Here is a 288,358-nt window from a genome sequence, read left to right as displayed (position 1 = left end):
TTGTTTTAGACTGCTCATCCTCATATAATGCCATTATTGGACGACCAAATTTAAATAGTTGGAGGGCTACAACGTCCACCTACCATTTGTCAGTCAAGTTTCCAACAGAATATGGCATTGGAGAAGTACAGGCAGATCAATTAGCTACTAGAGAATGCTATGCTAGCTATGGACGAGCAAATGCAGATAATGAACATTGAAGAAAGAAGAACAATGGCTGAACCAATTGAAGTATTGGAAGACGTACCATTAGATGAGTCCAACCCGGAGAAGTTTACCAGGATTGGGACGAGCATGGAGGAAAAGACAAAGTAGGACCTCATTTAGTTCCTCAAAAGAAGCACAGATGTTTTTGCCTGAAGCCATGAAGACATTCCTGGGATTGACCCAAGTGTGATTACTCATCGTCTAAATGTATCTCCGTCCTACAAGCCAGTTCGTTAGAAAAAGAGAGTGCCCCTGAATGAGATAATTCTATTAAAGAAGAAGTTCAGAAGTTAGTCATGGTGAAATTCATTCGCAAAGTCTATTACCCAGACTGGCTAGCTAATGTAGTGATGGTAAAAAATGCCAATGCCAAATGGAGGATGTGTGTGGATTTCATAGATTTAAATAAAGCATTCCCTAAAGATAGTTATCCTCTCCCGCGCATTGATTAGCTTGTAGATTCAACAGCTAGACACTAGCTACTGAGTTTTATGGACGCCTTCTCAGGGTACAACCAGATTAAGATGGATGAAGCGAACCAAGAGAAAACATATTTTATAACAAGCCATGACTTGTTTTGTTACAAAGTAATGCCATTCGGTTTGAAGAATGCAGGAGCTACATACTAGAGGCTAGTCAACCATATGTTTTGTCCACAGATTGGATGGAATGTTGAAGTATATGTGGATGATATGTTAGTCAAGAGTGCAAAAGAGACACAGCACTTGAACGACCTTCAAGAAACCTTTGATACACTTAGGTGATATAAGATGAAGTTGAACCCAAGCAAATGTGCTTTTGGAGTTGCATAAGGGAAATTCCTTGGTTTTATGGTTTCACAAAGGGGGATTGAAGCAAATCCTGATAAGATCCAAGCGATCTTGAACACGGAGCCTCCGAAGAATATAAAAGACATCCAAAACCTCACTGGACAAATAGCAGCCTTTAACAAGTTTGTTTCAAAGGCCATTGACATGTGTTTACCATTTTTTAGAGGATTAAGAAAAGCATTTGAATGGACGGACGAATGTCAACAAGCATTTGAAGACTTGAAGACTTATCTTGCTTCAACTCCACTGTTGAGCCCGTCCAAATCAGGAGAGGAGTTATATCTCTACCTAGCAATATCTCCCCATACAGTAAGTTCAGCTTTGATCAGAGAAGAGGGAAAGATATAGAAGCCTGTCTACTACACTAGTAAAGCCTTGAGAGGAGCAGAAGGACGATATCCACCAATTGAAAAGTTGGCATTCTCATTAGTGACGGCAGCAAGAAAACTTAGGCCATATTTTCAAGCTCATGTGATCAACATCCTAACAGATCACCCACTAAAGAAAGCCATGAACAAGCTAGAGGCCGCTGGACAACTAATGCAGTGGGCTGTGGAACTTAGTGAATTTAATGTGCAGTACAAACCAAGAGATGCAATAAAAGCTCAAGTCCTTGTAGATTTCATTGCTGAATTCACTCCTTCTAGGGGACAACACAGTGAGGAACAGCGGTCGTCCAAGGGTCGTCCGTGTAGATGGCTCATCCACATAACATGTAGGAGGAATCGGGATAGTTTTACATTCACCAGAAGGAGATCATTTGGAATATACAGTCCATTTATAGTTTCAGACAACCAATAATGAAGCCAAATATGAAACCTTACTTTAGAACTTAGAGTTGGCCAAATCACTCGGAGCGGATTCAATCCTCGTACAGGGAGATTCACAGTTGGTGATAGGTCAAGTAAAAGGGACGTGTGAGGCCAAAGAAGAACAAATGAAGAAGTATCTGGGCAAGGTTAAGAAATGCATCAAAGACTTCACAACAGCCCAATTCCAACAAATACCAAGGGAGGAAAACACAGAAGCTGACGTTTTAGCCAGAACGGAATCTGCGGACGAAATAGGAGGTGATCAAGTCAAAATCCAATATATTCCAAGCATAGATGTGCTAGAAGTGAGCCAGATAGACGGAGTTGCCAGTTAGACCACCCCAATCATGTCTTATCTCAAGAATGGAATTCTCCCAGAAGATAAGGAAGAGGCAAGAAAGTTAAGAGTAAGAGTAGCAAAATTTGTCCTTATGGATGAAGTACTGTATAAAAGGGGTTTCTCTCAACACTATCTGAGGTATTTAAATCCAAATGAGTCTCTTTATGTTTTGAGGGACGTCCATGAAAGAGCATGTGGAAACCATTTAGGGGCCAGGTCCCTAATCTATAAGATAGTCTGTGCAGGATATTACTGGCCAACCATGCAAGCAGATGCTAAAGCTTACATTAAGGCATGTGACAAGTGTCAATGCTATAGCAACATACCTAGGCAACCATCAGAGTATCTTACTCAAATGGTGGCCCCTTGGCCTTTTGCTTGACATCCTTGGTCCCTTTCCCATGGGGATGAGACAGATGAAGTTCTTGATAGTGGGGATTGACTATTTTACCAAATGGGTAGAAGCAATGCCTGTAGCAAGAACTACTAAGCAGAATGTTAGAAGCTTCATCTGGAAAAATATAATCTGTCATTTTGGAATCCCTAAGGTGCTCGTCTCAGACAATGGACGTCAATTTGACAATACACCCTTAAAAGAATTTTGCGAGCAGTTAGGAATCAAGATCATTACTCCTCACCCTCCCACCCACAAGCCAACAGACAAGCTGAAGTTGCAAATTGATCCTTGTTGAAGATCATCAAGACCTAACTTGAGGGGGCAAAAGAGATATGGCTGGATGAACTGCCTAGTGTCCTTTGGGCGTATAGGACAACAATAAGGACTCCAACTGGAGAGACTCCTTTTAAGTTGGCATATGGAAGTGATGCAGTCATACCTGTGGAGGTTGGTCTACTAGCTATAGGGTGGCTCACTACAACAATGAGGAGAGTGAAAGACAACTTTGTTTAAGCCTTGACCTTGTGGATGAGGTCAGAATGAATGTAGAACAAAGGGTGGCTCGTTATAAAAATATGATGGCAAAGCACCATGATTCATTGGTAAAGCCAAGACAGTTCAACCTTGGAGATCTTGTTCTAAAAAGTGTATCCCCAACTACAAAGGATCTTGCACACGGAAAGTTGGGACCCATCTGGGAAGGACCATACATAGTAATTAACTCCAAAAGACAAGGTTCGTACTATTTGGAGGCTTCGGATGGACAAAGGCTGGAGCACCCATGAAACATGGAGCATTTGAGGAAGTACTACCAGTGAAGGTGACTCGTCAAGAAGGTCAACATAGACGAGATTAAGGATTGTGATTAATAGTAGTCTGTTTATATTATCTTTCAATGTTTATGTTTTAGAACAGTATGTTATGTTTCTAAGTATTTGAATTCCCTAAAAAGCACTAGCTACTGGCATGTGCTATGGACGATGTCATGAACAAAGTCCCTTTGTACATAAAGTAATTTGAATTCCCTAAAAAAGAACTATGTACTAACAAGGACGATATGCTCGGGTGATGCTATGTACTAACAAGGATGAAATGCTCGAACGATGCTATGTACCAAGCTCTTTGATGTCTATGGACGATGTTATGTACAGTTATTGTATATAAAGCAGCTTGAATTTCCTAATTTTAGTGTTTATGGTTCTGTGAAATTAACATCTTTATAAAGCTAAAGATGTTTAAAATCTCTGGACGCGGAGATATATCGTCACAAGCCATCCTTAAAAAAAAAAAAGGAGGCAAATTGCCATAAAAAGGCAGCAACCAAGGGAAAGAATAAACTTCCTAACTAAACTCGTCTAAAAAATTAAAGACAAAAGAAAAGCATGCATGCAATATTCCATGGACGGCACATTTAACCAATTATATGATCCAAGCTATGGACAATAATAACCTAGTGGATGGAGTAACCTTAACAAGGCTGGACAAGTCCAAATTAAAGACCTGTGCAAATGGTAAGAGGAACAACGAAACCAGGTTTGACGACCCCAGACGTGGACGACCCATGCTTCGACTTCTTATGGCTTCGTCAACTTGGAAGACTAACTAAGTCTACCGTCCTAGATAAAGTCTTCCTCTTATCTCCAGCAATTGGACGAGGCTAAGAGTGGGTCTCTTGCATGGTCTCCTCGTCTACCAAGCCCTTGCCCTTGTTCTTTTTCATGGTTTCCATTCCTATAAAGGAAAATAATATTAGAGTCTAAGTAAAACAAGTAATGAAGATTCTAAGTAAAAACTTACGTCTACGTGTAGTGAGCTCATGTACTAAAGCTTCAACAGATGGCTCAGGTCCAAATTCCCAAATGGCAAGACAATGTAAAGTGACCAACGAGTGGAAGCTTTTATCCGTAAACAGACGAGCTTGTTGGACGTGCTCAAGATAGAATTTTCTTAAAGAAGGTCGTATTACAGCTGTAAAAAAATAAAAAATAAAAAATAAAAAATAAAAAATAAAAAATAAAAAATAAAAAATAAAAAAGAAGAAAAAGGGTTAGACGAATACAACAAAAGATAAAAAATAATGAGTAGAAAGAGACATACCCTCTGGATGAAGGTTCCCTATCTTGCTAGTATAGGGAGGAAATGAATCCCTGCCTACCTCAACAGGGTTCCCAGCCCAAAAACTAGAGATGAAGAAGAACTCCATCTTTCAGTTCCTATCAGACGTGAAGAGGGACTTAATTAATCTACAATTTGTACCCCTAGCTGAAAACAAGTAAAAACCCTAGGATTGACTAATTTCAGAGGGTTTGTAACAATATAGGAACTCGTCCACAATAAGATGACGATTCCCATCAAATACTTCCCTCCATAAAATCTGTATAGAGACGATGAGCCTCCATGCGTTGGGATTGAGTTGACAAATTCCTACACCCAACCTAGAAAGTATTTCTCTGGTGAAGGCATTGAGAGGCAACCTAAGTCCTCCCAAAAGATAGGCCTTATATATACCTACCCCAAAACGAGGCTCACAACACAATTCGCGATGGACGGCTAATCTAGGGTTAAGCTCGTTTGGGATTTGATACCAACTTCTAAAGGAAGTGAGTCTTTTTTTCATCAGCCTTAGAAGAGATACCTATAGCACAACTAAAAACTGTTTCTACTTTGTATGGAGAGGTGGACAGAGGAGCGTTGGTGGAGGTACCTGCATGTGACCCAGAGGCCATCCTCGTCCTTAACTCCTCTTGAAGGACTTCTAATGGAACCATAGGGACCCTGGACGTGTATTGCTCGTCCGTGGTGTTTCCTCCACTACTACTACTGCTTCTACTACTACTACTACTACTACTACTATTGCTAGAACCGTTGCCACTAGAACTATTGCGATACTCGTCTATCTCCCTATCCTCACTATTACTGGACGAAGAGACTATGATTTCAGACATTTTTGAAAAATTGAAGGAAAACCTAAAGACGAGAGGAAGAGGATACCTGACTCTAAACGAAGAAGGCCTAAGGACGGGAGGAGGCTTCTAGATGAGGCATTGGACGACAAAGGTCAGAGAAGAAAATTTGAGAAATGTGAGGGGGTAGGAGAAGAATTCTACTATTTATAGGCGACAGACTTGGTCACTGGAACAACGAGACTAGCCTGATTGAGCCACGTGGCACTTCCCTCAAAGAATAAAACGACATAATGAATAAACCTCAGGATCACGCCATGTGTCACCATAAAATAAAAAAAATAAAAAAAAAAAGAGAATGTTAAAACAATAATGACAGACAACACAAGGACGAGGGGGCCACTGATGGGGATCAACTAAGAATAGCCCATCCTTGGTTGTCGTCCATGACTTGATCACATCCAAGGAAAACCACAACAGAATGACAGAATGCATAAACAAGACCCTTCATTAAGAATAATGGGATCTTCCAAAAAGAACTCGTCCATGGACAATCATGTTATAGACGACCATACCCATGGACAATCAAATTGTACTTAGTAAATTCTACAAGAGATTCTCCAAAGGTTCTACATAAGCAAAATATGACACATTGCTTGGTACGTGGAAGAAATTCCACACACTTCATTCCTTATACCCCATTTTCTTCATTAACCACCAACATCACCCACGATGGTGATGGATCCCAAACAAGTAAACCCACATCAAACTCTCTATAAAAGGAGCAAGTCCCTCTACCAAAGGTAAGTTCTAACCATCTACTATTTTTTTGTTCTTATGTCCTAGAGAGAAAACTGACTTAACCGTCGGAGGGTTCTTGGCCGGGTCAAACCGGTCACCTTTGACGCTTTCCTTCTTTCTTTTCAGGACTTACAGTCATTGTCATACCTTGAAGTATTTCAGCTGACTAATTTTCGTGCATCATCAAATACTAATTGCATGAGAGGCACAAAATACCACTACATTGATCTGGTCATGCATTTTGCATCCAAATTATACAACATGCTACAGTAATATGTAAATTCATGCTTTAAGCATTTTTATTCTCTCTCAAGTCTGAAGCTCTCCTCAGTCTCTACAACCAATAACAACAACAACAAAAAAAAAAACAGAAAAAAAAAAACCCCAACATTTTCTCTCTCGTCTCTGAAGCTGAAAAAAAATTATTTCCCTCTGACACACTGATGCACATGCTCATGTTTGTCCAATAAGTATTCCCATATGAAGAAAAATTAGTGTACATGTACCTAACATGTCTATACATGCATCCGGTATAAAAATAGTAAAACCTCCACTCTTCTGAAAGGGACCAACACTCGACTTCACTCATTTACATGGTTTGGCCCAACATGAAAGGACGCGATCTCTTTCAAAAGAGTCATGTCACATTGTCACCTACTCAAAAGAATTAATTAGGCCGCCTAGCTAGTCGACTAAACCTCACTGATATTAGTTCATCAAATGCCCTATTTTACGCCCGATAGTAACCATGATCTCTGCATATATAGAAGCCAATAATTAAAGACACGAACAATGGCTCTCCATCAGTAACCACATAAAATGACCTTATAAAGATTGAAGATACTCAAGGAACAAACTAGGCTCAAATTCCTCTTCAATTGCCTTGAATAAAGTCTCAAATTTTGACATAAGAATCGGAGCAGCACGTAGCGGCCGACACGTCCTCTAGTTGACCCTTCTTTGAGTCAAGCATGCAACAAATTGCATCATTAAGTTGAATTTTGATGCTTCAATAAAACAATATCTTGTGTTGTGTAAGCTATGTCGTGCATTAAAAAAGTAAGTAGTAGCCTTTATTCATGCCTGGTCCAAGTTTGAGAACACGAGTTCTCCCCATTGTCTCTTCTTCCTCTCAATTGAATTTTTCTAATATCATCCTTGAAGGTATGCAAAGAATTTGTTGGATCCTGTCAAAGACTCCTCAATCTCTTTTACTTGGATAATTGTTGCAGCTATGTCTATTATAAAAGAAATTTGCAATTTTTTTTTTTTGGAATGTGTCTTTTGTTTGGTAAGGATATTTGTATTTGTATTTTAATTTTCAAAACATTGTAAAAATATTTTTCAAAAAAGTGTGTTGAAATATTATTTTTAAGGAGCTCATAATGCACAAATGAGTGTGTTGAAAACTATTTTTAGAATTCTAAAATATTACTTGGAGTGTTTTCAAAATGCATATTTTACATCCTCTAAATTTAAACCCTCTGAAATAAAGCTGCATTCTAAATACTCTATAGTCTCTAGTCAAAGTTGGGAAATGCTAACGAATGCCCTTAGGGCATTGGTTAACAATCCATTTAAAGAAAGTTTTTATAGGAAAAGGAAAAAAAAGTAATTAATATTTTGACAGCTTTTTTCATTTCCCATAAAAGTGGTATCAAAACTTTCCTAAAATGAATTGTTAACCAATTCCTTAAAGGCACTCATTAGCATGACCCTTCAAAATTTTTTACCAACTGCATCATTTAAAAGTGGGACCCACGTGTATGAGGATTCAAATCCTTGAAAGCTGGGTAATTATTGGGTACTCTCAGAATACCATAAATACGTACTCCCTCCTCTCACATAACTGTAGGTTTCACTAATTAAATTTATGGTGGGACCCACAATTATGTGAGAGGGAGGAGTACACATTTATAGTACTCTCGAAGTATTCAATAATTTTCCTTAAAAGCTATCTTCAAATAATATTACCAAACAAGGCCTAATTTTCTACCCACAAGGTTTCAATCCTAAAATACTAGAAGCTATTTCCATATCTGACTTGTCTATTTGGGTCCAAATAGACAAGTCAGAGATGGAAATAGCTTCTATTTTATTATAATCTACACCGAAAAAAAATAGACAAGTTTTTCAAATAAGAGCACTCGTTAGCATGACCCTTCAAAATTTTTTACCAACTGCATCATTTAAAAGTGGGACCTACATGTGTGAGGATTCAAATCCTTGAAAGCTAGGTAATTATTGGGTACTCCCGGAATACCATAAATGTGTACTCCCTTTTCTCACATAACTGTGGATCTTACTAATTAAATTTATGATGGGATCCACAATTCATGTGAGAGAGGGAAGTACGCATTTATGGTACTCCTGAAGTATTCAATAATTTTCCTTGAAAGCTGTCTTCAAATAATATTATCAAACAAGGCCTAATTTTCTACCCACAAGGTTTCAATCCTAAAATACTAGAAGCTATTTCCGTCTCTGACTTGTCAATTTGGGTCCAAATAGACAAGTCAGAGACGGAAATAGCTTCTATTTTATTATAATCTACACAGAAAAAAATAGACAAGTTCCATTTTTTAAATAATCTACACAGGAAAAAATAGACTAGTTCTATTTTATTATATTTTTTTTTTTTAAAAACTGACCAAAACAAATGGGAAAAGTTAAAACTAATAAAGAATTTATTGTTTTAAAAAAACTAATTAAATTATTAAACAATTTAATCAATATAATGAAAGTGGATTGATGTATCACATCAACCCAAAAGATAATAGGTATAGAGCTGTAAAACAGTAAACTTGTGTAGAGAAGATAAGTTTTGTTCAAAATGATATAATGTGATAACAGATACAGAGGTGTAAACGTGTGTGAAGACTGAAGAGTTAAAAGGGAAGAGGAAGGGGGAAGATAATTTATGGAAATAAAGAGATAACAAAAGAGTAACACTATCGAAAAAAAAAATGGGGCCTTAATCTTGTCTCTTCATGTTTTAATAAAAAAAATAACATTACGGATACAAAAATTTTCACAATGATTGAATTGATAATTTATTGTTGATTATGATCTAAACCCACTACTGATATCACCATTTATTTTGATATTGAATTAGTGATTTTTTACTGAATTACAGTTTTTTTTTTTTGTTGCCCATAGTGTATCCTCAAAACTTTCAACCAGAGACTAATCACTGTTCGCAACTTGAACTAGGGAGCTCTTAGTCAAACACCAGACAGTCACTTTGAAACCAAGTGCTCAATCACTTGACCAACCCACTGGGTTACTGAATTACAGTTTTTTTTTTTTTTTGGTTGCCCACAGTGTATCCTCAAGGCTTTCAACCAGAGACTAATCACTGTTCGTGCCGGGAGAGCCCTACGAAGGGGTAAAGCACTGGCCCAGGAAATTCTTTTCAAAGTGCAGGTAGCAAGACTCGAACTAGGGAGCACACCCAGTCGAGGCCAGTACAAGCACTTTGAGACTGAGAGCTTTACAGTTTACAACATATAAAAAATATATATCAAAGAACGTGTGTGTATAATATGTGCTAAGTTCGAGTAAGATTAAATTTTAAACTAATAAGATTCGTCTCATAAGGCGCGAGCCCCATTCATTGTGTCCAGTGCCTTCAGCCTTTAAAAGAATATAGTATTTATCTTGTGTACTACAACTACAAGTTTATTTATTTATTTATTTTATTTATCTTCACCAATGATGCGGTAAATAAATAAAGAAGCCTCCATCGTGCTCACCAAACATTCAACCAGGATTCATATTTCAAGCCCATTAGTAAAATCTCTCTACACGAATTGAAATATATCATTTTCCATATTTATTTTCAAAACACTCGTGATGGATTAGCTATTTTACACTACTTTTTATTAAAATATATTATTTTTTTCATATTTTTTTTAATTTTTTCTTTTTCTTCACATACAATAACCATCATCTACCCACCTCATTTATCATTGAGATACATAAAAAATAATAAAAAATTAAATGCAAAATAAATAGTGTCAATATAAATTTACATGATTTCTATAGCAAATATGTATTTTTAAACAGCTTTTTGTATAACTTGATGAGAGTGAATTTTGAATTTGATTAGCTAACATGTAATCATTTTTCTATTATACAAGCACTAATGCGAGTTCTCTGACTAGAAAGAAGTCCAACTCTAAGACCATAAGCTTGAAGCCTCGTATATAACTTTTTTTTGGTTTGAGAAGGCCTCGCATATAACTAGCTGTAGGCTACAGCCTTCAAGAAAATAATGGTAATTACTAGATGTTAAAGACATGTAGACAACATTATATAAATATATATATATATATATATATATATATATATATATATATATATATATATATATTAAACTGAGATTGTGGCCATGCTTTCTGGTTTTTTCCGCTTTTGCTTCTCTCTATGGAATATTGTTCCTTGGCTTGACTCAAGCTCACGTCCATTACTATGATTTTGTTGTAAGTACCTCTACCCCTCTCTCTCTCTCTCCTAGCTTTTTTTTTTTTGGGGTGGGGGGGGGGGGGATATACATGAACAAATACTAGTTTGTTACCAAATGCACTATTCCACCTTTTTTACTATTTGATTAAAAAATTTATAGTTCAAATCGCGTACCTAAAGGAGACCAACTTTTACAAGGTTGTGTATCACACTATCACCGAGAGCTTATTGGTTGTAAATGAAAGTCTTCTAGACCCTATGATCATGGTTTTTAAATATGAACCGTTCAAAAAACCTAAAATTGAGAGGTTCAAGGACCATAAAGGTCAAACCAAAATCAAACTATGATGATACCATAATTAATTAAAATACAAATAAAAGTATATTAAATTTGTAAATATTAACAAAATTGACTTAAATATCTAAAAAAAAAAAAAAAAAAATTGAAACAGACTTTCAAATAAATTTCATGATATTATAAGTGTAAGCGCACAATTGCACCTGGCCCCAAGAACAGTTACGGGCTCAGGCCCAATGAGCCTTAAACAATATGAATTTGTAGAGTGTGGGCTTGAAACCCAGGTTAGAAGTGACTAAGGATTAAATGACAAGTCAAAGATTGCTAACACTTGAAAACAACAAGAAATATTGTAAATCAACCTGCTCGGACGCAAGCCGAGAGCTGTTCTTATATTATCTCTTTCTCTTTTTTCTTTTTCCTTTAGATTGCAAAAAAGGGAATCCCTTTTCCTGTTCTAGGTTGCTCCTTAAATACTCCTCTTTTTGATACTTTGTACACGTGTTGCCCCAACTCCCCCTTAGCCTAGATATTTCTTTTCTCAGTACCTTTGAATAGTAACCAGAAGTTTCCCTTCCACTGTTCAGGTGTCACTTCCCCATTAATGCGGCCAGGGTGGTAGGTGCAAGGTCTTTAATGTGGAGGTGACAGCCTTTATCTTTGGTATTTCTCTAACATCGGTGCTTCCAGGACATTCAAGGGTTCACCCCTTTTAACCCTTGGTCTTGACCGTGTCATTCCCTAACCTTTACCATGAAGTCCCGGATTCTCCGGTGTCTGTCCGAGGGGAAGTTCACCCTCGGCTGGATCCTCGGATCCTCGGCGTATGGGCCGACCCGTAGTACTAACAAATTCCAAACCCAAGAGCAGGTCGGCCTTCCTTAGCATGGCCCAAAGGCCTACATTCCCATCAGGATCTTTTTACTCCCCACAATAAGGTTAATAGAAAATAATATACATAAATAAGCATGAAAATAAACTTGAATAATTATCCTTCAAGTAGAAATCATTTTGATTAAATAAAAAAATCATAATTATTTTAGTAAATTCCCATGCAAATGAATTATTCTTAAATCACAAATAAATTTTGCAAAGAAAACAAATCTAGTAATATTTAATAAATTGACAGAGAGGTGATATAATAAGTTGAGAAATTTTAAATAATGTAAGTATAAAATAAAAATAATAATAGATCATAGTTAAACACAAGGAGTTCAAGTGGTGTGCTGGTTACAATGCTAGTCTTGGTTCCTAATTGAGGGCAATATGACAAAGACTGTTTATTTTTCTTAATTTTAGAATGTCGAACTCATTATCTCCCACACACAAATACTGAAATAACTCATTAATCTCCCACCAATAAATAAATTTATACTTAAATTTTATTTAGAGATATTAAGTATATAATTTTATTTAAAATTTCAATCATAATTTTTTAGTATTTGGTTGCTTCACTCAATAGATAGTGTTTATTTTAATTGTATTGTCATTAAGTAATATGACTGATTCATTTTAATTGTTAATTTTGAATCTAAAAAAAAATTTAATTTTAAATTAAATAAATATTAAAAGTTAAATAAATCTTTTACTTATGTTAGGACATATGTGTTTCACTTGTTTAGAACATATGTCATTCTTTTATGTAATTGGCTAATCCTTTGACAAAACACACTTTACTTGTAATTGGGTAGATTTAGGATGAATTTTATGCTTCAAGAAACTGTGTTTCAAGATCAAGTGTTGAAGTCATCAAGTCTGTCCAAAAAACAAGCTGAAAAGTGCAAGTTCATTAAAGCTCGACAGCTAGCATGTGTCGAGGTTTAAAGAGCTGTTCTAGCCCCGTGGTTTGACAGTTGCTTGATAGCATCTCGACACCTCTATTTGTTGAGGTTTAAGAAAAATAGATTTTAAGTTCTGTTTTGATTCCAATCTGTGGATATGTCTTTGAGCCTTCTTTTCTCCTAACCCTAGACATATAAAAGGATTATTTTAAGGGCCGTCAAAGAATTCACAAGTTGCACAAGCATTGAGAAATCATTTTTCAAGCAAGTTGTGACTAGAGACAAAGCTCTTACCCTAGTTCATCTCTCTTGTGAAGAAGTTGCTGTGTAATGTGCACCGTAGGGTTTTGTAACCAAGCATCTTCTTGATCTTCATCGTGTGGATGACTTGAAGAACTTTGCACCCAACAATCTTCTCTAGTTAGTGATTGAAGTCACGTACTAGGATCCGCGCAATTGGTTAGTCATGTATTTGGGAGCTGTGCATTGAAATGAGAAATTGTCACTACAGAACAAGTCCAATTAGGTCTTAGGGTAAAGGTTGAACTGTAGGTTGGTAAGGAACTTGGAATTACTTTATTTGTAACCGCTTGTTGTGATAATAGTGGAATTTTGGGAGTGGTGACCTTAAAATCATCCGGTGGGGTTTTTGCCGTGTAGGTTTTTCCCATTCGAAAACAAATCACCATGTCATTTAATTTTCGCTGCATACTTATTTTAATTGGTGATTTGTTTGTGCTACCACATGCTTTGCATGTTAATTTGATTAATCAATAACTTGGCTAATTAATCAACTTAATCTATCATAAGGGGTCAATACGTTTTTGGCTTATCAAGTGGTATCAGAGCAGGCACACTCTGATTAGGGTTAATCTTTTTGTGTGATCCATTGGCCCCTGTTTGTCATGGATAGAGGTCAGTCTCTTATTATACCTCCATTGTTTGATGGTACTAACTATGCATATTGGAAAGTACACATGAGAGCTTTCTTGCAGTCTCTAGATGAAAAGGTATGGCAAGCTGTGGAGATAGGCTGGACCAAGCCTAAAGAAGCGCCGACCAATTGGGATGATGCTAAGATCAAGGCGGAAAACTTTAACAGTAGAGCATTGAATGCCTTATTCAATGCAGTCACTAATGAGGAGTTCAAGAAGAAAACCTCTACTGAAACTGCTAAGGAAGTATGGACAATCCTCCAGACAACCTATAAGGGAACAAAGGCTGTCAAAGATTCAAAGCTACAAAGGCTCACTACAAGTTTCGAAGAAATTAAGATGGAGGGGGATGAGTCGTTCGATGAGTTCTATGCCAAGCTCAAGGACATAGTGAACTCAGCTTTCAATTATGGGAAAACCATTCTTGAACCCAAGATTGTGAGAAAAGTGCTTAGATCTCTGCCCGAGAGATTCCACGCCAAGATCATGGCAATAGAGGAATCAAAGGATATTGACAAGATTCCTCTGACTGAGCTAGTTGGTAATCTACAAACCAATGAGCTAGGGTTGACAAGAATTGGCAAGTCGGGTAAAGGCAAGAGCATGGTACTGAAGGTCAAGAGTAGTGAGATAGATGAGTCATTAGACGATGAAGACTCTAAGATGAAGTCCTACATCACCAAGCAATTCAAGAAATTCATGAAAAATGCCAATGGAAAAGGCTTCGACAAGGACTGTAGGCAATGTAGTTCTTCTCAGTTCAAAAGCCAAGATAAAGGGAAGAAGGATGCTAGAGATGGCGGTCAGTACACTGTTCCCGCAGGACCTAAGTGCTTCAGGTGTCAAGGCTTCGGTCACATGAAATAAGAGTGTCCCACATATCTCAAGAGCATTGGGAAGAGCAAGGCGCTTGCTGCTACTTTGAGCAACACTGAGCCCGAGGATGATTTCGACAATGAGGATGAAGGAATTTTGAATGCCTTCACTACCACTGTCAATCCTACTAAAGGGATTGTTGAAGATGTGGATGAAGAAGAGGAATTGGTGGAATCCAAGTTCGAAAAGATGGATGATTAAGATGATATCCATACAGCCTATGAGAAACTGTACAAGCTTTCTGAAAAGCATGAGAAACTCTATAGGCTGGCCACCAAGAGGCTCAGTGATGTGGAACTTAACCGTGAGGAGCTTTCCACTAAGTTTGATGAAGCCAATCAGACTATTGGGGCATTGAGATTCAAGAACAATTTCTTGGCTGAGAAGACCAATAAGCTTGAAGAGGAGCTGTTTCAAATTAGAGCTCAATTGGAGAGGACATCAAGTGCGAAGCTAGATGAGATGCTCAGCATTCAAAAATCTGCTTCTGATCGAACCAGTTTGGGGTATGATTTCTCTCCTTCTAATATGGCTTCTGCTAGTACTACTATTTTTGTTCCTCCTAGCCAGTGGAAACCTAGACAAGGGTAAATCCATCTTAGGAGCACCCCCTAAGCTTGAGAAGAAGGAAACTAAAAACCCTATAACTAAGAAGGCTAACTCTTAAAAGCCTAAACAGAAGAAGCAGCATCTCTGTCATCATTGTGGTATTGGCGGTCATACTCGACCAAATTACTATAAGTGGTTAGCCACTCAATAGAGCAATGACATGATAGCATTTGGGAACCAGAATCAGCTTCAAAACTCTCTTGCTCCCCTTAGAGATCTTCTCAAAGCCCTCATGTTCCCTTCGAACTTGAACGATTTCAATTCTTTCCCCTCATCACCGGTTCAAGGGTTTGCAGAAAGGAAAGGCTCTTCTAAGGTGTGGAAGGAAAAGGGTTCCAAGTGATTTAATCATTTTTTCTCTCTCTCCCCTTCTTTTTTTTTTTTTTTTTTTTTGCATTACTTGTTTGTTTTGCTTTACTGTTTTGAGTTAGTTTAGTTTTATGCATTGTTTTGCTTTGATTAACATGTTTTTGTTTGCTTACTTTTAGTTTTTGTTTTATTTTGTTTTTCAGATAAAAATAAAAAAAATTGAAAAATACAAAAACAGTGTGTGTATGTGTACATTGGTTCTTGTGAATCTTAAAATGGTCTTTGAAATAGAGTTTTCTAAACTTTGTATCTCTTGTAGCTTAGATGAGAATTCTTATGCACAAACTAAGCAAGTAAGCTTTGTGGCTCTTTGTTTGTGATGAGTAAGGTTAAGTGATCTCTTGTACTTAACACTCGTATCACTTTTTTTAACGGGAAGGACTAGAAAATCCTAAGAGAAATGCATAAATAAACATCTCACTACTGTTGTCCGCCAATCATGATATGACATCTGTATGCTTCAGCATAGCAAAAGTGCAATGTTAATGACATCTGTATACTTCGGCATAGCAAAAATGCAATGTCAAAAGCTTAACATGATTGGGTACTTCTTTTCTCTCCTTTTTATACCCATGCATGGTTTGCTTAATAAAAAGAAAATATGCAAAGAAAATAAAAGCAAAAATAACAAAATGCTTTAAATATGATTGCAAGCGTGTTTTCTAAGAGATGTGGGAGTTATAGGATGTACCTCGAAGGTGATAGTCCCCATTAAACAGTTATGATTGTGTGTGAGTTAAAGTGATTTTCTCATATCTCAAATCGTCATAACATAGAGACACTTATGCATTCTTGCAATGTTTTTACACACAACACGCAATATTATTTGCTACTTTTGATACATGTGCAGGTACAATGTGATTTGGCCATCACAAGGTTTACATGTGTTGATGTATACTCACTAAACTGTCTTGACTTGTTTTTAAAATATAAAATCAGTTAAACTTGTTTAGTGTGTGTGTGTGTGTGTGTTTTAGGATCCATGTGCTTAAAATTTTTGTTGAGAGATGATTTTAAGAGTCTAATATGTTGATTGGATCATTGGTTGAGTTGCATGCTTGATTGCATTCATGTCTGTGTTTTTCCATTATCGAAAAACTGTTTTTAAAAGCTGGCTTGACACCTCCTCGATACTTGGCTGTCTGTCGAGCTTCTTAGCTTTGTCTTATTGCAATCTCGACATCTTTTCGACACCTGGTGGATCGATCTAGCATCTATTCTCGTGTCTTTGCTTTGTTCCTCGACACCTTCTCGATAGCTCTATCTATCGAAGTTGCTTTTCTCGACACATTCCTCGACAGATGACTCGACACCTCTCGACACCTGTACCTGTCGAGATTTACTGATCCTCTATTTAAAGGTTCTGTGCGATCCGATTTCTCATTTCTCTCGATCTCTATCTTGATAGCTCTGTTTCTTCACCTCCCAAACCTCTCTCTCTCATTCCAAACCTCTACCCAAGGTTTCTTCACATTTTTTTTACACTTTCCTTCACTTGGTAAGCTTTTAATCTTCTTCATTTACATGCATTTCATGTTTTGAAACCTAGTTTTTGGAGTTCTTGAAAATTTTGCAGTTTTTCAAAATTGATGAGTTATTATTGCAATTTTTTGGGATGGGTTTTGTAGATTTGATCTTAAAAAGTCCATGCATTACATCCCATTTGTATTTTAACAATATTCACATGCATTTAGATGTGTGCAAACTGTTTGTGTGCTGGTAGGTTTGGATTGGGATGAGCCTATGATGCTTTTTATATTGCATATCATATGTTCATGCATTTCTCATGCATACGTTCTCTATTTTCAATATACTTGTTATATTTGAATTGTTTTGGGACTTCTCTGAGTGTTTCTTTCTTTCCCCCTCTCTTTCTGTTTACGTTAGTAGTGTCTTTGGCACCAAAACGTAAGTTTGTTCCGTCCCAGAACCCTCTCCGTTCTAGGGTCTCTTCGTCTTTTGATCCTACTCCTTCCTTTGTTCGGTTCTGTGATGAGGATGCCCAAAAGGACTTCTCGGAGAATGTTTCTAAACAAGGTGTTCATTCGGATCGCTAAGTTATTTTGGCAGACTTCGCCGACACTGACCTTCCTGATGTCATTCACAAATGTGAATGGCAGTCACTGTGTGATGTCTCAGTCACATGTGCTTCCGTGCTAATCTAGGAGTTCTACTCCAACATGCATGGAACTGATACTTCAGTACCTCTCTTTCACACTCACGTTTGAGGTACACGCATAGTAGTCACACTGGAGTTGGTATCCGATGTGCTTTATATTTCAAGGGTTGCACATCCTGACTACCCCGGTTAAGAGCGTCTACGGACTGTGTCCAAAGACGAGATGATCTCTGCCTTCTGTGAGCACCCAACTGTTAGGGGGTAAGCGTTAGTTTACATCATGTCGACCTTTTGATAAAGGCCCTCGATTCTTAAACATGGTGATGACATTTGTTTTGTATCCTCTCTCTCTCACTACAACTCTATCACAAAGCCTCGTGCTCATTTTCTGTTGTCTCTTCTTGAGGATCTTTCCATTGATTTTCCTTCATATTTCATTATTTCTATCATAGATGTTGTAGGGGTATTGGGCCCAGTAATTTATGAAGGACGGCCCAACGAGGTCTTTTGGGCTAGAAACCCAAATCCGAAAACATCAAAATGATCGTGGAGTATTTAAGTGTCCCATACCGTCCGAGGAGTAGATTTGTCCTCAGAATGTTAAGCCGAGGATACACAGTGTACGTGGAGGACAGTAGAAAGAGCGGTGGAATGTCTAAAGTAAAGCTGCTAACACCGCCCATGTATTAAAGACTCTGTAATTGATACGCTGACAGAATAGATGGAAGGATGAGACCTAAGCATAGAGCTTGGAACTTGGTCCCAAAATCCCAGCGGGCTTTAGGGAAGAATGGATGGGACAAGTATCCAAAAATCAGGGTTGCAACCATAAAGTGGAAGATGATGAAGAGAAGAGGAGGAGTATAAATAGGAGGGAAGGCATACGAGAAAAGGGGGGAACTTTTGGAGTAGAAGAGATAGAGTCAATAGTAAATCAACACTTGTATCCAAACTTGAGAAATATTATTAGAAACCATCCTCGGAAACAATCCGAGGACGATTTCTCAGTCTTACTCTTTGCAAACAATTCTTTGTTTTGTTCCATTGGGCCCAGAGCCCGTTCTTTTTGTAATTGTCTAAACCATCCTTGAAATCTAAATTACAAACTCATCCTCTACAAATTCATTGTGAAGAAAGGCCTTTCAAGCCCATTTTCCTCCCAGTCGTGGTTTGGGAATTTGAATTGTGTCCTTACAATTGGCGCCGTCTGTGGGAATTTAGTTTTGAAGGAAGTTTAGGACATCATGGTAGGATCAGAACCACCACGCAGTGCAGAGTCCGTGGGCTCCCAGCGTGAGGATCACTCCTTACATCCTGATCGTGGAGAGAACCGAGAAGGAAGTGTACATACTACACACACCATCAGAAGTGCTAGTCATTCGCAAGGAGGAAGTAGAGTTCCTTATGAGAGAAATGCCAGGGCCATGCAGAAGGAGATTGACGGCCTAAAGAGGAGACTGCGTCACGAAAGGAGAAGGAGAACTCCTCCGGTCTCTGACCCCTCTTCGGAAGGATCCGAGGATGACAATTACGGGCAGAGATCCAGAACTCCCCCAGGTGAATATGTCTCCTCCGAGGAGGACAATCTGCATGGGAGGCATGGCAGAGACTACCCCCCTAGGGGCTTGGGAAATGACGCAATGGGCAGAGCGTTACACCAAATCTCCAGGTCACCCTTCGCGCGCAGATTGGAGGAAGGGAGGTTACCTCAGCGCTTCACACAACCGGCCTTCACTCTTTACAATGGTCGGACGGATCCTGTGGAGCACGTAAGCCATTTCAGCCAGAGAATGGCAGTGCATTCCAGGAATGAAACTTTGTTATGCAAGATTTTTCCTTCTAGCCTAGGGCCTGTAGCCATGAGATGGTTTGACGGCTTAAGGGCAGGCTCCATTGATTCTTTCAAAGAGCTTACTAGGGCATTTGGTTCTCGCTTCATCACGTGCAGTAGAGTTCCTCGTCCATTGGATTCTTTATTATCCATAGCCATGAGGGAAGGGGAAACCCTGAAAACATATTCGGACCGGTATTGGGAAATGTTCAACGAAATTGACGGAGACTTTGACGATGTAGCAATAAGGACCTTCAAGGTCGGCCTACCAACGGAGCATGACTTGAGGAAATCCTTAACGAAGAAACCCGTCAGAAGCGTACGTCGACTGATGGATCGCATCGACGAGTATAAAAGGGTTGAGGAAGATCGGCCAGGGGAAAGGGCAAGGCGAAGGTTATCCCACAAGAAAGGAGGGATTTCAGGTCGGACCGATACAACAACAATAGGCTCGCGCGGGATTTTTCCGGGCAGGCCGGTCACATACCCCCACAGTGGTCAACACCGTCTTCGGGGAGCCGGTGCAGAAGAATGTTGGAGAAAATAAGGCATGAGCCTTTTTTCAAATGGCCAAATAAAATGGCGGGGGACCCTTTGAGACGCAACCAAAATCTCCACCGCCATTATCACCAGGGAGAGAGGTCATACCACCGAGGACCGTCGCACTTTGTGGAATCATTTGGAACAATTGGTTAAGGAGGGAAAGCCGAAGCGGTTTCGTACCAACCCAACGGGCGAGGAAACCAATCAGAGTGGCAAACCACGACGGTCCTTCATCCGTACCTCCTCTAGGTACTATCAATGTCATTTTTGCAGCAAAGACTCGGTAGGACCGGCTCGGCTCTCCTTTCGTGGTAATGTCGGTTGCTCGAACATTGGCCGAGGATTCACAGATCAGCCAAGAGGATTAAGGCAAGTATCCCCTGATCCTAAGTTTCTGCGAAGAGGACAAGATGGGGACCATCCAGCCTCATGATGACGCCTTAGTGGTAACCCTCGTAATAGGGAACTATGATGTAAGGAGGGGTAATGGTTGATCAAGGTAAGTGGTGCGTATATCATGTACCACCGACCTATTTAGGGGATTGAAGTTAAGAGTTGAAGATCTTATGCCATATGACTCACCCTTGATAAGCTTCGAAGGGAGAGGCATGCCGTTCCGAAGGGACAGATTAGATCGCCGGTGCAATCAGGTCCGGAGGTGGTAGACGTAGATTTCATCGTGGTCGATGCTTATTCTCCCTATACCTCTACCGTGGCAAGACCTTGGCTGCATGCGTTAGGGCCGTTTCCTCAACCTTGCATGTCGAGTCAAATTTCATTCGGAGTCCAGGTGGTGGAGTTACATTGGGAGTCGGGCCTCGTGGCTCGAAAATGTGTCACGGCTGCAATTCTGCGTCGACCAGAACCGGACTCCTCGGCCTCGGCTAACAGAGAGACATAGCAATCAAAGTCTCTTCACACAGCCGAGGTAGATGAAGCGGTATGTGAAGAATTGGAAAAAATTCTCATAGACAATGATCCCGAGAAATTCTTCCGAGTTGGAGTTCAAATGCCGCGGGGAAGAGAAGCGTAGCTGATTTTACTTTTAAAGAAAAATATGGATGTATTTGCTTGGAACGCGTATGAGGCCCCTGGAGTTGATCCAAACTTCATATGTCATCATTTAAAGGTCGATCCAACTGTAGTGCCGAGGAGGCAACCACCTCGGAGGTCCTCCAAAGAACATTCCGAGGCCATAAAAGAGGAAGTGATCAAACTCAAAGAGGCAGGGGCTATCAAAGAAGTGTTTTATCCTGAATGGTTAGCCCATACTGTGGTGGTGAAAAAGAAGAATGGGAAGTGGAGAGTTTGTGTAGATTTCACAGATTTAAACAAAGCTTGCCCAAAGGACTCATTCCCGATGCCTCGGATTGATCAATTGGTGGACGCTATTGTTGGACATCCTCGGATGAGTTTTCTTGATGCTTTCCAAGGTTACCACCAGATACCTTTAGCCGTTGAGGACCAGGAGAAGACTGCATTCGTCACTCCGACAGGGAATTATCACTATAAGGTAATGCCCTTTGGTTTGAAAAACGCAGGGGCTACCTACCAAAGGATGATGACGAGAATGTTTGAGGCACAGCTAGGGAAAACTATTGAGGTTTACGTGGATGACATGGTGGTAAAGAGTAAGGAAGTTTATGCACATCTGGAAGATCTGAGCAACACTTTTCAGAAGCTGAGAGAATATAAATTGCGGCTCAATGCCTCTAAATGCTCTTTCGGTGTAGGATCGGGCAAGTTTCTAGGATATATGGTGACTCACCGGGGAATTGAAGTGAATCCCGCTCGTGTTAAGGCACAAATGCCTTACACCCACCTCGGAATCCTAAAGAAGTGCAAAGATTAATGTGTATGACGTCGCTCTCAATCGATTTATATCCCGGTTCGCGGACAGCATGCAGACCTTTCTTTCAATTATTAAATAAATGGAAAGGTTTTGAATGGACCGAGGAGTGCGCAGTGGCTTTCCAACGGCTAAAAGAATATCTCTCGCGACCACCCGCTTATGTCTCGACCGAGGAAGTGGATGAAATTCGTTTTGCATATATTGCGGTGGCCAACCATGCAGTTAGTTTGGTTCTTATCCGAGATGACAATAACATCCAGAGACCGGTATATTATGTAAGTAAATCTTGCACGAGGCCGAGCTGAGTTATTTACCACCGGAGAAAGCTATCTTGGCGGTGGTACATGCTACACGAAGACTTCCCCATTACTCAGCCTCATACAGCTTGTTGTTCTTACACAACTCCCTCTTAAATCAATTCTACGAAATGCAGATTATATGGGAAGAATTGCCAAATGGGGGGAACCGTCCTGTGAGCTTTCGATATCAAGTATATGCCTCGCACCTCTATAAAGGGACAGTCATCGCGGACCTTGTGGCGGGACTTGCCGAGCCTTCGTTAGAAGACTATCAAGAAGGCATGGGTAAAAATCGGTAGGCATGATTTCGTGTGAAGGGCCTCCATTATGGAAAGTCCATGTTGATGGAGCAAGAAATCGAGGGGTCGGGTATAGGACTAGTTTTGGTATCCCCAGAGGGAATTACTTTTGAGAAATCTTTGAGATTAAGGTTCTCGGCCACCAATAACGAAGCAGAGTATGAGGCCGTCCTCGCAGGGATGAACATGGTTCATAAAATGGGAGGAAAGACGGTGCAAATGTTCTCGGATTCACTATTGGTGGTAGGCCAAGTAGAAGGGAAGCTAGAAGCAAGGGATTCCAGAATGCGAGAGTACCTAACCCAGGCCAGGTATATGCAATCTAAATTTGAGTCTTTTTTACTATTGCATGTATCCAGATGTGGCAATACCCATGCCGACTCATTAGCCACGCTCGCAACGTCCTCGGCACAAGGTCTACCACGAATTATCCTTATTGAAGATCTGTTGAAACCCACTGGGACGGACGGTAACTCTACTCAAATTCTCCAAATTAGGACTAGGCCTAGTTGGATGGATCAAATAGTAACATTTCTCAGAAATGACATCCTGCCTGGAGAAAAGACTGAAGCAGATAAAGTTCGCAGGAAAGCCACTCGTTTTTGGTTGTCCGAGGACCAGAAATTGTACAAACGTTCTTTTTCCGGACCATATTTGTTATGTATACACCCCGAGGCAACGGAGCTACTTTTGGAAGAGTTACACGAAGGGATTTGTGGAAGTCACACAGGGGGAAGGTCTTTGGCTCACAGAGCCCTCACTCAGGGCTATTGGTGGCCAAATATGCAGAGGGAAGCACAAGATTATGCAAAGAAGTGCGACCAATGTCAAAGGTTCGCTCCGAACATACATCAACCAGGGGGAGTCCTGAATCCTCTATCTAGCCCATGGCCTTTTGCCCAATGGGGCTTGGATATTGTCGGACCCTTCCCCAAAGCAACGGGAAACAGACGGTGGCTTCTCGTGGGAACAGATTACTTCACCAAATGGGTTGAAGCTGAGCCATTATCAAACATCAGAGACACGGAAGCAAAAAAGTTTGTATGGAAGAATATCGTTACCAGGTTCGGCATCCCTCATACTCTCATTTCAGATAACGGTTTACAATTTGATAGCAAAGCCTTTCGGAAATACTGCTGTGATCTGGGCATTACGAACAGATATTCCACTCCGGCTTATCCCCAAGGAAATGGGCAGGCCGAGGCTGTCAACAAAGTAATAGTGAACGGACTCAAAAAGAGGTTAGGTGACGCCAAGGGGAAGTGGGTGGAAGAACTGCCACATGTCTTGTGGACGTATCGAACTACACCACGAAGATCCACAGGTGAAACACCTTTCGCCATGACTTATGGAGCCGAGGCAGTAATACCATTAGAAACTGGGTTCCCAACCCTGAAGAAAAGCTCTTTCATTTCAGATAGCAATGATGATCTATTAATGAGAAACTTGGACTTAGTTGAGGAGCAACGAGAAAACGCCATGGTTCAACTAGCTTATTATCAACATAAGCTCAAGCAGGGATATGATTCTCATGTGAAACTTCGAACTCTTAGACCTGGTGACTTAGTGTTAAGGAAAGTTTTGGGTACAACGAAAAATCCTGCGTGGGGAAAATTGGGGCCCAACTGGGAAGGACCCTATCGTATTACTTCGGTCGCAGGAATAGGGGCCTACAATCTGGAAGATTTGGACGAACGTGTTGTACAACGTCCCTGGAATGTAAATAATCTACGAAGGTACTATTATTAAATAAAAGGCACTTCGGCCGTTCTTTGTTGTAAACTACATTATATTCGTTATCTTCGTTCGTCTAAGTATCAAGCTGAAACTCGGTATGCCTGGATCCTCGGACCACATACCTCGTCTAAATTGATACTCTTTACTAAGTGTTAAACAGAACCTAAGTTACGCTCGGTCCTCGGATCATCTACTTTGGGAAAATTAACATTTTAGATTTATTTGTCTAAGTATCAAGCTGAAACTTGGTATGCCTGGATCCTCGGACCACATACGTCGTCTAAATTGATACTCTTTACTAAGTGTTAAACAGAACCTAAGTTACGTCTGGTCCTCGGATCATCTACTTTGGGAAAATTAACATTTTAGATTTATTCGTCTAAGTATCAAGCTGAAACTTGGTATGCCTGGATCCTCGGACCACATACCTCGTCTAAATTGATACTCTTTACTAAGTGTTAAACAGAACCCAAGTTACGTCTGGTCCTCGGATCATCTACTTTGGGAAAATTAACATTTTAGATTTATTCGTCTAAGTATCAAGCTGAAACTTGGTATGCTTGGATCCTCGGACCACATACCTCGTCTAAATTGATATTCTTTACTAAGTGTTAAACAGAACCTAAGTTACGTCTGGTCCTCGGATCATCTACTTTGGGAAAATTAACATTTTAGATTTATTTGTCTAAGTATCAAGCTAAAACTTGGTATGCCTGGATCCTCGGACCACATACCTCGTCTAAATTGATACTCTTTACTAAGTGTTAAACAGAACCTAAGTTACGTCTGGTCCTCGGATCATCTACTTTGTGAAAATTAACATTTTAGATTTATTCGTCTAAGTATTAAGCTGAAGCTTGGTGTGCCTGGATCCTCGGGTCATTTACTTGGGAAAAATTAACACTTCTTTTCTTTTTTGTCAAAAAAAAAAAACATCAGATATTTGCATGTCTAAATCAAAAGACCATATGCCTTATTTTTACATAGTTCAAACTAGAGTATCAATTTCAATTCAAGTTGTTGCTAATAACTTTGGTAAAAGACAAAGAGATGATGTTTATGGAATGATATGATCAAAAAAGAGCAAAAAGTAAGAGTCATCTAAACAAGTAAAACAACATTCGCGCTTATATTAAATTCAAAATAAAGTACTTTTTCAATCACATTTAGAAATTACACTTAAAAAAAAAAAAAAAAAAAGGAAGGCAGCAAGCATTCATTGTTTCAGCTTGATCTTCAGAGGGCCTTTGGGGTCTTTAGGAGATGGAAGCTGGACCGAGGACTCAACGGCAATTCCTTTGCCTTTGGGATCATCTATCAAGGATATTGGATTAGCTTGATCACCCAACTCATCCTTCGAAGGTTCCTGAAGGTCACTTGAGGGCTGTACGTCTTCAAGCGCCTTTTCTTGTACTGGATCAGCTTGCTTAGGAGCATCTTCAGGAAGAGTTGAATCCTCAACCAAATCACCCCCTTATCCTCGGATGATCCCCGGCGGCTTCTTGGGCAACTTCGGAATGGAAGAAGCGCGAATTGCGGGAGGATAGTAGACACTCTGCTTTCCAAAGAGTGGAAGAGGCATCAACCCCGCTTGGGAAAGTGCCTCATTCCACACTTGGAGGCGTAATGCCTACATACCTCGGGAACCTGAGCCTTGAAGGTTTCGGTGACCTCCTTCACGCCTATATCATAACCGTCTTGTTCGGCTTGGTCCCTTGAGATCTCGGCCTCTTCTTTTGCTTTCTCGGCCTTTTTCTTCTCCTCAATGGCTTCCTCTTTTCCCTTGATGGCTTCCTCTTTGGCCTTCTCAGACTCGTTCAGATCTTTCTTGAGATCCTCTACGAGCCTTCGTGCTGCTAAGAGGTTGTTGTCGGCTTCACGGAGCTTTAGGCACTGATCCTCGGCTTGATTAGTCGTTGTCTTCAGATCAGCCTCCAAGCCTGCCTTATCACTCTCTGCCTTGGCCAACTTTGCTGTGACCTCCTGCAGTTTCTTCTTGTGAAGGTCCGAGATCTTTTGGGCGGTTTCACGCCTAGACTCCTCGGCCCTCAGAGATTTGTAGGAGTTGATGGCAATCTCCTCTGCCCTATGGGCAGATTGAACGGCCTACGAACAAAACATATAAAAATTAGACATATGTATATAGGAAATAAAAACAAAAGCCAAGATTTTAGAGAAACTTACCATTGCAAGCTCCTTCTTCAAAGTCATGAAGACGGTATGGTCCCTTTTCTTTCTCAGCTCAACCATATCCTCGGGGAGTAACAGCACCTGCTCCAATGCATCCGCGACGCATGCAGCTGTCCCTTCATCAGAATTTCTAATGGACGCATCCACGGTAATGACCTCGTCGTCCATAGACATGTCAGGGAGCCATGCAGGGGCGCGCACGGCCACCTGTTGGTCAGTTCTTCTTTCCAACCTAGTTTGCATGGTGCGGGCCTGCTTTCCACCCTTTTCCACCTCGGGCTCCTTGGAAACAGAGCCCTTTCCTACCTCCACCACTTCCTTTCCTTTCGGCTGATCCCTTTTTCTTTTGAGATCAGCTATGTTGGTGCGTTGGGTTTGGGAGGATGGGGGAGGAGGAGGAAGCCTAGCTTCAGGGCCTTTGTCAGCACCCTTTTCTTGAGTCCGAGGGCGCACCTCTTTTGGTGGTTCTTGGACTCGAGGGGCCTTATCAGTGCCCTCAAGGACATCCTTTAGACTGGGCTTAGTCTTTCGTTGAATGCCCATATTGTCAAATTCTTCACTAGTAGCCTGTAAGATATGGGTAGAGGTGCCGAGAATGGAAGTTGGATCTTCCGGAGAGTAGGGTTGATTAAAAACCTCAAACTCGTCCTCGAAATCTGATACCTCAACTATTTCTTCTTCTTCTTCCTTTACAGTGGAGTGAGAAGGCGCGGCTTCACCGAATGTTAATTTTGTGGAGAAAGGAACTATGGGAATCCCAACCGGAACGAATTGTGGTGGTTGGATTGGTTGGGTGACCAAGGTGCCTTGAGGAATGGCAGTCCCCTCCGGTAGCAAGAAACCTTCAACAGCAACACTGATCCGAGGAAGACGAGGATCGTGGGCTTTGATCACGCACTTCGGTGCCTGAAAAGCTTTGGATATTGGAGTGTAGCCGAGGATCAGATGAGTTGCTCGGAGTTGGCCGTCAGTATGCACAAAAACCTCAGCTTGCAGGATCCTATCCAACCGTCCGAAGTCAACGAGATTGGGATGACGATCCGCGGCGTGTGGATCTGTAAAGTTATCCAAGTAAAAGAGGGTAAGAATAAGTAAAAAGACAGAGGATAATAGTATGTAAAAGAAATTTCACCTGGAGTCCCTTCCCTTGTCGGACAGGGGAGGCCGTCGTGCCAATTTCCTGATATGATCAGGAAGTCATTTTTTAGGCCCTTATTTGATTCAGACAGACATTGAATTAGCCTAACTTCTGGGTATCTAGATTTTAGGTAATACTCGTCTTTTTTGCTTAGGTAATGGAGGTTGTAAACCCAGTTCACATCGTGGTGAGTGAGCCCTAAGTTCATCTTCTCATTTAAGGCATCTATGGAACCTAGGATCCTAAAGACATTTGGGGCGCACTGGGTGGGAGCTAATCTAAAAGCCCTAAGATAATCCCTAGTCACGGTTCCCATGGGGATTTTCATTCCCCCTTCGATGAACGCAATCATCGGGATTACGACTTCCCCCGTTTTTCTTTTTGTATAATACTCTTCCTCGTTACAGTACCTAATGGATACATCCGAGGGAATTTTGTACTTAACCTTAAACTGCTCTATTTTTTCGTTTGAATCTACCAGGGACGCAAACCTACCCATTCTTTTTTTTTTTTTTGAAAAAAGGGGGGGGTGTGAAGAAAACTAACTACGCCGAGGATGAAAGACACAGTGAAAAAGAGAAGACGGGAAGGAAAAGAAACAAAAGAAACAAAAAGCTGATAAGGAGGGGAAAGAGTATTGAAGAACTTACTTTTAAAAAAGAAGAAAGCACGTCACCTCGGACAGAGCACTTGATAGAAAGAGAGAGTACGGGGAGATGGAAAGTGTGGCAGGTACGTTATCAGGTTTCTGTAGTGCGAAGAAGTTTGAAGAAAATTAGTATTTATATGTCAAAAGGTGTTTTGAAGCGGGTGAATTCCCGCCTCAACACAGGAATCGCTCTCGACCGTTGGATATGTGTCATATCAATGAAACGTGGGAGACATAGAAGCGCCAATAATAAATTCGGGGGCGTTTCGCATACCGAAGCATCGGGAACACGCGATGGGTAATTCAGAAGTTATTTCCGTTAGTAATATTCCAGGATTCTGCAGAGTAAAAAGGTCTTTTAATTCGAGATCCTATTTTCCTCCCGAGGTGAAAGAAAAATAAAGAATCTCGAGGGGCTATTGTAGGGGTATTGGGCCTAGTAATTTATGAAGGACGGCCCAACGAGGTCTTTTGGGCTAGAAACCCAAATCTGAAAACATCAAAATGATCGTGGAGTATTTAAGTGTCCTATACCGTCCGAGGAGTAGATTTGTCCTCGGAATGTTAAGCCGAGGATACACAGTGTACGTGGAGGACAGTAGAAAGAGCGGTGGAATGTCTAAAGTAAAGCTGCTAACACCGCCCATGTATTAAAGACTCTGTAATTGATACGCTGACAGAATAGATGGAAGGATGGGACCTAAGCATAGAGCTTGGAACTTGGTCCCAAAATCCCAGCGGGCTTTAGGGAAGAATGGATGGGACAAGTATCCAAAAATCAGGGTTGCAACCATAAAGTGGAAGATGATGAAGAGAAGAGGAGGAGTATAAATAGGAGGGAAGGCATACGAGAAAAGGGGGGAACTTTTGGAGTAGAAGAGATAGAGTCAATAGTAAATCAACACTTGTATCCAAACTTGAGAAATATTATTAGAAACCATCCTCGGAAACAATCCGAGGATGATTTCTCAGTCTTACTCTTTGCAAACGATTCTTTGTTTTGTTCCATTGGGCCCAGAGCCCGTTCTTTTTGTAATTGTCTAAACCATCCTTGAAATCTAAATTACAAACCCATCCTCTACAAATTCATTGTGAAGAAAGGCCTTTCAAGCCCATTTTCCTCCCAGTCGTGGTTTGGGAATTTGAATTGTGTCCTTATAGATGTGTATAGGGATACGGCTACCCATGATAAACTAATCTTTCCTTTTGCTATCACGAGGATTTTACGCCCACTTTCCATCCCTTTTCCTTTGTCCGACCCTTTTCATGTCATGTGTGCCATAGACGCCGCTACCGTAAAACTTAGTGAGGTGCAGTTTAGGTTACGACAGACGGTTTCAGCAGCTTCTTCCTCCTATCTGACCCCATCTAGATCTGCTCTTGTCTCATCTGCTCCCCCCCTCTTGTACGAGTGATGTGTCACTAGGAGACCTCATGGCACATTTTCAGCGCATGGATGCTCGCCTAGATACACTCTCTACTGAGTTGTATCAAGTGAATGTTCATGTTGGTCGTGTTGCTAGGGGATAGGCGACCATGGGTGGTTTTGCTCCTGAGGTTTCTCCTCCACCACCCCCTGTGGCTTTCGAGTCTGAGGATGATGATGGTGATGACGATGATGCTTCGGATAATGAAGATGGAGATGCTAGCTCTACCGATAAGATGTCTACTTGACCCTCTACCTTTTGTCACTCGTGACAAAAAGGGGGAGTAGTAGTTTTGGGCTATGAGAGTAGTCATACTTAGGGAGAGAGCTTGTATACGACATTCTTGATAGGGAGAGTGTTGTTATTTTGAGGGATGTAGTGAGGATTACTTATATCTTTTTCTTTTCTTTACTTTAGATACATTTTCTTCTTGTACCTAGGTCTTGTGACCATGTATGACATACATTGGACTTATTCTCTTTATATGTTGATGTATGTTTCTTTCACCTACCCTTACATGTGTTGTTTCTTTTCTATCTTTATACACATGATTCTTATTACTTGTATGCAATTTATTATTTCTGTTTCACACTAAGATGCCTTGATGAGTTTTGTTTAAAGTGTTTTACAAATATAGGTTGTCAAAGTCTACTTTCCAGAAACTCTCTTCTTGCAAAGTTTTTCAAGAGTTTGTGTTAGGATAGATTTTATTGTATTCAACAAGTGAATATGAGTTGAGTGATTTATGACTTCTCTCATATTTTCATTTGTTAGTTGTAGTTTTGTCATGGATTGCCAAAGGGGGAGATTGTTAGGACATATGTGTTTCACTTGTTTAGAACCTGAAGGAGACCAACTTTTACAAGGTTGTGTATCACACTATCACCGAGAGCTTATTGGTTGTAAATGAAAGTCTTCTAGACCCTATGATCATGGTTTTTAAATATGAACCGTTCAAAAAACCTAAAATTGAGAGGTTCAAGGACCATAAAGGTTGAACCAAAATCAAACTATGATGATGCCATAATTAATTAAAATACAAATAAAAGTATATTAAATTTGTAAATATTAGTAGAATTGACTTAAATATCTAAAAAAAATTTGAAACAGACTTTCAAATAAAATTTCATGATATTATAAGGTTAATAGAAAATAATATACATAAATAAGCATGAAAATAAACTTGAATAATTATCCTTCAAGTAGAAATCATTTTGATTAAATAAAAAAATCATAATTATTTTAGTAAATAATAATAGATCATAGTTAAACACAAGGAGTTCAAGTGGTGTGCTGGTTACAATGCTAGTCTTGGTTCCTAATTGAGGGCAATATGACAAAGACTGTTTATTTTTCTCAGGTTTAGAATGTCGAACTCATTAATCTCCCACACACAAATACTGAAAGAACTCATTAATCTCCCACCAATAAATAAATTTATACTTAAATTTTATTTAGAGATATTAAGTATATAATTTTATTTAAAATTTCAATCATAATTTTTTAGTATTTGGTTGCTTCACTCAATAGATAGTGTTTATTTTAATTGTATTGTCATTAAGTAATATGACTGATTCATTTTAATTGTTAATTTTGAATCTAAAAATTTTTTAATTTTAAATTAAATAAATATTAAAAGTTAAATAAATCTTTTACTTATGTTAGGACATATGTGTTTCACTTGTTTAAAACATATGTCATTCTTTTATGTAATTGGCTAATCCCTTGACAAAACACACTTTACTTGTATTTGGGTAGATTTTGGATGAGTTTTATGCTTCAAGAAACTGTGTTTCAAGATCAAGTGTTGAAGTCATCAAGTTTGTCCAAGAAACAAGCTGAAAAGTACAAGTTCATTAAAACTCGACAGCTAGCATGTGTCGAGGTTTAAAGAGCTGTTCCAGCCTCGTGACTCGACAGCTGCTCGACAACATCTCGACACCTCTATCTGTCGAGGTTTAAGAAAAACAGATTTTGAGTTCTGTTTTGATTCCAATTCGTAGATGTGTCTTTGGGCCTTCTTTTCTCCTAACCCTAGACATATAAAATGATTATTTTAAGAGCCGTCAAAGAATTCACAAGTTGCACAAACATTGAGAAATCCTTGTTCAAGCAAGTTGTGACTAGAGACAAAGTTCTTGCCCTAGTTCATCTCTCTTGTGAAGAAGTTGCTGTGTAAAGTGCACCGTAGGGTTTTGTAACCAAGCATCTTCTTGATCTTCATCGTGTGGATGAATTGAAGAACTTTGCACCGAACAATCTTCTCTAGTTGGTGATTGAAGTCGTGTACTGGGATCTACGCAATTGGTTAGTCACGTACTTGGGAGCCGTACATTGAAAGGAGAAATTGTCACTACAGAACAAGTCCAATTGGGTATTGGTGTAAGGGTTCAACTATAGGTTGGTAAGGTACTTGGGATTCCTTTACTTGTAACCGCTTGTTGTGATAATAGTAGAATTTCGGGAGTGGTGACCTTAAAATCACCCGGTGGGATTTTTACCGTGTAGGTTTTCCCCATTTGAAAACAAATCACTGTATCATTTAATTTCCTGTTGCATACTTAGTTTAATTGGTGATTTGTTTGTGCTACCACGCGCTTTGCATGTTAATTTGATTAATCAATAACTTGGCTAAGTAATCAACTTAATCTATCACAAGAGGTCAATACGTTTTTGGCCTATCAACTTATATTCAAAATATAAAAATAGGCTCTACTAAAGTAGTTGCCTTAGGCCACAACACCTTGAATCGGCCCTGTTTCTTGCCATGAGTACTTGAATTCATGTCTCACCAATAGGTGAGGTGAGGCAAATCTAAATACGGGGTTTAAAACACCCTTGTATCTAGCTCACCTATGGGGATGCGCACATAGCATTGTAAGAGACGCCACCTTCTCTCTCTCAACGTTTTTTTCCTTTAAAAAAAAAGGAGAAAAAAAAGACACAAATTTGTGTTTGTGCAATGACCATTCTAAATGAAAAAAAAAAATTGTGTCCATGTACAGAACACGTCTATATATGCATCAAGTAAATAATTTTAACAAAATTTTTTCAATTTTAACAAGTAACAAGACATCAAATGCTAAAGGACAAATATAATGGCTAGAAATTATGTTTTCTACTGGAGTGTTATCAACCAAGAAACCCATGGTCGGATGGTCCATAATATATTACACAATGTCCAATAGAACCATAATCAAACTTCACTTATGAAATCATATTTTCAAACGAGAAAAGAACTCTTTGGTGGCATGCCAAATTGCCAATAGTGATTGGACACGAGCTAGTGTGAATGGTGCCATTGTTGTTTTGCCTAATAATGAGACCGGTTATCCATTTCCCCAACCTAATGGAGAAAGAAGTTCTCGTGTTAGGTATATAATATGATCTAAATTAATGTTCTTATTGCTTCAAAAATTGATCAAACTTAGAAACTATACATCACTGACTGTCACTGATTGTTGTTCTCATGTAATTCAAAAATCTGTAATTCAAAGAGTTTATATATATTTAATACAAATAAACTGCAAATAATCGACTATCGAATCCCCCTTTGATAAAAACCTTATATGATTGTTATTTATGGTGCAATGACAACAAAGGTATTTAGACTGTGGCTAACCTTGATGTATTAGCATACATAAAGATATAAATGTAATCATTCACTGTCTAGTACTTGTAAGATCTTGGTATGTGGGTGACATGAATCAGGAAGTTGTTGAGGATCTTCAGACTAGTTCCGACACTCCTCAATCTGATGCTTAAACTATCAATGGCCAACCGGCTGGGAGATTTTTGTGAATGCTCTGGCGGTACATAGACACGCACACATTGAACAAGGAAAGAGGCAAAAAATCTTAAACCATGTAAGGAAGTAAGTATATTGAACATTCCTAATTAACTACAATCATTACTCTTGTGTTGCATAAAATACATATCGGTGGAAAGTATATTGTGGCAAAACCTATCTTCTTCGTTTAGTCAATGCACTCATGTACGCGAACTTTATTTTGCAATTGCTTAACATTACCTCACCGTGGTGGGTGGGATTGGGTGGATCATATGTAAAATCCGCAGTCACTGATCTTGTGATGATAACTCAGGAAAAAACTATGGATATTTTGGTCACAGAAAACCAGCCTCTTGGTCGCAATTATTTAACTGCAAGATAATATGATAGTGTTAGGCCCAACGATATATACAGACTGATAAGTCCAGGCAAATCAATTGGTCGTCTACCTTAATAGATGACATTAAGGCACAAGCAAGCCATCAAAGAAAAATAAGTAACAACTCAAACACATTCAATTTGTTCAATGATGACCATTACTCAAAGGCCTTAAATTCCCATCAAGACGATGGCCGTTACGCTCAAGATAATAATCAACTCTCATTATGTACAATAGCTACCCAAGTCACTTATAGAAGGGAAAATTTGCCTCACTTGCTAAGGTATGAGAAAAAAGACTACGAAGACATACAAAATATATAGGCTGATATTGACTTAAGCATCGGAGACTCCCCCACCGAGCACAACCCGATGGTCTCTTCAATCAACTCTGTTTTTTCTTGTTGATCTTAAAGGATCGTTAAATGCTCCAGATTTGGACAAGTGACCCAATAGACGATTTTTGGTTTCATCATAGACTATGATAAAACATATGCCATGACAATTGTTGAATATAGAGGCAACTGCACTCCCTCAGCAAATCCAATCTTTCCCAGCACCCTTCCAACGTACTTGGATTCCGCTCCTACATTGAACTTTACAAGTCGACTTAGGAGCTTAGCGAACCAAAACCACCCAATTAATGTCCTAAAAAACATTATTACCAGAATGTTCATAATAGCCTTTATGGATAGTGTTTGTTTGTTTAGACCCCTTAAACCAGATTGTTAAACCTAATATATTAGCCAAGTGATTACTTAGATTAATTATTCAAATCTAGGTTAAACAATAATAAATCATATCATACACAGTAGCAAAAAAGTAAATAACACCACGATATGATGACCTAGAAAAACCGATAAAACTAACCATTTCAAGGTAAAAAACCTGGGGAGAATTTGACCTAGCAATCTTCGAGGTAAAGCACATCCACTGTAAGAGAATTGAAGTTTTTACAATCAAATTTAACCCTAAATCTATTATTACCTCATGTAGTAACTTACTAACTGACACGACCACGTGCAAACTCCAAATCCATGGACTCCTTCTCTTCTTGGATTTACTGCAACACAAGCACCCACACTTGTGACTTTGAGATCCCACTCAAAGGTTTTAGATCACCTTCAGTTGTTGATCTTTGTAGCAGCAACTAGGTTCTACCACCGCTTAATTGTAGATCTTGCTTCAGTAGACACTTGTGTAGTTAGAAAGTACAAAACCTCTCAAATTTCATAAAGAGTAACACACAAGTTTGCCAAAAGTCTGCAAAACGTAGCTAAGGTTTCCCTTTTATATGTGGACAAGTTAGATTGAAACCGTAAATGTTTTCGCGGGCTTGGGCCTGGTTTAAAATTATGCAAAATCTGATTTTTGCGATTCTCGATTGATCGGGCCTGATTCTCGATTGATTGAGCTTGGCAGATTCTAACTCTTCTTTTCTGCAATCAGCTCAAACTTGAAACTTGAAACATACACCTTCGAGCATTGTCTAACGAATAGACTAGACATGTTTTGTTCTCAGTTTGCCAACACATACAAAATATAATTCTAAATATTTAATCCTAAATCTTTAGAACCTAACAATCTCCCCCTTTGGCAATCCGTGACAAAACACACATACAAAATGAATTGCTTAAATCAAACACCAGCCCAATTACAAAGTATTGCCCTAATACAATTCTATCACAACTACTAACTATTAGTTGCTAGTATAGACAGCAGCTGTTGAAAGAATTAACCTGTAAAATCCTGAAACACTGAAAATAAACTATAAACGCATATGTGGAAAATACAGCACAAATCCAATAAATAAAAACTGAACTTGAACTTACAAAACATGAGAGATAGACAAAATTTTAAATGAATAAACATCAAAAATACTATCAAGGTCAATGAACCATCAATGTTTGTGAAACAAGAACAATAACACTAAACACATATAAAACAAATATACACGAAAATAAAGAAAATACATCAAAAAATTTATCATCTAAAAAACAACTCCCCCTAAATACAAAAACTCTCCACTCCCCCTAAATGCAAGAGCCGTCAAAGCTAAAACTTACTCCCCCATTTTGTTACGAATTGCCAAAGGCAACCAACAAGCATCAAAGGGCGGAGGAGGTGGAAAAACACTCTTATACTCAGCAAAATCAACTCTCAAGGCAGCCGCCTCAGTAAGTAACTCATCAAGAAGCTGTCCATGAGCTGTCTGAGTAATCATAAAGGACTCCATCATGGCACGGAGAGAGAGAGAGAGAGAGAGAGAGAGGTAACTGTAGAGTCAATAGCATCATCATCACCAGAAGGACCCACAGCAGTATTAGGATCCACATGTACCTCATCAGTAGTAGGCATATCACCAGAGGCAGGAGCGGTATAGAAGTCTTCCCTCTTGGTCTCTTTGAAGTCCTAGTGTTTGGTTCAACACTCTTCATCTAAGCTTGTTGCTATCTAAGAAAAATGGCTCCTATAAGGGCAGTGATATGAACTAACTCTAGAAAAGGAAAGTCTGATAACCTTAGAAAGTTCAAAACCCTATATATATACACACACACACATAGGAAAGAACAAATTTTGTGCTTTACACTTACTCCTATAAATAACAACAATAGTTTGAATGAAAAGACAAGGAAAACACAGATCCATTAGTGATGAGAGCATAAAGGAATGCACACCTATCTATAGGAACAATATGAACATGAGTGATAGGGAAGATATTATGGCAGGATATCCCTAAATAAAGATAGTTAAGCTCAGTAAACTCACATGATTTTATTCTTGGTTCAGATCCCTAAGAAACTAACCGACCACAAAGCAAAGACATGATATCATCTACAGTAGGAAACTCAGTGTGTGGATATGTGGGTTTACAAACTAAAGGTACACCTAGACCTTCAGAGACAACACATTTAGTAATCCTAAACTTTTTACCTCTAATCCAAGAAGTCAAATAATGACCACCTAGACATAGTAAGTAACTCATCAAGAAGCTGTCCATGAGCTGCCTGAGTAGTCATAAAGGACTCCATCATGGCACGGAGAGAGAGAGAGAGAGAGAGAGAGAAAGAGAGAGAGAGAGAGGAGGGGCTAACTGTAGAGTCAATAGCATCATCATCACCAGAAGGATCCACAGCAGCAGTAGGATCCACATGTACCTTCTCAGCAGCAAGCATATCACTAGAGGCAGGAGCTACAGTAGAAGTCTCACCTCTTGGTCTCTTTGAAGTCACAGTACTTGATTCAGCACTCTTTGTCTGAGTCTATCACAATCTAAGAAAAGTGGCTCCTATAGGTGAAGTGATATGAACTAACTCTAGAAAAGAAAGTCTAAAAACCCTAGAAAGTTCAAAACCCTATATATATACACAGGAAAGAACAAATTTTGTGCTTTTCACTTACTCCTATAAATATCAACAATAGTTTTAATGAAAAGAGAAGGAAAACACATAGATCCGTTAGTGATGAAAGCATAAAGGAATGCAAACCTATCTATAAGAACAGTATGAACATGAGAGATAGAGAAGATATTATTTAGGATATCCTTAAATAAAGATAGTTAAGCTCTGTAAACTCACATGAGTTTATTCTTGGTTCAGATCCCCAAGAAACTGACCGACCACAAAGCAAAGACATGATATCATCTACAGGAGGAAACTCGGCGTATGGATATGTGGGTTTACGAACTAAAGGTACACCTAGGCCTTCAGAGACCACACATTTAGTAATCCTAAAATATTTACCTCTAATCCAAGAAGTCAAATAATGACCAACTGGATCCTCATGATAAATAGAGAGATTTGAGTAAAACTCTCTGATCAAAATAGCAGTAGAAGGATCAAATTCCTAGACATCACATAAAGAAACTCAAATCCTAGACACCAGATTCCTACATATAGAAGGATCTAACTCATCTAAAACAATCTCTCTCTCTCTCTCTCTCTCTCTCTCACCATATACACCTATTCTTGGTTAAGGTATCATAGACTTCCTCAGTCTTAACAAAAAGAAACTTAACCCTATCAACCAAAGGAGGGGCAAAAGAAGAAGAAGAAGTAGGGTTCTATTTACTTTGGTTTTGAATTTCCTAACCTTTGGAGCCATGTCTAAATATTAAACAAAAACAAACAAAAACCAAGGGTAGACTGCATCAGATTGAGTTAGAAAGAGGATAGCATAAAATTTTTAAAAAACTATATGATGCATGACACTAGTACACAGATGGTGCATGCTGTAATACTCTAAAACAATTCAATTTCATGACAACTTGGAAAATTGGCCAAGAAAATTAGAAATTTATCAAAAACCCCAATTTTGAAAACCCTAATTTTCCAAAAATCTTTTATTAAGCAATTGAACAACACAAAAAGTATAAAACATGTTATAATCACCCAATTAAGCAATATCAAGAGTCAATTATAATCAATTTAGCCCAATTGAACAAAATCCCCAATTCTCTTAAGAACACATTGTCGGGGACGAAAAAGTTTCATTTTCGACAACTGAGATTAATATTGGGTCGGGGCCCTAAACCAAAAATCGACGATTGGCTCGATGCATGGCCCAAAGGCTATTGTCGAAGATCCAAACAATTCACCGTGTTTTCATGCCTCGGGCCTAAAGTATAAAACATGTTATAATCACCCAATTAAGCAACATCAAGAGTCAATAATAATCAATTTAGTCCAATTGAACAAAATCCCCAATTCTCTCAAGAACACATTGTCGGGGACGAAAAAGTTTCATTTTCGACAATTGAGATTAATATTGGGTCGGGGCCCTAAACCAAAACTCGACGATTGGCTCGATGCACGGCCCAAAGGCTATTGCCGAAGATCCAAACAATTCACCGTGTTTTCATGCCTCAGGCCTAGATTGAGACTTGCAGGAACGGCCCTTAAACAATCCCTGCAGCGAACACGTCATCGTGGTTAAAAAAGTCTACTGCAAGAAATGGCCCAGCGGTAAAGTGTTTCTGCAGAAAATAATCCAGCGATAAAGTGTATCTGCAGAAAATAACCCAGACATAAAATGTTTTTGGAGAAGAAAGTAACCCAGCTGTAAAATACTTCTATGGAAAAAGTAACCTAGCTGTAAAGTACTTCTGCAGAAAAGGGTCACCAAGACGTAAAAATATTTCTGCAGAAGACGACCCAGCCGTAAAAGATTTTTGCACAACAATAACTCAGCAGTAAAGTTTTTCACAAATCGAGAGAAACGTTCATATTTAAGGACTCATCATTCGTTATCTCTGAAGAAGAATCTTCTAATATGACAATATGAGGGAAAAATTCTATTGTAACAATTACATCATAACCATCAATAATAAATGAGTAAGTAAATGTCATGGGTTCCATGGTAACAAACAATAGAGAAGACTTAGCGTGAGATGAAGGGAGAGAGAGAGATCCCAGCTAGTGCAGCAAGATCATTATGGTGCCAAAGCATGCTCTTGAGCGTAGTACATATAATGGGTAGAGAGAAAGATGTTGGGCAGTGGGCAAAAGTGTATAGTGGGTTGTTGGAACTCATTCCTAGGGAGGAGTTGAATGTTTTAAAATTGAGGTATGAGAGATGTTTTTAAGCTAGGAGTGGGGGAATTCAGTTTCCATGCATAAGAATGAGAGCTTTATGACTTAGAATCTTGCTGGGATTTTGAGAAGCTGATATGGAAAGGTTTTTGTAAGGGTTTTTCTCTATGAGTGTGTTTCTTGGTATCTTCCTTTTTTCCCCCCCTGAGGCATTAACAGAGGGTTCTATTTATAGTTGAGATTTAGGGGGCAATTGGCAAATAACTCTTGCTAAATCTCCCCCAATCTTCAAAAAATCCTTAGGGATTCGTTTTTTGGAATGTTAGCTAAGAATGGTAAGCTTGACCATTTGAAGACTCTTGCTATTTTTGATGCAATATCAGCTGGGTTTCTGACCTTGCATTAATGCTAATTGGTCCTGACTGCTGGGGTTAGAGCATGCATTAAGCTAATGACCTTGGTTGTGCTGCTTACTAGATTCAAAGCTCCCAAAGGCAAGTTAAATCACCCCAAGCCTGGTGTCAACCTTGGAGCCTTTGCTGGGAACTCTGCCGGGCTTTCCTTGGTGCCCTCCAAACCACATTTCCCTAAGTTTCCCCATTAGGGGTTCATGTGCTTGGTCCATGAACCAGAAAATACATATTTTTTAGCATGAAAAATGAGCTAATTTGAGCTTGCTTCAGGGCATTAATGGCTGCCTTGGATGCTTGATCGAATATGTTGTAGAAGAAAGAGGGGGTGGTTGGCTGAAGTGCTTTCAACCCCCTGTTGGGTCTTCTCAGCCTTTTGTTAAGTCCATTTCAACTTTGTCACCTAATGACTGATGATATTTCAAAAAGGTTTGACCCTTGATGGACATGTGTCTTGTTCTGACTTGATGGGACAAGCTGATGCCTGACAGCAGTGGGCTCCAGCTGCTGACTTATGCTGGATTTTTGGCTGATTAGCTCACGTGAGCTTCTGCTAATGGTGTCTGGGTTTTGGGCTGAGCTGGTCCAGCTGGGCCTCACGTTTGGGCTGCTTTGGGCCTAATTGTTCCCTCAAAATGAAGAATTTTTCCATGACACTCATGGGCTTTTATAAACTTTGCAAGAGAGGTATTTTCTTGGAGGATAAATACTTATATTTCACATGAGTAAGGGATTTTGTATATGTGAAATAATTGTTGAGATAATATTTAGGCTTTGTAAATACGTGCCAAAAATAGTATTTAGGCTTTTGGAAATTGTGCCAAAAATAATATTGGGTTTTTAGAAATAGTTGCCAAGATGACATTGGGCTTTAGGAAATAGTTGTCAAAATAATATTGGACTTTAGGAAATAGTGCCCAAAACAATATTGGGCTTTATGAAATAGTTGCCAAAATAATACTGGGCTTTATGAAATAGTTGCCAAGATAATGTTGGGCTTTACGAAATAGTGCCAAAATGATATTGGGGTTTAGGAAATAGTGACCAAAATGATATTGGGCTTCATGAAATAGTGCCCAAAACAATATTGGGCTTTATGAAATAGTTGCCAAAATAATATTGGGCTTTGGAAATAGTTTGCCAAATTAATATTTGGGCTTTGCAAAATAATGTCAAATTAATATTTGGGTTTCGTAAAATAGTTTGCCAAATTAATATTTGGGCTTCGTAAAATAGTTTGCTAAATTAGTATTTGGGCTTCGTAAAATAGTTTTCCAAATTAGTATTTGGGCTTCGTAAAATGGTTTGCCAAATTGGTATTTGGGCTTCATAAAATAGTTTTCCATTTTGTAGAAAATATCGCCGTGTAGCAACGGGCTTTGAGGTGCCGTGTAGCAATGGGCTTTGTAAGGTGCCGTGTAGCAACGGGCTTTGTAAGGTGCCGTGTAGTAATGGGCTTAGAGGTGCCATGTAGCAACGGACTTAGAGGTGTGGTGTAGCAACGGGCTTTGTAAGGTGCTGCGTAGCAACGGGCTTAGAGGTGTCGTGTAGCAACGGGCTTTGTAAGGTGCCGTGTAGCAACGAGCTTAGAGGTGCCGTGTAGCAACGGGCTTTGTAAGGTGCTGTGTAGCAATGGGCTTAGAGGTGCCGTGTAGCAACGGGCTTAGACAAGGGTTTTGTTGGGCTTTTTGAGTCTTGTCAATGAGTTGAATGAGTTTACGCCTTTTTTGGAGGGAGTATAATTTTGTGGCCCAACGTTGATAGATGGGTATTTTTGCGAAAACCCATGTTGGATAATATGTGGAATGTAGTGGGTAATATTTGTGAGATGGCCCAAGGTAATTCGTGGGGCTTATATATGTAGGAAATATTTGTGGGAGCCCAATAACATGGGGAATATTTAAGTAATATTTGGTAAATATTTAGGTGGGCTTCAAAATAATTATTGGGCTTGTGTGGTTATTTTTCTGTGCTTGGGCTAAAGAAGTTAGGGCCCGAAAATTTGTAACTCAACACACATAAACCCTAATTTCAATATTTTTGAAGGAATCATGAAATTTTTGAAATTAAAACATGAGAATCATGTTTATATGATGCATGAACAAAAACCCATTCAACAAATTGGACCAAAATACTCAAAATCACCACCAAAAAAAAAAACCCTAAAATCTCTTTGATTCGGAAATTTTGAAAAATTTTATCAAAAATGCATGAATGCATGTAATTTAAACAAAAAGAAAGGGTAAAAGAGTCTTACTAATGTTGAGGAAGAAAACCTTTGAGACTTTGACTCAGAGAAAGACAAAAAAAATTTGAGTAAAAAGGGATCGAAGAAGAAGACAAAAACACTGAAGAACATGTGATCTGATTCCTATTTGTTTTTTAAAATACGAGTTTCGATTGATCGGGAGGAATCAAGACAACCCAAGAGTTTAAGCCTTAAAACTGGATTTTTCTTTTTCTTTTTGATCGGTTGAAAAACAGGTTCAATCGATCGAATCCTGAAGAATTAGAAATTTTGAAAAACCTGGAAAATTTTCTACATAAACATTTTTAACCAGTTTTAATGATATGAGATGCATGTTCATGATTCCAAATGTTTTACAAAAAAAATCTTTCAAAAAAAATCTTTGCCAAGCCTAAGAAAATTTCATCAAACCCTTCTTTCCTCACTCCCCCAAAAAGTATTAAACATATCTGTGATTCTCGATCGATCAGGCCTAATTCTTGATCGATCAAGCTTGGCAGATTCTGACTCTTCTTTTCTACAGTCAGTTCGAACTTGAAGCTTGAAACATACACCTTTGAGCATTGTCTAACACATAGACTAGGCATGTTTTGTCCTCGGTTTGCCAACACATACAAAATATAATTCTAAACATTTAATCCTAAATATTTAAAACCTAACAAATAGCATTACCATCGACTATGAGGGAAATACTAGAACTAGTATTGCTTCTAGCTTAAACAACAACAGTTGGGTTAACGCCTCCACAGATGTACTAATTGCCTACTATAAGGCAATGATGATTACACACTCCATTTGAAATCATGAAAACACGATTTTAATTAGAATTATATAATGGTAAAATCGTGTTTTATTTTAGCCCACATGGTAGTGTGTATACGGTGAGTGCACAATAGCAAGAATGTAATCATCATTACCTTACAGATATTACATTTTCCAGTTCATATATAGTCATATTACAAAGTAAAATAACATCAAGCTACATAGTTATGTGAGCAAAACTAGTTAACTCACTAAACATTATGCTTCTGTACAAAAACACGGCCGTAAAACCAGTTTTTTGTAGTGTGTAGTTGAAATGACATTATACCAAAACCTTTTTACCACAGGAACATGAGTGGGATTTACGACTTAGATCTTCTAGATTATTCAACTCCTTATAACTTCACGGCATATGAATTTCCCAATAATATCATAGTACCACTCCAAGGGACCAAAATGAAGGTACTTAATTATAATGAAGTGGTGGAGATAGTGTTCCAAGATACTAATGATTTAGATGCATCGAAGGATCATCCAATGCACCTACATGGATACACCTTTTATGTCATTGGCTCAGGTCATGGAAACTTTGATAATGTGATTGACCCAAAAGTAAGGGTGTTCATAGTGCATTGCTGTGGTTTTGGGCCATATTTAGCACTGCACTTTGTGGTGCGGTTTAGCTAAAACTATAATTACACCGCATCTTATTTTTGTGGTAACATATGTGGCGCGGTGCAGTGCGAGGGGGTTTAGAGTTTAGTTAAAATCATAACCGTACCGCAACTTATTTTTACGGTCACATGTACGATGTGGTGTATAAGATGCAGTTTGAACGGTTTGAAGTTGGTATATTTTTCAAATTTTGGGATTTTCCTACCCAGCCCAAAACTAATTCTTCCATTTGTTTTGGGCCAAGTTTTAAACTATTGAGCTAGTTTTTTTTTAGTTTGGGCTGGCTTTCCTAGTCAACACTTGCTAGGGTTATCAATTTTTTTTTTGAAAACTAGGGTTATTAAACTATTAATAATATATTTAATATTAAAAATAAATTAATTAATTAATATATAGAGAGAGTGCAATGCGGTTTGTGTGGTTTTCTTATAATAAAACCGCAAACCGCACTGCACCATGCAGTGCGATGTGGTGAGGTGCACTGTTACTTGCAGTGAGTCGCGGTTATACCATTTTGCAGGTGATTTTTGTGTGATTTTTGCGATTTGTGTGGTTTGATGAACACCCCTTCCCAATAGGCTACAATTTGGTTGATCCGCCTAAGATGAATATCATTTCAATACCTAAGAAAGGATGGGCTGCCCTTAGATTCAAATCAAACAATCCTACTATGTCAATCTTGTTACATGCTCGCTATTGCACATGTCGTATACACTATCTTTAAAATAGTGAATTTTGAAATAATCTGATAGTCATGTTTTGAAAACACAATTTTAGTAAAAATTGCAATAGTGAGTGTACGTAAGGTAATCGTTTTTCTACTTTTATTTTGTGGAGTTATATCTTTAACACACAAAAAGCTTCTCCCATCTTTTTATAAGTATACTAACTTTGATTTATAAAATGGATTAATTCTTGTCGGAGTTTGGCTATGGCATTGTCATTTTGATTGACATCTAAGCTAGGGTATGGACACTGTATTTGTAGTGAAAAATGGCGGCACCCCTGAGACAAGTATCTGCAAACCCCCTCCTTACTTGCCTTCATGCAAGAGTTCTACCATTAGGCTCCAAAGATTTGGCAACTCAAATGGAAATAAATTAGATACAGTTAAATAGTTGGGCATCATCTACATGAAGTAAATGTTATGTTTTTAAACTAAAGGAGACGTTGTAGTTATTTGAATAAAATTACATGTATTGGTTTACCCAACAAAAAATTACATGTATTGTAACCCAAGTGGTTACGCCGTTACACATAATGTGTTTTAAGAAGATGACCAAAAACAGGGGAGGCTACATTTTTTAGGTGAAATAGGCTACTTATCCATATAGTGACCAATGGTAAATGATTGACAAACATCAATATCATGAATAATCTTTTTAATTAGATCTATTATGAATAATTTTTTTCAAACAAACAAACATCAATATCATGTGAATATTATGTATAGCGGAATAGTAAATAAGACAAGATACAATGACCCAGGAAAACTAATGAAGCAAACTAGTTTCACAGTAAAAATCCTGGGGGAAAACCTTCCCAAAAAGCAATCCACTATAATAAAGAGAAGTTTCAAATCTAGTACAAAACTTTCGTCACTAGACTCTACAGACCCAGCAAATGAACTTACAGCAAAAACCTTTTACCACTTCAAAACTTGTGAACTCTTCAATATATGAAGGCTCCACCCACAATCACTTTTAGAACCTCCAACTAATTTCAAGAACCTCTTGAAAGTTTTCCTCACAGTAGCAAGTTTGTGGTGGTTGCTATGACCTTAGCTTCTTCACCAATAGAATCTTCAAATTTACTTTGAAACTCTTTGGTATGGTGAAATAGGGAAAACTTGGTTACAAAACCCTAACCGTATAAATGGACTATTTCTCTCTCTAAAAAGCCTTCTAATAGATGGCTTATAATGTCCTTTAAATACTGGTTCAAACGAATCTCAATTCGAGCTTCAAATGAATAAGTTATGGGCTTTTCACATTGCTGATTTTTGCTAATCCGCGACTCTCGATCAATCAAAAGGTATCAAAACTTCTATTGAGGAGGCAGTAATTTTCAAGCTTCTACTGAGAGGTATTGAGACTTCTATTGAGGTACTTGCTGAAAATATTTTTTCTTGAGCTTTTCTTAATCAAACTTTGTGTCTTCAACTTGGTCTTCAATTACAACTTTAAAAAACATCAAAACTCAATAAAAGACATATAATTTAGCATGGTTGACAATACCAAAACACATGACCCAACAATCTCTCACTTTGTCAATCCATGACAAAACCTAAGTACAAAAGTAAGTGAAATACATTAATGACTTGAATACAATGAATGAACCCATATTCAAATACACTAGCTTATCTAAAAGCAACCAGTCCTGAGTAACCATAGCACGAACTAGGATTGACTATTTTGATTGGCTCCATACCTCTCTTTCTTAAAAACACTTAACAAACATGTTATGCGCACCATGTGGAAAAACAAGGACAAATAATAAACAAGTAAATTGTGTTTTGTCATAGGATATGCCAATGACATACAAATGTGAACCTAACAATCTCTCCCTTTTGCAATTCATGACAAAACCACAAGAGTGCATTGAATGTCCTAATATACATTCTACTCAAGATTACAAAATATAAGCCTAGTCTAAAATATCTGAACCTTGGAAGTTGCTGCAAGAAGAAGGCTCGAAATCTTGACTTGGTTTTAACCTGTCTTTCCTGAAAGGCACTAAACAAGGCGCATCAAGGTACCATGTGGAAAATAATGACAAGTTAAACAAACAAGCTCAAGAAAACTTTTATTCACAATGCTAGCAAAATAAACAACAAGAATATCTCAAACATAGCATGTGAATGAAGTACAAAGATACACATCTCAAAATATATCAATATCAAAGTGTATCAAACTAACTCTCCCCCTAAGTTAGTTATATCAAAAAAAAAATCCCTTTAACATGGAGTTCTCCCCCTAAATCTATTACTTCCCCTGAGGAATGAAATTCAAATCTTAAAATTTTCCCCTTTTTGACACGATTTTCAAAGGGCATAGAAAGCCAAAAAAAATTTGACCGGAGACAAACAAAAAACTGACATAGAGGGAACAAGGAGAACAAGGAACCATAGACCTACAAGAAAAACATGACAACAAGTTGCTATGAGCACAAAGGGAATAAAAACAAAAAACAAAACTCCAAAAGACTTTTTAAAGCAAAAACACAAATTTTTGTTTTAAAGAAAAAATACTCACACTAGTAAAAGATCAAAGTGATACCTGCATCAATGCATAAATAAGTTCTCTGGGGGAGAATTACTTTAGAGTTAGAGAGAGAGTGAGTCTCTTTAAGTCCTAAAGAATTTTCACTTATCGGAAAAGAAAATCTTAAAGTCAAACTTCTAGAGTTTCTTTAGCGTTAATGGCCAGAGGGATGTTGAATTCTAGATTTTTTTTCTCCTCTATTCATAGAGGTGTGTCTACCTAAAAAATAAGTTAGGGTTGCTTAGAAAATCAACAGATACAAATTAGGTCAAGTTTTATCCCTAAAAAATCAAATCTGATAAGTCTAGACCTGAGCTAAAAGTTTCTCGGCCGGGCTTAAAATCTGTGCCAATCGGCACTGTGGGAGTGCCGATCGGCACTCTACAAGTGCTAATTGGCACTACTAGAGTGCCAATTGGCTCACTTTAGTGCTCGGCCCAGTTATCTTTTCTAATTCATTTTAAACTCTTTTTTGGGCATTTTATGGGCCGGGATTTGTATTTGGACGTTTTTCAAACTTGTATTCCAAATGAAATCCATTTTAACTTGATAATTGAGTCCTTAAAAGAATAATTATCTGAAAGCTAATTACTTCTTAGTGCCTAATTATTAGCAATTCCCACATTATTAAATTATCCATTTTATTCCTATGCAACCAAACTCATTTTTAATCAAACTCAACAACCAATCACATAAGTTATTTAATTAACTTTAAGTACTGAACAATCAAAATTAATTTCAATTAATCACCCATGATCGGTTTCACCCAAATGAATTGTATGCAGACCATGAAAACTTGATCTCATGATATCTTTCAATCTGATGGTCCGATTTGGGAACCAGGAATATCGTCGCGATCATTAGAATCTAAAGATCATTTTTATGATATGGGATGAATGATTTAATGCATGAAATGAAATTATGATTTTTTGGGTACTTAAAATGATTATTTCAGTCATCTTCTAAGATTAAATTCAGGGTGCAAAATTGAGTGTCTATAGTATGATTAGAAAATGCTTAAGGTGATGCAAGTTAGAATACAAGAAAAATGAAGTTGCAAGTTCAAGGAATTCGAAACATGCCAGGTTCGACCAATCAAGAAGAAGACTCGACCGATCGAGATGCGTTTCTACAGAATTTAACGAGGGTTCAACAACTCATTAAACCCATTAAGGGATTAGGGTTTTAGATCTAATTCTCCTAGTATTTAAAGGAAACCCTAAAGCATGTTTTGAAAAGACTTTGGAGGTGCTCTTTTGAGATCTAAAAGGTACTGTGCCTTCTCCTTTCAAAGTCACTGCCGAAATTTCATCTATACATTATTAGAAACAGTTGATTTGAAGTTGCTGCAACAAGATCATACATAACTAATGATTTAAAGCTTTAAGTGGGATCTCAAAGTCAAAAACATGGGTGTTTGTGTTCATCAGATTCAGATAAAAGAGTCTGTGGATTCAGAGTTGTGTGTGGTCATAAGAGTAAAAATTACAAGAGGTCGCTTTAGATTTAGGGACTTTTATTCGTTTAGACCCTTTAAAACAGATCGTTTAATCTAATATATTAACCAAGTGATTACTTAAATTAATTATTAAAATCTAGGTTAAACACAAATAAGTCATATCATGCAAAGATGTGGAAAAATAAATAACACCACGATATGATGACCTAGGAAAACCCTAAATCTATTGCTGCCTTATGTAATAACTTACTGACACGACCACGTGCAAGCTCCAAATCCATGGAGTCCTTCTCTTCTTGGATTTACACCTACACAAGCCACCTTGCTTGTGACTTTAAGATCCCACTCAAAGGTTTCAGATCACCTTTAGTAATGATCTTGATGCAATAACTATGTTCTACCAAACCTTGATTGTAGTTTTAGTTCCGGTAAATTCTTGTGTAGTTAGAAGGTACAAAACCTCTCAGATCTCACAAAGAGTAACACACAAGTCTTCCAAAAGTCTTCAAAACATGGCTAGGGTTTCCCTTTTATATGCGGAGAAGTTTAGATGAAACCTTAAACTTTTTCGCGGGCTTTGGCCTGTTTAAAATTTTGCAGAAAAAAAAAAAACAAGACCTGCGATTTTTGATCGGTCAAGCAACGCAAGACCACACTCTCTTTTTCTGCAATTAGCTGGACTTGAACCTTGAGACAACCAGTTTTGAGCATTGCCTAAAAACCTAGACCAGACATGATCTGTTCTCGATTTGCCAACACAATACAAACATAATTCTAAATATTTAAATCTAAATCTTAAGAACCTGACAATCTCTCCCTTTGAAAATCCATGACAAAACACACGAAAACAATGAAATGCTTAAACTTAAATACCAACCCAAATACAAGTTATTGCCCTAATACAATCCTTACACAGCTATTAACTATTAGTTGCTAGTATAGACAACAGTTGCAGAAAGAATTAACCTGTAAATTTCTAAAACACTGAAAACAAACCATAAATGCATGTGTGGAAAATACAAGTACTAAAATCTAAATAAAAATTTGAACCTTTATTCACAAAACATATAAAGAGACAGTGAACACATCAATAATGAATAACCTCATCATCAAATACTATCATAACCAATAAGCACATCAATGTCTATGAATCAAGAACATAAACAATAAAAAAAAAATATAAACAAAGAAAATATAAACACTAAAACCCAAAAAAAAAAAACATCAACTCCCCCTAAATACAATAAATCTACTCCCCCTGCGTACAAAAGTCCTAATAAACACTCTACTCCCCCTTTTTGTTACGAATTGCCAAAGGCAACATCAATCTTCAAAGGGTGGAGGAGGTGTAAAGGCACTCCTATACTCCACAAAATCTGGTCTCAAAGATGCAACCTCCAACAACAACTCATCGAGAAGCTATCCATGAGCAACTTGTATAGTCATGAAGGATTTCATCATGGCACGGAGTGATAGAGGAGGAGCAACTGAAGGATCAACATCATCAGCACCACCAAAAGGATCCACCGCAGAAGTCGAATCCACAAACGTCTCCTCAGCAACAGGCATAGTACCAGAGGTAGGAGTTATGGTAGAAGCTTCTTCTTGTGATCTCTTAGACGTCCCAGTGCTTGGCTCAGCACTCTTCATCTGTGCCTATCGCTGTCTCAGATAGGCGGCTCCTATAGGAACAATGATATGTACTAACTCTAAGGGAGGAAACTCTAGCAACCCTAAAAATCTCAAAAATCCTAAATATAAACATAGGAAAGAACAACTTCTGACTCTTACTCTTACTCTTACAGGTATCAACAATGGCTTGAATAAACATGGAAGGAAAACACATGGAACCATCCATAATAAAAGCATAAAGAAAAGCACATCTATCTATACAACTGTATGAACATGTGAATTAATCTCAATGAATTCACAAGAATTGATTCTTGGTTTAGAACCCCAAGAAATAGGATGTGACCAAAAAGAAGTGACATCATGTCATCAACAACAGGAAACTCAGTGTATAGGTACGTGGGTTTACAAACTAAAGGTACAACTAAAGCTTCAAAGATAGTTTGTTTAGAAATAGTAAACTCTTGACCTCTAATCCAAGAAGTCAAGTAATGACCACATGTGACCTCAGAATACATAGAAAGGTTAGAGTAAAACTCTCTAACCAAAACTGCAAAGGAGGATCAGATACCTCACATAAAGAAACCCAGTTCCTAGACACAAAGTTCCTACAAATGGAAGGATCTAGCTCACTCAAAACTATTTCCCTCTCACCCCAGATAGACCTATATTTAGTTAAGGTCTCATAAGTCTTCTCACATTTGGCAAATAGAAAACATTCTCTATCACCTAGGGCTGAACGTGAAGAGGAAGACCCAGGGTTCCTATTTGCTCTAGTTTTGAACTTTTTACCAAGCTTAGGAGCCATGACTAAGGACGAAAACAAAGAAAACTCAACAAAAACCAAGGGCAGATTGCATTAAGAAGGATTAGAGACAAGATAACATGCAATTTGAAAAACTATAGGATGCATGACATTTAAACTCATATGATGCATGCTCTAATGCTCTAAAATAGCTTAATTTTATCACAAACTTGAAAAATTGGCAAAGGAAATTAAGAATTTTAAAAAATCCTCAATTTCGAAAAACCTAATTTTCAAAAATCCTCATTTTGACCAATTGAACAACACAACAAGTATAAAACAAGTTATAATCACTCAATTTATCAACAATAGAAGCCAATTTCACTCAATTTTGCCCAATTTAACAAAATTCCCAATTTTCTCCAGAACTTAGAACCCTAATTTCGAAATTTTTAATCAACCACAAAAATTTTGAAATTAAAGCATATGAATCATGTTTATATGATGCATGAACAAAAACCCATAGTTCAAATTTGATAAAAAATCCCATAAATGTCAAAAATTCCAAATTTTCAAAAATACAAAAATCCCTAAAATAATGTATGAAAAATGCATCAAAACATGTAACATGATGAAATTTAAAGTTCAAAAGAGTCTTATCTTAAGTGTATGAAGAAAACCTTTGAATCTTTGACCAAGAAAACGACAAAAATAAAATTAGAGAGAAGGTATCAAGAGAGGAATCGAAGAGATAGACAAAAAGAGCTTTTGAAAAAGTCAAATCTGATTCCTATATGTTTTTGAAAATCGTAATCCGATCAGTCAAAAGGAATTGGGCAAGAATCAAATTTCACTGAAAAACGGGCTCAACTAATCAAAAGGAATCGGGCAGGAATTGAAGGGACCCAAGACTTTAAAATAAAAAACCTGTTTTCTTTTTCACATTTTTATCGATTGAAAAATAGACTCGATCGGTCAAATTTTAAAGGAACAAAAATTTGAAAAATTCTTGATTTTTTTTTTGGCAGAACCATTTGAAAAAAAAAAATTAATTGTTTTAATGATATGACATGTATGTTCATGACTTCAAATGATGTTCAAAACCAAATTTTTCAAAGAAAAATTCAAACTTCATCAAATTTCCTCAATCTTTTCTATCATTGCTCTCCAAAATGCATTAAACACACCAAGAAGTTTAATTTTGGAAGGCCACAAAACTTAACACACAATTACATGTACCAAATTTAACAAAGTTTTGCTTGTGGTCTATGCAACTAGTAAGTGTATGGGATACTCACAAGGTGATATGTAAATAGAGAATAAGTACACTTTCTACATTATTCATCACATAAGTTTCAAAATGACTATCACTTAAAAAGTTACATTATATAACTCCCACATCTCCTAGAAAACACACTTGCCACCATTCAAATTTTTTTTTTTTTTTTTTTTTTTGCTTTTTCTATTTCTTTTGAAGCATATGTTTCCTTTTCTTTGTGCTTTTTTTAACTAATGTACAATAACACCTTAAGTATTTTGTTGTGCAAGTTATACACCTTACCAAGCACGGCTTTAATGATTTGCACATAGGTGTTTATGATTAGCGAGTAACAATGGTGAGATAGTTATTTATGCCTTTCTTCTAGGATTTTTTAGTCCTTACAATCAAATGAACGTGACTTCAAAATCAAGAGCATGTGATTAAAAACCATAAACAACTCACAATATAAGCATTACATAGCACAAACTAGCAAAGTGCAGAAAAATAAATCTCGTCAAAGCTAAACACAAATTTCATAGGCCAACCTCAATTACATATCTTGAAGATGGATAATACAAACAAACAAAAATTATTTTCTGTTTTTCTATTTTTTTAAAAAAAAAATACTGAAAAACAACAAGAAACAAACCTAGAATGCAATGTATGAATGTTATGCAAATGCAAACCTAAAGAAAAACATTTTTGGTCACAAGAGATAGAAGGAATTAACACAATGACCATTTCAGATAGACTCACTGAGGATGAACAACAGAAGATGATGTAGTAGGTACAAACTTAGGGTTATTTACCATAGTAGTAGATCCATTCTCAACAAACCCTAAACCTATCTTATCAAAAACAGACTTTTGAACATGTAACATCTAATCTAGTTTAAAAGTAGAAGTTCTATTTATTTGTTCTCTAGTAATAGATAATTCTAATTCTAAACTTTTAACCTTTTCAAGCAAAGACATGTTCTCAATCTTAACAGAATTCAAGAGTTCATTAGCATAAAACAACATTAGAAGAAAATTCTTCTTTTCTTGTGTACGTTTTTAGACCCTGTAAAACTAGATTATTTAACCTAATTAATTAACCAAGTGAATACTTAGGTTTATTATTCAGATATAGGTTAAAACAAAACAATCATATCATGCAAAGCAGCGGAAATATAAAGAACACAATGATATGATGACCTAGGAAAACCAAACCGGTAAAAAACCTGGGGAGGATTTAACCTAGCTATCCTCAAGGTAAAACAGCAAAACCACTATGAAAGAATTGAAGTTTGTACAATAGAAATTTAGACCACTAATATCCTATTACTACCTCGAGTAGAAAACTTACTACCACGACCCCATCCACGGACTACTTCTTTCTTTGGCCTTTGCAAAACACAAACACCCACATTTGTGACTTTGAAATTCCACTCAAAGGTTTAGCGACACAAACTCTCCTGTTTGTGACTTCAAGACCACCCTTGAAGGTTTAGATCATCAGCACCTTTGATGACTACAGAAGGCAGCAGCGAGATTCTTCAAGTAATAACACCAGTAGAAGATATGAGAGAGCTTTTTAGGAACAAAACCCTAAATAAAAAATAGGCAAACTCTTCTCTCTTTGAAAAACCTCATAAAAACGTGCTTAGGGTTTCCTTTATATAGTGGGAGAAGTAGATCTGAAACCCTAATTCTTAATGGGCTTGAACTGCTGTTTGGGCTTAATTAAAATTCTATAGATACAACTTTCAATCGGTCGAGCCTGTCTTTCAATCGATCGAACCAGGCAGTTTCTGAAATCTTCTTTCTGCAGCTTGTATGTTCTTATGTGTTCACAATTTGCCAATTGTTCTAAACTTTTAGAACCTAACATCTTGTTTAAGAGTGTTTATCTTTTTCAACCCTGATTTAACACTTATAGCATCTTTAGCTGCTATCTTGCAAAGCTTGTTGTAAGCTTCTTGTAAATCTACATTCTCAGATTATTCCCCATCAGAAAGGTTCTCATCAGTAGTCTCAATTTCACTTACTACAGCAGTAGCAGTGAAAGTCATGAAGTTTCCTTCTTGATCACTTTTAAACTCATGATCAGAAACTTCATCATTACTCAGAGTAACAGTCATAGCTTTACCTTTTGACCTCAAGAAAGTTGGACACTCAGTTTCAGATGACCATAACCCTGACAACCATAACACTGTTGTACTAAAAAACTATTTGAAGATTGACCTCCTTTATCTTTTGATTTTTCAGTATTGTTGTTTTTGGCAGGGTCAATCTTCTTTAAAATCTTAATATCAACATTGTTTCTATTTCTTGCCCTTCTATTATTATTTCTCAGAAAAGTTCTACAATTCTTAGCAAAATAAGCAATCTCAGTAGATGAGAGTTCATCATCAAATCCACAATCATCAACATCGTCAATAAATTTTAAGGCCATAAATTTGGATTTATTAGTTTTTGGTGTATTAGATTCATAGGATTAAAGAGATCCTATGTTAGGTTCTAAGACTTTAGGAACTAATGTATTAGAACTTCAATTTGTATATGTTGGCAAACTATGATCAAAACATTTAGTTTAGGTTTAGACTTGCTCAAAGTTTGGTTTAATGTAAGTTTGGAATCGAGTAGTTGCAAAAAATTATTGTTCTATTTCTACATGGCTCGATCGATCGAAGAATAGACTCGATCAATTGAGAATCATGGATCAGGAATTTTCTGCAGAATTTTAAGTCAACCCAAACAGCAGTTCAAGCCCATTAAGGATTAGGGTTTCAGATCTACTTCTCCCACTATATAAAGGAAACTCTAAGCACGTTTTTAAAGAGTTTTTAGAGAGATTAGAGTGCATCTTGTGCCTCTTTTGTGGATCTGGGCTTTTGTACACAAAAGCTCTCTAATGCTCTATATGCTGTGTGTATGAATTTTTTATGAGATCTAGAGGTATTTGCCTTTACATACACTTAAGGTTATCAAGATCAAGATTATGTCAAGAACTTGATGATCATTTCAGTTGCAGATTCAAAGAGCTTAAAGATATACAAGCGGGAATGCTTGTGCTTACTGGGAATCCAAGAAAGAAGTAGTCCGTGGACTCGGAGTTGTCACGTGGTCATGGTAGTAAGTTTCCTACTCGAGGTAGTAATAGGATGTTAGTGGTCTAAGTCGCTATTGTGTAAACTTCAATTCTTTCATAGTGGATTCAGTTTTACCTTGAGGATAGCCAGGTTAAATCATCTCTAAGTTTTTTACCAGTTTGGCTTTCCATGATATGACTGTTATTGTTTTAACCTAAATCTGAATAATAAACCTAAGTATTCACTTAGTTAATTAATTATGTTAAACAATCTAGTTTTACAGAGGTCTAAAAACGCATAAATCCTACAAGTTCATCTACAGGGATAGAATCAACATCTTTACTTTTAGTTTTGATAGTCACTTTAGATCTAAAATCCTTAGTCAATGATTTAAGAATTTTCCTAACAATTTTTGGTTGACATATACTTCACCTGAATTAAAAGCAAAATTGACAATATCATTCAACTTAGCATAGAATTCATCATGTAAGGGACATATTTTATGTAATTGGCATATCCTTTGACAAAATGCACTTTACTTTTATTTGGTAAATCTAAGTAGGTTCAAGATAATCATTACAAGTGGTTAGATTGAAGATATGAAGATTACTCAAGAACTGCTCAAAAAAAGTGCAATCTGCAGGTCTCAATACCTCCTTGACAGAAGCTCGACCTGTCGAGATTCATTAAATCTCGAGACATGTCCCGATCTATCGAGCTTACGAGATTCAGACTATAGCCAGCAATGTTTTTATTCTAAAAGGCTCTATTTGTTTATGGGTTTGTATAATCCTTATTGGACTAGAAAAGCCCAAGATTTGTGTATACCTTTTCAGAATAGGAGAGCCCATTGAGCTCCTATTTAAACAAGGAGGTGGAAAAAGAAAAACCTAACCCTAGAGAACTTCATAAGGTTTTCTTTTTGAAACCCTAGCCTCTTCCTATAGAAGAAAGAGTTCTTGTTGTGTTTCTTGTACACCTTTGGGTTATGTAACCAAGTAAAGTCTCTTACACCGTCATTGAAGATCTTATTGGTGTTTCTATGTGAAGCTATTATGGAGTTAGTCACATACTGAGATTCGTACAAAGAAGTTAGTCAAGTACTGGGATCTGTGCATTATTGGTTATTCACATGCTGGGATTTATGCATTGAATGGAAAGATTGCCACTACAATACAAGTCTAATAGGGTATTGGGGTAAGGGTTCAACTGTAGGTTGGTATTTCGGGATAGGCCAAAGAGTTTGGTAAGATTCCTTGTACTTGTAACCACTTGTGTTTGATACTAGTGGATTCTTGGGACTGGTGACCTTAAAATCACCCGATTGGGTTTTGCCTTTGTGGTTTTCCCCATTCGTAAAGAAATCACCCATGTCAAATTTATTTTCCATTGCATTTAGATAATTTAGTGATTTTTTTGTGTTGCCACGCTATTGCATGAAATTTTATCTAATTAATTAACTTGGGTAATTAATTAATTAATTGCAAATGGTCAATTCATTTTAACCCATCATGTGGTATCAGAGCAGATACATTTTGATTAGGTTTTAATCTTTGCTGTGTGATCCATTGACCCCCATTGTCATGGAACTCTTGATTGTTTTGATTTGCATGATCTTGTGTTGAATGATGATGATGATGATATTCAAGATGCCTATTGCAAGTTTTATAATTTTTGTATGAAATCTCTTGAATTTTCTACAAAATTAAAAGATAAATTTAAAAGGTCAAACTTGAAAGAGATGAATTGATTACAAAATTAGATGAAGCTAATAATTTGAATGAGAAATTTAAAAATCAAATTTCATCTCAGGTAGACAAAATGAAGAGTTTGGAAGAGCTACTAATTAAATCTAAAATCGAAGTTGAAAAATTAACTAGTGTCAAACTTGTTGTTAAGCCTAATTCAAAAGAAAAAAATTTTATATTCCTCCATTTAAAAGGAATAATGAAGAGTTGAGTGATAATATTGCTAGGATAGACAAAGGTAAATGATAGGCCAAAAATGTATTGACCCCTTGTGATGAATTAACCAATTAATTAGCCAAGTGAATTAATCAGGTTCAACTGCATGCAATGAGCATGGTAGCACAAAAAAATCACCAAATAACTAGATATGCAGCGGAAATTAAATGCACATGGTGATTTGTTTACGAATGGGGAAAACCTACACAGCAAAAACCCCACCAGGTGATTTTAAGGTCACCACTCCCAAGAATCCATTATTATCAAAACAAGCGGTTACAAGTAAAGGAATCCTAGTACCTTATACCAACCTACAGTTGAACCCTTACCCCAATACCCAATTGGACTTGTTCTATAGTGACAATCTCTCCTTGTATTGCACTGCTCCCAGTATGTGACTAACCAATCGATGCGTGGATCCCAATATGCTACTTGATTACCAACTTGAGAAGGATGTTGTCTACAAAGTTCTTCTATTCTTCAACACATGAAAACCATGAAGTTGCTTGGTCACAAAACCCTACGGAGTACAAACACAGCAGCTTCTTCAAGAACTAGGGCAAACTAGGTTTTCGGTCACACTTGTGGAATTATGCTTTTGTGCAATTGTGCTCTTGGCTGTGTAAGCTGATACGGCCCTTAAAGTAATCCTTATATATGTTTAGGGTTGTAAGAAAAGAAAGCCCAAACATATAATCACAGATTGGATGAAAATCAAAATTGAAAATCAGAATTTCATAAACCTCGACAAATACCCTAGCTGTCGAGCAACTGTTAAGCCTCAAGCTTAAATAGCTCTTTTAAACCTCGATAGATGCTAGCTGTCGAGTTTTAATGAACAACACTTCTTCACTTGTTTCTTGGACAGACTTGCATAGCTTTAACACTTGAACTTTAAACCTTGTTTCTTGAAGCATTAAACACATCCTAGATCTACCCAATTACAAGTAAAGTGCGTTTTGTCAAAGGATTAGCCAAAACATAAAATATTGACATATATTCCTAACATCCAATCACATATGTTCTAACAGTAAACAATCTGATGTTAACACTGAAATTTTTAAACCTATGTCTAAAACTCCTCCTAGGTTGAATAAAAATTCTAAATTTGTCCCCACTTGTCATCATTGTCATATTATTGGTCATATTAGGCCAAATTGTCCTAAGTTGTAAACCTCTAAGGTTAGACCTCCTTCAAGGAAGCCGAGTTGCTCTAAAACTACTCATGTTTGTCACCATTGTGGTAATTCTAGTCACTTTCGCCCTAATTGTTTCAAGATGTTTCCTTATAAGCAAGTGTCCAATAGGTCTCATCCTTTGTCTAAAGGCTCTGTACCTATTCTTGGTGAGTTATTAAATGTTTTAAGCTTTTTAACTCAGTTTCAGGGGAATTCTAATTCCTCTATGTCCTTTAGTAGTCATACTAGGACACGTGCGTTTTCATCTTCACTGCTAAAGACTCATGCTATGTGGGTGATGAAGGATCCTAAGACTTAATTATTTGTCCTCTTCTTTATTTCTTTCTATCTAAAGTTGGACTTTCTTGCTTGAATACTTATTTGTTTTTGGAATCATGCTTTCATGCATTTGCATCTAGTTTTTATGCTTTATAGTTGTTTGCTTGCTTTTGTTTATTTGTTTTCAGTTTTTATTTTATTATTATTTTTTAAAAAACTTTAAATGAGAAAATTACAAAAACAGTGTGTGTTTGTGTATATTGGTACTTGTATACCTTGGATGGCCATTGAAAACAAGTTTCTAAACTTTGTATCTCTTGTAGCTTAGATGAGCATCTCTATGCACAACTAAGCAAGTGAGCTTTGTGGCTTATGTTTGTGATGAGTAAGATTAAGTTATCTCTTATATCTCATACTCATATCACTCTTTTTTATGGGAATGACTAGAAAATCCTAAGAGAAAGGCAAATAAAACCATCTCACCGCTAAAACCCGCCAATCATGAATAACATCTATGTGCTTAGGCATATCAAATTTGGGATGTTTTAACTTACATAAATGGGTATTTCTTCTCTCCCTTATATGCCCATGCATGCTATGCTTAAAAGAAAAAAATTGCAAAGAAAAAATAAAAGCAAAAAGACTAAAATGCTTTTAATATGATTGTAAGCGTGTTTCTAGGAGATGTGGGAGTTATAGAATGTACCTCGAAGGTGATAGTCCCCATCAAATAGTTATGATTGTGTGTGAGTGTATTAGATGTTCTCATATCTCAAATCGTCATAATATGAGAAACTTGTGAACACTAGTAATGTTTTCACACACAACATGCATACTCTTTGCTATTCTTGATACATGTGCAGGTACAATGTACTTTGGCCATCACAAGGGATACGTGTGCTAATATACACTTGCTAAACTGTCTTAACTTATTTTTGAAATATAAAATTGATTAGACTTGTTTAGTGTGTTTGTGGATCTAGGAATTCTTTGCATCTAGAGTTAAGGTGTGGTTTGAGTGTTTAATATGTTGCTTCGATGCTTGTTTAAGTAGCCATCTTGTTGCTTTCTCATCTTATGTGTTTTTCACACTTGAAAAGCCTCTTTTCTGCATCCTCGATAGCTTCTCGACAGAATCTCAACAGATACCTCTTCTATCGAGATTTCTGGGTTTGACCTCGATAGGTTCTCGACAAATAGGTCAATCCATCGAGCCAAAATCTTGTGCTCTCTGTCTGCTCGACACATCCTCAACAAATTCTCGATCCATCAAGGTTGGCTTCTTCTCGATAAATTCTTGACACCTCCTCGATTGATATAGATACCCTTGCATGCATTTCATTTTTCTTTGTTTTGCATTTTTTTTCCTTTGTATCCATAGCATCTTGTTTTTCTTTTTCTTGTAGGACTATGGTTCCTTGTTCTCCTTGTCCCTCTATGTCAATTTTCTGTCTGTCCCTAGTCAAATTTTTCGACCTTTTATGCCTTTTGGCAATCATGTCAAAAAGGGGGAGAATTTTGAGAATTGAATGTCATTCCTCAGGGGGAGTAACAGACTTAGGGGGAGAACTTCATATTAAGGGAAGAAAGTTTTTGATGTAACTAACTTAGGAGAAGAGTTAGTCTGATACACTTTGATATTGATATATATTTTGTGTTGTGTATCTTTTTGTTTTGTAACCATTTACATACATCATGTGTTGTTTCTATATTTAATGATAATGTATGTGTTTCACTCTTTATCTCACATGTGTTGTTTCTTTTCTCTCTTTATACACATGTTTCTTATTTATTTAACTTGTCATTATTTTCCACATTGTAGCTTGATGTGTTTTGTTTAATGCCTTTCAGGAAAGACAAGTTAAAGCCAAGTCAAGATTCTGAACCTTCTTCTTGCAGCAACTTCCAAGGTTCAGATTTCTTAGGCTAGGCTTATTTATTCTGTAATCTTGAGTAGAATGTATTCTAAGATATTCAATGTACTCTTGTGGTTTTGTCACAGATTGCCAAAAGGGGAGATTTTAAGGGACATATTTTTATGTAATTGGCATATCCTTTGACAAAACGCACTTTACTTGTATTTAGGTATATCTAAGTAGATTCAAGATGATCATTACAAGTGGTTACATTGAAGACATGGAGATTACTTAAGAACTGCTCAAGAAAAGTGCAATCTGCAAGTCTTGATACCTTCTCGACAGAAGCTCGATCTGTCGAGATTCATTAAAGCTCGACACATGTCCCGATCTATTGAGATTACGGGATTCAAACTATAGCCAACAACGTTTTTATTCTAAAAAACTCCATTTGTTTATGGGTTTGTATAATCCTTATTGGATTAGGAAAGCTCAAGGTTTGTGTATACCTATTTGGAATAGGAGAACCCATTGAGCTCCTATTTAAACAAGGAGATGGAAAAAGAAAAACCTAACCTTAGAGAGTTTCATAAGGTTTTCTTTTTGAAACCCTAGCCTCCTCTTACAGAAGAAAGAGTTCTTACTGCATTTCTTGTACGCCTTTGGGTTTTGTAACCAAGAAAAGTCTCTCACACCATCATTGAATATCTTATTGGTGTTTCTATGTGAAGTTGTTGCAAATAAACTACATCAATCAAAGGGTTGTTATGGAGTTAATCATGTACTGGGATTTGTGCAAACGAGTTAGTCACGTACTAAGATCTATGTATCATTGGTTAGTCACGTAATGAGATTCATGCCTTGAACAGAAAGATTGCCGCTACAATACAAGTTCAATTGGTATTGGGGTAAGGGTTCAACTGTAGGTTGGTATTTCAGGATAGACCAAAGGGTTTGGTAAGATTCCTTATACTTGTAACCGTTTATGTTTGATAATAGTGAATTCTTGGGATTGGTGACCTTAAAATCACCTGGTGGGGTTTTGCCTCAGTGGTTTTCCCCATTCGTAAACAAATCACCCGTGTCAAATTTATTTTCCGCTGCATTTAGATAATTTGGTGATTTGTTTATGTTGCCACTCTATTGCATGAAATTTGATCTAATTAATTAACTTGGGTAATTAATTAATTAATTGTAAAGGGTCCATTCATTTTTGCCCTATCACATCAAAAGATTCATCATCAGACATTCTAATACTTTCAAATCTAGAGGTCAATTGGTGCAATTTATTGATTTTTACTACCTTTGTGCCTTCATGCACTGTTTGCAAGATATCCCAAGCAGTGTAAGCAATCTCCACATTTGAGATCCTTTTAAATTCTTCCTTGGAAACAGCATTGAATATCACATTCATAACCTTACTATTAAAGCATGCTGCTTCCTTTTGGGCAGTAGTCCATTCACCAATAGCAATGGTTGGTCTTTCCATACCATTCTCAACAGACAACCACACTCTCTCATCAATGAATTTCAAAAAGGCTTTCATCCTAACCTTCCAATAAGCATAGTTATTTCCATTAAAGCATGGGGTGATCACAAAAGAGTTAACCTGCTCTGATACCACTTGTTTGTTCGATTAGACCCTTAAAAGCAAATTGTTTGACCTAATATATTAACCAAGTGATTACTTAGATTAATTATCCAGATCTAGGTTAAACACAAATAAATTATGCCATACAAAGATGCGAAAAAGTAAATAACACCACGATATGATGACCTAGGAAAACTAATGAAACTAATCGTTTCAAGGTAAAAACTTGGGGAGGATTTGACCTAGCTATCCTCAAGATAAAGTAAATCCACTATAAGATAATTGAAGTTTTTACAATCAGATTTAACCCCAAATCTATTGCTACCTCTTGTAATAACTTTCTTATACGACCACGTGCAAGTTCCGAATCCTTAGACTCCTTCTCTTCTTAGATTTACAGGAACACAAGCCGCCTTGCTTGTGACTTTGAGATCCCACTCAAAGGTTTCAAATCATCTTCAGTAATGATCTTGATGCAGCAACTATGTTCTACTAAACCTTGATTATAGTTTTAGGTTTGGTAGATTCTTGTGCAGTTAGAAAGTACAAAACATCTCATATCTCACAAAGAGTAACACACAAATCTTCCAAAAGTCTTCAAAACGTGGCTAGGATTTCCCTTTCATATGTGGAGAAGTTTAGATGAAACCTTAAACGTTTACGTGGGCTTAGGCCTGTTTTAAATTTTGCAGAAAAAAAACTAGAGCTATGATTTTTGATCACTCGAGCCTGATTCTTGATCGGTTGGGCAATGCAGGACCACACTCTCTTTTTCTGCAATCAACTAGACTGAAACCTTGAAACAGCCACTTTTAAGCATTGTCTAAAAACCAAGACTAGACATGTTTTGTTCTCGGTTTGCCAACACAATACAAACATAATTCTAAATATTTAAATCTAAATCTTTAGAACCTAACAAGGGAAAAATCTATTGTAAAACTTTCATCTATTATAGTGAATTTGTTACCTTAAGGGTAGTTTAGGTTAAATCCTCCCTAGATTTTTTACCTTGAAACTGGACGATTTCATTGGTTTTTCTACTTTACTTTTCCATACTTAGGGATATGGTTGTATGTGTTTAACCTATATCTGAATAATAAACCTAAGTATCAACTTGTTTAATTAATTAGGTTAAACAATCTGAGTGTACATGGGTCTAAATGAACGGACAATGGTAATAAAAATATTATAATATTAAATATGATAATAAAATAATATTTATGTGGTTCAAAAATGAAAGTTCAAAAAGTGTATGAAACACCTATGAACGTTTAGACCCCCAAATGATAAATTACCAATTCAAGCTTAATATCAAACAAAGTACGTGCAGAAAATGAACATAAGCTTATAACAGAATTGATAAAAAATCTAAACCAAATAAAATCACATCCACAGCAGAAATTTAATTGCAAAGATTAAGGGAAGAGAGATGCAAATACAAGGACAACACAACGATATGTTATCGAAAAGGAAACCAAAGTCCTCGGCGTAGAACCTCTTCACCGCCCTCCAAGCGGTCAATAATCCACTAAAGAATGTAGTTGGGATACATGGACAACAGAAGACCCTCCAAGCCTAATCTACCCAGTGTACCTAAGCCCTCCAAGCTCTTACTCCAACGAGGTTACGCCGAACCTATTTCTTCTTTAGCTAATCGGATTCCGCTATAGCCCATAGCATCAACCAATATGAAATTGGTCCCTTCTTAACTGCTTCCCAAAGCACCAAAATGTCTTCTCACAGATATGGGTATGGTGAGAAAAGGTTGTGGTAATGTACCTCTCAAAAATGTAACAATGGAGAGGAAGAGAGTAGAGGAATTTGAAAAGTCTCTACTTGAAGATTGTGGATGAGGTAATCTTGGTTTTCTCTAGGATTTCTCTCTCAAAATTCTCTTTGGAAGCTCTCTACATTTCATGGGTATAAGGGGTATTTATACTGGAGTGAGAATGGAATGCGAAGAGTCAGGATTTTCTAAATAGAGCTTGTTGGCAACTTGGCCTCGCGACTTGACTGAGTTGCAAGTTCAAGCCACGAGCAAACAGAAAGGCCAGATTGGACTTTTTGTCCTGTAGTGCTCCAGTTGGCATGACTATTCGTCTTCTCTGCATGCTTCACTCATGTGCATCATCTGGCAGCTTGCAAGCCATGAGCCACCTGCGAGTCCCTACTTCACTGCACAGTCTTGAGCGTTTCTTCACACTTTCTCACACACTACCCTTACATGAATCCCACCTAAATACAGGGTTTCTAAGTGCTGATTTACAAGCAAATTGGCATGGAATAAAGTCAACAAAATGGTTGATAAATTTCAACCTTACAATCTCCCCCTTTGGCTGTTCCGTGACAAAACCCTAAAACAAACTCTAGACTTAACATGTGAGTTAGGAACAGTTGAACATAACTCACTCACATCTAACTCTAGAATCTGTGAAGCTCTTGAATCATAAGAACAAGTGTCTCCTGAAACACAACAACATAATATGATCATTGCATGTAGAAAACCTTGTAATGCATATGAGGCAAGCACAATGCGATCAAGCAAAATGGAGTAAAGTAATAAACCAAGGCTTGACCATACAGGTAATCACTATAAAATAGTGACCATAATGCTCATTCACACTCGGAATGAACATCCGGACATGTAAGCTAATAAGCTTAAATGCAAAGTATCAGTTGCATGTCCAACATTCAACCAATGCACAATACATGAAGTATATGCATCTAGGATTAAGATCCTACTAGGGCACAAGAGTGATGTACTTAAAGTAGTGCTTAGCATAACAAAGCATAGGAACAAAAACATAAAGGCTACATAAGTATGGTACAAACCATAAAAGCCTACAAATATTAGAAAACAAACCCTGAAAGCTTACAAAAGCAACATGGGTACAGATACAGCATAAATACTAAAAACCAACTCAAATATATATAGCCCCAAAAAAAAGTTTAAACCAGCAAAAGAAAACCAAAATATTTAACAAAGTATTTGGCAAACCCCAAAAAAAATTATCCAAAACACAACACCAGAAACTATAGAACATAAACAAAAAGTAAACTGCTCAAGATAAGTTTTGGCATGCTCCCCCTCAAATAGACACTCCCCCTCAAGAGCTGCCCTTCAAAAATTATCTCCCCCTTTTTGACTGGAATGGCCAAAAGGTCACTGCTGGGTGGAAAAGCTATCAAACTTTGCTGAAAGGATGTTCATTTGATCTTGAAGTGCAACCAGCCTGTCAGATTGTTCAGTCTGAAAAGCCTCATAAGAAGGCTGGGGAAAATTAGCTTGGCCCTCGAGGTTGTTCTAGTATCATCCACAATGGTGTCAAAGATGTGAGAGCTAATGTCTATGAAGGTATTTTCCTTGAGCTCCATGAGAAATATAGCTTTGGCATTATTGATTGTAGTCAGCTTCCTAACTGGGTACAAATTGAACATCATGATAGTGGTTAGACACCTCATGTCAGCAAGGAAGGCAGTAGTGTTGAGGCATCTTCCCTCTCTTGCTCCACCAATGCAAGATTGGACGGTCTCTATGGATAGCATCCTGTCCTTGAAGTTGGTGAAGTCATGGTCATTTAAACCTTCAAGTCCTAACACCTCATCTTTATCACCTGCATCTATTGTGAATTCCTTTCCTCTTATCCAACAGTTTAACTCATCTTCTCTCAATACAGCATTTGCATAAAATTCTCTGATAAGAGGCTCACACACTACAGGCAAGTCACTCAGCAACTTATCCCAACCTCTGCCCTCAAAAAAATTTGGAATGAAGGTGACCTTCAAGTCCACCAAATCTACAAATCTCTCTTGAATGATGGGTGCCTTTATAAAGAAATCTCTATATCTCTCAAAGTGTTGAGTTGATCTAAACTTGGTGTTGTCCATTTTTAGCCTTTTATCACCTTTCTTGGCAGTAGTTTTCTTCTTGGTAGGAGACATCTGCAAACATAGCAGAAAGGGCCACAAAAACATAGCACAATAGATGGAGATTCAACCATTAGTAACATGGTCAGATAATAGAGAAGAACATAAAACTATACCATCATCCAGTCCATATTCAGTTGAGATTCAAACATTGAAAGAGATGGCTCAGATCAGAAAGGATAGAACAACCTATCAATAGTACCAATACATGACACATTATGATAGTGACCACAACTACTCAAACAAGAACACTCTAAGGCACATTCCCAAGCACAGACCCCAACATGCAAGAAACAGTTGTATTGAAATAGTGTGTACCACATTCATCCAGAAGAAAGCATATGTCTATTATACATAACTTAATGATTATGAGATAATCAAACAAACACAGAGCAGACAATATCCTCAAGGCAGAAGCAACACACATGATAATTGAAAGTTCAAAATATTATAACCCAACCATTAAAACTCAACCATATTGAACCAAACTTACTCACACACAAAGTAAATCACAATAATCAAAAAACAAATGTCAATAAGACATATCATAATGGGTATGATATGTACAAACCAACACAGATCAAAATACAAACTCAAACAATGAGACTTAATCATGATAACACCCATAACTAGCATCCTACAAACAATGTCAACAAACCCAAAGACCAAAACTCGACATACATGAACCTAACCCATATCTGAAACAACAGATATCACAAATCTCAGCATCAACTCATAGATCCAAGAAAAAACAAGGCTATAAACATGAAATACTTAGAGGAAATAAGAAAACCCATACCTTTTCTTGAGGATTGAAGTTGAGATGATGAAGAACAATGGTGGTTTTTGTGAGAAACACTGTGAGTTTGAGAGATGTATAAATGGGGAAGGCAATGAACAAACACAAAAGTTCAAGGGAAAACTGAAAAGGTTTAAAAACTGACCATAAAATGCAAAACATGCGTTTTTCACAACTGAGTCAAGTCGCTAGTTTGAATCGCCAGATCACTTAAAACAAAAATTTTTGAAATTTTGTTTAAGTGTTTTTTGCGACTAGAAGTTCTACCCGCGAGGAAGTCACGAAGTAAGCCACGAAAATCTCTGTGTACCCCTCGCAACTAGACCTTTCACCTGCAAACAAGTCGCCTCTCTGAGCCGCGAAAAACATAAACAACCAAATTTTGAAAAATATTCTAAGTAATTTTCGCGACTGGGACATTTACCCGCCAGTGAATCGCGAGAAATCTATGTATAGGCTCACGATTGGGGCATGCGACTGGACCAACCCGCGACTGAGTCGCCAAAACAAGGCAACACTGTTTTTGAAAATTTTGACATTTTTGAAAGAAAAAAATACTTTCCGAAAACAACTTAAAACACTCAAAAATCTTTTTGTATTTGATCAACATAGATTGAGCATGTGAAAACACATTTAATCAAGTACAATCACACAAATGAATATGACATTCATTGATCATAGGCTTGTGTGATGTGTGTGGGTATCAAAGATGAGATAGTCTTTAGTATAATGTGAAGCTTCAATGATCAATTCAACCAAGGCATACACAATTAGCACCAGATAATGTGACCTATCTCAATTATAGAAGTATGCATATATCACCTCCCACAAAACTTGATAGCATAAGATTGAAGCTTTTCATTTGGCTCCATATACATCATATCATTTGATATTTTTGAAACAATACATCTCATTGTGAGATCGATGCCAGAAATTTTGATATTTCAATTGATGAGATAGCCATTGGCTTTTTGGGCATTATACAATTTTTATAAAGGTCGCTTTCCCTTTTTCCTAGTCAAATACTAGTATGTGTGACAGGCTTTTGCAGCTCAAAATCTCTTTTCATTTGGAGATTTACATTTGGTGAGCTCTTTTAAGCAAAAACAATAAATAAAAGAGTGGGAAGATATATAGGCACAAGTCTATGCATGTCTCAAGATCGACAAAACCATTCACTAATCATTCATGACAAGTTTGAAGATCTATTTACAATAGTCACACAGATGTCAAGATTTCTCCCACAATGATATGAGTGCATAGGGAACAAGCTATGCTCGTAGATGCACAAGGTCATTAGTACAAAGGTACAAGGCAAAACATGTTTTGAGACATGACCCAACAAAGACAATCAAACTTTTAGGATTTTCTACTTTTTATGTTTTTTTGGATTTTTGACACAAAAACAAGAAGAGATTGATCAAAAAAAGCAATGTGAAAACATTTAAAGCAAAAAAAAAAACAAACAACCAATAAGCATACAATCGAGCATATTCACACAACATAGGAAAAATTAATGCATGGACATGTTGTAATGCTTATGCATGAGTACCCTTTTTCACCCACACGTCACGTGCGTTTAGGGTGATATCCATATAGGATTGGGTACGAGAGTTAGGACTTTCAAACCTTCTTGTGAAGCTTTCCAAGCAATTGGTAAAAGCACCAATCATCTTCATCACGTCTATCATTCCGAGATCACCATTTCAACCTCTAGATGGTTCAACAGCCCAAGTTGTCTTGTCATTTCTTGGTCCTCTTGACCTTTAATCAATAGCATTCCTTAATGCTCTCAGCTTATGACAATTTGGTTGAGTGTGCCCTTGAAGTCTGCAGTGATGACACACATGGTTTGTTCAAGGACCTCTTTGCGATCGTGGAAGAGATTTTTCTCTGGCTTCAGACCTGACCACAGATTGATTACGGGACTTGTTCAACACCCGCTGGTCAGCCACATACTTCTTCTTCTCAACCTTTGCCTTCTCCACATCAGGGGCAACTACATCCGGCTCTTTGGCCTTCAAAAACTTCACTTCTTTAGAGGTATTCACAGTTGAGCTACTTTCTCCGGTGTATCCTAATCCAGTTCTGTCAGAAAAAGATTTTTGAGAGGAAAGGACATCATCAAGCTTCTTTGTGGATACGCGCTCTATTTTGGCATTTGCTTGAATCACCTCAAGCTCAAGGAATTTTACCTTGGTGTAAGCTTCGGTTAGTTCGCCATTCAACATCTCAATCTCACATTTGGCCTCCTTGTATCTCACTAGGAGACTTCGATAGTCCTCCTCTGCTTTCTTCATCTTATTTACAGCCGCCTTAGCCACCCTTGCATACTCTCGCGACTTCTCAAGGAGTGAATTGTAGTTCTCTTGAAGACCAACTGTATCTTCATCTTCTTCAGCATTCGATTCTTCTACAATTCCCATGGATTCCTCATCACTATGCTCCCCAAGCTCTTGCACAAGCAAATACAAGTCCTCTGAAGACTCAACATGAGCAATAGTCATGAATGCCGAGAAATTCCCTTCTTCATCACAGCTATCCTCCAAATCAGAGGTGGAAGAATCTATGTCACTGAGAGTGGTGGCATAAGCCTTCCCTTTCGATCTCAAATAATTAGGACATTCCTTTTTGAAATGGTCATGCCCATTACATTCAAAACAAGTGACTCCTTGGGTAGATTGGGACTCCTTCCCGTCTTTCTTTTTGAAGTCCTTTTTCCCTTTCCCGGACCTTGTGAATTTCCCTGTATCACCAAACTTCCAACTGTTCTTGAACTTCAGGAATTTTCAGAAATTCTTTGCAAGGTAAGCAACATCCTTTTCGACTACATCCTCATCCTATGAGTCATGTGCTTCCACCCTTTCATTTATCGTCTTAAGAGCAAGTGATTTGCTCTTTCTTTGATTTGGAAATGAAAGCTCATATGTTTGGAGAGAGCCAATCAGCTCTTGGACTTTGATTTCATCAAGGTCCTTGCTCTCCTCAATTGCAGTCACCTTTGCACGGAAGCTCTCTAGCAATGAACGAAGAATTTTTTGTACAACTTTCGAGCCCTCCGTTTTCTCTCCCAAATTAAACTTGCCGATGACCACTTCATTCAGCTTACTATAGAAAAAGTCAAAGGACTCATCCTCACCCATTTTCAGGTCCTCAAACTGAGTGGTCAACATCTGCAATTTGGTGTCTTTAACTTTCTTCGTTCCCTCGTACGTGGTCTCCAATATCTGCCATGCCTCCTTGGCAATGGTTATGTGAGATATCCTGTGGAACTCATCTGGAGATACACCACAAAAAATAGCGTTAAGTGCTTTGCTGTTTGCATTAGATGCTGCAAGGGCTGCCTTATCCCATGTGGATTTGGCTGCCTCCGGCCTAGTCCAGCCAACATCAACAGCATCTCAAACAGATTCATCTATTGAACATAAGAATGCTCTCATTCGTATCTTCTAAAAGGCATAATTGCTACCATCAAAATATGGTGGAGTATTCAAAGATTGAGACCGGTCCATCTCAATGCTGGGTCAAAGATCGCACTAAGGTGTTTAGACCACAAAGAGTGCACCCGCTCTGATACCAATTGAAAGTTCAAAAAGTGTATAAAACACCTATGAACGTTTAGACCCCCAAATGATAAATTACCAATTCAAGCTTAATATCAAACAAAGTATGTGCGAAAAATGAACATAAGCTTATAACAGAATTGATAAACAATATAAATAAAATAAAATCACATTCATGGCAGAAATTAAATGGCAAAGATTAAGGGAAGAGAGATGAAAACACAAGGACAACACAACGATGTGTTATCGAAGAAGAAACCGAAGTCCTCAGTGTAAAACCTCTCCGCCGCCCTCCAAGTTGTCAATAATCCACTAAAGAATGTAGTTGGGATACATGGACAACAGAAGACCCTCCAAGCCTAATCTACCCAGTGTACCTATGCCCTCCAAACTCCTACTCCAACGAGGTTGCGCCAAACCTATTTCTTGTTTAGCTAACCGGATTCCACTATAGCCCATATTATCAACCAATATGAAATTGATCCCTTCTTAACTACTTCCCAAAGCACTAAACAACCTTCTCACAGATATGGGTATGGTGAGAAAAGGTTGTGGTAATGTACCTCTCAAGGATGTAACAATGGAGAGGAAGAGAGTAGAGGAATTTGAAGAGTCTCTATGTGAAGATTGTGGATGAAGCAATCTTTGTTTTCTCTAGGGTTTCTCTCTCAAAATTCTCACTAGAAGCTCTCTACATTTCATGGGTATAAGGGTATTTATACTGGAGTGAGAATGGAATGCGAAAAGTCGAGATTTTCTAAACAGAGCTGGCTGGTGACTTGGCCTCGCGACTTAACTGAGTCACAAGTTCAAGTCGCAAGCAAACAGAATGGCCAGACTAAACTTTTTGTTCAATAGTGCTCCAGCTGGCATGAATGTTCGTCTTCTCTGCATGCTTCACTCATGTGCATCATATGGCGGCTTGGAAACTGCGAGCCACCCGCGAGATCCAGCCGCGAGCCTACTTCATTGTACAGTCTTAAGCATTTCTTCACACTTTCACACACACTACCCTTACATTAATCCCACCTAAATATAGGGTTTCTAAGTGCTGAATTACAAGCAAATTGGCACGGAATAAAGCCAACAAAATGGTTGATAAATTTCAACCTTACAAAAAATTTATTTCTTACGTAATTTTACATATACAATATTTTTAATAAAAATTTTATAACTGTTAAATTTTCAAATTATTGTTTTAAAAAAAATTATCAAGTTAATTTAGATTCTCATATGAACTTATTATTAACATCACTTTATTATTTTTTATTTTTTATTTATAATCTACCACCTTTGACATCACTTTTTTTTTTATATAATCTACCACCTTAGTGATTGTAAATTTAAATTAGAAAAATAGGTGAAAAGAAATTGTGGTTCTAGATTTTTATTTATTAAGGAAATTAATTTCTACTCAAAATACTATTAATAATATAATATTATATTAAATCATATAACTTATTTAATGGAGCATGATATACTGTTTTTTTTATTTCTTTTATTTTTTTTTATTTTTTTTTAGAAACACACACTCACACACATATATATAGAGAGGAAAGGGGATGAGACAAGGGAATACACTCACACGCCAACACCAAAACTGCATGCGATAGTTAGTGTCACGGAGCAAGTAATAAACCCCTTCTCAATATATCACCTTACTGATGTGGGATGGACGACTCAATAACACTGAGTATCTTTTTTTTTTGAGAAACACACACACACACACACACACACACACACACACATATATATATATAAAGAGAGATGAAATAAGGAAATACACTCACACCCCTACCCCTTGCAAATTTTTTTACATATAATTATAATATAGTATATTGGTATGTTGTGGAATATGAAGTGGATGAAGTGGTAGTCTGGTAGTGGAGAAAAGTAAAAAGAAAAGTAGTCAAAAGTGAAGATAGAGATCAGAGAGAAGGGAAATAATATGTGTGGAGGATAAAAAAAAAGAAAATAATAATAAAGAAATGTGTGGATGAAGAAAAAAGAGATAAGGGAAAAATAAAATAAAAAATAAGAAATTAAAATTAAGAAATGCTATCACATTATTTTCACAATATTTTTACAATAAATCTTAAGTGTAAGATAGTTACTAGCTAATACTAGTGAATAAAAATAATTTAAGTGGTGTGTTCAAATTAAATCAATAACAACTTATCACACATGATTTGTTGTGAAAGTATTGTACAAATGTTGGAAACATGACACTTCATATTAATATTAGATGATTTTACAAGTCATTATATTATTGCCACAAGTGCTCCACTAGATTTGTTTAAAAATTATCATTGGAAAATTAAAACTATTACTGTTAGGTTTTGTTATTTTTATTCCTAAATTTAATACACGAAAACTAAACTCACGTTATTTTTTAAAATTATATATATATATATATATATATATATATATATATGTTTAATTTGAATATTTTTAGTTAAAAAAACTTAAAATATATTTTTTTAATTTTTATTATTTAAAAAAATTAATTATATTATTTATGATGTTATCAGTTTGACCACCGGTCTGACCAAAAAACCGGTAATCAGTCTCTTTTTCGATTCTTTTACCGTACTGGTTTTTAAAACCATGATTTTATGTTAGATTCTATATGGTAATTACATTAGCATATAGTTGTTTATTTCTTTTGTTATTAATATTGATAAAAAAATTTCAGATTCGTTTTTTTCTTTTAATCTTGTCTTCTAATCTTGTTCCCTCTAACTTAAATTTCTGGCTCCACCACTGCTCCTATCTATAGTTTCGTTATGCTACCATCTATAATTAATAGAGATGTAATTTAGAGACTCGAAAGTAGTTCACGTGCGCTATGACAATGCTCTACTAACCTTCAACAATTCCATGAATGTTTTTATTGTTTAAAAAAGAACGTCCGGTAACTATGGGAACTTGGATGGTTAAATGACAGAGGACTGTTTCTCAAAAAAAAAAAAAAAAAAAAAATTGATAGAGGACTGTCAGGTAAGGACTCGAAGAAGAAGAATTTCGAGATTCTTTATTTAATTTGTACATGTATAGAACACAAAGGACAAGGGGTAGACAATATAAGTAGGTATTGTAAGCAAAGAAAGTATTCTTTAAAGGGTAAGAAAATGAATTCCAAGAACAAGTACGCGATGTTAGAGTTTCTGGGTATTCTGATTCTTTTTGTACACCTATTTTGCATGGTTCAAGGCGATGTCCATTTCTATGACTTCGTTGTAAGTACTTACCACTACTTTCCTTGCCTATTCGATCTGTGAATGTTTTTGGATTTATGAAATTGGGTTTGAGAACCGCCGTTGCTTCACCTATCTTGCAATTTCTTTACCCATATATATTTAAATTTTGATCAAAGATCAGCAGCTTATTGTCTGCTTATATATTCTCTCTTCGTTTGTAGCTTAGGGAGAAAAACTTTACAGGGCTGTGTAGTACAAAGAGCATGCTAGTTGTGAACGACAGTTTCCCAGGGCCGGAAATTAAGGTTCACAAAGGAGACACCGTTTATGTTAATGTCCACAATCAAGGATATTATGGAGTCACTATTCACTGGTATTCTCTTAGACTCTTACACACTGTTAATTTATTGCATATCCTGGTACTTTAGTGTGGCTCACTAGAATGACATTTTATTTTGAATAATAATATTGTGATCATTATTATAGGCATGGTGTAAAACAACCAAGAAATCCATGGTTTGATGGTCCAGAATATATCACACAATGTCCCATTCAACCTGATACAAATTTCACATACGAGATTTTATTTTCCGATGAAGAAGGAACCCTTTGGTGGCATGCTCATAGTGATTGGACACGAGCCACAGTTCATGGTGCTATTATCATTTTGCCTGCTATTGGATCCACCTATTCTTTTCCCAAAGCAGATGCAGAAGAGATCATTGTGTTGGGTAAGAACGTAAAAATTGACAAAAAGGGTTTAATTTTAATTATTGAAAATAATTTTTTAGATTTCTTTTACTGCAATAGCATCTAAAACGTAATCATTCGTCTTGATCAAGACGACCCATTTTTCACTTCCAATTTATTGCATGTGCCAACTTCATGTCAGTTTTTTAATAGTTCTTACCAATGCCTATCACATGCAATCGGAGAATGTATATTTTTTAAGACTAAAATCGGAAAATTATTAGTTACTCTCATAATACTATAAATATGTATTCTTTTTTCTCACATAAATGGTAAGTTTCACCATAAATTTAATTAGTGAGACCTATTATTCATGTGAGGGAAAGGAGTACGCATTTATAATACACCATAATTTTCTACTAAAAACTATGTGCACACTTAAAATCGTGTTTTCAATGGACCATTTCAATTGCATTTCGTGTGTGTATAGACATGTGTGAAAGTGTCTATTTAACACTGTCATATTTTTTTAGTAGGATCAGATTTATAAATGACTGAGTAACTCTTAGGTATTCTCGGAGCACGAGGAATTGTGCTCTCTCCTCTCACATTTATAGTGGGGTCTACTTATTAAATTCATAATAAGATTCACCGTGAATGTGAGAGGAGAGAGCACAATTTCACTATATTTCGAGACTACCTAAAATATTTTCAAAATGACTATATATATGCGGGGTGAATCACGGTGCACTTTTCTTTTTCTTTCTTTAATGTTTTTATTATATTCTATTGGCGCTTTTCTTGAGGAACTCCTCTATCTTTTGAGATACTCCCATTAGGATTTGGGCGGGAAAAGCTAATAAACTAATTCTCCCCAGACTAGCTGAAATTTATATTAATTTTTTATTTAAATAATTAAATTTATTAATTTAAAACTGTTTAAATTTGTTAGACAATTGTATTTGAGTATGTGTTTGGATAGCTGCCATGTTTTCCTTTTCTTTTTTTCTTTTTTAGAAGAGCATTTATATTTTTTCAGTGGCTCTCGTGCACTTCACATGATCCATAAACTTCTTTTTTTAACAAAACTTTCATTAAAAATTGGTCGCACGATACTATTCACACATTTAAAAATTATTTTGCTACGATATTTTCAGTTTTCGTTTTTCCACAAAATAAACGGTATCCAAACACACCCTGAGAATGTGTTTCAGTCTTTCATCAATACATAACTTTTGACTGTAATCACCCTTCCAAAAGTCATCTTATAAGAATACTAGACTCATCAGTCATCACAAGTGTAAAGTAATAAGGCTCTTTTTTATTTTTTTTTATTTTGGATTTAGTGAAATAATGTTTAAAAGTGAGATAGAGATAGTGTCTTAATTATTAGGATCTTTCTCTACATGAGAGTTGATATAAAAAAGTTTTTTTTTTTTTTTTTTTTTTGAGAAACAAACACACACACACAAGGGAGAGGGAAAATGGTTTTAACACAAAGATTGGAGAGTAAGGGAGTTGATAAAAGAGTTTAAAAGCCTAAAACTTAGGTAGTTTATATTTCTAAATTTAAAATTATTCAACTAAAAGATAGGAGTAGTTTAGAGAGTTTAAGAATTTATGTGAAGATATTTTAGTACGCAAAATGATGAAATTACCCAAACAAGAAATCCTGTTATTAATAGTATAAATGAGAAAAATTGGTACTTCTTTATTAGTTATTTGTTTTTCTAAGTGTGAGATGACCCCATGTAATTTTTTGTTCCTATAATCTTGTTTATATAATGTCATAATGATTTTTTTCAACTGAATTTTTAATCTTTTTTTTTTTTAATTAAACTTACTTGTATCAAGTATTGGGGCCGTTACCACCGCGCACTATTGATGCGGTAGTCACTCCACAAGTATAAGTGCTTGTGGGGTATGAGGGGCAACGGCTGAAGTTTAAATCTCCAAGAAGGAGCTTCACACACATATACACTTAGATTAGGCTAGAGTAAAAATTCTATTTTGTATAAAAAATAAAAAAAAAATATTAGGGCAGTTAAATTCATGTGACCCTTAAGAAATGAAAGAAACACTAATAATCTAATAAATAAGGCCCGAAATAGCAGTATATTGTTATATAAATCACAAAGAAAAATGAAAGAAAATAAGAAATATTTTTGGTACTTTTTTCAGATATTATTAACACAATAAAATTGGTCTCAATCTCGTTTCTCCTTTTTGTTAAATTTTTTAACCAATCCATTGATTTTCTATGTAATTTTTTTTTTCAAATCTTCTTTTTATCATGTTGCTTGTTCAAGATATAAAAATTAGATTGCATATATTTTTCTTTTCAATATTAACTTTCTTACTATGAATTGTTACTATCAAAAAAAAAAAAAAATTTAATTTTTACGCATATGTTGTGTTGAAAGGTTGCTTGCTTCTGAAAAGAAAAAGAAACTATCATGGTATGTAAATCAAATTAGCAATTTAAAATCATGAAGTACTAATTTATTGTTTAGTTCAGTTTCTATATATATGCATCAAAATAATAATTACCTAATAATTATTGCACATTTCCTTTCTTTTATATATATATAGAGAGAGAGAGAGACTCTAGGAAAAGAAAATCGTTCTTAAAGAACCATTTCAAAAAAGTCCTTTTTTAAAAATATTTATGGAACGGACTTTTTCTAAATGGCTTTTGTTAAAAAAAAAATCAAGAATAAATTCTTAAAACAACTTTAACTTTTGTTATTACTAGATTTACTATTATAAGATCTAAAACTGTCTTATAATTCAACTAATACTTTTTTGTATTTTAACATTTTCAATAAAAATGTCTAATATTCAAATTACTTTTTCCTTAGCCAAAAGAAAAAATGAATAAATAAATTTAACTTTGTTGACACAAATATGGCTCCGCATATGAATCACAATTTGATTCGCCTATGCCGGTTCATGTATCTAATTATTACCGATGGTAATAATTAGATACATGAACCAGTGAAGGCCAGGATTTACGAGAATCTCAACGCCTAATCCCCATATAGTGAACAAAGTTAAAAATTAATTTTCTATAGAAAGACTAAATACATTGCACAATGGCTCTTACTTACTTTTTTTTTTTTTTTCCTTTGGTCGACTATATACTGAGTAGAATCAATAAAATAATATCTCCATCATTAATCTTGTCGTGATTCAATTTCCAGCCCCGTTCCATCGTGTCAATAGTCAATAGACAATAGGTCAAAGACCATCTTTTGATAACTGGATTACATTAGTCAATAACCGTGTGCAATACATAAATTTTTTAAAATATAATTTTTTTCTCTTTTATTTTTGTCTAAATATAAAGTTTAATAATTATTAAGACATATTTATTGTACTGTATTTGTATATAAAATTATTTAGTCTACCATTAAAAAAATTACTTGATAAGATTTTAATGGAAAATTTTATAGAATTAAATTTCAAATCTATTTTATATATATATATATATAAAAGCTCACTTTATTGTGGGATAAAGTGAACTTATATCCAATGTTTATTTTATATATATATATATATATATATATATATATAGATATCCAATATTTTCTTTTTTGTTCTAAAGTAAAATCCTATCTCGGAGATTGTAGCATGAATCATGACTGGTCAAGTTGGAGATTTTTTTCTTATTTATTTCCTTCGCCAACAGATCGATTTGAGCAGATCGGAGAAATACAAGTGACCAAAGAAATTTATAGTTCAAACACCGGGAAAAAAAAAAGTAATTATTAATTCTACCTTACATCTAACTCAGTCTATTGAATATACAGCGGCCTGGTACAAGGGAAATTTAAAGGAAGAGGTAGATGAAGCCCTTGAAGCTGGTAGTGATTTGCCACATTCCGATGCTTATACCATAAATGGTGAACCGGGAGATTTTTGTGCCTGCTCCAAGAGTGTGTCACAAACTTTAAGTTCACATTTCTTCTAGGTTCACAATTATTTTTACCACAATTTACTTGAGTAATTAATTGTAAGTGGTGGGCAATTTCATTTACATACCTAACACTTTCTTTTTTTCTTGTCACTCAAAGTTGATCATTTCAACAAATTTTGGTAAAAAATTGTCTCTAAACTTTTTTTAAAAGTAAAGTGACATATTTAACAATGATGTTAATATTTGCAGAAACAACATACCATTGGACAGTAGATTACAACAAGACCTATCTTCTTCGTATAATCAATGCTGTCATGAATGCAGAATTGTTTTTTGCGGTAGCTCAACATAATCTCACAGTTGTTGGGATGGATGGACGTTATGTTAAACCTTTAGCTACAAGTTACATAATGATAAGCCCAGGACAAACAATGGATGTCTTAATCACAACAAACCAGTCTCTCGGTCGCTATTATATGGCTGCTAGACAATACTCAAGCGAAGACGCCTCTGTTACAGCATTTGATCATGTCAATGCAACTGCGATTCTCCAATATGAAAACAACTATAGTTTCCCATCATCTCCTTCCTTTCCAACTACACTTCCTTTTTACCTGGATTATATTGCTGCCTTAAACTTCACTAATCGCATTAGGAGCTTAGCTAGCTATGAATACCCCGTAAACGTTCCCTTGAACATAACTACCAAAATGTATGTAACAGTTTCCATGAATACAATCTTCTGTCCAACGTGTTCTGGAGGAGTTGATGATGAGATATTAGGGACAAGCTTGAATAACATAAGTTGGGTCAACCCAAGTACTGATGTGCTACAGGCCTACTACAGGTTTTGTTATTTCTTCCCTCTCTTTTTTTTAATTGTTTGATTGTTGGAAAAGACAAGGTATGCATTTGCATACTTTTACCCTTTTCTCCTTGAGAATTGTAGACTTTGTAGTTCATTTCTTTTTTCTTAAATGATTTAAAAAAGGGTAGGTTGGGTATAAATTGAGATGTGAGATGACAACTTTAAATAAAATATTTTCTGATATTTAAGTATCAATTAAATAAGATGTATAGTTTTCTTTTTATATTTTTCAATTAATTTTTTCCTTATTTTTAAGATATAAAATGACTAATTATATTTGTGTTTAAGTTTTACAAGCATAATATATTAATTTAGTACATATGCTCGAAATTTTTTTTTTTTTTTTTGGTAGTTGAAAATCTTCTTTTAGAAATTGTAGTTGGTAAAATAAACCTAAACCATTAATATTAGAATAAACCATGTTAGATAAGGATTTGAATATTTTTGTGAACTATCATCAACTTGTGAGCTATATTAGAACAATTATGGTGTCTTTTTCTACTTAGAAACCTTGAGCAGTTCCCTAAATAGCCTAGCAAGGGACTTGCCCCTCACAGTACAAAAGTTGAAAAAAGTGTTGGCTTTTGCTAAAATGACCACAAAAGAAGTTTGTTACATGGGTTTCTTGTAGAGTATCCTTGGTCATTGCTTAATTTTAATAAAACTTTATGCAGAATGATTTACTATCATGTTTTATATTCACTTTTAAGTTTTAACATTGTACTTAATGTAGTTATATCAACTAAAAAAATCCCTTGCTATAAAATTACATATGTCAAGTAGGTTTCCAGCTCAAATACTTTATGGAAAAGAGAGTTTGCAATTTTTTCTCAACCAAAATTGTTCAAAGTTCACAGTTTTAAAAGGAATAACAATTAGTTACTCCTATAAGCCAACCATTATCTTGCTCACAAGACCTTAAGTGGCCTCCTCGGATTTATGTCCACGCGGACATTAAACAAACATATCTTAATTTATAGGATATATGGAAATACTTAGATTTATATTATGATAAATGTATACCCTACAACCATATATGCCTGTATGTTTGAAAAATATGATCAACTTGAGATTTCTTGTGCAGGAATATTAGTGGAATTTACACCACAGATTTTCCCGACCAACCACCTTCATACTATAACTTTACCGGTGATGAATTTCCAGATAGCATTGAACTAACAGTCCAAGGGACTAAGGTGAAGGTGTTGAATTACAATGAGGCAGTCGAGATAGTTTTCCAAGGGACTAACGTGTTAACAGGCTCTGTAAATCATCCAATGCATATGCATGGATATAGCTTCTATGTGGTTGGTACAGGTTTTGGAAATTTCAATAATGAAATTGACCCAAAACATTATAATTTGGTTGATCCTCCTGAGGTGACTACCTTTGGAATTCCTAAGAATGGATGGGTTGCCATTAGATTTGTGGCAAATAATCCTGGTGCGTTCTTCTCTTCCCTTTAGTTGTTCTTGACTTCTTGTTTTCTTAGGTATTTTTTTCCTTTTATAAAGCAATTGCATCCATTTTAAAGATTGTAAGCATGGGTAGGGGATCGGGTTCAAGTGAAAGTGATAATCTAGAATAGTGATGATATATTTTATAATGCTTCATGTATGTTGTTCAAACCCAATCTTTACCTCCCCATTATTTACCTAATAAAAAATATATATAACATGGATGTGGGATTAATATGTATATGACTATATGTTATGGTTAGAAGTGTTAGCTCAAATAACATCTAGATTATGTCCTTGAAGTCCCTGATCAAGTATCCGACCTTCTAAAAAAAATAACCAAACATGGTCCAGGTACATAATAACATCTAGGGGTGGCAAAATTTGACACGACCCGCGAACCCGACACGACACGACACGAAATTAGCAGGTTATGGGTTGAGGCTTAACGGGTTCGTGTCATATTCGGGTTGACACGACTAACCCGTTTAATAAATGGGTTGGGTTAGTGTTGAACACATAGAACCTGTTTGACCCGTCTGACCCGTTTAATTAAATGATATTTTACCAATATACCCTTCAAACTCTAGGTATATAAACTTATTAGTTGTTGTGATTTATTTTCTTTGACATATTGTGATTGATTATTTGTGATATTGGGATATGCTTTAATTTTGAATGATTATTTGTGATGCAGTTACTCGTTAGTTCTGAATTTTATATTAAAAATATTTATTTGTTTGTTTTTTCATTAATTTTTATTTTTCATTTTGATAAAATCTGATAAACAGGTCGACACGACTGACCCGTTTAATAAATGGGTCGTGTTAGGGTTGAGAAATCTTGACCCGTTTAATAAACAGGTCGGGTTAGTGTTGACCTATGTAGTCGAATACTCATGACTTGACACGACACGAACCCGACACGCGAACACGAATTGCCACCCCTAATAACATCTATAAAATATATTAAATTTTTTTATCAATTTTATAATTAAAAAAATTTACAAACTAACCTGATAATAAATTTGACTAGTATCATATTATTAATATATTAATTTGTAATCTCATGCATATATATAGATACACTTAAAGATATACAATCAGATGCATAATATAATTCCTATATATATATATATATATATAATTTAAATACTATTGATAGTCATTTTTATATTTTATTAACTCTTTAAAAAAAATTTGTAAAGATATCATTAGGTATAAAATGTAAATTGTCCATGTTTTTAATTATTGTGAAGCATTTTTTTTTTATGATTCATTTCAAATCTTTGGTTTTTGTACTTAATAATTCACTTTGATGAATATTTATACTATGATCCCACATTTAATTCTAAAATTAAGAAATAAAACTCTTTATAGATAAATAATTTAGTACATATGGCGCAAAATTGAAACTTTAATTTGAAATTTTAATTTAAGTTTCTCTCAGCTTCACCTATTATTATTATTATTATTATTATTATTATTATTATTATTATTATTATTATTATTATTATTATTAATTTATTAATGGGTTTTTATTTGTATATTAAAAATTGATATGTTAGTTTGTAAGATTTATGTAGTAAAATTTGTAATATCCCTAATATTAAGTGTTTTTAAGAAGCGCGATTTGCGCTTTTCACGTCTAGCGTTTGCCTTTTTCTTTTTTTCTTTTTTTGGAGCCATGATTGTTGACTTTTCTGTGTGAATAGTACACATCAATGGATCTCGTGCACTGTTCACAGGACCAACAAATCTCACTTTTCAGTAATTTTTTTATTAAAAATGAGTCCACGGTATTATTCACACATTTAAAAATTATTTCGCTATAGTATTTTCAGTTTTCAGCTGTATCCAAACGGACCCTAATTAAAAAAAAAAAACAATAAAGCTGAACCTAAATAATATTACCTTCTCAAATAATAATAATAATAATAATTATTATTATTATTATAATATTACCTTCTGGTTCATTTATATGTCGTAAGTGCTAAGATCGAATGATTTTTGGCAGGTGTATGGTTTTGGCACTGTCATTTAGATCGACACATGAGTTGGGGCATGGACACGGTCTTTATTGTAAAGAACGGTGACACTATGGAGACAAGCATCCGCAAACCCCCTGCTTATATGCCTTCCTGTAGAGTTCCGCTGAAATCCTATGGTTATGGATTGGATGAAAAATCCAACACATAATCTTATTTGATTAAGTTGTCAATGTCAAAAGCCTATTTAACATAGTGTTACATTAAAATAATTTGCAACGATCAAGAGACTTTCTTCTTTTATTTAATTATTGTTATTTTTAGATAAAAGAAATAAAATTTGTAATTGAAAAAGAGATACAGGCCGGACAACAGAAAGTATAGGCCAAACTATTACAGGTTTGAATAGCCATAGTAGCACCAGTACAGAATAATCTAATCAATTAGATAAAACATGTGCAATATTGAACTGATTCTTTTGACCTCCAAAGACAATCAGCTACTGCTGGACATGGGCAAAGAAATTCTATGTGCTGCTTTATTGTAATCCTACAACAGGATTTGAGCCATATCCAATATTTGCTGGGGTGAACTTTAGGTTGTCTCAAAATAATATTTAGGTAAAAATCTAAAATTGACCATCTAACTTTCAACTTTTGTCATTTCAATCCTCTAACTTTCAATTTTGTCATTTAAGTTCTCTAAGTTTCAATTTTTGTTATTGTAATATTCAGTTAAATATCAATTAAATGGTGTCATTAAGTGGTGTCGTTAAGTGAGTAAAAATGACACCATTTTGGCTCTAATTTTTTTATAATAAATTTAATAATTAAAAGAAAATTAAAAAAATTGCTATTAAAAATAAAAATAAAAATAAAAACATTGACGAGGAACGACATCTGGAAATCAAAACAAAAATACATGACTCACTATAGCCCTAACTGAGAAAATTGAGGGAAAAGGAGAGAAGTTTGGGTGGGCAGGGGAGACCGAATTTGAGTCATGTCTTCAATTCTCAGTGACATTCTCCCTTCTGGCATTTGTGAAATGACACTACAGGTCCAAAAAACGCCACTATAGGTCTATTCGGGATATAGTGGAATTTTTAAACACCATTATTGTACCGTAATTATAGACCTATAATGGCGTTTATGGAGAAACGCCACTATAGATCTGCCCTATAGTGGCGTTTCAAAATGCCACTACAGATCAATTTTTTTATTTTAAAAAAAAGGCTATAGTAGCATTCTTAAACGCCACTATAGACCAATTTTTTTTTTTAAAAAAAAAAAGGCTATAATGGCGTTTGGGAACACAACTATAGGGCAGACCTATAGTGGCATTTCTTAGACGCCACTACAGACTCACCCTATAGTGGCGTTCTACAAACGCCACTATAGCCCAAAAACCAACAAAAAAAAATTCAATTACCAAAAATTAATTTTTGGTAATCAAATGGGAAAAAAAATTTATTGAATTAAAATTGTAATTAAATTAAAACTACAATTTTAATTAAATCAAACGAAAAAAAAAAACAAAACAAAAAAAAAAAAAATACAAACAACACTGTAGCTAGCCTAGCAAATTCAAAATGAAACACAAATCCACCTAAAAAAAATTCAAAATCAAACATACTCACATCTAAAAATTTAAAAAAAAAAAAAAAAAAAATAGCAACTCCACCCCCAACACATTCAACTGCCATAGACCAACCTGCAAAAAGAAATCATCAAATAGATTTTGAATTTTTCACTACTTTCTTGGTTCTATTAACAAAGATATTATCACACTTGAGATTTCTAAACCTATCAATAATAAAAAGCCAAAGAATTCACAAAAATTAATCAAAAATCTCAGAGACCCACGAAGCAAAGTTGACAGCAGACATAGGAATGGACCAAAACTATTATCAAAAAAGGAATAGACCAAAAAAATCATCAAATTTAAAAAAAAAAAATATATATATATATATATACTTACTTGCAACTATACAACCAATGGCATCAAACACAATAGCACTCTTTCTTCAATCACAAATCCCATAACAGTAGCACAATTTACAAATTTGAACAAAATTAACTAGTTACAAAACCATCTTCAAATCCAAAACCCACTAACATTAACACCACTACAAATAAAATAGGGGAAATAAAATCAAATAGGAGAGAAAGAGAAAAGAATAAATCCATGTGTGTAGTGAAAGAAGAGTGCAAGAATGAAGAAAAAAAAAAGAGACAGAAAAGAAGAAAGATGGAGGAGTACTGGAGATAAGGGAGTAAAAAAAAAAAAGTGAAGAAGCTACGTGGAGACAAGAGATTGATAAGGTGAGTGGGGGTAGGTGGGTTTTAAATTTTGAATTTTGAATTTTTTTTGTTTAGTTCTTATATATATATATATATATATATATATATATATATATATATATATATATATATATAAATGATATGTTCACAATATTTTCACAATATTTTTATAACAAATCTTAAGTGGCAGGTTGTTATTGTTGAGGCAAAAAAGTAATCTTAACGTTAAGTTCAAATTTGAACCAATAACAATTAACCACTTATGATTTGTTATAAAAATGTTATAAAAATGTTGTGGACGTAATATCTCTCACCACTTATAATATGTTGTAAAAATGTTGTGAACGGAGCACCTCATATATATATATATATATATATATATATATATATAGAGAGAGAGAGAGAGAGAGAGAGAGAGAGAGAGAGAAATGATATGTTCACAACATTTTTACAACAAATCTTAAGTGACAAGTTGTTACTGGTTGTTATTGTTAGGGTAAAAAAGTAATCTTAGTGTTAAGTTCAAATTTGATCCAATAACAGTTAACCACTTATGATTTGTTGTGAAAATATTGTAAAAATGTTTTGGACATAGCCTCTCTCATTTAAATATATATATATATATATATATATATATATATATATATATATATATATATATATATATATTATTCGAATATTCTGGAATATGCCATAGAATATTCTAGGCATATTCCATTCTTAATTTGCTGAATCGGTGAATTTAGATTTTCTTTTTTTTTTGGAATATGCCATAGAATATTCTAGGAATATTCTATGACAGATTCCTAAAATATGCTTTCTGCAGATTGGGTCTCGTGCACGCTCAAGCCACAATCTTCCACAATGGGGAACACCCTAAACGCCTGACACATGGCTAACACGGGCTAATCAAACCAAAACAGGAAGATACCAGGACTAACAGGGCTAACTGCACAGATCTGGACTCAAAACGTCTCAATAGTATACATCTGCAACAAACTTTTGGGCTAAACACAGAAACAAGAAGAAGCAGCTAACTGGGATGCAAGAGTTAATCTGAACAAAGAATCACAGAAAAATAAATAGATAAGTTAAGAAGAAGGCCTCAACCTACCAACGGTACAGATAGAAGAAGATGATGAAATAGTAACAGACAAAGAAATAAATGAATGGGAATGGAAGAGTTATCATAAAATAGATGTAAAACAATATATGGGGCATGGGAGATATATTCATGAAAATAATTCAAAATAATAATAATGCTCAAAATAACTTGGATAACTATGGCTGCATCTTCCACGAACTTGATTAAAAGATAAAATGTAACTTACAACTTCGACCGAGCCAACTTGGCTCTAATACCAAAAGGGGGTAAGTTACAGATAAAGGCCGACTGGGGCCATATGCGGAAAATAAAGATAAAGGCCGACTGAGGCCATATGGTTACAAATGTGAAGACCAGCTAAGGTGTTACAAATGTAAAAGGGTGCCATCTAATTACAAGTATTGGGTTGTAAAGAGGAGGCAAAGCTGAGGGATTCTGGAACTCTTCCTAGAATTGAACCTCTGAGGTAATTGTTACTACAATTGGACCTACTTCAGAATGGAGTCTTGGCTGCCTTATATAAACTGAAGGAAGCCTTGGAGTCTTCTGAAGATTGCTGGAATCACGGAAGGTGAAATGCTTTTACTAGGGTGAAAAGCTTTTCCACTGAAAGCAGATAGTGTTCCTGGATGATTGTGTCTGTGAACAGTAACTGTTACTGTTCATGAATAGTGGCTTGTCCCCTTGCTTTTTCAGAGTACTATTCATCTGTAGTGGCTGGTACTGTTGGATGAATAGTAGTCTGCCGGGGAATCTGTTGAGTGTGGGTACTGTTCAAAACAGTGACAGTGCTGCTTTTTGAATAGTTACCAAATTGAAATTTTATCCTGAGTAGTGACTGGTGCTAGTTAGAATAATTCAATTTCTTGTTTGAATGGTTTAATTCGTAAACGCTACATCAAATGGATACCCATCATAAGGAGTCCAGGGAGGATCATCATTTTGATCATGCTCTTGATGAGCAGCATACTGGTTACATAACCCACAATAAATCAATGGTTCATAATCTGGTTCCATTGTGATGAACTAGTTGGGATGGATGTAACCGGCACGGTGTAGGTCTGGGATAGACTCAGAATAAGGTTTGGAAGTGAAAACAGAAACTCTTCCCGTATTGCCTACAAAATGGTAGTTCTTCCATAGATCTTGGACTATGTCAAGAATTTCATTGTTGAAATAATTTCTCCAACAATCAGCAAGAGCATATGGATCATCATAGGATAGGTAGGAATTTCCTTCAAACCAGGGACCTTGGTGAGTGTATCCATTGATAAGCACCAAATGAGTGGAAGGCTAGACAGTCATCCAATTGTTTCCGCCCCATTGTGGGATTGTGCTCCAGCATCTGATAGAAACAAAAGGGCTTTTGATCTTGGTCACAACCTATTGGATGATTTGTGGAAGCTGTCTGATCTGATGATGGCTTGATAACTTGATCATCCTTATAAAGCCATATTCAAACATTCTTGATAACCAGCTCGGATCCCATTCTGCATCATAGGTCCATCTTCATAGTTAATAAGAAGACCTAGAAATGGATGCTTTTGTTCACATACTATGAGACTGCTCCCAAAGTATTATTCCCAATTTGCCTGGATGAAGATCTCATCAGTATCGTCTGATCTATCGCCATAGACTGGGAAAGTAGTGGTAACCAATGTTTTGAAATGCTCAAACCATTTATCAGATGATTCGAACATTGCCTTGGATCCTAAAATACTGGTTTGTGTCTCAGGAAGCAAGTTGGCAACAGCACTTCTTAAGGTAGTTTGAGTCTTAAGACTAAGCCTATCATAATCAATGCCCATAATAGTCTTTTTATCCATGGAATGGATATCCTCTTTGCCAAAGAGTTGACTAGGGATGGATTGATTTCCTACCTCAAGGTTTACTAGGTGGATTTCTAGTTCTTTGAGGGTTCTTTGGAAAAGTTTACTAGCAGTTTTGGATGAAGGCCATTTGGAGGTTATCAAGGATAAATTTAATGGAGGGAGGTAAATCTGTATAGGCTCCATTATTGAATTGGTATTTCCTGGATAAAACTTCCTGCAAAATAATAGCCATATCACTACTGAAATATGTCACCAATGCCGGGACAAATTCCTGAAGGGATGTTGATCCCCTTTGGTTTCCCTTAGAGGATGTGCCTTCATGCATTACAAAAGACTGTCCCGCTAGTAGTCTTTTGTCTTGAAGATAGCCCCTTACTGGTGCTTTTCCCTTGTTCCTCTTCTCTGCCGAAGAAGTCATTATTCACGTATTAGTGGTATTAAAAATTGCACTCTCTTTATCCTGCCAAGAAAGATTTGGATTGGTTTTGATTTTCAAATAATTATTTAAAAACCTTTTATCTTTGAAAACAATGGATGCTAAGAAGCAGTTGCCTTTATAATGAATGCATGATGATTTTTGGGACCGAATGGGGTCAAAAGGATCATCAGCTGAAATGAATGAATCAAGGTTCTCGGCTTGATCATTTAGGATGGTGGGAAAATCAAGGTTCTTTGCTTGATTGACACTGGATGAAGTTGTTGGTACAAATAGATCAAGGTTCTGGGCTTGATAGGTACCATGGGAGAGTGGAAGGATTTTGGTACTGACAATATTAAGGTTCTTGGAGACAAAGACTTCTTGGAGGGTGCTAACCTCAGAGGGTTTTGGGCTCTTGAGGAATTTAAATTTGACTGTTTGGCTAAATGGATGGGTAGTGATTCCTTCACTATCTATGATGAAAGGGTATAACAGACACATGAAAGGGTTTCCTAGGATGACCCTATCTGTCATATTCTTGACAAGGACAAATGTTGTTTTGAAACATATGCCATCTTGACAAACATGGGCTTGTGGGAGTTTGAATTCAATCAGCATTTTTCCGCCACTTGCGGATGTCAATCTCTCCTTGGTCTTCTTGAAATACTTGGAAGGAATGATTCATTCTTGAATGCAGTTGAGATCAGCACCTGAATCTATTAGGGCTATGACCACGGGTTCAAAATCTTTGCTGATGACAATCTTGACTTTAGAATGCCATTTTTGGAAGTTAATCCTACTGATGATGTCCAAGAACTTCTCTCCTGATGGTTCTTGGATCAGATCAGCTGTAGGGTTAACTGTTTCATCTACTTCGTCATAGGAAGGGTTCTGAAATGAGGGTCCTTCCTCATTGCATTGATGAGAAGTGTTTTCCAATTGTTGGACTCTTTGATTAAGGAGATCGTGATCAACCCTAAGAATGGTTAGTTCTTGCTTTAAGGTTCTAATATCTGACTTAGTCTCCTTGGTTTCCTTGTGAAGGTCATTGACCGTAACTTCCTTCTTGGACTTGGTGAACCTATTGTAGATTTTCTCTAAATCTACTTTGGGTTGCTGGATCCTTAGTTCAGGTTTACTGGTTTCCTTTACTAAGGTTTGGTGGAACTGGGTAAGCTTTTGAGCTTTGATAACTGGGTCTTCTATTGCCTCTATTAGGTCTAGAAGGAGTTCTTCTTACTTAGTGAGAACACTAATAGTCTTGTTCCTACAACAACTATTTTTACATGGTGTGGGTGCATCTAGGCCACTAGAGGTGCTAGATGAAGCTCTAGAGGTTTCATAGGATGTCTGGTATAACTGTTGGATCTCTTGATCACTAGAACTACTAGATGACTCACTGTCTGAGTGGTCAAGTTCTAATAACTTAAAGGTCTCATTCTTGCTGGATTGGTCATTGACAAGGGTGTTAATAAGGGATTTTGCCTTAGCTCTACACTTCTTTCTGAAATGACCTCTTTTTCCACAATTGAAGCATTTTCCTGATGCTTGTGGAATGGGTTTTCCTATTCTCTTGGAATTACCTTTCTTATAGAAATCACCAGTCTTGTACTTCTGTTTTCTATATACTTGGCTACTGTTTTCTTCCTATGGGATTTCTCAAAGGATTCCTTTCCTCTGTACTTGGATTTTCTCTTGGAAGGGTTAACTGAGGGTAAGCCATACTGTGTACAGAAGTGTCCTACTTCGTACTTGGCTTTGTTCTTGTTGGCTTGGCTTTGGATTTTCAAATCTCTGCACTTCTTCATTCCTTCATTGCGGATAGTGCTTGAGATGTCTCCATAGGTTAGGTTATCATAATTTATGACACCTGAGGGGCTGCAAAGGGTTTCTTTGACTTTCTGGCCAAAGAGTGTGGGTAAGCCATCGATGAACTTCTCCTTCTAAAATGGAGAGTTACAATTGCTTCTGTGCATGACTCGGGTAGTAAAGGCATCTTCATATCACCGGTAGTCACCTAAGGTTTTACATCTAAGGTTACTCAATTGTTTGTAAATCCTAGATGTGATGTTGCTGGGTTTTCCTATGAAGTGTTTCATGATCGTATAGATCAGGGTATTGACTCCATCAGGAATTCCTCTTTCTATTGCATCAAAGATGGGGGTTCTTTCCTCATCTTTTTGGACAGCATGCTTGATGTCTTCCTTAGATGCTTCTGTTAGGTAGTTATTCCACCACTGCAAAAGTTTCCCTGTAAATCCTAAGGCCATCATTTCTATGACTTCTTTGTAAGGACAACCTTCGTCCAAGTAGTTATTAGCTACCATAGTCATATGTTGGATTTTGTTTAGGATTTCTTGTTCTAATAAACCATCTATATTCCATTCATAGAGTTTACCAAAGGATACTGAGAACTGGTTGCTATCATTCCTTTCCTCGAACTGGAGGTCAGGAGGAGTTGGTCTAGGATACCAATTCTTGGTTAAGCTGGTTGGACTTACTTTTGGTTGGTAAAGCCGTTTTACTTGTAAATCCTAAAACTGATTTTCTAGTTGTTCTATTTTTTTGTCAAATTCTTGGGAGGCTTGACTAGAACTATTAGAGGTTGTTTGGATGTCTAATACCTTAAGCTGTGGGGGTTTTCTAGGCGAAGGGATGACTGGTTTCGTCTTCACTAATTCCTCAAGCTTTTGGGTAATAATCTCAATGGTTGTTGGGCTCCTAGAGGTTGTGCTTAAGACATTAGTCTGGGAAGTACTAGTTGAGACTGGTGAAGGGGTGGCTGGTTCCTTCTTCACAAGTTCTTCTAGTTTCTGAGTGACAATTTCTAAGGTTGTTTTGTCCTTAGGTTTGAGGCTTGTATGCCTAGTTGTGGGTAACTTGACTAGAGGCTTTTCTAGGGTTTGGATAGGCTTGCTAAGGTTTCCTGGCTGGAGGATAACCTTGTTTTCAATCCTATCTTCTATCCTATCAAGCTATTTTCCTATAACGTCTAAACACTGGTTGGTGTACTTATTTTGCTCTGTCACTTTCTTGACTGGTTTTTCGTCGACTGTGGGAACCTTGAAAGGAAAGGCAATGACTTCACTGTTACTGTGTTTAAAGGTTATGGCTTCTAGGGGTGGATGACTGGACCGGACAACTTCCTTAGCTGGTCCTTCTTTGGTCCAAGTTTTGGTGATGACACAAGACCGTTTGTGTCTTTCATGGTAGTTTTCAAAGTATATAAAGAAAGGGACATTGGTGGATATCTCTTTCATGAATGCTTTCCATCCTTCCAAAACTTCCATCTTTTGCTCTCTGGTGTGGTTGGCTTTATAGGCTTCTCTTTTCAGTCTGTTTTCTTCAGAGTCAAATTCCTTGCCTAAAGCTACTAAATCAGGAGTGAACTCTTTCCTGATTATCATGAGCTAGTGATCTATTTGAGGGTACTAGGGTTCTTGCTGAAATGGTTGTTCCATATTAGTCCCAAATGGGGATGGAGGGGATTGTTCTCTGTTGTCTTTCTCATTGACAACTGAGTCCTGTTTGGCTGTGTAGCAAGGTGTGCTAACTTGAGAACTGGTCATGACTCCCTAAAGTTTTAAACATAAATCTCTTCTATACTTTGGGAATGGTGCCAAACGTCTGGTTGAGCTACACTAGGATGCAGGTTTATCTCTAAGAAGGATAGGTGACTGCCTAATGGGTTGGTGTAGATCTATTGGGGATCTAAACCGGGATTCATCTAGACATGTTCTACACTCATAGTCCAAAGGGGTACTAAGTCTGGTTCTATCAAAACTTAGTCTAACCGTGTCGTCGGCTAGTTGTTGGACAAAATCTAGATCTAGATTCTGGGCTGGGTTCAGGATCTGTAGAGGATGATTCTCATTCTCCTAAGTCCAATTTGTGGGGAATGTGACCTCGGACCATTGTAAGGTCTTTGGAACTTGAATCTTGGCTTTAGGGTCAGTGGTTTGGATGAGAGTGGTTTCTCCAACTCTCCTTTTGTCAAGTGCTTGGACATTCATGTTTGTTCTCATGCACTTGTAATACACTCTGTAGATCAAGGCTATTTGGCTAGTTCCCTGCTTCATGAGGGTTCCATGGGTCTTGATATTGAGTGTAAGGGCATTGATGACATTGCTGTCATGAATGTGAACGATAAAATCAAGGAAACAGTTGAAATGAACCGGTCCACTGCTAAGACTGGTTTCTATGGTTCCTAAAAGGCTGTCATTAAACCTAACATGGCGAGTATCTATGAGGGTCATAAGGATTGAATTTTTCAACCCTTTTCTAATGAGAGGTTTAACTCCGACCTAGACTAAACCTATGTGTAGGAAGTTTGACCTTGCTTCCTATAGGCTACTATGGTGGATGGGTTTAACAAGTAGCACATCTCGTACTCCTTGTTTATACCATAAACTTGTTCTATAGTCTTAACATGGTAATCTATCTTGAAAGCCTTTTTCCAAGACCATGAGGATTTATAGATCTGGTTGGTAGGGACTTTAGGGATATTCCAATCTCCTATGTCCAGATCTACATCTGATAACTCATATGACTCAGAATTGAGAATTCCAACATCTTGTTGAATCCCTGGGAGAGATGATAATGGTTGGGAACTTCTAGAACTGGTAGAAGAGTAACTTCTAAACAACTTATTCATAGTTCTGGATTAAAAGCTTAAATCAACAATTACAACCTAATCACCTTTATCTTCGAACTACTGGATCTAACCTTAGATCTGAAACAGGGTATACAACAGGAAAAACGCCTGATCTCATGCACGCTCAAGCCACAATCTTCCACAATGGGGACCACCCCAAACGCCTGACACATGGCTAACATGGGCTGACCAAACCAAAACAGGAAGATATCAAGACTAACAAGGCTAACTTCACAGATCTGGACTCAAAACGTCTCAACAATATACATCTGCAACAAACTTTTAGGCTAAACACAGAAACAAGAAGAAGCAGATAACTGGGATGCAAGAGTTAATCTGAACAAAGAATCACAGAAAAATAAACAAATAAGTTAAGAAGGAGGCTCAACCTACCAACGGTACAAATAGAAGAAGATGATGAAATAGTAACAGACGAAGAAATAAATGAATGGGAATGGAATAGTTATCATAAAATAGATGTAAAACAATATATGGGGTATGGGAGATATATTCATGAAAATAATTCAAAATAATAATAATGCTCAAAATAACTTGGATAACTATGGCTGCATCTACCACCAACTTGATTAAAAGATAAAATGTAACTTACAACTTCGACCGAGCCAAGTTGGCTCTGATACCAAAAAGGGGTAAGTTACAGATAAAGGCCAACTGAGGCCATATGGTTACAAATGTGAAGACCGGCTAAGGTGTTACAAATGTAAAAGGGTGCCATCTGATTACAAGTATTAAGGGGGTAAGTTCAAAAGGGGTTAAGTTTCAGACAAAGGCCAACTGGGGCCATATGGCCTCAATCGGCCTTTATCTTTATTTTTAGCATATGGCCCCAGTCGGCCTATATCTGTAACTTACCCCCTTTTGAACTTACCCCCTTAATACTTGTAATCGGATGGCACCCTTTTACATTTGTAACACCTTAGCCGGTCTTCACATTTGTAACCATATGGCCTCAATCGGCCTTTATCTTTATTTTCCGCATATGCCCGTGTTAGCCGTGTGTCAGGCGTTTAGGGTGGTCCCTATTGTGGAAGATTGTGGCTTGAGCGTGCACAAGATTAGGCGTCTGTCCTGTTGTATACCCTGTTTCAGATCTAAGGTTAGATACAGCAGTTTGAGGATAAAGGTGATTAGGTTGTAATTGTTGATTTAAGCTTTTAATCCAAAACAATAGATAGGTTGTTTAGAAGTTACTCTTCTACCAGTTCTAGAAGTTCCCAATCATCATCATCTCACCTAGAGATTCCACAATGGGGACCACTTGAGGAACCAAGGGGGAATCTGACCGTAGAAGTCTTTGCTGAACATCAAGAACCATGAATGGTCGTAGTTCGTATTCTGATAAAAGAGAACTTTCTCAAAGGCATCCATGTAGTCATAATAACTATAATGGAGTTCCAAACCTATGAGAGACCTGGAATTCTTGAGTGTTAAAAAGGGGTAAGTTACAGACAAAGGCCGAGTGGGGCCATATGCGAAAAATAAAAATAAAGGCCGACTGAGGCCATATGGTTACAAATGTGAAGACCGGCTAAGGTGTTACAAATGTAAAAGAATGCCATCTGATTACAAGTATTGGGTTGTAAAGAGGAGGCAAAGCTGAGGGATTCTAGAACTCTTCCTAGAATTGAACCTCTAAGGTAATTGTTACTACAATTGGACCTGCTTTAGAATGGAGTCTTGGCTGCCTTATATAGACTGGAGGAAGCCTTGGAGTCTTCTGAAGATTGCTGGAATCAAGGAAGGTGAAATGCTTTTACTGGGTGAAAACCTTTTCCACCGAAAGCAAACACTGTTCCTGGATGATTGTGTCTGTGAACAGTAACTGTTACTGTTCATGAATAGTGGCTTGTCTCCTTGCTTTTTTGGAGTACTATTCATCTGTAGTGGCTGGTATTGTTGGATGAATAATAGTCTGTCGGGGAATCTGCTGAGTGTGGGTACTGTTCAAAACAGTGACTAGTGCTACTTTTTGAATAGTAACCAGATTGGAATTTTATCCTGAGTAGTGATTGGTGCTAGTCAGAATTATCCAATTTCTTGTCTGAATGGTTTAATCCGTGGAGGCTGCATCAAATGGATACCCATCGTAAGGAGTCCATGGAGGATCATCATTTTGATCATGCTCATGGTGAGCAACATACTGGTTACATAATGCGCAATAAACCAATGGTTCATAATCTGGATCCATTGTAATGAACAGACTGGGATTAGTATAACTGATCCTGTGGAGATCTGGAATTGCAATGGAGTAAGGCTTGGTAGTAAAAACAAAAATTCTTCCTATATTTCCTACATGATGATAATCTTTCCAGAGGCTTTGGACTGTATCAAGGATTTCATTGGTGAAGTAATTCCTTCAACAATTTGCAAGAGCCTGTGGATCATCGTAGGATAAGTAAGAGTTTCCTTCATACCAGGGACCTTGGTAAGTGTACCCATTAGTGAGTACTAGGTGGGTGGAAGGTGGACATTCATCCAATTGTTTCTATCCCATTGTGGGATTGTGCTCCAGCATCTAATAGAAACAAAAGGACTTTTGATTTGAGTCAACACCAGTTAGATGATTTGTGGAAACTGGCTGAACTAATAATGGCTTGATAGCTTAATCATTTTTATAAAGCCATATTCAAACATTCTTGACAACCAGCTCGGAAACCATTCTGCATCATTAGATCCATCTTTATAGTTAATAAGAAGACTTGGAAATGGATGCTCTTGTTCATATACTCTGAGACTGCTCCCAAAGTATTCTTCCCAATTTGCCTGAATGAAGATGTCACCAGTATCATCTAATCTATCTCCATAAACTGGGAAAGTAGTAGTGACCAATGTTTTGAAATGTTCAAACCATTTGTCAGATAATTCAAACATTGCCTTAGATCCTAAAATACTGGTTTGTATTTTAGGAAGCAAGTTGGCAACAGCACTTCTTAAGGTAGTCTGAGTCTTAAAACTAAGCCTAGCATAATCAATGCCCATAATAGCCTTTTTATCCATGGAATGGATATCTTCTTTGCAAAAAGTTGATTAGGGATGGATTGATTTCCTGCCTCAAGGTTTACTAGGTGGATTTCTAGTGCTTTGAGGGTTCTTTGGAAAAGTTTACTGCAGTTTTGGATGAAGACCATTTAGAGGTTATCAAGGATAAATTTAATGGAGGGAGGTAAATCTGTATAGGCTCCATTATTGAATTGGTATTTCCAGGATAAAACTTTCTGCAAAATAATAGTCATATCATTACTGGAATATGTCACCGCTGCCGAGACAAATTCCTGAAGGGATGTTGATCTTGGAGAAAGCCTTGGAGTCTTCTAAAGATTGTTGGAATCACGGAAAGTGAAATGCTTTTACTGGGGTGACAACTTTTCCACCGAAAGCAAACAGTGTTCCTGGATGATTGTACCTATGAACAGTAACTGTTACTGTTCATGAATAGTGGCTTGTCCCCTTGCTTTTTCGGAGTACTGTTCATCTATAGTGGCTGGTATTGTTGGATGAATAGTAGTCTGGCAGGGAATCTACTGAGTGTGGGTATTGTTTAAAACAATGACTGGTGCTGCTTTTTGAATAGTAACCGAATAAGAATTTTATCCTAAGTAGTGACTGGTGCTAGTTAGAATAATCCAATTTCTTGTCTGAATGGTTTAATCCGTGGAGGCTGCATTAGATGGATACCCATCATAAGGAGTCCAGGGAGGATCATCATTTCTCATACTCATGATGAGCAGCATACTGGTTACATAACCCACAATAAATCAATGGTTCATAATCTGGTTCCATTGTGATGAACTAGTTGGGATGGATGTAATCGGCACGGTGTAGGTCTGGGATAGACTCAGAATAAGGTTTGGAAGTGAAAACAGAAACTCTTCCTGTATTGCCTACAAAATGGTAGTTCTTCCATAGATCTTGGACTGTGTCAAGAATTTCATTGTTGAAATAATTTCTCCAACAATCAACAAGAGCATATGGATCGTCGTAGGATAGGTAGGAATTTCCTTCAAACCAGGGACCTTGGTGAGTGTATCCATTGATAAGCACTAAATGAGTGGAAGGCTAGACAGTCATACAATTGTTTCTGTCCCATTGTGGGATTGTGCTCCATTATCTGATAGAAACAAAAAGGCTTTTGATCTTGGTCACAACCTGTTGGATGATTTGTGGAAGCTGGCTAATCTGATGATGGCTTGATAACTTGATCATCCTTATAAAGCCATATTCAAACATTATTGATAACCAGCTCGGATCCCATTCTGCATCATTAGATCCATCTTCATAGTTAATAAGAAAACCTGGAAATGGATGCTTTTGTTCATATACTCTGGGACACCTTTATACTTTTGTTCATAGTTAATAATTACAACCTAATTACCTTTATCCTCGAACTACTAGATCTAACCTTAGATCTAAAACAAGGTATACAACAGGACAGACGCCTGATCTCGTGCACGCTCAAGCCACAATCTTCCACAATGGGGACCACCCTAAACACCTGACACATGGCTAACACAAGCTGACCAAACCAAAACAGGAAGTTACTAGGACTAACAGGGCTAACTGCACAGATCTGGACTCCAAACGTCTCAACAGTATACATCTGCAACAAACTTTTGGGCTAAATACAAAAACAAGAAGAAGCAGATAACTGGGATGCAAGAGTTAATCTAAACGAAGAATCACAGAAAATAAACAGATAAGTTAAGAAAGAGGCTCAGCCTACCAACGGTACAGATAGAAGAAGATGATGAAATAGTAACAGACGAAGAAATAAATGAATGGGAATGGAAGAGTTATCATGAAATAGATGTAAAACAATATATGGGGTATGGGAGATATATTTATGAAAATAATTCAAAATAATAATAATGCTCATAATAACTTGGATAACTATGGTTGCATCTGTCGCCAACTTGATTGAAAGATAAAATGTAACTTACCCCCCTTTTGGTATCAGAGCCAAGTTGGCCTATATATATTAATAATATCTTGAAGAACCTATAGTGGTGTTTCTCAAATGCCACTATAGGAGGGCCTATAGTGGCGTTTGTCAAATGCCACTATAGGTCTTTTTTCTTTGGCCCTCACCCAAAAAACCCAACCCAAAAAAAAAATAAAAAAATTGAAAAAAAAAGGCCTATAGTGGCATTTGTCAAACGCCACTATAGGTCTTTTTTCCTTTGGCCCTTAATTTTTTTTTTTTTTTTTTAAAAAAAACTAACCGGAAATAAATAAATAAATAAAAACTGCCTATAGTGGCCACTAAAAAAAAGGCAACTATAGGCCCAGTTTTTTGTAGTGTGGGTGTATGATAAATTCCACATTCAGGCATAGGACACACGTACTTCAATCCTTCTCGGTCGTGTTCCTTTACTAGTCGTACTATGTTTCATGATATTTGCCTACCTCTAATTAACTAGGCTCTACTATTATCTATTATATTAGTGTAATTTAGTATCTAGGTCCTGATAATCTCTCTCTTAGACTACTCTTATTGTGAAAAAAGCTACAAACTTTGTTGTGGTTTCAACATGGCTTCCTCCATTGGAACATCTTCAGGGTAATCTTTGCTTCAAAACTTTGGTTCTGAGGAAGACTTGCATGCTTTGATGGATCAAAGGAAGAGGAAGAGAATGATATCAAATAGAGAATTAGCAAGGCAATCTCGAATGAGGAAACAAAAGCATTTGAATGATCTTGTGGCTCAGATGCTCAGTTCAAGAAAGAGAACCATCAGATCATTCAAAATGTTAGTATCACCACACAACATTTCATGAATATTGAGACTTAAAACTCAATATTGAGAGTTCAAGCTCGTGAGCTTAGCCACATATTACAGGCTTTGAATGACATTATCAATCTTCTCTCATTTTCCCCCAATTTTCTCAGGTAGGGCTCTAGTGAGTCATCATGTTTTGGTTTTGATTTTAGGGGAAGGGGTGTTTTCTTTTTTTCTTTTTTTAATAACAATTTTTTATTTTCTTTTAATTACAAAATTTATTTTAAAAAAATATTTAGAGCCAAAAAAATGTTGTTTTGACTCACTTAACGACACCACTTAACTGATGTCTAACGGAATACTACATTGAAAAAAATTGAAACTTAGAGGATTGAAATGACAAAACTGAAAGTTAGAGGACTAAAATGACAAAAGCTGAAAATTAGAGGGTCAGTTTTGAATTTTTGTCTAATATTTATTTCTAGCATTCCAAATGGCCCACACCAACACAACCCATAATTTAGTTTCTTCTATGCGGCATTCCATGAAAGCTCTTTTACATATACAAATCCACGATTCAGTATCAATACCAGCCTAACGGTAGTCCTTACTATTTTTGGTGGCTTAACTGACGTATAAGTTATTTTAATTTAGCCTTAGGTTGCCCCCTCTGAGATCCAACCACGAAGCCGCAATTGATTTGATTCCATACTCAATGAGCAACGCTCAATTACACAATGTGGTGGTTAGCTCTTATACCAAATGATACAAACCCATAAGTAGAACTTATATTCAAAAACGGGTTTGCAAGGGGAGGGTGCCCAACACATGGTTAAACAACTTAAACTTACACTTAATCCATAAAAAATATTAGGATCATAACATTTACACAAGGCAAGAAATCAAAGACTGTATTTGTAGGCCACTTTTGTATTTTACCTCTCACTAGAGCCCAAACATTTCTAGCCAAAGGTGTAAGAAATCAAGAAACAGAAAATTCTAGAAGAAAGCTAGAGATCATTTTGATTGAAAACTGAATATTTCATTAGCTTGAATGAATTACATCTAGGTCTATTACATATATACAAGAACAGGGAATAACTTTATTTTGCTCCTTAGAGCATTCACACCCGCACTTGTATATTGCATATGTTGAAATATTTTACCATCAAAGTGCAAAAGACATACTTTATCTACACTGCTAATTGCAAAAAAAATTTGCAATAGTGCTACAGTACCTTCTTACGTATAAGATGGTACTATAGCAACTTGTAAAAGTACATTTTATTAATTTCTGCTCTCTCTCTCTCTCTCTCTCTCTCTCTCTGAATCACTTTTCTCTCTCTCTCAATGACTTTTGGGTTATATATTTATTGGGTAGATATATTATTTAAATGTATTGTATAGGAAAATAAAAGTTAAGATGTTGAGTGTGTTGTAAAATGGTATGATATAAATGATAAAGTAAATTTTGAAATGGTAAAATAGAATTTTTTGTAGAAACTGGATGCAAATGCTCTAATACTGCGTTCACATATATTAAATGATAAATATCTAAACTACTCACTAAGCTACTTGTAGGCTTGTAGCTTACAACTAAACTACCATACTCTACTGCAGTTTAGCCTTACTTTCTTTCATCTTCTTACCCATAGCTTCAGAACCTTAACAAAAGGGCACAACTAGTCAATCATAGTGTGAAGCATCGTTTCATCCTCCTGTTGATAAATTCGACATTTTGATTCCACTTCTCTATCTTCCAAATTTGCAAATTTTGAAGCGTAGCAAATGAATAAGAACATCCACGCCACACAATGTTTTACTTTTGGCAAAACGTGTAGTTACTAGTTTCCACAATTTCTTCCATGTTCTCTTATCCATCCATGCCGAAGAGCTTTCGGCTTTCAAAGATGACTTGGTTATCTCGATAGCCAACTTATAAGCCTATTTTTTTATTGAAAAAAAAATAGAAATATTTATTTATTTATTTTGGTAGAGAGGGAAGGGTTTCTAATGAGAAACGGGACTATTTTATTTAAGAATCATGCTAATGGGTGCCCTTAGGGCAATAGTTAACAATTCATTTTAGAAAAGTGTTGTCACCACTTTTACGGCAAATGAAAAAAGCTGTCAAAATTTTAATTTTTTTTTTCTTTTCTCATAAAAACTTTTTTAAATAGATTATTAATCATTGTACAAAGGGCATCCGTTAGTATTTCCCTTTATTTATGCTCTGTTTGTTTCAGCATCAACATTTTCTAGAAAATGGTCCATTTTCCAAATAGCATTTTCCAGTGTTTGGTAATGACCTTGAAAATGAGCTTGAGAATGTTTTCTGGTGTTTGGTATGCAAATTTTTATTTTTATTTTTTATATTTCTTGTGTAATTTAAAACATGTGTATTATGTAAACCAACTAATGTAATCAATATAAATAATAACAAAAAACCAAGAATGAATTTGGTTTTCATACTAAAATTTTGACAATAGATACAATCAAAATTAGTTATCAAATTTTCATGATCTCTACCACTCATCTTGCTCATATATATGGACAGGAATGTCCACACACACACACACACACATACACACATAAACATATATATATATATATATATAACAATAAATTTTAATTGTCTACTCTTTTTGTTGGTACACTAATTGTCTACTATGGTCAACCACAAGTCTTTGATATTACTCAAAATTATATATTTATATAATGTATCTACATAATATATCATCACTACATAGTATCTATATAATGTATCTGTCAACAAAAAAGATTATCCTATGTAAAAGCAATTTAGAGCCATATAGGCACTATGTTTAAAATTTTCGTCTTTTATTTCATTCTTTCTTCTTTTTTATTTTTTTTAGTACTTTTATGTGCAAAAAAAAAACTTTTACTTGGAATCCATCAAACCAAAAATTTCTTAGAGAAAAAATAAAATTAAGTTTGAAATTCAAAGTAAAGAATTGAGATTTTGGTAGAAAGGAATGAAATAATTACCATTGCAAATATGTTCTCTTTTGCAAATTGGTAGAGAGGAATGAAATAATTACTGAGCAATGAGGGGAAAAAATCTAATCAAATAACTGTGTCATAAAGGGGAAGAGAAATATGGAGAGAGAGAGAGAGAGAGAGAGAGAGAGATCTATGGAAGATAAGAGATCAGAGTTAGTGACAGTGAAGGTGTGAGGGAAGAAAAAGAAAAGGGAAGAGAGAAAGAGTGAGAGAGCGTACCGTGAGAAAAAGGATGTTTTCCAAAAAACATTTTTGGAAAACAACCTATAAAAAACAAGCCTTATTTTTATTAGGTTTTTCATTGACAAAAGATAATTTTCTGTTGACCAGTTTTTTTTTTATGCTACCAAATACTGGAAAATGTGAAAAACTATCTTTACAAAAAGTTTTCCAACAAAACAAACAGAGCATTAATATATAAAAGCTAGTTCATTGGGCATTATTTAAGAATTCCTAGTTTCATTACATCCCAAACAAGAGTTGATAATAAATAAATAAATGAATAAATGAATAAAAGAGAGAGAAAGAGTGAAAGAAGACGTTGAGCATCCCATAGCCAGCAAATGAGAGGATCGCCTAAAGCCCCCAAGTAAAAAGAGGGTCCTAAATTTTAACTACTAGAGTTATTTCTTTCATTTTAATAGAATTAATTAAGCCAAAATATTAGTCAATAAATAAAATAATAATTATTTACCAAATGAGAGAGAGAGAGAGAGAGAGAGAGAGAGAGAGAGAGAGAGAGAGAAATGCTACATCCTCAACATTTTTTATAATATTTTCATAAAAAAATTTCAGTGACAGGTTGTTCCTGGGCTGTTATTGATGAAAAAAAAAGTAATTCTAGTGGTGGGTTTAAATTAGAATAAATAACAACTTAATACCTAGGATTTTTTGTGAAAATTTTGTGAATGTAGCACTTCTCATGATTTTACCAAATGAGCTAATTGAATCCACTAATTTATGTATATATGAATTATGCTTACGCATGGAATTATTAAACAATAGTGATATTAAGGGAGGGACTAACTTAGATAAGGGAGGTGGCCATCTCAGCTTTCATACTAAGTATAATAAATGAGTTACTTGGCACCAAAATTAAGAAAAATATATATTGGTGTCGACACCCCATTTTGCAACCTCAATTTAACCTCTAGGGACAAATTGATTATTTTACACATTAAGGGCAAAAATGTAATTTTAACTATCAATTCATTCATCACACTTTATGAGAATGATCTTGACATTTCAACAATCACAACGATATGTCCAATGGCTCAATTTGATAAACGGATTGGAAGATATCACAAGATCTAGTTTTAATGGTTATACAGACCCTAGCCGCATAAATGGTAATTTCTTTCTCTGAAAAGCCTTTCTAGGGATGGCCTATATTGTCCTTTAAATAGTGCAGCAAACATATCACGAATTGGGTTTGAAATGGGCATGTTATGGGCTTTTTCGCATTTAAGATTTTTTCTGATCCGCGAATCTCGTTGGTCAAGCTAGTGTCGAGCTATAATCGAGATATCATGGCATTTTGTAATTGGCTTGAAAAAGTTTTGCCTCCTCTATGGATGTTTTGAAAAATGAGTATGTAAAATAAATAAATAAAAAGTAGGTGTTATCATAAAATAGACAGAAATATCTGTATGAGTTTATGCGAATGCTCTCACACTTTCAAGTTTTAACTCAACAAAAATTTCAACCCTCCTATGTCCTTTCCAATGTAGTCACGTACCTTGGCCCACAAAACTTAAAGATAACACAAACAAAGAAAATAAACGAAACAGGCCAAACAACTGGAGATGAAGAACAAAAAAAAAATGAAATCGAGGAGGGGAGGGTGAAACAGAGAACTACAAAAGAAGAAGACAGTGCTAACCTCTGCAAGGGGCTGAGTTCATTCAGGTGACTAGATATGAGGTGGCGACTTACTATGATGGGATGAGTAAGTTATTCATTTGACTTGAAAATTATGGTAAAATTTTATGTTTAAATCGATACCAGTAGAAATTATTTTGGGCGAATTTCATGGAAATAAGTTGGTGTTGTGAAATTTATAAATAATCACAAGTGCAAGGTTGAACTTGTTAAGTTTTAGACTACTAAAAACACAATTGTTTAACCTAATTTAAAGCCAAGTTGGTACTTAGTTCAATTAAACAGATCTAGGTTAAACACGCATCGATCATATCATAAACAACGGAAAAGTATGAGCACAACAATATGATGACCTAAGAAAACCAATGACACAATCTAGTTTCAAGGTAAAAAAAAACCTGTGAATGATTTAACCTAAACAACTCACAAGGCAACAATTCACTAATAGAATGGAAATCTTTACAATAGACTTAACCATAAATCTACTACTACCTCATGTAGTACAAACTCACGTGACCACACACAGCTCCAAATCGACAGATTCTTCTATTATGAATCTTTTGCACACAAACACTCTAGTTTGTGACTTTGAGAACTCCACTCAAAGATTTAGATCATCAACTGTGGTTGATTTGATTTCAATAACTTTTCTCCACTGGTACTAACAATATTGATTTGATCTCTGTGTGGGCGCAACGAGGGGAGTACACCTCGGCTGAGTGGATTGCAGCGGAGAAGGAAATGGAATCGCCACCTAGATTGGTCTAGGAACTATAAATATAGCACCCTTTGAGGAAGGATTGATCTACTACCAGAGTACACTAGAGTTTAGGTATGGCGATGGGAAGGTGTTAGACACCCAACCCCGCCCGACTCGTGGGTCAGCTTCCACTCATTGTGTCTTACATTTTAATCTCATTATAGGCACATTTTACATTTATCATTCTAGACTCACACACACGCTAGAATACATCTAAGCAACCAACATGACACTTTTCATCCCAAACCCTAACATAAATCAATCACCCATAGCATCATATTATATCTAAGGCAGGAACATAAACATGGCAGCGTCAAACAAGCATGTTATTACACTTTAATTATAAAAAAATATGGCATCCAAGCAAGCTTATTCATGTTCATCAACCTAAAAGAAAATCATATTCCAAACAAATGCATATTAATATGAATGCATGACTTACTTCTCACTGCACCATAGCACTTATGCGTCAATGCATGCTCATGTTATATGCATGTTCATGGCACATCAACAAGTTTAAAGATAAACCTTAATCTAGTATGTAAAGAATAACTACAAACAAACCATAGAGGTAGAGACATACATATATATATATATATATATATATATATATAGAAAACTAGGACAAAACAAAGACATATTGAACAAATAAAACAAAGAAACATAAGCCAAAAGTTTCATATTAGGATTTCTGGGCAAGACTATGTGCACGCACACATAGCGTCTGCGTACGCATCCTAGTTGTATGCGTACGCATACTTCGAGTATGTGTGTGCATGTAGTAAGTATGCATGTGTCCACGCCCTAAACCCTAATCTAGAAAATAAGAAAACAACAGCACGTAAACTAAATCTTGCAACCTAGCATACTTGAAACAATAAAACAAAGTAGACCTAAGCTAAACAAACATGTTAAACATATATAAAACAAAAGAAGCAAGAGAAAAATAGATTTAATCAAAGAACATGAGGCAAGAAGAGCTAGAACCTTTACCTCTAAAACAAAGGCTCCTTGGCTTGATTTTGACCATTCTCCGCAATCAATCTAGTCACAACCAAACTAAAATAAGTTAGCTAAACCTTAAAACTCAAAGATTAAGACCAGAGAAGATCTCAATCAGAAAAATATTGACTTGAGGAGGTTTTGTGAAAAACCCCTCTTTGATTCACTATTTCTAATGATTTTTGTGTTTTCCCTTCGGATTTTCTATGTGTTCTAAAAATGTACCACGTATGGCTTTTTATAGTCTAAAAATAAGGATTTGGAACAACTCCCAGACGATGTGGGATTCACTCCAAACCAAGTTTTAAATGCAAAAAACTTGTCTTTCACAGTTTCTAGAACCCTAGCATGCGCACCTCATGCCCATGTATGCGTATGCATGCATGAAGCATGTGCACGCAGAGCTTAAGCATGTGTGCGCATACGTGTGCATGCATACACATGCCCTAGTGTTTCCATGGCCTTTTGTTTCCAAAAATAATTTATTTAGTTCATAAAAGAGTTATATATTTTTCGAAAACACTTTCCTCATGTCAATTTCAATCTGATTGGGCCCTGAACCAACCTTGGGCTTTAAAATTCCAACATCATTAGGAAACAAGGGCCTGAGTCGTAAGGAGTACAAAATGCAGTGTCTACACTCCGGCAGACGCTTGTTGAGTTAAAAGGTTACAAAATCTCACAAGAGTAACTCACAAGACTTGAAAAATGTGTATTAGGGTTTTTATTTTATTCCTAGCAGTGTTGGACTCAAACCCTAAACGTTTCACGGGCCATTGAGAATTCTTTAAAATTTTGCAGATCGCAATTCGATTGGTTGAAGGACTCTCTCAATCGATCAAGCTCTTTAGTTTCTAAAATCATTTTTCTGCAGCTTGTACATTCTTGAATCTTGAATTGTATCAACTTGAGCAATGTCTAAACCTTTTCAAAGACACTAAAAATCTAATGCTAGACTAGTTTTTGTACTCAGTTTATCAACATACAACAAATTTAGTTCCTAATCATTTAAACCTAAATATTTAGAACCTAACAGTTCTCACAAGGACTTGTATGAATGTAGAAAAATTAATTAAACCTTGACTAAATAAATCTTAATCTACTTTAATAACTTTGATTATTTTGAAATTAGATAAAACTAAGCAAATAATTAATCTAAGTAAAGTTATAATATAAAGCAGTAAAGAGATTAAACAATTTGGAAAAATAAATTAAAGTTTTGGAATCTGTCTTATTAATTCATGTCAGTATATATTCATGATCATCAATTTTTCTCAAACTGCTATATAATAATCTAGAATTCAATCTTGTTATCATGAAAGATATTAGCATTAAAATCCCTTTTTAAAATTGTTAGTTTAAGATAGCTTGACACCGGTTAATTAATTCAATTATCCAAGTTGATTAATTAGGTTAAATTAGCTTGACACCAACAAATCACCAAAAATACTAAATGCAGTGGAAAATAAATTTGACACGGTGATTTGTTGACAAATGGTAAAAACCTCGGAAGGCAAAAATCCCACCGGGTGATTTTAATGTCACCACTCCCAAGAATCCACGAATCAATAATCAAGCAGTTACAAGTATAAGGATTCTTACCAACTACCCTTGGTCCATCCCTCCAATTTGTGACTAACCCTTTGCACGAATCCTAGTACATAACTAATTCCAGCAACAAGAACAGATGTTGTTAGCTGCAAAGTAAATCACTTTATCAACATTAAAGATCTAGAAACATTCAGTTACAAAACCCTATGGCATACAAATGCAGTAGCTTCACACAAAGAATATATGTCTCTTTGTCTCTGTATCTATCTGTGTTGACCTTTAAAATAAGCCTTATATATGTCTAAGGTTGTGAGAAAAGAAACCCCAAACAAATATACAAGACTGGACCGAATTTCAGATCTGAAAATTTTGAAATTGTAATTCTTAATAGATTGAGTTGCTGTTGAGCTATCTATCGAGCTTCACATTAACTCTCGAAAGCAGGCATCTGTTGAGCTATCTGTCAAGACTTAATGAACAAATTTTCTTCACTTGTTTCTTGGACCAATCTTCATGTCTTTAATATTTGACTTGAACAACATATTCTTTGAAATATGAAACTCATCTTAGATCTACCCAATTACAAGTAAAGTGCATTTATTCAAAAGTGATAGGCCAAGAATGTATTGACCTCTTAGGTAAATTAACCAATTAATTAGCCAACTGAATTAATTAATTTAATTTAACATGCAAAACGTGTGGTAGGACAAAAAAATCACCAAATAACTAAATACAGTGAAAATTAAATTTGATACAGGTGATTTGTTTATGAATGGGGAAAACCACCGAGGCAAAACCCTACCGGGTGAATTTAAGGTCACCACTCCCAAGAATCCACTATTATCAAAACAAGTGGTTACAAGTAAAGAAATCCTAGTATCTTATACCAACCTACAGTTGAAACTTTACCCCAATACACAATTGGACTTGTAATGTAGTGACAATCTCTCCTTTCAATGCACAACTCCCAATACGTGACTAACCAATCTATGCGCGGATCCTAGTATGCGGCTTACACACCAACTTGAGAAAGATGTTGGCTGTAAAGTTCTTCAATTCATCCATATGATGAAGATCAAGAAGCTCCTTGATTACAAAACCCTATGGCGTACAAACGCAGTAGCTTCTTCAAGCGAAAGATGAACTAGGGCAAATTGTCTCCGGTCACAATTTGAGTGAATAATTACTTTGCATCAAGTTGCATCACCTCTGATGGCCCTTAAAATAATCTTTATATATGTCTAGGGTTGTGAGAAAAGAAACCCTACACAAATAGCTTGGATAAGTGTGAAAAACAGATCTGGAAATCTGATTTTTGTAATTCTCGATAGATAGGTTATCTGTCGAGCTGCTATCGAGCATCGGACTAAAAACTCCTTTTAAACCTTGATAGATACAATCTATCGAGCTTTAAAATACAAAATTTCTTCACTTTATTCTTGAACATATTTTCATGGCTTTAACTCTTGACTTGAACAATATGTTGCTTGAAGACTTAAACCATCCTAGATCTACCCAATTACAAGTAAAGTGTACTTTGTCAAAGGATTAGTCAATTCTAAATGACATATGTTCATATCATTTTCCACATATGTCCTAACAAAAGGATTAGCCAATTATAACAAAATACGACCCTAACAAAAATCTAAAGCAGTTCTTCTCTACTTCCTAAATGTAAAATCAAATAATCAATTGTAAATGAACTTCAAGGAGAAAGAATTGCTGGCTGAACTTCAAGGAAATTGTATTTCTTGATGTACAATTTCTCTAACTGGTTGATGACGACGTCTTCTTCCATGACTTTGTTCTAAGTACTAACCACACGGGTTGCCATCTATCACTATACTTAAGAATCCAGTGGCTTTACTTTGCTAATGGTGTTTTTACCTATATTGATGTCGCGGAAGCCTAAAGAAAGCACACTCAATGCTCTCTTAATGGAACAAAAACTAAACTGTTAGTTCCTGGTAGTAAACCTCGAAATCCATGAGGGGTTTCCTTAAATCCACAAGGAGAAGGAAATTGGAATCTACTAGAGAAATAATTTGACAAAAGTTTGTTTTTATTGATAATAGTCTCCTTTTTCCTCTAATAGTTATAGAACATATCAATACTAAGAAGAAAATGTCTAAAACCCTAATTCGCACTAATTACGCGATTAGGTGACAAAAATACCAAAATTTACCAAAAATGGCAAAATTGAGTTATATGCAGAATCATAAACTACTGACCTTAAGGGTCGTCCTAAAACAAGCAGGACCTTATTCTGACTTTTAAACTAAAAGTTATTAAGGAAAAATAAGTATTACTATAAATAGCAAAAACACTGTTTTCGGGGCCTTAATGAAGGAATTCACCTAAATTTTGGTGACGTTCATGGTTTCATAATTCTAGATTAGAACGTTGTTTCCCTTTAACCTGTGAAATTTCATGCAATTCCAACACTATCACCCCGAAGGCCTTTATTGGCACCCTCCTTTGATCTTACGTTGTGACTTCCTGCGCACCTACTGCTCTAGGAAGGCATGTGTTGTCTGTTCTACATTAGTCTCCCCCACTTGAAAAGAAATCAACCTCGAGTTCCCACTATCTGGTTCACCAAGAGGATGATAATCATACAAGTCAACAACATTGAAGGTAGAAGAAATGCTCATGTCTAGAGGAAGAGCAACCACATAAGCATTGTTGTTGATCTTCTTAGTAAACTGAAATGGCCCATACTTCTTGTCCTTTAACTTGTTGTTGGTACCAACAAGAAATCTCTCATTTCTAAGATAGACCAATATTAAATCCCCAACATTGAAGATCTTTTCATGCCTCTTCTTATCAGTAGCTTCCTTGTACTTGGCCTTTGTAGCTTCAAGTTTCTGCCACACGTCCTCTTGCATGGCCTGAATACGGTCAGCCATATTCTCTGCTGCTTGACTCACTCCTGGAAGCTCAAGTAAAGGTACCAAGTCCAAAGCGTGTTTTGGGGGCATGCAATAGACGATGGCAAATGGAGACTTACCAGTGCTTCTGTTGACTAAGGTGTTGTAAGCAACCTCCGCTTGGGACAATGCAAGATCCCACTACTTGGGCTTCTCACCTGAGATACACCAAATCAAATCCCCCAAAGTGCGATTAGCCACTTTTGTCTAGCCATCAGTCTAAGGATGACTAGTGTTGCTGTAATTCAAGGAAGTGTCAAAACACTTCCGCAAAGTCCGCCAAAAGTGACTAATGAACTTGGTATCCCGGTCAGAGGTGATGGACTTCTGCACTCCATGCAAACACAAAACTTCTTTAAAGAACAGATTGGCCACTCGAGTAGCATCTAAAGTCTTCTTGCATGCTATGAAATGGGACATCTTCGAGTACTTGTCAACCACAACAACAACAACAACAAAAAAAAATCCATACCTCGCTAGGTTCAAGGAAGACCCAGTATAAAATCCATAGACAAATCCTCCCAAGGTGCTTGTGGAACTGGCAAAGGCATGTATAAACCAGTATTCTGAGATTGACCCTTGGTAATTTGGTAGATTGGACACTTCCTCACATGATTGCCAACATCCCTCTTGAATTGTGGCCAATAATACCTTTCCTCCACCAGTGCTATAGTCTTATCTCTGCCCATATGTCCGCCCAAATCTCCACCACGCAACTCCTTAATAATCTACTCCCTCAACGAACTTTTAGGAATGCATAATTGATTACCCCGAAAGAGGAAACCATCCTGGATGTACATACTATTGACAACAGCATGAGTTTGTTGACACTTACCCCTAATATCACCAAAATCCTCATCATTCTCGTACATCTCCTTGAGGCAATCAAACCTTGCAACTTCAGTATGTAGGGTGGTTAACAAAGATGCTTGCCTGCTTAGCGCATCAGCCACCTTATTAGTGACGTCATACTTATGCTTCAATGTGAAATGGAAACGTTGTATATAAGCTACCCACCTAGCATGCATCCTGTTAATGCTAACTTAACTGTTGATGTGCTTCAACGCCTGATGATCTGTATATAATACAACTCCCTCTGAATCAAGTAGTGCTCCTAATGCTTAAGTGTCTGAACTACAGCAAAGAACTCCAGCTCATAGGCCGACCATTTACTTCGAGCTTCACAAACTTTCTCACTAAATAATGCTACTAGTCTATTGTCTTGTGAAAGAACAGCGCCTATCCCGACCACAAATGCATCACACTCCACCTAAAACACCTTATCAAAGTTGGGCAATGTCAAAACTGGAGTTGTGCTCAACTTCTCCTTGATCAGGGCAAAGCTATGTTCTGACTCCTTTTCCCATGATTACCTCCCCTTCTTCAAACACTCAATGATATGGGCTACTATGCTACTAATGTTAGGATTAGTGCCCTTAAATCCTATTGTATGATGCTATGTATAACATTATGTATAACTTAATGTTATGTTTAATAAAGTTGTTTTATTATTATCTAAAAATAATGGTAATATGAATATTGGGACATTCTCATATAGTCCATGAGATGCATAGTATGTAATTTATGTGATTTAGTCATAGAAGATATAAATCACAAGTTATTTGTAAACTCAAAATTTTAGTTCATAGTCGGTGATGAAATTGGGTTTTTCATCAGCGAAGAGTATAACATATCAACTAAGATGATTTGTCTTGATCATGGAAATAGAGATTTCTAGTTGCTATGTTGATATGTCTTAAGAGTTAAGACATATTGAACTGGACTGCTATGAGATTTATTATTCTTCTAACAACTGTCAAATGAATAATAAATCTCACGACTTCTATTTACATGAACTCTTAATCCTAAGAGGATAATGGACCTGATCATGAAGTGTAAGTTGCTTTGATATATCAAGAGTGAGATCCAAAGTAAGAGTCAAAACCTCAGTATGTTGGGCAATCACATTTAGTGTTGATGGAACATATATTCTCAAGATAGAATTCATTATCTCTTAACAGAGATACAAAATATTACCTTGAAATAAGTTTAATGTGTTTGTTATTCAGAGAGTTAGGTCTAATCACTTTGGTAAGAAGTTACTAAAGTATATATTTATGAAATTGGATTTCATAAATACATGGTGAATAATTTTAAAGGATTAAACCGAGTACTTAAGGATAAGATGTAATAATTTACAAAGTGACAATCTACATTCATGACTTTGTGTTACTATGAATATTTTATAAAGGGGTTGCATGTACAATAAAGTCTTGGGATATAATTTATTAATAAGGCCTAGAGTGCAATTATATTTATATAATGGTATAAAATATAATTAATGGTAACTTTGAACTTGTCAAGAGTTGACAGAAAAGCCTAAGGCCTATTGGAGCTAGTGTCTTATTGGTTCCTTTTGGTCCCACTCCAAACCACACACTTAAGCCCAATTGGAAAGGCCCAAAAGGCTGGCTCAATTAGATAATCAGTTAGATACAAAGAGAGAAACATACAGAATTTTTAAGATGGAGAGATAATAACACTATTGTGAAATGGTGTGTATGTGAGTGTTATACACTTTGACATTCTCCCTTTGAAAACTGATTGAGAGACCACACATCTTGGGCGTTAATAGAATTGGAGTGAAGATTGAAAGTGTTCCCAAGTGCTTCTGATCTTCGGTTTTGAAATTCACCGCTCCAAGGTACACTCTTTTGTTCTCAAATTCTGAAACTTACATAGTACATGTTAACTTTTATGAATGAAGTAGATCCGTTATTTTTCTACTGCGTAAGTTTTGTATGCGATACAAACATGTTATTTATCCATCAAATAAAATCTCGAACAAACCTTTGATAGAAGGTTGCTAGCCCATGGAAGCTTCGCACATCACTCACTGTCTTTGGAATTGGCCATTCTTTGATTGCATGGACCTTCTCCTCATCAACATGAATCCCATCCACGATGACCACATACCCTAAGAACAGCAACTTATTGGTCAAGAAACTGCACTTCTTCAAGTTGATATACAACCCATTGGCCTACAACACCGTTAATACTTCTCGCACATGATTATAGTGGATTTCCTCTATCTTACTATAAATTAGGATATCGTCAAAATAAACCCCTCGAAATGCACGCGGGGTGTCCTTGAATCCACAAGGAGAAAAAAACTGGAATCCACCAGAGAAATAATTTGACAAAAGTCTGTGTTTATTGATAATAGTCTCATTTTGCCTCCGATGACTACAAAACATATAAATACTAAGAAGAAAATGTCTAAAACCCTAATCGCACTAATTACGCGATTAGGTGACAAAAATACCGAAATTTACCAAAAATGGCAAAATTGAGTTAAATGCAAAATCATAAACTACTGACCTTAAGGGTCATCCCAAAATAGACAGGATCTTGGAAAAACAAATATTACTATAAACAGAAAAACCACTGTTTTTGGTGCCTTAATTAAGGAATTCGCCTAAATTTTGGCGACAATCATGGTATCATGAATCTGGATCAAAGCATCATTTCCCTTCAATCTGCCAAATTTCATGCAATTCCGACACTGTCACCCCAATAGCCTCTATTAGCACCCCCCTTTGATCTTGCGTTATGACTTCCTGTGCCCCTGTTGCTCCAAGAAGGCATGTATTGTCTATTCTACATCATATATTTATGGTTTGCAATCATAAGGTTGAAACGCAAACTGTCTCTGGATCATCTTCATTTTAGGACTAGATTTAATTTTTATCAATTTAACAGAAATTATGTTTCAAGAAATAATGAATCCTAATTGATTTTAAATAAAATCATTATTTAAGTTTTAGATTTATTAACTACCGAACCCTTATAATATTGATCCATTTAAAAACAAATGAAGATCATCATGTTCTATTTGGAGAGTAGTATCTTGACATTATTGTATCATAATGTTAAAAACAAACAAACATGGATATCATACACTAACAAGTACGAATATCATATGGTCATAATAACAATGAACATATCTCATAGTATCATTTGATGATGCTTATTTTGGGGAAAACAAGTATCAGCAAAAGATTTCATGCTTCTATCTCTAACATTTGTCATAGTTGACCAAGATGATTTTATTATTATTATTATTATTTTTGGAAAAGCAACTAACTTTATTGAGAATGAAATGCAATAAGTACATCATGGAGAAAATCTTGTTCTAAAAAATAAGAATTTTCTTCAATTCAAACAGAGAAATCAACAATGTTGAAGGTATGTTTTAGCTAACAAATGAGTAGAGCAATTGCCTTGTCTACATACATGGAAGATCTCTAACTGTTGGAATTCATACATAAAGGATAATATACCATAAACAATTGGTGCAACTGAAGAAGGAGATGGAAATTATTCACACAAATCCATGAAAATAATGAGAAAGCTACCTTCTAAGATAAAATAAAGAACACCCATATTCTTAGCAAATTGGAAGCTGGCTTTTGCTTCCGTATCAAGAGCCCCAAGCGGTGACTTCATTTTTTTTGCTAAGAGCAGCTATTACTCTTCCTTCCTCATCTCGAATAATAACACCCATCCCAGCTCCCTTGTCGTTTGGAAAGATGATTTAATTATTGGACAGAACACACATGGTAATTATAAGTATGGCATGGCATCTCCAAAGTACATCACACAATGTCCAATTTAATCGTTGCTACTGGACACAAGCCAATATCCACTTGATAACTGCTGAAATCACTTGCCAATCCCCCAAGCGATCTAGACACCAAAAAAGAAAAAACCTATGAGTATGCTAATACTTTTACAAATATGCTGAATCATTTTTTTTCGCCCAAAAGCTGCAAATATATTGCTTGGCAAGGAAAAAAAATATAAGGAAAAATCATTTTTCTTACATGCAAGATATGTGAGTGCTAGTAATATTAATTAAGCATGTTGTATTAGATTTGAATTATTACAAGTAGAATTGTTGGGTTCCAAGAGTTTAGGTTTTAATGTATTAGAACTTGAATTTGTAATGTTGGCAAACCATGATCAAAACACTTAATCTTGTTTTAGACTTGCTCAAAGTATGTTTAAGTTGTAAAGTTGGAATCGAGTGTTCTGCAGGATTTACTGTGTAAATCTGCCTAGCTTGATCGATTGAAAATTAGACTCGATCGATTGAAGCTCGTGCAAATTGTTTTTTTGCATAATTTTTCAACTTAGCCCAAGCCCGTTTTACGTGTAGGGTTTTATGTTTTGCCCTAGGTATAAAATGGAAAACCCTAGCCACGTTTTAAGGTGGCTCTTTATGCTGTGTGTGTGTGTGTGAATCTTTTGTGAGATCTAAAGGTGTTTGCATTCACATACACTCAGGGTTATCAAGATCTAAATTGATGTCGAGCGCTTGGTGATCAATTCAGTTGCAGATTCAAGAGCTTAAAGATATACAAGCGGGAGTGCTTGTGCTTGCTGGGAATCCAAGAAGGAAGTAGTCCATGAACTCGGAGTTGTCACGTGGTTGTGGTAGTAAGTTTCCTACTCGAGGTAGCAATAGGTTAGTGGTCTAAGTCGATATTGTATAAATTTCAATTCTTTCATACTGAATTCATTTTACCTTGAGGATTGCAAGGTTAAATCCTCCCAAGGTTTTTTACCGGTTTGGTTTTCTAGGGTTATCATATTGTTGTATTTTCCACACTTTACAATGATATGATTTATATGTGTTAACCTAGATCTGCATAATTTACCTAAATTAATCACTTGGCTAAATAACTAGGTTAATCTAGTTATGTTATAAGGGGTCTAAAAACCGTACAAGAATTTTGCAAGGTCAAAGGTAGAGATCGAGATATAGGTAAAAAGTTGAAGGATATAAGATGCTAGTGATCAACCGTGTGAGTCCTATTCAGCAAAAAAAAAAAAAAAAAAAGTGAGTCCAGCCTGGCGATTAAAGGCTTATTGGAGAATTTTTTTGTCACCAATGTTCTGGCAATCAAGCGTCTGCTATAGCTTGCAGTCAGCCGTGCCTATTGTAATAATTTTCAAAGGTAATGGAACTTTTTTTTTTGATAAAAAAGATGTAACTTTATTAAGACGAAAATAAAAATAATACATCTTGAGCCAGAGCTAACTCAATTATACTAGGACTTTTCTCTATCCAAATTACATAGCTAACAACATTCTTAGCATATAGAGCCAAGATGTGTGCTAACCAACTGCTTTGTCTTTTGACATATGATATTAATTTCTACTCGTCTAAACTCCTGAAACTTTTGGCAAATCCCCTCAATAATATTACTTATCGCGATTGGTGGCTCACTCACACCATTCAAAGCATCAGCCACAATTTGGGAGTCACACTCTACAATTACTTCCTGTATACTTACATCCTAGGCAAAAATAACACCTTCTTCCATTGCTTTAGCTTCAGCTTTCAGCGGTCCCAATGGGAGAGATAGGAGTTGCTTAAAGCTATCATTACTCTTCTCTCATTGTCTCAAATAACAGCCTCCACACCAACCAACTAAGAGCTAGAAAAGATTGATCCATCAACATTAAGCTTATACCATGGAGATCATGGAGCTTCCCATTGGGCACAGACTGGATCCACCGGCAGAGTGACACTAAAGTTGGCTATCTGAAATTCGTCGAGTAGAAATCTAGCCTTGTGAAGAATTGCCCCATTGACCTGACTCAGTTTACCTTGACAAACTTCATTTTGATCATACCATATACTCCATGCCACCATGATCTCCAAAATTTCTTCCCCCAGTTGTTGCTCAAATTTTAAGTGCCACAAGAGATTGATAAATTAGGGGAATATCCTCCCATGAGTATCAAATGGGATTCCAGTGAGTTTTCACACTTCTTAATTTTTTTTGCAATCTTAGAGGATATGGTCACTACTCTTCAGCTCACAACCAAACACTACACACAGGGGAACCTCATAATCTTCCTACGATATAAGTTATCCATTGTCAATAGTATGTTTTTACTAGCTCTCCAATCAAATGACCTGACCTTGTTTGGAATATAAAGCTGCCACAAATTTTTACAAAATTTTTCTGATTTTGCACAGATGAACCCCCAGCAAATCCAAAACTCCCTAATGCCACCACCAATCTGTATGCACTCTTGATCGTGAAATTCCCCTTTGATGAGTACACCCATACCATCCAGTCAGCAGACAATCTCGTACTTAAGGGAATACTCAATGTACATGCAAGTTAGATTTGTAAAACTCATGTGGGAAGTGTGTGAGCTATCTAACAGTACATTTTGATGAAAAAGCTTAAAACAATAAAATGGAAGCTTTAATACCATGGTGTCGAGGGAAAAATAAAGTAATGTAAGGAAAGTAAAGATGACAATGGTATGTACATGGAAAACCCTTTGAAAGGGAGAAAAACCACGGGTGAGCAAGGATCAATACCCCTTGCTCTGTCAAGCTTTGTACTATGTAACAATGGAAGTTTTCCTTGTACAGTGGTGTCGTTCTCACTAAAGGAAGGACATTTTCCTTATCTTGCTTCCTTACAAACTTTCTACCATTTTCTCTATTATTCCTTCTTGGTTCTTTTCCTAATAGTCCAACAACATGTTCCTCTTATAGTCCAAGAAATGTTGTTGGGCACAGGACAGATGACACATTGTGATTCCCCCATTTGAACCCTAATATAGTTGATGTACTATGTAGTGACTGGAGGAGAGAGAATGAGCACGCTGAGGTCAGTATAGCAACGTGAAAGGTGACCCTTCCACTACGTGGGAAGCAAACCATGGACAAGGAAAGGGACATCAGGAGGATTGAGAGCAATGCATGTGTCCTCAACAATGGTCCAGCACAAGCATAACCAATGGGAGGGAAGGATCCCATGCCTCTGACCAAAGGGAGTTACTATCTCCCTTTTGTGAGTGCTGGGTGTCCATGTCAGGTGCAAATCTCACTTTCTCCAAGATGATCACACCATTGGCATGGATCAGAGATCCCTTATCCCAACCAACGTTCATTTTCCTTGCTCACAGCCATTCCACGTGTAGGGTCCAAATCCAGCCATGTCAACATTCTCCCATGCTTTGGCTAGTGTACAATACACTCAATATGGCCGAAGCATCATCTGGTGAAAAAAAAAATTGATCATTGCTGAATTCTAGGCTCAAGTATAAGGGCTAATGAGAAGTGATACCATCACATCCAATGGAACATCCACAGGTCTAGAGGTAACAATAAAGGTAGATGGTTTATGTAACCATTTATCCTTCAAGATATTAAGAGAAAGCCCGTTACCCACATGCCATCTATACCCCTTTTGAACAATGATTGTGCTGCCATGATACTTCTCCATGCATAGGAGGGGTGGCTTCCCATCTCTACAGATAAAAAATCACCAATGAGCTTTGAAGATTATAAACCAGTGAATTTGTAGCAGTTTGTAGGCACCAACCTTGTTTAGCCAACAACGCTAAATTGAAGGCCTTCAAATTGCAAAAACCCAAACCACCTTCCTCCTTCGACATACACATCTTCTCCCAACTAAGCCACGCCATTTTATTCTTGTCAATAGCTCGTCCCCACCAATATGTATGCACCATGCTAGTCATCTCATCACAAAGATTGTTAGGAAGCTTAAACACACTCATGGTATATGTTGGCACTGCCTAAGCAATAGTCTTAATCAAAATTTCCTTCCCAGCATTGGAAGGAAATTTTTCTAAGTGCCAACATTGTGTACAAAGAAAGAATTAAAGAAAAAGATCTTTCTACCTTCATTTTTCTAGTTTTTTTCTCCAACTTTTTCTTTTAATCCTCATTTAGGTTTGTTTATGCTTATGAAGCATAAATTGGTAGAATAATATTTTTCTATAATTCTTTCTAAGGTGTAGTTGGTACTTGCAATGGTGGACCCAGGATTTTAGGTCAGGGACCAAGATTAAAAAAAAATATTGAAAATCAAATTAATTAAGAAAATATGAATTGATATTAATAAAAAATAAATAAATAAGCAACTATGTGCTAGTGTAATTGTCATACACAATTTATTATAAAATGTAAACTTTATATGACTGATGCTACCTATTGTTGATGGTCATTTTCATGACAAATCTTCTACTGTTTCGGCCGAGCCCGACTTCCTTGTAGGCTCGATCCATATATTTTCTTTTTTTATTTCTTTTTGCATGGCCTAAGCCTATGTCACCCGTTGGCAAAATTGATAGAGTGATTTGGAGAGTATAGGTCAGTTTCTCTTGAACCATTTGCATTATTAGCCCAGCCTATGCATGCTACCAAATGGGCTAGGGAAGCTGGTAGCACTTTAAGCCTATGAAGAAAATTTTCACCCCAAATGAGGTCTCATGCTCTCGATGTCTGTGGCCAAATTTCTTGAACGAACCCTTTTTAACTTTTAAGACATGGCTAATTCCCATTGGCCAATCCCGGCTATTAGCAACCACTAAATGTAGCCTTCAAGAATCTAAAATAGTTGAAACAGGGGACACAATGGGTGCTTAGTCAAATTATTTCCTAAACCATGCTAAAAGGCCTTTGCTTTACCTAAACAAAAGCTGTAAAGTTTTAGATCCCTGGAAATCGCAGTGTGTAACTTATTTACTAGCCAAGTTCTTACTTAGATTAATTATTCAAATCTAGGTTAAACATTCATCGCGCATAACATGCATAGCAGAAAACTAAATAACACAAGATGAGATGTGATGACTTAGGAAAACTAATGAAACAACTCGTTACAAGATAAAAACCTGATGTGAACTATTCCAAGAGAACAATCCACTATATCAAATTGAGATTTACAATCAAGAATACCAATTCATAGTAAATCTAACACAATTACCAAACTAGGCTTTGAACTCCTCAGACTTCTTTGAGGACATGTTCTCACATGAACCTCCAGTTCATGTCTCGATATTTAGTACATCTGATAGCTGAAGCTTGACTGCAACTTTAATCCACCAAAACTATCAATATGAGTTTGATCTTCAGTAGGTGCTTGATGAAATTAGAAGGTACAATACCTCACAGATTTCACAAAAATAACTCTCAAGACTTGAAAAACATATATTAAGATTTTCTTTTTATACCTAGCAGTGTTGGACTCAAACCCTAAACATTTAGGAAGCTATTAGGCCTTGTTTCAAATCCTGCAAATTTGCAATTTGATCAATCGAAGCTCTCTCTCTCGATCGATCGAGCTTGAAAGATTTTTAATTCTTCTTTCTATAGCTTCTATGTTCTTGAATCTTAAATTGTATCAACTTGAGCAATGTCTAAAACACTTTATAAACCCTATGATCTATTCCTAGACAAGTTTTTGTTCTTGGTTTGCCAACATACAAAGTATTTAGAACCTAAACATTTATGTCAAAATACTTAGAACCTAACAAAAGCCAACTTAAAATTACCTTTATTCAATATCTTGGTGGTTCAAAGCCTCAACCATTAGCAAAACGCCAATCCTTAAACACACCCAAGACTCAATATATAACCCCCTTCATTAGCTGAAAACGCTAACCATGCTTTACTTTTAGAGCTAAAACTTTAGAACAAAAGCTCATTCAGTCAACAAAGGGTCTCATTATTCTAATGTTTAGGGGTAGAAATATTGGTACAAAAAAGCCTTCCCATTCTTTCTTACAATCTCTTTCAATTTCCTCTTCTTGCTAATTGTAGGGGAAAGTTTCAAACCTGAAGTTCTATGTGTATTTTTTGCATTTTTGTCATTGTAATTTTGATTTCTCTCTTGTTAAATCACCATTTAACTTTGTTCCTCACACATTTAGAATTTTAGGCTCCACTCTCCACAAATATTCACTTTTAAAGAGCCCGAGAGGAGATTTGGGCCTATTCTTATATTTTGGCCTTTGTCCCAAAAAGGTTCTCAATATTTTGGCTACTCCATTGTGGAGTCAAGTGGCTAAAACAAGAGAAATCGTGCCTCCAAAGAAGCAAAAGCAATGAAGAGATGGTGTTTTTAACACCAACTTGTTCCAAAAGGAGTTGTATGAAACTTTGCCTCGAAAAATGAGAATCGTGAAGTTGAGCTAAAAAGGTCTGTCCTTAGCTGGTCGAGCTACTGAAGATGTTCCAAGGAAACTGTAAAGTTTTTAATAGTTACGTCCAACCAAATGTGAGGGCCTTCTATAGATAAGGAGTAGAGACGATTTATTTTATCCACATATTATGTTTCATAATCCTCACGATAATATAGTGGGGTCCTATAGATGGGAAAAAAGAAAAATTAACCACAAAAAAAAAATTACACTTTATGTGCAGCCCAATATTTTTGTATGTAACCAAAGAAAGTTTGTTAACAATAAAAATTCCAAAATTTGGTGGAAAAAGTGTACTTACATTATTTCTAAATGTTAAGTTTCATGTTTGATGTACGGCATCTATAGTAATGATGTGATAATTAAACATAGACAAGTTTTACTGAGTATTAACAGCATATTTACTAAATTATAATTAATTTGATAGTGAAAATTCATTTTCGGCCTCATCCTGTGCATTTGCAATTTTGCACAGGTTAACAGCTAGTTTGTGTCAATGAATAATATTATGCTATTGTATTTCTAATTCAGTTTTGTTTTGCTAAGGATGCAGGTTCATGGTATAGTGGAAACTTAAAGGCCTTTGTGGATGATAGCCTATATTATGGAAGTGACTTGCCACACTCTGTTGCTTTCACCATAAACGGCGAACCAGAAGACTTGTGTCCATGCTCCAAAGGTTCGATAGCAGATTTTAGATTTTACATTTTAGTAATACCCTGAATCAAGATCTTATAAAGTTTTTAATAGAGTAATGCTCAAAATATTACAAATTTTACTACATAAAGTTAACAGATCGATATGTGTCACTAATTACAAAAAATTAATTCAAACATTCATTTATTAGGCAGTTGAAACCCACTAATCATATTTATTATTACATTCGTGTGTAAGCTTTATGTAGTAAAATTTGTAATACTTTTAGCATTTTCCATAAATTTTACAACATAAGCCTTACAAATTGATTTGTCACTAAATGCAAAAAGTAATTCAAACTCTCATTTCTTAACATATGAGTGATACTAAGAATACTATAATTTTTTACTACATTACTTTTACAATTCATTTACTTTATTTCTACATTCATTACAACATTAATTTGTAATGTTATATAGTAAAATTTGTAGTATCTATGGCATTTTTTAAAATTTATAGTATTCCTATCATTAGTATTTGTACCATCCCTAACATCACTCTACTACATAATCATTACAAGTTAATATCTCACCAATCACAAAAAAGTGATTACACATTCATTTATTAGGTTTAAGAAATCCACAGATCATATTCATTGTTATATTAGTTTCTTGATCATTTAAAATTTGTAGTATATTTAGCACTATCCATAAATATATTGCATATTGGAATCATAAATTGAGTCATAATCTTAATCTTAACAACATACCATCTAAAGGTTAATCAAGGCAATACCTATCTTCTTCGTCTAGTCAACGCAATTGTCGCTGCAGATATGTTCTTTACAGTCGCTCAACACAATCTCACAATTGTTGGAACGGATGCACATTATATCAAACCTATAACTACTAGTTACATAATGATAAGCCCAGGACAAACAATGGATATCCTACTCACTGCAAATCAAAGTCTTGGCCAATATTATATGGCTGCTCGACAATTTTGGAGCCAAAGTGTAGAGGTTACAGACTTCGACCATGTCAATACCACTGCAATCATCGAATACAAGGGAAACTATACCATCCCATCATCTTCTTCCTTTCCAAGTACACTTCCCATTTACAAAGACTTAAAAGCTACCATAGAATTCTCAAAGAATTTAAGGAGCTTAGCAAGCAAAGAACATCCAGTAAATGTTCCCCTAAACGTAACTGCCAAAATGTATATAACACTTTCTATAAGTGACATTGCTTGTCGAAATAGCACATGTACATCAAAAGGTAACGGTATCGATATGCTGGCTACAAGCGCAAATAACATAAGTTGGAGTAGTCCAATTGCTACTAATATACTGCTTGCTTACTACAGGTTTGTCTCCCCCATAATTTATTTTTAATATTCATTGATTTCTTTTTGTGAAGAATAAATTATGTTTCAAACATTGCATGAAATAATAACTAAATATAAATATTTCATCAAAATGTAACATGAGTATCCTGCTACCATATATTATGACAATTGTGGGGAGTAAAAAGACTCAAGTGGGCATATGGGCCTTTGGGCTGTAGCAAGGAGGGCCGACCTGCTCTTAAGCTTAGAATCTGTTAGTACTGCGAATCGGTCCATACGCCGAGGGTCCGAGAACACATCCGATGGTAAGTTTCTCCTCGGATAGACCCAGGAGAACTCGAAACTTCACTATGAAGGTCAAGGCAATATTCCGAAAAGACTGTTGGTTAAAGGGGGGAAACCCTGAACCTTCAAGGTACACCGGTGCTAGAAAAATACCAAAAGAAAATGCTGCCACCTCCCCATTAAAGACTCTGCACCTACCTCCCTAGCCACATTAATGGGGAAGTGACCCCTAAACAGTAGAACTGAAACTTCTGGTCACTATTCAAAGGCACTAAGAAAATAAATATCTAGGGGGGAGGGGGTTGGAGCAACACGTAGATAAGGCATCAGGAAAGAAGTATTTAAGGGGGATGAACGCCAAAGAAAAAGGAGGGTCCAAGAAACAAAGAAAGAAAAGAAGAATTGTAACCTTTAAGAAAGAAAGAGAAATAATACAGAATTAGTTCTCGGCTCACGTCCGAGGAGGTCTATTTGCAATTATCGTTTATTATTTACAAGTGTTTGTAATTTTAAGCCTGTTATCAAGTTCTCAATACTTCTAATCTAGATTTCAACCCCACACTCTACAAATTTCATTGTTTAAGGCTCATTGGGCCTGAGCCTGTGATTGTCTTTGGGTCCAGGTGCAATTGTGCACTTACAATTGGCGCCGTCTGTGGGAATCTAGTCAAAAAGGAGCTGGGATACGATGGCAGGCCTAGGTTCTCACCATGCAGAATCACAGGGATCACAACCGGAGGATCATTTCGAGCGTCTTGAGCGTCAAAGGGATTGTGAGGGAAGTGTCCATACGGAATACCCTAGGGCTAGCCATATTCAGGGCTAGCCATACTCAGGGCGAGGGTAGCACCACCCACGAGGATGGTGCTAAAGCCATGCAGAAGGAGATTGGTCGTTTGAAAAAAAAGCTGCGCCGCGCCAGACGTAAGTCTTCACCGTCCTCATCTAATCCTTCTTCAAAGGAAGTCCGGAGAGGTAGTTACAGTTCAAGGTCATGCTCACCCCCCAGCGCAATGTCCTCTTGTGAGGAGGACGACCAGCCAGCTCGCAGGCGCAAGAAGCTTCCTTCTAGGGGCTTAGAGAACGATGCTATGAGTCGGGCGTTGCACCAACTCTCCAAATCTCCATTTTCACGAAAAATTGAGAAAGGGAAGCTTCCCAGGAGATTCACCCAGCCTACCTTCACCATTTACAATGGCCGGACTGATCCGGTGGAGCACGTGAGTCATTTTAACTAGAGGATGGCGGTGCACTCTCATAACGAGACTCTGATGTGTAAAGTTTTCCCCTCTAGCTTGGGACCTGTTGCTATGAGGTGGTTCAACGGCCTTAAATCGGGGTCTATAGGTTCGTTTGGGGAGCTCACTAGAGCATTCGCTTCGCGGTTCATTACGTGTAGCAGAGTACCTCGGCCATTGGACTCGCTGCTATCCATGACCATGAGGGAAGGGGAGACGTTGAAAGCATATTCCGACCGGTACTGGGAAATGTTTAATGAAATAGATGGTGACTTTGATGAGGTGGAGCTCAATACCTTTAAGGTAGGTCTTCCTACTGATCACGACTTGAGAAAGTCTTTGACCAAAAAGCCCGTCCGCAGCGTACGTCGCCTCATGGATCGTATTGACGAGTACAAAAGAGTAGAGGAAGACCAACATCAAGGAAAGGGTAAGGAGAAGGTTATCCCGCAGGAGAGAATGGATTTCAAGTCGGACAGATACCACAACAAGAAGCCGAGGAGAGATTACATCGGTCGATCCGGCTCGGCAGCAACTCAGGCCGTGAACACTGTGTTCCGAGAACCAGTACACCAATTGCTGGAGAAAGTTCGTAAGGAGCCCTTCTTCAAGTGGCCTAGTAAGATGGCAGGAGACCCTGCGAAGAGGAATCAGAACCTCTTTTGCCAGTACCATTAGGATGTGAGCCACACTACCGAGAACTGTCGGACCCTTTGGAACCACTTGGAGCAGCTTGTCAGTGAAGGAAAACTGAAGCAGCACCTGTGTCAACCCAATCGGCAGGGCAGTCAATCCGGCTCAAACAATCAGAGGAACAATTCATCTCGGCCGGCGTTAGGAACAATTAATGTTATTTTTGCTGCACCTGGCAGGACCGGCTCGAGTCCCACCAGGGTGATGGCAGTTTCACATCCTCAGGCCGAGAAGTCAGGCTGGAAGTCGAAGAGGTCGAAGCTGAATTTACCCGTCTTGGGATTTTTCGAGGAGGATAAGTTGGGGACTATCCAACCCCATGACGATGCTCTTGTAGTTACTCTTAGGATAGGAAATTATGATGTAAGGAGGGTGATGATTGATCAGGGCAGCGGTGCAGATATCATGTACCCTGATTTATTTAAGGGGCTAAGGTTGAAGTTGGAGGATCTCACTCCTTATGATTCACCACTCATAAGTTTTTAAGGAAGAGCCGTTGTGCCGAAGGGACAGATTCGCCTACCCGTTCAATCTGGTTCAGAAACGGTTGAGGTGGATTTCATTGTGGTTGACGCGTACTCCCCATATACAGCTATCCTTGCCAGGCCATGGCTGCACGCCCTGGGAGTAGTCTCTTCTACCTTACATGTTAAGGTCAAGTTCCCCTCGGGGGAATACGTTGAAGAGATCCTCGGCAGTCAATCTGTGGCCAGGCAGTGCATATCGGCTGCAGTGCTGCACCAGACAAAAGCCGAGTCTTCGGCTTTGATCACCAAAGACTTATAGCAATTAACAGCTCCTGATGCACCTATAGTGGTGACAGGAGAGGAGGCCCATTGTGAGGAGTTAGAGAAGTTTTTGATAGCCGATGATCCAGAGAGGTTCTTCCAAGTCGGCATACGCTTGCCGCACCAGGAGAAGATGGAGTTGTTGGAATTTCTGAAAGACAATATCAATGTTTTTGCGTGGGATCCTTATGAGGCTCCAAGTGTAGATCCAAGCTTCATTTGTCATCGTTTAAACGTTAACCCTGACATTGTTCCGAGAAAGCAGCCACCTCGGCGTTCTTCCAAAGAACATTCCGAGGCTGTGAAGGAAGAGGTGCTCAAACTCAAGAGGGCCGGGGCTATTAAAAAAGTTTTCTACCCCGAATGGTTGACGCATACGGTTGTGGTTAAAAAGAAGAATGGATCGTGGAGAGTATGTGTGGACTTTACGGATTTGAACAAGGCCTGCCCCAAGGATTCGTTCCCAATGCCGCGTATTGATCAACTGGTGGATGCCACTGTCGGACATCCTCGTATGAGTTTTTTGGATGCCTTCTAGGGTTACCATCAGATTCCATTAGCATTGGAGAATCAGGAGAAAACTGCTTTCATTACTCCAACAGGGAACTACCACTATAAGGTCATGCCATTCGAGTTGAAGAATGCTGGGGCTACCTACCAAAGAATGATAACCAGAATGTTTGAACAGCAGCTAGGGAAGACCATTGAGGTATATGTGGATGATATGGTGGTGAAGAGTAAAACAATACCTTCACACGTGAAAGATCTAGCCGACACCTTTCAGGTGCTAAGAAAGTACAAGTTGCGCCTTAACGCCTCAAAGTGCTATTTTGGCGTGGGATCTGGAAAGTTCCTAGGGTATATGATTACTCATAGAGGCATAGAGGTAAACCCAGCGCAGGTCAAGGCTATTCAGGATTTGCAGCCGCCTCGAAACCCAAAAGAGATCTAGAAATTGACCGGAATGATTGCTGCATTGAATAGGTTTATCTCTCGGTCAGCTGACCGATGCCGTCCTTTCTTCCAATTGTTGAATAAGTGGAAAAGGTTTTAATGGACCGAGGACTGCGTGTTAGCTTTCCAACAGCTTAAGCAATATCTTTCTCGGCCACCCATTTTGTCTCGCCCCAAGGCGGACGAGGTCTTATTTGCTTATCTGGCAGTGGCCGTCCACGCGGTCAGCCTGGTCCTTATAAGGAATGAAAGCGGGGTGCAAAGACCGGTCTACTACGTTAGTAAGTCTTTGAATGAGGCCGAGGTGCGCTATCTGCTCTTGGAGAAAGCGCTTCTAGCCATAGTTCACGCCACGCGCAAGCTTTCTCATTATTTCCAGTCTCACACTGTGGTGGTCCTGACCCAATTGCCTCTTAAGGCGGTGTTACGCAGTGCCGATTACTCTGGCAGGGTGGCAAAATGGGGAACCATTTTGGGAGCCTTTGATGTTAAATACAAGCCTCGCACCTCGGTAAAGGGTCAGGTCCTCGCTGACTTGGTGGCAGAGTTTACCGAACCATTGCTAGAAGAAACTCTGAAAGAGGCACACATGGATGAAAAATCAGTTGGTGTGATCACAGCTGCAGTACCTCCGACTTGGAAAGTGTATGTGGATGGGGCAACCAATCAGAGAGGGTCTGGTGTTGGACTTGTCCTGATGTCCCCTGAGGGAATTGTCTTCGAAAAATCTTTGAGATTGGCGTTCTCGGTTACTAATAATAAGGCCGAGTATGAAGCAGTCTTGGTGGGCATGAAGATGGTACACAGAATGGGTGGAAAGGAAATCCATGTGTTCTCGGACTCTCAGTTAGTGGTTGGACAAGTCACGGGGACCATGGAGGCTAAAGACCCAAGAATGCAAGAATATTTGGCCTAGGTCAAGCGCCAGCAAGCTGAATTTGACTCCTTCGTTTTAGCTTACATTTCTAGGAATGGAAACACCCATGCAGATTCTTTGGCTACGTTAGCAACGTCTTCGGCTCAGGGCTTGCCCAGGATTATCCTCGTGGAGGATTTACTAGAGCCAACTCTTACTGCTGTTAACGCAGTTCGCATTCATCTGATAAGGCCTGGACCTAGTTGGATTGACCCGGTTATATCTTTCCTTAAGAATGACATCCTTCCTGAGGACAGGTCTGAAGCAGATAAGATACGTCGAAAGGCGCCACGTTTCTGGTTGTCCGAGGACCAGAAACTGTATAAACGATCCTTCTCAGGACCGTACTTGTTGTGTGTGCACCCTGAATCAACGGAAGTACTTCTAGAAGAACTACATGAAGGTATTTGTGGGAGCCATACCGGGGGAAGATCCTTAGCCCACAGAACTCTGACTCAGGGTTATTGGTGGCCCAATATGCAAAGGGAGGCTCAGGATTATGCTCGAAAATGTGATCAATGCTAGAGGTTCGCCCATAATATTCATCAACCTGGAGGGGCTCTAAACCCTCTCTCCAGTCCTTGGCCTTTTGCATAGTGGGGATTGGACATAGTGGGGCCATTTCCGAGGGCTGCAGGAAATAAAAGATGGCTTCTCGTAGGGACAGACTATTTTACTAAATGGGTTGAGGCCGAGCCCTTAGCAAATATCAAGGACGTTAATTCCAAGAAATTTGTCTGAAAAAACATCGTCACTAGATTCGGTATACCACACACACTTATCTCAGACAATGGCGTTCAATTCGACAACAAGGCTTTTAGGAAATATTGTGGTGACATGGGCATCATAAATAGATACTCCACCCCAGCTTATCCTCAGGGAAATGGGCAAGCCGAGGCCGTTAACAATGTCATAGTTAGTGGGCTCAAGAAAAGGTTGGACGATGCGAAAGGCAGATGGGTAGAAGAACTCCCACATGTTCTGTGGACGTCTACACCGTGCAGGTCCACGGGAGAAACACCATTCTCTATGACTTATGGAGCCAAGGCGGTTATACCTCTGGAATCTAATTTTTCCACCCTGAAGACGAGTTCTTTTAGCCCAGAGAATAACAATGGACTCCTGGAGAAAGGTTTTGATTTACTTGAGGAACGACGCGAGGCAGCTATGGTCCAAATGGCTTATTATCAACAGAAGCTAAAACGGGGATATGATGCCCACGTGAAGCTAAGGCCACTCGCACCTAGTGATCTTGTACTAAGAAAAGTTGTGGGCACTTTTAAGAACCCAGCTTGGGGTAAGCTAGGACCAAACTGGGAAGGCCCCTATCGCATTGTTTCAGTAGCTGGCATAGGGTCATATCGGCTAGCTGACCTAGATGAAAGAATTGTACCACGCCCATGGAATGTAAATAACCTTAGAAGGTATTATTATTAATAAAATGTGCTTTTGTTAGTTAACATTTCAAAGTTATAAGTACCTCTGGGGCTTGCAGTTACTATTCTCAAGAGTCAAACAGAAACTTGGTTAAGTGTAGTCCTCGGACCACAAACCTTGTGAAAATTGATATCTTATCATTTGTTAAACAGAACCTTAGTTATGCCGGGTCCTCGGACCTCCTACTTTGAAAAAATTAACATCTGAAGTTACTATTCTTAAGAGTCAAACAGAAACTTGGTTAAGTGTAGTCCTCGGACCACAAACCTTGTGAAAATTGATATCTTATCATTTGTTAAACAGAACCTTAGTTATGCCGGGTCCTCGGACCTCCTACTTTGAAAAAATTAACATCTGAAGTTACTATTCTTAAGAGTCAAACAGAAACTTGGTTAAGTGTAGTCCTCGGACCACAAACCTTGTGGAAATTGATATCTTATCATTTGTTAAACAGAACCTTAGTTATGCCGGGTCCTCGGACCTCTTACTTTGGGAAAATTAACATTTGAAGTTACTATTCTTAAGAGTCAAACAGAAACTTGGTTAAGTGTAGTCCTCGGACCACAAACTTTGTGAAAATTGATATCTTATCATTTGTTCAACAGAACCTTAGGTATGCCAAGTCCTCGGACCTCCTACTTTGGGAAAATTAACAGTTAAAGTTACTATTCTTAATATCTTATCACTGTTCTTATTCCTATTACACGTTTTGTGGAAATCAGTATCTTACCATTCATTAATTCGGATCTTAAGTTCTATGTCTTTAGGTGTTAAGCAAATTTTTGTAAGGAATGGTCCTCGGACCTTACATCCTACTAAAAGCAATACCACAGATTACAAGACATTGTTTAACTAAGGCATTGTTTAACCAAGGCATTGTTTGATATCCAAACTAAGTTACTCTCTGTCAGGTTCTTAAGTATTCTACTTTGCAAAGCAAATATGCGCATGGTTGTGTGGAGGTTATAATTGTGCAATCCCTGGAGTTAGATTTGTTTTTTCTGACCTTCCTTTAACTATGTATTCGTGAGAACTTTTACGACAAGTCCAAAAATAATAAAGTAAAACGAATACAACATGAAAGAAAGTTGTACAAAAATTGTCTTTCATTAATAATTCTAGCATACATTACATGCTAAGTTCTGATTACAAAGAAAGAGAAGTCCTAGGCTGGTCCCTAAACTCTTGGAGGGGGGTTTTGCTGAGAAGTGCTGGTTGCCTCGGTGTTTCTTAGCTCCAACTCAAAGGAAGACAGAACTTGCTTCCCTTTGTCTGCTGCATTTGTTGGAGGGACATTGGGCTCCACAGTCTGGCTCAAGCCTTTCTCGGCATCCCCACCCCCTTCCATCTCTTTGTTGGAACCTGAAGGTTCTGTAGGATCTGGAACGAGCTTTGGGGCCATAGGAGGAAGAGCAGGAAGAGTTGCCTCAGGGGCAGGAGCAGCAACAGGAGTCTCTTCTATCTCCTGTATGTCCAGGGGAAACTAAACGTTCTCGGACTTCCTCAGCTCCGAGGCTGAAGGAACCCCTGCTACATTTAAAGCTTCCCCCCAGACTTACTGACAGTACTCCCGACACAAGGCCGCAAAAGCCTCTGTCAACTGCTCCTCTGTTGCAGCTACCCCTTCCTCATAACTCGCCTGCTTGGCGGCCTCCAGAAAGCGTTTGAATGGGCCGGCTTCCTCCTTCATTTGCGCAAGCTCCTTCTCCAAATCCGAGCGCTCCCTTTGGGCTTGGGCCAGCTCGTCATCTTTTTCACGAAGAAGCTTGTGCTGCCCTTCTATTTGAGTCTTCATAGTCTTCAGGCTAGCCTCGGCACCGTCTCTTTCTCTTTTGAGATCAGCCACCTGAGAGACGAGTTTCTCATTTTCTGCGAGGGCTTGGCCTAGGGACTTCTCAGTCTCCATTCGAATGTCAAGCTCCAGTCTGGCCTTCTTCCGAGAGTCCTCTATAAACTTCTCGGCTACAAAGACTTCTTGAACGGCCTACATAAAATGTTAGAGAATTAGATATAGCAAGACACTCATTAATAATCCAGTATTACGAAGAAGGGAATATTCATAAAAAATTAAACTTACCAGGGCTAATTCCCTTTTTAAAGACAGGAATAGTTGAGGTTGGCTCATTCTCTCCAAGATTTCCATGTCCTTGGGCAGCAGAAGAGGGCGCTCCAACGCATCGGCCAGGTGGTGGGCGTGGCCTTGTTGGATTGCCCTGATACTGGACTGGCAGGAGATTGGTGCGTCATCCAGTCTTAAGTCAGGAGACCAGGTAGCCGGAGCTCAGCGCACTTCGGCTACGTCTCTGATCTTCCCACTCTCAACTGAACGAGACCGTCCTTTGCCCTTGTCCAGCTTCTGCTGCTGAGCTGGTTGTGGTTGTTATCGTGGCTTCTTTTGTTCTTTGCCGCCAGTCTCCTCGGCCTCCCCCTTTCTTTTCTTTTTGGGCTCCTCAGTTGGAAGTTTGGGCTCCGCTAGAGGAGGGGGAGGCGGCAAAGATGGAAGAGCTTGGGACCCTCCCACCCTCTTCTGAGCGACTTTCTCGCCTCTCTTGTTTAGAAGGCCTTGAAGCTTGTCCATGTCCTCCTCGGAGTCGTCTTCTGGGTGGGCAACAACTAACCCTGCAATTCCGAAGGCCTCGGTGGGCTCTTCTTCCTCGTCAGAGTATGACGAACTGGTTTCCTCGGGATCTGTCGACGTCCTCGAGCTGGAAGTTATCTATTTCGTCGTCTAAGGTGTGTGAAGAGGACACCTGCTCCTCCGGGACAGCAGTTGCTTGGGAGTGTGTTGAGAGGGGGATCGCCGCAATAGTACGGCTGTACATAATGGTATTGGGGTCGTTAGGAAGGTCGTGGTCGGCTAAGAAGTGCGGCATGGCTACGTGAATCCTTCTTCGCCTCCGGTCACCTGCAATTATTGCGTTCTCGATCTCTTGGAAGTCCAAGGAGATAGGTTTGTACCCTAGAATCAAATGAGCCGCCCTAAGTTGTAAATCTTCGTTGACGAACACTTCGGAGCGTAGCACTCGATTCAAATCTGCAACGTTGCAGTGGCTTAAGCGGGGGCGCACGTTTTGCTTATCTGCAAAGAAAGACATTCAAACAAACAAACATGGTCAGATTCGTAGAACATGTAATAAATCAAAGTTAGACACTTAAGTAAATGCAAATGTACATTCCTAAATGATAGAGGGAGTTATAGGGTGGGAAGTTAAATCCTAAGGTGTCGCACCTGGATCTCCCCACTCAACTAGGCAGTGGGGGCCGTCGTGCCAGTTTCCAGAGACGATGAGGTAGTCATCCTTCATACCTTTATTAGACTTGGGCAAACAGGAGATTAACCTAACTACGCTGGAACGGGATTTGATGTAATAACCTACATTGGTAAGTTTATGGCACTCGTACATGAAAACAACGTCGTGTCAGGTAAGGTTGAGACCCATCTGCTCGTTTAGAGCGTCGACGCTACCCAAAACTCTAAAAACGTTAGGAGCGCATTGATCGGGACACAACCGGTGGTTGCGAAGGTACTCCCTGGTTACGGGTTTCATTGGGAGGGTCATCTCACTTTCTACGAAGGAGACCATTAGGATGATGACCTCTCCGGTTTTCCTTGAACCGGCCACGACTTCCGCCGGGCAGTATTTTAAACCTACGTCGCTAGGAATGCAATACTTGGCCCTAAAACCTTCCATCCCAGCGGCGGTATCTACTAGACACTTAAACTTTCCCATCAGAAAGAAACGAAAGACTAAGTTCTAAGAGGGAGAACAGTTAGAAAGGGAGCCGAGGATAGGATCCGAGGAGAATGGGTTAAGAAAAAGGAGTAATCACTTACAAATTTGAAGTTGTGCGAATTTTCACAGATTTGTGCAGACAAAAGGTGATTACTGATGTTTTGATGGGATTAGCCTCTGAAGAAATAAATGAAGGCGCAGGTTTCTGAAGCATCACGACGTGCAGGAAGCGGCCTCGAAATTGCATTTGTCCCGCCCAAATTTTCATGGAGTAACAAGGGCCGTTGGATGCTCATCTCACCGTTGAACGTGGGGGACAAGGTGTAACTTACGATAATAAATGCGCGCATTTTTTAAAATAAAACCGCCAAGTGGCATCCTCTGGAACGCGAAACGGTCTTCACACGCGCGGTTATTTACAAAACGTGTGGGGAAAGTTCTCGTTGGATCAAAACCCTATTTTTCTCCTCGGATGGTGAAAAATAGAGTTTTTAGGGGCTATTGTGGGGAGTAAAAAGACCCAAGTGGGCATATGGGCCTTTGGGCTGTAGCAAGGAGGGCCAACCTGCTCTTAAGCTAAGAATCTGTTAGTACTACGAATCGGTCCATACGCCGAGGGTCCGAAGACACATCCGAGGGTAAGTTTCTCCTCGGATAGACCCAGGAGAACTCGAAGCTTCACTATGAAGGTCAAGGCAATATTCCGGAAAGACTGTTGGTTAAAGGGGGGAAACCCTGAACCTTCGAGGTACACCGGTGCTAGAAAAATACCAAAAGAAAAGTTTGCCACCTCCCCATTAAAGACTCTGCACCTACCTCCCTGGCCGCATTAATGGGGAAGTGACTCCTAAACAGTAGAACTGAAACTTCTGGTCACTATTCAAAGGCACTAAGAAAAGAAATATCTACGGGGAGGGGGTTGGAGCAACACGTGAATAAAACATCAGGAAAGAAGTATTTAAGGGGGATGAACGCCAAAGAAAAAGGGGGGTCCAAGAAACAAAGAAATAAAAGAAGAATTGTAACCTTTAAGAAAGAAAGAGAAATAATACAGAATTAGTCCTCGGCTCACGTCCGAGAAGGTCTATTTGCAATTATCGTTTATTATTTACAAGTGTTTGTAATTTTAAGCCTATTATCAAGTTCTCAATACTTCTAATCTAGATTTCAAGCTCACACTCTACAAATTTCATTGTTTAAGGCTCATTGGGCCTGAGCTCGTGATTGTCTTTAGGTCCAGGTGCAATTGTGCACTTACAACAATATATTTTGATATTTGATTAAATTAAAACCTTTCATATATGCAGAAATATTAGCGGAGTTTACACTACAGATTTCCCAGACGAACCCCCTTTATTATTTTAACTTCACAGCTGACGATCTTCCAGATGATATTGCAATAACAGACCTTGGGACCAAGGTGAAGGTGTTGAATTATAATGACATAGTTGAGGTTGTTTTTCAAGGTACCAATTTGTGGAACGGCGCTGGGACTCATCCAATGCATTTGCATGGGTATAGCTTTTATGTGGTTGGAACAGGTTTTGGAAATTATAACAATAAAACCGGCCCAAAAAGTTTTAATTTGGTCGATCCTGTTGAAGTGAATACCGTCGGTGTCCCCAAGAATGGATGGCTTGCCATCAGATTTGTTGCAAACAATCCAGGCAAGTTATATATATCACTATTTTATATGTTTAGCTACTATTATTATAAAACAAATTGCATGCATTAGAGACAGCACATTCATTGGCACAAGATCTTATAAGTGCGAATAATAAAAATAAATATGGATAATTTTTTTATAAAAATAATAATAAAATTAAGGAAGATGGGATCAAACTTGTGGAAAAAGGTGGTGTGTTTTTGTAAGCTATAAGCATGTTGTTTTGGTTGGTCTATATTATGTATCATGGATGTTAACATCAATCACATATTTGGCAGGTGTATGGTTTTGGCATTGTCATATAGATAGACATATGACCTGGGGTATGTCAGCTGTTTTTATTATAAAGAATGGAGACACTGCTGAGACAAGTATCCGTGAACCCCCTCCTTACTTGCCTCCATGCAAAGTTCCATTACAATCGTGGCTCCAAAACAATGATAGATCAAATGAAAAGGAAAATTAATCCATTGCAACCCTTTACTTTTATCATTTTTATTTTTTAGCATTAAGGGCAAAATGGTCATTTTATGTGTGAAAACTCCAATAATGACCTTAATCATAAATTTCAGGTCTTGAGTGTCAAAGTACAATTTTATGAAAAATTTTCCTTTCATGTGTTCCAAAAAATGTTGGGATCTTTATTTTATTAATACTTAAATTGGATTGGTTGATTCATAGTCTTAACTTATACATGAATGCATAAGATTATCGTAGATTGATTTTAATTGTTCTGTGAAAGATTAATTAAAATATTTAATCCAATTTGTTGTTAATTTTAACTATGTTAGAAATGCAAATACTAATAATTCCATACAATTAATGTTAACTTTTAATTTATTAAATTCAAAATAATTGTATTTTTCTAGTTGTACAATGCATTTTTTTATTTTACTAATTAGAATTTTGAACCATTATTTGTGGTGTGCATTTGTGTTCCCTCTCCCTTGTGTGTGTGTGTGTGTGTTTATTTCTCAAAAACAAAGAGTTTTAATCATTAAAGAAAGCTACCAAAAATAGAGTCTAAGGTGCATTTGGCAAAAATTATTTTTGCCAACTTATTTTACTATTCAGCTTATTTTCGTTACTATTCGGCTTATTTTCGTTACTATTCATGAGTCATACTGTACTTTTTGGTATTATTTATAAGTCTCACTGTACTATTTCAACTAACTTTTACCTTTATCTACAGTACTTTCAGCAAAAAGTTTACAATTTTAGTAAAATAAGCAGATCCCAAACAGACACTAAATGTGCTAAGAAAGCTGAAAATTGAAGTCAAATAGAAAAACACAAAAAGTGGGTCCTATTGGACTCATCAACACTTCAATTTAGGATAGGACACCGACAGGAGGCCCTGCATGGGGTAGAATTCTCTAGTGTTTAGTTTTCTTCCATCCATTAGATTTTTTTTATACCAATGTTATCAATACGGTTTCTATGCCTATTCCAGTCTATCCATTGGAAAAAAAAATTATTTCGTTATCAGCTTATTTTGACGTACTATTTCAAGGTTATTACTATTTTATTTTATTTTATTAGTTATATACACATATTTCTTTATATATTTTTGGTCAAACCCATTGTAGGGGCTTGGGCACGGGTGACCAGGAATGGCCCATGTAACCAAGGTCCAAGGCTGGACCGGGTAACAAAGGTTATCCCAGGAAACAGAAATTGACCCAATACTGTAGGAATAGGCCCAACCGAATGACAAGTGTGTCAGGGTCTAAAGATTGACATTCAAGGAAATCCTATTGTGTTCGGGCCAGGTTAGGCCCAATACTGACTAAGAAGCCAGGGGGAGGCTAATAAGAGAACGGTCAAATTCAGATCGGTCCTCAAGTATTGTTAATGCCTTTGGGAAGTTTGCTGCCGAACGCTATTTGGCGTCTGGAATAAGTTTCAAAAAAATCCTCAGAAGGAATGATTTTTCCTTGGGATTCTAAGCAGAATCGGGATTGCGTGGGAAATGATGAAAAAGTAATAATTTGAACCCCACTAAGGGGAGGTTATAAAAGAGAAAGGAGGACAAATAGTTTGGGGGTTCAGAAATGAGAGAAAAGAAACACAAGGAAAGGGTGACGGCAAGTTGAAAGAAAGGGAGAAGAAAAACTAAAGGGTAGGTGAGAACTGGGCTTAAAACCACAAAGGTAAAGGGGGTTGGGTTGTCAAGCATTTGAGACAACAATCAGTAGGAGTGCAAGGAAACCCACCAAAAAGTAAATTGGGAGTCCAAGTCCTTTGTCCCTAAAAGCATCACGCCTGGGTTTGGGCACCACACCCATATAATTTATTAAGAATTTAAAATTAATAGTCTATATTTCAACTAATATATCAATCTCAAACCCAAATATCTATTTATTAATAATAATAATAATAATAATAATAATAATAAAATTTGTAAATATAATAACTCTAATATATACCTAGATAATAAAATAGATAACAAAGTTTCTCTCCAAATTAATTTGGAAAAAAACCCTTCAAACTTCCCTCATATTTTTTTATTGGATGTGAATTTTGAAAAAGCTATCATCAAATTGCATTTTCTGATTATATCTTCCATGCTTTTAATTTTTCAAGAAGATCAAAGATCGATAGCTATATCATTAATCAAATGTTTAAAATTCAAGTTTTTATAATTTTAAATTTATGCATAAAAATACATTTATGGATCGAATAGTAATTAACATACAATTTGAAAAACATTTGACATGCATGTTAAAAACATGAAAAGATGCTATCCAACAATTAAAATTTTGAAATATATAGCCATGTTTGGGAGATGTTCTTGTGGGTAAAAATCAAACCCTTCAAACTCTTTAATTGGGTTTGAATTTTAAAAATCAAATCCTAGTTTTGGCTTAGATTTGTGATTTTTTTTTATCGTTGCGTCTGATTAGGAAACCAACTGCATGATTTTAAGTTGGTTGGGAGATGTTCTTGTGGGTAAAAAAATCAAGGAAATTTGACGGTTCAATTGAGAGAGCATAGTGGCTAAAGTTTTGCTAAGGATGGGTACAAGGGTGTGGGTCCATGACTTGGCAATTTTAGGATAGTGTAGTCTGAAATCTTGTTGTTGTATTGGAAGAGTGGGGTGAAATAGTGGTATTAGTGAAGTTTAAGCTCAATGAACACTTTGATTAAGAGAATGGAGCGATCAAAGTTTGTGAAACTCAAGCAAACCTTGGTCAAACTTCAAAATTAGTTCCAGGACCACTAGATTTGATCAAATTAGGTTAAATGGGTATGTTTTGAGTTGGTACCAAGTCTAGATCTGTGTTTAGAGTGGAATCAGGGTTTTCTCAGTTTTCGTGCTTTCTCGGTTTCAGGTTTCAAAATGACAAAATGAGGTAATTAAAACACCCAACACATTTATAACCAGCAACTTAGCCCCCGAATATAGACTTTGAGATCTCAATAGATTTTTCCAATAATTTAATTTTTAGATTGTAATAAGGAAGCATAATTGTTTTACTCGGATCTTTACATTGCGCTCGACATTCCCCCACCTTTTGAGGTTTTTACTTGGTGACGCATGTTATGTAATAATAAGTGCATGATGTGTAGGGGTGAGATGTGTGTGTGCGCGCGCGCGCGCATGTTAACTTCTTTACCTATGTTCATTTTTAGGAGTTGCTACCAATAATGGGAATTCTAAGGTATGATTACTCACCTAAGCCTAATTGATTTTATTTCCTAAATTAACTAAGAAAAACATAAGGGCTCCTAAGAAAAAATAGAAAATAATGGAATGTCACGAACCAAAAGACATGGATCCAGAAGCTCGGTTACGAGTGAGAAAGGTATTAAGCACCCTGCAACACCTATCCTAAAGGATATTACCTCATCCTGAATTTAACCCTAAAATTCACTATTTAAATAATAACTAAAGAATTTGGCATTTGGTTTTGGAAAATTATTATTGCTTGTGTGAGCATGTATAATCTAAACAAGCGCATGAAAGTGAAGATTTGAATGTATGATATATAATTTTATCGTAGAATGACATGTGAATTATTACTTGTGAATCTATCTTAGGATGAGATGTGAATGTCTGACATGCATAGAACTATCATAGTATGACATTGAAGGCATGCCATGTGAATCTACCCTAAGGTGACATGTGAGTAATTTATTTTAGAAAACAAGATCAATAGAGTATAGCTAAGCATGAGATTGCATGGCATTGACTAGAAAGGTAAATTGCATGGTAAATTTAATGAGGCTTACCTCATTGCATAGCATAGCATACCAAGTGTAATCTTGCAATTCCTTCTCCCAAAGTATTTTATATCATGCAAAAGACATGAAGAAATAATGAGGACCACAAATGATTTAATTTCTAGAAGATGTGAAAACAATGTTATATGACAATTTCATTATTTTTTAAGGAAATTTTTTTTTATTTTGGCAAAATTTGGGACCGGAGTGGCATTATTATGACCTAAAGGGCCTTTGTGCAATTTTTGTAATTTTAAAGTGTTGGCATCAAAATGCAATTTGGACAAGTTTTGCGGTTGAAAATGCAATTTGAAAAAGTTTTGGGTATGAAATGTAATCTAAAAAGGCTTTGGGGATGAAAATGTAATTTAGCAAAGTTTGGGATCAAAATTGTCATTTTGTGGAAGTTTGAGGTTGAAGTGTGATTTTGGGAAATTACAGGTCAAATGTAATTTCAGGAAGCTATGGGGTCTATGTGTAATTTTTTGAAAGTGTGGGGACTAGATGTTTAGTTTGGGCTTGAGTGTTTAAAAATGGATGAGTCTGAGTTAGGAATGAATTTTTGGGCTTGAGGGAGTTTGTTTTAATTTATTTAAGCGTGGTCTTGGCTTGAAATTAAGTACGAAGGAGGATCTCATAAAAATAAAAATAAAAAAGTGTGAAGGAGGAGTTTGGGCTTGGAGAATTTTATTATGGGCTTAGGGTTTGGCTAGGAATGTGAGCGTGGGCTGGTAGTGATAATTGTTTGAAATTACACTATTATCTTAGTTTTGAAATTACACCATTATCTTAGTTTTGGTAGGCAATTTATCACATCTATTTAATTTTTAATTACATGTAAATATGTGAGTTTGAAAATTTTCCCTAAATATACTCATTACATTTTTTTTTAGGAAATTAAAACTAATCAACTAACCAGGTAACCACAAGAATCCAAAGGTCAAGATAATCATGCTATAGAAATATGTTGCACTGTCTTGGTATTTTTGCCATAACCTTTTGTATAGATGTCCCATTGACCCATGGAAAGAAGAGTAAAAGATCTACAACTGTGTGATTCACAACAAATTTGAAAAAAAATGGGAGGTCAAACATGAGCGGGAAGCTGACAGCAAAACACTCCAAAATAAAAGGATTCACATCCTAACTTTAAGGGATTTCCTCCTTTCTTAAGGAAGAGACAGAGGTTACAGAGGCACAAAAACCCTATAAAGTTTTTCATCTTGTTGTTTTATTTCTTTTAGACGTTTAGCAATGTTTTGATGGATTTATTTTACATAACTAGGTGTGGCTAAATCTTCAGCTAGGTTTAGAAGTAAAGCCTAATATTTTTATCATGTATTGTTAGGGTTTATCTATGTCATTTTTATAGATTGATGATTGATATTTAAGATTGAATTTACTATTTTGAATCATTGCATCTGTAGTACTTAAGATTTAATATGATTTTTATGAATATCGAATGCTTGAACTCATTGATTTGTTATGATTTGGGAATATATTAAATGCTTAATCTCACTTGTAGCAGGCCAATTGAATTACTTGCTCAATCACTCACATTCAATCTATGCTTTCACCTTGTTTGAGTGCTTTATTGTTTTATCTTCCAATTAGGTGAGTTACCCTAATTGAGTTAAAACTTAATCCAAGTTCATATGATAAAATATTAGGTGGATTTTTTAATCCAAAATGTTTTTCTTCACTATTTTTTCTCAAATTTCTGTTATTTTTAATTGCAGATTCAATATTTACTTGCTTCATCATTGAGTGGAAAAACAAAACAAACAACTATTTTATTTGGGCTTCTTTAGGCTTAATTGCGGATCAAATCTGGGCTCAAAACAGACCGAGTGCAGTTCTCTCACATTCAGACCTCCATGGCCAGAACTCGAGCTTTCTCGCACTCTCTCTTTCTCTTCACACAGACCTAAACCCATATGGCCGAAACCCTTAAGCCCTGCCACTGGTCACCGCCTAAATCTCCAGAGCCACACCTCCATGGCGACACCATCAGCCACCACGAACCACAGCGAAATGGCTCTCAGCCTCGGGTTTCTCCCTCTCAAAACCCACTCTCTCTCTCATCTCGCGAGGTCAGCCTAGGGCTGAACCAGATGAACACCACCACCATTCACGACAGCACAGCTCAAAGGCGCCACCACAACTGGTGGCCGCCTTTCTATCTCTCTCTCTCTCTCTCTCTCTCGCTTTGTCTTATCTATTTCTCTTTTAGTTTCTGATCTCTTTGTTTCGGATTATATGTGGGTTTGGGGTTTAGATTTGGTTTGAGGGGGATTTTCTGATTCGGATTTTGGGGTTTTGATATGTGTGTTTTGATTTGGGTTTTGGGGTTAGTTCAAAACGGGTTTAGGTGTGGGTGTTAATCTGTATGTGTTTGTTGAGCAGTGTTTGTGTGTGGAATTTGTGTTTAGTAGTACATGCTTGGATGAACAAAAATTATGTATACAGACTCTTTATGCCAGAGTCAAGCTGTGTGTTGGTGAATATATATAACAAATAGCACCATGTATGTAGCATAGGAATGTAGGCAGAACTTAGCAAACACTCTATCAATGATAAAGAACAGTTAGTACCCTTTTTGATGTTGTACTTTATTTTTCTTTGCGTATCTTCTGCTTTGCTTTGAATCTGTGTGCTCTTTGTTTCTCCATCTTTCTTTGGGTTGCCCCATTTCTTAAATTCATCTGGTGGAGTTTGATTTTCTCCTTCACCTTCCTTGTTGATGCTACTTCATGTTTTTCCTTTTCTGTCTCTGATTCGTTGTGAGCAATGTTCCTGGAGTCAGTGTTGTTGCTGTTCCTTGGTGATAGTTGCTTGTTGGGGTTTTAGTTAAGTGGAAAAAGGAGTGACCTTTGCTGGTTTTCTTGGCTTAATGGGTAAAAGGAGGAATTTTTCTGGGTTCTGGGGCTCTATTTTTGGGGTTAATGGCTGTATAGCTGCTGGGATTTCTGGTTTCCCTTTTAGGGTTGGGCTTCGTTTTTGAAAGTTTACAGTTGGTGAGGTTTTGGGCTGTCTGTGCTGGTGTAAATCGAAAAGATGAAGGATTTTTCTAGGTGATTTTGGTTCTGTTTTGGGGGTAGAATGATTGCTGTTGTGGCGTTTCAGGCGGTAGTTGATGGCTGAAAGGAAAGGACGCATGAGTATAATCTTCTAAAATAGGAAAAAAACCAAAATCAGTATTTGTAAAAATATGAAATGTACACCATTGACTATGTAAATGAACAGTAATGATCCATATATGCCGTTATTGTTCACTCTCCTCTCTCTCTCTCTCTTTCTACTCACCTTATCTTGCAAAGAAAATTGTATAATATTTTATTTGAATATTTTATATTTTTTCATTAAGTAAAAAAATGAATATTTTATTTAAATAAATATGTATAATAGATAAATTGATCACAGCCAGCTCAAAAACTTTCAAGGTTTTTGGTGAAAATTTCAAATGGGACCTTTTTATCCATAGATCTTTTTGAGATTCAATTTCTTTTTAAATTTTTCTCTTTTTTTGAAGTTTTTCATATCCGGATAAATATTTTTTAGTAGACATTTATAATGACAAAAAATTTATAGATAAATAAAACGTAATTTATAATTAAAAATATAATTTAACTAAAAATAAAATTTATAAGTATAGAACAATAAAACTTAGTTCTTGCAATTTTTCTAAGTTGTGACCACTTTAAAATCTAAACATGCACAAATAAAAATTTATTTAATGCATGATTCAATAAATTAGTATCACTATAATATAAATAAGTTAGTATGATACAAATCAAATTATTAATTGATATAATGATTTATAATAATAGATAAAATGCGAAAGCATGTTTAGATAAATAAATAAAAAGTTAGCGGTGTTGTCTTATAAGCTGTAACTGTGGGCTGCACTGCACAGTTGCACACTGTGCAGCCAGTGCTGCTGTGCACTTGTGCAGTGCAGCCTCGCAGTCCAGCCTGTACTCCTATCAAATATCATCCTATGGCTAAGTTTTTTTTTTTTTTTTTTTTTTTTTTGGAGAAACCATCCTATAGCTAAGTTTTAAAGAAAAAACGTGTCCTATCAGACGTGTCCCATGATGGGACTCCCATCAAACAACTGTGCCGTAAAATAAACTAAAAATATATATAATTTAAGTTAAATAAATAGAAACATCGCATATTTTTTGTGTGATAGTCACTTCACAGGTATTGTAGAGTGTAGAGGTAAGAGCCGGGTTCAAATCTCTTAGAGGAAGTTTCACATACATATACACTTAGATTAGGTTAGAGTAAAATTTTTATCTTGTATAAAAAAAAAAAAAGTTAAATAAATTGAAGACTCTAGCTCAATTTTGGAAAGACAGAAAGCCTCTTTGAAGATTGCCTCTGGTGGACGCTTCCCCTTTTATTTTGAATTTGTTGTCAATTGAAGGGAATCAATAAAGAAAAATTTCACTGATTGACTGAGTTTATGGAAAAAGATCAAGAATCAAGATGAAGATGAAGAAAAGAAAGGTAAGAATATAGATGGAGAGGCAGAGAGATTTTTCTTTTGTTTTTTAAATTATACGCTTTATTTTAGCATATTTCAAGACAATTACGTTGTATTATTAATGAATTTGTCTACTATTAATTTTGATTTAGCATATTTCAAGAATGAGTTAATAAATTTGTCTCCTAAAATTTAATTTTGTTAGCTGAAGTTTGACTATTTTTTTTTTCCTTTTTAATCTTTTGCATTTTAGGATATAATGGGGCCTTTTTAATGGATTTTATTGACTAATAAAATGTTTAAATTTTTTTTAATTAAAGTATATAGATAAATATATTATATATATAATTTTTTTTACAAGTGGGGGCCTTAGGCGATTGCATCAATTGCATCACCTATTGAGCCTGCCCTGAAACTGATGTGGGTGTTATGTAAAATAGGTGTGTAAAATAGAAAAAATAGATTTTAAATTTGCAAAATGGAAAAAAAATTTCCACATACTGATGTGGATGCTCTTAGTCTCTGGTAGCTATAGAGATCATGAGTGTGGTGTTTTTATGTCAAAGGACACTCCTTTATTTTAAACTTTTTTTTTGTAAAATATTATTTTGATATCTAATCTTTACGAAAAGTTTGTTTATTACCCCCAAATTTTAATAAATTCATTTTTCATCTCTAAACTATTCAAAAGTTCATATTTTGTCTCTAAATTATTGAAAATGTTTTATTTATGTCCCTAAACTTTACTAAAAGTTTGTTTTTTTTATCTCTAAACTATTGAAAAAGTTCTTTTTCATTCTTATTTTTGACTCTATTCTATTCAAGAAACTCTTTACAAAGTTTAGGGATGAGAAAATAACTTTTTAAAGTTCAGGGACAAAAAATAAATTTTTAATAAAGTTTAGAGGCCAAAATAGTATTTTACCCATGTTTTTTTTTTCCAGTTGTTTCTTTACTAGTTGCTGGTAAAATGTGGTTAAATTCATAAAATATTTTCCATTGATCGGAAAGTTTTTTATAAAAAATTGTAAAACATTTTACCTATAAAATTTTGATAAACTATTTTACAAAAACATACAGTGGCTTTGCTTATCCCATTTGGTGACTAGGTCAACAGGTTGGTGGGTTGGGCAATTTGTAGCGGCAATCTGGTAGCTGGAGCAATAGTCTCGATAGTTGGAGCTACAGTTCGAGCAGTCTGGTGGTTGGACTTGGAGCTGTCACTTTGACAAATGGTGTTGGTGGTTTGATCACTGGAGACACCATTTTGACAACAAGTGTCGTAGGTTTGATAACCAAAGCCACCTTTCTGATGGCTAGAGACGTTGTTTCGGTCATTAGTACTAGCAGTCTGGTCATCAAAGACATTGTTGCAATGGCAGTCATTGGTAGTTCGGTCACTAGAGCCATCTTTTTTACTATAAATTTCTATGGTCAAGTCACCGGACCTCCAATACCAACGGCTCTGATGGTGGAGTCACTGGTTTTATGGTTTGCTTGAAAAATTTTACATATCATACTAAACACTTAAAAATGTTTTATATATAAAATATTTTACTTCAAAACAAACAAAAAAGAGTAAAATGAGGGAAGGCAAGGATGATTTTCTCTTTACAAGGTAGTGGAGATGGAGAGGATTCTTTGGGATTTTTGTGCCTCCAAAAGAGCTGTCGATCAATGCCATTAGAATAGGAGAAAAATGGGGTTTAAATAATATGACCTTAACCCTTTAGGTAGGGTGGCAAACAAATCCCCAATGTGATTTGGACAAGAATTAGTAACACCACATGAGTGATATCACTATATGATGTCTTGGGTTGGAATATTCTAGCAATTGGGACATATGTCATATTAGTGGATTCCCTTAATTTACCCATGCAATGGATTAAAACTTGGACTCTACTTAAGGAACCAAAACATGGATTTTAAATCAACAATTAATAACTTACAATAAATATTGACATGCCTATTAATTAAAATAAATTAACTTTATTTTCAAATAAATTACATGTATGTGTCTTGAAAACAACTCAAAATGACTATTTAAGGATTAATGCATTTTCCATAGAGAATTATTAATTTTCTCACAACTAAGATGTTATGAGCCCATTTGGCATGGGCTTATAAGCTTCAGCTTATTTGAATTTTTAACTTTTTTTTGTACTATTTATAGGTCTTATTGCACATTTTGGTACTATTCATGAATTTGATTATATAATTCAGCTAACTTTTAACCTTTTTTTTTCTACACTTTTAGCAAAAAATTTTAGGCAAAAACCCATTTTAGTCTCTATATTTTCACGCGATTCCCACTTTGGTCCCTAACTTTTTTTCCCACCGATTTTAGTTCCTATCCTGGAAAATGCATCTTGTTTTTGTCCCTAACGTTACATTAGAGACAGAAATTGCACAGCTGGCAAACCCACATGCACTGTTGGCACTCTCAAAGTTGATGTGGCCATTAAAATAATAATAATAAATATTATTTGGCATTAAAAAAATGCCACGTCAGCATTTAAATTATAAAAAAATTATTAATTTTAACTAAATAAAAAAATTAAAAACTAAAAATTATATGAATTGAGATCTAAGTGTGTCTTGAACAAGAACAACAAGAACACAAACCCACATTAAGAACACAAACCCAGAAATTTTAAATAAATAAATAAATAAAACCAACAAACAATCATTCAACATCAAATTCTCCAGATCTAAGAACAAAGAAAGAAAAAAACACCCACATACACACCAACAACACCCAAATCTCAAATGTAACAACACCAACAACACCTCTCTCTCTCTCTCTCTCTCTCTCTCTCTTCTCTCAAAAATGTCATCCCAACAACAGCAACAACAAGAAGCTAAGAACCCAAATCCAATCCAAAAGCCACAAAGCAAAACACAAGATCTCCCTCCATATCAACCCACCTAGCAATGGTGGAGCTGAAGCAAAAAATCCTGACTTCTCTTGAAACTCTCTGACCGCTTGTCGCGACGCCATTGGCTCGCTCTCCAACCTCTATCTCAAGGCTTTGAGGCTGCTCCTCCCGCCGCCACCACTGCGGCCACATCGGAAAGAGTTGGCCAAGAATCAGGCAAGGTACCAATCATTATCGAAGAAGGAGGAGGAGCATTGTCGCCATTCATCGCCACCGCCGCCGGAGTCTTACACGCAGACTTCGACTTCGACTTGGTACCACTCGCTTCTTGATCATTCTCCGCCATCACCATCCCTCCTCCGATCAAACCCAGAACAAAATAAAAAATCCCACCAAAACTTCTCTCACTCGCAGCTGCTAAAGAGAGAGTGAGTGAAAACAAACCCAGATTTTGGGTGTGGCCTGTAATGGGTCTTTGATTATTTTGTTGGGTTTGAGAAAATGGGGGCTTTGGGATTTATGAATTTGTATTTAAGCTAAATTTTTGGATTTATTTTGTGTTTGTTTCCTAAGAAAATATAGGTTTATGGGTTTGTTGGAGATTGGATTGTTTATTGGGTTTATGAGTTTGATTTGTTGGAAAATTCGATGTTGTATGGTTGATTAGTTATTCAATTATGGACTTTGTGAAAATCATGTAAATATTGATTTGCTGGAGAATTCGGTGTTGAATGGTTGTTTGTTGGTTTTTTTTTTTTTTTTTTTTAATTTCTGGGTTTGTGTTTTTGTTGTTCTTATTCAAGATACACATTTTTAGTTTTTAATTATGTTTTTAATTTTTTTATTTAATTAAAATTAATAATTTTTTTTAATTTAAATGCTGACGTGGCATTTTAAATGCCAAATAATATTTATTATTACTATTTTAATGACCACGTCAGCTTTGAGAGTGCCAATAGTGCATGCCGTTTGCCAACTGTGTCCGTCTCTGATGGTTGTCAGGGACAAAAACGAGACGCGTTTTCTAGAATAGAGACTAAAATCGGTGGGAAAAAAAGTTAGGAATCAAAGTGAGAATCTCGTAAAAATGTAGGGACTAAAATGGGCTTTTCGCCAAAATTTTAAGATTCAACTAAATAAATTGTTCCCAAACAGACCAGTAGAATAAACTAATGAGTGATTCGTAAGCCTTAATCTTTTAAGGTTTTTCTTTTCTCAATTTAATTATAAGGTTAGTATTTTATTGTTAAAGCAAATATTATGGTTTTTTTTTTTTTTGGTTGAAACAAATAAGTTTAAGATTTTATTGTTAAAATGTTTCCAAAAAAAAAAAGATTTTATTGTTAAAAAGATTTGTGGTCGAATTAATGAGTGACGTGCTTTTAGTCAATTCGTGTTCTCACTTCTAGTTTTTTTGAAAGTAGAAATCTAACTCAATAGTCAATATTGTTCTTGTCTTTTGTGAGACAATGTGAAATCTTTAATTTGTAATTGGAGTTGGTTCCATATATATAATCCGAATATAAAATGGTCATAAATAAATAAATAAATATATATATATATATAGCAAACTACATGTTTGGTCCTTAACTTTTACGTTATATGTTAATTTGGCATTTGACCTTTCAAATATATCAAATTAGTCTCTAACATTTTGGTAATGTATCATGTGCGTCCCAAAATTGGGCTCATGGGCCTCGCAGGGATTTGGGCTCACAATCTATTTGTATAGTGGGCTTCTAGATTTCCTACAAAGGATAGTGTTATGCCCGGCAGGCCCGCGTACTGGGCTTCCTTTTCCTACTTCTCACTGTCTCTCCCTTCTCTTCCTCGGGGGGAATTAACACTGCTCTCAATCTCTAATCTTTTCTCTCTCTGAAATTGCCAACCCCTTTCACTGATTCTTCTTCGTCTATTTATAGAAAAATTTAGTGGAATGGTCATGATTATTCTCCTAATGGGTGAAGGGAGGGGTCCAATACTATTACCCTTAAGTAGGGGTTTTAGTTGGGAGTGGGAGAAAATGAGTGGCATTGGAACTGGCTCCATCACTGGGTTTGATGCTCGGCAGGTTCGTTCCCTAGGCAATGGAAAAAAGGTCTAATACCGTTTCATCTAAGTGGATGTCAGGTGGCGAGAAGGAGAAAATGATAGTGGCGCCGGGATCAACCCCGTAGGTAAGTATGTGCTCGGCAGGACACGCCACAAGCTGCTTTGAGCGCTCCTAGATTGGACCTCTTGGACGGCACAAGCATTACAACATGTGGTCGGCACAGGACCTCTATAAGAGTTAGTCCTTACGGGCCTTAGGGAAATAGGGCTTGACAGGGGGGTAGGGCCCGTACAATAGCCCTCCTTGATTCATGCTCTGCTTCAAGTGATGAATCAAGGATCCTGGGCCAATCATTGTGATGGCTTTCCGCGGATGTATATCCTCGGCACCCAGCCAAGGCAATCGGCTCAGCGGATTTCTCGAGGATGGCGCTGTATCAGATCGTTACCTCAATAATTAATATTTGGTGGTTGGCGAACCGCCCGATGGTTCGTGAACCGTGCCCACGCGTGTGGGGGGTTACCCAAGAAAATGATTTTGTGAGGGTGTTTTTTCTCGCCTCTGGCTTCATTAAATGTTTCGTGGGCCTATAAGTAGTCCATCTTGGACTCCATCTCCATTTTTCGTGTTTCCATTACTCCCATCCCTTCCTTTGCCGAGCATCCTTCTTCTGCGCCAAAAACCTTCTCAGTTCTCCACTCTCTAGAGCCCCCAAGTAAGTTCTTTCTACCTCTCTCAACTTTTCGATTCTCTTCCATATCATCTTATAATAATGGGATTTTCTCACCTCCTTACCCCTAGGGTTGCCTTGGCTAGTTTTAGAGAGACCTTTGGCATCATAGGGGATGTCGACGTTGCGTATTGCAACGTGGGCGACCTCGAACTTGAGAGGGCCACTGATTTGAACGCAGCATTCTTCCCATTGATGTCGATACTCGAGGGTGGGGTTAGGTTCCCCGTAGGCCCTCTCATCATAGGTACCTTAGGATTTTACAGCCTGTGCCCCGACCAGTTTTCCCCCAACTTTTATAGGGCTGTTAGCTGTGTCGTCCGGTTAAACCACATGTTCGGGCTGCAGTTGAACCAGCACGACATAAATTTCATGTATAAACTGTGCGGCAACTTCGCCCGTGGTTACTACTTGAAAACTAGAGATACCCGAGTCCGGCTCATATCCTGCCTGTCCGACTCTAATAGGAACTCAGCCGGAGAGTTCGTTCGGGTGCGCGGTAACTGGCATGCCAGTGAGCTTCTTTGCCCACTCTCACCGCGTGAAATTGGTCGGTACCGACAACCCTCCTTCGCTTGTTTTCATTTTTTTTTTTATATATTATATTATACTTTCCTCTTTTAGATGACCGGTTTATTCCCTGATTCACTGCAAAGTCCAGAAGGTTCTTCCCGGACAGTCGAGTTATACACGCACGTGACCTCAACTTCGTTCTTAGGTCAGAGATCTTCGTGCACGACGACGGGCAGCTCAGGGTGTCTTACTTGATCCTCAGCGTCAACCCCGTGTACACCACTTGGCAGAGTTTTGGCCAGACACTCTTGGTAGACAGCCCCCTCTTGTCGTATATCGACGTGCGGTACAAGTCCTTCCTCCCCCCTGGGCTCACGATAGGCGAGGCTCGAGGAAGCGGCCCGCGCTATACAACTGCCGATGATATCGCGCCGGTGAGGGACAGCTCGGCCGAGCGAGTGTCGCAGAGTCGACGAAGGCACAAAGCGATCGGACAGCCAGAGGACGCTGCCCCTGTAGCCGAGGAACCGCTGCCGCCCAAGCAGAGAGGATGGTGAAGAACAGAGAGATGACCCTTTCCTGATTCATTCCTAGTGCTGGTCCTGTGGCTCAAACCTAGTCCCCGAGGGGAATAAGTCAAACTCCTCCTAGGGGTGAGGGCAGGAAGAGAAAAAGGGTTGCTGAGAGTAGCCCCCTTGTACCGGGCGACACTTTGCCAAAGACCCTTCCTCGTGCAGCGGGTGGTTCCAGGCTTTCGGAGGGGCCAGCAGCGACTCCCCCCGTGGTGCAACCAAGGATGGATGTGGCATCTTCTTCACGGCAGGTGGTCGGCTGGCAGCACATCTTCTAGTTGGGTGACGAGTGTTTGCAAGCCATCGCCAGCCTCCGGCTATGGGATTGGGGCGCAGGGGGCAAGTGGCCAAAAGCTTGGTGCAGGGCCTTATACTGCCCGAGGACGTGCACTACTATGCGCAAGGCAACGATAAGACACTAGCCACGTGACTGTTATGGCACTCTATCGCGGTAACGCTCTATCCCCCTTCACTGTGTGCATTGCGCCGAGTGTATCTCTCTTCTCTTTTCTAATTTCGTCACTTGGTTACTTTCCTATCTCTAGGCCGCGCAGATGACAAATGTTGTGACCGGGCGGCTGAAGGACGCTACCGAGGCCCTAGAGGGGGAGAGGGCGCTAAAGGCTATCGCTGAATCCACGGCCAAGGAGAAGGGGGAGGCTGCTGCGACGTCGGAGAGGAAGGCAGTGGACGTAGAGAAAGCCCGGCAGGCCGCCGAAGGGAAGCTGACCTACCTAGAGACGAAGCTCGGGGAGACCGAGCTCAAGCTAGCAACGGCGGACAGCTTGAGTCTAGCCCAGGCTAGTGAGATCGTCAGCCTGAAGGAGTCCCTCAAAGCCTGCGAGGAGAAGTGGTACAATGTCGGTTTCTCGGACGTTGAAAACTCCGCGGAGCCGATAAATTACCAAGCTCGGCGCCATGGCTTCGGGGAGGGATGGCTTGGCCGCGGATTCTCCGTTGTGGGACACCGAGCATATCCTTTACCCAGCCCTGCCTTCACCTGCCGTTCAAAGTCGGACTGAGGCATCAGACAAGGAGGAGACTCCGAGTATGATCAACCTTGTGCGGGACATCGATGCTAGTCAAAAGAAAATACCGCAACTCTGGCGCTACACAAGTTTACTTCAGCGGGGATAACTACCTCCGCCCCGTAGGTGAGAAAGAACGGCGTTTCTCCGGTGGATCTCCTCGAGGTAGTTCGGTATGCCCACAGGACGCTTGGCAACTCCTCAGCACATTTGCCCTTGGCGCCCTCCAATCTTTTCTTCAGGCCGCTCACGATGGCCTTGTTGGTTGCTTTTGCCTGGCCGTTACTCTGCGGATAGGCCGGTGTGGAGTATCGGTTCCGGATACTAAGGCCCTCGCAGAACCCCCGGAACGCTCTGCTATCGAACTGCAGGCTGTTGTCCGATATTAAGGACTCCGGAATGCCGAACCTTGTTACAATGTTCCTCCATACAAATCTCTTAACATCAACGTCTCGGATGTTGGCCAGCGCCTCGGCCTTTGCCCACTTTGTGAAGTAGTCCACTGCCACTAGCACGAACCTTCGGTTACCCATTGCTCGGGGAAAAGGCCAACTATATCCAGCCCCCAGCGAGCAAATGGCCACGGGCTGCAAACTGGGTTCAGGTTCCCAGCCGGTTGGCAGATCATCGGCACGTGAACCTGACATTGTCCACATCTCTGAGCATATTCGGTGGCTTCCCTCCTCATCTGCGGCCACCAGAAACCCTGAGTCATTGCTCGGTGCGTAAGCGAGCGTCCCCCCACGTGGCTATCGCAGACTCCCTCGTGCAGTTCGGCTAACAGCTCCTTGGCCTGGTCTGGGTGTAAGCACTACAGGTATGGCCCGTCGAATGACCTACAATATAGCTTTCGATTAGCAAACAACCAGTAACTAGTGGCAGTTCGTCGTACTCTGGCTGCCTCTTTCTTATCTTCCGGGTTCGATCTTCTGAAAGGAACTCGATGATCAGATCAATCCAGCATCTCTCGGCTTCAGTGACCTGTACAATCAGTGCCCTGGCGGCAATACCTGGCTCAGGAACTAACTCCACCCTAATCAGCCGAGGTACTTCATCAGCTATTGATGATGCTAGAGTTACCAAGGAATCGGCGTGCCAATTTTGCCCCTGGGCTATCCGCTCTATCTTGACCGTATCAAAGTTATCCATCATCTACCTTGCTAGCCGTAGGTACTCTATCATCCGGGGATCCCTGGCCTTGAAATTCCCCTAGACCTGACTTACCACGAGGAGGGAGTCCGAGTATACCTTCACCTCCCTTGCTCCCAGATCCATGACAACCCTTAGCCCTGCAAGTAGAGCTTCGTATTCGGGCTCATTGTTAGAAGCCCTAAAGCCTAACCTGAATGAATGTTCTAGCTTCAGCTATTCCGGGGTGATGACCACGATTCCTGCCCCTGGTCCAGCCGTATTGGACGCTTCGTCCACAAACACCCTCCATGGCCTAACTTTTACCACGCCGGTTATACCTGTAGCTCTCGGAGTGAACTCGGCAATAAAATCCGCAAGTACCTGTCCTTTCACCGAGTTCCTTGGCTTGTATCTGATGTCGAAGGAGCCCAACCAAGTCCCCCACTTGGCTATCCTCCCCGTGAAGTCAAATCTCCTCAACAGTGACTGGAGCGGGTACTCGGTCAAGACGTGGACCGTGTGGGCCTGAAAATAATGGGGCAACTTTTTGGTGGAATGTACGAGTACCAGCACCAGCTTTTCCAGTGGCAAGTATCTGGTCTCCGCATTGACTAGCGTTTTGCTGATTTAATAAACCGAGAACTGTGCCCCGTTATTTCTTAGTAGTACGGCGCTCGCTGCATGCTCAGACACGGAGAGGTACATGTATAAGTCTTCTCCCGGCTCGGGGGCTGACAACGTCGGTGCCCGGCCAAGGTAATCCTTCAGATCTTGGAAGGCCTTGTCACATTCCTCGTCCCATTGGAATCCCTTCCACTTCTTCAGAAGTTGGTAAAAAGGACGGCATCGATCAGCGAACTTGGAAATAAACCGGTTGAGGGCGGCCAGTATACCGGTTAGCTTTTGAACCTCTTTCGGGTTGCCCGGCGGTCTGAGACGTTTCACGGCTTCGATTTGGTCGGGGCTGACCTCTATCCCCCGTTTAGTAATCAAATAACCTAAGAATCAGCCGGATCCAACCCCGAACGCACACTTGTCGACGTTGAGGCGCAGCCGGTGTCGTCGAAGTACCTCGAACACCTCTTTCAGGTCGCCAATGTGTTGCCCCTCTTGCTTGCTTTTTATCACCATGTCGTCAATGTATACTTCCACCATCCGTCCAACCTTATCCCTAAACATCCTCGTCATCATTTGTTGATATATGGCTCCCGCGTTCTTCAAACCGAACGACATCACAGTATAGTGGTAGTTAGCGTCGGGCGTTAAGAATGTCGTCTTCTCCTGGTCCTCGGCGGCTAGGGCAATTTGGTGATAGCCCTGAAAAGCGTCGAGGAAACTCATCCTCAGGTGCCCATATGTGGCGTCCACCAATTGGTTGATTTTCGGCATCGGAAACGGATCCTTCGGACATGCTCGGTTAAGATCGGTAAAATCAACACAAACCCTCTACTTACTGCTCTTCTTCTTCACGACCACCGTGTTTGAGAGCCATTCCGGAAAGAACGTTTCCTTTATGGCCCCTGCTTCTCTCAGCCTCCCAACTTCCTGTCTGACGGTGTCCGCGTGCTCCTTAGCAGACCTTCTCGGCCTCTGTTTCTTGGGGGGGGGTACAATGGATCCACATTCAGCTTGTGAACTATGAACTTGGGGTCGACGCCGGGTACCTCATATGGACTCCACGCAAACACATCCACGTTTTGTATGAGGAATAACAGCAGCTACACCCTCTCCCCATTACTCAAGCCTGCCCCTATCTGAAAACTCCTCTCAGCTGGTCCCCTGCATCTTGGGGTCCTGTAATTGCTATAGGGGCGCATTCTCAGCTGGTTCCCTCTGCTTAGTTTGTTCGATGGCTGCAGTCACCAAACATTGTCTGGCCGCCTGCTAATCGCCCCTTATCACTGTAATCCCCTCTTCAGTTTGGAACTTGACCTTTACGTGCAAGGTGGATGGCACAGCCCCCATGTCGTGTATCCACAGCCTTCCGAATATTTTCGTATACGGTGAGAAAGAGGCGACCACTATGAACGTCACCATCACATTCCGGCCTCCCATGATAACTAGGAGTGAAATCTGCCCCTCTGGGATCACCATGTGCTCGTTGAATCCCATTAAAGGTGTATCATACTTGGACAAGTCCTCCTTTTTTAGGCCGAGCCCCCGGTACAAGTCCAGGTACATCACATCTGCGCCACTCCTTTGATTGATCATTATTCTCTTCACTATGAACCCCCTTATTCGGGCCGTAACTATCAGAGCATCATGGTGGGGCTGGGTAGTACCTTCCAAATCGTCGTCGTCGAATGCGATGGGTTGCCTATTGTACCTCGGTCTCTTCCCCGGGGGTTGTTCGCTTATGCTTCCTTTTGCTGACACCACGGTCAACACCCCCTTAGTGGTGGGTGTCATAATTGCCCATTGGAGCAACGTGGATGACCTCTATCACTCCCAAAGGGGGAGGGAGAAGGTTTCGATGTAGCCGCTCAGCCTGTCCGGTCTCCTGACTCCCCGTCTCCACTAGAAACTCTTTCAAATGCCCCGCCTTCACCAACTGTTCCAAGTGATCTTTCAACACCCTACACTGCTCGGTGGTGTGCCCTTTGTCTCTATGATAGGAGCAATATAGGTTCTGGTTTCTCCTTGACGGGTCGCCTGCCATCTTGTTCGTTCGCCTAAAATAGGGCTCATTTTTTATTCTATCAATGATGCGGTGTACAGGCTCCTTAAATGTCGCATTGACTCCCCTAACCGCCGGGCCGGGCTCCTGAATCCTCAAATCCTTCCTATGTCTGGGGTTGAAGCTGTTGTTCCGAGGATAGTTGGTTATCGGCTCCTTCCTTTTAGACTGCAGCCGATCGTCCTCCAAGCGCTTATACTCCTCGATACGCCTCATCAACTGCCTCATAAATCCTCGGGAGGCTTCAAGGTCAACAATTCTCTCAGCCCGGACTCTTCGGGCAGGCCCATCCAAAAGGTACTAGCCGCGATCTTTTCGTTGCCCCCGCTGATCTCGTTGTACAGCTCCCAGTATCGGCTAACGTAGTTGCGAAGGGTCTCTCCCGCCCCCATCTTCATCGATAGCAACGCGTCCACGGGCTGTGGCACCCGGCTGCACGTCATGAACTGTTCTCCGAACTCCTGGATCAATTTCGAGAAACTTTGGATTAAGCCATTCTTCAGCCTGTTGAACCACCTCAACACAGTGGGCTCGAGGCTCGAGGGGAAAACCTTACATATCAATGCATCGTTATGAGAGTGCAAAGACATCATCTGAATATAGTGACTTACATGTTCCACCGGGTCTGTCTTCCCAGTGTAGGAATTGAACGGTGGCCGCGCGAACCGGCTCGGCTTTAGCGCACTTTCGATATCTCTAGAGAATGGTGATCGGGCTGCTTGTCGCAGTGCTCGGCTCATGGTATACATTGCTGCATTTCGTGGTCGCTTGACGTCAGGGGAAGTTGATTCGCGGTCTGCATATTCCCGCGAGTGGTCGCGGTGCCTATAAGACCTGGATTGATGAGATCCGGCCTCACGACGATTCCCCACACTTACTAACCTTTCCCTTCGCACTCCATGGTCCCTTCTCCCTCGTTGGCCCCGTGCTTGCAACTCTAGATCCCTAACCGCCCTGCGCAGGCGCTTGAGCTCTCGGTCCCTCCAGCGGGTTTGGTACGACCCTTCCCCGAGCCCAGACTCTTCTACCTCCTCGTGTCTTCTGTCCTCTTGCCTTTTTTGCCTCCTTTCCCGCCATGTGGACCCCCGCGACGTCCCTCCAATGCCACTTTTTGCATGGCTTCTCTGTCCACTTCCAAACATCTCTGCTAGCGTGCCAAGATAGCACCACAACTGCATAGGAGTTTCCCACAGACGGCGCCAATTGTGCGTCCCAAAATTGGGCTCGTGGGCCTCGCATGGATTTGGGCTCACAATCTATTTGTATAGTGGGCTTCTGGATTTTCTACAAAAGGTGGTGTTATGCCCGCTAGGCCCGTGTACTGGGCTTCTTTCCCCTACTTCTCACTGTCTCTCCCTTCTCTTCCTCGAGGGAAACTGACACCGCTCTCAGTTTCTAATCTTTTCTCTCTCTGAAATTGCCAACCCCTTTCACTGATTCTTCTTCGTCTATTTATAGACAAATTTAGTGGAATGGTCATGATTATTCTCCTGATGGGTGAATGGAGAGGTCCAATACTATTACCCTTAAGTGGGGGTTTTAGTTGGGAGTGGGAGAAAATGAGTGGCATCAGAACTGGCTCCACCGCTAGATTTGATGCTCGATAGGGGCGTTCCCTGGGCAATGAAAAAGAGGTCCAATACCATTTCATCTAAGTGGACGTCAGGTGGCGGGAAGGAGAAAATGATAGTGGCGTCGGGATCAACCCCATAGGTAAGTATGTGCTCGGCAGGACACGCCACAGGCTGCTTTGAGCGCTCCTAGATTAGACCTCTTGGACGGCATGAGCATTACAACGTGTGGTCGGCACAGGACCTCTATAAGAGTTAGTCCTTACGGGCCTTAGGGCAATTCGGATTGACAGGGGGGTAGGGCCCGTACATATCAAAATAGTCTCAGTCGTTAAGTAATTGATGAAAAATATTAACATGACTAACAATCAAAATAAAATATAATTTTCTTCCCACATAGACGGTTATCAGATTGCCACTTCAACATAAAATATAATTTTTTTTAGTTCACCTAAAAAAAAATAAAATAAACTACCTTATCGTAACACTTGTAATTCTCTATATCAGCAGTACAAACATGTAATTGTGCTAATGCTAACTGGGAATATATATATATATATATATATATATATATATATATATATATATATATATATAGAGGGTGTGGCTTACCTTTAATACTTTTTTAATTTGAGTTCTCTTTTTATTTTAAATACAAAATGACAAATAGTAGTGAGTTTTAATCTCCACCTTTTATTTAATTAGTAAGTGATGTGACAGTTTCTTATTAAAATAAAAGAAGATTTCAGTTAAAAAAGTACTGGAAGTAAGTCCTGCCATTTCCTAATTACTTTCTTGCTACAATTATAAGGCTAGTAATCATTATTAGTATTTAATTGTTTTTAACTACAAAATAATTGTAGCAAGAAAGTAATTAGGAAATGGCAGGATAGTATTAGAAGATTAACTCTATGACAGTTAATAACATGTTACCTCTCATGATAAAAAATAGTTTAGAAAAAAAAAATTTTAACTTTGCAAACACTGATACACAAAGATAACATACCAAAAACAAATAAAAGCAAATCACGCAGATAAAAAGAGTGGAAAAACTGACCTGAGAGTAGTAAGAGGTGGTTCGTGAGAGTTAAGAGTTGGAAGTCCGGATTCGATTGACGACACGCTTGCCCAAGCTTAAAGCGACCCCTCGGCTATTCAAATTGGCTGCCATACAATGATGCACTGACAAAGGCAAAAGCAATACTAAAACTCTTTGTGTGTGCATGACTAAAATGTGGGTGCAAGGTTTTTTTTTTTTTTTTGGTGCAATAACGGCATTTTTTTTTAATTAGCAAATGTATTTTTACAAATAAATGTGTGTTTGTTTTAATTTTTTTAATGAATGGATAAAGTAATTTGAAAACTATTAATAGAGTGAACGTGTTTTTTAAACAATGTTTTAGTGGGAGTTAAAGATATATTTTTACCGAGTTGCCCTTGCTTAAACATAGGTTGTAGGGGTATTTTGGAATAAAAAAAATTTGGTCCAAACAGGGAAGCCCCTTTTATTTTTTTTTTTTTGAGAAATCCATCCCGTTGGGGAAAATATATTCAATAGGAAAAATCTTTGGTTACAACAGACAAAACATTTGGAGGAACATCTTCCATCCAAATACGTAAAGAAAAAGACATTCTAGCCTCCCTAGCTAAAGCATGGGCTACAATATTACCCTGCCGCCTTACATGAGAGATAGAATAGGTTTGAAACAAACCAACTATAGACCTAAAGTCTTTCACCAAGTGCCCAACAAAAGCATTTGAGCTGGCCCCATCCCTTAAGCTTCTCACTACCCCCTCGGCATCCCCTTCAAACCAAACATTCTTGAAGCTCAGTTCTCTAGCAAAGATGGCAGTTCTCCTTGCAGCCAACATCTCAAGCACTTCCACTGATGATGGCATCGCTATTTTTTCTGACAACAAAGCCATCACTTCCCTGTTGTCAAATTTTAAAATACTCGCAAGTGTACGAACCGTACCGAAGTATAGTTTAACAAGAACGAGGTCGAACTCACAGGGACTTGAATGAACGTAAGAAAATTAATTAAATCTTAATCAAATTAATCCTAATCTAGTTTAATAAAAATTGGTTGTTTTGAAATTAAATAAACTAAGCAAATAATAAAATTAAGCAAATAGTTAAACTAAGCAAAAGATATAAAGTAATAAAAAGATGTAAATAATCAAGGGAAAGGAATTAAGGTTTTGGAATCCGCCTTGTAAGTCATATCAGCATATATTTATGATCATTAATTTTTCCTAACTCACTACATGATAATCTAGAAATCAGTCTTGCTATCATGGAAAATATTCTCATTAAAATCCTTATTTTAAAAATCAAAAGCATGTTCTTCTTCACTTCTTAAGTATAAAATCAAATCATCAATTGTATCTATAGCCAAACAAATCACAAAATATATCCAATTCTAAAAATTAAATCATAAATTGTATCCATTGACAGATAAATCACAAGCGATATCCAATTTTATAATCAAGAATTAATAAACCAAGCATTCAATTAATTAAGACATATCCTAAATCATGAGAAAAACATGATTGAACTCATATCTAGAATCTCATCTTAGTCAATTGATATGAAGCAAGAACAATTTAAATCATTAAAAAACAACTATTGTGGGAAAAATCAAACCACATAAATATTACTAATAATCTTTAATAAGGTTTCATCCTTAACCCTAATTATAAATTTAGCTACTCATAATAATTAAAATAAAACACAAGAATAAAATACTAAACATTAAACTAGACAAATAAAATAAAACTAACTGTCATAGAAGAAAACCAAAAAAGTAGCCGCACTCTCTATGTTCAGCCCTCAGCCCTAGCACTGGCCTCCTTGAATTTTGCCCTAAAGAGCCTTTAAATAGGTCAAAGAATCCTATTACAAGTTGAATTCCTGTTTGGGAAAAATCCCAGATTTTTAGGTTTCACTTAACCGACAATTTTGGCCCATTTAAAGTCAGAATTCGGACTTTTGGTAAACTACAAAGTTGTAGCCCTTTAAGATAAATTTCCAGCCCAACTTGAATCATCTCGATTAGACATCTGAGCCGAAAGTTATGCCAAAAATACTAACTAATATGCAAGCTGGAATCCTAATCCGAATTGAACTTGGATTTGATGCAAATTTCCTTTGATTCCTTGCTCCAATTGGACTTAAATTTAATTGAGTTGGCATTCTTTAACTTCATCATGGCCCTTGTAAAATTAAAGTTCATTAGCTTTCTTTTTTGCACAAATCCACTTATTTAATTCCATTCTCCTACAAAAGACAAATTCACGCAATAAGATTCAATTAAGCACAAAATTTATTATTCACCATTATTCCAAAACCAAATATAAAATGCATGAATTACCACAAAATAAAAATGATAATGCTTTCTAACAATGATATAAATATGCAAAATTAAGCTATTATCAATGCACATCATTCCCCATGCTCATTCCGGATCACAACACCCACCCTCGCCTTATGAGAGTCCCCAAAGACATCACCATCAAAGTTAACCTTTACTACATTAGGGGGAGGAGGCTGCCATTGGGTCGGGTTGGAGTGGCTTTGGCCAGCTAGCCTTGGCTTCCTCTGCTGAAACTCAACTAGTAGGGATAGGGCTGATTTGAATATTTTGTGAACAGGGGTGCTTGTCTCCTTACACCGGAGTTTGTTTCTGCGCTGCCATATTGCCCAGGCAACCATGGCGAAATTTGCCAGCTCTCCAGTCTTGGCTTGAACGAAGCTAACTAGGTCCCACATGGTGTCTATCCTGGGAAAATTCACCCTTAACACTGCAAAAGGAGCTTCCCAAACTGAGTGGATACATTCACAGCCCCACACAACATGAAACTCATCCTCTTCTCCCTTCTAACACTGCTTACAGATTGTATTATTCATAATCTTTCTTTTATGAAGCCCCACTTTTGTTGGTAAAGCATTTGAGCAAGCCCGCCAAAGGAAGACCTTAATCTTATTTGGCACTTTTGTATGCCAAATGTGCTTCCAAAAGAGTTTTACGCCCTCATCCGTAGACCTCGATGGCCCACCATTTGTCTTGGCTTCACACAGTATTTGATACTCGGATTTCATAGAGTAGAGCCCAATTTTGCATTTTGGCCAAGACACACAATCCTCCTGATTTGTGACATAATTGGGAATCCCTTTAATCCGTTGGGCTTTAAAAGGAAGGAAGATGGAGTCCACCAATTGAGTGTTCCAGCCAGCAACATTCGGGTTCAACAACCTGCTCATTGTCCACTCAACTAAGATGGTATTTGGAGGCGAAATAACCTTGGTTGGTTCCTCTCCAGGCAGCCATCTGTCCTCAAATATCTTTATTTGTTTTCCATCTCCTACCCTCCACAACAATCCCGATTTGACAAGATTCTTTGCTTTTACAATGCTTTGCCAAGCATAGGACCCCACAGAAGGTTTGGCATCCAAAACCGAGCCATTTGGAAAGTACTTGGCATGAAAAACCTTATAAAACAAAGATGTGTGGTTGGTTAGTAATCTCCACAAGTGTTTTGCTAACATAGCCTCATTGAACTTCACCAAGTCCTTGAAACCTATTCCCTCCAAAACCTTTGGTTTACACAAGGTCTCCCAATTCTTCCAATGGATTTTACGTTGATCTCCTTGTTGCCCCACTAAAACTTCCTAATCAAGCTCTTAATATCTTGTATGAGCCCCGTTGGGAGTTTGAAGCAACTCATTGCAAAAGTGGGAATTGCTTAGGTCACAGCCTTAAGCAAAACTTTCTTACCCGCCTGAGATAGGAGCCTTTCCTTCCACCCTTGGAGTTTATCCACACTCTTTCTTTAATGTAATTGAGGCTCTCTTTCTTTCTTCACCCTACCATGGCTGGCAAGCCAAGGTATTTCTCATACTCCCTAACCTCACTCACTCCCATAAAGTCCACCAACTCCACCATTCGTTCCTCCATAATAGCCTTGCTAAAAAATACAGATGTTTTTTCTCTATTCAGATTTTGCCCCGATGCTAGCTCATACAATTATAGAATATGGAGGATTGCTTCCAAATCTCCCTTTGTTGCTCAGCAAAAGAGCAGGGTGTCATCGACAAAGAATAAGTGGCTGATTTTTGGCCCATCTCGACACAAGGAAAAGCCTCTAATTGCCCCGGAGTTAGCTGCATACTGTAGTTGTTGATTCAGAGCTTCGGAACATACCAAGAAGAGATATGGAGATAAATGATCGCCCTGTCTAATCCCCCTTTTCGGCCATATTTCCCCTTTCAGCACCCCATTAACCAATACTTGATAAGAGGCTAAACCTATGTAAGACATAATCAAGTCCACCCACCGACTACAAAAACCCATTTTTCACATAATTTGCTCCAAGAATCACCACTCAACTCTATCATACACCTTACTCATATCTAGCTTAAGAGCCAAGAACCCTCTATTTTTTGACTTCTGATTTTTCATATGGTGAAGTGTCTCAAAGGCTACAAGGATGTTATCCGAAATAGCCTTGTCAGATTGGAAGGCACTCTGAGAATCTGAAATAATAAGGGGTAGTAGACCATTCATTCTGTCTGTAACAACCTTGGACATAAGCTTATAAATACTGTTACATGGAGAAATAGGGCAAAATTCAGAGACTTTTGAAGGGCTTTTTACCTTTAGGATAAGGTTGATGAACGTACGGTTGATGGACGGGGGAATAACGCCTGTAGATAAACAACTCAGCACTGCCTTAGTCACATCATCCCCAACCGTCTACCAATAATGCTGAAAGAACAAAGGTGGAAGACCATCCGGCCCCGGTGCTTTCAAAGGTTCTATTTGATTCAAAGCCACAACCACTTCTTCTCTTGTGAAATCAGCCAAAAGCTCTCCATTCATCTCATCACTGATTGAGCAGGGAATTTCATCAACAATATCATCAACCATGGTCAGGTTTGAAGAGGTGAAGAGTTGTTAGTAGTAGTCCACCAAGATACTAGATATGTCCTCTTCATCATTATACAACTACCCATTTGCATCTTCCAAACTATTAATCCAATTCCTCTTAAACCTATGAGAGGCTCGGCTATGGAAATATCTCGTGTTGTTATCCCCTTCTTGCAACCACAAAGAGTGAGACCATTGCTTCCACATTTGTTCCTCCCTCACTAGTAGTGTGGAGATTTCCTTTTTCAGCCTTAACACCCGTGCAATGTTTCCTCCTCTAATTGCTTCAGCTTCGGCCAGCCTAAGTAAGTTCTTCTTCTCCCTTAATTTTCGAGTCACATTCCCAAAAGCTACCTTGCTCCATCATTTCAAATTCCTACGGCACCTATTTACTTTTCCTTCCAATCTACTTATGGCACTACCCTGAAAATCATATGTCCATGCATTTTCCATCACTTCCCTACAACCCCTATCCTCCATCCACATTTGTTCAACCCTTCACGGTTTGTTACTCTTTTTTGGTATGCCTGCTAGGTAGATCATGATAGGCTTGTGATCCGAGGTGCCATACTTTAGGTGGACCACCTTAGATGCAGGGAACATATCCATCCACTCCACCGAACCCATTGCTCTATCCAACCTTTCCCACACCATATGGCCTTCCCTGTGCCCATCACACCATGTAAACTTGTTACCATTGAACCCGAGATCTTGAAACTTACATTCATCTAAGACATCTCTAAAATCTTCCATCTACTTACTTGGCCTCAACCTTCCTTCGAATTTTTCATGGGTCCTAGCTATCTCATTAAAGTCACCAGCACAAAGCCAAGGCAATGCGTATTTTACATTCAGTCTCCTTAATGTGGCCCAAGAGATATAGTGATTCCTTGTATCGAGTTCGCCATAAAAACCAGTGAACCGCCATTCATCCTCCTTTCCTTTATTTATAATAGCATTAATACAGTTTGAGGAGTAAGTATCAACTGAACAATCTACCTCTTTTTTCCACATAACAGCCACCCCCCCACCTCTGCCCTCCCTTGAGAATTCCAGCAAACCTTCAAACTTGAGCTTATCCCGAATGAAAATCAGCCTAGCCTTATCAAGCCATGTTTGGCCTAAGAACACGACTGAGGAAACTTGAGCCCAAATAATGTCTCTAAGCTCTTGCTCTGCCTAGGGGTTCTCAAGCCCCCGACAGTTCTAACATAAGATATTCATTGTTGTTGGCAGAGCTGTTTCGCAGCCTCCACCATTGTTGGAAGAGAATCATGATCATAGAAGGAAACCGCTCTCTTTTTGCTTGGTAACCCACTATCACCCTCCTCACTAGTTCTCTTCGCCCTTAACAGAGCCGAGGGGCTCATAAGTTCATCAGTGCTAACCCTAATAATTTTCTTTCTTCTTGTTTTACCTTCCATCGTGGCTGTTTTGTCAAGTCTACCCAATATGTTTGTAATGTCTCCTAAAATAGTTTGAGTGACTAGGACACTTACCAGGTCATTAGCATTTACACGTGGCTGTCCACTTAGCTCCCTGCCCGAAAAGCTCCCAAGGTGTTGCCCAAAACTGCACTCGTTTCCTTCCTCCCTCTTCTGGTCCGATCCTAACTTGTTTGGATACTCACAACTACATGTTCCCCCAATATTGTAACCATATCATTGTCTAGTTTTTGCATTTCGTCCGTATTAAACTTTTTCAATTCCCTGTCAATCTCCTCGATCCACTCCTCAAAGTCTTTCTTGGATTCCAGGCTTTCTTGCACTCTGCCCATCATGGCCACAGTCTCGGTAACTAAACACGCCACCCTGCCCTGTCCTTCATCCCGAGTAGCCTCACCTACCTCAGATTGTGACTACACCACCACCACTGGAGACTTCTTAGGGTCCAACATTGCCACCAGGATCAGAATTGACCCCATTTTGACCACCGGTTGCCTCTCTTTTTTCTGTGCCTCGTAGTACCTCGGTACTTTGATCACCAGGCTTCTTCCTTTGGCAAATGGTGGAGCACAAATCTAGGGTCCATAAGTTTGCTCTTCCTTCTTTAACTGACCTTCACTTTCTATCCACATTTCGCAATCTCTGTCTCCATGGCTTAAGCACCCACACCAATAGCACAGGTTAAGTAATCTTTCATATTTGAAAGAAACCCAGCCTTGTTCCCCTTGGGAAGAAAAACGTCTCCCCCTGCACAGTGGTGTGTTTATATCTATGAGAACCCTGACCCTCATAAAGCTCCCTCCATCCATCTCATTTGCGTCATTCCTGCTGCAAACCAAGCCCACTACCTCACACAAACCTTCCGCAACCTTACGATTCATAAATCTCACTGGTACCTTACTAAATTTTAAAGCCTTGACATGCATCTCTCTGTCGTACCATTGAAGCACCACTAGGTGTTTATCAAAGCTCCATGGCGCGTTGCTAAGGATTTCTTTGCTTCTTCCTTATCGTCAAACACAAACAAAAGAACACGGTCTCCTGCTCTTCTCACCTTAAAGCCCTTCACTGACCGCCATAAAGGGCTAAAAGTTCTAATAACTACCTCAATACTCAAAGCCCTCTTTGTGAAGAATTTTGCAGCCAAGATAAACTTAGTTGATGAGTTCTATTTAGGGAGTTCAAGTTTTGCATCTTCCCTATCGTTCAGTGAGAGTTTCTGCCAGTTCCCTGTCAAGTTGTCCATTTCTAAGAAAGCGTAACAGCCTCCAAGTAACTATGGTTACCTGAGATACAAGGAAATCCTCACCCAAGTAACAGTAGTTCTACTGACTAAGGAAGCTTCTCTGTTGTTGTAGAGAGAAACTTACTTTAGCTACAGAGAAACTTAAATTAATAAATAGGGAAGTCCATTAAATAGCAGTATCTATACTATTATTTAAGGGGTTTCCCCTGTTTGGATTGATTTTTTTTTTTTGTTCCAAAATACCCCTACACCCCTAGATTTAAGTAGAGACAAAACTAAAGGATAGTTTGGTAAAAATACACGTCTAACTTGCACTAAAACATTGCCTATAAGATAGAAACACTCTTCCACTACCCCACTTCTTCAAAATAACTATACGTTTATTTTTAAAAATATATATAAAAATAAGTTAAACTACCCACGTTGCTGCTGTTTTTTTCCTTTAAAAAAACTCTCAATGCTTATCCAAAAACAAAACTAAATATCAAAAAAAAAAAAAACTAAATAGATATATATATTATAAATAGATACATCTTTAACTCCCACTAAAATGTTACCTACAAAACAGGACCACTCTCCTGAAAGTTTTCAAATTGCTCTTTTATTTTTGTTTTTTGTAAAGGTTAATAATTTGCATCCATTATAATTTGCATCACACCCCTAGATTTTTTTGTGATTGAAAAATATAGTAATTTTAGATTATAATGAATTCAAATTATTAACTTTTACAAAAAAAAAAAAAAAAAAAGAACCTCTGAGTACACACATGAGCACGTAGTCAGAAGCCAGTAGATATATAGTAAATATACAAAAACTTTTATCTATATGTGCATTCCACATTCAACGAAACAAAAGAAGAAAGTACTAAAACTCAGGCATCAATGGCATTGAAAAAAACAGTAGTAATCTAACAAGTTTATACCATTGTCCACTTGGGTCTCTACACCACAAACATATCAATAATAAGAAAAAGTAGAGGTACTCCCAAGCCCCTCCTCCTCCATTGTCCACTTGGGCCTCTAGATTGTTCAACTGGGTCTCCTTTGTCTTGCTAACCATCTTAAAAAATCTACTACAAATGATTTTCCAAAAAAAAAAAAAAAACCAAAGCTCTGCTCTGTGTCTCTTTCTCTACGTGGTTTGGTTTTAAGAAATAGTATTTGCTATGGCTTTTCTGATCTATTAAGACTCCCTTATGTTATATACTTATATATGTTGAAGTTGACTTTGGTTTTGCTTCCAAAAAAAGTATTGGTATTGGCCAAAATCCATTCAACTTGATAGATATGATAAATTTTAACTTATTTTCAATTTTTTGCACAATCAATTTTCATTGTATACTAAAGTTAAGGTACCAATCAAATTTTAACTTGATAGATATGATAAATCCATCAGGTTAAGGTACCAATCAATTTTCAATTTTTTTTTATACTTATTTTCATTGTATACTAAAGTTATATGAAAATTTTGTACTAATAGATAAAACTATTGACAAAATTACTTGATAACTTGAGGTACAATTCTAAAGCATAAATATTTTCACGGCTCAATCTACAACTAACATTGAGTAGCATGAAGACCTTTTTGGATATACACTACTGTAAGTTTTTTTAAGATTTTTTCCTCTCTCCCCGTGTGTGTGTGTTAAAAATACTTAGTGTTCTAAAAAAAAAAATTCAGTAGCATGAGATGCATTATATAAACTATTTACTCTTTTTTTTAATCTAGCATGTTATACTTTATTTTTTAACCTTTACGTTATCTTTGTAGGTAAACTAACTTTATTTATACTTTACACGCAATAGATGTACCTTTAAAGGTTGGTAACATGATATGTTTCACATCTAGTTTTTGTTTTGCAGTTCTTGGGGTGATGATAAGCTTAATGAACAACTTTGGATTATATAACCTTTAAGTATTTATGTATTATTAATGTGGACTATATAAATTTAAGATTTTATGTATTATTTATTATTTATTTTTGAGTGTTTTGGTTTATTTGTTCTCTTATTTATATTGGAAAAAAGAGAAAGATATTGGGTTATATAGATTAACCCTTGTTAATTAATTCAATTACTCAAGTTGATTAATTGGGTCAAATTACATACAAATAGTATGCAGGTACAAACAAATCATCAAATAATTTGGAATGCAATGGAAATTAAATTTGATACGGTGATTTGTTGACTAATGAGAAAAACCTTCAAAGCAAAAACCCCATAGAGTGATTCTGAAGTCACCCCTCCTAAAAATCCAGTATTCAAGAATCAAGTAGTTACAAGTATAAGAAATCTTATTACTATTAAGGGTGCGTTTGTTTCGACAGTAAAGCAATTCCGGAAAATGTTTTCAAGAAAAGAAAATATTTTCCGGAAAGGAAAATATTTTTAGGTGTTTGGTGGCATTTTAAAAAATACTTTGGAAAATATTTTCAGGTGTTTGGTTGTGATCTTGAAAATATTATAGAAAATACATTTTTTACTTGATGCTCACATTTTCTCAACTTCCAATCAAATATTTATCATCATTTCTCAGTAAAATCACAAAAGAAACAAAACCCAAAAAAAAAAATCCTAAAATCCGAGAGAGAAGCGGCGCGATCGCGAAGGAGGAGGCGCGATCAAGGATCGCGAAGGCAGCGCGATCAAGGATCCTGGGGTGCGACGGCGCAATCGCGAAGGCTGGGGTGCGTCGGCGCGATCGCGAGGGCTGGGGTGCGTCGGCGCGATCGCGATGCTGGGGTGCGCTATCGCGATCGGTGCTGGGGTGCGACTGCGCAAGATCGCAGTGCCATGGTGCAACGGCGCGATCTCGCGGTGGGTGTGGCGGTGCTCGTCGGACGGGGGTGAAGATCGGACCAGCTTGAGGCTGCATTTGTTGCTTGACTGGAGCTGTGTTTCTGGAGCTTGACTTGAGGCAGCGAGAACGCGAGGGGAAAATGAGGGCTGAATTCAATTGAAGGTAAAATAAAAGTGGAAAAGGATTTCCGGGTCAGACGCTGTTTTTTACAGTCAACTGATTGCTATTTTCCATTTGACCAAATTTTCAGCCCCTGCCAAACATCCGAAAACGCATAAAATCATTTCCTGAAACCGTTTACCGTCGAAACAAACGCAGCCTAAGTCTATCCCAAAATACCAACTTACAGTTGAATATTTGCTTCAATTCCTAATTGAACTTGATTTTGTAGAAGACTTCTTCAATCCACAAGTCTTCAATCTATGACTAACAGCTTTGCTCAAATCTCAATACATGACTAACTTCACAGCAACCCTTTGATTATTCTAGTTAATTTGCAGTAACTTCACATAAAAACACCAATAGGATCTTCAATTGTTGGTTCTAGAGACTTTGCTTGGTACAAAATTCAAAGGCGCACAAGAATTACAACAAGATCTCTTACTTCTGTATTCTGAAATCATAGGTTTAGAAGATGGAGGCTAGTGTTTCAATAAGAAAACCTTATGAATAATTCAAGGGTTAGGTTCCTTTCTCTACCATCTTATTTAAATAGGAGCTTAATGAGCCTTTTAAATGGGATCTCCTATTCCTATTAGATTTACACAAACTCATAAACAAATAGCCAATTAAAATAAAAACATTGCAAGCTATATTCTGAAATTTTTCAACTCGATAGATTGAGACAGGTGTCAAAGTTCATTAAATCTCAATAGATTGAAAGTGTCGAGTTAGGTATCTGGACCTGCAAATTCAGCTTTTACTACTTGTTTCCTTGTGGAGTCTTCATGTCTTCAATGCTACCACTTGTTTCCTTGTGAAGTCTTCATGTCTTCAATGCTACCACTTGTAAAATCTTCTTAAAATACTTCATAATATTCTTAGATCCACTTAGAAATACCCAAATACAAGTACGTTTTGTCATAGGATATTCCAACTACATAAAATATGACCCTAACAAAAGATTTTTTTTTTTTTCATTTGAGAAAACTATAAGTTATACCGGGTTTGCCCAACCTTGAAAGATTAAGTTAGGGTTATAGGTTTTGTAAACCCCTTTAGAACAATCCAATTTTTACTTGAACTCAATCGGTTCGAACTCAAACCCAAGTGACCCAATCCTTTTGCTATATCTACTTGTGACAATCAATGCTTGAAAGTTCCAACATTAATTGAGAAATCCCAATTTAGTAAATACTACATAGTGATTTTTTTATTAATAATAGTGATTTATTAAGGGCACAAATTGAAAGGATTTAAAAAATTTTAAAAATTATTGGCTTCACCACCGCACACCCTTGGTGCGATGGTCACTCCACAAGTATAAGTGCTTGTGGAGTGTGGGGGGCAAGGGTCAAGGTTCAAGTTTCCAAGAGGGAGCTTCATACACATATACACTTAAATTCGGCTAGAGTAGAATTCTATCTTGTATATAAAATAAAATAAAAAATTATTGGCTTCAATTGAAAATTTTAAAATATTAATTGAAAATAGCCTTAAATAATTGACGAATTATGTAATTTACCCAAATTTTAAACAAGCATACCAATTTCTTAAGAAGAGTATAGCTACTTTAAATGGCCAAATCACATTATACCTGTACAATAGTACCAAGAGTAGCAAAGAGTTGCGTGTTGTGTGTGAAACTTTTGCAAGAAAGCATAAGTGTCTCATCATATGAAAATAATGATATAAGAGAATTAAGAACATTCACACACAATCATAATAGTTTAATGGGTACTATCACCTTTGAGGTACATCATATAACTCCTACATCTCCTAGAAACATGTTGCAACCATATATAAAAGCATTTTGATTTTTTTTGTTTTCCATGTTCTTTGCATATTATTCTTGTAAGCATAAAAAGGCATATCATGCATGGGCATATAAAAAATAAAAGAAATACCAAATTATGTTAGCCAAACATCTTTTTCTTGTTGTGCAAGTGCTACACCTTTCTAAGCACAGCTTTTATGAATTGCACACCGATGTTCTATGCTTGACGAGTTTTAGTGGTGAGATGATTATTTATGCAATTCTTTTAGGATTTTTTAGTCCTTCCCGTAAAAACAAAAATGATAAGAATATGAATAATAAAAGATTAATCAAATCATACAAATCATATAATAAGCCACAAAGCTCACATTGCTTAGTTGTGCATAAAGATGCTCATCTAAGCTACAAGAGATACAAAGTTGAGAAACTTTGTTTCAAAGGTCATCAAAGGTACACAAGTAGCAATATACACAAAACATAAACTGTTTTTGTATTTTTTAAAAAAAAAAATCATTTTCTTTTTTGAAAGAAATAAAAGAATTGAAAAAAATATAAATGCAAAAATGAATAAATGTCAAACAATGCAATGCATGAAAGCATGATTCCAAAAATAAATAAGAAATCAAGTATGAAAGTCCTACTTTAGATAGAAAGGATTAAGGTAGAGGACAAATGAAAAGACAATTACGTCTTAGAATCCTTCATCACCCACACATCACGAGTCTTTGACCGTGAAGATGAAAAGGCACATGTCCTAGTATGACTACTAAAGGATATAGAGGAATTAGAATTCCCCTGAAATTGAGTTAAAAAGCTCAAAACTTTTAATAAATCGCCAAGAATAGGTACAGGGCCTTTAGACAAATGATGAAACCAATTAGACACTCGCTTACACTACAACAAAATGTATTTTTAGTAACGAATTTTAGTGAGGAAATTTTTGTCACAAAAAGGTACCATATAGTGACGAAATTTATATTTCGTCACTATTTATAAAAAAATTAATAACATTTAGCGAAGAAAATTAGATTTCGTCGCTATATGTTGCGTTGAACTAAAGGCGCCAAACTAAATTCATCTACAACATAGCTAAAAGTTTAAGGTTTTTGTGACGAAACCCATTTCGTTGCTGAATGTGACAAATAGTGACGAAAATAAGTCGTCACTAAAAATAGGAACATAAAATTAGATGGGAGTATTAGCGACGAATCAGAATTTTCGTCGCTAAAGGTAGCCTATAGTGACAACATACAAGTCGTCACTAAAAGTTAGCTACTAAAACACTTCAGCCCCCTTTTCTTTTTCACTTTTCCCACTTTATTTTCCCTCCCTCACCCGATTCTCTCTTTCCCTCACTCTATCCCTCACAGCCGCTTCACCCCAGCTCGCCGTCGCCGCCGATCGAGCTTGCTGTGCCGCCAATCGAGCTTGCCGTGCCACCGATTGAGCTTTACCGTTCACGACGCTTCAACTCGCCGGCCGTTCGCGACGCTTCATCCTTCGCACCATCGGGCGACGCTTCAATTTTTCGCACCCATCCGAAGACCCTTCTCCTTTCACCCAGCCGACGACCCTTCACCTCCCACCCAACCGGCAACCCTTCGCCTCCCACCCCCAACCGGCAACCCTTTGTGTAATGGGTTTTTTTTTCTTTCTTTTGAGTTAATTTTTTTTGTTAATTTTTGTTTAATGATTCTAGTTCCTTTGGGTATTTTTGTTTAATGCTTGACGTTAATTTTTTTGTTTAATGATTCTAGTTCCTTTGGGTATTTTTTTGTTTGATACAGTAATGGGTATATGCATTTTTGTTTAGTTTGGGTATTTGATATTTACTGTGTAATGGTTGTGAAGAAAGTTCCTTATATATGTACTTATCAGTTGTTGTAATTCTTTTAGATTTCTATGGTTCTTATTGTTTGGATGATTCTACTTTTGGATCTCACTCTTTTGGTTTGGTTTCCACATCAAAAAAGTGCTGAAAATGTGTTTTTCTTGAGCAAACTTTGTGTCTTCAACTTGGTCTTCAATTACAACTTTAAGATACATCAAAACTCAATTAAAAAAACACATAATTTGGCGTGATTGATAATACTAAAACACATGACCCTAACAGAGGTTTCAATGTTTTTTTTTTAATTTTATTATTTGTTACTTAGTGAGCGTTTGGATAGGAATTATCTGCGTCTGACGTTTTGAGTTTTGCGTTTCTCTCTTTTTCTTTTTCTTTTTTGACACACGTTTCAGAAGACAAATTTCACTGTTCATTTATTGTTCATGAACAGTAGCCGTAATATTTGACTTTTCAGCCCCTTTTCAGCACATCAGTGGGTCCCGTGCACTGTTCATGAGACCCACAAACTTCACTTTTCAGCAACTTTTTCATTAAAAACGGGTCCAGCACTATTCACACATTTAAAAATTATTTTGTTACAATATTTTTTAGTTTTCACCTATATCCAAACGGATTTGTCAAAATTAAGTTAAATAAAGTACTATCATACTTAAAAATAGGGACAATAATTTTAAAAATTATACACACAAAATTAGAGCTAAATAAGAAATTGAAAAGAAGAATGTAAGAGCATCTCCAACAGCTTTTCCAAATTTTTGTACTGTTTGGAAAATGAACAGTGACTTTTACCTTTTAGCTACCCACTTTTTCATATACACTTTCCAACAGATTCTCTATTTCATTATCTATCTCATTTAAATATTATTTCTTCATTCATTTTTTTATCTTCTTTTTTTATCATCATTTATTCTTTCTATATTCATTCCCAACAATTATATTTTTCAATAAAAAAGTGTTTTATTCACAACATTTTTTGCAATAATTTTACAACAAATTTTATGTGAAAAATTGTTACCAGTTCTAATTTGAACGCATCACTGAAATTATTTTTTTACTTGCCAATATTAACTAATTACAATCTATTACTTAAAATTTATTGTGAAAATATTGTGGTGACATTTCTCAATTAGGATTTTTTATTTTTTTATATTATTTCTTCTTTCTCTCAATTCATTTCATCCATACGTTTTTTTTTCCTTGTTTTTCTCCTCCACACACTCTTTCCTATCTCTATCCGCCCCCCACCCCACCTCTTTTATTTTCTTTCTCCCTCGTTCAAGAACTTTCCAGCTCCTTTCTCTTTTTTCTCTCCAGCGCTCTGCCTTTTTTTTTTTTTTTTATAATTTTAACTTGATTCCAGAACATTCGTCCCCAACGCAGTCAGATGGGGCATCTTCGTCCCAAAGTAGTTGGCCCAACCTGGAGCCGTCGCTCATCTTCGTCCCTAATGCAGTCCAGATGGGTTTTGTCTTCTGTCTTTTTCTTTTTTATTGTTATGATTTGATTAATTTTAAAATTGTGTTTTTGAGTTTGTATTCTGATTATGCTTGAGTTTAGAGGTTTTTGAGAGAAAGATTGTTGTGTTTGTAGCCGTTGTGTTTGTAGCTGTGAGAGGAGAGAGAAAGAATTTTTTTTATTGAGATGTATGAATTTTTTAAGCATAAAAATTCATTTGAAGTTGCTACAGTGCTTCTCTGTATCTAGAGAAGCACTGTAGCAACTTCAAAAAAAATTTGGAAAAGTTTTGTGTTTAGAGAAGCTGTTGGAGGGTGAACAGTAGCATTTTTTGGACTAAAAATAGAGATACTGAACCTGTTGGAGATGCTCTAAAGGCAAATGGACTACTAAGCACAAAGTACATATATGTCTTTTGCTATATATGACTCCTTAGTGTAAATGTTTCGTAAACATAACTCATTTCACGTTTTAGATGTACACATCAATAAAAAATAAACACAAAAAGTGTAAATCAAGAATGTTACACATACAAAATACGCTCAAATAAATATAAAAGAATATTTTGCCCTTTTGTTAACTCTCGTCAGCAGTTAGTAACAGTGAAAAAAAGACACCCCCACCTAACCTACAACCAAAGTTCAAATTTCAAGCTGTTTAAAACCATCGTAACAAGAATTCAACATAACTCAGACATTTAGACGTACTCAACCTAACTATCCAAGTAAAAATAATGTACACATAAGTTCAACCTTCATATATAACTAGCTCTCAAAGACAACATAGCCAATAGCCTTGCAGAAATTAGTACAAGCGGTCCTTAAACAGTACAGGGGTGGCGCTCCAGAACTGAGATTATGGGTTTGCCTTCAGGGTTCGTCGAGCTTCTGCTTCTCTATGGGATATTTTTCCTTGGCTTGGCTCAAGCTAAAGTCCATTACCATGACTTTATTGTAAGTACCTCTCTTTTGGTTTCTGGTTTTTGTTTCCGGACGTTGGTAATATAGAATGAGAAATTGTTATTGCACGTAAAGCACACATGCTACTCCAAAACATGATTTTAATTTTAAATTTGAAATTGTGAAACCAAGACTTGAAAAAATGATTTCATAATTTAATTGAAATCATATTTTGAACTCACGATTTTAGATAACACAGGGCACACACACCATACATACTAGTGTGTAATTATATATTGAATACTATGAGAGTAAATAAATGCATATGTATTCTATTTTCTCATGTAATATTGCTATACGCTCTTCCGGCCTTCAATATTTGAAATAAAAATCAAATCCAAAAAAAATATTTGAAATAAATTTATTTGTTCAAATTGTGTAGTTGACGGAGACCAACTTTACAAGGCTGTGTAGCAGTAAGAGCATGTTGGTTGTAAATGAAAGTCTTCCGGGCCCTGTGATCCGTGTAACAAAAGGGGATACTGTGTATGTAAATGTACATAATCAAGGATACTATGGTGTTACTATTCATTGGTAAAGACTCTCTCTCTCTCCCTCCCTCCCTCACAAAATATTTGTACAACTTTAACATTGTTTTAATACCTTTTCTTTTCTTTTTTTAGTTTAATGGTTGAGATCAAAAATATTTATACCATTTTAACCCTTAATGTGTGCCATTAACCATTCATTTTGAGAAATTTTTTATGAAAAATTGAAAAAAGCTGTCAAAATAGTTAATAATTTTTTCGGTTTTCCATAAAAAAATTTCTAAAATGATTTACTTATGTATACTCTAAGGGCACACGTTAGTAAATCTCTTTTAATATTAAATTTTACTAATGTATGCCTTAAAGGCATACACTAATAAACCAATTTTGAAAAAAGTTTATAGAAAATCTCAAAAAAAAATTTCTAAAAATGAATTTGTTATCCAACCACTTATAACATTTATACCACTTTGTATGGCAAAATATTTGTTTTTTTCGAATTGTCAGTCTCAGCCGTACAAAAAAAATCTCCTATGCTAGTACTTCTCCATGGATTTGGTATTGAAAACGAAAGATATTCCGTTTATGCATTGTCTTATTCACATCTAGAAAGTCTTATCATTTTTTTTTTTTTTCAAGATAGTCTTATCATTGACCCTTAGGTCTACCTATATAATTCCATATACTATACTCGTTATATATATATACATCAACTGTAATTCCGTATACTATACTCGCTGGTCAATAGTCAATGGTCAGTGGAGTGTCAAGTGGCAACAGCCACAAAGCCTATAAACATTCGAACAATTAGTAAATAAATAGTACCACACACCAATCCTTCTTCGTAAATATAAAGTACATATTTATTTATGTGAGATGACCAAACGGAATAATGGAATATTATTTTGTTTTGTTCCCTCTATTTATCACCTCTATTGTAATTCATAAGGGAAAAATATTTGCTTTATTTTTGTGGTAATTTGATAGTTATTCAATAAAGGAGGGATTTGAATTATAATTCTCCAATAAAGAAAAACATGTTATACTACTAAGTTATTAGATTCTTAACAAAAATACCCTTTCATCCTTATTCAAGAGTGTGTATTAAAAAAAAAGAGAGTATGTATTAAAATTTAGGTCTATAACTATAATGTTGCTCCAATATTTGTCTTCTATATATGCTTGTTCTCTTTTACTATAGAAATAAACTAAACAATGCCAAACTGACAAATAGCAAAATAAATAAGTCTACTAGTCTATTTGGTTTATGTTGTATAAAGGACGAAAAGGAAATATTAAAAGTTATATTACAAAGAATATAGATAATTCAACAACAACAAAAATGTTACCAACTTTCTCTCGGAATCCCAATTATTTTAGATTTAAAATTTTGGCGATGTATGAATAACATTTTGAATTACTTTCTTTTATCATTTTTTTTCCTTTTCTTATTTTTTTTTATTTTTTATAATTTAATAGTTGGGGAACGAGGGATTAAAAACTTAGACATTTCCGTTTAAAACTTCAAGAAGTGTTAGTTGAGTTGCAAGGCTCTTAATTTTATTTTCCCCTTATTGTCTAAACAAACTTGAAAAAATAGAGAAAATTTTCTAGAGGTCTTCACTATAGTGGTAAACCAAAATTAAACCAACAAATGAAATTATTGAAAGATATTATAAAAATATCTAAAGAAATTATGTTTTCTATAGGCATGGAGTGCATCAACCAAGAAACCCATGGTCAGATGGTCCAGAGTACATTACACAGTGTCCAATAGAACCGGGATCAAACTTCACTTATGAAATCATATTTTCAGATGAGGAAGGAACCCTTTGGTGGCATGCTCATAGTGACTGGACTCGAGCTGGTGTGCACGGTGCTATTGTCGTTTTGCCAAATAAAGAGACCGGTTTTCCATTTCCTGAGCCCGATGGAGAAGAAATTCTCGTGTTAGGTATTCAAAATAGTCTAAACGTTCTTAATGCTCTTAGAATTGTTCAAACTTAAGAATTTCTAAACGCAAACGTTTGTTGTTCTCATATGCTTAAACTATTAGTACTTTTTGACAAATAAACTCCATTAAACCGCTTATTCAACGCCATTTAATTTAACCTTATATGATGCTATTATAAACAGGTAAATATATTTAAAACCTCTTATATGATTGCTAACTATGGTGCAATGACAACATGGTCAAATTTTTTGTCTTTCTCCATCCTGTCCTAGCCATTTAGGTATTCGGATTGTTTGCTAATTACCTTGATGAATTAGCACGCATAAAGATATAAATATGTAATCCTATTCGTACAACGTCTAATATCATGCATTCACTTCTTCTCTTGTACTTGCAGGATCTTGGTATGTGGGTGATGTAAATGAAGAAGTTGCCGAAGACCTCGAAAATGGTGCTGATACTCCTCGATCTGATTCTTACACTATCAATGGCCAACCAGGAGATTTTTGTGAGTGCTCTAAAGGTACGTGGATACACACGCTGAATGAGGAAAGATGCACAAAATCTCAAACTATTGAATGTAACTCCTAAACGCTACACGCTACACACTACTTAATATACACACTCCAACTTAAATTTGAAAACATGATTTCAATCATAATTGTGAAATTCATGTTATCATAATTTCACAATTATAACTGAAAACATGATTTAAATTATGTGTCCAATACAAACATTGTGTAACTATTGCCACTCATTCCTAAATACAATCAATATTCTTGTGATGCAGAGGGCACTTACCGCTGGCAAGTAGATTATGGCAAGACCTATCTTCTTCGTTTAGTCAATGCTGCCATGAATGCAGAACTCTATTTTGCAATTGCTCAACATAACCTCACCGTTGTGGGACTGGATGGATCATACGTTAAACCTGTAATTACTGGATTTGTGATGATATCTCCAGGACAAACAATGGATATGTTGGTCACAGCAAACCAGCCTCTTGGTCACTATTATATGGCTGCTAGACAATATGATAGTGCTAGGTACGATGTTACAGACTATGATAAAACAAATACCACAGCAATTCTTGAATATAGAGGCAACTACACTCCCTCAGCAGATCCAATATTTCCGAGCACCCTTCCAACCTATGAAGACTTCGTTCCAGCATTGAGCTTCACGAGTCGTCTTAGGAGCTTAGCGAACCACGACCACCCGGTTAATGTCCCAAAAAACATTACTACCAGAATGTACATAACAGCTTCCATGAACACTATTACCTTTGACTATGAGGGAACTACTAAAAGTGGTCTTGCTTCAAGCTTAAACAATGTCAGTTGGATTAACCCCTCCACTGATGTTCTACTAGCCTATTACAGGTATTGCAATTTCTGGTACATTTGCTATCAAATTACAAACTAAAATAACTTCTGGCTAAATTGTTGTGTGAGCTAAACTAGTTAACCCAGTAGACACTATGTCTATGTAGTTGAAATGACATTATGCCAAAATCTTTTACAACAGGAACATGAGTGGGATTTACACCCAAGATTTTCCAGAGTATCCGCCGGTTCTTTTCAACTTCACTGCAGATGAGGTACCCGATTATACCACGACAACAATTCAAGGGACCAAGGTGAAGATATTTGATTATAATGAAGAGGTGGAGATAGTGTTCCAGGGTACTAATGTTTTTGATGCATCAGAAGATCATCCAATGCACTTGCATGGATACACCTTCTATGTGGTTGGCTCAGGTTATGGGAACTTTGATAATGTGACTGACCCAGAAGGCTACAATTTGGTTGATCCGCCTAAGATGAATACAGTTTCACTGCCTAAGAAAGGATGGGCTGCCCTTAGATTCAAAGCAAGTAATCCTGGTATGTCACATACTTTTTATTCCGTGGAGTTAACCATTTGTGATTTCTTTTACACACTAGAAGCTTGCATTTTCTTATCTTTTATTTTGTATGCTAACTTTGATTCATAAATGGATAAATTCTTGCAGGGGTATGGCTATGGCACTGTCATTTGGATCGACATCTAAGCTGGGGTATGGACACTGTCTTTATAGTGAAAAATGGTGGCACCCCCGAGACGAGTATCCGCAAACCCCCTCCTAACATGCCTCCATGTTCGAGTTCTGCAATTAGGCTCCAAAGGCTTGACAACTCGGGTGAAAAAATAAATTAGAGACCATTAATTAGTTGGACATCTACTGCATAAAGTATATGTTACGTTTTCGAACCGAAGGAGATTGAAGCCTGGAATAAAATACCTTTAGGATTTTTTTTCCCTGTTTTTTTACGGTGAAAAAATACTTTAGTTATTGACTATCCCTGAATACTTTTTGTTTTTGGGTTTATAAAATGACACTCTGTTTCTTTGGTCTTCTAAAAGAGCATAACTTCTAAATGAATTATTGAGAAACCTTAAGTCCTCCACTAGATGTTTTGCACTGAAATTTTTTTAGTTTGTCCCTACCATATTATAATTTGAACATTTTATGGGAATACATTGACCAAAATAATAGAAATTTACATATATTGCACTTGGTGTCTATTTAACTCCTAATAGTTTCATTCATAACTTGAGCATTGGCTCTTAAAAAATTAAAAAACTAGATCACTCGTGTTAGAAATATCTCAATAGATAAATACAATATTATGAATAAACTTTTTTTTGTAGAGTTTTTTTTTTTTTGTATAATTACATTAAATATCACTTAGTATTTGAATGAATAGTTTTTAATTTTTCAAATTTGTCTCAAAAATTATATATTCACATAAATTTGTGTAAGTGCGTATATCATATATAAATTCCCCCCTCCCCCCTCGACTCAAATTCTGACTCCGCCACTGGTACTACTGGAGGCAAGGTCTATAGCTAGTGTAGAATTGTACTCCGCTACTATCGAATCTGTCTTATTGAAACAAATATTCAATTCTAGGTTAAATTGTACCCCGCTACTATTGAATTGCTCTACCATGAACAATTATGAAGACAAATAACCAATTACAAAAGAAAACAGGAAAAGATAACGATAGTAACAGTGATGGGATAAAATGAAAAATGAAGTTTCAGGAGCCCATTTGGAAATCAGATTGTCAAATCCTCACTTAACACAAAACATAACCATGCAAGTTATGCGGGAAAAAGAAGACCATGAAAAGGACTAGCCATAATTGGAAATGTGCTTCATTTTATACTAATTAGGCTAATCAAATTCTGCAACCACTTCATCCCAGAACTGAGAGATGATCATGTTTGACACAAAAACAATCATGTCCGTAGCTAGTAAGAACATGTCACGTGCTAGAATTGAGACCCACCCATAAATATTTTATGTGTAACACGAAACTAGTGACCATTATGAGTGCCACATTCTTACTCGTTTTAGTTTGTTTGGCGTAAAATGTTTTTAGTGGGAAAATATTTTTGGGTAAAAACATTTTCAGAAAAACTGGTTGTTTTAAGATGTTCAGTGGTGTCCTTGAAAATGTTCTGGAAATCATTTTTCTGACATTTGACTTGTACGAAAAATCACAAATTTTCTTTTACATTGATATTAAATAACAATTTTAATTCAACAATTTCAAATATCAATGCAAAGCAGCTAAAATCAACCGTAAAAAAACACAATCAAAATAAAATTATTGACAATCAAAATATAAGTGGTGAAGATAAAAATATAAATAAATAACACAATTAACAAAAACTATCAACTAAACTTACACATTTATATGCATAACTATAAACTCCTGAGAATTGGTTTTGTGTGATTTTTTTGAAGTTGGGGGCAATTTCCAAAATTTTGAGGTATATCAAGGTCATTTTAGAGATTTCAAGAGATATTTCCTTTATTTTGATACATTGCTTAGATAACTAAAATTTAGAGAATTAAAAAAAGAGCTTTCCAATTCACTTAAAAAAGAATGATTATTGTCAATCTCAAAACATATAAAATAATTGTCCCAATTATTATCCCTAACTAAAAAAAATATCATCAGATATGATATTATGAATGTCTCTAACACCTACTAAATGATCAACATTATTGTGGTTTTGAGAGGATTTTTTTTATGTTTTTGTGTTTTAGGGGTATTTTAGTCTTATTTAAGGTTTTTAAGGCATTTTGGTGATTTGGAGGCTTCAAGGTTGTTTTGTAGATTTTGGAAATATTTTAGTCATTTTTAAATTTTCAGGAGGAGTTTTATCATCTTAGATATTTGTTTAGTCATTTCAAAGGATTTTAGGGAGTATTTTTGTGATATTAGAAGTTTTGAAAGTATTTTAGTCATTTTGACAGTTTCAATGGCATTACGGAGATTTTGACTATATATTAGGTACATTTTTGTCATTCTAGAAGTTTTTGTTTTCTCCATTATGAAAATGTTTCAACCCCAAAAGAGAGTGTTCTTTCTAATCAATAGAAAATTATTTCAATTTGAGAATATTTTTCAATTGTCCTAATTGCTCGATGCTAAGAAGTACATTTTTTAGAATAAGACAACATTTTTTTGAATAGGACTTACTCTAACAACTTTGATTAGAATTTTTTTTTTTTTTTTTTTTGAGAAAAACTTTGATTAGAATATTGAGTTGCCCATTTTGTATAAGTTCTGGTTTGGCAAAACTAATAAATAAAGAGGGTTCCTATGTTCACTTCGTAACTGCATATTGTGAGGCATCTAAATCCATTACCTTTCCTACGTGACACACAATGCCTGTTTGGATTGAGGGGGAAAGGAGGAGGAGTCGAGGAGAATAAAATAGAATTGGCTGAAAATAGGCTAATTTTGGACCAATTCTACTATACTCTACTCTCTCTTCCTCCCTCTCAATTCATACAGACCATCAATGATGGAGTAAGTAATCAAGGAACAGAATCACAGTTAGATTTACTGAACTTCTTATATCAGTTACAATCAAAAAGCCACATGACATAGGCCTAAAATTCAAAAATAGATTGAGCTTATAAATACAGGGAGAAAGATCACAGGAAAAACATACTGACAGAGGAGTCATTTTAAGTCCAAAAAACATTATCTTGCACAAAGAAAGCACCTTTATGGTCTCTCTTTGTGGGATTTGTCTTGACTATTAACATAAACACAACATTTTGGCAAAAAATGTAATATTACCAAACCCAAAGCATTGTGCATGTCACCTTCTGTGATTGTCTAACAATCCATAGTTAAAGGGTGGAGATGCCATTGCAAAGCTAAGCTAATTCTTAGCTTTTTGGGCAAACTCCCTTTGAACCCTTAATACCTAGTATAAAAGGAGGCTACACTCAGCTTAGTACTAAAAAAGAGATTGATCTCATCTGGGACCTGGCACCTATTATTATCATATATATATATATATATATATATATATATATATATATATAAGCTAGTGTTATGGGATAATTACTACAAACAAACAGTACAATGAAGAAAATAAATGCTAACTTGGGCTTCCTCTTTTCTTCTTTACTTTTCCTATTTTCTTTTCATAGTTTTAGTCTTTTAGATTGTTCAGAGGCAATAAAACATTACTCCATTAGTACATATTCAAATTCAAAGGTCTAAAATGAAACATCATCCCCATCCCCAATAACTTCTCTATTTTTTTTACCATTCTGAACCTGTTTGGTAGAATTAACACAAATGTACCCAGGTATTGCTGTAAACTTTTATCATGAGATTTATCTTACCAATTCCCAACAGATCTATTTGGTAGGTGATTGATGCATGAATGAAAATTCAAGGAACACCATGATCGAATAATTAGATCTCCATTATTGTTACCAGCTTCAGCCAGTTACAATATATCAGGCCAAATTCAAGTTAGTATAAACCAGCTAACCTTACCCCTTGATCTCCCAAACAGCTTCTTGAAAAAATTTTAAGTAAGCAAATCCTTGAGTAAATAAATTTAAATCAAATCCAACTGCAATCCCATTTACAACCAAGTTTACAAACACCAATTCATTTTAGGAGTGATTTCAAATCCTCAACTTTTCTTCTTAGATTCCACTATTACTAATAACTACTCTAAGATTTATCAAATAACAAGATTGAAAATTGATTCTACTACAGGTAAAACTTGGCAATGAAACAAAAAACTATTTTCAGCTGAATACTCAAGACAGTAAAAAGTTCTTTCCTTCTGATGGCTTTTAAGGTGTTTGTTCCTTCTATTTCTCACCATATGCAGTCTCTCCATAGGATGACCAAAGACACACACATTTCCTGTATCAATATGATTCTCCAATAATTACAATTCAAGGAAAATATTCTCACCAACATGAGGGTTATTATATAATACCATCATAATGCAGAAAACAGAATTCTACACCCGCCTACATGTTTACTTCCAAGAAATTACAGAATTCTACACCATCACCTCTTTTTAAGTACCAGTACACCATATACTTGCACAGTAGGTGCGCTATATATATATTAGTTAGGTTCGAGCTATTAACTTTTGCCAATATTACACTACTTAATAACTTTCTATTGGATTTGTTTTGTGACAATTGTCTCCTTATATATTCCATGCCTGCAAAATATTAAGATGATTATCAATCAATAACCATCTCATCTATAAAATGTTTCAATTTCAAGTTTTTCGTTCTATAATTTTTTTTTTTTTAAACATTAATTTAGGGATAGAATAATGAGTTTGGTGTGCATGTCAAAAACAAAGAGAGCATGTAATCCAATTTTGGATTTTCCAAATATAAAGAGGAATTTAGATACGTAATATATATAAGAATTCCACGAGTCTATGATAATCATAAAGAATATGGTAAAAATGAAAATTTCAAACCTGGTCTTATTTCTGACATGTCCACAAAATTCAAAAGTCAAACATGTTACATGTGATACCTGTAGCCACTGTAACTATTCAATAAAACAAGGTAGACTGGATCTTGGGAAGTGAGCTGGAAAAGCTTCAAGGCAATGTAGACAGATGTGGTAATGCTAAAACAATGAAAAATACAATATATTAGTAATCAATCCAAACTACATTGGAACCGAGAATAATTTTATGCCATATGCTGGTGTTAAAAGAGCATGCACACCCAAAACAATAACATAGGAACCTGTCCAATGAAAAAGCTTCACACTTGTAGTTTAATATTTTTGTTATTACTATAATGTCCTACTGTAATAAGACGAGTGAATTCTTATCTCTTCTTCTCACGACTTTATCAAATGAACATTCTCCAATGGTAGTGTAAGCCTAATACTGAAACACCCATCCATCTATCTCTAGACACAGTAAAATACAGGTACGAGTTTTGGTGAAACACATGATATGCAATTTGAGAGAACAACAGAGAGACAATGCAGTAGCCAACAGCAAATATCCAAAATTGAAATTGTAGAACTTTACCATTGATGGAGAGAAATATCAGGATGCAATACTGATTTAAAGGTCAACTGTTCAAATTCAAAGGTGGGACAGGTAAAAGCCAATGTCATATCTATATCCTTGAAATTGATGCATCAATTTTTCAGCTACAATGTGCCATAAATAAATTATTAACAGCATAGATTATTAACTTTAAATTATGAAAAAACAAAGAAATTCCATTAGATAGATTAATTCATGGTTTCTGTCCCAGAAAGGAAGTAATAAACAACATCGTATCATCATGTTTTCTGTCCATGATAGGAAATTACCACAGCAACAACAACAACAACAACATCAGCAACAAAATGCCGGACGTCAAAACCATTGTTTTCAACAATCATCATCTTGGGAAACATAGAACTAAGCAGTATTATTTTATTTTTATTTTTGATAAGTAGGAAAGATAGAACTAAGAAGTATTGGCAAAATGAAAGTAATAAAATGGGTGTATTTGGTTACAATCCAAAAATCAGCATATTTGCTAGTTATGATTGATGTATAAAACAAGAATGATGTTATCCCGTAATTTTATGTTGGGTTAATTGCAGAAATTCACCCTAAACTATGATGGTCCTTACACTTTGCATTCCAAATTATGAAATTTGCAATCACCACCCCAATTGTAACAAATCTTGCAAATTGCATCCCACTGCCTATCTGGATGTTAAGTTTAATGGTCAACTGCTTTGCACTAAAATGACAAAACTGCCCTCCCAAAGTGAAATTTACCAAACTGCCCACAGGCCACAGGTCTGCTGCAGAAACTCAGATTTTGATTCCTTTCTATGAAACTAAACTCATAGAGGTGTTTTCCATTATTAAAATTGCCCCCATATTTTAACTTCTTGAAAGATGAACAGTGACATGGAGTTTAGTGGCCGAATGAGTGAAACACATAATTGAACAATTATTTAAATTTTTAAGATTTTAGATTTACAGTGACAATCTTGCCCATTAATGTGTAGTTATAAATATGGGAAAAAAACCACCCTAAACCTCTCTCGCTTCTGCTCTCACTACAATATTCTATTTTAATTTCAACAATCTGCGGGTTTGGATTGGTTCATCAAACCAAGACCCCTGTTTGTGGTCCTGGGAAAAACAAAAAAGAGAAAAGAAAGATACAACATCAAATCTAGTTGAGCTCAAAATTTTGTTTGCGGTCAATGTCTGGGTTCTTTTGGGTTTGGTATTTGATGGACCTGCAATTGGTAAAAATGGGTTTCGGTTTCGTTCATAAAAGAAAGAAGTTGGTTCTTCTATTCACCACTTTTGGCTTTATCAGTTACAGTCTCTGAATAGTTTATAATCTACTTTCAGTAACTCACAAAAGAGGGAATTTTAAAGCTTTTGTCAGCCTTGCTTTCTATAGCCGAAGCCTTTTACAAGAAATGAGCTATAGGGGTGCACTAATTTGAAATAGGGAGGCAATAAGAATGGAGGGTAGTTTAGTAAATGTAACTGTGGGAGAGCAATTTTTACATTTAACAGGCTGAGGGTTTACACGTCTTAAGACTTAACATCCAGATGGTAGTGTGCAAAAGTTACAAGGTTTATTACAATTGGGTGGTGACTACAAGTTTGCATGGTTAAGGTTTTGGGGTGCAAAGTGCAAGTACCCCAAAGTTTAAGGTAAATTTCTACAATTAACCCTTATATATTTATGTAATAAAGTTCCAAAATTTGCTAAGTACATTATAATATAATTACATATTTATAAGCAAAAAATTATAGATTTACATAGTTTACTAGAAAATTTTAAATTTAATGAAGGAAAATCCCAATATTGATTTGCATGAGGCATTTCAGTCAATAAAGTTCCACATAGTGCTCATCAAAGACAGTGAAACTCTAGTTTCATAACATTACACACCTAACAAATTACATGTTTCCATAACCAGAAAAATCAAAGGGCACCTAATATTTGAAATCATGATGAGTAAGAAATTACCTGCCAAATGATATCAACAGAATTATCCAGATCATTGCATAAATCCAACTTGATTCCTTGTAATAAACCCAAACCTGATATTTAATACAGAAGGATGAATATACTAATTATTCAAAAAAGAAATCATAATAATGATACAAAAATCCAAAAATGTCATGCACCTAATTTCTAGGAAAACTTCAGACATATTGCTGTCATAATTCATAATCTCAAAAGTTTTCTTAAAAAAGAATTAGGAAGAAAAGAAAGAAAAAGTTGAAATTGAATAAAATTATTGTTGAGCAACATATTACTGATCCCATTAATCCCAAACCAACTGTATAAGTCAAAAAAATATAAAATTTTGCAAGGGGCTCAAAACACACTCAAAGTTCATTTTAAGCTTCTGCATCATTGCTATGGGAACCATTTGCACCTTGATAGTGCTCTCTTGAACATCTGACCAGCCATTAACTGTTTGCTTTTTACAAATAGGAAGTTGATTAGACAACCTCTCACCACTACTCTGCCTAGATTTTAACCGACAATTGCAGGCAATGAATACACACTATATTTTTTTTTGTATTTACGAAAGATCATACAAGGACATATGTCCAACAAAAGATGGAGCTTAAAGCAATGAATTAACATAAAATTTAGAATTTTGTATTGCAATACTGTTATCATATACTCCCATTGTCCCATTTTGTTTGTTTTTTTTTTTTTTTGATAAGTAATAAAGATTCATTGATATTAAAAAGAGAGGGTCACCCAAGTACACAGGGAGAATACAAGGGGGAACAAATCAAAGACAAACATTACAAAAGTCAAGAAAATCCAAAATAGAAGGAAAAGGATGGCTTCTCCACACAGAGAACCAATCAAGTAAGGTTTGGAAAAAATGAAGCTTAAGATCAGGCATGGAACTCTCGATGTCTTCAAAACATCTACTATTTCTCTCCTCCCATTTTGTTTGTTCAGTAGATAGTAATATACAAGACTATATATATACTTGGGACTCTAATGAGGGGCTGTTGGATTGGGAACATATAGGTGAACCATCAGAAGTGGCGCCTCTGGTGATGGATAATTCTGTGGTTACGGAGGTTACTAAAGTTGAGGAGTTAGGGTGACAGAGGGATGTAGATAACACCAAGTTGTCACTATGGGTAACTAATAGAATTAAAGCTTTCCAGAAATCTGTTGGGACTTCGCTTGAGGGTTTCGAAGAACAAGTTACAGGTTTGCTCTTAGCTCTAGAAGCTCGAAGAAATAAGCGAATGCTTGATGTAGCTTCTAAGAGGAAGATGGGTAAGGCTGGGCAAAAAGGGCATCGGGAATTAAAGAGTTTATTGAGTTCGTGGGGTGATGAGAATGAGTCAGAAAGGAACAGGAGTGCTAGTAGGGATCGGGCTGTTGTAGTGCATCAATGAATTTGAGAATTGTCTCTTGGAATGTGAGAGGGTTGAATGAGCAGGATAAGCAGCTCCGGGCCAAAAATCTGATCCAAAAGTGGAAAGCAGATTTTGTTTGTTTGCAAGAAACTAAGATGGAGTTAATTAATAGAGGTGTTATTTGTAGTTTGTGGGGAGGTCAACATGTAGATTGGCTATATTTAGGCTCTGTGGGTGCTTCAGGTGGGGTTTTATTGATGTGGGACAACAGGGCTGTGGATAAGGTGGAGGAAGCGGTGGGCCGTTTTTCTGTCCCTTGTAAATTCAAAAATATGGTGGATCATTTTGTTTGGGCTTTCACTGGTGTTTATGGACCAAATAGTGATAGAGACAAAAGTTTCTTATGAGAGGAGTTGGCTGGCTTACGTAGTTGGTGGGATGTGCCTTGGTGTGTGGGAAGTGATTTTAATGTGGCGCGGTTTCTTTCTGAACACGCAGGTCCTGAAAATTTCACTTCAGCTATGCAACAGTTTCAGCTTTTATCTCCGAGCATAGCCTTATTGACCTGCCTTTGGTTGGGGGAAGTTTCACTTGGTCTAATTCTAGAGAGGTTGTTTCAAGATCTAGATTGGTTAGGTTTCTATTGTCAGTAGATTGGGAAAAGAAATTTCCTTTTGTGTGTCAACGCTATCTATCTAGGTTGCTTTCAGATCACTTTCCTATCCTTCTTGAGGTTGGGAATTCACATGGAGGCAAAAAACCTTTTAGGTTTGAGAACATGTGGTTAAAGGATGAGGGATTCTTGGATAGGGTGAGTTCTTGGTGGGAGTCCTATCATTTCCAAGGAACTCCTAGTTTTGCTTTGGCTAACAAACTGAAGATGTTGAAAGTGGATTTAAAAAGATGGAATGTGGAGGAGTTCGGCAATATAGGTCTGAGGGTGCAGAATTTATGGAAGGAGTTTAATGTCTTAAAAGTTATCGAAGATGTCCGGGTTCTTTCAGCAGAGGAAAGTAGGGATAAGGATCGTATTCGTGGAGAACTAGAAAAAACAACTTTGTTGGAAGAAATTTGCTGGAGGCTGAAATCTAGGGCTCTGTATCTTAGAGAGCGAGATAGGAACACAAAATTTTATCATCGTATTGCAAATTCGCATAGAAGATGCAATACTATTGATAGGCTTATGGTGGATGGAGAGTTAGCTACAGATCAGGGGAGCATTGAGGGGTGCATTACTCATATCTATAGCCAGTTGTACACAGAGAATAAGGTCCACAGACCTCTTTTGCATGAGGTTGTTTTTTCTAGAATTACTAAGGAAGATGCCACTTGGTTGGACAGGCCTTTTGATGAGGAAGAAGTTTTTGGAGTGGTCCAAGATTTCAATGGTGATAAAGCGCCAGGTCCGGATGGCTTTACAATGGCATTTTTCTAGTCTTGTTGGAGCTTGGTGAAATCAGATATTATAAATGTGTTTCATAGTTTTCTGTGTTTGAAAAGAGTCTCAATGCTACTTTTCTTGCTCTCATTCCTAAGAAAACTAATGCTTCGGATGTCAAAGACTTTCGGCCTATTAGTTTGATGGGAGGGGTATACAAAATTATTGCTAAGGTGTTAGCCAATCGAATGCGTAGGGTGGTTCACGGCCTTATTTCTGAATCTCAGAATGCTTTTGTGAAAGGTAGACAGATTTTAGATTTTGTTCTTATTGCTTCTGAGTGTTTAGACAGTCGATTGAAGGCAGGGGTTCCGGGGGTGCTATGCAAACTGGATATTGAGAAAGCATATGATCATGTGAATTGGGAGTTTCTCATGTTTCTGTTACAGCAGTGTGGCTTTTCTAAAAAGTGGAGAAGGTGGATCAGGTGTTGTGTATCAACTGTTAAATTCTTCATTTTGATCAATGGTAGCCCTTCTGCCTTTTATGGGAGTTCTAGAGGACTTCGGCAAAGTGACCCATTATCCCCTTTTCTCTTTGATATTGTCATGGAGGCATTGAGTCGTATGTTGGCTGCAGCTACTGCAACAAGGCAGTTCTCGGGCTTCAAAGTGGGGAATGTGACTGGTTCCTTAATGACGGTGTCTCACCTTTTGTTCGCGGATGATACTTTGGTTTTCTGTGATGCTGATAGCAATCATATAACAGCCTTGCCTGGAATTCTCTCTAGATTTGAGGAGATGTCTGGCCTCAAAATTAATTTAGGAAAGTCTGAATAGTACCAGTTGGGGATGTGCCTAATCTTCATGAGCTAGTGGAGATTTTGGGCTGTAGGGAGTCGGCTCTTCCGCTGAAATATTTAGGTCTCCCGTTGGGTGCTGCTTTTAAAGATAAGACGATTTGGAATCCTATTTTGGAGAAGATGAAGCATAGGCTAGCTGGTTGGAAGAGGTTGTATTTTTCTAAGGGGGTAAGGTTACCCTTATTAAGAGTACTCTCTCTAGCTTACCTACGTATTTCCTTCCTCTTTTCCCTATCCCAGACAAGGTGGCTAAGAGGATGGAGAAATTACAAAGGGATTTCCTTTGGTCTGGTATGGGGGATGAGCATAAAATTCACTTAGTAATTTGGTCTAAGATATGTAGGCCAGTGAAGAATGGAGGGATAGGCATTAGGTGTTTGAGAAGGTTTAACTCTGCCTTATTAACCAAATGGTTGTGGCGCTATGGTTTGGAGAATGATGCCCTTTGGAGAAGAGTCATTGGGGCAAAGTATTGGAATGAGTGGGGTGGTTGGTGCACAAAATCTGTGTCTGGGGTTTATGGTGTTTGTTTGTGAAAGTTCATTTGGAGTGGTTGGGGGAATTTTTCCAAGTTCATTCGGTATGAAGTGAGTGATGGAACCCATGTGAAGTTTTGGGATGATGTGTGGTGTAGGGATCATCCGCTTAAGGAGGCGTTTCCAGATCTATATAATATCAGTAGGACAAGGGATGCTTCGGTCTCTGAGGTTATGTGCTTTGTAAATGGGAGACTTTCTTGGGACATTCAGTTTCGTCATTTAGTGAATGACCAAGAGTCACAATCTTTGGATTTGTTTATGGTTTTGATCTACTCCACAAAGGTGCGGGGTGTTGGTTCTGACATTCTTTGTTGGATGCCAGCCAGCAGACGAGGTTTTAAGGTGAGTGGGTATTACCATTCTATTTCCCCTTCTACTGGCAATTCTTTCCCTTGGAAAATGGTGTGGCAATCGAAGGTTCCTCCTCGGGTAGCTTTTTTCTCTTAGACTACGGCTTTAGGCAAGATTCTAACTATAGACAACCTTCGGAAGAGGCATTTTGTTGTCCTTGAGTGGTGCATTATGTGCAAAAGGTATGGGGAATCTGTAGATCATCTCCTCCTTCACTATACTATAGTCTTTGAGATGTGGAGTATGATCTTTAGCTTGTTTGGTATTTGCTGGGTGATGCCTCAGAGGGTAGTGGATTTGTTGGATTGTTGGGCATACAAATTCAAGCGTCATCGTAATGTAGTTATTTGGAGGCTTGTGCCGCACTGTTTGATGTGGTGTATTTGGCGGGAACGGAATTCTAGAAGCTTTAAGGGTCGTGAACGGTCCATGATTGAGCTTAAGTCTTTCTTCTTTTTCACTCTTCTCGAATGGTGTCTTGTTTTACCATCTTTTTCATGTATTTCCCTTCCTGTGTTGTTAGATCATTGTAATTTGGTTTCTTGATGTTTTGCATTTTTGTACATTTCCTATGTACTGGGCTATGTGTTTTTATAAAATTTCTTTGTTACTTATCAAAATATATATATATATATATGCTAAACAACAACATTATCAACTAGCAAAAGATATGTGGTACAGAATACGTATGCAGTTCATTTAGTTCAAGGTTTTAAAAAATGTTTTAAAAATTCAGCATAGAAAACATAAATTGACATACATATAGATATTTTATATATTTGAATAAAAGTTTTACATATTTGTTCACTAACTATTGTCCATTATTCTATTTTTACTTTGCCCAAAATATTTGTCCAGTTTTAAAAGTCAATGGTTATTAATTTACTGATTTCCAAGCATACCCCTTCCATTTTGAAAAACGTTTATATGTTTCTTTAAAAAACAAAACACTAAATGATGTTCTCTTTAAAAGTGAAAGTTTATAAACTAGACAAACAAAACAGGACGTAAGAAGATGAAAGTTTCCATGCACATAGTTACTTCTAAACTTTCTAATTAAAGTTGACCAATTAATTCTCCTTCATTGCAATTTAATGGTGACATTATTTGCTTTCAAATAGCTATGAAACTGCAGAGATGAAAGCACTTAGGGACATACCGATAGGGCCACAACATTGATATAGAAGTCAACAAGTGTCGCTATCATCCACCTGCAAGTATTTTATCAAAATCATTACATTCACCTTACAAGTAAATGACCTTCACAGACAAACTTGAAAAGAGACATATTACAGAAACAAGCATGCAAACGTTGCCAATGAGCTTTAGCTCAAATGGCATCTCCTCCAACTTAGAGAACAAGGTTGCTGGTAAGGCCTTGAGTTCAAAACCCATTGCACAAGTAAAACATACCAATTTAAAAAAGAAAAAAAGCTAAATGCAAAAGTTCTGCCAAATATTGCATAGTTAGTATACCATTTGAGAATGACAAAATTGTTGAAAATGTACACACATTTGTTACAAAAAGTTAATGAAATGATTAATATATATATATATATATATATATATATATATATATTCTTTTTTTTTTTCCTACTAGTTAGGTATTGGGGTCTCGACCTAAAGCTGACCATTGAAAAAACCCATTGAAATGCTTCTATTATAACCCACCACCAGTATAGAGTGCTCCACTTAGCTTCTATTAGCGCAGTCAGCAAGGCCATAAAGTATTTAGTTGGAAGCATAAGCCAGGAAGTTTTTGGAAACTTTCACTTTCAACATGCAAAGAAGATGGTTCTGTCACTAAGCATGCCGGCATAGAGGACATGAAAAGCATAAACAAGACAAAAACTTACTGCAGACTTAAACAAACTTTCAGTCCCCCCTCTAGCATTTATCTAATCAGGTCACAACCTAAGAGGAGATCTTTTTATAGGGAGATTCAGGGAGCTACTATTGTCTCTTTCCCTTGGAAAGTTATTTGGTCCATAAAGAATCCCAAGAAGGTGTCATTCTTTTCGTGGACAATAGCATTGGGAAAGATTCTTACTTTGGATAACCTTAAAAGGAGGGGTTTGTCATTGGTTAATTGGTGTTGTATGTGCTGAAGTAATGGGGAAATGGTGGATCATCTTTTAATCCATTGCAACGTTGCTTATGATTTATGGGGAGATGTCTTTCAGATGTTTGGGATTCAGTGGGTCTTGCCAGGGAATGTTGCTTCTTTGCTATTTAGCTATATAAATTGGTTTGGCAAACAGGGTTCCAATATTTAAAACATGGTGCCAGATTTTTTGATGTGGCTTGTTTGGAAGGAGCGGAATAGTCGTACTTTTGAAGATATGGAGAGCTCCTTGGATCAATTGAAAACTTTGTTTGCTTGTACTCTTTTGATTAGTCCTGGATTTGGGGTTTCATACATTGTTCTTCTATTTTAGAGATTCAAGTTTCTCTTAGATTTTCATTTTGAGTTTTCTGTACTTTTTTCAACACTTTTTGTTCATCATCATGAACATAAAGTTTATTTGATCATTAATAATACTACATTACTTACTTATCAAAAAAAAATAACAGGGGAATGCCAGCAATCTCCAACACAATCAGACAACCCAACCAGAGCATTCCATATCAAAATATAAAATTTAAGAATCCATGAAATAATTTCTTATTATTCTAGATCTTAATATAAAAGACAGAATATTCATAATTGAAAAGTAACATACAACCAGACACAATAGACAAAATTTTACTTAGTGCATTTCTCACAAAATTAAATACAAACTAAAAAGGACTCAGATGTTTAAAAAAATTTGACCAGATTTTTCCTCCTCACTCCAAAAGAAAAGCCTAATGAAACGAAACTTGCCCACATACTACTGGTTCATGTAACAAAAGTGACCCTGAAACTATCTTATCTTATGCTAGGTGCATAACCTGCCATCCATCCCTTCAATGTGCAATGCTAATCCATGTTCTAGGTGACTTGCAGATTTACTGTGACATTAGCTACTGAAAATAACTAGTAGGAATACAACTTAATTTATTATTTAAAACTAACAATTTAAATATGATGTTTAAGATAACCCAGTCATTTCATATGGCTCCTAAAAAATAAGATGGAAGACTAGGGAAGACATTCCCAGCCTGTCTCACTAAACATGGGGTTGGGGTATGTTTAGATGTCTACAAAGTTCAGTCATGCCTAATTCCATAGGCAGAAACGTCTTGAAACATAGACATCAGAGCCTGATAACCAAAAATAATTGCATATGACACAAGGTTAGGCCAAGGACTGGAAAAGATATGCTATATTCTACAAAATTTAGTACTGGAAAAGATATGCTATATTCTACAAAATTTAGTGCAGCAGGTTGCTTGCCTGTACTGACATGATTAGCGGTAACTTCATGTTTTCTAAATATAATTTAAGAATTCGTGCTAAATAATCTAATATTTCCAATCATCTGACAAATTCTTTTATATAAAATCTTATTGGAAAAACTAAAACTTACCCATTATCCCAAACATAAATACAACACAAGAAGGGAAAACTAAAAGTATGAATACAACATACATGAACTCTCTTCTTTTGTATTTGTTATGAACATTATTTCTACTCTAACAAAAATGAGAAGAACTTGATGATATACCTATAAACGATAATATAGAACTGTTATTGACAAGTAGCAAAACCAGAGAATGGTACAATCCATGATGATTAAAATAAATACTTACGGAGTTAAAAGCTCTTTGCGAAAGGGAGAACCATCAGTCAAGAGAGTATAAACCAAAGTTCCCAACATCAAACAACCCAAAATAATGAAAAGGATCCTCAGAGTCACAACAGAAGAATGATTCCTCTTTTGTTGTGTGTCATCCCTACACAATGAGTATTTTTTAAGTAAATCACACTTTTGGAGAAAAGTGAATGGACAACAAAAAATAAAGAAATAAATTTACTGAAACATGCAATCACATCTTTCTTCATTGACAAAATCCTTCAGCACAAAAAGGTATGATTTACCTAGTAATCCATTGAAGAAGGCAATAAAATAATGATTTACCTTGAAACTTACTAAGATTACTAAAGCAAAGATCCATCCTTTTTTTATATATATAATAAATTCCATCCAAATTTTTATTTTAATGGATGCATAGCATAATTTTCTGCTTATACAAGGACAGATGATCTATCACAATTCAAAATGATACATATATAATGCATGGAAACAGATGTTTTAACTTGGGGATAGTGATTTTAACTCAACCACTTAGAGTTCAACATGGTTAACCCATTCCTCTCTCTCTCTCTCTCCATATGAGACAGAGGGACAAGATGCAAATAAAACAACTATTGTGTCTCTCATACTTTCTTTTCTAGCTGAATAGCACATCAACCACCTTATTTGGCATCATCCTTTGAACTACAAATTAAGTGAAAAGAACGATCATAACACTCTCACATATAGAACAATGAAGTAGCAGATCATCTAGTGACTCACTACTTGATTTACTCATGCAACAGCAATCCAAAAAAATAACATTCCTTTTTATGAAATTACCCACAGTTAGGATCTTTTCCGAGGCAATTTCTCTTGGAACTTTTTTTTTTGATAAGTAAGAATGATATATATACGAAGGTTACTCTATGCCTGAAAAACACAGAGCAACCCAGAAATACAAGAAAAAGAAAACAAAGAGAAACAAGAGAGAAAACCAAACAACAGAGAATTACAAAAAGAGAAGGGAACAAAGAAAAGAAGGGAGGGAATCACTAGACGTGAGTCCCCACGCCCGAGACCAATCAAAAAGAGTTCCACAAAAAGAAGCAAGCAACTGATCCCTAGAACTATCCAAATCCTCAAAAGTCCTCCGGTTCCGCTCCTTCCAAATACACCAAAGGATGCACAGCGGGACTAAATTCCAGATCTGAGACGAATGCTTCCCCAGCCAATTCCACCATCCAAAAAGCAAGTCTGGAACCAAACTAGGCATAACCCAAGCCAAGCCAAAAGTTATAAAAACAAAGCTCCATAACCGATAGGCCACCTCACAATGAAGAAGAAGGTGATCTATCGTCTCTCCACCATGACGGCACATAATGCACCAATCCACAAAAACCAATCTCCTCAATCTCAGATTGTCTCCCGTTAGGATCTTATTCCAAGCTACGCACCAAACAAAAAAAGAAACTCGCCTAGGGGCCTTAACTCTCCAAATAGCTTTCCAAGGAAAGATAGTTGAAGGAGAATTTCTTAATTTGTAATAGTACGACCGGATGTCAAAAGCCCCATTACGCTTCAATTTCCATCTCATCCGGTCACCAACATCCATAGGAGGGATTATAGCACCCAACATACGAAGAAACCGCAGCCCTTCATCCATCTCCCAATCATTAAAAAATCTACTAAACCGAACATTCCAAGATCTTCTATCCTCCGCCCCCTGCCTATGCAAAGAAGCTTCAACAGAAGCCTCCTTATCAATGACAATGCCATACAGCCTAGGAAAAGCCAACTGAAAAGGTTGATCCCCATGCCACCCATCCTGCCAAAACCTCACCCATCCTGCCAAAACCTCACCCTATTCTCTTGGAACTTTTGTATGCCAGATACTCTTCCAAGGAAAATCACACCCATAAAACCCCTAATTATCTTATTAAAATAATGGACATCACAGTAACCATTATGGTTCAACCTCCAAGCTATCCTATTGGCCATACTATTTGATGGAAGATCAGAATATAGAAGATCAAAAGACAAATAAAATAATTTGAGGTCCCAATTCTGACACACACATTCAAATCAGATTCCATGCCTGAATCTTCCCACTGTCCAAAGAGTCCTAAAAACTGGCTAAAAGGAACAAATCATGATATAGATCATTTGGCAAAACATGCGCACAACATGCTTGTTACACTTCCTGCTAAACTTGATAAACCTTAAACCTTGAACCCATGACGGCCTAACATTTATGACATCTGCCATAATAAATCTCTATATCTCACACCTAGGATGATCTCCCTCCACATAATAACCATTTCCCCAGCTATGTGGAATTTCATAGGTACTTAGTTTTCTAATTCCCAACCTTCCAAATCTAATAGGAGAGCAGACAAGATTTCAATGCACTAAATCACATTGCAATTTATCTACAGCCCACCCCATAGAAAAATCTCCTATATAACTTCTCTAATCTAATAGTCAAATGGGTTGAGATGGTAACAAGGGAAAGAAAATAGAAGGTTATATAAAGTACTTTGATGATAGTGTTCCTTAAAAAGTTCAATTTTTCCCATCCTATCAAGAACCTTTCTATCCTCTCTACAATAGTATTAGTAAAAATTCAAACTCAATGAATTCAAAAGAAATTTGGTACCATTTTTCCACTCTCAGATAGTACACAAAAACAGCTTGTTGAACCATACTGAAATTGTAAACCAACAAACTGAAGTACCTCAATCCTCTTCAATCCAGTAAAGGAACAAATTTAAGAAATTATAAAAGCAACAGTGAACTGAAGCTTCATGCTTCCACAATCTTAACAGGGAAAAACTAAAGGAGAAAAGGGAAATTGGAATAACTCCAAAATTTAACATAGAAGATGAGCTTATAGATGATTTAAAAACCTACCATTTTATTTCAACACTAGTGCATAAGAACATCTACCTGCATGAGAAAACTAAAAATACATACCTGTAAATTTGCATACATACTTGCCTGGATGCCGCAACAGAACATAATTCATGGGATCTTGTAAATTTTCTTCAGATGGAACCTTCAGGAGTTGCATGAGAATGTAGGCACATGTAGTAATGCTGAAAATTAAAAACCATTTTACTTCCATTGAAAGATTGCTAGTGCCATAAGCATGATAAAAATAATGCTCAAAAGCTCATTTACAAATTTGATACTTCAACAAAAACACAATATATACATAAAAAACTTAAAATCTTTAAAGATGCAAAGGAATCAAAGGCTCTCAATGCCACTTTCACCTTAGAAATATTAATATATATATATATATATGAACCAGAAAATCAGGGAGTAACATGTTCATAAAATGACTGTAACGTTATGATGGATAAATGGAAATACAAGGAAAGAAAAAAGTTGAAATAGAGAAGTTTACTTAAAAATAGGAGTGGCCCCTATAACAAAAAGATGAGAGAGAACCACTTGAGATGATTTGGTCATATACAAAGGAAAGTGATTAATGCACCAGTTAGGAAGAGTGAATTGATTGAAGTCAAAGGGGAAAAAATGTAAAAGAAGACCTAAAATAGCACTAACAGTAGTAAAAAAAGATATGACAATTACGGAGGTTACAGAAATTATGATTTCAAATAAGATAGAATGACAGAAAATTATACATGAGGGCAACCCGGATTAGTTTGAAGAGGATCTATAGCCAACCCCAAAGGTTTGGAACTAAGGTTTGTTTGTTGTATGAAATAGAAAATATTGAGCCAAATTTGCAATTATGAAAAAAAGGAGAATAACAAAATAATATCAAAGCTTCAAAAGCACAAAGCAAACTAAATAATTTCAAAAATGAAGCAGTCAGAATAATGAGATAACATAAATTTTTCTGTTTTGAATAACATTAACAACTTTCTAAAACATACGAATAAATAAGACAGCATAAGATAATTGTATCTCATAGATCATATCCCATGTCAGTGGTACTTCAGCATTACCAATTAATTTTTTCCATGTTTCACATCTGTGCATCACGTCACTTGATTCCATAACCAGAAAAGTACTACTGTTTACATAAGTCTGACTAAAAACTTGACCATGCGAAAAAAGAACAAGGAAAATTCTAGCAAAACATTTTGGAGAGAAAATCAAAATATAAAAACTGCAGAACTAAAGAAGGAAAAACCAGGTTCCAAATACAAGAGAGGTAGCAACTAAAAAATTCTTTGTCAAATATTAGTCATGATCCAATTATTCATTGAACTCAGCAAAATGATTTTAGAAAAGTACTGTTCTTTTTTTTTAAAGTCTATGTCACTCAGAGAATCCCCCATTCCCTGAAATAAATTAATGTTCAAACCTATTCTTGTTTCTAATACTTTGATGTTATGTTTATTTGAATAACAGAAAATAGTGTGGCTCAACATAATCTCATGGGATAACTGAAAACAGCCTAAGTCGATAGACCTTCCTAAAATATGCCAACCCTAAGTTGTAACTTTTTCAAACAACAAATAAACTTCAACAGATTTAAAAGCAGATAACTAACATACCTGCCAAAGCATACTAGCAGAATTATCCACAGTATTGCAGTGATCCATTTAGGTTCCTTGTAGAGAATCCATGCCTGATATGGTAGATGAGTATGTGAGTTCAAATAAAATTTTATTCGACAAGCATAAATAAGACTGAAATTTTCTAATAAGACAATGTCCTATGACTATAATTAGGTATCTAAGCTTTCAATTAGTTCATGCACTTCATGTATAGTATAAGATACTTTGGAATTTTTATTACACATGCATATATTATGCAACAAATGATTATATGTCCATTTTGAAGTAGACTTAGAGGACATTCTATATTTATAAATTGATAGCATCCAATCATGGTTTTAAATATCAAACGAAAAACCCATAAGCTCTTCAAGCACTAAAACAACAAAACAAGGAATTCATGACCCTTCCATCACTACCTCCAACTTAGAATCGTCTACAATAAACTCTAGAAACAACATTAAAAAAATAAAAAAAATAAATCCTAGATAGATTGCTTCATCATACCTTGTCAAAAATTAGTGAAATTTTGATGGTTCATTCATAGTACTAGCTAGTTTTTTTGTCTCAAGTTTCTTAAAACATATGTTCACAAGTTTTCCTTTGTTTCATTTTTTTTAAGCACAATAGTAACTTAAATGAGAAAAAAAAATTATATATATATATATATATATATATATATATTTACACACACGATACGATTTAAACCTACAAAACACATGCTCCTCCATGATGATTGCTCTTTATCTCATACTCTCTGTTTGGTTAGACAAAATGGAAAATAAAACTTTCATCGTTCTATCTTATCATTCCAATTACCCAACACCTAATTTAAAAATAAAAAGACACAAAACAACTATTGAGTTACCAATTAGGGGGCGCCGTGATATTATGTTACACCATAATATTATGTTGTTATAATCTTACATTAATGTAATTAAAATACAAAATTACAACATTACACTGCTTAAGAATGTGATAAGATTAAGATAATGTGATATATTTTGTAATTTTAAATTATAATAATGTTATAAAAAACATACCGCGAGAGGTACAACGTTGATATAGAAGTCAACCAAGGTTGCCACCATCCACCTGATCATTCGAATTTCAATTTTTAGTTTTGATGTTTCTTGAACCAAAAGAAAAGAATTATGTCTATAAATAAAACCCTTAAAAAGTGGTAACAGATTTTAAACAAGAAGAAGCAATTAATCCACAATAATAAAATTAACCAAAAACTAAGGCTATTTTAGTAACATGGTGAAGGTGAGAGAGAGAGCGTACGGGGTGAGGAGGTCTTTACGAAAAGGAAGATCATCGATGGAGATGGTGTAGATGAGAGTAGCCAACATAAGACAACCCAACGCTGCGAATACACTTCTTAACCCAATTTCCAATGAACTCGCCATCGCCCCCCTTTTGCCAGCCAAACTAACTAACAATATTGTTGCTGCCAAGCCAAATTAATAATAAGAGACTCAAAATGAGAGCAGAGCATCATTGTCCTGAAAAATGAAAATATAAAGAAAAAGTGGACACCACTGCTCCACGTTGCTTATCAGTTAACTTCATGCAATTATCCTGATTAAAACTAGCTTCACCACACGCAATCCCCTTATTTTAATTTTAATGTAATTTTTTAATTTAAATTTATTTATTATTAGCAAAGTTACATAGAAATAAATTTTTAAGATACTAAAATTTAGGATTTGAAGATAAGTAGACGACTAGGTTTAGTGTGTGCTAATTTTTAGGAAAAAATGTATTAAACGTGTGTGAGATATATTCAAATAGAAAGTATGCTAAATTTTAAGGAAAAAAAAGTTAATTTGGTATTCTTTTTTTGTTTTTTAATTTTGTTAAATTACAATTTTGACATTTTTTTAAGTCATAACTAAATTTCTGAATCTTTTTAATATATATAGAGATAGAGATAAAATATCACTATTTTTGTCATACACCTTGTGAATAATAATAAATAAATAATTATGAATTCATGAAAGTGACTTACTGCGTTACAAGCTGCCACTTATGATAATTGTGGCAAAATCTGTAATTTTTTTATGTATTATATTTACTAGAATTACTCATTATGATGACCTGTTCCACGGCTACAATAAAATTTCTCAACATTTTTCACAACATTTAAAGTGTCAGGCTGTCAACCCCATCCTATGTTAAAATAATCTAAAATAAAATATTTATTGGGACCCACCTCAAGGATGAGGTAAAAATATTATGACATTTTTTTGTATGTTTATACTTTCTCAATTATGATAGACCATAGACAATAATTAGAGTAATGTCTATCTCCATGTGAATTAGCATCATTAATTTTTCTCACATTGCTTTTACGGAAACACCAAACTCACAAGTCACAAGTAATTATTAAGTGTTCTCGACACGATAATCTCTACTTTCACATTTAACGTGGGAGGAGGGAGCACAACATGTTGATGTTACCTACTAGATAAAACTTAAATATAGTAATTAGTAAGTACCTGTAAGGACTGGAATTAGACCCTCAACCCAACGAAAATGGATGATGGTCCAACAAGCCCAACACAATATATTTTTTAGAGAATGGATTTTATAAGTAAAAGACTCAATAAATCAAGTGTGGACCACAATAGATTGGATTCGTGCCAGAAAGGTAAGAAAATGCAATTTGTAGGGAATAACACTCCTCGGTCAAGTCCGAGGATGAAATGTTGTTCTTGTATATACTCAAGCTTTTTTCTAAGTACAAGATATTCTCTCTCTCTCTCTCTCTCTCTCTCTCTCTCTCTCTCTTTTTCCCAGAGATTACCTACCCCATTTTTCTCGGTGGCCATTCCCTTATATAGTCTTTTCTTTTCAATCCCAGCCTTCCACTTATTGATCATGCAGGTGATCTCTTGAATGCTTGTCCCATCAGTAACCTCCTCGAAGCTTTGTGAGTAGCTGTGAACTAAAATATCTTTGCTCATGAGTCATAGCCACAAAATGTGGCCAATTAGTTAGGTACAAGACATTTAATGTAGTGGTAGCAGTCTTCTTCTCAAATATTTCTTAGTTTACTGTTGACTCATTTCCCTGAATCTTATCTTCAGAAGTATGGTTTTCCCTTGCACGGTAGTTTCTAGTCATCCGAGTTCCAACCCTCTACAACGCCTCCCGAGGAAGTTTTGCTCCTTGGGAGACACCACTTGTTCGTCGTTATTTGTCCTTGTCATCGGCCCATTAACCCACATACTTATCTTACTATTTGATCATCCTCGAGTTCCTTTGCATCCTCAGGCATGACCTATGGCCCAATACTCCTACTTAGTTCTTTTATCCCCACAATAGCCCTTCAAAACTCCAGTTCTTTGATCTTGGTTTCCAAACTTCACACGTTCAATAAACATTCCCACGTGGTAACGTCTTTTCACATGCTCTGTACAGGTTCCTGACACTTCGATATCGCGACGCTTCATTAATTGCTTCACACAGTGCCCTGTCCCCCCACGTTCTACGATGCGATGAGAATCCTGTAGTAGGGATCCTTCATAGAAATTCGAGTAGGAATTTTCCTGCTCGTCCTTCCTTCCTATATAAAGTGTGCAAAGAAATCAGTTCCTCTATTTTTCGAATCTTCAATCTTTCAAGAAGCGTTCTGAGGTGCTCCTTTCCTACTGCAAGTGTCCTTTAGCTCATGTATTAACTTTTAGGATCTTTTCCTCCTCGGGCTCCTATTCTTCACATCACTCTTCAACAGTCCTCTCTTACTCCTTAGATGGGTAGGTTTGCTAGTTTAATAGATACTCCTAAGGGTATAGAAAGTTTTAAAGCTCGGTAAAATATCCCACCTAGGGTCTCCATACGGCACTACCTTCTTGGTGAATGGCACGCTCTAAGATCAAAAGGAGATGTGGTGATCCCTATGATCGCCTTTATAAAGGGAGGAATGAGGATCCCCATGAAGAGAGTGACTAGGGACTTTTTAATTGCCTATAGACTCTGCTTGACCCAATGTTCCCCAAACCTATTTAGGATATTAGGTAGTGTGGACACCCTTAATGAAAAAATGAGAGTAAATCTTACCCATCACAATGTCAACTGGGTGTATAATTGCCAACACCTTAAAAGTATGGGATGCTACCTCAAAACTAGGGTCCGTGAAGTCAGGCTTATCTCGTGTCTCCTCAGATCTAACAAAGGCATGCACCAAGATTTTTTTATTATCTCGGGTGAGTGGCATGATGGTCTTCATTGTCCAACACGAGAGGGGTAACCAGGTGGGGTGTTTTAGGTTTAAGTACCCTGTTTTAATAGTGAACGCTTCAATTTCATAGTCTCTTCTTTCTCTTCTTATAGTTCGGAGATATATTTCATTTTGCTTAACAAACCCCTTCTCTAACCATACTTTTGTTTTGCGGATTTTTGCAGACAAGAATTTCACAGCCCCCAATTTCAACTTTGTTAATGAGCCAGATCTCACCAGGATACTTAAATCCGAGATCTTTCTCCATACGAAGGAACAACTGCGTGCCAATCATGTCATCCTCAAGTACAAGCCAATTTCATCCAGTTTTCAGTCCCCAAAGTACGTCATCAAGGCAAATGATCCCCGGCTACAGCAAATCAACATCGCAGTACCCGGGTTCCTTACTGGCCCTCCACCTGAAGGCACCCACCAAGTTGAGCTACCCACACAGCGCGTTTCCAAGGAAGAAGCAACCTCCTCACATCCCGCTCCCGAAGAAGAGAAGTCAGAGTAATTGAAGTTCTTGATTCTGAAGAAGATTTCGAGGTCTTTGATCAACCACTTCCTACAGAGTCTCCAAGTGCCACTTCCACACATCTACCCTCCACTCAAGTTAGCTACAGCCAAGAACCATCTAGTGTACCAGAAGCTATGGAACTTCAACGTAGAAAGGACACCAGCCTCCTCGAGCTACCAGAATCACATGCGGGGGGGTCTACACCTAAGGTAGTCGTCCAGCCTCGGCACCCCACTCCCTTTCCTACCCAAACTTCCTCTTCCGAACATGGAAAAAAGAAGAGGAAGAGGGAGAAGAAGGGTAAGGAGACGTCTGAGGATGGTGAAATTGCCCCAAAGGACCTTGAGCCCCAAAGGGGAGCAAAGATTACCAAAGGAGAGCAGAGAAAAAATGTGGCAGAAGGCTCGGGCATAGAGGTGGATCTGAGCACCGTTCCAGGGTTCCGATATGGAATCCATCACTTAAGCTGATGGAGCCCCACTTCCATTGGATACCTCCATCAGGGACTTCCAAAAGGAGAAGGCGGGCTATGTGGCTGACGCTTTGGAGCAGCCCTTGCTCCTGCCCCATAATATGGCCGATCTGAGGACCCTAAAGAAACACGAGGTCTTCTTGACCCTGAAAAGAGACCTGGCAATGGTATGCCCTTCCATCTATTTTATGTTTCACTTATAAATATATTTCACACTTCTGGGGGCTATTTTTCACATTGTTGCTATATTCCAAGCCATCCAAACAACCAACGTTGCTAAGGAATGGGTGGATCGGGCCCATGCCCAGTGCAAAGACTAGGAGGCACGCCAGATAGCTGCCCTCAAGACACTTGCCACAGTTGAGAAAAAGATTAAAAACCTCGACACAAAGTTGACCGAGGCAGATAGAAAGCGAAAAAGCGTTGAATCCGCCCTGGCCAGCACTAAGAAACAAGTTGAGGATCAACGTCTATAGCTTCGCAAGGCCGAGGAGCAATTGGCCATTACAGGCGACTAAATCGAAACTTAGAAAAAATAGCTAGAGAAGAAAGAGGAAGCTATTGCTCAGGCTGAGCAGTCTGACTATAACACTGGGGTGAAGGAAATAGAGGATGCTCTCAAGGCCCAGGTTACAGAGTCTGCCGAGGCTATTGTCTACAAGTGTGGACTAAAGCATTGAATTTGGCTGGAGTAGGAGCTTCCTCGGATCTGAGGAAGACAGAGAATATTTTCTATCCTCTAGCGCTGCGCATAGCAGCTCCACCTTCCTACTAAGCAACCACTGCCCCCAAGGCATCAAAAGGAAAAGGGGTTTCCTAGGGAAAGGAGGTTGCGCACTCAGAGCCATCACCAACAACCAAGACTGATCCCCTACCATCCACAGGCAGCTAGGACCCATCTGCTCCTTTGTACTCCTACTAAGCAACCCCTGCCCCCGAGGCTCCTACAATTGTTCAACTTGCTGGCCAGGCCTCTACCACCACTCAAGCTACTGCTAAAGCTTCTGTAGTTATTCAACTTACTGGTGTAGGTACCACAAAAGTCACCTCGGAACCCAAACAGGCATCAAAAGAAAAAGAGATTTCCCAAGGAGAAGAGGCTGCCACAAAAATCATTTTAGAACCTCCAAATACATCAAAAGAAAAAGGGGTTTCATAAGGAAAGGAGGTTGAGCACTCAAAGCCATCACCAACAGCCAAGACTGATCCTCCACCATCCACAGGCAACTAGGACCCATCTACTCCTTGGTACTCCTACTAAGCAACCACTACCCCCAAGGCTCCTACAATTGTTCAACTTGCTGGTCAGGCCTCTACCACCGCTCAATCTACTACTGAAGCTTCTGCAGTTATTCAACTTATTGGTGTGGGTGCCACAAAAGTCACCTCGGAACCCAAACAAGCATCAAAAGTAATAATAATATAAAAAAAAGAGATTTCCCAAGGAAAGGAGGCTGCCACAAAAATCATTTTAGAACCTCCAAAGGCATCAAAAGAAAAAGGGGTTTCCTAGGAAAAGGAGGTTGAGCACTCAGAGCCATCACCAACAGCCAAGACTGATCCTCCACTATCCATAGGCAGCTAGGACCCATCTGCTCCTTAGTACTTTTGTTAACTTTTTTTTTTATGTTGTTTTTAGGAAGAGAATGATAAAGAGTGTAATGTACTCCCCTTATTTTATCAAGGGAATATCCCATGATTTAATGAAATGTTTTGGTTCATTTAAAGTGTGTACTACTATTACATATTTTTCTCTTTAAAGCATAATATACATTGTTGACAACCTTATCTTAATCATGGTTACATTTGAATTTATGAAAATGACCTATAAATCCCCAAAGAATGTCAATTGGCATAAAACTATTCCAATGTATTCACATAAACCCAAGCAATAAAGCAAAGAAATACGTAATAAAATATTTATGTACCTGAGACTTAACCAAATGAACAGTGTTAATGCGTTTGAGGCGTATAATCTGAGGAACCATGCATAACTGAAGTTACATTTATCACTTAGACAAATGAAGAGCATTAATTTAGCTCAAGGTATGTGGCTCAAAAAACCAGGCATAACTGAGGTTCAATTTAACACTTAGGCAAATAAAAAGTATTAATTTACCCAGGGTATGTAGTCTAAAAAACTAGGCATGACCAAGGTTCTGTTTAACACTTAGGGAAATAAAAAGCATTAATTTACCCAAGGTATGTGGTCCGAGGAACCAGGCATAACCGAGGTTCTAATTAACACTTAGGCAAATAGAAAGCATTAATTTACCCATGGTATGTGGTCTAAGGAACCAAGCATGACCGAGGTTCTGTTTAACACTTAGACAAATAAAAAGCATTAATTTACCCAAGGTATGTAGTCTGAGGAACCAGACATAACCGAGCATCTCTTTAACACTTATGGAAATAGAAGAGAACTTAGGCAATAATAATCAAGATAAAAGACGGCAAGATTTCCTTTCATTAATAATAGTATATTTGAAGGTATTTACATTACAGGTACGTGGTACAATATTTTCATCTAAATCTTCCAAAAAATAAGCTCCTATCACAACCACCAAAGTGATGTAGTATGGCCCCTCCCAGTTAGGTCCTAGCTTTCCCCAAGATGGGTTCTTTGCAGTTCCCACCACTTTTCACAACACCAAATCCCCCGGTGCTAATGGTCTAACCTTCACACCCATCTCATACCCCTGCTTGAGCTTTTGCTGATAGTGTGCCAACTGGACCATGGCCACTTCTCTTCGTTCATCGATTAAGTTCAAGCTATTCTCTAGTAATTGATTATTGTTGTCGAGAGTGAACAGGCTTGTCTTTAACGTCGAAAACCCAGTCTCCAGAGGGATCATGGCCTCGGAACCATATTTTATGGAAAATGGGGTTTCTCCAATTGAACGGCGAGGAGTTGTCCGATATGTCCAAAGAACATGTGGAAGCTCTTCAACCCAAGAACATGTGGAAGCTCTTCAACCCATCTACCATCTGCTTCATCTAACCTTTTCTTGAGCCCACTAACTATAACCTTATTAATTGCTTCAACCTGCCCATTCCCTTGTGGATAGGCTGAGGTTGAGTACCTATTCCTGATGTTAAGCTCACAACAGTGCCTCCTGAAGGTCTTGCTGTCAAATTGAAGCCCATTGTCTGAGATAAGAGTATGGGGAATCCCAAATTGGGTAACAAAATTCTTCTAGACAAACTTCTTTGCATCAACATCTCTGATATTAGATAACAGCTCAATCTCAACCCACTTTGTGAAGTAATCCGTTCCGACCAGAAGCCACCTCTAGTTGCCCACAGCTCTAGGAAATGGCCTTACAATATCCAGGCCCCATTATGCAAACGGCCACGGACTAGACAAAGGATTTAGCACACCTCTAGGCTGATGAATGTTTGGAGCAAACCTTTGGCACTGATCACACTTTTTAACATAATCTTGTGCTTCTTTCTACGTACTTGGCCACTAGTAAGCTTGAGTAAGATCCCTGTGTGACAACGATCTGCCTTCTGTATGACTTCCATAAATTCCTTCGTGTAGTTCCTCCAAAATTGGTTCCACTACCTCGAGAAGGACACAAAGCAAGTACGGCCCTGAAAAATAGCGTTTATACAACTTATGTTCCTTGGACAACCAGAAACGAAGAGCTTTTCTTCGTATCATCTTTGCCTCCCCACTTTTGAGAGGTAACACTCCTTCTTTCAAGAATAAAACCATAGGGTCCATCCAATTGGGTCCAACCTATATTTGGTACACTTCGACCTTCATCAATTCCAGCTCGAAAGGCCTCATCAAATCCTCGACAAGGATGACCTGTGGAAGGTCTTGCCCAGAAGAAGTTGCCAAAGTTGCCAAAGAATCTGCATGAGTATTCTTACTCCTCGAGACTTGTTGTATAGAGAAAGACTCAAAGCCAGATTGTAATTGCTGAGCTTTACCTAGATATCATTGCATCCTCTAATCCCTGGCCTCCAACTCACATTTAATTTGTCTGACGACCAACCTTGAGTCCGAAAAGACCTCAATAACTTTTCCACCCAGTTTCTTGATCATAGCTATCCCAACCAACAAGGCTTCATACTCTGCCTCAGTATTAGTGTCTGAGAAGCCCAACCTTAAGGATTTTTCACTAGTAATTCTATCTGGAGATACTATCACTATTCCTACTCCAGACCCCTTTTGGTTAGCCGCCCCGTCAACATAAAGCTTCCATGTTGAACATTCATAGACCATAACCTTCGCAACCAGCACTCCTGCTGATTCCTCCTCTTCGGCGACACTTACCCCTGGTGTTCAGTGAATTACGCCACTAAGTACGAGGCATGTACTTTATACCTAATGCTCCCAAAATCGTCCCCCATTTGGCAACCCTTCCTATATAATCAAATTTTCGAAGTAATGACTGTAAAGGGAGTTGAGTCAAGACTATAATGGTATGCGCTTGGAAATAGTAAGGGAGCTTCCTTGTAGCATGCACTCTAGCCAAAATGGCTTTTTCCAATGGCAAATAACGGACATCTGCTTCCTGTAACGACTTACTCACATAATAGATTGGTTTCTGTACTCCATTCTGCATTCTTACCAAAACCAAACTTACTGCATGAGACGCCACTACAATGTAGGCAAAGAGGACTTCTTCCTTCTCGGGTCTGGACAGAATGGGTGGTCGAGACAGGTATTTCTTCAACTGCTAGAAGGCAAGGGTGCACTTTTTAATCCATTCAAACCCTTTCCACTTGTGCAGAGTAAGAAAAATGGTCTACATCTGTCTGCTGAACGGGAGATAAACATATACAAAGCTACAGTCATCCCAGTCAACTTCTATACTTCTTTGGGATTTTGAGGAGGTTGTAAGTCGTTTATCGGCTTACTCTGATCAGGATTAACCTCAATTCTATGATGGGCGATCATGTAACCCAAAAATTTACCAGAATTAACACCAAAAGAACCCTTCAAAGCACTGAGATGCAACTTATGTCTCCTCAATATCTCAAATACGCTTTCGAGATCACTCAAATGGTCGGCCACCACTTTACTCTTCACGACCATATCGTCAATATAAACTTCAATATTCTTTCTAATTTGAGATTCAAACATTCTAGTCATCATCCATTGGTAGGTAGACCCAACATTCTTCAATCTAAAAGGCATTACTTGGTAATGATAATTCCCAGTAGGCGTCATGAAAGCAACCTTCTCTTGGTTAGCCAAAGCTGATGGCATCTAATGATAACCCTAGAAGGCATCCAAAAAACCCATACGAGGATGGCCGACCATAGCATCCACCAATTGGTCTATCCGAGGAATCGAGAAAGGATCCTTGGGGCAAGCTTTATTCAAGTCAGTAAAATCCACGCAAACTATCCACTTTCCTGACTTCTTCTTTACCACAATTGTATTGGCCAACCGGTCTGGGTAAAAAACCTCATTAATTTCCCCTGCATGCTTAAGCTTCATCACTTCTTCCTTGACAACCTCGGCATGCTCTTTAGAAGAGCGCTGAGGTGGTTGCTTCTTAGGGATAATAGTTGGATTTACATTTAGATGATGACAAATGAAGTTCGGATCCACCCCGAGAGCTTCATAGGCACTCCAAGCAAATACATCTGCATTCTTTCTAAGGAAAGCCAGCAGCTCCTCTTTCTCCTGAGGAGGCAATTGGACTTTAACTTGGAAGTACTTTTTTGCATCGACGTCGATAATAACCTTCTATAACTCCTCACACCTCGCCCATTCACCTAAAACGTCCGAGGATACTTCTACCTCCATTAATTGCTCCAAGGCCCTCTCTGGGGTGGCCAAGGGTTCATTCTCGGACTGGTGTCTAATAGTTGTTAGCAAGCATTGTCTTGCCATAGCCTAGCTTCCAATCAACTCCTCAACATGGTCCCCAGAGGGATACTTCACCTTTAAATGCAAAGTCGAAGAAACCACTCCCATGGCATGAAGCCATGGTATTGCTAAGATAGCAGTATAAGGTGAATAAGCGTCCACCACAATGAAGTTCACTTCCACCACTTCTGACCCTACTTGAACAAGCAGTCTAATCAAGCCCTTTGGGATAACAATCTTCCCATCAAATCCCACTAGGGGGGATTATAGCTAACTAGACCCTCAGGTTTCAGTTTAAGTCCATTATACAGATCAGGGTACATGATCTCTACACCACTGCCTTGATCTACCAGGACCCTCCTTACATCATAGCCCCCTATCCGAAGGGTCTACTAAGGTATCGTCATGTGGTTGATAAGTTACAACTTTATCCTCGTCGGAAAAACTCAAAGTTGGTCAAACTTGCATCCTCCCCCATTTAGGTTCAGGGACTAGATCCTCGGTGTATGAACTCAATACAGACATAACCTCAAATGAATGTGCGCCAATCCGACCTAGGGCTGCTAGAATTATATTGATTGTTCCCAAGATGGTCTTAGGGGGTTCTCTCGCTGATGTGCTGACCCAGCCTAATTCCTCTATACAAGTGGCTGGTGCAAAAATTGTCTCAGCTTCCCGATCTTGACTAGTTGCTCGAGATAATCACGTAAAGTTCTGCAATCCTCTATAATTTGTCCACGGTCTTGGTAATACTAGCAATAAAGACCTTGATTACACTTTGTGAGGTCCCCTCCCATTTTATTTGGTCACTTGAAATATGGTTCATTCTTTATCTTCTCAAGGATTTGGTGTACAGGCTCCTTAAATACTGTGTTAACTACTTGGGCAGTAGAGTGCCCACTATGTCTAGCAAAATCTCTCCTAAGTCAATTGTTACTATACCTCACCGCCCTAAAGTCTCTTCGGTCAGGAGGGGTCACCTTCGCTTTCCCCTTCCCTTGCTGCTGATCCTCTTCGACTCATTCATACTCGTTAATTCGATCCATTAACTGACGCATGCTTCGCACAGGCTTTATGGTTAAGGATTTTCTCAAGTCATGCTCAGTGGGAAGGCCGACCTTAAACGTCCTTATAGCCACATCCTCAAAATCTCCATCTATCTCATTGAACATTTCCCAGTATCTGTCCGAGTAAGTCTTCAGAATCTCACCCACTCCCATGGCCATTGATAGTAAGGAATCTAGGGGAAAAGGAATCCTGCTGTAGGTAACAAATCGAGCCCCGAAAGCCCTAGTAAGCTCTTGAAATAAGCCAATTGAGCCTTCATCCAATCCATCAAACCATCTCATCGCAACAAGCCCTAAGCTAAAAGGGAATACTTTGCACATCAAGGCCTCATTCCTTGAATGAACAACCATTCTTTGATTGAAATGACTAACATGCTTCACTGGGTCCGTCCTCCCATTGTAAAGTAAATGGTAAAAGTGGGTTGTGCAAATCGACGAGGAAGCTTAGTCCTTTCAATCCTTTTAAACATTGATTTTGAAATTTGGCGTAGAACCCTACTCATTGCATCATTCCCCAAACTCCTATGGGCCGGACTTCTACTCCTTTGCCTATGATAACATTCCTCCTTATAAGAAAAAGATTCACTAGGAGGAGTTCTTGAACTTGGTCTGTAACTGTCATCTTCCCTTGACTCGAACCCTGAGCTTGAAGGAGACGCCATTTTTTGCTTACGACGTAATTTTCTATACAGATGTTCTATTTCCAACTAGGGATTCCTAGTATCTTCCCCATGTGACACATGACTCCCGGTTCTAGAATGACTCCTACTAGTTTAAGTCGTATGAACACTAACTTCATGATCTCTCCTCCGTTCTAAGTTAAGAAAATGGTTCTTGATGTTGAGATCCCACAGATTCTTCTCGATTTGGTCCTTAACCCACCATGACTGAACAAGATTACAAGTGTTTCCCTGTTTCCCACAAACAATGCCAATTGTAAGGACTGGAATTAGACCTTCAGCCCAACAAAAATGGATGATGGCCCAACAAGCCCTACACAATATATTTTCTTAGAAAATAGATTTACAGGTAAAAGACTCAATGAATTAAGTGTGGGCCACAGTAGATTGGATTCGTGCCAGAAAGGTAAGAAAATTCAATTTGTAGGGAATAACACTCCTCTGTCAAGTCCGAGGATGAAATGTTGTTCTTGTATATACTCAAGCTTTTATCTAAGTACAAGATATTCTCTCTCTCTCTCTCTTCTCTTTTCTTTTTCCCAAAGATTACCTACCCCATTTTTCCCAGTGGTCATTCCCTTATATAGTCTTGTTCTTTTCAATCCCAGTCTTCCACTTGTTGATCATCCAAGTGATCTCTTATATGCTTGTCCTATCAGAAACCTCCTGAAAGCTTTGTGAGTAGCTGTGAACTGAAATATTGCTGAGGAGTCATCTCCACATAAATGTGGCCAGTTGGTTAGGTATAGAACATTTAATGTGGTGGTAGTAGCTTTTTTCTCAGATATTTCTTAGTTTACTGTTGACTCATTTCCCTTAAGCTTATCCTCAGAAGTATGGTTTTCCCTTGCACAGTAGTTTCTAGTCGTCTGAGTTCCAACCCTCTACAACGCCTCCTGAGGAAATTTTGCTCCTCGAGAGACACCACTTGTTTGCCGTTATTTGTCCTTATCCTTGGCCCATTAACCCACATACTTATCTTATTGTTTGATCATCCTCGGGCTCCTTTACATCCTCGGGCATGGCTCACAACCCAATACTCCTACTCGATTCTTTTATCCCTACAGTACCTTTTATACAATACATTAGATTTTTTTTTTTTATCAGAACACATTAGATATTTTAATACATTACATTATATTTTTTAATCAAATTCAAATGCATAACTGTTTTAAATTAAGTTATTCGTAAAATTTAAAAAAAAAAAAAACATTTTTATGCTTCTTTAGTCAATGCAATCATATAATTGAAATTTTGAATTTAATTGTGAACCTAACATACTGTACATAAGATACTATATCTAAAATTTACCCTTAAATTCGTATTTTGTGAAAAAAAAATGTTTCATTTATTATTATTTTAATATGTTGAATATCAATACCACTATAATGAAACCCTCGTCCGATCTCTAAAAATAAAAAGAATAAAATTTAAAGACTATCTCATAATAAAAGAAAAGGAATAAGATCTAAGATAAAAATAATACAATTGAAAATTCTTAGTATCACAATTAAAAGAAGAGAAATAAAATTTTGTGACTTTATAATTTTAAAGTCAATGATAATATTCAAATTATGATTTTCTATGCAGGAAAGTAACATTTTATTCCAAAGCTTTTAGGGTCTATTACCAAATATCACTAGTCATTAACCCATGCGATGCTTAGAAAAGCTATTGACTCTAAAAAAAATTGAAGAAATATTTAACTTCTATACTTTTCCATATTTTAGAAGTGTTGTCTAACATTGAACGTTATTGAGTTATAAGTGCATAGTTACCGAAACCTGCAAAGTAATTTATAATTCTTAAATTAATAAAGCAGAACTCTCAATAGTTATATACACACACACACACTCAAAACTAATATAAACCGCAAATATATAAACAAAGACCATGATATGAGGAAGACACACCAAGTTTCAAATTTGAGTAGTAATATGACTTTCTCGTAATAATAGTTGTATAAACAATTCAAAACATGGAACAATATCAAAATTATAATACCTAATTCCATTATCTTTTATGTTGAATCCAAACAAATAATTAATTGAAATTAATCCAAACAAATAATTAATCAACCAAAAAACATAGTTTTAATAAGAAAACAAAAAATCACATCAATCTAAATTAAAAGCATTTAAGGTGAAGAATTAAGATCAACCATAACTAATAAAATCACATGAACCAATAGTATTTTGAATTTGGGGATTCAAAATTTATAGAATCCCCAAATTCTACTTCAAAACTAAACCAAATTCAACAAATTTATATATAACATACCAAATAAAAATTTATCGTTCCCTAGGCTGGAAGACGATTTTTCTCCAAAAAAATAGAGATGATTTATCTACCATGTATAATAAAAAAAAAATAATTAGTAGAAAATCTCAAGCACATATGAATGCAAATAAAAAATTCAACATAAAAGATAAAATTCATTAATAACAGTATAAACAAATATCCACATATGTTGAATTGAAATTTTATTAATAATAACAATATAAACAAATTCAACATAAAATTCATTAATCAAAAAAGAAAGTCGAATCCTAAAAAGTGAAGTTAAGTTTAGAGTTTTAAGGTGGTAATTGCTAAGGTTTTGAGGAGGGAAAAGAGACTCCTAACAGTAGTCCTTCTCTCTCTTTTTTTCTTAATCCTAACTTTTTTTTTTTTAGGTCACGTGAGTCTCACCTTTTATTTTTTATTTTTTGAATCCTAAAGTGAAGTGTTAAGTTTTGAGTTTTGAGGTGGTAATTGTTAGAACTTTGAGGAGAGGAGAGAGAGTCCAAATAGGAGTCTCTCTCTCTTTCTCTATTTTTCTTAATCTAACATGAGTCTTTTGTTTTTTAGTCCTATTTTCAACGTGAGTCTCTTTTTTTTTTGAGTCCTATCAAAATTTTTGTTTTTATATAAATTATCAACGTTTGAGTTTAAATTTAAGTTGGACTTATTAGAGAGATAGAGTTTTAAGGTTTGAGTTTGAGTTTAAGTCGAACTTACTAGAGAAATAGAATTTCACTCCTTGTTAAGTTTTGATTAAACAAAAATAATTTTGTTTTAAAAAAATGATAATGATGAGTTTGAGTTTGAGTTTAAGTTAGACTTGTTAGAGAGATAGAGTTTCACTTCTTGTTAAATTTGAACTAAATAAAAATAATTTTATTTAAATAAAATGATAAGCATCCTTTAACCACATGTTCTCAAATTTAAAGGCACTTCTACCACGCCGAACAACACCAGCTTCTAACAAAAGAGGGCAGTGGTCAGAAAGAACACGGGGAAGCACCCGTTGGGATACATTCTCAAAGTGCTCCTCCCAATCAAGAGAAGCCAAAGCCCTGTCAATTCTTGACATAGAGGGAAGACCGGAATCTCTAAACCAAGTGAAGGAAGCCCCCTCTAAAGGTAAATCAACTAAAGAATTATTCTCTATGAAATCAGAGAATGCGAGCATAGCAGGGCTGAAAGTCTCACAACCAAGTCTCTCACTTGGGTATCTGATAATATTAAAATCACCTACAAGGCACCATGCCACGGGCCACCTGGCTCGCACCTGAGACAACTCCCCCCACAAATTAGGCCGTTGACCATTGTCATTAGGGCCATACACACCTGTACAAGCCCAAATAAAATCATCCACCACACCTCTCAATAATACACTAACAGAAAACTGACCCACAATAATATCCAACTTCTCAACAACCCTCTTATCCCAAATCAGCAAGACCCCACCGGAAGACTGCACAACATCCAAAACAGCCCAATCAGTGTACGGACTACCCCATAAACTCCGAACAAAGGCCCCATCAATAGACGATACTTTCGTTTCTTTAATACACACAAAATCGCACTTCCACTCTTTTAGAAGGTTCTTACACACCTCTCTCTTCCGGGGATTATTAAGCCCCCTTACGTTCCAAGAAAGAAGTCGTAGTGTCATTTAAAACTACTAGCAGCCCCCGAGTCAGTCAAAGCATCTCTGCACTTACTCCTAGCAGAGGCACCCTCATAATTGACATAAGAAATCAGCCCCTTAAGCTCCCTGAGGCCTCGTGTCCCTGAAATAGAAGGTCTCTTAGACACCTCTTCGTCCTTCACCTTGAGACACTCCTGTTCCAGGATGCGAAAAAGGGCCAAACATTGAGCTTCATGTCTCACAATAGGAAAGCCAACCATTTTACAGAATTTTCTCATCAACTTGGATACCCAATCCGAGGGTGTACCAGCCTCAGTCATCTGTGTTCCCTCTACAGAATCCAGAGTCAACGAACCCACATTGAGATTGTTAGGAACCCAATGAGACAGAGGTTCACATTCCAACACACAATTCTCATTCTCTCCACTGCCACAACCACTGTCCACCACCCCACTGGACTCCCGAGGAAGAATAAAGAGCCCAGATTCTGACTGAGTAGCCCCAACTGAAGCCACCACTTCTGTATGTGCTTCCCCTTCCCCAAACTCAACCTCCAACACTTTACCCAAGTCTAAACTAGGAACCAATCCGTTATACATCCCCGGCCCATTCCTTGCCAAATCCGAGCTAACCATCAAGTCCCCGGTGTCACCCAAGTCCCAAAACTCAAGCCGATGATGCATCTTGGTGTCGAGGCTCGAAAACCCAGCCGGAGCCTTGCCGGCGTCGATAATATCTTTATCGGCGCTGCAAGAAGCATCTCCATCCTTTCCGGTCACTGGGTCATCACCGCGAGCAGACACCGAGCCCACTTGTCCCACTCTCGGAACCTGGACCTCCATCGGCACCTGAACTCAGGCTCCCAGAGGGTGGGCTACAAGATTAGAGCTCTGGTAGTGGGCTGAGTTTAACGTTACTGGGGTTTGGCGTGGCCTCCATTCTCTTCTGGGCTTGGCTGGAACGATGGGGTTGGAGGGAATAAGGTTATGAATAATGGGCTTTGAGGGTTTTAAAGTTGGGCCCACTTCATTTACCTCAGTCCACACAATAGCCCATTTCCCATCAAGCCCACGTTCCAAGCGCATAAAAAGGTACAAGGAAAGTTCTGATTTCATCCCATCAGTTTCAGTTTCCTTTCCCGTTGACATATCCTTCGCCCCGAGAAGCTCCTTCTGACCAAGGGTACTTGCCTTGCAGGAAACACGGTAAGCACAACTTGGATTTGACACAAGCTTCTCTCCAACTTGCTCCCTCTGTCCTAGGACCCTTTTCTTGCTGAAATTGCGACTGCTCTCTGACAAAATCTTCACCCCTCCCAAGGCAGATTTCTTCTTCCCTTCAACCCCTCTGCCAGTGGTATTTTTCCGATGCCCCACCACCACCGACGCATAGGAAGATGAGACATCTGTAATGGGAACTCCTGTGTTTGGTTTCCCTATGTTTTTCGCCCCGCCTTGGAGATGAGGGCTATCACCCACCACCGCCGCCTCCACCGCTATAGCACCCTGATTTCTCTGCGAAGAACCCTGGCTAAAGAGAGAAGCTGGTTTCAAAATCTTCCTCAGGTTTATGCTAAAATAGTGCCAGCCACATCCCAACCTTCCTTCAGGTATCACAATAGTACCTTTCCGTCGACCATGCAGAATTTCAGATACCATTAAAAACTTACCATGTGCGTTTGACCCCAGTTGAAGGATGAACACCATGTTACCATCTCTAAACGTTCTTGCATATTGACTAGGTGATTTCTTTGAAAGTAAATCCTCCAAGTGGAGCAAGAAAAGGTTTGCACTTTCCTTCCCCAGAAAAACAGAGCGCATTGAAGAATGACCTCTCTCAAAAATCCATAAAGAGAAAAAAGAACCCCCCTTCCTCAACGGAAAACTCAAAAGTTTTGGATTCAATGAAGAAAAACGTGGAACCCCCCATGACATTCAGTACTATAATTTCCCCTAACCCAAAATACTTCTGCACATAGATGTCTATAAAATAAATTTTTGTGAACTCAAAGTTCTTTAGACATTTTCAGTAGTTTGGGAGAAAAATAATATTCTTGTGATGCTGATGTGGATTGTGTGGTTGGAAAGAAATCGTCGTTCCTTTGAAGACAAAGAGAAGACCTTGGTTGAGTTGAATCTATTATGCCAGCGTAGTCTCTTAGAGTGGTCTCGTTGTTGGGGGTTTACTAATTGCTCTTCTCTCGCTGAGTTTTTGCCCTCCCTTAACTTTGTTTCCTAGTAGTTTTTTCTTTTTTTTCTTATTGTTCATCATCATGAACTCCTTGTATGACTTTCTTTCCTTTATTTATAAAAGCTTTCGGATTACTTATCAAAAAAAATAAAATGATAATTTTATTTAAATATTGTGCTGACGTAAAAAATTGTAAGAGTTTCAGAGGTTTCGGTTATATATATATTATAAAATTACAGGTCTATTATACGAGACTTGTGAAATTGCGTATTATATAAGCTCATGTACAAAACTGTTAAAGCATATGGGCTTTCAACTTTGTGAGAGTGTTGCAAAAGCTCATGCTCCTAATAATTTGGCATTTGACATGTTTGGAGTTTCCAATGCTTGAAATGTGGTATATTCCTTAATTTGCTTAGTTTAGAATTAGAAGCATGTTTAAAAATGAATGATTTTTTTTCAAAATAATATCTATTTTCAAACTATTTCCTTAATTAGCAACGTTTCCAAACTATTTATTAGGTAACTAATATCTCGAGTCTTATAAAGTCGAGTTCATTGTAACAACTCGAGTACGATAGAGTCAAGTTCCATGGAACTCAAGTTCCCTAAAACAGATCCACAACAAAAACGCAACAACTCTAGCAACCAAGCAACTCCAAGCAACAAAAACGCGGCAACCAACCTAGAAAATGTAGCAATGCCCACAACAAAAACCAGCAACGCAATTCAAAAACGCAGCAATGCCCATAACAAAAATGTAGCAACGCAACCTAGAAAATGCAACAACGCACCAGCAACATAAACTCTATGAAGCAACCTAGCAACAAAAACAACCAACCCAAAGAAGCAACAATGAAGCAATCCCCACAGTTCAAACTGAACCTAAGCGGCAAAAGCTCCAAACAAGGGAAATCGGCTCAAACTGAACTTGTCCACTTTGGATTCTCTCTCTCTCTCTCTCTCTCTCTCTCTCTCTCTCTCTCTAAACCAGATTTGCAGAAACCCTAGCCTTTGGGTTTTGGGTATTTTCTGAATTTTTTATTTGGGTTTTAAGAAAGAAAATCATATTCTCTCTCTCTCTCTCTCTCTCTCTCTCTCTCTCTCTCTCTCTCTCTCTCTCTCTCTCTCTCTCTCTCTCTCTCTCTAAACCAGATTTGCAAAAACTGGAGCCTAGGAGTTTCCAGTATTTTCTAAATTTATGATTTGGGTCTTAAGAAAGAAAAAAGAAGGAAGAACAAAAAGATCTGGAAGAAAAAGAGTTGCAGGAACTGGAACGTAAGTCCCTAAAACTCAAGTTCCACATAGAAATCGAGTTTTATAGACTCAAGTTGCTATAGTGAACTCGAGTCTATAAGACTTGAAATATTAGTTTCTTAAATAGTTTGAAAACGTTGTTAACTAACGAAATTGTTTGAAAATGAATGTTATTTTAAAGAAAAAAAATCCAAAAATGGGCCTCAAATGACTCTAAATAAATGGGTGTTTAAACGTGCACCATAGCCTCCTTAAATTTCATCATTTGTTTATGCACAAGTTCCTCAAAAAACTGACGTTGTCTTGCATAATTTAATTGCTTTACAATTACATGACCAGTTTCAAAATGATGTCATTTTGCGTTTTATAATGGTATCCAAATATAACGTTGATTTGATGGTTCCGTCTTACATGTTCAGTATTCTCTTCTCCTTCTTTTTTGAGAGAAATGTTCAGCATTCTTTATTGTTACTAGCCTCGTATCGCAAGCAAGAAGCGCGTGCAATGAGATTTTTTTTTAGTGATCTTATTTTGAGAAAAAAAAAAGTTGTATTTTATTTATTTTATATATATAATTTTTATTTTGAAAATCTAATTGATAAGTAGATAAAGTAATTTGAAAATTAACTGAAAAGTGGTCTTATTTTTTAGGCAATATTTTAATAAGAGTTAGAATTGTATTTTTACCTGAATGTCCTTTAGTTTTATCTCTACTTAAACATATGAGTATATGGGTATTTTTGAACTAAAAAATGATGAATCTAAATAGAAAAAACCTCTTAAATAATAGTATAAGTATTGGTTATTTTTGGTAATATAACGTGGCTAACTGATATATAAAATGATGAAAAGGGAGAAGTCATAAGCTTTGGTTTGAAACAACGACACTGGGCTGGAGATCATTGTTCGAATTCGAAATACTATTTCAGATCACAAGCCTCTCTTCAATTAAATGGTTCTTCTCACGTGTATGTCCTTCAATAACCAACCTAGAGTAACAAAAGGAATTTTTGTTAATAATCTAAAGGGAATGGTGTTTTTCAATTTCATGTAAGTACAATTGTAAGGTGAAAAGACCAAAGTTGGATATGCTGGTTCTATCAAGACTCTTGAATTGATATGGGAGATTGATAGACCAAATGTCACTTTCAAAATCAAGTGATGTGTATTTTTGATGTGTTCATGACATTGAAATATTGAAGTCCTTCTACGGAGTCCACTAATATGTCAGTCCATCCAAGTTTGTTCAAGTGTGGGCAAAATCTCCAACTTCCATCTTTGGCAAGTTTCACACTCCCTTACATGCCTTGTGACAATCTTGCTCCATTTTATTTTTATTTTTTTCTCATAGAAGCGTCTCTTGGCATTTCTTATAGCCAAAGTTTCCAACTGTGAAGGAGTCATGGATGTGCATTGCTGCAATATACTTGGCTTTAAGGAGGATTCTTTTCCTAACAAAGACCCTTCCTTTGTAGAGCATGATGCCAATCCTCAAAAAGAATCCCTTCAAGCTGTTCTGTTGTCACCTTTCTAATCTTAAGGGTTGCAAGGATGCACTTGCTGTCCTCATCCTTCTCATAGCATATCTGATCTTCCAACTCTTCAATCCAAAGGGTGATGAAGAATAAGGCTGCTTCTTCTGTTGGGGCTTCCTCTTCTTTTATGGACAAGCCTCTTATCACTCTATTGTCCTTCCCCACTCTTATACTTAACCAAAAACATGTAGGCAATAATTTTTAGCTTTTAATTTATGTTTAAGAGTAGGGGTGCCAGTTTTCTATTCTAATAGGAATTTTATTGGTCAGTTTTAATAGTTAAATAGAGTTTACCTAAAAGTTTCTTTAACTGCAATGACCAATGCCAAGAGCTTCTTATAGAAGTGAACAGATGCTTGATTTTTACCTTTAGGACTTGGTTGTGAAAGGTTATGGACCTCCTTTTGTGAATCAAGCCAGCTCTTAATTATGGACTTGATGCATCACATCTTTTATAAATATCTTGGAAAAAATGGGTAGGCCCAGGGCCAGTGGGTTGGAGACAACTTTCTTGAGTTCTTCAAATGTTTCTTCGGCTACATCATTTCATTGAAAGGAATTCTTTTTCAATTAGGTTTGGTTGATTCTTTTGGTTCACCCAAGGACCAATCAAAAATATTTTAATCCCACATATTTTGATGCACTTTAAGATTGGATTTCAACCAAGAAAAATTACAGTATTTCACAAAAATGGGTAAAACACACGCACAAAAAGATGTACTCCAAATATTCAATTTTTCACATTAGAATGGTCTCATGATTTGCGAAGACATTACAATTTAGTTCTACCCATTCTTCAGGTTAACTTTTTTCTTTTTTTTTTCTTTTTTGGGAGTGGGGGGTGGGAATGCTATATTCTGCTTATGGTAAAAATAAAAATTAAAGGCCAATTAGGTTGTGCATAGCTAATCAACAGAAAACTACAAGTTCAAGCACGCTTTCCCTAATCTATGCTTAAAATAACTCATGGTGAACCAATCCAAGATAGGTTTCTACAATTCCGGATTCTTGAAGTCCATCCTAACCAAAACAAGACTACTTTTTTCCACATGGCAATTTCAGTGTCAAGCATGAACTTGCAAGAACTTAGTTAACAGGGTGTACAAAACCAAAAAAAGATGAGAAAAAAATGGAAAGAATCACAAGGAGCACAAAAAATGACGTCGCAACCAAAAACGTTAGGTCAGTCAAATTATTTGATATGCCAGATCAGCATGCGCAACCACTCCTTGGCTCAGACTCTGAAACAGCCTCAGGGATTCCCTGGAAATATCTGCAATTTAAAATGGAAGAATGAGTGTCAAAAAAGTCCATTGATGCATCTCATAGGCTGCTCCAAAATCTTAATGATATTAGGATATAACACCAATAGCAGAGAGAAGTACATGACTTCAGTATTATCCATGGATGATTCATATTTAACATAAATTAAAGAGGGAAAAATAAAATCCCAATTCCCAACCATCTGTTGCATTTTAATACATACTATTAACTGGTATAAAACAATAGAGAGGCGAAAATAGATTACAAGAATGCTCCATTGTACTGATGAAACAGCTGAACATAGACACCTTTTTTTCCCTCCCGTCTCCAAAACAAGCTTTGTTTTTTAACAAACAAATTGTAAAATAGTAATTAGTTAATCCAAGGAAATTAAAACAGTACATTATTTTTAGATAGTATTTGACGTATTTGACAAGTATAAATATTTTCAAAATACAGAATATATGCATCACAATAATACCCATACTGGTTTTTTTTTTTAAATGGTAAGTTACACAAGCACCCAACCCTCATCCCCACCCTCCACCTAGCACTTAGAAGGGGAGGAGGTGCCAGTTGAGCTAGAGCTCAATGGCTTAATATTGAGTCGTTTTTGAAATGCCAATCTGCCACCTTAATGAGAAAATATGAATGAACTTAAATGCTACAGAAAACAAATAAGGTATATATACCATGTAATAAACAAAATGATGAACAATAACGTAGATAGACTCAAATATGAACAACCAAAACACACAACAATTGATATATAATAGACAAACATTGAATTTTGCAAAAAAAATTCACATTTTTTTTTATAGATAAGAATAATTTTATTAAAGAGAGGCTACTTCATGTACAAAGGACACAAAGTAACCTAAAGAATTACAAGAATTATATACAAAAATTCAACGACTCTATAAACAATGCAATAGAATGACTAATCGTAAAACCCCAAACACGAGACCACTCATATAAAGAACTAGTGAAGGTTGCTACAACAGAATCCTCATACTTTACACATCTTCAAAAGTGTGCTGATTATGTTCCCTCCATATATTCCACATCAATCATAATGGACAATATTCAAAATATCTGACTAATGCTTAACAACCCAATTTCTCCAACCAAACATAAGGTCAATGACCTTTTCCAGTAGAACCTACTGGATTCCAAAGAATCTAAAAACAAAGCTCCACAAGTCATATGCAACAGTACAGAGTATCAATAGATGATCCACCCTCTCCCACTACACAATTCTTATTCCAAAAACTTATGGGAAGAATCTATCTTTAACTATATGAAGAAAAAGAAGGAAAAAATATATTAATGAAAGGAAATTGAAAGTGATCCCTATTGTTATGGTGATCATTAAATGGAAATGCAGTGATAGCCTTATAGGACCTTGTTGAGAATATATTTTCAAGATTTTTCTTATCATTCCATTTTTTACTTATCAAAAAAATATAATTTCAAGATAAATTCAAGTCCCATAAACAGTAGTACTAACAAGTAGATCATTGTCCAAAATCTCAAAATACAACTACATATTCTCTTAATATCAAGGCTTTTATCTTAACTGCCAAAAAAAACAGATAGAAATAGGTGTCATAATACTAAGGTTCAGAAAATTTCATCTTCCCAAAAGAAAATGAAGTAGTTTGTCCAGAAGGAAAACTTTCCATAACTCCAAAATCTATTCATTTTCACAAGAAACTCAGAATTGATACAATTTTCATAATCTGGGGAGTTAGCAAAACCCTAAAAAGATTAGTTGACCATGGGCATGTATAAGACCAACACCTTATACAAGGCAGTCATCATATTTACTTGCCGATGGGCTGATTTCCTATCAGATACAGAAGAGGAAAATCCTCTTAGACAATCTTCATTGCCATTAGCTTATTGTCAGCAATTACCAATGTATATGTAATGCAGTAAGTTGCATCGCTACCACTGTGCAAACAACGGCCAGAACCAGCTGAATGGCCACACAATAAAATTAATCACTGGTATGCATCATCATGCACATCTAATTATTGTGCTCACCAACTGTTCCAATTTTCCTTGACCTTTCTCACATCTACCATGCTATTCTTAAATTTGAACATAAATGCCACCCTCTTTTCTTTCTCTTGGCAATGGTTTGCGATTAATTCTGTTAGCAAATAAAAACAATATTCAAACTACCTAAAAGACTAAAAGAATATCCATAGTATAACCTCCAATATAGCGCACCACCAGACCTCATAGCATTTTCTTATAGGATTTTCCACGTCTAATTGTTTCATTTTACATCATTTATTTTCCACCCTTCAAGACTTTCAACATCTTATTACAACCAAAACTATATGGGAATTATTCAGAAATCAAGGTAATGGCTATCTTGATCATGTGGTGGGCCCCCAACATGATGAAGGAAAGGATCACAGTGTGAGAGAGATCCAGCATGTGAGAGAGAGAGAACGTTGTGTGATAAAGCAAGACTTCGAGAGAAAAAGGGAGAAAAAAGTAGTGGATAAACTCAAATAAATAAATTAAAGCCAATTGCTAAGTACAGTGCTGGTCAGAAATGGACTAAACTATGCTCACATACATTTTGCCTACAGTGCTGGACTAACTGAATGGGCAGTCCTATGTGGTGCTCTTATACCTTTCATAATCATACAAACAGTTAATACATTTTATTGACAGGTTAAAATGATACTAGTATATATTTATGAGCTAATGAACATAAGTTGAACACTACCAGTGGTAAATAGATCTTACCAAAGATAAGAGATAGACAGGTACTTCAAACATAAACTCATTTATTTGTTTAACTAAATTATATGCATTTCTCACTTCCAATAAATGAAATTTGATGTGGCATTGTTGAACTGCACAGGCTTGAAGTTCTAACAAGGGTAGTTTTTCTTCTTCTTTATTGAAAAGTAAGTTCTAAGGGTAGCTTTTATCAGGCACACACCCTTGATGTAGTACAAGTGCTGATGACCTTTCACTAGGAATATCTCATATTCCTTGACCCCAATTTTTATCTCTTTAATTGTAGTGATTGAACCCACAAAAATCATGCCTTGTTAGACTGCTGTAAAATATGATCCAGAACTCATTTCCATGGAGTGCCGCTGAACCCATGTTCATCTCAAAACTTGTGACTGTTAATACGTAGAATATTACTAGCACTGTATGTTTTCCATGGGGTTCATTTTAAAACTATGCCTGTTAGTACCTTAGAACAGTGATATATAATGCCAAGCCAATCAAAAAGATATCAACACCCAAAATAAACTTACATGTCCTGTTCACGCTCATTGGCTAGAGCAGTCTTGGCAATACATAAAAATGCAGCGTCAACATTATAATCCTCTTTTGCTGATGTCTCAAAGTAAGGTATGTTGCCTTTTGAAGCACACCAATCCTTTGCTTTCTTCTCAGAAACCTAGAAAGAAGATAATTTAGGTTAACATCCAAGGAACAAAGAAACACGGATAACACTGCAACAGTATATCCTTACCACTCGACTATTCCCACCATCAACATCAATCTTGTTTCCAAGCAATATAAACGGAAATGTCCTTGGGTTAGGTGGATTTGCCTGGGACAACAATGAAGGTGGAAACCAGTTCAACATTCAAACGGAAAAAGATATAAGCACCTTTTGAAAAACTAAAGCAAAAAATCATAGAGACTAAAACTAGAAATAATAGAATCGCAAATAATCAACTCAAAAAATGCAATGAACTAAAAATGACTGTTAAAATTGCAAAGGAACCGATCAACAGAGCATGTAGTCTGCATTTAAAGGTGATGGAGGAATCAAAATAAGTGAAGAAATTATATTCCTACAATACTTCAACATGAAAAGACAGATATTAGGATATAATGATGCAAATCATCATATCAGTGGAGCATGTAAAGCAGGGCTGTCAATGGATCAGCTCAAAAACCAAATACAATCTGAATTCAAAACAGTCATAGTTCCACTATCAAGCTAAATCAGTTCAGGCACTAGTAACAATAAAATCATATATGTGCGGGTAATTTTGTATTATAACACACCTATTAACAAGAGAAGGAAAGTTTAGATTTACATTATGAAATTTTAAAGACGCACCAAATCTGAATTTTCAGCCATCATGTCAAATTCAAATTCAAACTTGAATCCTATTAGATCCAAAACAGCTCCAACCTATTGACAGCCCTAATGTCAACTTATGAGCTTTTACTGAATAAACTTAAACCAATCCACTTAAGCACCTAGCCGAGAGGCTTGAGGCAACAAAAAGGTGCTAGCCCGATTAAAGCTAAGCGTAAAATTATATCTATATATATATATATATATATATATATAATTATTATACATATAGAACTTAAATCATATATTCCTAATATATTATAATCAAGTGTCTTTTAATTGATTTAGGTCTATTAATTGATTTCAAATAGGCTTAACATGGTTTAGGCTCTAATATATATATTCATAAATAGGTTTAGGCTCTAATAATTATTCTAACTATATATTTAATTACAAGCTTTTAAAAATTAATCAACCTATAAGTTTTACAACAACTTTCTGTGGATTAATTAATCTAAAAAAAGGTTTTCTAAACTAATAATCTGAAAATAGGTATTACGACAACCTTCTAAAAGAAAATTTATATATATACATTTTTTTTTTTTTTGAATGAGGCTCTCGCCTTAGTGCTTTTTTCATGGCTTAAGGTGGTTGCCTTGGTCGCCTAGGCTCTAAAGGTGAGCGTCTCACTAAATAAGCCTTGCCTTAGAGCCTCAGTGATGCCTCACCGCACATCTCGCCTTAGAGCATTAGCAGTGCCTCACCTTGCCCAAGCGGCTTGCCTTTGACTACCATGAAAGGCATCAAGGGGTGCAAGAAAAACCAAAAGGCACCGAATACAGCAACCAGAACCAACCATAATCATCAGTTTTAGTTGGTATTCTCTCTTCCATCAGAACTATCAGTGCTGGTATTCAGAAAACCAAAAGATTTGGTTCAGTGGTCGGTTTTGAAGGTCAGGAAACCAATATGCTACAAAGCTGACAGAGATGCCCCTTAGATGGGATGGGAGATAATTGAGATGTGAGAGAGGGAATCTCAGACACACCAGCTTGCTTGGTTTTAAAGGTCAGTCTGCAAAGAGTGAAGGAGTAGGGGTTTGGAAGGCAAAGTGATTGAGTGAGGAAGATGAGGTTTTGGGCCATTTAACTTGAGACCATGTTGATGGGGCTTAATGAGATGGTTTGATTTCCCAAAATTCTAGGCTATGCAAAAAGAAGACATTAACAGGCCCATTACTTATGGAAGAAATCAAGCCCACTGTTCTACATAGAAAAGCATTTAGGTTTGTTCCCTTAGTTGATCTCCATCATCCATTTGAATTTTCAATCCACTATATCCTTCTTTAAGAACTTTGACTGGAACAATGCAACATGAAAATTAAAGAATAGAAAAATAAAAGATAAAGATCCTAGGAGGCAGCACATATGTCTTGTTAAAGTCAACACCAAGTAAAAGAGGACCTCTAGGAGTTAGCACCTATGGGCTAGGGTTGGGTGGAGTCAGTACCATACCATTGAGACAATTTCAAGAGAAATCTGTATTCGTCATCAAAAGAATCCATTGAGCCCATTCAAGCCCCTCTTGCTGCTTATCTTAGTTTCAAAGGTACTCAATCTACCACTACCAACAAAATCGACCAATGAACTGATATTCCATCAGTTTCAGCTGATTTGATTTTTTAATCTGACAACCGGTGATCAGTTTTTAAATTTTAGAAACTGATGATGTCGGTTCAGTGGAACAAATTCCTCAACACCAACAGAATTACACTCATAATAGTGACGCTTTAACAAACAAAAGCATCATCTTCCTTCAACTTTCAAAACCGACAAACACATCAAGCAGTCTAGGGAATCAATTAATTTTTTTTACGACTGAGATTTTGGCAAGATACTGTTTGTGGTTCTAATAAAATTTTAAAATCACCCCAACAACCCCCCCCCCCCCAAAAAAAAGAAAAAAAGAAAAGAAAATAGGTGAATAATGGAAAGCTCCAATGGCACAAATTCTAATAAAGAAAGATTTAATTCTATTTGAGGAGGGGGGAAAAATAAATCTCTCCTTACTGTATAAAGTACAAAAGCTGACAAAATTTTTAGCAAAAGAACAAATAAAGTAAGCAAAAAGTGTTATGATGATGGACTGAAAGATTATGCTGAGACAATATCTATTTTAAAATTCAGACAAGAATGAGCCATTTGAAACGCAACGAAAATCATTATTGTTTCCAAAAGGAAGGTAAGAGGTCTAAAATTTTCCCTTTCCAATGGCATTGCCTAAACCCTCTCTAACAAATGATGTACTGTGCAAGATCATGCTGAGACACTATCTATTTCAAAATTCAAACAAGAATGAGCCATTTGAAATCCAATTAAAGTAATTGTTTCCAGAAGGAAGGTAAAAGGTCTGAAATTTTCCATTTCAAATGTCATTGAATAAACCTCTCTAACAAATTATTCATAACTATAGATAATGTCAATCTTAGTAGAAGGAAGTGCCATTTGAGTTGGAGCTTGTTGGCATGAGAGCCTATGTTAAATGATTTCAAATATGAAAGTCTAACAAAAGCGTGTGTCAACAATGGGATTTGTTTTTTTCAACAGAAACCAACAAGATACCAGATGCTAGGAGGGGAACTGCAATTGCTACACCAACTAAATCTAAGAAGTTTTGGTGAAGCTCACACCCGCCTGTTAATTAAATAGCAGAAGATATCGTTTCCCCACATAATTAAACTTATACCTAGGAATGAAGCACTCCAAACCAAAATAGTGTATAACTAACACGTTTTCTTATACTTTCAATAATTAAGTGATGCTCCCACTAAAACATTTCAGTTCCTTCCTCTTATACTATCACTATAAAGTAAGTGCTGCCACTAAAACATTTCAGATTCATCCATATACATTCCAATCACTCAAACGATAACTGACGAACTGAAAAAAAAAATTATGAGAAATAAAACAAATTGCCTTAAAAAGGAAAAGTGGCTGTTAGCAAATCATCAAAACCAACAAGACATAAAGAATGAATAAAGGCATTGACATGACAACCAACCTGTTTAAGAAACTCCTCATGCCAATTATCAAGAGTATCAAACGACTTCATGACGTTAACGTCATAAGCTAGAACACAGCAATCTGCGCCTCTATAAAACGCAACTCCAAGACTTTGAAACCGCTCTTGGCCTGCGGTGTCCCATATCTACCAACCAATATGAACCCAAAATGATATCAGACATTCAACATTAATTCCCCCATTAAAAAAAAAAAAAAACTGAAGTTCCAATTGAATAATGCCCAAATGCCATTTACCCACTTGAAGAGTGACGAGCCTGTCATCAATTTGGAGCTCTTTCGTGACGAAATCGGCACCAATTGTAGCTTTATACTGCTGACTAAACTTCTTATGCACATATCTAACAGCTAGTTAAAGATCCACAACTACAAATACTACCCCATAATAATTCCTTAACAAATGGCTCAGCTACAACACACCGTATATTCAAAATTTAATCATATTTATCAGCCAAATTAGCAAGCAGAACCATTAAAGGAAACCAACCCAAAAAATAATAAATTAAATACTAAAAATCGCTTAAATATTGAAAAACATATATGATAATCTCACAGATCAATGAGTTGAAAGTTGAAAGGATACTGATTCATCAACGAAGTCTTGCCGACCCTGAAATCCAAAAACAAAAAAGAATTAATACATAAATAATAATAATAAATGTGTAAAAAGAAAGAAAAAGCAAAGTACGTACCCACTGTCGCCGAGAACGATGACCTTGAGCAAGGTACGCCTACGCACTGACATGGCGATTTGATTTCAGAATTTTTGAAATCTAAAAAGCTTCTTTTTATATATATATATATGTATTTTATAATTTGTGCGAGTAGACAAGCTCTTTTTTATAGAGAGTGGGGGAATTGAAAAGGGAACAACGAATGAATGAATAAAGCGAAATAAAAGGATGTTTCCTTTGCTTTTGTAGTATTTGTTGCCTTTTACAATTGATCGAATGAGAGAGTTTGAGTTTTGGGGTAATTCTTAATTGTAATTGTAATGTAATGTTACGATGATTTGTCGTGTATTGAGACACGTACGTGATAGTGGGACTGGGACTGAGTCGACTGACACTTGGACATGTTTAATTCTGTACTATGGAATGCTATGCCTACTAACTATTTTATCATTTTCTTTTTCTTTTTTTCCAAACAGTAAATATGACCAATTCTTATTATTTCGATCAATTTTTCATTTACAAATTTATCCAAAAAAAAAATTCATTTACAAATAATCAATTAACACATCATCAGTTTATTTATACTACTATTTAAGCGGTTGTTCCTGTTTGGACCTGATTTTTTTTTTTTTTTAAATACCTCTATGTCCTTAAGTTTAAGTAGAGACAGAACTAAAAGATAGTTTGGTAAAAATACATGTCTAATTTGCACTAAAATATTGCCTACAAAATAGGAACACTTCTCCACTAACCCACTTCTTCAAATCAACAATATCTATATTGTTTTTTTTAAATAGAAAAATAAGTTAAACACCTCGTTTATCCAAAAACAAATTTAAATATATATATATAATAAAAAATAAAAACTAAAGAACAATATAGATTTTTTTTTGTTCTAAAATACCTTTACATTCCTATGTTTAAGTAAAGACAAAACTAAAGGACAATCTGGTAAAAATACAACCCTAACTTCCACTAAAACATTGCCTAAAAAATAGGGTCACTTTCCAATTAATTTTCAAATTGATTTATCCATTTATAAATTAGATTCTCAAAATAAAAATTATATATATAATAAAAAACATAGATTTTTTTTTTTTGCTACTACCACTAAAAAAAAAAAAAAAACCTCATCTCACGCGCGTGTCATGAGGCTAGTAACTCTACTATTTTCCTATTTTTTCTAAAGAAATGTTACCATCACAAACTATTTTGCAGCAGTTTTATAGACTACTAGCCTCATCCTACACGCTTCGCGCGTAAGATGAGGGCTTTTTTTTTTTTAGTGGTAGTAGCAAAAAAAAAATCTATGTTTTTTATTATATATATAATTTTTATTTTGAGAGTATAATTTATAAGTGGATAAATAAATTTGAAAATTAATAGGAAAGTGACCCTATTCTTTAGGTAATGTTTTAGTGGAAGTTAGAGTTTTATTTTTACCGGATTATCCTTTAGTTTTGTCTATACTTAAACATAATTTATAAATGGATAAATAAATTTGAAAATCAATAGGAAAGTGACCCTATTTTTTAGGCAATGTTTTAGTGGAAGTTAGGGTTTTATTTTTATTGGATTGTCTTTTAGTTTTGTCTCTACTTAAACATAAGAATGTAAGGGTATTTTAGAACAAAAACAATTTGGATTGTCCTTTAGTTTTTTTTTTATATATATTTAGATTTGTTTTTGGATAAACGTGAGGTGTTTAACTTGTTTATTTTTTTAAAAAAATAATAATAAATGTATAGTTACTTCGAAGAAGAGGGTTAGTGGAAGAGTGTTCCTATTTTGTAAGCAATATTTATGTGCAAGTTAGACATATATTTTTATCAAACTATCATTTTGTTTTGTCTCCACTTAAACCTAGGGATGTAGGGGTATTTTGGAACAAAAAAAAATCTAGTTCCAACAGGTATAGCCGCTTAAATAGTAGTATAGATTACTGTGGCAAATTTTTACTAAGTTCATCGTTAACATCTTCTTCTTCTTCTTTTTTACTTTTTTTTTTAATAACTGGCATCACATTTTTATTTAATAATAATCATTTATCATATTACTTTGTAAAATACTTTATAAAAGAGTTTGAAACTCTAGCATTTTCTCTTCTTTTCTTTTCTTTTTTACATGCAATGCAAACGACGAGGACATCATACAGAGGGGAAGGTTCTTGTCAACATAGCATCCCAAAATTCCCAACTTCATTCTCAAAAAAGTTAAAAAAAAAACAAACCTTCTTTATCTCAATCTCATCTAGGGCATTCGGCATTCCCAATAGGGGTGGCAATTCGTGTTCGCGTGTCAGCTTCGTGTCGTGTCAAGTCATGAGTATTCAACTACATAGGTCAACACTAACCTGACATGTTTATTAAACAGGTCAAGATTCCTCAACCCTAACACAACCCATTTATTAAACGGGTCAGTCGTGTCGACCTGTTTATTAGATTTTATCAAAATGAAAAATAAAAATTAATGAAAAAACAAACCAATAAATATTTTTAATATAAAATTCAAAATTAACGAGTAACTGCATCACAAATAATCATTCAAAATTAAAGCATATCTCAATATCACAAATAATCAATCACAATATGTTAAAGAATATAAATCACAACAACTAATAAGTTCATATACCTAGAGTTTGAAGGGTATATTGGTAAAATATCATTTAATTAAACGGGTCAGACGGGTCAAACGGGTTCTATGTGTTCAACACTAACCCAACCCATTTATTAAACGGGTTAGCCGTGTCAACCCGAATATGATACGAACCCGTTAAGCCTCAACCCATAACCTACTAATTTCGTGTCGTGTCGTGTCGGGTTCGCGGGTCGTGTCAAATTTTGCCACCCCTAATTCCCAACAATGCTCACCACATCAGATTTTTTGAATAGGCCACAAAAATCTACTTAGGTGTTGTCTCTAGCAGGCTTTGGAATTGAGCCCACTACTAAAGGCCCAACTTTCTGGGTAAATTCCACGTGGCGCTCACTTTATCTTAGGAAAATAGGGCATGCGTTTAGCATTAGTTTATTTAGTTTTTTATTGACTTTTTTTTTTTGGTTAAAAATGTACTAAATTATCTTCCATTTTGAAAAAGTGAGAAAATTTGAAAATTTAAAAAACTATACTTAAAATCTAAAAACTTGTCAAATAAAACTATAGGGAATGGCTTTTTAAGCTAGTGTTTAGCGGAAAAATCTTGTATGAGATGGTCTTATAAGACCGTCTCAAAAGATACTTTATCATATTTAGCCTATTTGCTGCACTATTTGCAGGTACCACATGGATTCCCAAGAAAGAAGTTTATATCAAGTTTCAGCTAGCTTATTTCTACTACTATTGTGGGTCCCACTTAGCTTATTTTTTGTCAAAAAGTCACTACTTTGTAGGTTCCACTCTAGGCACAAGGGCATACACCTCGGCCTTTGGGGTGGACCGTAGCGGTGGGTGAAAAATGGAGTCCCTAAATCAGGTCTAGGAATCATATTGGGCATTTTGGGCCAATCACTTACATGCATAGGTTTGCATGCTAGATTATGGATCAGAAGTTTAAGTACAGCTTGGGAAGGTGTTAGGCACTCAAGATTGTCCGGCTTGTGAGCCAACCTCCATTATGTGTTGCTGGGTCATATTTAGATAAAGAAATTATTAAAAGAGCCATAATCTTTAACCTAAACATACATCATGCACTTAAGGAAAAAATATATATATTAAAGATCACATCACAATATACAAGGAAACAAATCAAACAAAATATATTAAAAAGGAAAAAGATAACAAATAAACAAACACAAAAGGAAAAATATCACACATAAACCAAACATGGCAAAAATACCAAAATAAACATGGAAAATAATTAAAGACAATTAACTAACCTAAACAAAGACAAAAGAATCAAAGAACATGTGAAAAATTATTAAAATAATAAAAACAATATTTTGCCATAATCTAGGTTTGGAGTGTGTGCACATACTCAACAATGCGTATGCATAGTCGAAACCATGCACACGCATACTCGATGATGCACATGCATTCTTTAACACAGAACTAAAAAATCACATTTTTATTGATAATCATTCAAATATATTAAAACATAAATTAAAACCATGTTAGAACCCTAAATACTTAACTAGCATAAAGAAAAACACAAAACATCAACATAAACAAATAAACATAAAACAGAACAAATAGCAAACTAAACTAACATAAAATAAATATCATGTTATACTTTATATAAAATCAAAATAATAAAACAAGAATGTTGGGAAATTTAGACACAGGTTGATAGAATTAACAAGTTTTAAAAACCCAAGTTGTTAATTAGATTTATTATGCATAAATCTTGTTAAAATAAACAAACATCAATATCATATTAAAACTAAGTGCAACGGAAAAATAAATAAGACAAAATATAATGATCCAGGAAAACCAATGAAACCAACCAGTTTCACAGTAAAAAACCTGGGGAGAAACCTTCCTAAAAAGCAATCCACTATAATAAAAAGAAGTTTAAGATCTAATACAAAACTTGGTCCCTAAACTCTACAATTCCCGTAGATGAACTCACAGCAAAAACCTTCTATCGCTTCAAAACCTTTGAACTCTTCAATATATGAATACCACCCTTTGATGCATGAATCTCAGTACGTGACTTACTTCTTTGTGCGAATCCCAGTACGTGACTTACTCATCAACTTAAGGAAAAAGAATGTTGGCTGCAAAGTTCTTCACTTCATTAACAATGAAGATCAAGAAGCACTTGGTTACAAAACCCTAAGGCACAAAGACGCAGTAGCTTCTTTTTAAGAGAATAAGGTTTCGGTCACCTTTTGCATATGCTCTCCTTATATTCTCTTATGTGACGGCCTCTAAAATATGCTTTATATATGTCTAGGGTTGTGAGAAAAGAAACCCTACACAAATACAAAAGTTTAGCCCAAAAATCAGATCTGAAAATTCTGATTTCTGTAACCTCAATAGATAACCTCGATAGATAGCATCTGTCAAGCCTCATTAAACCTCGATAGATAGCTATTTGTCGAGCAGCTGTTCACTAGGTGTCTAGCAGGTGTCCAGCAGCTATCCGCAGGTGTCCAACTTTAGTAAACATATTTTCTTCACTTGTTTATTGGTCTAATTTTCATGGCTTTAATATTAGACTTGAACAACATGTTCTTTGAAGTATTAAACACATCCTAGATCAATCCAAATACAAGTAAAGTGTGTTTTGTCAAAAGATTAGCCAACTACATAAAATATGTCCTTAACAATCTCCCCCTTTGGCAATCCGTAACAAAACCACAACAAACAAATGAACATATAAGAGAAGTCATAAATCACTCAACTCATACTCACTTGTTGAATACAATAAAATTTACCCTAACAAAAACTCTTGAAAAATTTTGCAAGAAGAGAGTTCATGGCATGAAAGACTTTGACAACCTCTTTTTTTAAACACTTTAAACAAAACTCATCAATGCATCTTTGTGTGAGACAGAAATAATAGATTGCATACAAATAAAGAAACATGTGTATAAAGAGATAAAAGAAACAACACATGTAGAGGTAGGTGAAAAAAACATACATCATCACATATATATCAAAGATAAGCACAATGTATGTAAACATGGTCACAAGACCTAAGGTATAAAAACAATAAGCTAAAAGTAGCTCTTACAACAACAAGGAGGTAAACACTCCCCCTAACAAGATGAAAGACATCTCCCCCTTATAAGATCATGTATTCCTCCCCCTAACTTGTAGAATCTTAAAAAGAAATCATAAATTCTCCAATTTCTCCCCCTTTTGGTCACGATTGACAATGAGTATAAGAGGCTATAAAACTTCCCCCAAGAAACATAAAGATGATAAAGGATGATCAAGGGGGCACAAAGAATCCATAAAAATGCATGAATGTAATGAAACAAAATGCTATGGATGACAAGATAAGAGAAACATGCAAAAAATGTGAAAAACAATGCATGCAAGAGAATCTCAATGGATCGAGAGGTGTCGAGAAGTTATCGAGTATACCTCGATGAACTGAACAGCTATCGAAGAGATAGAAACTTTCTTGATCGATCCACCTAGCTATCGAGAAGTGTCGAGATTACGATAAGAGGCAACAGAAGAACTCGACAGATAAGCCAGGTATCGAGAGGTGTTAAGGAGATGTCGAGATGGCTTAAAAACAGTTTTTCAAGAAGAGAAAAAAACATAGATATGAATGCAATCAAACATACAACTCAGCCAATGACCCAACCAACAATTTAACATCTCAAAACATCTCTCAACCAACAAAGAGTTAAGCATATGAGATCCCAAAAACACACACACATACACTAAACAAGTCTAACCAATTTTATATTTTAAAAATAAGTTAAGACAGTTTAGTGAGCATACATTAATGCATGTAAATCTTGTGATGGCCAAATCACATTATATTTGCACATGTATCAAGAGTAATAAAGAATATTGCGTGTTGTGTGTGAAAACATTACAAGATTGTATATGTGTCTCAAAGTTATGACGATTTGAGATATGAGAAAATCACTTTAACTCACACACAATCATAACTATTTGATGGGGACTATCACCTTTGAGGTACATCCTATAACTCCCACATCTCCTAGAAAACACACTTGCAATCATATTTAAAGCATTTTTTATCTTTTATCTTTTATTATCTTTGCATATTTTCTTTTTATTAAGCAAATCATGCATGGGTATACAAAGGAAAGAAAAGAAATACCCAATTATGTTGAGCTTTTGACATTGCACTTTTACTATGCCGAAGCATATAGATGTCATATTATGATTGGCGAGTAACAATGGTGAGATGATTATTTATGCCTTTCTCTTAGGATTTTCTAGTCCTACTTGTCAAAAAAAGTGATACGAGTGTTAAGTTCAAGAGATCACTTAACCTTACTCATCACAAACAAAGAGCTATAAAGCTCACTTGCTTAGTTGTGCATAAGAATGTTCATCTAAGTTACAAGAGATACAAAGTTTAGAAAACTCTATTTCAATGGCCATTTTAAAGTTCACAAGAACTGATATACACAAACACACACTATTTTTGTATTTTTCTGATTTTTCAATTTTTTATTTTGAAAATAAAACAAAATAAAAACTAAACAACTAGCCAAAAGCAGACAAACAACATGAAAGATGAAGAAAGATGCATATGCATGAAAGCATGATAGAAAGATGCAGATGCATGAAAGCATGATAGAAGGGTGCAAATGCATAAAAGCATAATTCCAAAAGCAGATAAGAAATCAAGCAAAGAGAGTCTTACTTTATATAGAAAGAAATAAAGCAGAGGAAAAACAGAAAAGACAATTAAGTCTTAAGCTCATTTCTCACCCACACAACACGAATTTTTGGCCGTGAAGATGAATAGATACATGTCCTAGTATGATTACTAAAGGACATAGAAGAATTAAGATTCTCCTGAAATTGAGTTAAAAAGTTCAAAACTTTTAATAACTCTCCAAACAAAGGTGTAAGTCCTTGAGAAGAAACCTGTGATCGTTTGGACACTTGTTTTTGAAGATACAACTTAAAGCAATTATGACGAATGTGTCCAGAAACACCACAATGGTGACAAACATGAGGTCTAACAAATGATTTAAAATTAACCAAAACAGTTTGAATTTTATACCTTTATTACCTTTCTCAGATTGAGGCACAATGATAGTCCTTGATCCAGAAGCCGTGGAAGAGGAGGGGCCAGAGGAAACAACATATCTTAAGCCAGTCTTATCAAAACTAGGTTTTTGAGTACTCAAGACCTCTTCAAGCTTTGCACTAGACATCCTCTCTATTTGAGTTCTAAATTTACTAAGCTCAATCTCAAGATTCTTGACCTTCTCTTCTAATGAGGTGTTCTCCACAATGAGAGTCTCAACTAACCTTGTAATCTCATCTAGTTTGACTAACATATCAGTCTTTTCAGTTTTTACCTCATTAAACTCTTTTTTGCAAAGATGAGAAGTCTTTTCAGATTTTATGAATTCAGTGCATAGCTTATCATAGGCTTCCTGAAGGGTCAACTTCTTGGATACTTCATCGTCAGAAGAATCATCACTGTCACTAGCACTCTCTACAATCACCTTATCAGTTGAGCCAGCAAAGGCCATAACATGACTACATTCATCCACATACTCACCAGAAGAGTCATTCTCGGTGTAACTCCAAGTAGCAACCAACACTTTATCTTTTGACTTCTTGGCATTTTCCCTCATTAGATAGTTTGGGCACTCTATCTTCATATGACCAAAACCCTTGCACTCATGGCATTGGATGGGGGGTTTCTCATTCTTACATTTCCTAAAGGATTTAGATTTCCTAGGAGGTTTGCCCTTATCCTTTTTCCTAAACTGAAGAAGTTTGATTATCTCATCAGTTATGAAGGTTAGATCATCATCCTCATCCTCATCCTCATCTTCATCTTCATCTTCAAAGTCCTTGATATATTCCTCTATACCCTTAAGAGCCAAGTTTTTACTCTTTTCACCTTTTCCTATTGAGCCTAATCCCATCTCATAGGTTTGAAGGTTCCCTACAAGCTCAGTCAGAGGAATTTGATCAATGTCCTTTGCTTCTTTAATGGCAGTGATCTTGGCATGGAATCTTTCAGATAAGGACCTAAGGATTTTCCTAACAATTTTGGATTCCATAATAGATTCTCCAAGATTGGAGGCAGAATTCACAATATCCATGAGTTTAGCATAAAACTCATCAAATGTCTCATCCTCCTCTATCCTTATTTCTTTAAAACTACTAGTGAGTCTTTGAAACTTCACAATCTTTACTGCCATGGTACCTTCATAAGTGGTCTCAAGAATGGCTCATGCTTCCTTGGCAACTTCCGTGGATGGAATTTTCTTGAATTCCTCATTGGTCACCCCACAAAACAAAGCATTCAAGGCCCTATTGTTGAAATTTGCCGCTATGATTGTTGCATCATCCCAATCCACCAGCGATTCCTTTGGCTTAATCTAGCCAACTTTAACAACTTGCCATACCTGTTCACCTAGAGCCTGCAAAAATACTTTCATACGAACTTTTCAGTATGCATAATTAGTGTCGTCAAATAAAGGAGGAATAAAAAAAGATTGTTCATGATCCATGACTATGGGGGTCAAAGATCACACTCAGGAAATTAATCCAATCAGAGTGTACCTGCTCTGATACTACTTGTTGGAAAATTTAGACCCCAGTTGATAAAATTAACAAATTTTTAAAACCTAAGTTGTTAATTAGATTTATTATGCATAAAACTTGTTAAAACAAACAAACATCAATATCATGTCAAAACTAAGTGCATCAAAAAAATAAATAAGACAATATATGATGATCTAGGAAAACCAGTGAAACCAACCAGTTTCACAGTAAAAAACCTGGGGGGAAACCGCCCCGAAAAGCAATCCACTATAGTTAAGAGAAGTTTTAGATCTAGTACAAAACTTTGTCCCTAAACTCTACAATCCCTGTAGATGAACTCACAGCAGAAACCTTCTACCGCTTTAAAACCTCTGAACTGTTCAATATATGAATGCCACCCTTTGATGCACAGATCCCAGTACGTGACTCACTTTTTGCACGAATCCCAGTACGTGACTCAGTCACCAACTTGAGGAAAAAGAATGTTGGCTGCAAAGTTCTTTAATTCATTAACAATGAAGATCAAGAAGCACTTGGTTACAAAACCCTAAGACGTAAAGACACAGTAGCTTCTTTTTGAGAAAATAAGGCTTCGGTCACTTTTTGCATATGCTTTTCTTGTATTTTCTTATGTGACGGCCTCTAAAATATGCCTTATGTATGTCTAGGGTTGTGAAAAAAAAAACCCTACACAAATACAAAAGCCTGGCCCAAAAATCAGATTTGAAAATTCTGATTTTCGTAACCTCGATAGATAGCCTCGATAGATAGCATCTGTCGAACCTCATTAAACCTCAATAGATAGCTATCTGTCGAGCAGCTATCGAGCAACTATCCACCAGGTGTCTAGCAGGTGTCCAGCAGCTATCCGCAGGTGTCCAGTTTTAGTAAACATCTTTTCTTCACTTGTTTCTTGGTCCAATCTTCATGGCTTTAATACTAGACTTGAACAACATGTTCTTTGAAATATTAAACACATCCTAGGTCAATTCAAATACAAGTAATGTACGTTTTGTCAAAAGATTAGCCAACTACATAAAATATGTTTTTAACAAAGAACAACAAAAACATATTATAATTAGCCTAAAATCATATTAACACGTATCAAATGAATTAAGGTCAACAAACAAATATAAAACTATGTTAAGAAACTCAAGTGAATCCTATTAAACAAAGAAAGAATTAATGGAAAGAACACTCACTTTCTTAGGATTATGAGTTTGAGATTATTTAACTGACCTCTCAGTGCCTATAACACAAAGATTAGATTGAGGGAACAAAGGAATTAAAGAAAACAATAGTTTTTAGGAATCACAACTCAAGAACAAAGTTTAATTGAAAAAGGTTTTTGAGAAATCAAATTAGAACATTAGTTTTTTCCTTAGAACTAACTGAAGAGAGGTTTTGAATCTGTAAAAAACGTGCTAAGGGGCTGTCCTAGGGTTTTGAAAAGGGAAAATAGGGTTTTAGAGAAAATGGATGCCATAAAATAACTCTCTTTCTAGTTAGGTTTTTTATTTGAGACATAAGATGAGTATTTATAAGTTAAAATTAGGGTCTTCGAGGCTTTTTAGAGGTCTTTGGACATTCCCAAAGGTCTAAGGGTTGGCCCACATCAAAGAATGATGTTTTGGGGCACTAAAATTGAAATTCTGGGCTTCTAAAAATGACCTTGCATACGCATGGTCAGTCAGGGTTTTTTTTTTGTATGCATAATTTCAAACAGCCATAACTTACTCAATATAAACCCAAATTAGGAAAAATTTATGTTTAAATTGAAACCCATGATAGAAACTTTACAATGAAATAAACTTCACTCAAATATTCTTTGTGGATAAAAAGCTATGATCAAAATAGTGAGCAAATGTCATTTTTTAGTATCGATTTCAAAGAGATTTGAGCACTTTTGAGTTGTGATTATTTCCAAACAATTGTAAACTCTTTAATTACCATTGGTTGACATATGTTAAGCTCATCATTGGAGTCAATGACCAAAATTAATTAATGGGGTACACAATGAGGTGTCTACACCCACTCCTTAGTTTTTGCTCACCATTTTGTTTATTACTGATCCCACTATTTTTCTTCTTATTTTTTTACTATAGTAATTTCAACAAAAAATAAATCAACTTTATAGCTAGATAAGTTGTTCCTAAATAGACAATATTAGTTTTAACTTCTTTTTTCCTACTCTTTGTGGGTCTCACATGGGTCTTGCGATAAATGAGTTTTTTTTTTCTTTGGTATTGTAGACATCCTATTTTGTTCTAGCCCATACCTGGTGTCCCCGATCTCAATGAAGAAACTCAAATTTTTATCAAAATGATCAATACCGTGTGTTAAAGCCCAACAAATAACCCTAAAAAAGGCCCAGACCCATTTGTAAACACTAAATTTCAAATTTGAAAATCAATCAATCAAAATAGTTTCACAAATGAATATCTGTATTAGTGAATGAGTAGGTATAGTTTCCTAAAATTAAATCCTATTACAACATAATACTCACCTAATTTGATGTTGTTGAAAAATCTTTGATTCAAGTATAATCTTGGTTTGAATATCAAATTGTCCTCAATTTGTTTGGGAAACATATTGAAAGATCTTTGAAACGGAATTACGATGAATCTCTAATTGTGTGTTTGTTAGGAATCCTTTGTTCTTCGCATTCTTTGTGTGTTCTTTGAATGTTCTTCATCTTTGAAGATTGTAATAGCTCTTTTGGACTTTAGAGACTTGAATCTATAGATTTTCACTAACTTGCAATCTCTTTTAAGTTTTTGAAAGCTTTTGAATTTGATTCCAGTGCACTTTAAGACCTAGGAAGATGACTTGAATTATTTCTCTTTGAATGTTTTTAGTATTCCAGCAGAGTTTCAAGTCTTTTGAATGTGCTCTCACAACACCGAGGAGGACCTCTATTTATAGCAGTCTTGGGGAGATGTGATGACACTTGATTGACTGTCATCGATGATATGTATCATAATTAAAATGGAGGGATTTTATGTATTGTTTTCTGTGGAACACATGATTTTATTTGATTAGTCAAAGTGTCTTAATTTAAAACAACACATGGCATCATTTAATTAGATTGCTAATGTCATTAAGTTAAAATATTAACAAATGTCGAATTGTGATTGGCTCTTGGGCATTCTTTGTAATTCTTGTTCAATAACACTTGGAATATTTCTATTGGTCTTGTTGATATCGTATTTTGTCTAGCCCAGATTAACGCATCAAAATAATGCTTAAAACTCGAAAAAATGGTGAAAAATCATGATTTCTAAAGCCAAAAGTAAGGAATAAATTAAAGCAACACAATTGACCCCAATCAGATGATGAAGCAAAAATACAAAATCAATTTAGCCATTTATGGCGAGAACTAAGACCAAAAACCCTAATATGAGATGGTCAAAAAATTAACTTTTTTATCTAACCAACCGATTGGGATAAATTTTGGACCATCTTGTAGTTCATATTTTTCCCTTCAAAACAACAATTCATGGGCCAAAATTGGATGAGATATCAATAAAATACCGAGACTCTTACTAAATGTTTCACGATTTTCAGGTCAAAAATAGCTATTTTGAGGCCATTCTCGCACAAAAAACTATATCAACTCAGCATCAATTGGAGCAATATGGTTGAACAAGATTGAAGTATGATGTCTTAAATACCTTCCATAAAAAGGGCTTGATAATATCTGACACGGATTGGGAGAAATGAATTTTCCAAGGAAAAGTGATTCGGAATTTCCTACACTACATCACCTCCCTTCCAAATGCGATATCTCAACGACTGTAACTCCAAAGAGGTTAAAGCCTGTGAAAACTAGACATCCATACCTTTCTAGGGACACCAAATTTGAAATCAGAGCTCAATTACCATTAGTGCTTTAACAAAACATGCAACATTTTTTATCACATCAAGAGTGCAATTTTTTAATCCTCTTTTATTTATTTATTTAAAGAGTGCCCCTTTTAATCTTAAGAGAAATAGGACTAGGTTAATAGGATTAACAAGACATATCATCTTCTTAATGAAGTTTGTAGCCTAACTTTATTATTATTATTTTTAATCCTAGTGGGAATTGGACTGGGTTAATGAGAATGAGACTAGGACTAGGACTACGCTTTTGAGTATAAACCCAAATATATCACCATGGTCAAATCCTTCAGTCACATACATACATACATACATACATACATACATATATGTTCTATATGTTTTTAATATACATGCCAATTTTCATGCTGATCAGATGTAATTTAAGCAACCGTTTAATTACCTTGTGTAACTTTAAGTAATATTACACTATTTAATAACTTGTTATTGAATTCATATTTTGAAAATTCAACTGTTTAATTACATGTTTTATATGTTCTTAACATACATGCCAATCAAATGTAATTTACCACTTGATCCATAAACTCATCTTTTTTTGCATTATTTTAAACTACAAAAACTTGAATTTAAACAATTGATTGATAACATAACTATTGATCATTGGTCATCTTTAAATTTTGTAAGCATGAAGAATATATAAAGATAATGTAATCCAGTGGTAGATTTATCAAAGTTCACATCTAGTTAAAAATATTGGATTGTGTAACTTGAACCCAACTCACACACACACGTGCGCGCGCACACACACACACACACACACACACACACACACACATATATATATATATATATATATATATATATATAATTTAGCATTAAAAACATGGTTTTAAAAACTGAACCGAATCAAGGTCGAATTGTGGTAATTGGGAAGTGGCCACCAATCCGGTTTTTAAAACCCAAAAAACCATAAAACATTTTTTTTCCTTTGAATCTTTTTAATTTTCAGTGAAGATCGTTAATTTTTATATATAATTAATTAATTATATTTATTTCATATTTATTAAGTATTATGTTATTACAGTTTGACCTTATTTGAACCTTGTTGAGGACTCTTTTTTCGGCTTACATAGCATCACTTCATTGGCAACCCATGCCACATCAACATATTATTGATTTTTTGGGTAAATCTCTTTAAATGCCAAAATAAGCTCATATCTCATTCAACTACATGGATTGAGCTCACATGGCCTGCGAGATCCTTACTTCAAGAGGCGGATTTATGGTCCACATTTCCTCTTCATCAATTGGGATTATAACCCCACGATATCATCAACATCAATATATGGATCGGGCTTAAGTAATGAATCAAAACTCACAACCCATATCACCTCTCTCATATTCATGACAAGCGGCTTCTTTAACAAGAGCCCATATTTACACACAATGATAACAAAACTTGAGGTACGTCGTCTCATCTTCGGTTTATGATCCAAGCTCATAAGTCTTTTTGGGGAAACTTTGAGAGTCGTGGTTTAGAGGGCCAAGAGGTATGTTTAGTAAAGCTCTAGCAGTTTAAAGTTGATAAAAAAAACATGTTGCTTGGCGTGTCTTCTCTAACTCCCTAAACTCTGACGAGTCCGTGTGTAGCGGATAACATATGGTAAGCATCTCTTATCACATAGCACTTAAAATGATAAAATTCCCTATTACTCTTTTCCTAAAATTTAATATTTATCATATGACACATACTCAATATCCCCAGCCATCTTACTGCTAGGAAAATAACTGTCCATTCAATCCCTAACTACTGCTATACAAATTTGGAAACTTCATTATATTATTTTGCATAAATCTTATTACTACTTTCAGCTAAAATCCAACTAAAACACATGGCCTAATCTGATTGGTTATCTTTTATCTTCAACTATATTCAAAATATTCATTATATTTTTCATACCCAGCTGCTGTCTGCCACAATAAGACCATATATTTCTCTGCCACCTGCTAGAGCAAAACATTTAATACTCTTTTTGCTCACCAAGATTATGTCACAGCACAATGAGACATTGACTACATCTCTAAACCTTCATTACCTTTCAACCAATCCTTCTGTTACTTTCTAGAATTGTGTTGTTATGGAACCTTGCACTAAAAACACACACCCAAAAGGGGAAACATTTCCAGCTGAACTCCAGCAGTGTATTCAACACTTGACGCCTAGCTGTCAGTGATATCAGCAGGCATTTAATGCCGAAATCCCAACTGCCAGCTGCTATACCCAAGATAGCAAGATACCCTTGAAAGAGATCTTACCATTTTCAGCCAAAACCATAAAGTAAATGCTGAGTGACCTCTCCAACACTCTGCAATCACCATGCTGACCTCTCCAAAACTCTAGATAACGCGTTATCATCTCCTCTTATCATTACAAACTGTTTTGGATTCACATCTGACACCACTTCTTCTAAGTTATACAACAACCACTTTATAGTTTTCTTACCCATAAACATGGAGTTCGTATAACCATTTCCTCTATCATAGATTTTAAGAATAAAAACCTTCCCCCTCTTTTAGAGACATAGTGGATAATAAACCCCTTAACTTTTATGTTATTGCAAAAAAAAGGTTAAATTGGTGAAAAAAATAGTTAAGGGGGTTTTCCTGTTGTAATATCAAAGTTTATGTACTGAAGTGGCAAAAGAGAAAGTTAATGCTATAATACCAAAAATTATGTACTAAATTGGCTAAAATAAAAGTTCCCCCTAAAAATAAAAAAACACTATAGGAGTTAATAAATTGCTATAGCCTATCGGATTTTTTTTGATAACCTATTGGATTTTAATTACAAGGGAAATTTGTAAATGTTTTGAAAAAAAAATAACTATGATTTTTTTGTCTTTTTTTGTTTTTGTTTTTTGAGTAAACAGTAATACTTAGGGTTCGTTTGGGATCCGCTTATTTTACTGAAATTGAAAACTTTTTGCTAAAAATATTGCAGATAAAGAAAAAAGTTAACTGAAATAGTATAGTAGGACCCATAAAGAGTACAAAAAAATGCAGTGAGACCCATAAATAGTAACAAAAATAAACTAATTAGTAAAATAAGTTGGCAAAAATAATATTTACAAAAATGACACTTATTAGAAAAAAAAAAGAAGTGGTACTAGAGTTTTAAACTGGGTTTATAATATATGACATAACTAGATTACAACTATAAAATGGTCTAACTTTTGTAGTTGTAGACTCGGGTTGACACTATATTTTGTCTTTCTAGAAAGAAGAAAAAAAAAAAAACCCTCCTACACCGTTTCTTCTTATATGTTTTTCCAAAACTATATATTATATGGCTTACTTTGAGCTGTGGAGAAAAAATAATACAGCGTTGATTGTGAAAAAGTAATACCAATGGGTGAGTTGTGAGTTCATAAAAAAGAGAAAAAAAGAAAAAAAGAAAAGAAAAGATACCACATGAGTGAGTCACGAGACCGACAGAAGTCAGAAGCTCCCTTAATTAGGTTGTGTTAACGTAATTCAAAATAAAAAGAAATAAACTTTATCCAGCAAACCGTCGCACTGACAAGCAACCACTGTTCCGGTGACCGAAAGTTTCGGTTCACGGAGGTTTTAGCAAGTGTCGCGTCTTTCAAATTTATCAAATCAAATAATGTCTTCCACTACCGCGGTACTTTTTTTTTTTTTTTTTTGTTGAAATCTTCAATTATTATTTAATATGCCTCTGTCACTGTGTTTTTCGGTTTCATCTTTTGCCATAATTTTATGTGAATTGGGGGGTTTTCTTTTCAGGACAAACCGATGGACTCCGACAACGTTATTGTCGATGATAAGTACAACATTGAAGCCGCAGAAATTCTTGCCAATGAGGCTCAGGTATACCCTTTTGATTTTTGATGAGGGTTTTTTGAATTTTGCATAATTTGTTTATGTGTGTGTGTGTGTGTGTGTGTCTGTCTGTCTTTAGCATTTGCCGATTACCGAGGCGGCGCCGTTGTACGAACAACTTCTAACACTGTTTCCCACCGCTGTGAGTTCCTCTATCACCCTTCTTTTTGTATAATAATATTAATATCTCACTTCAATTACCTATCCAAAAAAAAAAAAAAAAATTATGGTCCCCAAACTTTAACACATGAGCGATTATAGTTACTGAGTTTAAAGTGATCGTGTTTTACCAAACTAATAATTGATACATCATCACTGAATACGAGTTATTTAGGGGCTGAAATAGATCACTTCAAGTTATTTAGTCACTAAAATCGACCATTTAACTTATTTAGGAGTTAAAATCAATCACTTTTAAGTGTCCCTTTGGATGTGGATTAAAATTATAAATTATTTCACTATTTAACTTATTTTTGCTAGTATTCACGTGCGTTACTGCACTTTTTGGCACTATTTATGAGCTTGTACTATTTCAACTAACTTTTACCTTTATTTACGGTACTTTCAGCAATAAGTTTTCAGTTTCAGCAAAATAGGCGGTATCCAAATAGACCCTAAGTAATTACAAGACTAAAAGCCATCACTTTAAGTTATGTGGGGTTTAAAATTGATCATTTAAGATATTTAGGGATTAAAATCGATCACTTTAAGTAATTTAGGGACTAAAAGCAATCACTTCAAGTTATTTTGGGACTAAAATCGTTCTTTTTTAAGTTTTTTTTTTGTTTTTTTGTTTTTGGTGATTACTTTAAACTTTAGAGACTAAAATTGCTCATGAGCTAGAGTTTAGGGACCAAGAGTGTATGTTTTTGGCCAATTTTTTATCACAATGTTTGGACTGTTATGATTTTGCTGAATTGTAAATGCGTCTCTGAGGACATTGTATGGACTTCCATAGATCATGGTTATCTTTTCTACTTTTATTTTATTTTCAGCCTTTATTTTACTTTGTATATTCTGTTATGCAGTGGGTAGCTTGTATTTCAAGAGTGTCATCATGCATGATTTAGCTAGTTCTAAAAATGTTATTGGGCATAGGAATTGCTTTTTTAGGAATAAGAAGTAGCGTGCATGCTATTTCTAGTAGGAGGTTTATGATTTGTGAGAGCGGTCATTATATGAGCTGTTGCTGATATTTTGATATTGCAGTAGATTTAGAAGATAATGTTTTGATGATGAGCTATTGCAGTTGAGTTGTTCAAAATTAAAATGCTAGAGACTGGTTTTGCATGCTTAAATTAAACCACTTGTAAAAAGAATCTTCCAAACAAGCTTAGATGCTAGAATTTGGGTAGTCTACTGTAAAAATGAAGGACAGTCTACAACTAGATGGTAAGAATAAGGAAAGATCATGACTTGGATGCAATGATGGTGCTGTCTAACTATAATCATAATGCTGAATTTCTTGAGCTCTGAATTTTCTAACTAGCTGGTTGTTGAGGACTTGCATGGTTCCTAAAGGAGGTAGAAGGAAGCCAATTGAGATATAGGGGGAGAGAAATTAGAGAAGAAGAGTACATAAGAGCAAGAAAATAAGCAATTAGATGTAATTATCATTCTTTTGTTGAGCATAAGGCCATGAAAGAGGTTTATAAGGAATCCCTTCTTCATGATTGGTATTTTGTGGGGGTAGTAGATGAGAGGTTGTTTGTATTTGCGAGCTTTGTAAACATCATCAATTGTAACCCTAGAAGTTGCTTTGAGGCTTTTCAAAGAATTTATTTAGCAGATGACAGTTCCCTTTCAATTTTGTTTTGGTGCTTGATGTGCTTCGTATAGTAATGTCACTTATTGTTATAGGTTGGCTTATGATAGTTACTTAATATTTATATGATCGCTGTACCAATGAGCTCTAGCTCAAATGGTACCTCCTTTTGACATTATAAAACGGGTAAAGGATGAGGTTGTTGGTTCAAGACCCACTAATTGCGTGTATAACTTACCATTAAACAAAATGCTTTGATGGCATTGTTTGAGGCAGGATGAAATTGAGTCTCACTCTCAACCTAGAGGAACTTCAGTTCTGAGATTAACATGGTTAAACGTGTATTAGCTAGTAATATTTTTGGAGTGAATAAGCTTTATAATATTTCCTTGCACAAGTTGAAGGCTACTTCATCCCAAAGTTACTGTAAAGGCTGTACTAATTTAGATGACATTACAACACACTTATTTTTGTAGGCTATTAGACTCTTATCATGGAGAGCACGTATAGTAGTAGACATGTCATATTAAAATTTCCATTTAATTTTTAAATTGACAATTTGTTGGCTCTTGTACTCCAAGGTCTGCAGCCTGATCAAGTGACTTTATCCATATCAGATTTCATTGTCTCATCCATATATTGGAAATATGTCTTTATTCTGGTTGGAGAAGTCTGGTGGCATAGATGATAGATTGCTTTATTTATTAACTGTTCAAAAAAAAAAAAAAAAAAAAGATTGCTGAAGTTATCACCTCTTTATCTCCAGGCAAAATATTGGAAGCAATATGTTGAGGCACACATGGCTGTGAATAATGATGATGCTACAAAACAGCTATTTAGCCGTTGTTTATTAAACTGTCTTCAAATACCTCTCTGGTATGTTACCAATTTTACATTCATATGGCACTGGTTCACGAATTGAGTTGGTGTAGATTTTTAGATATTTGTTAATTATAAAAAAGGATGTTTAGGTATATGTTATGGTAAATGAGGATTATGATTTTTGGTTCTTTAAAGGTTAAATTTTTTTTTAATGAAAATTATTATGCTTTATTTTAGAATCTTGTAATGGCCACCTCCAATTTTGCAGTCTTGTGTAATTGCCGCTCTCCTTAACTCCACTATGCTGTTGACATCCAACATTGCTTCCTCTCTATTTTAAGTTTTTATTTATTTTTATGATAAGTATTGATTTTTTATTAATAGAAAAGATTACTTCTTGCTCATGATGTTATTTTAAGTTGCTGGGCAGTTCAGCTCATATCTAATCTTGTTATATATCTCAGGAAGGATATATATATAGACACACACACACACTTATTTTTTCAGCTTTCTTTACTTTCTCAAATAAATTCTACCTCAGGTTTTCTTTGTCGATTCATGATTCCTGACTTTGAATTTCACATCGAGAGGTATTAAGAACATAAAAAGATCAAGATTTTATTGATCATTGTAATTTGTGTGCTTGTGGATTTTTATTCTTTATTTTTGGTTTTTGATTTAATTGATAATTGTAATTTGTGTGCTTGATTGTTTTGTCCCCATTTGTATACATCCTGTGTACGTAGGCGACTGTTTTTTGGTATCAATCAAGTTTCACTATTTATCAAAAAAGTAAATAAACAAGATCAAGATTTATGTAAGCAGTCACTGGAATAAAAAAAAATATCCACAAAAGACATGATGAAGCCTGGAATAAGTAAAGAAATGATTTTAACTATATTGTGTAACAAACCATAATATTGATGTCTTGCCCAGCTCTACATCTTCTGACAATGATGGTTGCTAATATAGCCAAAGATCATACATTTTTATAGTGATGATGTCAATTAATTCTGTTAAAAAGTAAAACTAGATTGCAAACTCACATTACTCACCTTATCTTTGAATTCCTTTACAACCCTGAGAAGACAGCTTCTTCAGATGAAGAATCATTTATACTCAATGTAAAACATGGTTTTGTCTAAGCTGAGAAGATTTAATTGTTTTTCTTGTCTTCTCTTATATTGTCTATTTAGTCAGAAATCTCTCTCTCTCCTCCTGGTTCTGGTTTGAAGTGTTTCATTGTTTGCTTATCGGTCTTGTAGGCGGTGCTACATTCGTTTTATTAGAAAGGTCAATGAGAAGAAGGGGATAGAGGGTCAAGAAGAGACTAGAAAAGCTTTTGATTTTATGCTCAGCTATCTTGGTGTGTTATCTCTCTTAAGCCCTTAAAGATGTTTGTTAATGTAGCACTTTATTCATACTTGTTAATTTTTTTGGAAAATTGCAACAATTTTGGTTCTTTTGGTAGTAGTATTTTGCTCTGTATATTTCGACGTTAATGTTTTTTGGAAAATAAGTCATCTTTCAAAAAGTATTTTTTAGAAAATTATCTCACTTTCCTGTGTTTGGTAGCAAGTAGCGACCTTGAAAATGTGAATCTTTACTCCTTTGATATGACTTATTTTTAGAGGTTTTTTTTCCTATGAAAGTTTTGGAAAAAAAAAAAACTCTCTTTTTATTTATTTATTTTTACTTATAAAAAAAAAGATAGAGTTGTTTTCCAAAAACTTTTATTGGAAAAAAACCTCTAAAAATAAGTCATATATTCAATAGAGTTTTCCATTGATTAAAGACAGTTTTCCTTTGTCTCGTTTTCTTTTATGCTACCAAACAAAGAAACCACGGAAAAATATTTTTGCATAAGGTTTTCCATTGAAACAAATGGAGTGACAATCACTTGGCAATATGAATTTCTTGATCAAAGGTATTGACATCCCATAAAACGAGAAAACCATCTTCACATAAAGTATCTAAAGAATACCCAAGTGTATCTCTTAGAAACTTGCCTTAGATTGTTGGTAGATATTAATCAAAGGTATTGACATCCCATTGCAATCTGAATTTTTGATAGCGGTTTTGATTATTTGATTCTGTGGGTAAGTTATATTTCCTTAAACCCATTTGAGGTGAAAAGATATAGTAGGAAGTATGCGTTAATTCTTTGAGATCTCTTGTTTCTCATTTATAGAGCGACAGAAGTGTCTCGGAATTTTATGTAATTATGTGTGAAACTTTTATTTCCTCAAAATTTAGTGTGCTTCTAAGGAGTCTGAATGCAATGGTTCAATATATTCTTGGGGGAATTGGTGATTATGCTAGTGTGGGGTTCTGAGTATAAAAGTTGTCTTAGTGATTTCTTCTGTTTTGAGAATTGTGTTGGATCAAGGGAAAAGTTCTGTTTAAGTAAGAATTGTGTTCCGTTGCTAATACATGAGTCTTTAAGGTAAGGTTTAAGACTTCTAATATTTGTCTTGATTCTACTTTTATGAAGGCTATATTGTCCTATGCAGCCACGAGCACAGTTATGCTTCTCACTCGTGTTGCAGAGTTCAACTTTGGTCAATGAATGCTCCAAATTATCTTGAATACTTATTCAGCATTTTGAGATTTTTTTATATTTTAAGCTGTGCAAAATTGTTCAAGTAATCATGCAGGAAGAGAGATTCAACCAATGTTTTGATAGTCAAATTGCATCACTCATAAAATTGTTGGGGCATTTGATGTCTACCAGACTGGACTAAAAGTGAAATGTAATGTTTAAAAGGAGTGTCCTTATAGTTAGAGAAAATTATGGCGAGGAAAAAGATATTTACAAATTACAACCCATCACTTAGGAAATAGTTTTGTCTAGACTGAACTCTGAGACTAAATTGCAGTGATGTATTCTTTTTCAAAAGGTTCTTTTTGGAAAACAAGGTCATTAAAAGGCAAATGAGAAACCTTTAAACTAGAAGAAAGATTAAATTAAGCCTCTGTCAGTCTCATGCGCTTATGGAGATAGGTTGTAATCACAGAAGACCAGCAAGGGGGGTGGGGGCGGTGGGGAGTTGACAAGCTGTATATAGGTGGAATATCCTTCTTGTTTGAGTACATGCAGGAGTAAGTGAGGGATTTATTTAGTTAATCAACCATACTAGTTCTTGTACCATCTCAAAAAAAGAAAAAGAAAAAGAAAAAGAAAAAGAAAAAGAAAAAGAAAAAGAAAAAAGAAAACTTATATACAAGTAGAAGTATGTAATAAGATGGATTCATCTACTGAAAAGACTAAACTACATTACTAATTGAGGGCGATCTGATTGTTCTTATACTCAATGCATGTGTTTTCAGGAGCAGATATAGCATCTGGGCCTGTCTGGATGGAATACATCACCTTCTTAAAGACATTGCCGGTTTGTTGGCTTCTCCCTTTCTCTTTTCCACATTGTATGATTGCACTATGGGTAGAATGAACCAGTAATGCTATTCACTTAATAGATTTGTTGTTTTTATTGTCATTTCCATATTAAAAATGAGATGATCATTGAAGCAAGGATCAACGAAATCATTTAAGATTTTATTTTTTTAATTTGAAATTATTTTTGTTTTTGAATTTGGGTTTTTTTAATATTAAGGGTTTCATGGAATTTAATTGGATATTTCCATGAGTGTAATCCTTGAAACTCTATTTAACTAATGCTCTTGTATGGGTGAAGGATATTAGAATTTGAATAAAAATTTATGAGCTGAAATGTGTTTCTCCTTCGTTTGGTGCTGACGCCAAACGCACTTAGGTACTGATGCCTAAGTTTTCTTTGCTTGGTGCTTATTCCAAGCAAACCCCTAGGTGCTGATTCCTAGGGTTTTCCTTTTTCCCTTTGCTCAATTTCCCCCTTTTATCTTCATTTGATATTGTCTGGCATCAATCATGCAGGCTCAAAACACTCAGGAAGAGTCCCAAAGGATGACTGCTGTTAGGAAAGTATACCAAAAAGCTATTGTCACGCCTACTCATCACATTGAACAACTTTGGAAAGACTATGAGAACTTTGAAAATTCTGTTAGCCGCCAACTGGTAACTATTTCTGGATTGCAATGGTAACTTGAACTAGTTGGTATTAAATGTATGTAGTTATTCATATGTTATGCATGTGTATTTCACAATCTAGAAGGGGATATTTTTCTAAAAACTGGCACCTGATGATATGGTATTATGCAGGCCAAAGGACTGTTGTCCGAATATCAACCGAAATATAATAGTGCCAGGGCTGTCTACAGAGAGCGGAAAAAATATGTTGATGAAATTGACTGGAATATGCTTGCTGTACCACCATCTGGTTCTTACAAGGCAAATTTCTGCTTCGTGTGCTGCAATTTATAATTGTTAACCCATAGATGGTTTTAGTAGTAGTTTGTTTTTGTTATTCAGACACAATAATTGTGCATGTGCGGCCCTTGATTTTCAAAGGAAGCAAACAATCTGAAACCAAACTTTTCTTTTCTTCAACAAGCTTTCTAGTCTTTGAATTTTTGCTTGACTTGTTTATACAAGTGTCTAAGAAAACATGCTGCAAGGATTTGCCTCGATATTCTAAGGCAAGATGTTTATATGCTTTTCAGTCTTAAGGAAGAGGTCATAAGGGGAAAAAAAATAAACGAGGCAAACATGCCTGCATTGGTTTGTGGAAAGTGAAACAAATTGCACCGCTTTTAGCTGTGTTCCAAGCCCATGATGCATGTTTACTTGATTTATAGTATCATTTGAATGGAAATGAAGCCCTTTATAACCTCATCTCATTTTTAGATGAGAAGTTTTTATTCCATATAACAGGTTATCTGCATCTCATTTGCAGACAAGAAGTTTTTATTCCATGTAACAGGTTATCTGCATCTCATTGGCATATTAGAAGTTTTTATTCCACATATCATGTTATGTTTTCAGTTATATTTGTTATGGAAATTTGTAATTCTTTTTTACTTACAGGAAGAACTTCAATGGATGGCATGGAAACGGCTGTTAGCTTTTGAGAAGTAAGAAGCAGGGCCGCAATGTCCTTTTGTTTCAGCAGCATGCATCTAGATTTCAACTTAGACATAGTTGTTATTATAGATGTTCACTTATACTTCTCTATGTTGTAATGGAAGATTTATATCACCTGGGCTTTATTTAAGTTGTTGAGAGTTCAGATTTTGGAAATAAAAGAAACTTTTGCTGAAAGATATACCATATTTTTAGTGGTGTTGAAATTAATAAATGGAAGTTTTTTTTTTCTTGGAAATTATGTGATAAAGTTATCAAATGCAGCAATTTTTTCAATCTTTATTCTTCTGGATAAGGAAAGTCTGTATATATTTTTTTCTTAACTTTATAAATAAAAAATGTCTCTATATACTCATATATATTTACTGCCATGAACTTTAATGCTAAAAAATTGACAAACATTAGAGAAAAGACACTTTGGCAGATACTGATTATTGGTCTTAAATGGCAATCTGTTGGGTGTTATATTGCAGATCTTCATATCTCTGAAACTGGGCTTCTCTCTTTACTCTCTTTCCTATATAAGTTAACTTTTGAAGTGGAATTGAGATTTACAATTAGTTAAAAGAAATTTATGTGATTCAAATTAAAGAACTTGTCATTTTATAGCTGTGGCATGCATTTCTTGTTTGCTTTATGGATGTTGATTTTGCTGGAACTTTCATGCAAGATTTATATTTTGATCTATTTATCTGTTGCATTCCAGAGGAAACCCACAAAGGATAGACAGTGCATCCTCCAACAAGCGAATTATATTCACTTATGAACAGGTAGGAAAAAATTTGTTCAGTATAAACTGTCTCCATTATAATATATGAATTGAAGCATCTGTCTTTGTTGGAAATCTACCTACCTTACATGCTCAAATCTTCTTAATTTTCCTAGATGTCATGTGCTTTTTAGTCTTTTGAACATACCTATTGTAAGTGGCGGATATGTTGCTACCTTAGTCAACTGCAACCTGTTGAGTATTGCTAGTCACTGCAGTTACTGAGGTGTTGCTTGCGATCTGTCTACAAGTCTCATGTATTAACTATAATTTTCTTCTCATGTAGTTATGAGACAAATATCTATGAATATTGTGTGTAAAGAATTATATTCTATGACAGTTTTATCTATGATATACCTTATTATGTGCGGTCCGTCTAAGATAAATGTGGGTAGCTGAAAACTAGTACACATGTATTTCTCTCTCATATATATGTGTGTGTGTGTGTTGTTACAACTTATTCTGGATCTCAGAAAGAACAAGTAAAAGGAAAAGAAAGAGTAAATATGTCTACGATAGGTACGTAATTTCATAAGTAGTTTCACAAATTTTCTTTACATTCTGAAGTAATTGAGAATCCTTAATATTTTCGCCCGTCAGGAGGTAGTTCAGGATGACTGAGAGAAAGTTTGAAGAAACAATTTTAAGAGAATATTATATTTTTCAAAGTCAATCTTTCATAGGGTTATGTGCGTGTGTTGTTATAACTTATTCTGGATCTCAGAAAGAATAAGTAAAAGGAAAAGAAAATTGTAAATATGTCTACAATAGATACCAATTTCATATGCAGTTTTACAATTTTGCTTTACATTCTGATGTAACTGGGTATCCTTAATTTTTTTTTTCCTGGTTAGGAGGTAGTTCAGGATCACAGAGAGAAAATGTGAAGAAACAATTTAAAGAGGATACATTTTTTTTTTCAAAGTCAAATAAAATAAAAGATGGAAAAAAAAGTAGAAAAAAATTTCAACTAGTATATCAGTTCTCTAGGTCAAAACATTCTTTAACTGTTTAACCAAAACATTATTGGACTGACAGTCAGCCTCGAGGGATCTTTCTTTATTTTCTATTGCTGATTTATTAGATTTTATGCAATTTTTGTTACTTTGTTTACCCCAGTATACTTCCTGTATACTTGGGTTACACCTTTTTCTGATTTATATATATTTTATTAATTTTAATAAAAAGTTGTTTAATCAACTTGCTTTTCTAAGATACTAGCTGCTTGCTAAATTATATCGAACTTTCAAAGTCTTCCTAGATCTATGAGAGCCACCAATGAGATGTGATGAATCGAAGAGATTGCCAAGAAACAAGATAAAGAGAATACTCTTCAATTCAAAATCAATCTTTCATAACTTGAAGGCCCAAATAGGACTCATCCTATAATCTGCTTAATTCTTTAAAGGGAATGTTTGAAATGGACGGAGAGTAGAGGAGAGTCAGGAAACTAGAGGGAAAGGTGGTCGGAATATACTAAAATTTAGTACATTCCGATCATCTTCCCTGCTCCCCTCCTCCCCTATTCCCCTGTCTCCCTCCATCCAAACATAGGGTACGATACTTGCTGGTTGCCAAATTATATTGCACTTTCAAAGTTGTCCTAGATCTATGAGAGCCATCAAGTGTTGCAATCTCTATTGTTGATTTTGTTGATTCCCTTTCCGTTTGTATAAGATAATGATTATGTGATTCTTTAGGAGTACATTGTGCACTCATTCAAGGGGCATGAAGTACATCCTCTATTTTTAAAAAAATGCTTACTACTTATAGAAAAAAAGAAGAAGAATCAATGAGATGTGATCTATGATTGGACTACTCATACAGCACATAGTGTTTGATTACCTCTCTTGATTTGTGTGGGTTCCAAAAGGAACCTCTAAGTTTTTGTTTTCCTTAAATATGTTATTGCCTTCACTACTCTTTGTTCATTCAGTTTTGTTATATTTGCTCATTGCATTGTGCTGGAATTCCAGTGTCTGATGTATCTATACCATTATCCTGATATATGGTATGACTATGCTACATGGCATGCAAATGCTGGTTCGATAGATGCTGCAGTCAAAGTATTTCAGCGAGCTTTGAAGGCTCTTCCTGGTAATTTGCTTCTCATTTTTGTGTCCTTCACTTAAATAAGATTTATGATTATTCTGTTACTTATATAAAAAGATTTATTTATAATTATTCTTTGGTAACTCTCACGGCCGTCTCTTCTTATCTTGCTGTACATGGCTGGACTCTTATCAAATAGGTGTCTAGTAGTTTGATGTGAATCTTGATTTTAGGGCAGCTTTTTTGCCTTTACTTCGTATCTGGCATGGCCTGTATCATTTCTTGCTTTCTTTTGCTCCTTTTTATTTTTCTCATTTGCTTTTTCTTCCTTAATATGTATGGTCAGACTCAGAAATGCTGAGGTATGCCTATGCGGAGCTGGAGGAATCTCGTGGAGCAATTCAGGTAAGTAGGACCTGACATGTTTTCTACATGCTTAAGTCCTTGGGTCTTAGTATTGAACTTGCTTCTGCTTTATTGCAGTCTGCAAAGAAAATATATGAGAGCCTTCTAGGGGATGGGGTTAACACAACAGCACTTGCTCATATTCAAGTAAGTAACTTCGAATTGTTTAGTGGACATTTTTTTTTTCTTCAGAGTAAGTTGTATGTTTGACAGTTGTAATGAGAGATGGAAATGTTTCTCTCGCATGTCTCAATGAGAGAGGTTTAGACTAAATGAAAAATAGAATGTTTGGAAGTCCCATGATATTTAATTCTGAAAGTCATGGAGCGAGTCTGCATTCTGGTAAGTAGGAAATTCCAACTACAAATTCTTTAAGGTCAATAGCCTAGTTCTGCACTAAGGGTCAGTTCAAGCCAAGGCTTTGGACATTTCATGATAGTTTAGCCTAAATTGGGTCAAATATGCAAAGTTTTTGTTCATACATGCTTGTTCCTGCATGTATGTTTGTGTTGTGTTTAGAAATTTTGAGTTTGGATGCCAATGAATGGCATAGAAAAGTGGTGAATCCACTGTTATCATTTATGCAAGCATAAATATATACCATGGATGACAGCAGATGCTAAATCTCTACTAGGCACTGTTGGCAATTCTGAATATATTGGTCTGTGTTTGCTCACGTTACTCTCAAAGCATAATATTAAATGGTCACATTAAAATTTAGATATTTGATGACATTCATATTCCACAGCTTGTCAATATACTTTTCCCATGATGGATATCATTTTTGTGTTTCATGCTGCAGTTTATTCGCTTTTTAAGGAGAACTGAGGGTGTTGAAGCAGCTCGCAAGTACTTTTTAGATGCTCGAAAATCCCCAAACTGCACGTACCATGTTTATGTCGCTTATGCAATGATGGCCTTTTGTCTTGACAAAGATCCAAAGGTCCTTTTTTCTTTTTTAGTTTTAATCTTCATGTATAGTGTGTTTATCTATAAAATGGTACTCCATATTGATATGGTGGGGTTATGTCTTCTACAAAAGCACTGCATTACTTATCATGATTATTTCTATACTCCCTCCATCCCATGTTGTTAGTCTTGTCTTTGGAACCTCATTTAATGCATTATCTTTAATAAAAAGATACAAGTTCCCAAAATCACCCTCCTTAATTTAAATTCTAGTGAAGAGGAGTATTGACTTTTTAAATAAAGTAAATGGTAAATTATGAGATTTATTTATTGACTTTTCAAATAGGACTCCATTTTAGGACATGCTAAAATGGAGTAAAGGACTCCATTCTTGTAATTTTTGTTCTTGATTGTTTCATCCCTTGTACACTCCCTGTGTACTAGGGTGTTCTCCTTTTTTGACATCAATAAACTTATTACTTGTCAAAAAATAAATGGAGTAAAGGACTAACAGTTTGGAATGGAGTCGATATATTAGTGTGTTTGGAAGCCCAAAAAAGCCAGCCTTTTGAGCTTATTTTGGTGGGTCCCACATCATAAAAAGAAAAAATCCCCTTCCTTTCTACAGTAAGTTTTCGTTTGGCATTGATTATTTTTGCTAGTTTATTTTACTATTCAGCTTATTTTTGGTACTATTCATGAGTCCCATTGCACTTTTTGGTACTATTCATGGGTTCCACTGTACTATTTTAGCTAACTTTTACCTTGATTTACAGTACTTTTAGCAAAAAGTTTTCAGTTTCAGCTAAATAAGCTGTTCCCAAACGAACACTTTGTGTATTCACACACTCTAGATTGAAAAAAATGGCCACTTTTCTGCCTTCTGATTGTTGTAACTTGTATGTTGGTGTTGACCAGACATTGTGAAAGCTATCTTGTTCCAATAATATAGTGGTGAAAAAGCTAGATGAATTACACTAGTTTGGGATGATATTTGCTATTAAAGGCTTTCCTCTGCCCTTTGTCTCCTCCCCCCCTCTTTAGTGGGATGCACCTACCTAAACATATTCCTAGCTTCTGGGGTTCAAAAACTGATTGACATAGATTTGGTACTTTCTGATGGTATGTTGTGTTATGTTGGCTTAAGAGTTAAGAGTAAATATTGATAAGCCATCATTTTGTTTTCCGCATCCTGCAGGTTGCACACAATGTTTTTGAAGCAGGATTGAAACGGTTTATGCATGAGCCTGTATACATTCTTGAGTGAGTTCATCAATCTCGTAATCAGAAATTTTGCCTGTTACAGAGCTTTGATGATGGACAAATGGGATACACTACTACCATTTAGTAAAATCATTTTGTCTTATTGGTAATTCAGCTTATAATTATCAATTATTAATGTCCTTGATGTCACAGATATGCAGATTTTTTGACACGCTTGAATGATGATAGAAATATCCGGGCCTTATTTGAGCGGGCACTAAGTTCATTGCCACCAGAGGAATCTGTTGAGGTAGACCCCAATACACACACCCATGAGCATGCATGTATTCTTGTATTATTTTCAGTTCCTGATGATTTATCTCTTAACTAGCAAGTTTATTTGACCTTATGGCATACGGCTTATGTTGTTGCCCTGTACTTAATTTTTTTAAAGTATTTTATGGAGATAAGAAGAAAACATATCAATTCATCGAGGAAAGATGCTTAAATATTTGAATGGTCAAAGTCAAAGTCCATTATAAATTTAGTGGCAGTACAAGGCATTTTAATCTTGAACAGGCACTAACTTCACACACCTGATTATTTGTTACCCTTTTTTGTGTTTGGCATGTTGGATCTTTTTTATTTTCTTGGAAAACGCTACAAACTACTGGTGGTACATATTTTGAGGAACAAAAGGACTAAATGTGCGAAAGGAATTTAATTTTCAATTAAACGGCTATGGATTCTGAGAATGAGTTTGAAAAGACTGAAAAAGTTAGGCTAAAACTCATTTTACACTCTCTAAGTGAGGTAATTTAATTTTGGTCCTTAAAGTCTCAGTTTTGTCTAGTTTGTCCACAGAGTTTGTATTTATTGTTAATATGGTCCTTCCATCTACTACCGTTAGTAGGAGTGCTGTTAAGGCTCTAAAAATATTGTCATTTAATTTTTTTTTCTTGAATTTTAATACTGATGAAGGTAACCAAAATTTCTTTAATGGGTATTGGTAGATTTTTGGCAAAGAGTCCCTCAAGCTTGGTTTTTGGTATTTCTGAAATGGGTTTTTCATATTGGTATTGACAAAGAGAATCAGAAGTTACTATGACTTGGGATTTAAAACGCGGGGAAAGTTTGACTGATTATAATTTAGAAAGATTTCAGATCAAAATGGTGACCAACCTGACTAGTGGTGATCAGATTGGTTGGTTTTCCATTTTTTTTTTCCCCTTCGTTTTTCTTTCGGGATTTTGAATATTGGTTTGTGTGGGTTTGGTGGGTGAGGATGGCCTTGGACAGCATTGGGTTGCTGGAATGCCCCATTTGCACCAATTCCATGGTAGTCAAGGGTGAGCTAGGCACTTGCCTAGGTGCTCGGGCAAGGCGAGGCGCCACCAAGGCGTCTCTAAGGCTCTAAGGCGAGGTGCATGCCTTTAGAGCCTAGGCGAGCAAGGTCGCCTTAAACCATGAAAAAGGTGCTAAGGTAAGAGCCTCTGTTGTTGTTGTTGGGTTTTAAATTTTATAGAAGGTTGTAATATCTATTAATTAGATTATTAATTTACAAAAGCTTGTTATAAAACCTATTTTTAGATTGATTAATTTACATAAGCTTGTTTTAAGATTTAGTGTTAGATTAATTTATTGATAGAAGCTTGTTATAAAATCTATTTTTAGAATAGTTATTAGTAGGGGTGTTCACCAAACTACATACACTGCAAAAACCGCACTAAAACCACCCGCAAAATGGCATAACCGCACCGTACCGCAAATTCAATAATTTAATACTCTAGCCGTATCTAGTAAAAAAAAAATAAAAATTTATCACTCTCTCAGCCCTCAGAAGCTGGGAAGCACGGGTGCGGCGTTTGGGCCGCCGCACCCGCGTCCGACGTGGCCTGACGCGGGGACGCGCAGGCGACGCCGCTGCCTGCGCGTCCGTGCCGCGTCGGGCATTAAAAAAATACTTTTTTCGGCGCGATTCGCGCCGATACGGCGCCGATTCGGGCCGACGCGCGCGAAATCGGGCCGATTCGGCCTGAACCGGTACGTATCGGGCGCAAACCGGTACCGGCGAAATCGGCCAATACCAGCCAAATTCAAAAAAAAAAAAAAAAATTTCTCTTCAGCTAGGCTCTCTCCCATTCTCTGTATTTTAATTATTATTTACTATTGCTCTTAAATTTGGTATATATTTATATAATGTGAAAAAAGTATGTTTAGCAATATATTAAAAATATAAATAAAAATATTTTTAATAATTTTTTAATCGCCGCACCCCGCCGCACCCGCACCCTACTTTTTCAAAAATTGCCCAGTCCCGCACCCGCTCCCGCACCCGCTCCTGAATCCCGAAACGCACCTGTGCTTCATAGCTTAGAAGTCAGACCCTAGCCGCCACACTTCCACTTGAATTGTCACTAGACTACTCACTTGCACTAGTTGCTTCTGCTATTGCGGTATTTATTTCTCTATGTGTGTTCAATTCAAGTTTTTCTTTGTTAAGTTAATCTATTGGTAGCTTGTATATGACAAACTTGTTAATTATATCATTTTTTTATTGATTGTTGCCGTTGGTATATTGGCACTTGGAAGTGATGGGTTAGGACTCAGTACTCGGTAGCTATGTTAGATATTTAAGTTTAATTTTTTTGGGTTTTCTTTGTTTTTGTTTGGTACTAAATTTGGGTTTAGATATTTACTACGTGTTATTGGGATTTCAAAGTTAATTTATGTTACTTACCGTGCCTTATGGATACTTTGAAATGCTTTCATTCACTTTTGAGAGTTTTATAATGTCTTCTTGTTGTTTGATGGCTTAGAATTCCATGGATAATATCAGGTGAATTTTTATACACCGCACCGCACTGCACATGTAACCGCAAAAATGAGGTGCGGTGCAGTTATGGTTTTGGCTAAACTATACACCACATTGCACATGTGACCGCAAAAATGAGGTGCGGTGCAGTTATGGTTTTGGCTAAACTATACACCGCATTGCACATGTGACCGCAAAAATGAGGTGCGGTGTAGTTATGGTTTTGGCTAAGTTGCACTGCAAAGTGCAGTGCTACAAATGGCCTAAAATTGTACCGCACCACGAACACCCCTAGTTATTAGTCTAAACCATATTAAGCCTATTTTGAAATCAATTAGTAGTTCTAATTTATTCATGCAAAACATTTAAAAAAAAAAACTTGATTATAATTTATAATATTTCAATACATTAGGTACAAATGATTTAAGTTCTGTATGTATAATAATTATTGGGCTAGCCCCTATTTGTCACCTCACGCCTTGGGCGATACAAGGTTTTGGCTCCTTTATGTCGCCTTTTGCCTTTGACTACCTTGGCCACCAGATCTATTGTCTTCTCTCTGCCACTGCTGCTGCTCTTTTTCTTCTTCTCAAAATTTGTTGAAGTGTTGTGGAATTACATGTGATTTTGTTGGTGCAAATTGGTTTCTGATTTAGTTGTTAGATGCATATGTGATTTCTCAGCTCTATGGTGGAATTTCAATCTTGAGATCCTAGGAACAATGATAGTGTCATGTGGAATCTTTGGTTTGAAAGAAACCAATGAGCTTTTGATGGTATCAAGCGTCCTGCTTATGTTATCAAAGCATATTTTGCAGACATTGATTGGATGCATGCCCTAGGTGGCATTCCTTCTATGTCTTTTGTTGATTTTATTGATTCACTACTGTGTTCTATGTAATATGTATTGGGTAAGTACACACACTTGGTGTCTGTCCCTTTTTTTTTTTTTTTTTTTTTTTCTAATAATTTTTTACTTATATATATAATGATAGTTTCAAGCAGTCCAACTCAATGAACAAACCCAGAGCAAAATGAAAAAAGAATTCATAAAATAAATTGACCCCAGAATTGAAAATTACTATAAAAAAACCCATTAAAACAGTGACCAATTCTTCCATTCTGAGTCATTACACAGAACCCAGATTAAACAGTGACCAATTCTTCCATTCTGATTCACTACTGTATTCTATGTAATATGTATTGGGCAAGTACACACACTTGGTGTCTGTCCCTTTTTTATTTTTTTTTCTAATAATTTTTTACTTATATATAATGATAGTGTCAAGCAGTCCAACTCAATGAACAAACCCAGAGCAAAATGAAAAAAGAATTCATAAAATAAATTGACCCCAGAATTGAAAATTACTATTAAAAAAACCCATTAAAACAGTGACCAATTCTTCCATTCTGAGTCATTACACAGAACCCAGATTAGAAACAAAAAGAAAATGTGAAATTCAAACCAAGTGCATAATGAAAGTCCTCAAAGCCTCTTTTAACCCATTAGTGCTGGCACTGAATTGTAGCTGCGAACCAAACTCCTCAAAGTTGAGGAAGGAGATTGTGGCAAGAGCAAAGAAAATTGGGCTGGCGGAAAAAGGGAAAAAGAGAGGAGAGAGGTGTTGAAGAAAAGAAGATGCTGGTGGTAAGGGATGAAGGGGCGGAGGGAGAGAGAGAGAGAGTTACATTTGATATTGTAATAGAAAAAAAAAAATCTTAAATCCTATTTTTTATTAGAAGAAAATTAAGTATTTTTTCCAGTATTAAAAATAGACAAAAACTATGCTGTTTTTGAAGTGTTTAATGGAAATATTTTAATGGCACGGGTTGGAAGGATCACATTGACTACAAATACAAATATTGAGGATGAAATTGAAAATTGAAATTTTAAGAACCAAAATGATAACTATCCCAAACTTACCAATGCCTTTGAATCCTTTCAAATAGTCCTCATATTAATTCTTGATATGAAATTTTCACTTCCTTAAAATCTCTCTCTCTTGCTATATATATATATATTTGATTTAATAACTGCAATGTTCGAAAGTGTTAACAAAAAAAAAAAATGTTTTCACTTTTAGATTAAAAAAAATAATGATGGGAATTTCAAAGCATAATGTATATATGATGTGTTCATTGTAGCAAAAACGCATTGTGTTGATGTATTTAAAGGCAAATTCAGCCAAAAAAAATAAAAGCTGTAAATTTGTTTAAAGTTGTTCTAAATTATTTTGAGGCTTATGATTGAATGTTTGAAGCTAAGACTATGACAGTTCTTATTTATATTTTGTATTCTGCTATATTCTACCACTTACTCATTTTATATTTATTTGCTTCAAGGCATCATCTTGTTCATATCCAATCTTTTCATTGCTTGAGAGATTCTATGTGGTTTTTGTGTATACTCATTTGCAGGTCTGGAAACGATTCACCCATTTTGAGCAAACTTATGGAGATCTGGCTAGCATGTTGAAGGTAGTTGTTATTAAATTTAAATTTTCATGAAGATGAATATTCTTGTCCTCTTCTATGCATCATGCTCTTTCATTTCCTTTGGAGTTGAGAGTTTCTATACTTGTATTTTATGTATTTGTTATTATCATTATTATCATTGTCATTGCCATCATTTTTTTTTTGTTATTATTAATAATAACAAAACCATGTCAACTGTTTTGCACTTTAATCTTTAGGAATTATTTAAACAAATGTTTTTGCATGGGTTTGTTATTAATACATTATTAGGTACAGGAAGGTGCTATACCATATTTTAATTGACTGCAGTTCTTTTTTAGTTTTGTGCTTCTTAAGTAGAGGATTGGAACCAGTGTCCAATCTCAAATTCTGTTGGAGCAATGTGCATTAAATTTGGAGATTCATCTGTTTGATTTTATTTTTACACTTCTGATAACCTAGACCAAAGTATACTCTTCCAGCCAGAATATACTTCATGGAATTTCATTTATTAATACAAATTTCAGAAATTAGAATTGAGAGCATCATTGCAGGATAATATTGTTGAAAGAATTTTCCAGCAGTAATCTCCTACAGCCACAAACATGAGAAGATATATTCTTTATGTTGATAGTATATTGAATAATTTTAACTTATAATGAAATAGGAGCTAAATTATTTCTCTTTGCTAGTGATTGTAAGTGTGATGGTATGTTATTCGAAAGTGTTTTTTTTCCTTTAAAAAATATAATAATTTTGGAAACTTTGGCTTCTAATTTATGTTGTTTGCATTATGTTTTTCTGTAGTTTCTTTGATTTAGGCTTGCATGCTTTATAGGAGATCATTTAGTCATTGTACCCCAGTGAAGAAAAATGATCACATGCCATAGTTTTATTTTGCACGCTTTTCTAAAAAACCTAAGTATTGGTTCTTTTTCTGTAATTTTAATGGTTTGTAAGCTTCTAATGTTGAAGGTAGAGTGTGCAGGTAAGTGTTAAGTGATTCTTTGGATATCTTTCTGAATTGTGAGCATCATTAGATTTCACTGACTAAATATTTGTTGCCTGTTTAACATCATATAGGTTGAACAAAGAAGGAAAGAAGCTCTTTCTAGAACAGGGGAAGAGGGATCGTCAGCTTTAGAGGGATCATTGCAAGATGTTGTATCACGTTATACTTTCATGGATCTATGGCCATGCTCTTCAAATGACTTGGATCATTTGGCACGGCAAGAGGTATATTCATTTAGAATATTTTGTTGTCATTATGCTTTTTTTTTTTAATAGGTAATAGAACTTTTATTGAGAAAATGAACATCATGTTCATGATGATGAACACTTTGGACATGAAAATACAAAAAGCTCAAGAGCTAAAGCTAACAGCTAACAGCTAACAACTAACAGATTGTAGAAAGTAGAAATTGAAATACATTGTGTAAGACCCCAAATACGAGCCCACTAAAATAAAGTACAAAAAAGATGTTTTAAAAGATCAAAAGATCTCTCATTATCTTCAAATATACTAAGTTCCTGCCAAACTAACCATAGTAGGCAACCTGTTATCATATTCCAGATAGTTGACAGGTGCTTCCCAAACCAATTGTCCCAAGCAAAAAAAAAACAGATATACCATCTTCGGCATTACCCAATGGACTCCAAACACATGAAAAACTTCTCACCATAAAGCATAGACCAACTTATATTGAAGTAAGAGATGCTCCACAGTTTCCCCATCACACCACACCGACACATGCAACACCAATTAACAAGAGACTGACCTCTCTTAACAAGATTATCAATGGTAAATATCCCATTCCTGGTTGCTGTCCATAAAATGAATGACACCCTTTTAGGCACCTCTACACACCAAATGATCTTCCAAGGAAAAACTATAGTAAGATTACCAAACAACCATTTATAAAAGGAGCACACATCAAACACACCATTCGGAGTCAACTTCCAAGATAGCTTATCCTCCCCCTCACCTCTTGGCATATAGGAGTAAAGAAGCTCAAAAAAAGAATCAACGGCCTCCAACTCCCAGTCATGAGGAACTCTTCAGAATTGTAAATTCCAACTCCTCTCTCCCCCCTCGGAGGCAAAATCAATCAAGTAAAAAATCCAAGCTTCTTTGGACCGAGAACAAGCATTCAGATTTGTGTAAAGATTCTTTAGAGGTGTATGTCCACTGCATGAGTCATGCCAGAAACGAATACGGTGGCCCTCCCCTACATCATACACTATCTGTCCAAAAAATCTAGCTGCACCTGTGCTAGTACCCTTCCACATCCCACATCCATGAGATCCTCTTACGCCTCTAGTACACCAACCTCCTCTAGTCACTTCGTATTTCATTGCTATAACTTAAAGCCATAATCGTTTACTTTTCTACCCAAAGCGCCACAACCACTGTCCAAGCAAAGCTTGGTTAAACAACCCATTTCTTTGGATCCCTAACCCACCTAGCTCCACCGGCATACAAACATCTTCCCAAGCCACTAAAGGATATTTAAAAACTTTCTCAGAAGCCTTTGAATCATTTCTATTCTACCAGCCATAGCTTGAGGGATAGTGAACAAGGATAGAAAATAGGTAGGAAGGCTCGATAGAGTACTTTTTAAAAGATTAAGTCTACCGCCCTTTGACAAATAAAGATGTTTCCATCCTGACAGTCTCCTCTCCATCTTCTCTATAATAGGATTCCAAATTGATGAATCCTTAAAATGTGCCCCAAGAGCTTACCCAAATAAATCATAGGCAAGCGACCCACCTTACAACATGAAACACGAACCAAAACATTCAGATTCCTTAACTCACCTATTGGAACAATATCATTCTTCCCAACATTGACTTTCAAGCCTATAATAGCTTCAGAGAAAATCAACACCATTCCTATGCATAAAAGTTGTTCCCTAGAAGCATCACAAAATAAAGATAGTGTCATCAGAAGTAAAGGAATATTTATACCTCCTTGCACTCTTCTCGCTTGAAAACCACCCTCTTCCTTTCTCTTCAACAACTTGCTCAACACCTCCATAATTAAAAGGAATAAGAGTGGAGACAAGGGATTTCCTTGATGGAGACTATGAGAACTACCAAAAAAAGCTGGCAAGGGAACAATTTAAAAGAACAAAAAACCAGACTGTAGTAATACATGCCTTCATCCATCTCTCCCACTTTGCCCCAAAACCCATCCTCTCCATAAGATAAAATAAGGCATTCTAGTTCACATAATTGTAAGCTTTCTTAATATCCAACTTAACAATCACACCAGGGACACCACTCTTCATTCTACTGTCTAAGCATTCATTTGCAATCAAAACTGAATTAAGAATTTGTCTCCCTCCAACAAAAGAATTATGAAAATAAAAAATGAGTTTATCTAGAACACTTTGAAGTCTGTGCCAACACCTTAGACAGAAGTTTATATAGACTACCCACAAGACTAATAGGGCGAAAGTCTTTAATATTGATAGCATTAGCCTTCTTGGGAATCAAACTTAGAAAAGCGGCATTGAGAGATTTTTCAAAACACATTGCCTATGGAAATCCGCAAAAAAATCCAAGACATCCCCTTCCAACACACTTCAACTTTTTTGGATAAATGCTATAGTAAACCCATTAGGGTCAGGGGCCTTGTCACCTTCAGCTTCCTTAAGAGCCTCAAGAATCTCCTCCTCAAACTCCTCTAAAAAAAGCCTCTCAGTCTCATTTAAAGAGGCAAAATCTAAGCCATCAATAGTAGGCCTCCAAGATTCCGGCTCCTGATACAACTTATTATAAAAATCCACCACCTAATCCGGGATATCTGCATCATCCTCATAAAGAGTGCTCCCTACCTCCACACCCCCAACATGATTAGTTCACCAATGAGAATTAGCAAGTCTATTGAAAAACCGAGTATTATTATCGCCTTCTTTATTGAATAGATCTTTTGATTTCTGCCTCCAAGAAATCTCTTCCTAGAAGTAAAAAAAATCAATATCAGATTTAACCACAACCCTTCTATCGCTATCCTCCTGGCTCAAAAGCTGCATCCCTTCTTTCACATCAAGATCTAAAAGCTCAGTCAACAAGCATTTTCTCCTAAAAGACATCCTCAAAAACATGCTTGTTCCAATATTTCAAATCCCCTTTCAAAGCCATAAGCTTACAAGCTAAGACATAACTAGGGGGCCCCATAAAGTGATAACTATTCCACCAAAGACAAACCCTCTCCACAATACCCTCCATTGTTAGCCACATATTTTCAAATTTAAAAGCACTTTTCCCCCTCACCATGCCTCCCGCCTCCAAAAGAAGAGGACAATGATCTAATACCACCTGAGGGAGTATCCTTTGGGTTAAATCTAAGAAATGTTCCTCCCAGCCCACTGACACCAACACTCTATCAATTCTGGACATGGAAGGATTGTCAGAATCACGAAACCAAGTATACTCACCTCCCACCAGAGGTAAATCCACCATGAGATTCTTCTCAATAAAATCCGGGAATTTAAACATGGCTAGGTTGAATGAAGTACACCTAACTCTCTCTGCCGGATACTTGATAATGTTAAAATCACCAAACAAATACCAAGCCAAAGTCCACCATGATCTCATACTATTAAGCTCCACCCACATCGAATTGCTAAGGCTATCATCATTTGGTCCATACACCCCCGAGCAGACCCATTCAAAGCCATTTACCACACCCTTCAACAAAACAGAAACTGAAAAACTACCAACCACACATTCAACTTTCTTAAAAATCCTTTTGTCTCACATCAACAGTACATCCCTAGCCGTGTGAATGGCATCCAAGACTATCCAGTCTACATAAGGGCTGTCCCATAGACTTTTGACAATGGTAGAAATAGTATTGTCTAGTTTGGTTTCTTGAAGACAAATAGCATCACACTTCCACACCTTAAGTAAATTCCTCACAACATCCCTCTTATGAGGGTTGTTCATATCCCTCACATTCCATGACAAGAGTTTCAAAGTCATGGACAAAAAGCTGCACCCAGTCCAGAGGATTTCAGACTACCTCTAGTATTCCTAACAGAATGTGCATCATAATTAATAGTGGAAACCAAATTTCTCAATTCCTGCAACCCTTTTTTATTTGAATTGCCTACCCCATGTGTGCTAACAGCAGCAGTTTGTTTTTCTCAAACACTTGAGTTTTTGGAAGAAGGCAATGCACTGATTCTCACAGCAAGCAATAGGAAACCCCACATATGAACCAAAACCTTTGATCATCGTTCTCACCCATTCTGAAGGCTCCAGATCATCCTCTGAAGAAAACCCATCAATAATACTCACCTCAGTACCAAAATCTGAACCTAAATTAGGATCCCACAAAGCCAAAGGTGCAACATCCAAAGAACAAGTTTCCTCACCCTTATCTGTCAACAAAGGATCTTCCCAAAACTGCCTAGGAACAGCAGCATCGTTTGAGTTAAAACCCAACTCAGATGGAGGAGAGAAGAGATTTGGATCGAGCATTTCAGATAACTCCAAGACTGGAAAAGACGACGGAAGACCCACAATTGATGGACCGATCACAGAACCACCATTGGAGACACCATCGGCACTTAGACCAGCCTCCGAAGTCAGACCCACATCAACGCCAGGGCTCGGTGACACTTCCAGCTACTTCTCTGCTTCATGGATGCCTGATTCAGATAGACCAACAAAATCAGCCTCAGAAGTGAGACCCACACTGACGCCGTGGCTCGGAAGCACTACCTGCAGCCTTGCGTCAGCGTCGTGGAGGCCTGAGCCTCCACCAATGTCCCAACAGTTTGGCCAAGCCATTGAACCCACACACCTTTCATGCTGATTAACATGGCCAGCAATTTTAGGGAACTTTTTCTCATCCATTCCTAAATTCTCGTGATCTTTTAAAACGTTCCAAAGTCGAGAACTTTGATTGCTAATGGATTTTTCAAATCCACCACCACCGGTCACCACCTCTTTCCCCTGCCTAGAAACTTTTTACTCCCAAAAAAACTCACGTAGTCTCACTTCAAGTGAAGCCCAACCACCTTTCTTGACTTCCTCTGGAATCCGAAGTCAACCACTTCTTGCATCATTGTGATACTCAGAGATTTCCACAAACAAACCAACCCAAATTCGATCGACTGGTTATCTCCAAGATTTTTGAATTCTCACGCATTCTTTTGAAAAAATGTTGTTTGCTAAAATTTCAACTAGATAATTCTGCTAAACAAACAATGATCCACTCGCAACCCAATCTTCCCACCTGAATAGAGCCATGGTACTTACCCCGTGAATGGTGTAGGAATCTATTCTACCACCAACAAAAACTAAAGAAAAAACCTTACAACCAATACGAAAGAAAACAGAGTTCCTCTCTATCTCCCTAGTTCGAGGGTTAGGCTTGGGTTGAGAGGATGGAGGAGAGGGAAGCGCCTCTCTAATAGTCTTTGGACTGTCCAAAAGTCACCAACACACAATTCAAATCTTTGAAACAATCCGAACTAGCCTCCTAAAGAAGGGCCTTCTCCAAAACTAGTGTACTAAGGCCTGACACCCAAGCATCCCACTGGATTTTCACTAGACTATACTTTGTCTAGAAATTCCAGTTCATCACTCTAAGTGCCGACTTGGTCCATGAGGACATTTGGTTGTGTCTAATTGATGGTGGTGGAAATGATGACTTTGTGTCATCCCAACACCGTGTCGTATCTCTCAAAATCAAAGCTGGCTTGGCTGTTTCTTTATTTTTATTTTATTTGAAATATAATATAATTGTTTTATTTTGATTATTGAGATCTTGAATGGAAAAGCTTCATTAATTGTGAGACATTGGATGTTTTTATTATGTTCTTGGAAGCTTGTCTGAGCAACTTCAATGGCTTTATATGTACATAAGAATAGGATTAGTTACACCTGGTCCAAACCTTTGTTACTATTACGCCACCAAATATTACCTTTGGATTACATGTCTCTTTGTTCTTAACACGTGCGACAAATTTATTTTTAATTGAGTGTTATTTACTCTCTGATCCATAAACTCATATTTTGTCTATAATTTTTAAGTACAAAAACTTAAATTTAAACAGTTTATAGATGAAATAGTTATTGATCTATATTCATTTTGATATTTTGCAATTTGGGGTATAAGGAGACACTGTAATCCAATATATATACACAACAACCAAGTCTTAGTCCCAAAATTTTGGGATCAACTATTCATAATAAAGTGATTAAATTTTACTCTTGGGTTCCGTTTGGATACCGCTTATTTTGCTTAAAACTGAAAACACTGTAACAAATAAGTGAGAAATTCCAGCTGATTATCTTTGGGTCTGAGAACTCTAGCTCAATTGAAAGTATTTAAGGGTTGCGTTTTTTATTTATTTATTTATTTATTTTAATTTTTTTTTTCACTCCTCACCCACCCGAATGCCTGTGTCTTTGAGAAGAGAGGTCCACGCCCTCCAGAGAAATCCACGAGGAAGACCTACATCGGTCCAACACTGGCGAAGAGCCAAGGAAGACAACCCAGTTCGACGCCAGCGAAGATTGGGTTCCCTTGGTGGTGGTGGATGGGTTGATCGGCGGTGGGTTTGATGGGTTGATCGGTAGTGGGTTTGATGGGTTGATCGGTAGTGGGTTTGATGGGTTTGATATGGGAAGTCGGTGGTGCTGGGTGAGGTTGAGATTGGTGATGGGTTTGATTTGCGATTGCTGGGTAGATCAGTTTGATTGGTTGTGTTTGTTGGGTAGATCCGTTTGATTGGTTGCGTTTGCTGGGTTTGATCGGTTGATCTGTTTGATGGGTTTGATTTTTTTTTCACATGGGTTTGATTCATATGGTTTTGGTTGTTGATTGGTGCGGTGTTGGTGGTGGTGCACGCCGCAGTGAGAAAGACTGATGATTTGTTCTTAGATGAAGAAGCTTCTGGGTTGATGACTGGTACTAGTACAAATTCTTCCCAAAAAAAAAATAATGAAAAGGAACAGTACATGTCCAGTTTGATTGAAACAGTACACGCATGCAGTGTTTTATTGAAACGGTGCGTTGAAGGAAAAATAAGCTATGCGTTTTAGTTCCCAGACTTGGCGTTTTTCTTCGTTATTGTTTGCGTGGGTCCCACCTATGACCAAATGCTAGACGCAAGACGCTCAACTCAGACGCAATCCAAACGCGTACTTGATATCTTTTTTTTTTGATAAGTAAATTTTACTCTTGATATCTACCTCAATCCTCTTTTTTTCTAGGCTTGGACTGCCTATAAAAAAAAATGACACTAAGTACAGACACAGTTGCATTTGTAATCCAATATGTATTGATTCATAAATGGAGAATAATCATGAGTTATGGAACAATTAGTATGGTCGGTATGCAGGGAGATTGAATAGTGTGATTTGGTTGGTTATGGGCTGAGCTTGGGCTTTATATGAACTTGAGCTTGGGTTGATTAGTGAACCAAGTCAAGCCAAGCTGAGCTGAAGTTAGTTGGAGTTTTAACAAGCCATATTTTAAACATATATGGTGAGCTTGAGTCAACTGCAAGCCGAGTTTGAACATCCTATGAGTCTTGTCAAGTTTAGTTTGATCATTCAATACTTGGCATGGCATGGCATGGTTATAACCATAAGTCTCAACCATGGTTAATGTTATCTTGTCACTTTCATGCATACAATAACTATGGGCTGCTGTAAGTTACCTTTTTTAATTAGGAAAAAGAAAAATACACAAAAGATAGAAGAACTGTTATTTCTATTAATCTTGTCTCTGTGGTGATTGTAGTAGGCCTCCTTGGGACAATACCACTAGCTACACGGCTGTTGGTACTGGTAAGTACAGTTGCATATGTACTGTATGACGATTAGAATGTTAAGCAATGTTTTGAATTCTGTTCTGTTCCAGCTGGAATGGCTGGAATTTTCCGTGCCAGTGCTAAGTCAGGTGCAAAGGACCCCCCTATTCCGTTTTGCCCCAAATGCCGGACTGTTCTGGTCTGAACCGGCATTCCGGGTGAGATTTCAGTGTTCCGGGCGAGACCAGCATTCCGGACCGAAATGATTTGTAGCCACTGTGTCCTTGACTACTACTTCGTCTATGTTGGAATGGAGGAGGAAAACCAAGAGGATCTAGAAATCTTTTAAGTTCTACCCACTTATCTCTGGACTGGCATATGAAAAAAGGATGTGAAAAAAATTGATGAAGAAAGAAAGAGGCATACTTCACGATGTGGGTTTGAAATGGTGAGATTGAAGTGGTTTAGGTGAGATAATTAATAGGAATAAAAGAAACAGTAGGGGCAGGGACTAGGGAGTCACGTGGGTTGGAGTGAAAAAGGTGATTTGGAAAATGGAAAATTCTTGGAAAGTACAAATGCCTTATGATGCTTGCCCTATGATGCTTGCTTATTTACAAAATGACCAATCTGATTCATTTTATTACGACTTTTTTTTGGAGAAACATTTTATTTGGACTTTTTAAAAATACACTATATAAAATTTATTTATTTATTGTATTATTTATATTTATAATACATATGCATCCAGTGTAACCCCGGAACCGTGCACCGGCACACACTAGTACCGGAATATTTCGTTCCCATGGCCAATCCAAAACGGCCTCTGGAACGGAATTCAAAACTTTGCTGTTAAGTACTAGGCTTACACTGATAAGAAAGGGACTACAAGCTGAAATATATAGTCACTTTACTACTTGAAGACATTGCTTACAATAAAGAGTCTCTCTTGAGTGTCCGATGATTTTATGTTGACAGGTGTGTTTTAGTAATAAAAAGTTATCTTTTATGTCGAAAGGTGCAATTCTTGTTTTCGTAGTAACAAGTATTATCTTGGGGGCAATACATTCGTCATTGCGGCACAAATGGATACACATTTATATTCTAACTGTATAGACTCTATTGTTACTGCAAATATTTTTTTTTAATTGTTGTTTTTATATGTTTGTGCTTGATTCTAACTATTTTCACTTTTTTCAGTGGCTTGCTAAAAATATTAATAAGAAAATGGAGAAGTCAGCTCTGCCTAATGGACCTGGGTCTGTAGGTACTCTTTTTGTATATATGTACTGTTATCATTTGTTCTTATAATCGTTTTATTTATGCTTTTGGATATTACTTGCCACCCTGCCCTTTGTGCAGATAAAGTTTCTACGGGCCTGATGAGCAATTCAAATGTGTCTGCAAAGGTTGTTTATCCTGATATTTCTAAGATGGTGGTTTATGACCCAAGGCAAAAATCTGGTATGTGATTCTTGTTCATGATTCACACACACACACACACACACACACACACACACACACACACATATTTTACATTTTATTATTTTCTATTTAGCAGTTTATGGGTATGATGATGTGGCAAGTTTTGAAAGATTAGGAGACAATATGGGGAGAATACACCAATTAATTAATTAGTATGTACTTTTAAATATGCTTTATAGCTGACCCCAAAATTTTGGGACTAAGGCTTAGTTTTTGTTCTTGTTATTTTAGAAATAGTTTATGCTTGAAAAAAATAAATAAAATGCATCAAAATGTTTTAAAAAAACATGTATAAGTAATTTAAAAGCACCAAAAATTTGAGACCAAGGCTTGATTGTTGTTATTTTAGAAAGATTTTATGTTTGAAAAAAATAAATAACATGCATAAAAAGTACTTAAAATTTTTTGAATAAATAATTTAAAAGCAACAATAGATAGCAAAGGACAAATAATATTTTTGAATGGAAAAAAAGAGACAAATGGTTGCTTTTTTTTTTTTTTTGTTGGGGGGGGGGGGGTGGGGATGTGGGGGAAGGGTCTGTAGCAGACTTACAACAATGATCTGGAGACTTGATCCTGAGCTCAATTTGAATTGGTTGTTCTTATGGGGTGGTTGTTGGTGATGAGAAAGCAAGACTGAGAGAAAGGGTGGCGGGGCTTCTTCTGACTTGGATTCTTTGATTTTTTACATATATTTAAGCCATTTCCATGTCCTGCTTATGTCTTGAGTGTGTCCAAAATTATGTCTCTTTTTTTGGATACATATCAAACAGGCATCATATTGGCCATAGCGGTTTGTGATGTGTGTCAAACACCAATACTCTTGGGGTTTTGAGTTTTCATTGCTTCATAGCCTGAAATAGATGAAGCATGGAACTGATTAGGATTTCTTGTAGAAATACCTCGATTTTTGGTCTTTGGAGTTTGTACCTAACATTCTAATGGATTTATTTTATTTTATTATTTTATTTAAAATTTAGAAATATATTAATATTTAAGTGGCTTTAATTTATTCAATAATGCTTATATATGATAAAAAGAAACTACTGGGGTTTCACCCCATCAACGTTGATGGAGGTTTACTGGTTTTCATATATGCTGGTGAATTTACTTGTATATCAAAATTCTTCTAATATATTTGTAAATAAAATAGTAGACATCTTTTAAATTTGTACGACTTAGTGAAGCCAAATGGCTTATTTTTTTACTTGGATCTGAAGGGTGGATAAAAGTGCAGAATATACACACACATATATGGACATCAATGACGATTCTTCCAATTTGATTAGTATCTTTATATCTCTAGAATAAATATGGCACTTCCATCCCTATAAAAATGGGTGGAGGGTGAGTTTGTGGGTTCAAGAATCAAAACCCATGGGTGCTTGTGTAACTGTCAATTTGAAAAAAAAGATATGACAGACTGCCTGCCATTACAACCATCTAAAAGGTGTGACACTGCTGAAACTGAAAAAGGAACTAATGCGTTTGATCAGAAATTTGTTGTTGAAAGCCTTTGGAGAGGTTGGATGATAATTTCATGGTGTTCTTTGAAGACATCAGCCCCCTTATCTTTGTGCTTTTTTCTTTTAGTAGAACTTTATTAACTAAAAACTAAAGGAAAGGGGAAAAGAGATTGACCTGGTCACAGTCACTAATAAGAAATGTATCATGAGCATTAAAAATTTTGTTTTCATGGCAATCATAGTTTTTTATAGTGTAATATCATACTTATTGCATCATATAGATACACTACTTAGTGGCTGATCTTATTTGACTTGTAGGGATGGAAATTCTTCCAAGCACTACGGCATCTGGCAACTTATCGAACCCAATTGTTTCAATAGTGGGAGGTGGAACAACAAATGCGTTTGATGAAATACTAAAAGCAACACCGCCTGCATTGGTAGCATTTTTAGCAAGCTTGCCTGCTGTTGAGGGTAATTTTTCAACTATTAAACTGTGAATCGTCAGTAAGAATAACTGCTTTGATTGTTCATACCAGAGTGAAACATCATGTCCTATGATAGAGAAGCTTCCTTTGTTGTCCTTTTATGCTTCATTTATATGCCAACCTTGCCTCTTTAATTATGCTAATTGTATGGTGATTTAAAATCTTTCTTATGCAAAAACTAGGATTCTTCATACTGGATATACACAATTTTAATTGATGGTAATGAAGGTGTATTATCGATTCATGTCCACCAATCACTTGCACTACTGCTGAATGAAATTACTTTCTTTGAGAATTTTCAGGTCCAGCTCCGGATGTGGATATTGTATTATCAATTTGTTTGCAGAGTGATATATCGGCAGGGTATACTGGAAAATCAGGGCCTTCCCCGGCGCAGTTGTCAGGAGGTCCTGCTCCTAGTTTAAGCGATGTCTCTGGTTCAAGCAAGGCCCATCCCATCCTGAGTGGTTCTTCTTTCAAACCAACTAGAGACAGACAATCCGGGAAAAGGAAAGATCTAGACAGTATGTTTAATCTCCCTTCTTTGTCACTATATTCATGCTGTTCTACGCTAATATGAGTCCTTTAAGATCATTGTACATGCATCTTAGCCACACACCTTCTGAAAAGTTCTTGTATGTTCTACAGTCCAAAATCTAGATCATTTTTTATTTTAAAAAATACTACTCAAAGATATTCAGAAGTGTGACTTGCAACAAGTTTGAAGCGATTAAACTAGGATGCTTTGATGTAGTGCCTAATGCTTTACCACATTTATGGTTTGGCATAATTTTGGCCACTGGCACCTGAGTTGCTATTTATCCTGTGTATAAATTTCTATGTAGTAGTCTACCTGTTGAACATAGTTAGACAAGGTCCTTTTAAAAAAAAAAAAAAAATTATTTTCCCCACGCTAACCAGAGGCAGACAAGGTCATTGTTATTTGTGATTAGGTCCCAAGTCTGGGGCCAAGTTTGTTGTAGTTTAAGCTCATGTTCAAAAGATTTATGCCTCCCTGATGCACACCCCTACGTGATTTTATCCATCTATTGAGTTCCTAAATATACACAACTCAATCAACTCAGCCTTGTACCTAATTAAATCGGGGTTTGCTATGAATCCTCATCAACTCATTGGTGTTCTCACTCATTTGTAATATACGTTCCTCTCTCTCTCTCTCTCTCTCTCTTTTAATATTCTGAGTTATATTTATTTCAATTATGCCCATTTTATGAATGTTACATTCTAATAACTGTAAATTTTGTACCTTAGAACATAGCTGTTGTTTAGACTCTTATAAAATTTTCATTTCTTAATACTTTCGATGCACTTGTCTATCTTTATATATATATCCTATTATTCTATGAGCCGCAACCTCAATCTACCCGTGACCCCCTTCTACTCTATTGAAAAGTTACAGACTTGCATAATGGGTTTTAAAGACATGACCTCACCCATCACCCACAAATTTTAATGTCTCTGTATTTATTTCTATTTTAAATATTTTTACTGAACTTGGATTCCATACACTCAGTTCTAGTTCTACTTAACCTAAAATCTCCAAATTTTAGAGTATCACTCAGAATATCAACTTGGATATAAGTCTCTCTAGTCTCATCAATTAACAGTTACTCGATATCATCTGTAAGAAGCATACTTCCTACAATCTATCTTAAGATAAGAACTTAATATTTATCCTTGTTCTAAACCTAATGTGATAAGGGACAATTGTGACGACTCCATAAGTATTCATGTTAGTTACAGCTTTGACAACCCCCCCCCTTCTCTTTTTCTCTCTCTTTCAAAATCCAACACATTAGGTGCCATATCATATGCTCTCTATGTTGAAAAAAAAAAAAAACCATATTGGAGGTCTTTCTCTATTAAATGCACTAATGAGAAAATAGTTTTAATGGTTGACCTTTTTGCTATAGTGCCAAAATTATTCTCTTATTTATTTGAGTTCCTAACTGTGCAAAACATTTTACTCATGCTACCATGCGAACACTGATAGGGCAAGAGGATGATGAAACTGTTACTGTCCAAAGCCAGCCACTACCTAGAGATGTTTTCAGGATGCGACAGATCCAGAAAGCTCGAGCAGGGACCACTTCACAGACAGGATCGGTTTCATATGGAAGTGCACTTTCAGGAGATCTATCTGGTAGCACTGGCTGAAGCGTTTTCCCATCTCTTTCTTTTTAAAATTTCCCCCTTTTTTTGTATTAATTTTCTCCCCCAATTTTTTATTTTTATTTTTATTTTTTAGATCTTAGATGTAAATTATTCTTTAGTTAGTCAATAAATTATTTTTGCTTTCTTACACGTATAAGTTATTTTCCTATCATTCATGTAAACCAATTCTCATCTTATTCACTATTTCAATTTAGAAAAGTAAAATATAAAAAATAAATACATTAGTATTTATTCAATCAAGCCCTGGTTATTCCTACATATAATTTTCCGAGCTTAAGTGTTATTAGAAGCAGGCAGGCATGAAAGTTGAGACGGTTGTTGTTGTGAATAATTTGTCCCACTGATTGGATTCTTCTGAGTGTTTAGTTATGTGTTTACAATTTCTTTAGTTTGGGCGCTAGAGGTTTAAAGAAAAAGGTAGTAAGCTATGAACAATTTTGACATTTTGCACAATTATAATTTGTCATGTTTATGTACCACTTAAACTGGCGCGATGGGATTTACACCATGAATATGGACTTGGAATATTTCATTTCATTTGTAAACAAGTTGAGTAACAATAATTTGGTATTGTTCCAATTTTGTTGGATATCCACAATCCAGTGTAAACTTTGTTGATACATATTTTGCCGGCCAAATTGGTTATTTACCACTTTTCGCGGAAATTATTAGCAACATACCATTGTTGGCAAAATAAGTAGCAATATATCACTTTTTTGAAACTTGAGTTCAGGAAACTCGAGTTTGCTGTGTAAATCAAGTTTTAAACACTCGAGTTTTATAAAAAAAAACTTGTGTTGACGTGGATATTTTTATTGAAAAAATGTTACATGGAACTCGAGCTTGGTGAACTCGAGTTCTATGCAACACAATCCTCGAGCTTACTAAGCTCGAGTTCTTTGTAAATACAAAACTCGCGTAATGCTTTTTTTTTTCTTCTATGGTACTCGAGCTTACCAAGCTCGAGTTCCTTGTAATACGGAACTCGAGTTCCTTATAATCTCTTTTCCAATAATCAACAAACAAACATAAACATAAAAATAAGTAATTTTTTTTTTTCATTTTAACGCATAAACATATGTTTTTATTTATTTAAATAGAAGCATTGTAAAATATATAAATTTTAATTTCAAAATATTAATTTTTAGGCCACTTATGCCCGTTGTTCATTCATTTTTAACGCACTTGTCAATTTCTAACTTCTTGGAAGCGTTATGGTCAAACTGGTTAAAATATTGGGGGTTACAATGAGAAATTAAAACATGTAAAAGAAAAAATAATTTATGTAGAAAATACTTTTATGCAGAATGCTAAATACAGTTTACGCAGAAAACAATAAACAATTTTTATGAGAAAACAGTGAACAGTTTTAATTAATGCAGAAAATAGATTTTATGAATGTAGTAAACAGATTTGAATATACAGTAAACATGATGTGTAGAGAGCAATTTTTATTAATGTAGAAACATATTTTATCAATACAAAAAAACAGATTCGATTATTTAAACATGAAAAAGTATTCGAATTTGGCTTTTAAATTCAGATTTGACCTAAAAATTAATATTTTGAAATTAAAATTACTATATTTTATAATGCTTCTATTTAAATAAATAAAAACATATGTTTGCGCGTTTAAATGAAAAAAATTACTTATTTTAATGTTTATGTTTATTTGTTGATTATCAAAAAAAAAAAAAAAAAGTATAAGGAACTCGAGCTTACCAAACTTGAGTTCCATATTACAAGGAACCTGGGGTTGCTAAGCTCGAGTACCATAAAAGAAAAAAAAAAAGCTTTTAAAAAACTCGAGCTTGGTAAGCTTGAGTATTGTGTTGCATGGAACTCGAGTTCACTAAGCTCGAGTTCCATGTGGCATTTTTTCAATAAAAAAATCCACGTCATCACAAGTTTTTATATGAAACTCGAGTGTTTAAAACTCGATTTACACAACAAACTCGAGTTTCATGAACTTGAGTTTCAAAAAAGTGGCATATTGCTACTTATTTTGCAAACAGTGGAACTCAAGGAAAAGACTGCACCCCTTAATATAGAATTGAAGAAATAGAGTTATGTCACAACCGGTTGGTTTCCAAGTTGAAGGGCATCAAGAAAAAATCTAAAAGTTGAAAAGATCTATATATAGACTAAAAAAATCCTTCAAGAAATGGTATTTGAAGTTTTACCAGGCAATCTTAGACACTAGTTATGAAATGAGTCCAGTCCATTAGATCATTGCGTTCACGTGTGGAGATGCGATGAAAAGTTAATAGTATTTTCATTATATGTAGATGACATAAAGTTAATAGTATTTTTTATTATATGTAGATGACATATTGTTAGCTACAAATTGTTAGCATATGCAGATAGGGCAAAATGGTCTGGTTGGGTCAATCCGGTTTAGGTTAAAAACGGGTTCAAGTAAAGAAGGGGTCATTTTAAGCGGGTTGAAATAGGTTAGGACATTTTTTTCACTTGGTAAGTCATGTAACAAATTATTTGGTGTGAAATGCATTACTTTAAATTCACCACCCATATTATGAAAGAGCTCAACTCAACAAATTGATACTTGTTCAATAATAAAAAATTATACAAATTCCAGCATTTTAATCAAAATAAATAGCAAAAACACAAAGGAGTAAAGTCTACCATTTGAAAATCTAATTAAAACAAACACACAAATTTCACTACTACACAATATCAACATTTCAGAATATATAACAAAATTATAAATGCTTAGTTGGATAGCTAATTTGACAAAGAATAAAAACATTTAAAAAAATTGTAAAATCTTGAAAACTAATTTCATAATCTAATATCTTGAAAAATAATCTAAACGCACTATAGTTGGCACTATATTTTGATTTGGGAATATACATCAAAGTTTATTTGTTTACATATTTATATAAGGTTTTATTTATAAATATCATGTTATTGTTAAGCAATATACACTCCCAAAAATATTATCTTTTATTTTTAAAAGTCTTTTATTTTAGCTATGGACTGTTAAAAATAGGCTTAAGCATTAATAATTTATGTCAATTTCATTGATATACTTCGACTTTACTTTTTCACATTTATGAATACTTCTCATACATGTATATAATTTCAAATATATGTTTTTAAGTCTACTGCAACCAGATTATCTTGATATGTACTTTGTCATTTGATATCTAAAAATATTTACTTATCGCGTTATTCAAGCAAGAAGAATGCCTCAATCTTTACTTATTGCATGCAATCATCAATTTGTTTGCATGCAACTTGATAAAAGACTCAATTGTTTTTTTGAGGCCATTTTATTTGAATGACATTTAATATAAATACATGTTTTTTTAATGACATCATCCAAATTTTTTTTTTTAAAATTGATTTTTTTAGAAAAAAAAATCATGTGCATTATATTTGTTAATTGAATTTGGGTTGTGCATTGTAAAACCCATAACAAACAAGTAAATCAACTATGTCTTTATATATATATATATATTTTCCTAAAAAAGTTTTAAAAAATGGGCTGGGTCACGGGTCAACTCGTCTTTTATTTGGGTAAAAAACTCGGGTTTGGGTCGGGTCAAGAAATTCGGGTTTAGATCAGGTCAACGAATTTCGACTTACCTTACCATGTCTACACATGTGATACTGAAAGTAAAACCCTTGAATCAAAATTTGAGATGGACATGGGTCCATCTTTGCATGTATTGGGAATAAAATATTATGGCTTATTTGGTACACTGAATGAAAATTACAATATAAATTGTATTATTTATTATTGGGAATGAAGTGTATTGTAATGGAATACGTAAACTTATTCATACATTTGGTTGTAAGTTGTAACATTAGAATAAACTTGAGATTTATATTTTGGAAATATCTTACTTATAAAATTATATTTCCTAATTTTTTTTTTATATTCTTTAAATTTGTGAGATGTTGTTTTTAATGATTTTTTTTTAAATTTTTAAATAAATGTTATGTGCATATGGATAGTTTATATATTTGAAGATATATCAAATTTAAAAATTATTATACCTACTAAGGAATAACTACTGTAACTCTTTTGGAGATGAATAATAAATAACTATTTATAAGGAATGATCATTCCCTATAATAAAAACATAACCAAATTACAAAATAACTAAACTAAAGAAATAACTATTATATTATAACATTTATTACAGTTTATCAAACATGTCCTTATTGCCGATGTATTGGGAATAAAAGCATGAAGGAATAGAGATAAAAAACTCTTACATCTGGATCAGGAAAATTATTTGAAGAAGGTTCTCAAGAGATTTAACATGGCCAAAGAAAAATCTTTGAGCACACCTATTAGCAAATTACCTATCTTTAGCAAGAAGATGTGTCCTAAAGATGACAAGAAAATGAAGTTCATAAAAATGTGCCGTATGGCCGGGCAGTGAGTAGCCTTGTATGTGCCATGACAAGCACAAGGCCAGACATTTGTCATGTAGTAGAATTAGTAAATAGATATCAATCTAATCTGGAGAGGACACATTGACAGGTAGTCAAACAAAATTTTCAGTATCTCCAAGGTACCAAGGGAATGAAACTATATTTTGACTTGAGTTATCTAGAAATAATAGGATTCACTATGTGGATTTGGTAGGAGATTTAGATGATGAAAATATACAAGTGGCTTTATAAATAGCTATTCAGTGGAACACCAGTTTCTTAATTAAGTAAGAAATAAGGCCGTGTTGCAAATATGCGATGGAGGTAGAATATATATTGTACAACACAATGATAAGTAATACGGTCTAGATTAAACGTTTTGTCGACAGCATAAATTTCAATATACCTAAAAGACAAGTTGACGTGTTTTGCGACAATAAGACCTTTATTTAATAAAAAAAATAGAGCAAATAGCTCCAAGGGCAAACACATTGATTATCACTATATTCAAGATATAGTAGAGACAGGGCCAGCCCAACAAAATTTGGGGCCTAAGGCGGAAATTTTATATGAGGCCTTTTTATATGTAAACTGTAAGGACACAATTCAAATTCCCAAACCACGACTAGGAGGAAAATGGGCTTAAAAGGCCTTTTTTCACAATGAATTTGTAGAGGATGGGTTTATAATTTAGATTTTAAGGATGGCTTTAGACAATCACAAAAAGAACGGGCTTTGGGCCCAATGGAACAAAACAAAGAATCGTTTGTAAAGAGTAATATTGAGAATTCCTCCTCGGACTGTTTCCGAGGACAGTTTCTAATAGTATTTCTCAAGTGTGGATACAAATAATGTTTATCATACACTTTTTCTTTCTCAAAGGCCCCTTCTTCGTATGCCTTCCCTCCTATTTATATTCCTCCTCTTCTCTTCATCATCTTCCATTTTATGGCCGCAACCCCCATTTTTTGGATACTTGTCCCATCCATTCTTCCCTAAAGCCCGCTGGGATTTGGGACCAAGTTCCAAGCTCTATGCTCAGGTCCCATCCTTCCATCTCTATTGCCAGCGTATTATTTACAGGGTCTTTAATATATGGGCGGTGGTAGCAGCTTTACTTTAGACATTCCACCGCTCTTTCTGCTGTCCTCCACGTATACTGTGTATCCTCGGCTTAACTTTCCGAGGACAAATCGACTCCTCGGACGGTATGGGACACTTAAACACTCCACGATCATTTTGATGTTTTCGGATTTGGGTTTCTAGCCCAAAAGACCTTTGTTGGGCCGTCCATTATAAATTACTGGGCCTAATACCCCTACAATAGCCCCTCGAGATTCTTTATTTTTCTCTCACCTCGGGAGGAAAATAGGATCTCGATTTAAGACCTTTTCACCTGCAGGATTCTGTAATATTTACTAACGGAAATAACTTCTGAATTACCCACCGCGTGTTCCCGATGCTTCGGTATGCGAAACGCCCCCGAATTTATTATTGGCGCTTCTATGTCCCCCACGTTTCATTGATATGACATATATCCAACGGTCGAGATCGATTCCCGTGTTGAGGCGGGACTTTGACCGCTTGAAAACACCTTTTGACATATAAATACTAATTTTCTTCAAACTTCCTCACACTACGAAACCCGATAACGTACCTGCCACACTTTCCATCTCCCCGTACTCTCTCTTTCTATCGAGTACTCTGTCCGAGGTGACGTGCTCTCTTCTTTTAAAAGTAAGTTCTTCAATACTCTTTCCCCTCCTTATCAGCTTTTTGTTTTTTTTGTTTCTTTTCCTTACTGTCTTCTCCTTGTGTCTTTCATCCTCGGCGTAGTTAGTTTTCTTCCCACCTACCCTTTTTTTTTAAAAAAAAAGAATGGGTAGGTTCGCGTACCTGGTAGATTCGAACGAAAAAATAGAGCAGTTTAAGGCTAAGTACAAAATTCCCTCGGATGTATCCATTACGTACTGTAACGAGGAAGAGTATTATACAAAAAGAAAAACGGGAAGTCGTAATCCCGATGATTGCGTTCATCGAAGGGGGAATGAAAATCCCCATGGGAACCGTGACTAGGGATTATTTTAGGGCCTTTAGATTAGCTCCCACCCGTGTCAAATGTCTTTAGGATCCTAGGTTCCATAGATGCCTTAAATGAGAAGATGAACTTAGGGCTCACTCACCACGACGTGAACCTGGGTTTACAACCTCCATTACCTAAGCAAAAAAGATGAGTATTACCTAAAATCTAGATACCCCGAGGTTAGGCTAATTCAATGTCTGCTGAATCAAATAAGGGCCTAAAAAACGACTTCCACGATCATATCGTGAAATTGGCACGACGGCCTCCCCGTCCGACAAGGGAAGGGACTCAGGTTGAAATTTCTTTTACATACTATTATCCTCTGTCTTTTTACTTATTCTTACCCTCTCTTATTTGGACAACTCTACGATCCACACGCCGCGGATCGTCATCCCAATCTCGTTGACTTCGACGGTTGGATAGGATCCTACAAGCCGAGGTTTTTGTGCATGCGACGGTCAACTCCGAGCAGCTCATCCGATCCTCGGCTACAATCCAATATCCAAAGCCTTTCGGCGCCGAAGTGCGTGATCAAAGCCCACGATCCTCGTCTTCCTCGGATCGGTGTTGCCTGTCGAGGGTTTTTTGCTACCGGAGGGACTGCCATTCCTCAAGGCACCTTGGTCACCCAACCAATCCAACCACCACCATTCGTTCCAGTTGGGATTCCCACAGTGCCTCTCTCAACAAATTTAACATTTGGGGAAGCCGCGCCCTCTCACTCCACTGTAAAGGAAGAAGAAGAAGAAATAGTTGAGGTATCAGATTCCGAGGACGATTTTGAGGTTTTTAATCAACCCTACTCTCCCCGAAGATTCAACTTCCATCCTCGGCACCTCTACCCATATCTCAAAGGCTACCACCGAAGAACTTGACACTATGGGCATCCAACGAAAGACTAAGCCCAGTTTGAAGGATGTCCTTGAGGGCAACGATAAGGCCCCCGAGTCCAAGAACCACCAAAAGAGGTGCGCCCTCGGACTCGAAAAGGGTCTTCGACAAAGGCCCGTAGCTAGGCTTCCTCCTCCTCCCCCGTCCTCCCAAACCCAACGCACCAACATGGGCTGATCTCAAAAGAAAAAGAGATCGGCTCGAAAGGAAAGGAAGTGGTGGAGGCATGGAAGGGCTCGTCTCCAAGGAGACCGAGGTGGAAAAGGGTGCAAAGCGAGGCCCGCACCATACGGACTAGATCGGAAAGAAGAGCCAACGGGCGGTCGTACGCTACACTGTATGGCTTCCCGACCTTTCTATGGACGACGAGGTCATTACCGGTGGATGCGTCCATTAGAAATCCCGATGAAGGGACGGCGGCATGCGTCGCGGATGCTTTGGAGCGAACGTTGCTCCCCGAGGATATGATTGAGCTGAGAAAGAAAAGGGACCACACCGTATTTATGACTTTGAAGAAGGAGCTTGCAATGGTGAGTTTTCTCTAAAACCTTGATTTTTGTTTTTATTTCCTATATATATCCATATGTCTAAGTTTTATATGTTTTGTTCGTAGGCCGTTCAATCTGCCCACAGGGCAGAAGAGATTGCCATTAATTCCTACAAGTCTCTGAGGGCCGAGGAGTCCAGGCGTGAAACTGCTCAAAAGATCTCGGACCTTCATAAGAAGAAACGGGAGGTCACAGCAAAATTGGCTAAGGCTGAGAGTGCCAAGGCGGGCTTAGAGGCTGATCTGAAAACGACGACTAAACAGGCCGAGGATCAGTGCCTAATGCTTCGCCAAGCCGAGGATAACCTCTTAGTAGCACGAAGGCTCGTAGAGGATCTTAAGAAAGATCTGAACGAGTCTGAGAAGGCGAAGAAGCCATCAAGGGCAAAGAAGAGGCCATTGAGGAGAAGAAAAAGTGAGAAAGCAAAAGAAGAGGCCGAGAACTCGAGGGACCAAGCCGAACAAGATGGTTATGATATAGGCGTGAAGGAGGTCACGAAACCTTCAAGGCTCAGGTTCCCGAGGTATGTAGGCACTGCGCACTCCAAGTGTGGAATGAGGCAATTTCCCAAGCCGGGGTTGATGCCTCTTCCACCCTTTGGAAAGCGAGTGTCTACTATCCTCCCGCAATTCGCGCTTCTTCCATTCCCGACCTTGCACAAGAAGCCGCCCGGGGATCATCCGAGGATAAGGGGGTGATTTGTTGAAGACTCAACTCTTCCCGAAGATGCCCCCGAACAACTTGACCACGCACAAGAAAAGGCAATTGAAGACGTACAGCCTTCAAGTGATCTTCGGGAATCTTCAAAGGATGAGTTGGGTGATCAAGCTAACCCAATAACCTTGATAGATGATCCCAAAGGCAAAGGAATTGCCGTTGAGTCTTTCCTTGCTTTATTTTTATTTTGTCTCCAAGTGTAATACCTAAGTATAGGTGAAAAAGTACTATTTTGGAATTTAATACAAGAATGAATGTTTGTTTTTAGATGATTCTTATACATATATATATATATTTTTTTTTTTTTATGCTGATCATATCATTCCATAAATATTATCTTTTTGTCTTTTACCAAAGTTATTAGCAACAACTTGAATTGAAATTTGATACTCCAAGGAAGGCTTAATTATGCCGAGAACTGCATTAAGTGATGCAATTTTGTTTCTTCGTTTTGGATCTCTAGTTTGAACTATGTAAAGATAAGGCATATAGTCTATGCAAATATCTGATGTATTAATTTTTCTCAAGTAAATGATCCGAGGATCCAACAATACCAAGTTTCAGCTTGATACTTTAGACAAATAAATTTAAAATGTTAATTTTCCCAAAGTAGGTGATCTGAGGACCAAACGTAACTTAGGTTCTGTTTAACACTTTAGTAAAGAATATCAATTTAGACGAGGTATGTGGTCCGAGGATCTAGGCATACCAAGTTTCAGCTTGATACTTAGGCGAATAAATTAAAAATGTTAATTTTCCCAAAGTAGGTGATCCGAGGACCAGACGTAACTTAGGTTCTGTTTAACACTTTGTATAGAATATCAATTTAGATGAGGTATGTGGTCCGAGGATCCAGGCATACCAAGTTTCAGCTTGATACTTAGGCGAATAAATTTAAAATGTTAATTTTCCCAAAGTAGGTGATCCGAGGACCAGACGTAACTTAGGTTCTGTTTAACACTTTGTAAAGAATATCAATTTAGACGAGGTATGTGGTCCGAGGATCCAGGCATACCAAGTTTCAGCTTGATACTTAGGCGAATAAATTAAAAATGTTAATTTTCCCAAAGTAGGTGATCCGAGGACCAGACGTAACTTAGGTTTTGTTTAACACTTTATAAAGAATATCAATTTAGACGAGGTATGTGGTCCGAGGATC

General features: G+C 36.6%; 8 protein-coding genes, 1 long non-coding RNA gene and 2 pseudogenes across 12 annotated transcripts; 5 read left to right on the top strand and 6 right to left on the bottom strand.

Moving 5' to 3' along the window:
• Positions 1-29,818: 29,818 nt before the first annotated feature.
• Positions 29,819-43,515, top strand: LOC142625868 (putative laccase-9; annotated as a pseudogene).
• Positions 43,516-73,221: 29,706 nt separating this feature from the next.
• On the top strand, positions 73,222-82,424 carry LOC142622143 (laccase-14-like). The gene is made up of 7 exons (XM_075795578.1): positions 73,222-73,329; positions 73,512-73,663; positions 73,777-74,021; positions 77,793-77,918; positions 78,149-78,746; positions 79,852-80,210; positions 82,241-82,424. Exons 1-7 carry the CDS (start codon positions 73,222-73,224, stop codon positions 82,420-82,422), a joined length of 1,770 nt encoding a protein of 589 aa, XP_075651693.1. The 3' UTR covers positions 82,423-82,424.
• A 31,256-nt stretch (positions 82,425-113,680) lies between these two features.
• LOC142641116 (uncharacterized) lies at positions 113,681-141,631 on the bottom strand. 3 transcript variants are annotated; one of them, XM_075815507.1, is made up of 4 exons: positions 140,967-141,631; positions 138,382-138,423; positions 130,823-131,824; positions 129,891-130,729 (listed from the first exon to the last, which is right to left on the bottom strand). In XM_075815507.1, the coding sequence occupies exons 3-4, from the start codon at positions 130,886-130,888 to the stop codon at positions 130,301-130,303; spliced, it is 495 nt and encodes a 164-aa protein (XP_075671622.1). In that variant the 5' UTR covers positions 130,889-131,824; positions 138,382-138,423; positions 140,967-141,631; the 3' UTR covers positions 129,891-130,300. The 3 variants fall into 3 exon arrangements, 1 of the variants encoding a protein (XP_075671622.1); XR_012845313.1 differs by lacking the exons at positions 129,891-130,729; positions 130,823-131,824 and adding an exon at positions 113,681-114,157 and having other exon boundaries at positions 140,967-141,617; XR_012845314.1 differs by lacking the exons at positions 129,891-130,729; positions 130,823-131,824 and adding an exon at positions 121,812-122,220 and having other exon boundaries at positions 140,967-141,618.
• LOC142641130 (uncharacterized) lies at positions 133,807-134,819 on the top strand. Its single transcript, XR_012845315.1, has 2 exons — positions 133,807-134,146; positions 134,424-134,819. It is a non-coding gene; the product is annotated as an uncharacterized LOC142641130 (long non-coding RNA).
• Positions 141,632-153,654: 12,023 nt separating the features above from the next.
• On the bottom strand, positions 153,655-154,663 carry LOC142625848 (uncharacterized). The gene is made up of 2 exons (XM_075799588.1): positions 154,186-154,663; positions 153,655-154,139 (listed from the first exon to the last, which is right to left on the bottom strand). Exons 1-2 carry the CDS (start codon positions 154,661-154,663, stop codon positions 153,655-153,657), a joined length of 963 nt encoding a protein of 320 aa, XP_075655703.1.
• A 2,906-nt stretch (positions 154,664-157,569) lies between these two features.
• LOC142625840 (uncharacterized) lies at positions 157,570-157,944 on the bottom strand. Its single transcript, XM_075799576.1, has one exon. The coding sequence runs from the start codon at positions 157,942-157,944 to the stop codon at positions 157,570-157,572; it is 375 nt and encodes a 124-aa protein (XP_075655691.1).
• Positions 157,945-159,463: 1,519 nt separating this feature from the next.
• On the bottom strand, positions 159,464-161,948 carry LOC142625834 (uncharacterized). Its single transcript, XM_075799564.1, has 4 exons — positions 161,779-161,948; positions 161,421-161,622; positions 159,913-160,510; positions 159,464-159,822 (listed from the first exon to the last, which is right to left on the bottom strand). Exons 1-4 carry the CDS (start codon positions 161,946-161,948, stop codon positions 159,464-159,466), a joined length of 1,329 nt encoding a protein of 442 aa, XP_075655679.1.
• Positions 161,949-173,456: 11,508 nt separating this feature from the next.
• LOC142622444 (putative laccase-9) lies at positions 173,457-178,532 on the top strand (annotated as a pseudogene).
• A 3,477-nt stretch (positions 178,533-182,009) lies between these two features.
• LOC142616270 (uncharacterized) lies at positions 182,010-199,811 on the bottom strand. Of its 2 annotated transcripts, none has more exons than XM_075789152.1 (9): positions 199,497-199,811; positions 199,253-199,304; positions 198,207-198,280; positions 196,668-196,769; positions 193,688-193,831; positions 191,112-191,163; positions 185,450-185,523; positions 182,967-183,062; positions 182,010-182,327 (listed from the first exon to the last, which is right to left on the bottom strand). In XM_075789152.1, exons 1-9 carry the CDS (start codon positions 199,619-199,621, stop codon positions 182,273-182,275), a joined length of 774 nt encoding a protein of 257 aa, XP_075645267.1. In that variant the 5' UTR covers positions 199,622-199,811; the 3' UTR covers positions 182,010-182,272. The 2 variants fall into 2 exon arrangements, with proteins under 2 accessions (XP_075645267.1, XP_075645273.1); XM_075789158.1 differs by having other exon boundaries at positions 182,324-182,637.
• A 20,974-nt stretch (positions 199,812-220,785) lies between these two features.
• Positions 220,786-229,318, bottom strand: LOC142637417 (ras-related protein Rab7). The gene is made up of 7 exons (XM_075811696.1): positions 229,024-229,318; positions 228,915-228,941; positions 228,573-228,672; positions 228,312-228,458; positions 224,691-224,771; positions 224,470-224,615; positions 220,786-221,183 (listed from the first exon to the last, which is right to left on the bottom strand). Exons 1-7 carry the CDS (start codon positions 229,074-229,076, stop codon positions 221,120-221,122), a joined length of 618 nt encoding a protein of 205 aa, XP_075667811.1. The 5' UTR covers positions 229,077-229,318; the 3' UTR covers positions 220,786-221,119.
• A 16,073-nt stretch (positions 229,319-245,391) lies between these two features.
• On the top strand, positions 245,392-278,790 carry LOC142618372 (cleavage stimulation factor subunit 77). Its single transcript, XM_075791295.1, has 23 exons — positions 245,392-245,707; positions 245,830-245,913; positions 246,005-246,067; positions 248,457-248,566; positions 249,778-249,878; positions 251,843-251,904; positions 252,426-252,566; positions 252,711-252,839; positions 253,476-253,522; positions 254,239-254,302; positions 256,278-256,398; positions 256,700-256,758; positions 256,837-256,905; positions 257,561-257,701; positions 258,866-258,930; positions 259,084-259,180; positions 264,103-264,162; positions 265,222-265,374; positions 274,116-274,182; positions 274,278-274,379; positions 276,185-276,340; positions 276,657-276,878; positions 278,369-278,790. Exons 1-23 carry the CDS (start codon positions 245,690-245,692, stop codon positions 278,530-278,532), a joined length of 2,295 nt encoding a protein of 764 aa, XP_075647410.1. The 5' UTR covers positions 245,392-245,689; the 3' UTR covers positions 278,533-278,790.
• The last annotated feature ends 9,568 nt before the right edge of the window (positions 278,791-288,358 follow it).

The sequence above is a fragment of the Castanea sativa genome, chromosome 1 (genome assembly GCF_040712315.1).
Source record: "Castanea sativa cultivar Marrone di Chiusa Pesio chromosome 1, ASM4071231v1".
NCBI lineage: Eukaryota > Viridiplantae > Streptophyta > Magnoliopsida > Fagales > Fagaceae > Castanea > Castanea sativa.
Note: the sequence above shows the minus strand (reverse complement) of the source record. Positions and strands in the feature narration are given on the sequence as shown.

What these genes read in the sequence shown, in the direction of transcription:
- LOC142622143 (XM_075795578.1), top strand. Translation starts at nt 73,222, where the DNA reads ATGAATTCCAAGAACAAGTACGCGATGTTAGAGTTTCTGGGTATTCTG. An exon ending in AGAAGAGATCATTGTGTTGG is followed by an intron (nt 74,022 to 77,792) that starts GTAAGAACGTAA and finishes TTGAATATACAG; the next exon opens with CGGCCTGGTACAAGGGAAAT. An exon ending in TTTTTGTGCCTGCTCCAAGA is followed by an intron (nt 77,919 to 78,148) that starts GTGTGTCACAAA and finishes TAATATTTGCAG; the next exon opens with AAACAACATACCATTGGACA.
- LOC142637417 (XM_075811696.1), bottom strand. Translation starts at nt 229,076, where the DNA reads ATGTCAGTGCGTAGGCGTACCTTGCTCAAGGTCATCGTTCTCGGCGAC. An exon ending in AAGACTTCGTTGATGAATCA is followed by an intron (nt 228,673 to 228,914) that starts GTATCCTTTCAA and finishes ACTAGCTGTTAG; the next exon opens with ATATGTGCATAAGAAGTTTA. An exon ending in ATGGTGGGAATAGTCGAGTG is followed by an intron (nt 224,616 to 224,690) that starts GTAAGGATATAC and finishes TCTTCTTTCTAG; the next exon opens with GTTTCTGAGAAGAAAGCAAA.
- LOC142625848 (XM_075799588.1), bottom strand. Translation starts at nt 154,663, where the DNA reads ATGAGGCGTATCGAGGAGTATAAGCGCTTGGAGGACGATCGGCTGCAG. An exon ending in CATCCACGTTGCTCCAATGG is followed by an intron (nt 154,140 to 154,185) that starts GCAATTATGACA and finishes CCGTGGTGTCAG; the next exon opens with CAAAAGGAAGCATAAGCGAA.
- LOC142618372 (XM_075791295.1), top strand. An exon ending in CACCAGAGGAATCTGTTGAG is followed by an intron (nt 259,181 to 264,102) that starts GTAGACCCCAAT and finishes ACTCATTTGCAG; the next exon opens with GTCTGGAAACGATTCACCCA. An exon ending in TGACCCAAGGCAAAAATCTG is followed by an intron (nt 274,380 to 276,184) that starts GTATGTGATTCT and finishes TTTGACTTGTAG; the next exon opens with GGATGGAAATTCTTCCAAGC.
- LOC142616270 (XM_075789152.1), bottom strand. Translation starts at nt 199,621, where the DNA reads ATGGCGAGTTCATTGGAAATTGGGTTAAGAAGTGTATTCGCAGCGTTG. An exon ending in CGCAAAGAGCTTTTAACTCC is followed by an intron (nt 191,164 to 193,687) that starts GTAAGTATTTAT and finishes AAATACTTGCAG; the next exon opens with GTGGATGATAGCGACACTTG. An exon ending in CTGTTGATATCATTTGGCAG is followed by an intron (nt 183,063 to 185,449) that starts GTAATTTCTTAC and finishes TCATTGTTTTAG; the next exon opens with CATTACCACATCTGTCTACA.
- LOC142641116 (XM_075815507.1), bottom strand. Translation starts at nt 130,888, where the DNA reads ATGGAAATCTTGGAGAGAATGAGCCAACCTCAACTATTCCTGTCTTTA. An exon ending in TAAAAAGGGAATTAGCCCTG is followed by an intron (nt 130,730 to 130,822) that starts GTAAGTTTAATT and finishes CATTTTATGTAG; the next exon opens with GCCGTTCAAGAAGTCTTTGT.
- LOC142625840 (XM_075799576.1), bottom strand. Translation starts at nt 157,944, where the DNA reads ATGGCTTTGTTGTCAGAAAAAATAGCGATGCCATCATCAGTGGAAGTG.
- LOC142625834 (XM_075799564.1), bottom strand. Translation starts at nt 161,948, where the DNA reads ATGGTTGATGATATTGTTGATGAAATTCCCTGCTCAATCAGTGATGAG. An exon ending in TTAAGCTAGATATGAGTAAG is followed by an intron (nt 160,511 to 161,420) that starts GTGTATGATAGA and finishes TTGTTTTATAAG; the next exon opens with GTTTTTCATGCCAAGTACTT. An exon ending in GATTATGAATAATACAATCT is followed by an intron (nt 159,823 to 159,912) that starts GTAAGCAGTGTT and finishes CTCCTTTTGCAG; the next exon opens with TGTTAAGGGTGAATTTTCCC.